The sequence below is a fragment of the Coturnix japonica genome, chromosome 2 (assembly GCF_054131305.1).
Source record: "Coturnix japonica strain WE chromosome 2, WE-NBRP24, whole genome shotgun sequence".
NCBI classification, from domain to species: Eukaryota; Metazoa; Chordata; class Aves; order Galliformes; family Phasianidae; genus Coturnix; species Coturnix japonica.
In genome coordinates, this window is record NC_140664.1 from 76,994,517 (window position 1) to 77,272,072 (window position 277,556).

Consider the following 277,556-nt stretch of genomic DNA (forward strand, 5'->3'; position numbering starts at 1 on the left):
CAGTCCCTTTCCATAACCTTTCATTAAAACAGCCCATAAAAGTAGTCTCTGGAAACTTTAGGAGGCCTTTAAGGAGAAGAAAAAATAATAATAATAATTAAAATTAAAATTCAGTTTTATTGAACAAATGGGCACGGCTGAAAATATTCAGAAAACTAAAATTAATTTGAAAATAATTAAAAATAGGAGAAGCTTAGTGTATGTTTCCAAGTCCTGAGCAATATTAAAGTAGCATTAAAAAGCTGCAAAGGAAATTTACTGTGAGCAGGTGTTTGAAATAATTGGGGGAGAAAAAGAGTTGACTATTAATTAATGAAGAATTATGAATGTCCCTTGTTGGACTTTTTTTCCTCTAGTCAACATATTTTTAACCACATGCACTTAGTGAACACATTTTAAAAGTGTGGAGTTGCTTTACAGACACGTAGTGGGAGCTGAGTGTTATTTTATCCATATTTATTTTATTTTTGCCAGTGGCATGTATTTAGCAGGAGCTGTTGAGATGACTGAAGTACTACGACAAAGTCTTCCTCATCAGCCATAATACACAAATGCTAATATTTAACCACCACCCTGTCAGCTGCCTGATGAGGCTCAAGGACATTAAAATCTGAACCATAGTGACTGGCTTCAGAAAAGCACACCAAGGGCAAATGCGCCTCAATAATAGAGCAATATTGTAACAGTCACTGATAAAGTTAAGGACCACTAGAAGACTTTCTTGGGAGGAAAGTGAAAGCAAAGCCCACACAGTCAAATAACTTGGAAGAGTAATCTCTCACCTCATTATATAGCACACACGTCAAAGGAAGAGGCTACCCAGCGCAGCTCTGCTGAAATGATGAGTGGTCTCCAGGCTCTGTGGAGCTCATGCAGGTGGGGTGTGTTCTTCAGACAGCAATACCAAATAACAAGATGACAATCAAAAGCATGACAATTCAGAAAGAAAGGAGATCCTTTAGCTAAATAAGCACCAGTAATTTCAACAATCTCTTCTTTTCTCCCTAGAGACCTCACCTAAGGACTTGCAGAAAGATTTCAGCCCAAAGTACCTCAAGCTCCAGTTATGTGCAGAGAGAGCAGAGGCTTTGCTGCAAGGCGTGAGAAGAAGATGTGAGCCCAAGCAGATCTTCGATTGAGGTACAATTGAGGTACCTACATTTATTTCAGTGGAATCCTTTAATTCCTAGTATAAATGACAAGCATATTAAACACAACATACAAAAACTCTAGAGTAAACAAAATCAGCATTTATTCTTCTTGTCTGTTTACAAGATTGCTTTATGTTTTCCCAAAAGAACATGTACCAGAGAAACATGAGTTAATCTACAAAATCAGATATGGAAGATGGCATGAAAATCCACATGCTTTGAGATTTACTTCTTATATGCCTGTCTTCTAAGGGAAGTTGCTGTGGGGTACACAAACATTAGTTCTGCCACTCCAGAATGTGCTTGCTAACTCTACTGACATGGCTAAAAACATATTTACAAAGCATTACCTCTACCAGTCTTATACTTTAAACAGGTAGTTAGTTGTTCAGCTATTAAGCCTTCATGGAAGGTGAAAGAATCTAATGTCCCTAAACAGATTCATGCAGTGTTTAGTTTTATTCACACAAGACATAAGGACAAGTATATATCGGTGATGATAAAAGTAGTATGTGAAAACGCAGCATCCTTCTGGAAATCAGAAAGGAGTTTGGAGTATCAGTGCTCATTCATCACCTCTGTGTCTTTGGCACTAAGCAGAACTACAATTCTTAACCCATATTAAGAGTTCACCAGCAAGAAAATTCCCTGCTCACTGGTGGGGCCAAATGAAGGGGATGGGATGTTTTTAGATCCTTATTGGCAAAGAAGAGAAGAACACCTCCTGGTGAGAGATGTTTTACTGAAAGAGGCTGCCCATAATTTGTAACGTCGGCATAAAACCAAAGATGCTAAAACATCTTGACTCTTACTGCAGCAATTTAACCACAGCAGAAATATGTAAACTCACTGAACTTCTTCAATTGTTAAGAAATTAGGTTTCTCTTTATTTTAACTGGTCAAGACTAGGCCAAAGTAGGTGTTCTGGGTTTCGTTTTTTTTTGTGAGGATGGAAGATTAAACCAAGCTCCTGTGCTACTTGCATCTCAAAATGTGGACCAAATATCTTCCTTGTTTAATTCTGTAGAGCTGCACTGTTATTCCTGGTAGGAATCAAGTTATGGAAGAGCTTAGCTTAGCCTTTAACTTCATTCAGATTCTGACACTGGAAGGAACATGAAAAAGAAATTAAGAAGTAGCCAACTGCATACTCTTTGAGGGTACTCAGGAGTGACTGGCTTCAGGTTCTCACAAATATCAATATGATAGTAGGGAAATATTTCTGTTGTATAGGTTTTTACCAGTTTCATACCCTACAGGTTGTTCAGTGTGTAAAAAGAGTTGGAAAGCCACTAGCATCCACCTTGAAACAAATAAACTTGTTAGTAACTCCGATGCTAATGTTAGACTGCTCTACTGTATCCTGGGTAAGACTGAGATATTTTTCTAGCTGAGTGTCTCTGCTGTATGTACACAAGCAGGAATAACAGCATCCTAATTCTTAAATACGTCAGGCAAATGAAATTTTGCTTTCCTGCATCAAAAATACAACAGTGTACATAGAGCAAATACTGCATCTTGATGCTTTATCCCTGCTACCACCAATGATGTTGCTATATGATTCTGTTCCCTGGTGATTCTTGTAGTACGTGCAGCCATCTCTGGCTGTCTGTGGATATCGGGCTAAATGGAGTAACCACAGTTAATAAAGTGCCCTTCATGCCCAAACAAGCTCTCAAGCACAGTAATTCACAGTCTACAAATAAAGTCTCTTAAGCCAACATGCAACAAAAATGATTAATAAGCAAACTCAGGTAGATGCTGTTGAATTAATAGAACCCAACGGACTTGTTACATAGTAGAAAATAAATAATGCTATGTCAAAACAATAACTTAATGTTGTAGTGTTTAGTTATTTTTAAATGTATTTATGGAAAACAACAACAGACACAGAAGAGCACAGTGCTCAGAGTGCAATGAGACAAAATTAGAAAGGCAGTAAAATAAAGCTGTGACAAGTATTATTTGGCTAAAATTGCAGCAGTCAGCAAAGGTACCGACAAGCATATCTACAGGCATTTATCACAGACACACTGCTACAGTGATAACTGTGCAGTGCAATTTTTTGTATCCTTAACAGCAACAATGTTTTTAGTAAGGGGCTTGTCTCCCTTTTGACTCAGTGCTTTGAGGCAATAGCAAGAAGGATGCTCAGGTCTTCTCCCCTGAGCTGGACACCTGCAGGCCTGTGCTTGTGCCAGGAACCAAGTAGTGCCTTCAATCACTGCAGGCACTCAGGCAGTCTTCCTCCAACTTTCCCACTCATCCTCTGCTACAGGAGTTGTTCCAAGGATGAAACACTGGGCAGCTTGTAGATAAGACTCAAGAATACAACCATCATTATCCATGTTAGTAAGATTGAAAGATAAATCCCTTTAATATTTTAGCACCCTGCCCAGTTGCCCAAGCAAAGAAATAAAGAAGTACCCCCTCCTCAACTCTTGCCTTTTGAGAGGGTCTTCCCTCTCAAAGCAGTTGAAATACGTCAAGCTCTTCCATCCTTACTAGTAATTCAAATGTGTATTTCTGACAGAGAGCTGTACAGCTGAACTCGATGGATGTGTGTAACAAAGGCCATGTTCCTCAGTAATCTTCCAGAGTATCAGTGGACAACTCAGCACATTGCACTCCAACATTGGCTGATCCTCATGGCATGAAGCTCTGAATCATGGCTCACTTGTACAGTGATAAATTATCTTAATTCAACCGAGCAACAAAGCAGATAAGGCTATAGTCACACAGTTGGTTTAGTACAGTTAATGAGATTCAAAATGACATGCAATTTATTCATACTCATGTAAATGTCCACCACAAGAAAAACAAAACCCAAAACTTATAATACTGGCAGTAAAGTGTGCAATAAGATCATTCCAAAGCAAGCCAGCTGTATTTGAGTCTAATCATTAACTTTGTTACTGTTCAAAAAGCTAACAGTATTTTGAAGGTAGTCAGATAGGAGTGGGAACTCCAGCCCTAGCAGAAAGATAGGTTTTCTATTTATTTTGCACAGGGAAACATGAATAGTGACTAAAGATAAGCAGCCTAGTTTCTACCTAAAGGTCATATTCTGGTTTTCTTGCTTTCAAGCTGCTCAAGAGCAGCTTTCCCAGAGAAACTTCCATTTCTGCTAGTCAAAGCTTACTTCAGTTAAGACTACAGATAAGGATTTCAAGGTGGCAGTGCTCTCCATGGTATCACAGTTAATGGCAAATCACCATGTGATTGTTGTAATGGTTCTCATCTATTCACGGCTATTACAACACATCAATATTTCTCAGGTTTCACAGCTGTAAGAAGCCCTCTTTTGGTTTACAGAAGCAGTCTTAATAGATCTACTACAGTGGCTTTAAAACACTAGATCAAACTGGCTGTAGATAATGTCATGGCCAAGACGTCCCATTAATGGGGCCCTTTTATTTCATCAGTGCTATTCAGAAAGGACAAAGGTATTAAAGTGGGTGGTAATGAATAAAGCTGTTCAGTTTTGTCTTCATGTTGATCCCCTTTAATGAAAGACATAAATATAAACATGTATGAAATGTATAGCTAAATATATAGAGATAACTATGTTAATCTGTAGTTGGAACAGAACTGGATTAATCAAAGGAAAACGAAAGGCCCTGCAATATGTCAGCATCATGGAATAAAATACTTGCTATGTGTGTAGTTCTGAAACCAAGCAGTCAGAAAGCCATGTACAGCAGGGAATAAGTCTCGTTAGTCCAACCTCACAGCCTAGGCAAGTAAGACTCAGATTCACTTAATAAAGAACCATATTCAAACAGTGTCAGAATTCAGCTGTTTTTTCCTTCCTTGGAAAGGTTTGGGAGTAAGATAAAAAGAAAAAAAATAAAATAAAAAAAAATCCTTAGAAAAACAGAGGTTCTAATGAGCAGAAGACTGACTCCCCTCTTTGCCAATAGTCTTAATCAGTTCTTAGCAATAAGGAAAGTAGCTGGTGTAAAGTCACCCTCTGTTAAAATAACTCTGAGTTATACTTGCATAGCAGAGAAGAGAGTCTGCTTGGGCATGACTGAATAGTGCCTTTTTTTCTTTCTCATGGAATTAATCCAAGTGTATTTAAAACGAACAGTAATTCACCAGGCTAAAAAATCACAAAATGTCTTATGGTTGTAGCAACTTCACCTACCTGCAAGGAAAGCCTCAATTCTCACTTTTATTGGTATTAAATTATCATGGCTTTAACTTCAGTTGAGCGAATCCTTAGCTCATTTTAGTGTGACATAAACTTCAAACCTCCTACATTATGCACTTTTAAACTGACTGGTTTTTTGTTTTGGGTTGGTTTTGGTTGGTTTTGTGTGTGTGTGTGTGTGTGTGTGTGTGTGTGTGTGTGTTTTATGATTTGATTCCAGTGCCAAATCAGCCTTGCCTATACAGATAACAAAGTGCCAAGTTGCCTTTTGGCTGATGAGAAACAGACAACTTAAACCTGGTAATGTGAACCTTAAGGAGCTTTTGATAACTAAAAGAGTGGAGGACAAAATAGAAAAAACACTGTTATGAAACCAAGCAAACGTGGCACTCCTGGACATGGAGAACATGGCGCTCCAGAAGAAACAACTTCCCAAACCGGAAAAATACTCTCCTTCTTTTGAAAGCTGAATAGAGAAGCAGCAGCTCAGAGATTCTGGGACTTATTCTGCAGCGAAAGCGCTGTTGGTCCATTTAGTAAAAGATTCAGTCATGGCAGGGAGGTAAAGCACCAAGACTGCTGATATTTTCCAACCTCTTAGCAGCAGTAACCACACAGCAGCTTTTCTGCAAAACAAACAAAAGAAGAATCCAGTTATTTCAGCAGTATACATTTTTTATTTGGTTAAGCATTCTAACAACCACACGGTGGTTTCTTTGTGCCTGATGAGAAGAAGGCAGTGCTGAAGATTCTTGCTTACAAAGGGCTCTTGCAGACATCTTATTTGTGTGATGTTTTATGAAACGCTAAAAGGACAAGGCCTTCTTTGTTAGGTGGAGAACAGGTCCTGGATGTCTTCCTTGAAATGCATCTACTCTGCTCTTTGGTCGCCCTTGCCGTACAGATCCCAGCAGGGAAAGGGAGAGTGCCAACCTCTCCATTTATTTGTGTTACCACTGGAAGCATTTATGATGCCAGGTCTAAATCAGATGGCATTTGAGTGTATTATTTTGGGGTAAATGTGGTACCCACACTATTTGTTTGATAAAAATAACTGAAGGGATTCTTTAAAAACTAAGCAGGACTATGACTTTAGATCCACTCAAAGCAAACTCAAGTAAGCTCCAAATAGAAATAAAGAAGCAGAGGAAATAACACTTCAAAAGCCAAAACAAGGTTTTTCCGCATGTTATGTCATGGGTGAGTTACTATGCTACAAGGCTATTAAAAGTTCATTGGAAAACACTTTTGACTGCTGTCAAACAGTCAATTTATCTCAAAGTTGATCTTGATTCCAATAGAAATGTGTGCAATACAGCGCTTCCTGGATTAGAGAGTTCTCAGTATTAGGTTGCTGTGCATACAGTAAGTAGAAATGGTGGATACAGACAAAACCACTAGTCTTGCAATGGTTCAAGAAAACCTTTTTTGCAATGCACTGCATGGAAGTACACAAGTGATTGCACCAAAGATTCATGTAACCTCTTCCAGGACCAGTGAAGTAGGGATGAATGCTGAGGACTGCAAAGAGGATTCATTCTGAATGGATTTTCACTGCTGAAGGTGATGTTGAGACATTATGTATCAGGTAGCTACATGGCTTTATATGGTAAGATGGAGATGATAATGGTACCTTAGTCCTCGCTGACCGCCAGTGTACCATGGAAAGACAACTTCACATACCCAAGATAGCCCATTTAAAGTTCATTAACTTGTGTGGGACTATACCACACTGTATAGTACCTGATTAAATCATATGGTTAGTCAGAACAAAAAATTCAACCTCTCATGAGAATCAGTCTTTTTCACATATTTCTGGACAAAATTACTGCAAATAAAATCCATCGTATCCCTTGCCCTATCAAGCAGAGAGTGGATGAAGGCAGCACTAAAAACTTGCATGCAGTGAAAAATGCACTACTTTTATTTTGGTATCCTGGTTGCTATTCCTGATGCATGACTAAGAGGAAGTGGTTTTACAGCGTGTGTGTTCTCAGCCTTGTCCACATCTTGACCCTCCACTGAGTTTTGCCCAGAGATGTCCTCAGAATTTCTGAGTGGTTCCCATGGTCCTTCAACAGAGTCACTAACATCTGTGGTAGTTTGTAAAAGGGACTGTGGGAATTGCTATACCGGTTTATGGAGATACAACACCTCCCGAGATAGCTGGATTTCAAAGTGGCTGAGCAAGTATGCTTTGGTCAAACAGTAGAGATAGAACATGAGAGCAGACTTGAATCTCCCTGGCCACTATGGAGGAGGCAGCCAAGCCAGATTGAGAACCACTAATGAAGTGTTTGTTAACTAAAAGGCAAAGTCAGAGAGACAGAGAAAGAATGAGAGATGCTCTGTCAACATTGTTTTGGATGCTACGGGCTAAAAGGGCAGAGGAGTGCCCGTCAAAATAGGGTCCTCAGAAGTGTGGAGCAACTTCTTTTAGGGAACACCTCACTTTCCTTTCAGTACAGTTACTGGAACTGCCCTGAGGGTCTGGCCCATGCCTTTGCTAAAAAGTAATTACTTTTCATATTCCTACCCTTTAAAAACCATACTCTAACCACAGCATGAAAATCTGAAAGCTTTCAACACTGAAAAGTTATGGGGTGAAATCTTGCCCCATGAGAGTCAGGGAGAGCATAACCATTCCCTCTAAAATGGTCAGGGTTTGCAGCACATATGGCTTCATATATACAAGGGTTTTTGTACATTGCTCTGAGTTGGTACAAGTGATAGAGCCAGCTTACGTTTTGAACGCTTTCTAAACAACAGTGAGGATAGTGGTAAATGCATTTTGGAATGTGCAGTTAGAAGCATGCTTGGTTTTCGGCCTCCCGCTGATCACCTCCACAGTGCAGTGGTATTTATTTATTAAAAAAACAACACTTAGGACCCCAAACAAACCTTCTGTTTTGCAGCTCTTTCAGAGATTACGGATCTGAAGGTGCCTGGGACTCACAGTCACCTTTAACCTTCTTCTAGGGAAAAACAAAAAAAAAGAAAGAAAGACAGCTACCATTACTGGAGCATTAGTTGAAGATCAGTCACATCTCAACTCTAGTTAAAGTAATGGTAAAACACCGAAACATCAGCATCTTTAGTGAAGCTGTTTTGGAAAGTGCAAGTGGCGTGAACAAAAAGTTTCCAGGGGAAGAACCACAAAGGATGAATGAATTGTAAGGTTTCTATTACAGGCAGGCTCTTCTCAAAAGAAAATTGGTGATAGGAAGCAGCATGCCAGGTGAGCAGCCTGTGCCCTTGCAGCGTTTGAAAACAACAGCCTGTTCCCAGGTTGCAACAATCAGAGCCTCCCTGGAGTCAGACTAAAGGGACCAAATGCTGTTCTATGAAACTGGTGACAAACTCTCTTATTTTTACTGTCTGTGCTCACAATATAAAAATCTAAGAATCTCAAGGGCATTGCTGTTCTGGGAAATTACAAAGAAAATCAAATTTCAATTAAAGTTGTAATAATTTATTTGATTATTATTTCCCATTTTACACTACTGCTGCTTACCCTGACTTTGTATAGCAGGAATATCTCTCAAAGACAGATCTGTTAGGACACTACTTAGTCCATCCTGCCACAAACCTGCACCATCTCTTCAGCACAATTACTACTATTTTACTGTCATCACAATCTTTGATCTTATTTTATGAAGATCATTTTAATAATTAACAAGACAGTCTTAGCGACAGGACAAGGGAGAATGGTTTTAAACTAAGACAGGCCAGGTTGGATGGGGCCCTGGGCAACCTGATCTAGTAAACATGGAAGTTTGGTGGCCCTGCCAGGCAGGGGGGTTGGAGCTTCATGATCCTTGAGGTCTCTTCCTACCCGGGTCATTCTGTGATTCTGATTCTGTGATATTAGGAGGAGGTTTTTCACAGAAGGTGGTGACGCACTGGAACAGGTTGCCCAAGGAGGTTGTGGATGCTCCATCCCTGGAGGCATTGAAGGCCAGGCTGGATGTGGCTCTGGGCAGCCTGGTCTGGTTCTGGTAGTTGGTGACCCTGCACATAGCAGGGGAGTTGAAACTAGGTGATCAGTGTGGTCCTTTTCAACACAGGCCATTCTATGATTCTATGATCCTAGGCATTAGAGCCGCCATTTTATTTAACCTAGATTTGCTTTATCTGCAAAGGAGGCAGTTAATATTGTGCTCTGCAGGCTGTAAAAAATCAGGCATGCAATTAAAATGATCCCTCCCTTAAACAACTAAACTATAGTGTGGACTCAAATTCATCCAGTGAGAACCTCCTCAACACACTTACCAATTAAATTATTAGTTACAGCAGCTAAGTAAAAACAAAGGGACACACATGGCTTACAGTGACAAGAAATACAGCAGCAAGGTGGGCTACAAAACAGATGAGGGAAATGTCAAAGCAAATAATGATATGCCAACAGAGACAGGCAATGGCAGATCCACAATGCAGAAGGATATTTAAATTTAGGAACCTGGAGCCTGCAGTGGAGCTTGTGGTCTGATAACCATGGGTGTTTTAAGGCAGCAGTGGCACTTATTCTCCAGCTAAAAGAAAAACAGAATCCTATTAAGTATTTTTACCTAGAATCTTGTAATTCAACAATTATCTACAAGTCTTGTGTTCTGCTGTCATGCAGTTCTGTCATTTCAGGATATTTTATGCCAGATGGCAGCTAGTCCAGGAAAACACTAACATCAAAGCAAAAACTCATTCAGGTAACTTCAGAGAATGTTATGGACTCGGCAAACATCAATAAAATGGCATATAGAAATATTTTACATGAACATCAAAAACTGATATGTAATGATAATTCTGCAGAGAAGCAGTACAAGTGATACAGCTACAGCAAGATGGTACTGAACACACGTTTCAAAGATCCAGGGATCACGTACCATTTTTCCTTGATGAGAAGCTTTGAGATGAAATCTTTGGCCTGCTCAGAAACACCTTGAAACTCCTCATCTTCAAAATCCCAGCTGCAGGCCAGGATATTATTGAGGGTCTCATTGTCATCATCACCCAAAAAAGGAGACAGCCCACTGAGGCTAAGTAAAAAGGAAGATGTTAAGTTCTTCTGTCTCTTTCCCTTCCTGCACATGATCTCTGATGTGACATCTGTGATTGTTCTGTTACTTCCAGTCCACCTTAAAGCAGTTTATTATCTAAGAAGGTTTCCAGACCGTTCCCATTTTCTCTTCTATTAACATTTTTAAATAATCACTCTTTCTCCTTAACAAAATAAACATTATAGTCTTTCACTGAGGGTCATATTTTCCAGATCTCTGACCACCTTTGCAGACACAAACTGGGAGTTTATCAAGAGGTCCACAGTATTCTGGAAGTGTAATACGTAATTGCTAAAGATAGACTTGTAATGAAACAAAGTAGAAAAGTTAATGGTGACTGAAAAAAAGAGATCAGATTCCTGAATATGAAATTTGGAAAGAGGTCTATATTTTTTATTACATGTACTGATTTTGTCAGTCTTCCAAACAACAACAAATCTGGATGACTGACACAGAATAACCTGGAAACAGCTTAGAAAGCAGATTGAATCCTACTTACAGCATGTAAGCAATGACTCCTACACTCCACATGTCTGTAGGAAAGGAGACAAATTCATAATTCACAACTTCAGGAGCAAGAAATTCAGGAGTCCCAAAGTTTACTCGAAGTTTTTCCCGGGGTTTATATCTAGGCAAAGGAAATATTAACAAAGGACATTATAGCTCTAAAGTTATATCCTAAGTTGTCCAGCATTTAGTGGGATTTCAGAAGCATATGTGGCATTCAGGAGGAAATCAAGGACAGATAGAAGTACAAATTAAAAATAAATACTACCCATACATAGGAATGAAGAACATTTGTAAGTTTATGTCATACTTCAGGGTAAAACTCAACAACTAAACAAAGTAAGAAATTCAGATTTCTAAGATGACTTAGAGCAGCTGTTATCATCCTTTGGAATCTTCCCCATATTATAGATTATGGTGTATGTTTAAACAAGAAAGCGATAAAGCATGAATTATAATGTAAAAGACTCTGAAGGCCTCTCATACTCTCTTTTGAAGAATCTCATGACAATGGGACATGAGAACAGACAAGAGGTTCCACAAATTTCGTTGATTTTAGCTGTACCAGTATACTTATTCATTAGAATCAGACCTCTTTCAACCTTCAGCCTGAAAAAAGGTTTCAGAACTAAACTTTTTTTTTACCCAACTTCAAACATTCCTTATTAAAAGTTGTCTTTGGTTAAAAGAACCAACTTGTCACAAGAGCAGTAGGAGAACATTATGGGTCAAATATGTAACCGCAAAGAAGTAATACTTCTTTGATTCTTTCCTAATTCATTTGCAAGCAGTAATAACATAGGCACATACCTTCTTGCCAATCCAAAATCAATAATTTTTATTTGATTTGCAGATCGGTTCACACATAGGATATTTTCCGGCTACCAAGAGAAACCAGAAAAGACTTCAATGAGAGACAAGCACGACAAACAGGGCTTTTGGAAAACCATTCTGTGAAAACCACTGAAAACAAGGTAAACATGCCATAAGCACCTTTTTCTTTCCTCCTTGATCAGATTTCTCTGAATGGGTACAACCCCTTCTATCACATAGCAGTTGAGGTTGGGTGTTCTATGTCTGACAACTGCTTCTTTTTCTTGCTTTTCAGTTTGACATAAGGCAGCAGTTCTGATAAAGAACTTGTAGGGGGAATGAGGGAGAGAATGTAGACATCCATAGTGAGGTTTCAGGATGCTGGCATGGTGATTTTGCAGACCTTAGTAAGCTGACACTGGATTTTTTACTTATTTATTTTCTTTAAAAAGAAATTTACTGGGCTTTGAAATTTATATCTTTAAGTTTCTGTGTTCATAGATGGTCTGGCAGTAACTGTCTGATTGAGCACTGATATATTATGCTAGTTACAGCAGCTTTATGTTTTCATCAGCTGTTTTACCAAAAGGTGGGATTCACAGGTTAAATCCCTCTTGATTTTCACTGGGACAATTGTTCTTCATTCCCCTGGAAGGAATCCATTGGCTTCCTAAATTACTCCCAAATCAAACAGAAGGGAGCGAAGATAGAATATGGCCAAATGTCTTTGAAATGTAAATATCTAAAATAAATTAATCGCCAGCAGTTTTATAGTTTTATATACTCTGTCTTGTTGCTCGTTGAGTCCCCTTTGAAATAAAACAGCCCACAACACTTAAAACATTAGTTAACCTTTGTCACCATCACTGATTCATTTTAAATGCAGGACTTGCAAACATCACATGTCCATAGTTTCTGTGGTCCTAGATGATTATAGTCAGGATGAATTTCTTTCAATCTCAAACATTCAAACTCATCTGTTACTGACAACAATCTATGAGTAAGCAAAACAGAATGCAGAATCTGTAGCTGGCAAGCACATGAAAAGAGAAGTCTGTGGGAAGAATTCATTGGATTGTATGTGGGCCTTTTGGTCAGCAGTATGACAGTAAAACTGCACCAACTCCAAGAACATAATTAATATATCTCAAGGACCTGTGTGAAATTCTTGATAGGTTTCTAGCAATCAAGATGTTCATAAAGAAAAAGAAAGTCTGGTCATTGATAAAGCAACTGAAGCAGATCCCAACAAGCATCTGTTCACTTGCTTAACATGTGTAATAATATAAATACTAACAACTCAGTTATTACAAGACAAAAACAGCAGCTGTAATAAAATGCTCACCAAAACCAAAACTCTCTTTGCACTTTTTAGTTCTTTTTTGCTTTATTATAAAACTGAGGGATGCATTACGGGGACCTTATGGAGACTTGTAAAACTGAAGACATCATCCCTTTTTATTTCTGTACTAAATAAAAGTAAGAAATACAGAATCATACAAAGGTTCAGAATGTAGGGGACCTTAAAAATCATGTAGTTCCAAACCACTCCCAAGGGCAGGGTTTCCAGCCACTAGATCAAGCTGCCCAGGTCCCCCTCCAACCTTGCTTTGAACACCTCCAGGGATGGGGAATCCACCACCTCTCTGGGTAGCCTGTGCCAGCATTTTACCACCCTCTCAGTAAAAATTTCCTTCCTAATGTCTAACCTAAATCTCCCCATTTTTAGTTTATGGCCATCTCCCCTTGTCCTTTTGCTATCAGACCATGTAAAAAAGGTCTGCTTAGAAGCTCCAACAAGCACTGGAAAGCTGCAATGAGGTCTCCTTGGTGCCTTCTCCAAGCTAAACAAGCCCAACTCCCTTAACTGTCCTTCACAAGAGAGGTGCTCCAGCCTTTTTATCATCTTTATGGTTAAAAGACCTACTCAAACAGCTCTATGTCCTTGTGCTGGGGCACCAGGTTTGGACGCAGTATTCCAGATGTGGCCTCAAGAGGGCAGAGCAGAGGGGTAGGATCACCTCCCTTGCTCTGCTGGCCACCCCTCTTTTGATGCAGCCTAAGATACTGTTGGCTTTCTGGACTGCAGGAGCACACTATCCATATCCATATGCTCATATCCAGCTTTTCATCAATTAGGACCCCCCAGGACCTTCTCTGCATGGCTGCTCTCAATGAGTTCTTCTCCCAACATGTACTCATATTTGGGATTGCCACAATTCAAGTGCAACACCTTGCACTTGACCTTGTTAAACCTAATTAGGTTCTCATTCTCATGTGCCCATTTGTTGAGAATGTCTAAGTCTTTCTGGATAGCATCCCTGCTTTCTATCATGTCAACTGCACCACTCAGCTTGGTATCATCAGCAAACTTGCTGAAGCTGCATTCAATCCCACTGTCTGTCACTGATGAAGATCTTAAAGAGCACCAGGCCCAAAATGGACCTCTGGGAGACACCACTCATGACTGACCTCCATCTGGATGTAGAGACGTTTGCAACAGTCACATGGCTAGAACTATCCAACCAATTCTTTGTCCACTATTAAGTTCAGCTTTCAAATCCATCTCTCTCCAATTTATGTCTCTTATTTAATATAAACTTGGTTTAAGGGAAAAAGATCCAACTGGAATGTCTAGACTATTAAAAGTACCTTTAGAGATTGTTTTCTGAGAGTAACAGCGATTAGCAGTCAAGCAGTGTAAGAATATAGTGTTGGTAAATTAGGTTTTAGATAGAAGTAAGAGGACTTTCTGTGTATACACTTTAATAATTCAGATTGCCAAGCAAATACCTGATGGCGAGCCCACCACTCTTTTCTGGACTTTCAGCTGCACTGGCAGTTATTGTCTAACCTAACAGATGCTGTATTATTTGCATCAGCCACTTTTTTTATTACTTTCATTTAGCAAATACTTTCTTACATATTTGGCTTTGGCATGGTATGAATGGGGTTAATGTCTATCCCATGGCTGATGCATAAGACAGAGGTCTTAAATAGTATTCACACAATACTTTTAGCTGCAGGTGGAAAAAAAATGAAAATAGCAAGATATTCTTGCCAATATCTTTCTGTCTTTCTGTAAAATCATTCTGCAGAGTTATGTAGATTGATGACATGTGACCACAATTCTCATCAAAATGACTTCTGTAGTGATGTAACTGATCTCAATGTGGCTGAAGTAAATACACATCAGTTCAAGGAAAGCAGAATAAAGTTTTTTGTTGTTTCTCTCATGGAAATCTGCTAAGCTGCATGGCTGACACTAAAGAACAAAATTTCCACAGCTGTCATTGCACAAAACAAACATGTCCGTTCTCTACCTTTAAATCCAAATGAAGAATGTACATCTGGTGCATGTACTGAATTCCCTCGCAGATCTGTTTTATGAATGAGATAGTATCCATCTCTGTCAAATTGCTGTTGTCATCAATAATTCGGTCAAATAATTCACCTCCTTCCACACTGATGAGAGAAAGACAACGAAGTGGTCATCAAGTCCAAATCCACACCCATGCAATTTACAGTAATACAGAATTTAAACTACTGACTATTTTAAGGATTCACAGCCAGGTTCAGTGAGAGGGGTCTACAACATGAGCTTGTATTCTGATCTGAATTTCCCACATACTCGGTACTGATGCATACTAGCCATAACTTCTTCACCGTCTGAGAATCCAGTCTCCCATTCATTGAGAGATGCTGTCTTGGGACATAATTTTGCACCAGTAGAATTAATGAAGTCACATGGAAAACCAAGACAACATGCTACACAACCTGCATTAAATTCTTGGTCTTCTCACTGGGACCTTAAGAGGGACATGATACAAAATTTCAATTTGAAGCAACATAAAATCAGTGAAAATGACTTCTTAATTTCTTATTATGTTTCTGAATACCTCCATCTTACCAACTGATATCTGTGCTGAATTCTAGCTTTTGTGTTATACTAAATGTGTAATTCAAGTTCATAGGACTACCCAAGAATATACACAAAAAGTCAAGCTCTTCTGCCATGCATTTCAGTGTTTTAGTTGCATCCTTTTTGGCTTCCTGAAAAAGAAGGAATATCCATTTGTCTTTAGGGCAGCTATTCTGAAACCAATTAGCCTGATAAATCAGCATAAAAGACATGTTAATCCATTCAGGCATCCAGTAAAAGATCATCCACAACAACTACAGTAGGCATCCATTCATTGTAAGATGTCTTTGCATTCACCTCACAGAACTGGAGATATTCAGAGATGTCTGTCTCTTAGTTGACACAAAATATCATTCGAAACTAAAGAGAAACTACACAACAACTCTATCTTCAAATGGTGTAGTGGCCTTACATCACCTGGAGTGTGGAGCATCACTTGAAAAAAATACATAAATGGCTCCATGGCACTTTTTCTTATTTTTTTTTTCCAATCATTATTCCTGGAAACATATTCCATATGCCCTTTCCACCTGCTAAAAGCTTTATTTCTAACTCCAGGACAAAATAAGAAGTAAACAAATAGTTCTAGCAAAAGTGGTAAAGACAGAAATGAGAAGCAAAGAACACACTTACTATTCCATGACGAGGACAATGTCATTTTTTGACTCAAAGGCATCATATAGCTGGATAAGGTTCACATGATTCAACTGGTTCATGACACTGATTTCATTCTTTACTTCATTCTGTAAAAAATCATGAATTTTGTTTCTGAGGCTGTTGGGTTTTTGTTTGTTTGTTTTCCTAAGACAGCTACATGAACAAGAACAAAGTCAGTTTGAAACAGATATCTACATTATCTTCATGTATTCACTTGTGTTAAGCAAACCCAAGGTTTGCCTTTGACTGTTCCTGCAATGGTAGACATCAAGGCTATAAGCACTAGACTGAACATCATAGCTTGAGTAGGGGACTGCTTCAGTAATACATTAAGAGAAAAAGAAAGGGGAAAGAAAGAGCAAAAGCACACATGGACAAGTGGTAATCTATGTAAGAAAAGTCCAGGACAGTCCTCAAAACCTCCCTGTTCGATCAAGGGGGAAAGACTGGTACCTCCACTCAGTCCAGCTAAATGTGCAGGTTAGGGTGGGCTGAGTCATTCTCCAGTGGTGCCAATCTTTCTTCTGACTGTAATGGGATTCTTGATGATCGGCTTACCCACAGACAGCTATGCCTTAGAGAACCACAGATAGCTGAGACAAATCCCACCCTTGACTACTATTAATGACACAGCTGTCACAGAAAGGATGCTAGGAATGTCTTTCTTGTGAAAGCGAGCCCCAGATGGCCATGAGTTTTGTAAAACAGATCAGACTAATTCTTCTCATTTATATCTTTGTTGATGTCAGGAGCCCAGATCATTCCTGTAATCAGCATGCCTCACAGTGACATGAATTCATTGCAGTAAGTATAAAGTGTGGTGGAGGGGGAAATATGCTATGCCACATGGCAGACAAATACTTTCACATTCAGAAAAAAGCACTAATAGAATTAAAAGTAGAAAAGAAAAGGAAAAAAAAAAAAAAAAAAAAAGCCAAAGAAAAACAAAGATCTGAAAAGAAAGTAGGAAAAGTTATGATTTAAAAAGTGGGAAAAAAAAAAAAAAAAAAAAAAGCCCAGAAAGACTTTGATGAGAAGAAAAAAAGAGCTGCAGCCAGTGGTAAATCAGCAGGTTTTATGACTTATGATGGCTTGTGAGCCACTTGGCCATGGCCTGTTGAGTAGGTGAAGAACAGCATGAGGTCCATTAACAAAGACTACCAACCTTCTCTTTATCTCCTCTGGCTTTTATAATTTTGGCTGCTAGTTTGAGACCTGTTGCTTTCTCTTCACATTTGTGTACCTGACCAAATCGTCCTCTAGAGAAAAAAAAAAAAGGAAAAATATATTAATCAAAACCATACCATTGCATTGCCCTTGAGTGCAAACTAAGTTTTACAGTATGAAAAAAATCCTCTCCCCTACTGAGTTCTATTTCAATTGTTCTACTGATACTATCTGATACTACTGTTGCAGCTGATATTATTCCATTTTTATGATTTATGAACACTCACTTCATTACTTCTAACAGCTTTTAATATGTGATGAGGTATCCCAGGCAAGCTAACAGCAATACAGACTGTAATGATAATAACTCACTTATGCGTACAGTCTGCTTTCCCCACCTCATCATTCTACCCCAAGGGAAGGCTGTGATTTCATGATGAAACAAAGCCTACTCAAGACCATGTTGCTATTGGAAATGACAGTATCACTCTATCATAAATTATGGCAGCATGAAAGATCAAGCAATTACATGGTTGGTCAGATTAGCTTGCTGATCTACCTAAAAACATGCATGTGCTTTCAGGGATGGGTTGTGCTGAGGGAAAGAAGGCTACAACATTTCTATATCCCACTGGCTTCAGTGTGAAGCATTCCAGGAACATCATGACAAAGCCTGAGGGCAGCTGTCTGACCTAGAACAACACCAAATACAAGCCAAGTCTGGTGCCAAACCTTCAGCCAAAACAGTAAAATCAGCCTCCTGTTTTCATTCCTCTCAAAGTACTGTTAAAGCTTAGCCTTTCTAGGGAGGCATGATGCTTCCATCCACCTCCTGGGGTTCCTGGCTATAAACTCTTTACTTGCTTTACATGTTAATTGGGTTCACTTGACTTACCCTCCCAAGATTTCATTCCTGTTGACATTATAATAACTGCTGATGCCCACCCTTTTGGCTGAAACAATTCGGTGATCAAATGGAGCTGGTGGAGAAGTATCATCTACAAAGCAAAAAACAGATAGCATATGAGGGGTCACATGCAGTGCTTGTCTGTCTCATATATTCTAGTCATTCCTTCCCCAAGATAAATTAATCTTAAAACTGAATAATTCTACTCTAAGTAAGTTAAATAGATAGGTCTCTCTGTTATTTAGAAAGGGTTTTACTCCAGAACTCTGGCTTAGAAAGTACAGTGAAATAGGGGAGCTACACTAATTAAGACAAGTAATCTACTTAGTTAGCACCTTCTGCACTATGAGTATCAGGAGCAGCATGAGACTAGGTAAAGACTAAGCCAGTGCAACTTTGTGCTGACAAAAAGCCTGCACTATTTGTGTAGAAGATCTGGAAGGATTTTTTTCCTCTCCAGTTTTTAATTTCTTAGGAATTGTTAATAGATGAGTATATACTGTAATTATCCCTTGGTATAGAAAGAGACACAGAACTCTTCTGGAAGCCCAGCTAGATTCTGTGATTCATCTCCCTTCTTGTGATGTTCATAGTGAACAATCCTTTCTCTACCAGGCCATCTGATTGATACAATTTGTCAGGCTCCCTGGCACTGTGAATGCCTTTAAAGATTATATTTATTGCTTGTGCAAACAATGGAGTTTATCCTGTCATGTAACAAACACTTGGGGTTTCCAGTATGGCGCAGGGTCCAATGTGGTAGACACATGCTGCTTTGAAGAGTTTCTATGCTTAAAGAAAGGAGGAAAGTAAAGGGAAAAGAGGGACACATGGCTGCTGGATACTAGCCCTGCATGCCTAAATTCTCTTTGAATTTTTTGCAGGACATCACGATTCCAAATTCATACTCATGTTGTTTTTCACTTGATTAATATTCCCAAGGGTGACCTTTGGCTGACAAAGGTGACAAATACTTCAGCTGGCTGGGAGGGCTACAGCCACAGTGCTTTAACATGAGCTCTTTGTCCTGGAATGCCAGGTCTTTTTTGTGGAGGGCTTGTTGAGCAATTTGAAAACCATTCATTCTTACAGTGAAAATGATTATGACCACAAACAAAACCAAACCAAACAAAACAAAACAAAACGTGACAGCATGTAGCTGTCAGGAACACTCATAAATGTAACAGTGAAGTGTCCATATTCAAAGCAAATGTCCATTTTTCCAGGATACCAGCTGTATACCTAGATTTTTTTGACAGTGTTAATAACTTACATGGTCAGGAAGTTAGTTCATGGTCAAGGAATTGTGAAAAGCTGGGGCTCCTGGAAGTTTGCCACCTACTTGTGATTCTGCAGAGCTTGAATTGCATGTCCTTAAGTATGAGCCTTTGTATGTTACCAAAACAAGCCTCTACCCTAAGGGCAGAATTTGACCCTAATCACACAAACTCCAAGTGCCTCTGCATGTAAGTGGTGGAAGAATATGGGGTTTTGAATGCTCAACTCTAAAATGTTACCAAACTTTGAGCAAGAAAGTGCTCATTTAAAGAAGTCAGATTATGTGTCTGAGTTTTATTCTTCGAGATTTTTTTCAGTGACAAATCCTCTGTTTTTCTTTTAGTGCATACCACAGGGGATTTCTTACTATTCAAGAATGTCCTGCCGCTACAGATGAAAGGCACTCCAAGAGAGAGACACTGTTTTTAGTGCCATCCCTAACAATCTGCCAGAGCTCAGGACAGCTTACAAGTTTAGGTCTTTAGTTTACCATCTCCTGTTCCTGTTAGAGAATCTAAGAGCCTCACACAGATATTTAAGTCATTGTTTCCTTTTCCTACTCCACCTTGCATTCACAAAGCAAAGCATTTCATTGTCTCCTATGTGTGCACATGCACATATATATATCTTCAAACCCATCAGGCCATCACCTCATGTTTCATCATTCATATGCAGGGATAGGCACTGAAATTCTCAAGTGGAAGAGGTGTTAGAAATCTCTGCTTCACTCTGCTTCAGAGTTCATTGCCTGAACACCATTTATCTGACTCTTCAGCAGCATCAGTCAGGCCTCCACATAGCAGTTTGTACTTCTTTATAAACTACAGTTCTCACTTCAGATTGCTATAGCACTAATGTGAGGAACCTGGTTTTTCAGGCTATGTCCAGAACACTGTAGATTCTGTGTTAATAAATGTTCTTAGCACCTCCACAAGTCAACCAGTTTTGCCACACATTATGTAATTCCTCCCACCACTCTATGTGGAGTAGTCGTGGTAGAAGCAAATCAGTTGTGACTAATTTCTTAAGAACAGAAGCGTCTATGAAAAGATAAGCCAGCTTCTCAGGTAATAAATGTTGGTAGAATTCGATAGAAGCAAACAGAAACATTCTATTTCCCATCACTTTACGACGTGGTCCATGAACAACTGCTTCCCATTAGAACTAACATCCACTTCTTTTTCCTCTTACTAATTATGCTCCTTATGTCATTCTTCTCTATGGATGTCTTTGTCTGGCCATCACTCTCAATACCAGTGAAACAAAATGGTTTGGTTTCGCCTTTAGAAATACTTCCTGTATGAGCCTTGGGTTATATTTTAGTTTTACATGTTCCATCAGAACTTTCTGCATGTAGCCTCCTCTGCTGTCATCTTTGATTAGGCCTTCAACATTCACTCAAAGCTTGTTGCTACCACTATACTGAAATTGACAGGTCTGCTCAATGACCGAACTATAATTTCCTGTACCTTTTCCACAGCCTTTACACCTGCAAAGACAAAACATGGCATTAGAGCGAGGTATATTTAAAGCAGCGAAAATTTAGAAATATATGTCAAAAACACCTACACATTCAAACACCAGGCTATTTTGCTTAATGGTGTAAAATAATAAGGTTAAATAAACTGTTTTAATTCTCAGAGGAATTAAATGACCTCTAAGTAATCATGACAGCAAAGTGATTCTTCATTACCGAAATGCCTAGTTGAGTTCTACTGATTTTAACATTTGGCTATCAATCTCACCTTTAAAGCAATGGGAGAGGACTTGAATTTCATTCTGTTCTTATAGGTTCCTGAGAGCTTAAACTGGTTTATCCCTGAAAGGCTAAATATAAATGCAGCACAGAAAGAATTACAGTAAACAAGTTTATCAGTATAATTTTCAGGGCAAAGTTTTACAATTTTATATTATCAAGTAAGTTACTAAATTTTCTAGTAACTTAATTCACAAATGGTACATGGCTTAACCTAACCTTAATTTGTTCATATGTCATATGATGCTGCAACAAATAAACATTACAGAGTGGGAGAACGCTCATCAAAGATTAAGAACAGCATAATTTTCATGTTGCTATCCTTTCTCCTATGCAAACAACCCAAGTACACTGCCAGTACTATGTATTGTAGATTGACTGGCTGTTTTCAGGCTTAGAGCTTAGATCAGACAGATAAACTCATTTTCTATTTTTGTATCTCAATGGATTTTCACTAGTATTTATACTAATTAACTACTTTGACTTAAAACCCAAACTACACATTTTTCTACAGCAAGGGTCTCTTAAGAATGCACAGTCTGAGTTTCAGGCCTTACATTCCCTCCGGTGCCTCTTGATCATGGCTTTGTTCTGCCTCATCTTCATTTTCAGAAGGTGCTGATGGTTCCTCATCCTTCTTTTCATTCTTACTATCAACTCCCTCCCCTTCACTCATCCTCTCTTCTTGTTCTTCAGCTCCAGGCACCTGATGTTCCTCCTTTGTCTCCTCATCTTCTGGAGACTCCCTCTCTATCTCCTGCCCAGTTATCCTTTGACAAGCATCATCAACAGCATCATCATCTTGCTGTACAGAGCTTCTCCTGTAACAGCTTTCCAAAGCTATTTCTTCTTTCTCCTCTGTTTCTTCAGAATGAAATTCAGGAGAATCTGTTTGTGGCAGAACAGTACTTTCCCTCTCAGCATTTTCCTTGTTGAGCTTATCAACTTCTTCTTCCTGACAACAGGACTGGCTGTTCTGGATGACCCCCTCTGTAAGTAAATAGAGCAGCAAGGAATATGTCAGTAGTTTTCATAAAGTCAATAACCATATTGAAGTAGAAGCTGCATGCTCAAAATCACCTCCACTGCATTCTGAATAAGGAACTTGCTTTCTTCTCCCACTTTCAAGTTCAGAGTAAATATCTCCTAAGTTATAAGCTTGAGAAGAGTTCTTTTTCTTCATGACTGCGAGATACTTCCCTTTCAGTAACAGCAGTGGAAAAAGCTTTTCTCATTCAAATGTATTGTCAGGTTAATAAGATCCTCATGCAAAGCATTTATTTGAGCAGTTTGCCACCAACAAAGCTGGTGAAGGATCTTAAGCATAAAGTCTTACAAGGAGTGAATAAGGAAACTGGGATTGTTTAGTCTGGAGAAGAGGAGGCCCAGGGGAGGCCTGATCACTCATAGCAATACCTGAAGGGAGGTTGGACTGAGTTGGGGTGATTGGTCTCTTCTCTCAGCTGTGATAGGACTAGCAGTAAAGGGCATGGTGGTGATAGGTCAATGATTGGACATGATCTTAGAGGTCTTTTCCAACCTTAATGATTCTATGATTCCATAGTTCTTTATACCTAGACACATGACAAGCTGCTTGGATGTAATGGCAACATGGTGTTTCTTGTAATATTCTCACATATGCTGGTGAGCACACATATAACCCAAGCAAGAGCTGCACAGAAGACCACAAGTGACTTCTGTGAGGGTTATTACTGAAGCAGTCAGGGTTTTGCAGTTTTTCTCTTAGGAACCCAAAACTGGTCAGAAGAAAAATATTCTAACCTGCTGAATCTGGTGGTTCCTCCTCTTGTATAGAATTTGTTCCCGTCTCACTCAAATCCAACTTTTCTTCGACAACCTGTGGAAAAGGCAATAGATTGTATCAGTCAGTGAACAGTGCTCATGCTGCATTGTTCCTCACGAAACTGCAGCCTGATTTATCTGGTGAGTCCAAGTAGTCTGTGATCTGCCCAGAAAATATCAAGATTGAACCTTATAAACCTTCCAGAGATGAGCTGTTGCCCTGTAGTACCTTTTGCTGTTAAAATCAGATTAGTTAAACTAGAAATATTTAATATCCTACCAAAAAATGTAGTAACAGTCTTACCGATATATATATATATCATAATATATATATATATATATATATCATAATATCATAAATCAGAAAGATTTTTGCTGTTAATCCACATCTGGTAACAGCATTTTTGATCATCCAACAATTTAATACGGGCTGACTGAGACAGTTACCAGGAATCAGAGAGCGTAAACCATCTTGACAGCTTTCTAGTGCGCTCTCATCTGGATTTTACAATGTTACAGTGACATCTAGAGGTGCTTTATGCCTTGCCCGCTCCTCAAAACCAGCTATTACTGCTACACTTACGGCTATTGACAAATATTCTTACACCTTTTTGCTCAGTGTGTTTTTTCATCAGTCACTCCTAGACTTGTGGTAGGAGGGTGACCGGTGTTTCTTTTCCACCTGCCTTCTCATTCTTACAGTACTATGAAACCAATGCTATTATTTAGTAATGTATTCAAAGGGTGTGAAAAATGCAGACACTTCCAAATATTTTCCAGAGAGATGACTTTTTCTCTTTGAGAACTGTAATATATATCAACAAAATATCCACAGCCAGGCACTAAATTCTGAGTATCCTAACCATGTAAGCCATTGGTGGTGTTGCTTTAATTTCATCAATCTACATAGAAAACAGGCATGAAAGAAAATCAGTGAGAAACCAGAACAGTTAAGAAAAAATAAGATGAAAGTGCATGAAAGGATTTCAGCAGGACTTCTTTGTAAGATGTTGATCTGCAAGGGGCAAAGAAACTGTGCTGTGAACATGGGAATTGAGGCTGAAAATTATTTGGGACGCAGTTGTTCCCAGGAAGTTGCAAGCCGCAAGAAGGCCTAAATAGGACTAACCAAGTACCCTTGAAATAAAGATTGGAGCCTTGTTCTCACAGAACTTAAATATAAATGTCCCAGTTCCAGGTGGATCATAAAGAATCAACCAATGCTTATTCTGTTTTTCATGATGGAAAGTGCTGAAAGAAGCACAGAAAACCCTTGGACTTATTCATCCTGCAGTGTGACTGCAATTACTAATGCACTCAGATTCCTGTAAGTATGTCAACCACACCACACCACTGAGGACATCAGCTCTGATCAAATACAGTCAGCTGAGCAAATAACCAGAGAAACGGCCTCTGAGCTCTTTGATGCAAGGGGCCAGATTTCACTTCTGCGTTCAGAATTAATTGCAGGCACACAGTGCTTCCTACTAAATACTGCTGTAGTTTGCAGGTGTGAAATACAGAAGTCAGCTTTTGAAAATCCACACCTAGTGGAACATTGGATGATGCCGCAAATCTGAAGCTGCCAGAGTGTTACATAAATTACTACACTGTTTATTCAAGCACCACTTCTGATCTCTTACATTTTAATAGCAGACAAGGAGCTCATACTAATTCAAATGCGAGGGGGAAAAAAAGAATATAAATAAAACATTTACCATCAATCTTCACAATAAAGAAATTATTTGCAGTAAGTATAAAGCCAGTGGCACATCAGAATAAGAAAGACAAACACAAGGACTAGATATTTGACAAGTACAATCTGTAGACGTATCAGAGGTACATGCATGTGCATTTCGGTTCTCTCCACGTGAAGGGCTTTGCTTTTAGTAGCAGCGTGTGACTTCAATTTGTCAAAACTTAATCCAGCAGTAAAAGCACGATCTTGCTCTCATTATTTCTTCCCTTCAAAGGGTGTGATTGTTCCAGGTCTACTGGAGCTGGCTTAAGTCAACGGGCTCCTTCCTCCTGGCCAGATGCCTGCTGCAGGAGATGTGGCAGCCTGCCCTGAGTTCATCCAGGGCATGTGTCCCCAAAATGTCTACCCGGGTGGAGACACCCACCACCAAAATGTCTACATGCAGGCAGCCAGGCCAGTCCCCTCAAGAATCTGCAGTCTGTGAGCACCCAAGGCCATCATGGTTTGCTCAAAACTTCATCTGAAAAGCATGGAAGTTTCTTAATGGCATCCATCCTGCCTGCCTGCTGTTTACAACAAGTTTCTTCCTTCAGTCTGATAACTGTAGCCCCTCAAGAGATCTTCTAATTAAATCCCAGTGAAGTTTCATTTATTCATGTATTACTCATCCTGATTATTTTCTATCTGTAAATTCTATAGCCGTATGAATCAATAATTCTTAGGGCAAATTAGACTTCCACCCTATTGCTTTGCCTTTATTAAATGATCTGAATATATACAACTAAGATTATGGCACTATGGACATTTTCCCTACCCATACCAGCCCAAGGTTTTCAATGAAGTTTTCATTTTAATGCCAGAAATTGTTAAGTACTAAAGGTTATACTGTGATCCCACAGAATATACCGAAGGAAAAATGCATCTTCACCTACAAAAGTGGTATTTTATATTCAAAAATACATTTTTAAACATAAACAGACTCTTTCATGAAGAACTTTGCGAGAGAATAAAAACACACGTGTTGATAACAGAATAATGCAAGATATTCTGGAGGCTAAAACTTCAGTATAGAAAATGGAAAAAAAACACTTGAGAATCCTTTAAATTGACTTTTAAAAGTACATCATAAGCCTTGCAGAAATTAAGCAATAAGAAATCATATGTATAAATATAATATTTTTTACCAGAGATTTAAAATGCAGTGAGAGATTAATGTTTTTTATAGACATCTGACCCTTTTTTAATGAGCTGCACTTAGTTAAATTCTTTCTTTATACCGAAGCAGTCTTAACCTTGGAATGTTTTCCTAGCTAACTTTCAATTTTTTTTATACACCTAATAAAACTCTTTGATTTTTTTTTTCCTACTGAAAAAAAAAAAAAAAAAAAAAAAATCTGTAATGAATGGCCTCATGAAGCAGCCACAAGTTTTTAGCTAGAGATCCTTTATCACTCCATCACATTTCATTTGATGTCAAGACATTAATTTCAACTTAATTCAGCCGAGATCAAGACATGCAATATGGCACACATCTAGAACACCTTTCTGACTTAGTTTCTATTTCTCAGGTTCATAGGATACTTTGTAGATCATTGTTACTACAAGATAACCTGGTTTAGTATGATTCTCCATGCATCAATATGACTGTAGTTACTCAAGCTCAGTGAAGATTTCATTTCATTAACAGACAGAAATTAGCCATGGGTTTTTTCCACCTGACCACCACGAGATGAATGCTTTCAGTACTTCCACACCGGTACATGGGAGAATGCATTGTGTACAGTGGAGATCCTGGGGCACCAGAATGCATTGTGATGCTGCCTGCATTATCCTCAAAGCCCAGTGCTCATTTTTATTTTCCTCTTCAATATTCATTCATTTTTTGTTTCCCTCCCAAGAACCAGCAATGCTGAACAACTGTGATACAACTTATAAATGGTAGAAAATGCAAACGTGGGAGCTCTAATTTCCTGGCAGGTGGTACATCTGCCACATGATTTCATTTTTTGCTATGCAACACAATCCACTGGCACCTGTCTTCCACAAGACTCTCAGTGCTCTTTGAAGCAGATAAAGAAATCACTCTTCTGTACAGTTCAAGTCACAAGGCTCATTCAATCACACTTCGAAACACATTAGCAATGAGAATCATAATTCGCTCTCTAGGAAATACAAGAGAATGTGTGTGTGACATACTGTCTTAAAAAGCCATTGGTAGTAATCTCCGCATGAAGACACATACTAAATGCAGAATACTCCATCAGGATAACATCATCCTAGGTAAGACTGCCTCACATCTCCCCTTCTCCAGCCTTCTTGATGTTTTCTCATGTGTGATGACTGACAGAGTCCCATGTGCTTCACAGGCTGTGCATGTGTATCATATGTACCTGCACCACATCCCTAAAGGTGCCATTCTCCACATTTTTCACATTACTGTTAAGTGTCTCATCCTCTGTAGTGAGCTCCAATGACTCCATAGTGAGAAAGGAAGGGAAGAGTCCAGCTCAAAACTCAACAAAACTTACAAATCCCCCACCAGTCAATTACACCTTTCCTAACTTGTCTGTGCTAAGTGTGTAATGATATCCATGGCAAATATGTTCAGACTTCTTGAACAGTCCTTCATAAGCCACTTTTGGGAAATCACACTTCTGGGAGACTTCCAAAGAGTTACAAACTTCAAAAAACCATTCCCTGCAGCCTTGATGACTCACTTTTAAATGGACTCCAGAAACTCAGGTTTCCTGAAAACAAACTTCATTACCAAGAAGGGGCTCTGTGTGCATGCGTGTGGGGGGAAGATCTCTTCGTTTCCCCTTTACAGACATATTTTCCTGTGGCACCTCACCACAAAGGCAGCACATACCAAAAGAGATGTGCTTGGACTCACCCCAGGCTCTGCTGGGGCTGCTGCCCAGCCAAGCATCGCTGCTCTTTGTCACTGATGCATGTGTATGCAAAGCCCAGGATGCTGCCAATGCAACACTAAACCAATTACATTTCTGAGTAGCTTCCCTTCTCACCAAAAGCCAGCATGATTAGGGCTCTGCATTTAATTGCAATGGCACTCTCTCCTACAAGAAGAAGCATTCAAGCATGGCATTCCAACTACAGATATATCTGACTCCTGATAGGGGACACCTGAAAATTGATTGAATTGGCAGAACTCCTGATGTCAAAAGGTGGACTGTAGATAACTGGAGTGAGCAAAGACTTCTTGCCTGAGCAAATCCCTCCTACCACTTTCTCCCCCCTTCAAAGGAGCCTTCTTTTGCAGGACTTCTCCCTGATGACCTTTGTCTTGCTCTTCTGCACTCACCAGTTTCCTCTGTATCTCATGGTGTCACTTTAGATTTGTAAAGGAATCATTGTGGATTCCTGCAATGGTGGATGTAATGTGCAGGCATTAATGTCATACCAAAAAGTCATCTGAGGCTATGTGCAGGTATTTAGAAATAAGCAGTGCCTGCTTTGATTCCACACATTCCTCAGGTAAAGAGGGAGCAAAACCACAACTGCAGTGCCCAGGGCTGGATCCTACCCAAAGGATATTGACGGCAGAGAGCAAGTTTAGATGCTAAAAGAAAGCAAAAGTATACAATGCTCTGAATTGGAAGTGCAGGATAAACCTCCTACGGATGTCAGTAAGGGAGAAAGCAGGGAAAAACAAGATGAAGATGTCTTGTCTGGAGAAAACTTAATGGATTTATAGACAGAAAAAGTGAGGGAGATAATTATAATTCTTACAATTTATGGCTCATTCAAAAACTGGAATACCTCTACTGAGGACCTATTTGGGGAAAGGCACCTGTTCTGAGGGGCAGAGAAGAACTCCCAGATACAAAGATAACTGAAGCCACTGTGTTTTCCAAGCAGCAAGCACATCTGCTGAGATCCTACAGAAAGGTTCTGCCCTCTAAACTACTAAGAATTGCAAAAACCCTTGTAGACAGATTAAAAAAAAAAAAAAAGAAAATGAAACAACTCCTGCCTGTTTGGCTGGAATATGAAATATTCACAGAACATGACCAATCTGGAGAGAAGGAAAATAATGCATGAGAGACCAGTTAGTATTTGTAGGCAAAACGAAGGAATCAGAATAATGGTTACAGGCTGAGGTTGAATGTATCTTAAAACACAGATTGCAAACAGAAGTTTCACTGCCAACTTCAACTAAAGCAAGGAGTGACTTGCAATTTCACTGTGATACCGGTGCAGGAGAGACAGAGGGTTCAAACAGAAAGCGCAACTCCCACTGCTGGGGAGCTTCAATGCAGGAAACAACCTCGAACTGCTAATAGTTATTAGTCCTGTAGCAAAGCCTGAAGAAATGGCAAGTGACCAAAGTTACAGCAAGCTGCAAGCAAAGGCAGAAGGTTCAACATCACTTTATGATGGCAACAAAAGGGACTTTATGACCCTCCAGGTGAGTTAATAGTACAGAATCTCTAAACTGTTTAATTTGGAGGAAATAAGTGAAATATTATTTTACCCGCCTTCCTGATAGGTGGAAGGAATAAGACTGAAAGTGGAGTTACAGTGTCATTTTGCAACAGGATTATCACGGACTACTTAGAAAGGTGAAATTGAGGAAAACCTCAAGATTTTAAAGACACTGCTGTAGAACTGCTGATTTCCCTCAGTGGTAGTAGTGAGAAGAAAAAAAACACTTAGAAAAACAAGTAATGCATGCTTCTCCTCTCAGCCACTGGTGACGGGGTCATGCCGTATGTGGTGGAAAATGGCTGGGAGACATTTGGCAGCTCTGACAAAGCGTGAAGTGTCTGCAGTCTACACAATATTACAACTGCAGCCCAAAACAGAAATAAAACAAGCTCCTGTATGAGGCAGCAGTGGTATTTCAGGATGGCAGTAAAAGGCAGGAAAACAGAAATTCTGCTTCAGAAGAGAGTGATCCCTATATTTTGCAGAGCACAAGAATTCCCACTGGGGCCTGTGATCTGAAAACTGTTCCAGATGCTGCTGAAGCCAGAAGAGAAACTGCTTATCATCAGCTGCTTATCACCACTTCTTTACACTTCTCCCATTCCTCTTCTTCCCACCCAACAGAGGCAGCCGTCCCCTTTGTTCCACCTCTTCAACTGCTCTCTATCCAATTCTGTAAAACAAGTCAGTTAAGAAACAGTCAAAACCAATTCTACAATTAATAAAGCAAAGAGCGCCTCTCTAAAGAGGGAAGGACAGGAGGACAGGTGACTAAGCAATACGTGAACACAATACACTGCTTTATCTGGATGCATCATGGCCACCTCTTGCACAGCCTACTAGTAATCAGGGCTGACTGGATTATTTTGCAGATCCAGGCTGAGGACAGCCAGCTGTCAGGCAGCTCGGCCACCTCAGTTCAGCAGCACGTGGCATGGCCACTGGGAAGGCTGGGTAAGGCACATCATGGCAAACATCAGATCACATCTAGTAGTGCACAAAAACAGGTGCTGTCTTTCCAAACAGGCGAATGGATCACCTTCTCATGGCCATAAGAAAATAGAACAGAGCTGTGCATGACTAAACTGATTGCTGGATTGCTCAGTAATGCCATATGGAGGCCAACTGGGACAACAAAGTTGTTGGTCTTACTGACTGGTGGCTGGAAATTGTTTTCAGGTGGGGACCAGGGACAGCAATAAAGATTTTGCTAAAAGAAGCAAGGGCCTCCCATAACTAGGTAGGTCTATTCATTGCTATGTCACCAGGTATTACTGGTTCATCTCAAGTGCAAAATTCTGCAAGAGTGAGGAGATACCTAATCTCCTATTTCTCAGTTTCTTAGCCTTTCTTTTTACCTTTGTCACAATAATTTCAAACCTCATTTGTAAATCTGTTTTGAATATGTGGCAGGCAGAGGCACAAGCAACCAGCTTCACAGAGTCTTATGGACCATGCTTTTCACTAACTTGCTCAGAGGTGCTTTTCACTATTAGGCAGAAGAGTCTGTTTGTCCTGAATGCAGATAATTGCTGTTTGCCACTAAACCAACAGGCACGCTCGACAGGCTCTGCTGAGGGACATTGTATCCTCCCATTGTTCTTATTGCAGGGCTGAATTCAAGTCTGTTTTTACTTAGAACCGAGTTGACTAAGTGTTTACTGAAGACATCTGTTGTTCACAAGAAAGGCAGATAGTTTTATGATGGTCCTATGCTAATAAATCAAACATACAGACAGGAGGGTAATGACAAGCTAACATATGTATGCTATCTAATAAAACAAACAAAATATTAGCAAAGTAATACTATCACCAGCATGACTCCAGACAAGCTCCTGCTGCCTTTAATAAGCCCTGGTGGTAGACAAGTTCCCAGTAAAGACTCTTTACCTCACCAAAAGTCACTCTGAACAGCAGCGGAATAGTGAGGAGATTACAAATGGAGATGCTGTTGTAATGAAGACAGAGTTCCCAATCTCCCCTTCTCTCTTTGGGTCTTTTTATCAAATCCAAGCCTGACAAGTCCTACTTCACATCTGGAAACCCAGCATCCCAGCTCAATCATCAGGAAACATCACTTCCCCCCCACGGAACCAGCCATGATTTGCCTCATCTGCTGCACAAACCAGCACCCACACATTCACCAGTGAAGCCACCACAGTCCTCTTCTCTCTCTTAATCCACAGTTGTACCACACACAGCTTCTGTCACAGATACAGGATACAGCCATTTACCATTACACAGATCACTTGTGGGCCTCCCTGTGAATAGGACTTTCACAACAGATGTTTTTACTGATGTTTCAAAAAGCAAAAGAAGCCATGAGATTAAAAATAAATGAATGAATGAATGAATGAATGAATGAATGAATGAATGAATGAATGAATGAATAATCCTTTTTTTTTTTCATCAAGGTAATGGTACAAAAAGTGAAAAATTATCTTTTGTTCAAATTCATTCATTGAAATCAGTCTAACTTGATGTTCAAAGAAGACCTATAAAAATCACTTTTATTGTTTGTGTCGTTCATCGGGGCAGCTACTTTTCCCTTTATTACTGATGTTCTGTGAACATGACTGCACAGGTTATATACCCTTACATCATGGTGGATCATCCAGTTCAATGGACGGATCTTTACAGGATGCATTTCTATTGCTATTCAGCTGTGGCTACTGTTAAATTTCCTGTAATGGCTCAAATGCATCTTGCCTGAGAAATGGAACTGCCTAAAAGTAAGCAAGCCAAAAATCACTCATTATGCTGAGGACAGCATTCCAAGTAATACTGTGTACTTCTGTTTTCAAGGAAGGTCATTTCCATTAATAACTACACATGGTGCTTCTTGTGCTCAAAAATTTGAGATAAACTCCTTAAATTACTCTTTAATTATCAAACAGTGAAGCCTGACCATGATTATTTAGGGGGAAGAAATGGGAGCAAAGCAAAAAAGAGTATCAAAGGCAACATTTTTAGCTCATTCTGGTTTCAACATACTTGTTAGAAGAAATTTCTTAATTTTTTACTGTTACTGGGCTTCTTTAAGCAACAAAGAATAGTTAAGCTACCTTACAAGAGTCTATGATAATCAAAGGATCCTTTCAAGAGATTTTTGCATTCTCTGAATCTGGCTTGTAAAGAATTTAACAAAACTCCCATTATGGTGACACAGGCATTTTTCCTCCAAGGAAGTTTACAAAAGCTGCAGCTCCACTTACAGTAACCTTACCTCGAATCCCAATTTAGAACACCTCCCTCCCCACTGATGTCAGCAAAAATACCAGATCAGAACATCAGAACAGTTAAGTTCTTCTTTGGAATAAAGGACATCATAGACATGCACATTCCTGATCCAAAGTCTATTGTAGTCATAGGAAGGTTTTGCAACAGGTTCATTGAGCTCTACAACATGTAACACGAATGCTGCAACTTGATTTAACTCAGTAATTATAAACTCAGTAAAATGTTCAAGACTGAAACCTACTGATCTCTGTGACAATCTTTGTCACTTATGTCAGTGACCCCTCATTATGTTTCATAATAATGAAGAGATCATTAGAAAAAAGCACAGGTAGTAGTCACTGAGTAGATTTTTGTATAATTTTTTTTTTTTCCACCCAAACATGCTTGGTTTCATCTTTTTAAAAAAGATGAGTATTGGTTGTTCTCTCTTAAATGTTAATGGAATGGAAAAATGAAGTATATAAGACAACATGTCTATGGCTTGCAATGATTCCTGACAAGACGAGAAAGAAACCTAGGCTCACCTTTTCACTCCTCTTCTCAAGCAGAGCATCAGCAGTTGTCTCCGAGAAAATCTGCATCCGAAAACCACGTCCAGCTGCTTTTGTATAATCACCTGCCTTGCAAAGCTTACGTTTTAGTATATGATGTTTTCCACTTGAATGATGAATTATTAGTGCTTTAACCTTCTCAGCAAGAGGCCCTACAAGCTTCTGTATTGCAGAAATGCTTTGTTCCAGTCCATCTAGTCTTTTAACCTGCTGCTCCGCATTCCTGTTTATATCAGAAAGAGATTTTTTCATTTTAAGGCAAAGCCTCTTCATCTGATTATTTCTCAGATTTTTGTTTCTTTCCATCTTCAATCCAGGCTCAGATGTCTCTGCTTTTACAATCTCAATATCTTTTTCAATGCAATAGATTTCTTGGGAAACGCTGTTCAGTTTCTTAAGCACGTTGTCTTGCAGCATCAACAGCTTATCTATTTTCTGTTCAAGGAAGGCAAACTTCGTATCCATGATGTTAAAACTTTCAGTGCTGACATCACTGCTTTCAACACGATGAATTTGCGGGGGCTCCATTGTATCATCAGGCCCCTGGTTGTGCAAAGCATTTGGATCAAACATTTTTGCCAAGTTGTTGACCATAGATGTAGGAGGGCTTTGCCTGCTGGATGTGGTCATTTTGCAAGTTTAGGCTGGGGGAGGAAACGCTCTGATGCTCAGCTGCTTGAGGACGGTATCAGTTGCAAATGCTTCCCATCCAGACTGCACTGGTATACCGCCTACTTTATCGACTCCAACTCAACTAATTAAGTAACTACTCTCCCACATTTGACTAAAACAGAGGAAAGAGACACCCAAATTACTTAGGAAGAAAAGCGTCTTGAATCCATTATTAATATATATACATATATCTGTTTCCAAATGAAGCAAATAGAGAGATGAGCATCCTAAATGCACTCGGTTCAGTGACATCAGCCCTAGCACGGACAGAACTATTTGCACCCCAAAGGAATTTGTCAGCAAAAAGGCTATGTGACACATGAGAAGCAAAGATGTTTTTGCACTAGTGAAGCCTAATATGTAATGTGATCCATGCTCCAAAGAGAATAAGGGTCCTTGCAGTGCCTTTAAGCATGGCTGCTTGGAATTACCGTGTCTTAAGGTGAGATTTTCAGATGAAAGCCTTTATTGCTTGAGAAGCATCTTATGCCAGCAGGAAGTTGATAGAGTTGTTAAAAACAAATACATAAAGGAAAGTAAAAGAAGGACATGCTGCATGCAGATATTTTGGGGGAAAAAAGATATGAGAGCCCTATTCTCTGCTTTATACTTCAGCTACAACATATCTAGCTCTCTACACATAAACAATTCCCTTCATATCCAAAATCTCAATTTATATCTGTACTAATGAGACTATGCTAACATGCCACAAATGTAGAGGCTCTTACATTTTACTATGATCTGTTCATACAAGTTTCCAAAAATTGACAGAGTCTGCTTTTCACTTTTTTTGTCTGTCAGTATATGTCACAAAACCAGGGGTTAGTGTCCGTAACTCAGGCTGCTCAGTTATTGCTTTTGCAAAAGGCTTTCATTAGTTTCAGAAGGACAAGATCGGACAAAGAAGAATCAGTATGATCAGGAATAGGATAAGTCTGAATTGCTGGACATTTCTCATGTTAGTTTGAATAATAAAAGAAGGTTTTAAAAAGTAAATATTAGAACCAGAGCTTTTCATTTCAAGTCCATCATATTCCACATGAGCTAAAAGCACATCAGTATAGATCACTTTGATGGAAAAAGGCTACTTTTGAGATACAAGGAAAAGATCACCTTAGACAAATGCTGTCATAGGCTGACCACATATAGGAAAGTGAGAATTTGTGCAATACCTCTCGCAGAATGCAACAGGTAAAGTCAGCTGTTGGAAAGCAGTCAGGTAGACTGTTGCCTTATTCAGAGGTTCAAGAGCTTCTTTTGTGACTCCAGTGAACCAGCCTCAGTTTATTCTCCTTTAAATGGCAAGCGTGAGAGATAACTTGCTAAAGCACACAGTGAGTTCTGAATATCTAATGCATCCAATAGTCTGTAAAAACAAGTTCTGTGCACAAACTGAAGGATATGAAAGATCTCCTTATTTCTGGGTGCCTTTTACATTCAATCACACCTGACGATTTAAGAAGTATTTTCTCACAGTCATTTATGAATCAGTACGCAGCCAGTGTTGATAAGTTAATTCAGGAGCGTGTTCTCAGGTTACCACAGGTTAATAAAGGAAAGAAGTTCCTAGGTACATTTGTCACCTCCTGGGAGCAGCGTGTTACTGTGACTGAAAGGTGAACTGTGTCCATGCATGACGCTGAAGCGTGGATCAAAATCTCTTCTTTACATAACAGACATTACCAAGAAGCGGCCACCACGTGTCATTGTGCGTAGCACGTCCGCTGAGTGCATTGAGAAGGTTAAATGATTTTAAAATAGGAAATAGGATAGGAGGGGGAGAAAATGACAGGGAGTTTAGGGATCCCTATTTCATGGAAAGAACTATATACAGAACAGCAGATTAAAAAATAAATAAATAAATAAATTTAAAAAAAAAAAAAAAGAAGAAGAAGAAGACTGAAGCAAAGAGGATCATGGAGGCTCCTGCAGAGAGCAGTTATGTTTAAATCCCTTTGCCTTTTTCCGCTCATCTCTGTTAGAAAGATAAACTAAACCCTCCTGACAGTTTCACATCTGCAGAAGCCTGTTAGACACAGAATTCCAGGAGAGGTGTTTGCATGCCTGTAAAATGGCCAGGTTTGCAGAGCCATTTATCTTGTGTGAAGTGCCAGCTCAGAAGCTCACTGGGAGCTTCCCCCGACCACTGCCCTGCACAAGCACAAGGTTAAAGGTTTATTGTGCCTTGCCACCCAGCTAGGGCTCCTGCCCAGGGGGTTTGTTAGGGAAAGCCTGTCAGCCACAGGGATCCTCTCCAAAAGGAACATTATTTTGTAACAGCAAGGAAATGATGATAAAAAAAAAGGACACATGGATAGTAATGGCAAAATCATGTGTTATATTACTGCACACAGCCACATATGTTAAACATTTAAATCTCTTCTAACAGTTGCCCAGGGAAACGTTATGTGAAATACCTCAAACCAAAACCATAAATATTAATAAAAATTTTAAGCTCTGTGAGGCAAAATCCTATTATCAGGTATCTTCCATAAAGTCCTTCTGATTTAATATTATGCCATGACATAAAAAAATGCCAGGCACTTTCCAAATGTAGAAAGCCAGCTATTAAAATGCTCTGTTACAAACCTATCCGAAGCTCTGTCTGAAGCTGACACGAGCTAGGAGAGAATACTGCTGTACAGACATGATACAACAAGTCTGTAACAGATGAGATAAAACTTCATGTGTAGCATCAGTGTTACATGTGTCAACAAGAGACATTGGTAGGTTCCACTTCAACCACCTGACTCATAGAGAGGTTAAAGGTGAAGACCAGACAGGCTAGAGAAATAAAAAGTCTCCCTTCTGCTTTCTCTCTTGAACTCACACTGTGGTCAGTGTTATTTTCTCTGTACTCATGAATATGAACAATCTGGCTAGCATTAGGAAATTATCACAGACAAACCAGTTTGCTACCCCAGCTCTTTTAGCTTTGTGCTTCTGAACCATGAGCCTCAGGCTTGGAGATGCCCAGACCAGGCTTGTAGCAGGTTCTGATCTTTTTGACTGGATATCAGTCTCACAGGTGTAAGAGAAAAACAGCTTCAGAAAAAAATGCCTGCTAGTCCAAAACACCCAAACAGTCTAATCAGCAAAAAGAGCTAATACTTGCTTTTAAATATATATTTGCGATAATTTATCAGTGCAAATAAAGCCTGAGCATTTTTTCTGCTTGAACGAGTTGTACACTCAATTTTCACCAGCTCTTGGTCCTCTGACCATACTGCTGAGATGCCAACTTCCCTGCCTTACCTTTTTTTCTTATCAGACTCATAAGAAATCTTGCTCCCCAACCCATTTTTCAACCTGAGCCTATTCATTTTAGCTCACTTCAGCTCAGTTCTTCATATTTCCTGTTAAAGACCCGGACAGAGCACCTCATAAATTTATGTTAGCTGGCATCAAGCATTATAAACAAGAGCACAAGTGGAAATGTTTGAGTCGAATTCCAACTTTTTGGGCTCAAAGCTGTGTGCCAGGATACGCTATGCTGAACTTTATCTGGAGAGCACAGTGCCATTCTCATCAACCGTAAGCTGTTATAGGCAACGCACCTCCTGAGCTCCCATGTCTGGGTTGATATTTTACTGTTGCAGAAGCTTGGAGTGTCTCTCCCCTGCTCTTCCTTCATAAATAAAATATAAATCCCTGCCATTCAGGAGTCTGCAGCACCTGTGTGATGCATGCTCCCCATTCCAACCACTGCTCGCTCCTAAGTGTAAGCAAAACGTATTTTTCTGTCATTTCCACACCTATGTCTGGGTGAGAATCAGGTCTTCATGGGGTACATGTTAAGGAAAAAGAGGCATGAACAATTAGCTCTGGCTTACAAGTGCTAATTTAGACCACGCCACCATGACCTCAGATATCACACAGATATTAATTGTATGCATTTCCACACAGTCCAGGTAAGAATAGATAGAACATAATACATTTCAAGTAATATCAATACTGAATCACCCTGCACATTTATTATTAAAATAGTGGGAAGATCTGAAAGCCAGCTTTCTTCATACAGCTAAAAGACAGCGTATAGCACATAAAGTTCTTCATATATGAGACTGGCTCATATACTGAGCCTCTTAAAAACTTCCAGTGCTGAAACTTCCATTATTTCTCTAACTGATGTGTTGCAGTGTTGACAGTTTTCCATATTAAAAGGTTTCCTAACCTAAATTTCCCTTGGTGCCTCTGAAACTGATTTCTTCTTGTCCTGTGTATGTGCAAGGAAAAACATATAAACATATATACATATATACATATTGCTCAAATCCCTATAATAAAATCTCAGAACAGATGAAAGAATAGGAGCAATTCAGAAACAAACAGCAGAAGTCAACTTTTCAGAATGTCCAACAGTAAAATGATCATCTACCTGCTGTGTTTCATAATGATTTAAGAGCTTCATAAGAAATTAAGACCTTTGTCCCACAGAGGTCTCATTATTTTCATCTACAGCTTCCTTATTCTTCTGCCACCTTCCCATACATTGTTCACTTCTTTTATTCCTTTCGGTGTCTGTTTTGCACCTTGCAGTACACTTCTTTATATACCTGAAACCTCCATGTTCCTCTTCATGTTCCTCTAAAACGAACCCTTTCCAGCAATCTTCACCACTTTCCTGTCTTCATCTTTTATCTCATGGTTGATCAGTATTCATCCATTTAATGAAAAGTCACCCACAAACCAGGAAAGAGCAGAGAATATACGTTAGCCTACCCTTATTAAGTTCTGGTACGAATTCACCATTGTATTAGACATTTTGCAAATAAGCAGAAGAAAATCTTTTTTGGGGGGACTCTGATCAAGGCAGATGTAGGTTTTGTTCTCAGATTGGCCATAGGGATGCAAATTTTGTGGCTGGACTAGCTGTAGGACTTAGCAGAGCAGTTCCAATAGTACCGTTTATCTCTGAATCATCATTTGTCTTTTATGGGGAAATCATAGATTTGTTTTATTCCCCATCATGATGCTGGTAATAAACTGCAGAAGAAGATTCCTTAAATTATTTGCAAATTAGATGTTTTGAAGAAGATTGTTTTGTCATTTACAGAATATTTAAGCGGAAATCTCCACAGCCTCAAATAAAAAACAACTTTGGGTTATTGGGGGACAGGAGAGCTGCTGTCTAAAATGCTCTTTTAGGATACGCAATTCAGGAATTGCATGTTCTAGTCACAGAGCAGAGAAAACACTGAATATGGAAGTGTACAAGCGAGAATTAAAGCATGTCTGCTCTTTCTCTAGTAAACAACAGCTCCCTGAGAAACAATCTAAACTTACAGCTGCTCAGCCCTGACACAGACTAGAGAGCAGGCGTGAAACCTACGAAACAGATTCAGAAAGCCATACTATATACTACAAGTTCACAGATGTCAGTGATGGTAAGCTGAAGAGGAAAACCATACTCTTCTCCTTCCCCTCCTTCCTCTCCCCCTCCGCCGCAAAGGCGCATCAGGATGGGTCAGGGAATTTATCCAAAACGATGCATTTCTACAATCAGCAGTCATGTTGGACTCTTCACCATGGGGGCTGAAATAACTGTACGGTTAAGATTAAGCGACATACTGTGTCATGAGTGATATACGTTTATGGCTCCCCTGGGGTCTGCCCAAAACATTAGTTTGGAGCTCTGCTCAAGGTCAGAACAGGAAACAGCTTTATACAGGGCAGGAGAGTAAAGCGAGGAAGTCTGGCACTGAACTTCATGAGGTAGGACTAGGGAATTTACTGCTCCATAGGGCTCTCTGCATGCAGCTATTCTGTGACCTGTTAATTAATTACGAATTCTGACTTCCTTTAGTATAATGACTCTGGTAACTCAGTATCCTGGAAATACTGTAGCGATAAACCCAAAAGCAAGTACCCGAAACAAACTGCAGCGAGCCTGATTACAGATCAGGGATCAATCTGCATATGACATGTGCTGGCCTTTCAGAAATGCTATCACCTCCAAATTGGGAACCTCTCTGAAGGTCTTCATATGATCACTTTTAGCAGAAAAAGAAGTTAAAAAAATAAATAAATCACTGATCTATGTTGTACTAGATGACCTTTAAAGATCCAGTCCAACCCAGCCATGATTCTATGTGTATCACTTTAGGAAATGTCTAGCTCCTTGAAGATGAAAATGATGATGGAAGACACTACCCATACTGTGGGGGTGTTATTCCCCACACTGCAGAACTTTGAAGATACCTTTAGTTTGGCAAAGAATTTACTTAGAAGGGTTCATCCACTGTAAGCTGCAAGTTGCAGTATTTGTGCAGGTCATGCACAATTCAGTCACAAGAGGCATCGCACAGCTAATGGGTTTCTCTGGGTAAGAACTACACAGGGCATACAGAAGCCGCTATAATCATCATCTGTATGCTTAACAGCTAAACTTGGAAGCACTTCACCATCAAAAAGCATGATAGTCTTTTGCCAAGGGCCAGTTGCCACTATCATCTCCCACCCTCAAGATACCACCTCAAAAGTCTCACCTCTGCTTAGCTGTCTCCATTTTACTACACCAAAAACAAAACAAACCTCAAAACCCGGAGTTTTTTAAGGCTGAAAAATACTGTGTGATAAATTACCCATTAATAGCATAAAACTCTATTTCCAGGAAGCCTGTTTAAAGGAAAATTCCTGACTTTCTGAGGCTAAAGCCGAGGTGTCATAACTCTGAAACAGAGCAATGAAAGGAGCACTGTCTCCAGGTGCAGCAGGAGCTGTACCTCATTTCATCTGCTGGGTAGACTGGTTAAAGTCTCTGGTAGCGTTCCAAAACTTTCTGGCAGCTAGCATCCTGTATTAAAATTTATAAACCACGAATGGCCTTTTCTAACAAAAAAGTTAATTCAGGATGGATAGGCTGAAAAGACTTGAAAGAGACAGTCATCAGAAGTGGTTATATGGAAAATTGGATGTAAGTAACACCTTTCGCTCCATCAGAACATACTAAAAATATAGCAGAAGTAATTTCAGTGAGAAAGGGAAACTATATTGATTAAAAGATCTTTAACAGAGCTGCGAAGAAGAGCCCCAAAGCTGCATGGCCTGTTGGGAGGTAGAAGAGATACAAATGATGCATTATCCCCTCCAGAAGGAGCATAATGACTGCTCAGATAGAGCTGTAAAACCTATCTATCATCCAGTCCACGGTATCAGAGCCTGTGATAGCAGGAACAGTGAGCACTGCCTGTGGTGGCTGCCCACCCAACAGGCAATATTAACAGAAGAAGCAGTTGAGGTCCTCATGGGTCTCGGGCTGCCGCTCTGTGGTCAAATAGATTTATAAAAACAAATCTTCAACAAGTGAATGCAGTGACCTTCAGATTCATCATAACCTACTGCTCTTCTTACTGTGAAATAATGCAAAGATAGCAGTTCCTGGGCTAGGGAGGGTCTCAGAGTGACAACTAGGGCAACGTGCTAACTCATTTTCACCTGCGGTGGTGGTTCCCTGCTGCCTCTGCTGTGAGACTGCTTATAGAAGTGCAGAAGAGGGAAGAAGAGTTTGGGGTTTCTTTGCTTGTTTGTTTTGTAAAGTACTAGTAAACTCTCTCCACAACACTGTTTACCTATTCTTGCATCATACACTCACCAAGAAATTATTTTATCCTCCTGTGCTGCTGAGGTACTACACCAAAACCAGGAATCCACTCATTCTGCAGGTGAGCCAGGGCAGTGCTTGTTTACCCAGGCAGGCTTTGCTGAAGCAAACACTTTTTTTACCACTATGACTGCAACCAGAGTTGGAATTAAACAGATTTCAACTAAGCAAATCAGCATGAAAAGCAACGTGCTGAAAACACCTTGATCGATTTATTCTCCTAGAAGCCTAGTGAAATAAGTGGCACATTCATACGTAGCACAAATGTCAGAATCCAAGATTGCATAGAAGAAAGGACAAGCATCCTGAGACGTAGACATCAGCAACCTGTCTTTTTAGAGAAAAGGTAATTTCAGTTGATTTTTATAAGGTTTGCTCATTTGGGTGTATATTTTGTGATATTTTAATAGATTGTAAATTGTGCCTGGCAAGTTTCCATAGCATACATTTATGCTTTAGAGGAGAAGAATTCAAAGAAAAAGTGTTACATAAAATTGAATTTCTCAGCTGTATTAAAAAGCCCTAAAATCCAGGAAGTTAAAATTGCAGTTTTTCTCCATTTTGATCTGTTTATTTAATTCACAAACAAATAACCCACACTGTTCAACTTCATATGCAGAATGAATGGATGTGAGGTAGAGGTCTCTGAAATCTGTCTTCCTGTCTTTCTGTCCTGCTCTGGGTACATGTGTTAACACCATTTTGCAATGGTGGATATTCTCTGAGACTTTCAGCTATATGTCTTCTTTAGCAGCTATTTTCTTCCTCATGGAACATTCATTTCAACAAAATCTCAACAAAATAAAACATGGTAGGCTCTTAACCTTACAGCTGAACTTTGAAAGCCATCACAATCATCACCTGTTTTTGCATCCCTGAACTCCCTCATATTCCAAGTAAATGATCATTCCATATGTCCAGCCACCTGGCTGTAAAGATTAGCCTCAATCACTGTCCAGCTGAAGATTCAAAGAAATGAATACCAACATCATCAATATCAAGGCATTAGAAAGATCCTGCATGGTACTTCAGTTTTCAATTACCCAATGAGATCCAAAAGATGAGATGGTTGCTGGCAGAATCATAGAATGCCACGACAAAACTTTTTTTTCCTTAAAAGAATAGAATTGTCAAACTTTAAATGTTCAGTGTTGCTATTACCACTCACACAAAGACTGGGGAGAGGAGTCCTGCTGACAATAACTGAATAAAAAAAACCTTAGACATCACTGACTTCTATGGCTCTTTCAAAAGAGATTTCACACAGTCAGTTCATTCATACATTCTCCGAATATTATATTTGCACAGAACTTGCTATCCTGGAAAGCACTGAGACAGGGCAGGATTCTCCTTGCAGGTACTTCTCTTGCCTCCAAGAGCCTGCAATGGCATTGGCAGATGCACCCCTGCACAATCACATTTCTTCTCCTATGCTTTTGCTTCCCTCTGTGACACTCTTTAGGCAGCCTAGAATTAGCAAAGAACCTGCTTAAATGGAATAAAGCATGTAAGCAAGGAAGGAAGCATTCAATGGAAAGGAAAAAGAAATCCTAAGAATAAAGGCGCTGTAACAGTTGCCAGTTTGTCACTAAAAAGTTATGAGTGGCCAGACTTTATGACAGTCTATAAGAATCAGAGAAGAAGCTCTGATATGGCACTTTTGCCATATTTTCAGCTTCTCATTGCTTTTCTTGGGAAGCAATATTCTTCAAGGCAGAGCAGCAGTCAAAAGACATCTTGATCGTTCAGTAAGGAAGATGAGCTAAGGTTTTATGTTGTAGAAACGCTGAAAGGAAACCACTGTCTGAGGTCAGTTTGGGCATCTAATGAGCGCAGTGACCCAAAAGACACATAGCTGGATTACAGCACCTATACCTGGAAAGCTATTTCCCTGCTTTAATGTGCAGGTGACGTAAAATCATGTAAGATTTAAGGTGCTTGGCCTCTGGGAGAAGCCCAGCTGGCTGAGCAAAAAGCATGCTCCCTTTGGCCAGCTGCAGCTTTTCCCAGACAAAAGTTTCTTTTCATAGCATTTTTATCAACATTAACTGCTGGCTAAGTCAGTGGTTTGAATAAACAATAAAGTACAACAGTGTCACAGAAGCTGGCTAAATAAAACAGTCTAGTATTACCAATTCATTAATATTCCACTGCCAAAAAAGTGTGTTTTAGGCTGGAAATCCTGAGGGATTGTTTTTTTCTCTTTCTAGAAAATAGTATTTTATTAGTGCTACGCTGCTTGCCGAGAAGCCTCACCTCACCACCACATATTATCACTTAGCAAATCGCTGTCCTGCCTCTTAAACATCTGATTCCACGTGACTACCAGGATTTTTTTACTTTTCCAGAAAACACGAAGCAGTGTTTCATCAGACCTTGAAGGACTCCAGCCGTCAGCACCAATAAACCTGGGTCCAGAAACCTAGCGCTAATAAAATGGCTTCAGCGTTGTTCAGCGTAGCACACAAGTATCTGAAGTAAGATACGTTTTCCCAACAAGTGGGGAAAAATCAGTTCACTCAGCTTGCCTCAGTTGTGTCACCCCTCTGCCAAAATGCACACATTGTGTTTCCTGTTGTCACCTGTTTTGAATTAAAGTTCACTTCCACTGCACACCTGCAGGCTACCAACCTGGAAGCTCTAAGCCTTCGCTAAGTCCATGCTGTGGTGTTCGGAGTTAGTTTTATGAGGAGGACTTTAAGCTAAGGACATCCGAAGTGAAGTATGATACGTTTAGGAAGGAACTTCCACCCAAGTGGCCAGAACAGGTGCAAGGCAACCTTTGCTACAGGTGGTCATGTTTCTGTGTTTCACCCTCCTGTATCACTATGTGCACCTAAAAGCATTTCTTACTGCTCTTTGAAAAGTCTCAGAGGAGAAGTTTTGCCTACTGTTTATTCTTACTTGTGAACTTCTGAAGACCTACTTGAATGTTCAGGTGAAAATATCTGTGCTGTGATGTTATGGGAGGGAGAGCTCTTCACAGAAGCTGAAAAGCATCCACCCCTTAACCAGTTCATGCAAGACTCCAGCTGCATGCACTGGAGAGAAGGCCTAGTTTCTTAGTGAAGCAAGCAGCTGGAGCAAGCATTGCCTCCCAGTCTCTTGGAAAGGAAGACAAGGGAAAAGTTCATACTCTCACCTTCCCCACTTGCCCCATGTAGCTGGCTCAATCACTAGTGGGTTTTCTTATCTTATCTGAGAACAGAAATGGTGTTGATGTCTAGCCAACATGGTCTGAACGTGCCTCTAACTTGCCTGTGCTTCTGCATGAAGGGGACCAAAAGTTGCCTCTAAGTTTGCACTACTGAAACAAAAAATAGATAGAAATGACTCCTGCTGCACTGTGCAGCTGATCATGGAAAACTACCTGTGTAGCAGTATAACGTTTAATAAACACAAGTGAGAAACTGACTTGAGAAACCAGTGGGATTAAGGAGTATCATATGCAATGTGCAAATGCGACAGTGATTTTTGAGGGATCTAATCTTTTGCTTATGATGCTTTCAGATGACACTGTTGTCTTTTTCCATAGTAAACAAATAATAAAAAGAGAAGAAAAAAAAAAAAAGTAAAAGAAGAAAAAAGCAAAAAAGCAAAGCATAACATTGCTCAGAATAAGTTTGTAGTATTTTTGTTAATGAAAGATTAGTTCTGGATTCCTGAGTGTCTAGTGACGCCACTTCTGGGACAGGGAAACATGAGAAGAACAGTTTTGTTATGAAACAAACTCTCCTCTTACCTCAGAGGCCCTCTTCTCTCTTCCCCTGACCTCTCCTCATCTGCTTACTTCTTCTATTTACAGACCTCCATCAAGATTACATGCTTTAATTTGATCTCGGGATCCAGAAAGAAACCATCTGGCCAATTTCCACAGCCTCTGTCCCGTGCAAGGGCAGAGCAGAGGATCAAAATGGTCCTACCTCACTATGCAGTCGGTGGAAGCTTACATTACAAGATTATTTTGTTTTTTTTCCTTTTAAACTCTGTGATATCTTTGGGATCACAGGCACAAGTTACAATTTTTTTCACCTTTTGCTCCTTCAGCAACTGGTGCCATTACAGTGCTTAATGCTGGACATAAGAATAACAAGAATGAAGTTACTGAACCTCCAGAGCTCATAAATCATAGATTCAGTCACCTGTAAGTTGTTTTGCCTAAGCTTAGCACCCCCTATAGTCAAGAGAGAGAGAAAGATCACGACAGGAGAGTTTCTACGGGGGCAGACAGGAGGAAAAGTCGCTGGTGGTAGCTCCCTCCCTTTTGATTTGAGGGAGCCCAGCTTTGACCAGACATCTGATTTTCCAAGGGTAATGGACAGAGAAGCCTAATCTCACCTTTTGTTCCCAGTTTTAAAATGCTTGCAACTATGTTTAGAATACAGACTGTCAACACTGCAGAAATTTGAATAATGTCTCTTGGTGTCATCTAAATTCTATCAAGGACAACCCAGACGATCTCTGCTTCTTCGGCACCTGTGGGGTAACCTCCAGTGAAAGACAACGGTAAAACAGTCTCAGCCCAAAACATCAAGTAGTGGGGGCTTTGATTTTGTGAGAAGATGTAGTAGACTGTGTTTTTGTCATTACTCTTTTTCTTACACCGGCCATATGTGTTGCTTGGAGGAATGGCATCCACAGGAGTGATGGATTAGGCTTAGATCAGAAAACACAAATTATTTCCTCACACTGCATAAATAATGCAGGTGGGCACTCTGAAAGGGATTATTCCTTGCAAAACTTCCATTGGATATTGCCATTGGAAAGGCAATATTCATGAGTTGGAACAAGTCCACAGTCCTTGGAAAGGCAAGCCAATTTTACACAACAATCTCACTTTGCAATTACATGCTGCTCTTTGCTTTCTCGTTAGCCTGCTTAGCTCACTTTATAGTCTCATAAAACAGTTCATTCCTCTTTCTTTCATTTGCTCTTTTTTTCTTTCTTCTTTTAATTTTTAAAAGAAATTTGCCATTTCTAACGAGTTCTTTGCTTTACTCTCAGCACTCACTGAAAAGTTATGCATATGCCTGCAAGTACTATCGTGGGTCTAAAAAATCATGGTCACTGTGAGAAGATGGATGGGAAATGACTGCCTGCTATTTCTCCCAGAACAAGACGGAGATGCTCAACACAGTTATTGCACAACAGCTTTAAAATGAGAAACAAGAGATGCTCACACTAATTACTTGCAGTTCTGAGGGCACTGGGAGTGAGCAGACACACACACACAAAAGCATTGGACAATAGAACAAGGAATATTTTCATTCATGACAACAGTGAAGATGTAACTTCTGGCAGTAGGTTGCTGTCTGACTGCCTGAAGCTAAAAGAGTTTCAGCAGAGAAGAATCTCACTTCATGTTCCCTAATTTAAGATGCTCCTACTAGATCTGGATCTGGAATGCTGGCCTAGATCTGAATTCAGACTATTCAAATGAAAGTCCCTCCCTAATTACTCATAATCCTTCCTTTCTGCCACTGGAATATAGTTGACATATTCCTTGCTTCTAGGTCTGTGCTACCCTAACACTGCAATCAATTTCAAGCTCTTTAGACCTACTTGTGCCTGGAATGAATTTGAAGTCTTTACATGACCTCATTCACCCTTCTGCCTGTGGGATTCAATTTCATGACCTACTTTTTTACCTAATTTTTTCATCTGACATCATGTAACATGAATTGAGATTATCGAGAGCACAAGTCTCTACTCCCTCTGTGATTCATATGATCCAACGCGAGAATTAGAAATAGTTGTCACTGGAGCTAATCAAAGAGTTTTGAAACAAAACACTAGAATGTGTCAGAAAATGATGGCTCATGAAAACAGAAGACTTTGGTGGACACATGAGAACATGCTGTGTCCAACTTAATTGGTGAAGAAGGCAATCAAAGCCGTGCTTGTAACGCTGCTGGAATGCTTCATGCTCACTTTTTATTTCAGTGCAGTTCTGTTTATTGCATTCCCCTCTTCCAAGAGCACAAGATGATTGTAGTGAAACTGAAAACCTTATGAAATTAACCAGATTATCAATTTCTTTTCAAACTAATTTCAACCAGATTGCTTAGTCGAAGTATTTGATAGCTTCTGTAAAGCTCCTGGCTGAACCTGAGTTGACTATGAGCAAATCAACTAAATTTGACATTAAAATATGATCTTGTGTGAAGCTAGGGGGGAGTTATTTTAGGTTTTGTTTTAAACACTGATCCTTCTTAAGTACAGTGTACAGAGTTAAAGTAGAGCATGAAGCTCAGACAACAGATATAGCTATTGGGATTTGCATAAATGTTTGCGTTTTTATTCATATTTCTTCTTTTCTCTATTGTTTATCTTTTATCCCTGCACTTCCTCTTCTCTTTACATGATATTGTTTCTTAACATCATGTTTCAGCCACAGTATCCACAGAGTAAAGCCAAATCCTTCAGTTCTTTGGTTTTGCTGTATGAGCTGTTTCAAATTTACTTTCAGTGGTAAACATGCCACAATGGGGATCATCACCATATATCAAGTAGCTGTGATCTGGCAGATCAGGTACCAGTAATTTTCCTAATGGAGATCCAGTGTCAGAGATCAAGCACGAAGTATCAGATGTCTGGCTCGCCACAGCCCAGAACCAAGTGTCGTGGCTCAGGACTGTAACTGTGAGGAATTAAATGTCACGTGTCACAGAATGAGGAGCAGATAAAGCCCTGAACCTCACTGGGGAACTGCCTCTCCACAGCTTCACCATTGGACATCTAGAATTAATGCAGCAAAGGCAAAGGTGGTTAAATGGTTGTTCCCTTAGGTGAGCAGAAAGTCTCTCTGCCAAACACTGGTTTGGTCTTGTATTAATACAGGCAGGAAGCACCTGTCAGCCCACTGCTCTTCCTAAATACCTAAATATCACTGTGCTCAGGACAACGTTCAGAAGCATTTTGTGCAAAGCTGTGGATCCTCCCAACCTGGGCGTTTAGACACTACAGAGCACCTGTTGCCAGCAAGCTCTCCACTCTAACTTCACATACACTGCTGCCTAGACTTTGGAATTATGAAGAAGCTGCAAAAGAAGAATCTTTGACTTAACTCATACACAAACACCATGTGTGCAGAGAGTAAGTAGAAAGCTGCTGGTGGGCTCTAATTTCACTGTTTCAGTGCGCAGTTACACATTCACCTGCCTCAACATACGAAAGCTGTAACAAGAGACCAACTACACACAGTAATTTATACGAACCTTGGAGACCTTATTCCAATGGGGGGGCAGTGATTTATATGTCCCAAACAGGAATACAGAGGTGCAGTTTAATGTCAGTAAACAATGCAATTTGCTTTTTCTGCGGTTTCTCAGGTTTTCAGGCTTATCAAAATCTGCACAGAGTTAAAACTGACTGCAAATTAGAAGGCTTCAATCTGTCTCCCTTGTGCTTCAGTCCTCCTCACACTAACAGGTTTGTTTGCTCAAGTTCAGGAGAGACTATGTGAGCAGAATTTTTTTAAAACCTTGAAAACACGTTATAGAAAAGATGTGAGCCCACAAAATATGAAGGAGATACTCCCAGACTGAAAGAAAAACAAGTGAAAACAAATCCAGATCTTCCACTTTTCCCTCTTGCTATCCCACCTCACCAATCTGGAGGCAGAAGCAATAATCATTTGAAGCACAAGCCCCTGAAAATGTCTTTAAACTGGAAATTGTTTCAGTGGATTGTACTGGTATTCCTTCACAATAAACTCTATGGAAAGTATCAGATGTGCCTTCCTTGTAAAGATACCGATCGCCTGAATGAACAAATATTGTGACTCTGTGATTCATCTTGAGCAGGAAAATAATACTGTTAGATGCAAACAGCTTTATTTTTTTAACATCAATACAGAGACTCATAGATCTGTAGATCTTAGGATACAGTTAGATGCTTATAATCATTCTAATTAGCTTGCATTAATTCATTAAGATTGTCCTGTGATTGTCAAAGATCCCTCAGAAAACAGCCAACTGCTGAACCAAAAAAGGAAACAGTGCTGTCCTCTGTAAGCACTCCTGGAAAGTACTCACACAAGAAGGTTCACAGAGAACATTCAAGACTATGGTTTGAGGCTATGTCACATTTTTATAGAGCTTGGAATTAAATCCTTGGCATATGAGCCATCTGTAAATCCTATCTATTATTAGCAGGGATAAAAGAACATGCCTGGAGCCATTTAAGGAACTGCAACAATTGGAAAGAGGTGGCCTTGTTATAGTTAACATTCATTTCACTGGACATCATGATTAGTGAACTTAGGAGACTTTGGGGCTTAGTTCCTTTGGTTCTCATCTAGTTTTGGTATTCATGGTTTAAAAGTCAGGACAGAAGATTCAGCGACAGCCACTGCATCATCACATTTCATGTCATACGTCTGACCCTTTGTCACACCAACACCTGCTGTGCTGCTGACAACTACAACATGCTAACTTTACAAACAGCCCTGATACCATCCCCATCCCTGCCGAGGCCCACAACCTCTCCCAAGGGTGTGAAACCTGATGTCTATGTTCCAGTGCCTGGAGATCACTGCCGAACCCTTGCAGAGTGAGCAACATGTCTGTCCCAGCAGAATCAGTCATGGTTACGCCTATTAGTTGAAAATCAAATGAACGGGATATTCTTAGGTATGTTTGCTCTGCAGCACATTAGGAAAAGTCATTCAATTTCCAGGATTTTGGAAGGTTCACAAAAAGCAAGCTACAGACTAATTCCCAGACAAAATTAAGCTGAACAATTCTTGGCTTGATTATTCTGCAGATTACATTGGCTTCTCACCAGTTCTCACCTATCGGTTAGGGCTTGAATATTCTCCTTTACAAGCATAGCCACCCCTTTGAAACTCAGAGTAAGCAAGGAAGAAATTCAGTGAAGAAGGGCAGTATCTCCTTTTCTTTTAGAAGGAAATTTTCCATGCAACATGGTCGTAACAGAGATGTGGAAAGCACCGTTAAAGGAAATGCAGCAGAACCCAACTGATCTCCTTAGCCAGGATTTGTGACAGAGTCAGTGCAAACAGTTCACAGAAGAATAATCCTGTGCTTTATTTCAGTGGGCTTCTCTGCTGTGCTGTTTAATTACTTCAATTATTTGCCAAACCTGTCTCAAGCAAAAAAGGGTTCTTCATTCTGATAATCTCTCAAATACCATTTTCCTAGGAAAAGACAACTCCCGTTATTAGCTCATTTGCAACTCAGAATTCATCCAGTCAAGTCACGCACACATGAATTTACATCTAGAACAGCTGGTCAAGGTCTCATGATTTCTGATCCTTTGCATGCCTACCACAGAGCATATTTACATGGTATATGAAGTGTAAAAGAATGAAAACCATCCACGAAAGGCAAGTGATTCCAGAATCATATTAGTAAAAAAATTTCATCCTCTTTCTTATAAAACCACAAACGACCTGACATCTTGAAAACTCTTTGCAGAATCCAGCTCAATTTTCATCCCTGATCGAAATATCTTCCTCCACCCCCCATGCTATCTTCCAGCACCACCAATTCCAGAAATCCAGTCTTTCATATTTTTAGAGGGTTCTGGGCTAGCCAGATGGCTAAAACACTATAGAGTCAACCCTTAACCAAGAAAACCAAAGAAGCCAGTTTAAATGAAATGGAAATAGTCCTCTCAATGAGCAACATATGGAAGATCTAGTAAATACAGGGGAAATCTAGAAAGACAAATGAGGAAAGAGCCGAAAGAAACTGTGTGCACTGGGAAGAGTACAGCAAATAAGGATGAAATTTAAGATTTATGAGGGGAGAAAAAACAGAACTGATCTCATGCTATAATCCTAGGAAGCATAATCAGCAGAGCCTCATGTAGTTCCCATACAACCTGGCTCCATTGTCAACTATTATCAATTCAAAAAGCAAAAGAATCCTGAAAGCAAAAAGAGCTGAAATAAGAAAAATCGAAGATAAAAAAGTAACACCAGAAGCAGAGCACAAAACATGATAGATAAATAAATAAATACAGATATAAAACATTCTATGAGACTGAAACTTGCACCACCTGAAACCTCTGGTGAATGATTTCCAGGCAGAACTGTGATATAAGCTATGTCATTTTTCCAGCAGGTTTTTCACCACTGGAGGTCACTGTAAACTTTAGTTGGTCTTTATCAGGCCCCCAAATAAATGAACTGTACAGAAGGTATGTAGGATCCACATGTTGAGCTGAGATAGAACTGAAATATCACTCGCAGAGTATTTGAAAAATACCTGTAGCTAACTGTTAAAGACTTCTCACTGCTGGAGGAAAACTTCCTCCTGTTCCAACTACATGCAAAGCACTTGGCAGTCTGTTACGAGATTCAACGCATGCTCTGTTACGAGATTCAACGCATGCCTGCACAAACACAGTGACCAGCTCTACTTTTTTTTTTGTCAGTTTGCTTCTGTTACCAGTGTTGCAGACACTTTCCCTGAACACTAGGAAGCTGATACTAGGTAGGGTGATGGGGACACAGCGTGAGAACTAATAGCTCCATAAAATCAAAGTATCAAAGTTCTTAGAGAAAATGAATGTAGGATTAACCTTAGTAGAATAACAACAACAACAATAATAATAATAATAAAAAGACAAATTTTTGGCAATACTCAATAAAAATATAAGCATGTTAGGTTTGAAGGTTTGCATCCTGTTCATCAAGTTTTCTTCTCTTTTTGTTGCATTCTGACGGCCACTATTGGGAATAACCTTTCAAATAGTTCCTAGCCCAGCCATTAAAACAGATAGTGGAGCATATATACTATAAACTATGAACTTTAAACTGATACTCAGGTAGTAGAGAGAAATGTCCAAGTTCCTGTCTCCCATATTGTAAGGAATCCCGCCGATATGCACATCCACACACACACCTGATGCTCACAAAAGAGAGATCCTGTGTAACATTCAGGGAAAATAAAAATGAGAATACTGGAAATGAAAAAAGGCAAATGAGCTCGACTGTTTGTTGAGGAAAGGGAATTGTCCACACACAAGTTTCTATATTTTCTGCTCATTGTGTAGTTCTCCTTTCACTTTTATTTGCTAGTGGAATATGATGTCCTTGAAAGAATAATCGTGTTTTTACTAGATGTATGTGGGACTGAGGATCTTGTTCCCAACATCAGTGCAAATAAATACATATGTTATTAATAATATCTAAAAACCCCATGCCTAACTTTAAGCATGTGATCACTGTGATTCTTTCATCACTGTCAATAATGTTTAGTCCAGGACCACCCACATGCTGAAGCATCTCTGGTCATATCCTCTAGCATATGGTTTTAGCCCACGGGAAGGTAAAACATCTCAGCCTTCCACTGGAACAAACAGTACTTGCTTGTTTGCAATTGTAATTCACTAACAGATAAAGATCCTTTCAATGCCTGATGTAGTTCAGAAGCCTACCTTTTAGCTTCATCTCATTCTTAGATAACTAATGACTCTTTGGGACTACAGTGGAGTACCACAAAGGCTGAAGGAAGCATGCCTTCATAAGCTGACAAGAAAAAAATTAGAACACACATTGAACAATGAGTCAACAGATCTCCAAAACTGTATTAACTCTTCTCCCTGTGAAATGCGTCATTGGCATAAAATTCAGTGTTTCATTTGAAACACAAATGTAGTCTCATTCCAACTCCATGCTGATGAAACTTCCATATAACACTACACTTCTTCTTAACTTCCATGTATTGCTTAATTACTATAAATCATCAATTTCTAAGCTGTATAATCAACTTTCTAAAGTCAAATGTAAATGATATATATCCTTTATTAGTTTTAAAGAGTCTATTTTTTTCTTTGGTGTCTGCTGAAGACTTTGGGAAACCATTCATAGTACCAGACTCTGCTTACGTTAAGCATATGAATCCAGATACAGGAAATCCTGGGAACTCAGGGAGAATGGCAGATCTAGAAATACAACTCAAATCATTATTGCCAACTCATATTCTTCCTATCAAGCATTCTTCTGATTTTGGAACCTAGGCAGGAACCTAGGCCAGTTTTCTCTAGCACAGTCACATGATACTGAAATGGAGATGACTGAACAATTTGTTTTTGGGTGGAAAAAAGATCTCCCACATATTTGGCAAATGCTAGATAAAAACACAAAAGGTTTCATACAACCTCCATGAGAGAATATGTTCCCAGACATAAGAAACAGGTGTGATGAGGAAGATATTTCTTTCGTTACAAGTAGGTCATGCAGCAGTAGCAGTATGCATCAAGTCTTGGCCTGGAAGTCAGAAAGGCTGGCTGATAGCCCCACTTGTATCAATTATCTGCTGTGTGACCTTGGATGTTTCTTTCCATCCCCTTTTACCCCTGCTTCTCTATGCAGCTCCATAATGACCTGCCTGTTTGCACTGTAAGGTCTCTGAAGTGATGACTGTCACTCATTCACATGGTGCATAAGTAAACTGTAATGCAGTAAAACTTTGTGTTTCCTGAGGAGGAAATTAAGGAACAAATGTGCATCCTAAGCTGGCCCCCTGAATTACCTAACCAGGCATGAAATAACCACTAATGAAGCAGCGGGACCAAGTAGGCCAGAAATAGTGCAAACAGGCATCACACAAACCTTCTTTACAAATCCCACACTAGCTCTCATAAATATTTTGAATCACTCTGCTGGCAATTACTGTTAGGCAGAAAATATTTAATTTGTATTCTTGAAGAAGATCATTAAATAAAATCCATTTGACTTGTCAGGAATTCTAACCTGTAAATTCCTAATAAAGTCATTCACGGCTGCTCTGTCTGATAGAAGCAAACAAAAGTTTTAAATTTGAGTGGCTTACAGTTGAACGTATGACTTACATTTGTTGCAGAACTTTATTATAAAGAATTTTAATAAGTATTTTGTTATGTACTGTTCTGTGTAGAAGCTGTTCTCCTTACAGCAAGGACAGGGCTGCAAGTACTGTGCTTAACAAACAGTATTGCTGACAGGAGAGGAGGTAAGTTGTATGTATGCACTTCACTTTCACCATGTGGAAGCATGACAACAAAGTGAAAATACCTTCCAAGACCTGGGTGATTTTAGTGTTTGCATATATCCATACTTTTTCTGTATGTCTCAGTTTTAACAGACAGAGGGTCTTTCTATAACTAGAAGTTTTTAGACAGCAGAGTTTAAAGATACTGACTATGGATGTAGTGCTAGAAAGAAACATATCTTCTACCTTTCAATGGCTAGAATATTGCCTTGAAAGAACAGCTTAGAAGATTATAAATGACTAAAGTAAAAGTACCTCTTTATAGAAACTTAAACTAACAGTTTTAATAAATTTCTCTGATTCGTTTGCCCTAATTGCCTGGATTTTGGTCATTCTTCTAGATCAGTGGTGCTATACGGACTTTAGACCCTCCAGCATTTAAGATGCCCTCAGCAGCAAGCTGTATTTCCATACCGTTTATTTCTATTTTTATATAACTATAATTCCCTATTAATGTGGAATCGGAAAAAAAAATGTATAGCATAGGCATAAATAAGATACCTTGGTTATCTGTAGGATGGTCTAAAATAGGTAAGAGCAAGATGCTTTTGGCCTTTTTTTCATGTTTTCATGAAACACTATGAATTTCAGAAAAAGGGCAGAAAATATTTGGTTTGGCAAAAGCAACACCCCACTTGGTGAACATGTGCTTTCATATGTAATGATGACATTAAGAGCTCTAGGATCATCAAAGGTCAACAGAAAATTATCCTGCACCTTGTTGTCTCACTGCCAATAGTTAAGATAAAAGGCGGTAATTTTCTCCTACCATCTTCAACTATAGTCACTATTTCAGATATGAGGTCAAATAAACAGGCTCATAACTGGATAGAGTCATAGCTGAAATTAAACCTGTCTGTCTGCGTATCTACTCAATCACTGTTTAGTCCAGGCATGAAGAAGGGAGATCTGGTGTACCAGCATGTCTTAGTTAGCCCTGAAGACAGAGAACTATAGAAATATACTTCTCTCTTTAGTATCCTATTCCTTTTTGTGTATTACAATAATACCATCTGTGCTTTCTTTAGCATAAGGACGTATTATAGAACAACTCTTTCATTTCTCTCAGGAATTTCATTTGTAGATGGTAATTGAGCACTTAAACACATTTGACTAAAATACCTTTTGTTATATTCTGTTCAGTGTGTACCTAACAGATTTTCTATACAAGCAACTAAGGGAATTTTGTGAAAAATAAATATTTTCAGTACACCTGTAAGAACCAAACGTGAGGATCTACATTGGATTGTGCATGTAAGGGGGAAAAGGAAGATCCGCAGCTCATCGAAATGTTCATTACACATGAGGTTTCTGTTCGAGATGACAGAAATGTGACCTCTCCAGTGCAAAGGCCCTTGTTTGGAATGATCACGCTGTGCTCAGCACTGGAAAGTCATTTTTATTGCACTGTGACTTCTAAACATGTCCACTAGACACTGCACAAGAATGCCAGAAGATAAAGGTCACAGGGACGGTCTGGATTTATCTCCCTCCATCTCAGTGTGTATTACAAATTGGCTGGGTAGGTAACCCGTAATGAGACACCTTTGAATGGTCACGGCTGAAAGAAGTCTATGCTAAGCCATGCATCCAAGGGCAAAGATAAGTTTTAAAGGGATGGAGGCATTTTTCTAGCCAGCCGAGATTAATCATTTTTTACACTAAAATAAGCATCTGTGCCTTTGATGTATCAAAAATGAGCTGTTTGTCATGTTTTAACAGACACAAATAAACCTCCCACCACAGTACTCACAATCTAAATTAAAACCAATGAGAATGATCTCAGGGAGGACAGAATAAGTTGCACATAGATGAACATCCAAAAAAGAATGAAAACATCTAGGAAGCTGCTGCAGATCTGTGACATTTCAGATTCTGGATCAAATAGCATGAAGGAACTTTGCAAAGTAATAAGCATTCAAATGGCCGGGATCCAGCAGGCTGAGGGTTCTGAGGCATGCCTTCCTGCAGATCTCAGCATATAGTTATGTAAAGAGGATACTAGACAGAGAGTCAGCAATTTCATTTCCATGTTACAGATGTCTCTGACACTGACTGAGGGCATGACCTGACGAGCAACTCTGTGTCTTTCATTTTACTAATCCCTTATCCAGCTGTTCAGACAATGAGTTCTTCAGAGTAAGTCCTATCTGTGCAGTGCCTCACATAATCTCAGTTAGGGCCTCTGTTTGCTCATAACACATACAATAAGAGGCTCTTTACAGACCACTAAGCAGTTACAAAAAGCAAAACTAAGCAGGGAAAGAACAGCTATTTAAAAGTTCATTTCATTTTTCTGCACATCATGTCTTCCAGTGTTGCTTTATAATCTTTATGGAAACTGAGTGCTTAGTAACAGAATAACGGGTCATTCAGAGACCCACTGACACAGAACTGGACACAAGGTGGATGTCCACTTTCAGTCACAGCTGTTATCCATCTGGCAAAATGACATGTCAGGGATGTGATGGCATCGTGCCCTAACACAGAACTTGTTCAGAGATCTCTCTTCTAGACTCATTTAAGCTATGTGTAACATGGCACTTAAAAAAGAAAAAAAGTCCAGGAGTACAGGTACCAGCAGGCACAAGATCAGTAGGATCCACAGCCTACAAGAGATAGATAATGTTTATAGGATAGGATAAATTACTGTAATGTAAACCTCATTTCTTTACTGGTTGAAGGCTTAACAAAAGTATAGTTAACTGACATTGGAAATATGTTTTGGATGGACACGCAGAAAGAAAATACATCTGCTAAAAATTATTTGCTATAGCCCTAAATTTCTTTCTCAGTTAACTTTGCTTTGAGGAAGAAGCATCATGACCAAATGGTATTATCTTTCCATCAGAATCCCTTAGGAAGCCAAACTCACATTTTCTCCAGAATCACAGAAAAGTAAAAAAGATCCTCCTAGATATTCTTAGATCCTACCCCTTCCTCTCTCCAGTTTGGAAGTTCATAAAGTACCATTCTTAAATACAACCTCTACTAGAGATCACCAGTCTTTCTGATCACACCAACGTATCCAAGTCTTCACAGGTCCGAGAGCCACAAGAAACATATCAACATGCAGAGGAACAAGGGAGCTCTAGGGGTGGTTAAGCTGCAGATGACAACAATTCTTCTCTAGAAAGAGAAGGGGAAGGATAAGTCTGTAATGGACATGCCACGGGGTCCTGAGATGACAGCAGTCTTGATCTCAGCGTGCTGTTTGCTTATTTCCTCCCAAAGCCAAGGATTATCCAGGAGTCCCTGCATGAGTACAGCCCTACTGACAGTCTCAGGCAAGGAAGTTTGCCCTACTTTTGGAATACTTCTGAGTCCGTGTCACCTTTCTATGCATGAGGGCTTAGGAACATTATCTTGGGAACTTTGCACTTTGTATGGACCTATAACTCAAAAGAACAAATGTAAGATAAGATGTGAAGCAATCAAAAGACAGATGTTTACAGGTACTACCACTCTGAATTTCAAAAGTGGATTTGTGATGTCTGCAGCAAAACTGACAGTCACCAAATTATGCAAAAATTTAGGAAAAGGATGCCTTAGCACAAATAAGGATTGGAAAACAATCTTTAACAGTCTTAACATATTGTATTTTAAAATATTTTTCATTCAAAATGCAATGGATATAGTCCTTCTGCTAAGAAATGACAATTAATACACTAAAAACTGGAAAATACAGGGGCTGCTGTATTGTGTTGGACTGCAACATCAGAAGCAGATGGTGGTGGATGGACAATATTTTCCTAGAAATGATGCTGGTATAGCTGCTGTAAAGCAGTGGGTCATCTCTGTTGGTGTGTGGCATGCAGGCTCTTATTCATCGCTGGCAAAAATGAGGAGTTAATGGTGGTGACTGTGTTGAAAAATAGTGTTTTGTAGCTGAGAATTTGCTTTATCAAATATTGTTCTTTGTATCTGTTATAGTTTCCATGGAAATAAATAGGAGGCTTTACTTTCAGAGAGACCTACGTTACAGTAACAAGGCAGTAAAAGCGCACTGAACATATAACTGCGGGATGAAGTAAGCTGCTTTTTTCTTACATTCCACAATTCACACAAGAAAATATGAAAAAAATTACTGAGTTAGGTATAAACAAAAAGCAAATCTTTTTTCAAGCTCATCTGCAAGTGAAATGATAACTCAAGACTGCTCCAGTGATAAAATGCAAGTCACCAACCACAGATTTCATTATTTTGTTGGCTAGATCTACAAAAGCCAGTTTCTATAAAGAACAAGGTGCTAGTGTGGTTTTGACATCTATACTAATTTTTTCTCTTCCCTTTACCACTCCAGTCTGAATGTCTTGCATAGAATATATAACTGTATGCTATGAATGGCTTAGTAACTGAACGCAACTGAATTTAAAGTTTGGCAGAGCAGCATTCTCCTTGACTGGTACTGAAAGGCTAGTTCTCCATCTTCTATTATAGTAGGCTGAATGATCATCGGATCAGAATCCTCAGAGGTGGAAGGGAGTAAATGTTTCAAAAACAAATCACTATTAAGTAACTGACATTTCAACAAAGCAATTAATAACAAGTTTTTATTTTCAGAGTGTCCCTTTAGTTTTTCCTTTCTTTCTATTTCTTCATGTATCTATATGCCACAGAGCGGAATCCATATAAATGGAAGCAGCATCAAAAACCTTAAATAAAGTCTTTAGTTGTATTTTTTTTTTTCCTTTTACTTAGGAAAACATCAGTCCAGATTTCTGGAAGAACATTTTTTTTTTGAGAGAGAGAGAGAGATTATAGAACATTCACATAAGGAGTTCCTTATCATAGAAGAGTATGCAAAGAATTCTACACAATTTCTTGACTTTCATAGCATTGAATGGAATCATAGAATGGCTCGGGTTGGAAGCCCAATCATATAGTTCCAATCCCCTTGATACAGAAGACTTTCTTCTCTTTCTTTAAGTATGTCGTACTGAGCACTGATACGCAAAGTAATATTTGAATTATTATCTTTATCACTGTCCTTTTTGCTCTCCAACAAAGCATTCAGAAAACTCTATTAAATTCCCACAAGGTCATGGTTCCCTGGCTAACACTGCCTGCCAATATGCAGAGTAAGGCTGCAGATGTGTAAGAATGCAAAACCTTTACATTAAATCAGTTTTGAGATTCTAAGAAAAAAATAATTTGCAGTAAATTAATTATGATTTTAAATATTCTGCCAATCTACATTCTCAAAGCTACTACAGATAAATTGCCTTCCTTTTTGTCTTTCTAAGCTCATGTATTTCCTATGTTCAAGCAATGTTTCTTATCAAGAATTCTTCTAAAATCTTGTGTTAAAACACAATTGCACTGGAAAATCCCATCAAACATGATCACAGCTTCTAATAATGTAATAATGGATCACTCCAGAGGCTCAGCTGCTGGTTCTGAAGGAAGATAATGCTACAAAGAGGAAAATAATGGGCAGCAGCCTAACTGGGCATCTTTGAGATCTGTGAAACCAAGAAGGTTTGGCAACCTCACTCCCACTGTGGCTGAAGAGGGTAAATTTGAGGCAACCCCTTGTCCAACACCCAGCAGAGGTCACTAGAGGATGCATTATGTTTTAATGGGCAGACAAAGCACTTAGACAGCAAAGGGAAGCAATTACCTGAAAAACACATCAACAACTGTCTAGGTCTACTGCAAGATATGCTCTTGTGAAAGAGAGGAACATGTTCCAAGGGTAAAATGTATTTATTTTTTCTTTCCCCACTCTAGGAGAGAATGCACAGGTTTAATTGTCTGCACTTAAACACAAGCAACATTCACTCAGTTAACAATATCAATACTGATCAGCGGAATACATCTTAATTATTAAAAGTATATCTACTACCTGTGTATTTCCAGGTGCAGGAATCTTTCTCTTTCTTCTACAGCTTAACAGAGCCCAAAGTGCATGCCAGAAATAAGAAGCCAAAAGGCAGAAACTACTTGCAATCCAGGCAACATTTCTTTGCAGGAGTAGATCCATACTTTTACTTTAATCAGCTGATTAACTTGAGTCTCCTGGTTTAGCAAATGCAATTTGGCAGGCGCCCTAAGAACCCTCCCCAGCTCCATAAGTATCACCTAGCTAGACAAGGCTTGGAGACGCAGCAAGATCCCATCTCATACTTCAACGCATTCCCTGAACCTATAAGGAAAAGAAGTGATGGCCTACTGACAAGCACAAAACAGGTGCAGGGATCTACACGAGATATATATTGCATGGACTTGAAAGGTTTACTCCGACATCCCAGAAGTTCTCAAATGAAAGCAAACAGTGCAATCTTTTTGCAGTTAGCAGTGCAGACCACCGGCCATCTACTGGGTGTTTTTCCTTTTTCAATAGGCAAGAAGCATCTATCTCAAAAAATACCCAAACAACAAAATTCATGACATTCACTTAGAATGCATCAAACTGCACGTGCATAGGAAGGTCACTTTGAAATGCTTTACTGATTACAGTTCCTTTTCTTATCGCTCTTACAGTCTATCCAGGTTGCTCTCATATCTAAACCACTATTAAGTACAGATCAGTTATACAAGCCATCTCCCCATCTGATATTCAGTATCTGTTCATCTACCAAGTTCAAAGCTCTTGATCTAATGGATGGAGGTGCTGGGTCATTTCAGCCAAATAGATGTGAGACTTTCAGTATCATCATCATAAGTTCTTTCCCCTAAAATTAGAGAGAGTAAGCAGTTTCAATTATAAAAGAAAAAAATCTCTGTTATCAGCTCCATTGTAAATCCTTACACTCTTATAGAGTCAGAAAACAAAGTCTGTGGAATAAAGGGTGTCATGGTTTATCGTCATGTATATAAGGACACACAGCATACATAATTCTTATATATGATAATATACATGACAGGTATACATAATTACAGAGTTCAGACACTAATTATGGAAGAAAGATCAGTAAGAATTTCTTTTCTGCTTGTGATTTATCTTACCAGAGCAAAGAATTTATCACACTCAACCTGCCAGTAGAGAAATATGAGCACTGGAAATCTCAAGTACAAAAAGCTACAAATGAGAGTATAAAAATCATAGAATCATTTCTAAATAACAAGTGATTAAAACATTGTAAGTGACATTCTTTCCTTACTCGTCTTTTGGCTTTAGAGTATTCTCCAATTGCATTTTGAGTTGTTACGCAGTTATTTTGCAGAGAGTGCTTTTGAGTTTGCGTTTTTTTTTAGTCAGGTAATCTTGATGCTCTTTTTCCTTCTGAAAAAGACAAATATTCCAAGAATGGGAACTGAGAGTGTTAGGTAAAGCATGACTGCCTGAAATCACGGGATCATACACCTTGAGTCACAACAATGGATCGTCATGAACTTGGAAAATGAGGAGCACACTTCAAAAAGCATATTTTGTAAAGATCTGCCAGACTGAGCATAGCAACGCTATGCCTGATGACAGAAATCAAGCAAAGCAAAAAGGAGACTGGGAATAAAACTTGGCAGAAGTCCACTTAAATTATTCTGACTATAATAAGCCGACCATTAGACATGGTGCTCTGATTTAGAGGCTGAGGGAAAACTTTGTTAATGAAGTTTCACTGCCAATGTATGGAACCTGTTGTAAGATTTGTTTAACAAGTAGTTTGAAGAAGGTAAAATAAGAAACAGCTTTCTGTCCAACTATTTAGTTGGATATCTTGACCAGTATTCTGGTGTAAAGGAAAGTTACATGGTTTTGAATTATGCAAGATTAAAAAAAAACACCTTTTTTCTTTCTTTCTTTTTTTTTTTTTTTTTTTTTTTTTTTAGGAAACGCTAGTTTTTATCAGTAAGGGGATAAATCCTATTCTGGTACATAAGACTGTGCTTTAGCCAAGTTAATACATCTTGGCTTATGAACTGAACTGCAGTGACTAATGAACAACTCTGCAAATATAAGGCAAAACATAACAGGCAAAACTGTAAAGTAAGAGAGTTACTGCTTTTAACCAATGTCTTTTCTTTCCATTTTGCAAGAGATACAAAACAGAAGTCAAATGTGCATACATCAAGTTATCAGCACTCAGTAGAGAGAATGTAGTGCATAACCAACAACAGTTCAGCTGTATCTGATCTCTAGATAAAGGGTACTTTATGATTCTTACACCTTCGCACGTATGGAGAGCATATCTGCTGCCACAGAATATTGCCCAAATGAATGCTGTACTGGTTCCATGTAGAAAATGGCACCTACTCACAACTGCTTGTTTCTACCCTGTGCCACCACCTTCCTTGGACCAGCACAACCACCTGGGGCGGCTGTGCAGTGCAATGGATAGAGCACAAAAATCAAGGACAGATTTGGACTTACTTTTCTTTTTCATCTGGCTTCCCCACACACAGAAAATTGCTCTTAAAAAATAAAAGAGTTTTGCACTGGTTAATATATCACCTGAAGCAAAACTTTGTGTTGATTTCTGAGGACAGAATTTAGCCCAGATATATACACATGTTCTGCCAATTGTACAAAGTGGGGAAAAGAGAACATTCTAAATAAAACACACGTAAAAAAAGTAAAGAGCACTTTTGCTGTGGGTCGCTGGAGTCACCTCCAACAAAACATGGACCTGGCGAACTGATGTGGCAAAGAGGCAAAGAGTGACATCTAGAGGACTGTAATACTGCAGCTCCTCAACAGTCCAAGCCATGCTTAATTCTGTAAAGTCATTCACAACTGATGGTCAGCAGTTGGTGGGTTTATTTTCCCTACTTGTATTTTAGTGGTTCTAGACAGTCTTTTTAGAATATGTTTTTGTTTTTATGAGAATATACCAAAGGATGGAAAATGTGTTTGCCTATGTTAGAAAAAAAAAAAGTATTTCTGGAAAAATAGGTGTTTTGTGGAGAGCAATCACTGCCCTCTGTAATTATATTCAATTAGGCATGTACAGCATTTATTTCTTCCAACAAGAACACACTTTGACCACTCTCTGCTAGATGGTCCCTTGAGTTGTAATCGGCTCCCACAGAAGTGAAGGGATGTTTTGTTACCACTTTCAAAGTGAGCAGGACTGCATCCACAGAAATCATATATGTGTGCCCACAAGCAGACACGTGTGAATACATACATCTGAGCAAAGCTTACTGTGCTTCCTGCCAGCAAAATCTTCTTCGTTTCCTTCCTGATCAGTATAATAAAAGTGTTTGCCAGGCAAGCAGACAAAGCTAAGATTCTTCTAAGTAAGGTCTTCTGCTTGACAGAGATAAAGGAAGAGCTACATAGCAGCAGGATCAACTTCTATTTTCTCTCCTATGAAAGTTGTTCACTGGAGAGAAATCTAACTTAAAAGAGGCAATAACAACATCCAAACTTCAACCCTCCAGATTTTTTTTTTAATTCTCATTTTCACTGTAACTTTAAATAAAACCCTCCAAAAGAAAAACAGTCTTCACACACTTCATTTTCATATGCAGAACATTTGCCCTACTGCAGACATAGTTCTTAATTCTAGTCTAAATGACATGTCAGTGTCAGTGTTAATGTCTAGACTGCCTTAGTTCCTTTGGGAAATCTGCTCTTGCTTTGTGATTCACACAGTCTCCACAAATTCTACTGCTGTTAGATGTGACCAATGCTTTCAATGCACAGATCCAACAAAATCCATATCTACCTTTTGTTCTGTAAGAGCCATAGAACTACACAACCTTCTTCAGAATTTTTGAATGTAAGTCCAGCTGTAAATAACCCCTTCACCCCCCTCAAAAAAATACATAATAAAAAGCCACATGCTTGCTTGTACAAATTCAAAAGATTGGAAGACTGTGACCAGTCTCTCGCAGTTGAAATATACTTCCACAAACAGAAATGAAAAAATCAACACTATTGGGAAATAAACATAATAAACTCTTTAACTAACTGGAAGAAGAAGAAAAGGAAAGTACTTGGGAAAGACAAAATTCATTATGCAGGGAGTTACCTTTGCAACTTCTGTTCCAGGATCTGATGCACTGCATTTTTCCTCGTGAAAACCTCCAGTTCTCTCCACTTTTTTCATGGTCTGAAAAAAGGTCGTTTTCTCCAGTCTATTACTGTTGTATCGTGTATTGATTTCCTCCAGCCTGTTAATCTTAAGTAGCTTCATACTGTGCCCAGTTAATTTACTTTCTGTTTTCCTCTCCACCATCGATTCATAAACCAGTGAACACTCATAACTTCTGATTTCTCCTCTTTCTTGTCTGTACAAAAGAAAGACAAATTGGAAGTATCAATATTATTCATGAATTTAAGCATAGAAAACTTCTATTGTTGGAAATGTTTTTATATATCCTGAACCAGTACAGAAATACAATTAGCAGTACTAGCTGTTAACACATGGTTCTCCACCTCTATATCTACATTGAACTAAGCAATTCAGTCAGGCTACAGGATGGATGCAATTCAATTTATTCATAGAGACAATTTAGATCTACCAGACCATCATGCATTACTGTTGCTTGTTGACCTTACTTACGGATTGCCACCCATTTTTAACCACTGCAGTGGCTCTCCATTGCTGAGATGCATTCTCTTTCTCTCCGCTGAAATTCCATTAAGTGACAAGTAACAATCCTATGATTAAGTCCATTACATTTTCAGATATTAAACAAATACCTTTTTCTTTTCACTGCCCTGTACCACAGAAATACATAATTGCCAAAATAATTGTGATCTCAGGCCTTCTGTTGAATGCTGCTGAATGCCAAACTCCTCATCTGGGTTCCTTCCCACTGTACATCCTCACAGTGTGTTTTGTACTTACATGACATAGAAACATCAAGGCTTGTCTAATGGTAATGTTGGCTGGAAAATTATTGCAGGTCAAACTGATCTCTGGTTAATATTTCTGATCAGTTTTCTATAGAAAAGTTTTTAATCCACAGCAAGGTTGTGGGTTTCTTCCCCCAGGTAATTACTTGTTTACACTTGGAAAATCATTGAATATTGAGTTGAAAGGGATCCTCAAGGATCATCAACTCCCTTCTGCACAACTAACTTTAAAAGGCTACAAGAAACTACCCTAAACCAGACTTAGCAACTCAGAATAGGCCCAGGAAATACAGTACAAAAACATTCTCATTCACTGTACTGGAAACCCTGCTACAAAAGCACTGTGGTAATGCCTTAGCTCTGGAAAGCTGGATCTGGTCAACCTCATCACGCAGTTCATGTTTTTTATTTTAACTTGCATAAACACCATAAACTATATGGCATAATTAAGAACATATACAGTCATTAGCAGCACAGAGAAGCAGACACCCAATTAAATTCGTTATTTTTACCCAAACACTTTCCAACAGAAAATATCCTTCACTGTATTTCAATCCCACATCTGTACAGGTGCAACTGATTAGATGTATACCCACACCAACTCACTTTGCACTTTGCACTTATTTATCCCTTCAAACTCTTCCCAAATGTGAGAGATGACTTATGCTATCACAAGTAGCAAATGAGTCTCCTAGAAAGATTTCTGCTACTCAGTTGTTATAAGATGGTGGTAGTATGTGACCAAGATGCTCATAGATCTGCCAGCAGATGAATGCCCAGAGTGGGAGAGACATCCTTAAGCATGCTGTTAGTAAGTGAAATGCACAGATATTGGCATGGGATGGTGAGAAATTCATCATCTGAATGAGTTTTGCATCCAGTATGTAAAAATGCTGGGTCTGCTGCCTCTAGCCATCATCACTAGCTCCTAGGACTCCACCATCCCTTTCCATCTTCTTCAATTGAAATGACCCTTTAAGAGCTATTTCTTCTCCAGGTTATCAGAACAAGGCTCATCAGTTTTGCTACATGTACTAACAGTTGCAGATGCCGTACTACAAGGGCTCAGTCTAACCTTTGAGCTATCATCCTCATTCAATCTATTCAGCACCAATGGGTTATGGAACATATCTTGAAGTTGTCAGAAAAAAAAGAAGTGAGGTTTACAGATCTCCTCTTCCTAACACCATATCTCCAGCTACTCAATGTCAACGTGTTTTAGAGCAACTTGGCTGTGAAGAACACTTTTGGCCCGACGTGACTGCAAACAGGGAAAGTTGATTCAGACTCTCCATAGTTCCTCAAAGCGCACATCATCTTGCAGGTTGTGACAAACAAATGTGACCGTCCATCTAATGAGAATGACATGTCCTGCTGAAAGGACACGTTGTTCCCTCAACCTGACCGATGGGTCAGTTATCTGGGAAAATATTAGTGGGATGACAAGCCTGAAGGCACTAGTGTGCTCCATTACCAATGAGAGACTAGGATCAAATTCAAATGTTACTGTCTTCTCCCCCATTACTATTTACTAAACAGAAAATTTTTGAGGTGTACAGAGTGCAATTTGTTTGCAGTTCCCCCTGCACAGTCCCAGGGATTCAGTCCCATCCTCATCATGTGTCACAGAACATTGTGAGACTGTGGCCCTCCACCTTATTGAAAGTGGAAAAATGTGTTTGGTTAGGTGTTGAGCTCAGCTTCTTCCCAAGGAGCATAAACTTTCTTTCTTTCATTTACATTCCCTTACTTTGACCTCAGAGATACTTTCTTCAGGGTCTTCTCACCACGCCAATCTTTCAGTTTAAGCAAAACAGCTTGTTTCGTGTGCCATATCCTCAATTTCATGTGCAGTAACCATACACATGACATGGAAACTTGCTCAGCTGTATGTAGATGTATTGTACATGTACAACATGTACAATAAGAGATATAAAGGGAAGACAAAGGGGAAGTTCTTCACAGAGAGAGTGGTGCAGTGCTGGCACAGGCTGCTCAGAGAGGCTGTGGATGCTCCATTCCTGGAGGTGTCCAAGGCCAAGTTGGATGGGGCCTTGGGCAGCCTGGTTTAGCACCAGATCTGGAGCTGGTGGCCCTTCCTGTGGCAGAGGACTTGGAACTTGATGATCCTTGAGGGCTCTCCTAACCCAAGCCATTCTATGATTCTATGGTATGATTTTAAAACGGCTCAAAAATAGAAATGAATGCTCAAATATGTATCAGACAAAAAGAACCCATCTTTTTCTTTGTCAGTCAGTTTTCAGATTGTAATCTTGTCAGTTAGAACTAAGTTTACACGATGGGTTGTACAGCACTTCACTCAAAATTCTGCCCTTCGCTCTCAATCTGGAGTTCTAATGAAAACTATTTCCTACCAGTTGGTCTCTTGCAGACATTCTCAATGTTTAAGCTGAGAGACAGTTACTTTTACATGGTAGCTGGACTTGTTTACCTCATAGATCCCAGCAAAGCACGTCTTGACATTAGAGTGACCTGAAATTTACAAGCTGAGAATGGTTACGTAATAGAATATAATTAAATCTAAATATATAATTTAGGAAAGAAAATAAGACGTATGGTGGAAAGAATTAGCGTAGGGTCAAATTCAGATGGTAAATCAGGACACTGATGGCGCAGCATTCTATGCTTTTAATCAAAATACAAAACTAATATGTGGCACTGAGGGACATGGCCAGTGGACACAGGGATGGACTGATGGGTAGACTAGATAATCTTGGAGAAGGCAAGGCTCTGGGGATACCTCATTGTGGTCTTTCAGTACTTGAAGGGAGCATATAAACAGGAAGGTTAAGACCCTCCCACGAGGGGAGTGGTCTTAAACTAATACAGGGGAGGTTTAGGTTGGATATTAGGTGGAAGTTTTTCACACAGAGGGTGGTGACACACTGGAACAGGTTGTCCAAGGAGGTTGTGGATGCCCCATCCCTGGAGGCATTCAAGGCCAAGCTGGATGTGGCTCTGGGCAGCCTGGTCTGGTGGTTGGTGACCCTGCACATAGCAGGGGGGTTGAAACTAGATGAACATGATAGTCCTTTTCAACTCAGGCCATTCTTTGATTCCATTATCCTAGAGGTCATTCCAACCTTAATGATTCCATGGTTCTAAGAACGGGCCCCTGGCACTTGCAGAACCACCTCTACCAAGTCAGTCCCGGCCACCAGGCGAGCTCCTTCCCTCGACAGCCATGCAGGCAGGAAGCTCAGAGGGCTGACAACCCGGCGAGCGAGGCATCAGTGAGCGCGTCCTCCGGCCGCTAGGGGCGGACTGCAGCTCCCGAAGGGCTTCGGGCTCAGAGGGCGGCTGGTCTCGCTTCCCGCTCCGGCTCAACCCCGACGGTGCCACGGGAGCCGATGGAGGGCGCCGAGGCGCAGGTGCGGTGCCCCGTGTGCCTGCGGGAGCTGCCGGCCGCGCTCATCAACTCGCACCTGGACCGCTGCTTGCAGGCCGCGGATGGCGAGGCGACGCGGGGCCGCTCACCCCCTTCCAAGAAGCCGCGCCTCGCTTCCGCCGAGCAGGGCGGCCAGGCGGAGGAGCAACCCGATGAGGCCCGCCCGGCGGCCGCCCCCGTTTTCTCCCTGTTCCACAAGAGCCCGGGAGCCCCCGGCGGGAGAAGCGGGGCCGGGCGGGGAGATGCCGCCGAGCGGCCTGAGGAGGGCGGCGGGCCTACGTTGCGCGGGGCGAACGTGGCGCAGCGGCTGGAGGGGCAGCCCCTGGCAGACAGGCTGCGGCCGGACACGCTGCGGGACTACGTGGGGCAGGAGCGAGTGCTGGGCGCCCACACCATGCTGCGGTCCCTGCTGGAGTCACACGAGATCCCCTCCATCATCCTTTGGGGACCGCCGGGTTGCGGCAAGGTGAGTGCCTGCCCCATCACGCCTCAGGGCATTGGACTTTGCCTGGCTTCGTTTTCGAGGCTGGTGGACTACAAAGGAGGAGCTCCCATGTCTGTGCTCACTTTTTTTCCCGGTCTGTTACATTGTTTTCTGTGGTGACCGTCCACAGAGCACTTAGATCACAAAAACTGCAGTTTACTTCTAAAATAAAACATGACCTGCACCCATCATCCCTATTCCCTGCAGTTTGGACTTTGATTACACAGGCCAGATTAGGTTCATTGCAGCCAATGGGCTTCTAGTAAACTCCTAATCCACTAAATAAATGTAGAAGCAAAGAAGCTTGAAAGCAGCAACAGGATGGAATCATAGAGTTTGATTTGGAAAGGTCCCTTAAAGTCCATCTAGTCCAACTTCCCTGCAGAGAACAGGGGCATCTACTGTGAGATAAGGTTGTGCAGGGCCCTGTCCAGCCTGACCTTGAGTGTCTCCAGGAGTGAGACACCCCCCACCTATCTGAGCAATCTATGCCAGTGCTTCACTACCCATGGTAATAAAAAATGTCTTCCTTATTATCCAAATGGCTTTGAAATGAAGGAGGCTTACAAAAGCATAGCTTGCAAATGTGGGTTTGCTTTAGCCGAAAAACTCTGTCTCCTGATAGAAAAAGACTTCAGTGTGTAAGGCAGCCAGCAGTGTGGCTCTGCTAGGTACCCATCCACATTCAAACACATGAGCCACTATTAATGGATCTTCAAGTTGCATGTCCTGACTGCTGCACTCTCATGTCCTGTGTCTCTTAAGATACCCAGGACAAATACTGGTAAAACCCCAAAAGGCACAGGAGTGCAGCATGGCAGTGAAGGGATCCACAACTGGAGTGAGTGAAGGACCAAATGAATGCCTTGAGTGTGTTCACTCAAGGATCTCAGGTTGTCATTTGCCTTGTATTTCAGATTGGGTTGAGGGGGGAGGAGGGAAGCTAGGCAAGCAGAGTACATGCTCTGTCAGTCTAATGTGTGCTCAGCTTTAAGTTTGACATATTACAGTCACGTGAGTGTCTTGGCTGTGCATAAAAGCAAATGTGGGTTATGTGAAATAATGACTAATGAATTAGTGGTAGCAGAGGAGTTAAGAACAAATTGCTACCCTGTTATTTTTGAAGATAAAAAGTGACTTCATGTGCGTGATGTTTGTGTAATAATACCAGTTAATCACAATTAATAAGGAGCAGGTATAAGAATGGATGATAAATGGATTAATACTGTTAGTAATTATGTTGTTCATACTACACAACACACAACTGAAAAGAACCAGCTGTTGAATGTACACAGTTGCTACTTCCTTTAAAACAGCGAGGTAATGTCAGAAAGAAACCAGTAAATGAGGTAAAGGAGCTATTGGAGTGAGTCCAGGGGAGAACCGTGATCAGAGGGCTGGAGCACCTCTCTTATGAAGAAAGATGGAGGGAGTTGGGCTTGTTCAGTTTGGAGAAGAGAAGGCACTGGGAAAGTCTCATTGCAGCCTTCCAGTACTTGTAGAGAGCTTAAAACAGGAGGGGGGTGAGGGGGTGTAACTTTTTAGTAGTGGTACAACAAGGAGGAATGGTTTTAAACTAAAAGAGAGAATTTAGGTTAGATGTTGGAAGGAAACAATTTACTCATTGAGTGGTGAGGCGCTGACACAGCTGCCTGGAGAAGCTGGTCACATTCAGTGTGTGGATGACAACCGAGCTCAGTGGACGTCAAGTTGTGTTCTGCTGAGACTATACATTTTTTGAATGGCTGTGTTAAAGCTTGTTGGTGAGGTGCTGACAGCTCACTGTTGTGCTCCAGGTCTACTTTTGGAGCCTCCTGTGTTGCTGAGATTGTTTTTGGATGCTAGGTGATCTGTTTCGTGTCATGTCGCTTTCCCTCTCTCATGACATACCTTCCTCATTCATACACCTTGAGTGCTGTTGTATGTACTAAACTTGCTACTCGGTGAGCTTAAATTCTGCTGCTGATCATGCTTGCCTTATGACTTGCATGAGGACTGTCGTTACTGAGTTGTGGTTGAATTGATGCTGTCCCCCAGCAAATGGCTTTGAGGCTTCTCTCTTTCAGCTAGCTTTGAATGCAAGTTGAAGTAAACCCCTTGAAGATGGGAACACCTCCCTGTTTTCACGTACCCTTTTGGATGAATATATATAAAATGTCTAAGAAGATGTTTCATGGAGAAGTAATCAGAAATGTATGGGCTGACTGACAACAAGTCTGTTTCCTTTTGACACAAAGAACCACATAAATTAATGTTTGAAATTTAAATCATAGAATTACCCAGGTTGGAAAAGACCTTGAAGATCATCAAGTCCAACCGCAGCCTAACCAGTACCCTAACTCTAAAAACCCTCTGCTAAATCATATCCCTGAGCACCACATCCAAATGGCTCTTAAACACAACCAGGGATGGCGATTCAACCACCTCCCTGGGGAGTGTACTAGCACTGTCTAAGGACCTCATGGGACTGATATCTAAACCTGTTTCTACTAAGCACAGTTCTTTTCAGTGGGAAACAATATTAAAAATATTAAGTAGAATTGGAACTGGATGGTCTTTAAGGTCCAACCTAAGCCATTCTATGACAGGCTGCTTGCTCTCTTCTGAGCTAGAAGAGAATCTTTGCCATTAAACTGATGCAAATGCAGTAGTTGATATTGAAGATCAAGAATGCTCTCTAAGAGGTTTATTATGCCATACATCAAAGTTGGGTACCTAATTAAAAATACATCGTGCTTTGATCTTATTGGCTGTTGGAGCACTTGAATAGTTAAAGAAACACTGAAAACCAGGATACTTCTGTTGTGAGGTGACTTTCATTTGAGTTTTCTTTTGTGATGAGCCTTCTTATTTTAAAGGAGCGTGATCTTTGTACTTCTACTTAACACCTTAATTTTTTTATGAATTCAGAATGCTTTAAGAGAACTCGCTGTGTCTGTTTCTGTTTTTGCTTTTGTCACTATTAGCATTGAACACATGAATGTGTGTTCTGCTTTAAGAAGCTGTCTGGACACAGAGCAGAAGAGGAAAAGCTGCCTCAAAGAGATGCCGTGGTTTTTAACTCGTGAACAGTCAGCTTGTTCATCCTGACTATGCAACTTTTTAAGAGCCTGCATGAATCCTGCTGTAATCTGAGTCTGCCGCGCTGTGATTTATGACACCTTAATGCAGGGATTTAGATTTTTGCTTGTCTGCCACGGGGCACCAATTTTAGTAAAGAGTTAGCGAGGGGACACGAGTAACTTGAGCACAGAATCATTTTGCTGCCACAGATAGGATTTAAGCCTTATAAACCTGAACGTTCTGTTTTATATACGGTAAACATTGCCTCTTGTTTATGCCATTTAACGAGGAAAAAAGTAGGCACCGGGTTTGGAACTTGCTCCTTATGAATGATAGCACACAGAGCATTCATGCGTAATTTTTGGGGGTCTGCATATGTAAGCTGGTACCAAGTTATTGTGCCACATTGGTCCAAGTGCAAAACATGAAGAACCACCAGCAAGTTGTCCTTGAAGTTTCCATCAAATGCCCTTTGAGTTTCTATTTTATTTCTAGGAGTCCCTTAGATTTCTTGTTATTCAAGACATTTGTCATGATGCATCGGATGCAGCGCAGATGGGAAATGAGATTTTGATCTGGAAATGTGTATTATCTTTTACAGAACAACTCTGAAAAATGAGTTTATCTGTGCAGTTGCCTGGGAGAAGCCTTCAAATGCCTGGTATTTGCTTATGCCCTTTGAAATCGGGAATAACTTGGGGTAGCACTATGGGAAGACAAAACTGGACTTAGCATATTTGGGAAGCGGTTGGAATATGATGAAACAAACCTGGATGTGGCAAATGGAGACGCAGCTCCATTTCAGGAAATGCTGTGCAGTGACCTTGCCTCTGTTTATGCTTGGTCTGACTTGGATTCTGGAAGTGCTCTGAGCCACATGCTGTTGCTGTTGTTTGGTGACACTTTACTCCTCCAGTAGTCTCACAGTAGGCTATTTGGGGTGTGAGGAACCAAACAAGTTGAGTAAGAATAGCATCTGCCCTTATGTAAGTGCCAGCTGCTGCCACTTCTGATTGCATTTATCTCAATAGGCGGTGTGTCAGAGCCCCGTTCATCTGCTGTCCTGACAATTTCCTTTGGGCATAACCTGACATGTTGCCTGAGTCTCTTGTGACACAATGCGGCTCAGTGGTACTGGATAGGACAGTTTTAAGCTGTATCTCAGGGAGCTGCTTCCCCATGAGGCACCTGCAAGTGCTGATGTTGTTGGTGTTCCATCTCAGGCCTGTGAACCTGCATGTGGCCTATTGTGACTGGGTCTATCCATCTGCAGGGGAGGGCTTTTGCACCACAGCATGTTTCCATGTAGTGTAAAATGAATGGCGGCTCATCAAGAGGCTGAGAGACATGAAAGGGCTGTGGGGCTGTGACACTTGAGAGACAATCTCTTTTCTTTGACTGCCATCTGCAACAGCTGTCTTGCCAAATTCATGCGACTGAAGAATGAATAAGGAAGGACTCTGTGAACAGGAAGCCACAGGAAGGTCCTTAAACAAAGTCTATTTGATCTTCCTGTAACGTGACTTAAGAACTATATTAGGTTTCACAGACACCTTCTTGACAGTATTTTTCTTTACAAACATCCTACTAACCCAAACATCGAATCTGAGTTATTTGTGTGCTCTGACAATGAGAGCTGTGCTTGGCTCCAGGGGCACCTGTATTTCATTCACATAATCATATATCCCAAGTTGAAAGGAGCCCATAAGAATCACTGAATCCATAGCTAGTATCAAAGCCCAGAAGCACTGTTTGCTGGGAATGGGTTTGAGGAAAAAGTAGGAAAAAAAGTGAAATGATGGGAAATAACAGGCTTACAGAAGAATGGGGTAGGCTTGACCTCTGTTTGATGGGCTGAATGATTGACTGTGAAGAATAGAGGGAAGAAGCCAAGAAAATGTCTGTCTGCATCAAGCAATGCTTTTGAAATACAGTGTATGTTATTATTAATGCAACTTTCGCTGACCCAGCAGTTGGCAGAGTGGGAGAGGTTATATGCTGACCGAGGACTGCAGAGCAGATGGCAAGTAGATCCTTGTTTTAATTGTAACTTTCAAACAGGTTTATTCATCGTTTCCCTACTAATTTCTTTGTATTTTTTTTCCCTAAAGTAAGGGCAGAAGGACACATTCCTGTGTATCCTGTCCCTTCCTTAAACAGTAAAACATTTTATCTGAAGATGGTATGTCCGATTTGACTGACTGAAAAACACCAGGGTTCCATTTCTATTTGGCTTACAAATAGCATTTTCTTTGCTTGTACCGAGATAAAACATTTGGGTTTTTGACCCCGCTGCAGAATGTGCTGATTGACACAGTGGAAAAAGCCGTTCATGCCATGTGCAGGAAAAAAAGTGATCTCTGCAATCTCGAATGCCTTGATTTAGACTTGTGTTGACCATAACAAATCTCTTCATCTGTGTCACCTGATATCGATGAAGTGTGAGTTACCACTTGAAGTGGAGCTATAAGAAGAACAGCAAACTAAATCCTACTTTTACCTCTCTCCACTGCCAGTATTAGAGAAAGAAGAGAGGCAGCTTTCGTATTCATATTTGATATATTGGGGTTTTTTTTGCTTTCAGTGGTGCTGAGGCATGAATACATTCTTTTGTCCCTTTTGTAGGGAAACATCAAGTCTCCCAGGACTCCCTGATATCTGTAGGCTTGAACAACACTCTGGAAAATGCTTATGTCAGTCTCGTCTTCTGCCACATTCCCAGGAAGGAAAGGGCTGGTGCTTTGAGCTCCCGGGGACAGGAGGGGATCTGACTTAAGTGTTGCACTGAGACATAAAATGATACCTCTTCCGAAGACAGGAACCTCTCAGTAAACTGAAAGCAAGGATAAACGATAACGTATCTTTCCCCTTAATTTCCCTTTTCCCATCTTAGACTGGTTGCCATGTTAGAGATGTGGAGATCCTTTAAAGAGACAGAGCAGCGCTGTTAGGATAGTGAAAGAGGTCGTGCCAGCACCAGTGGCATCTGATAGATGGTGTCTTCTGCAGTCTCTGTGCTAGAGGATCAGGTTTGAAGCACCTGCTGCTTTAACCTCAGGACTTAGAATGTCTTCTGAAGCAGTTTTGTCAGCACCTGTCCTGCTCCTCAGCTGCCGAGGCTCTCCAGTGTCCTCGCCTCCTCCTCTAACAGAACTGAGGTTGATGGAGAAAACACCTGTTTTTCTCTAGCAGTACTTTCAAGCTGAGGTAATACAGCTCAAGGCATGCAGGTACACCTGAGAGGAGTGATGGAAGGTCTGAAGACTGTGCCTGTGTTTAGGTGTGGTGAATTCGCTTGCAAGGTAGTGCTGGAGACTGCCTCTGTGCTTTAGTGGGTGCAGTGAAATGTGCTATAAATAAATGACAATGTGACCGAGCTGCCTACAGGGAAAGAAAAACAACAGAGCTGCTTACTGAGACCAGCCAATGGTTTGTTCAGGCAGCTACCCTTGGCTTCCCTGGGTTTGATTACTCTTGACTATTTAGATTGAGTTACATTTTCTCAAGTATGCATATAGTTTTTCAGTGCTCTCCTGCTTTTGTAGTGAACTGCTTTTCGATGGTTTTTCTGTGTCATGGAAATACAAAAAGCTGTAACAATATTTATGTAGCTTTTTCTTTCTTAAATGCGATAGCACTGTGAGCTCTTCTGCAGGTATCTCAGAATAGACTCGGCTATTTATCCTTTAAAATACTTTAAGGAATAATTGAACAATGAATTGCAGGCAGCTCATCTCCTGTGACAACTGTGTATTTGGAGAAGAGTTTTTCTTCAATGGTGAGAGAGACAGCTGTCATTGCTGGCATTTTCAGTGTTGAGACCGAGTAGGCCTGTTACTTAAAACTGCAAGCCTTAGAAATGTGGTGTGGAATTGGCAGCTACTCCTAGCGGAAAGTTTTTGAGTCTTCTGTTATCTACAGTCGCATGAACTAAAATACCCTATTCTCTGAACTGTCAGTGCTGTCCCTGCGTCCAAAATATGTCTTTGTTCTTGATATACTGTCTTCAAATGATTTTTGTAACAAAATTATCTCTGCTTTTTTCAGACTACCCTGGCACATATAATCGCCAACAGCAGCAAAAAGAAAGGCATGAGGTTTGTGACGCTGTCAGCCACAAGTGCCAAGACAAATGATGTTCGAGATGTCATCAGCCAAGCCCAGAATGAAAAAAGACTCTTCAAGAGAAAAACTATTCTCTTTATCGACGAGATCCATCGGTTCAATAAATCTCAGCAGGTATTGTACTGCTTTTTTGGGGAAAAAGCCATTGTCAGAACATCTGTGAAATTCCCCACTTTGCCTTTGGCTGTTAGCTTGCTTTGGGCTTTTGATTTTAATTTTAATGCTTGTGGTAAATGAATTACAGAATGCTGTGTTTATGTCTGTAACCAACTAGCGCACATCAATGTGCAGTTCCTGTGTTGCAAAGATTTAAAGAATAGGCTGAGCTGTACCTGTAGTTGACTTGTGTAACATCTTTAGGTAACATCTTCCTGGAATTTTATTCCATATCAGTAACATTTGCTGTACATACCTTCATTTCAGCCTCCGCCGTGGCGATAACATTCTGTGTTACCTTTTAGAAAGGTCTGGAATGTAGATGTGCATAGAGTGTTTTAATGCTGTACTCAACTCTCTGTGGTAACAAAGAAAATAAAGGCATAGCAAGGTACTGTGGGATAGTATATTGCTGCAGCTATCACTTGGGTGTTTGTTTTCTATTTCTTTTCCTAGGTGTTATATTTTTTAGTCATGCCACAGAAAGCTTAAATTCTGTCCTGAAAGTTAAGGACATGTCCACTGTTGTGGAACTACGACGTGGTTATGAAACTGTGTTGTGATCTTCCTGTATTTTCTGAGGTGTTCTATCGAATTTGGTGGAGAATTGTAACCCTAAACATTGGTTCAGAGTTAGAAGTAGCCTCATTCTTTGATAAGACATTTTCATGTTACCTTTTTTGCCGAACAACAAAATAAAGTTATCTAAGTAAACTGTAAGTTTGCAGACTTTCCATGTTTCCTTTTTAGCCGGTAGAGTTATTCTCAGTGCAAGCATGGATTATCAAGGCGAACAGCCTACCATGTGCACGAAATTAAATCATTTAATTAGCTGAGCAGATGAGCTGCCTTGTCAGTGAGGTTATTTGTCACATCAACAGGAAACCCAAAGACTCACAGCACAAGGAAAAAACTATTTGAAAACGCTAGGTAGCCTACTCACATGGGATGTTTCAGGTTGTCATTGATTGAAATCAGTTGTTTCTGCTTCCCTCCCATACTCAGGACACTTTCCTTCCTCACGTTGAGTGCGGGACGGTGACTCTGATAGGAGCAACGACAGAAAATCCGTCCTTCCAGGTCAACGCCGCTCTTCTGAGCCGGTGCCGGGTGATCGTTCTGGAGAAGCTCTCAGTTGAGGCGATGGAGGCAATTTTGCTGCGGGCCGTCAAGTCCTTAGGGGTCCAGGTTTTGGGCCAAGGCAACCAGCACAGCAGCTCTGCGACTGGCAGCAGCAACGAGAGCTCAGAGTGAGTACTTTATGGGCTGCAGGGTGTTAACATGCACAGCCTGAGGAATTGACTGCCTGCCAGGGAGAGGATGAAGCGCTTAGGGGGGGTGGGAAGAGAAACCCTAGCCACTTCTGATAGTAAAGAAAAGAAGTGGCAGCATATGGCAGGGGCAGCAGGGTGACAGGAGGGGAGAGAATTCAGAGCACTGGCTCTCCATCCAAAACATAATCTTACCGTCTGGATTAGGACGGAGTTTTATACTTGGATCTGTAGCTTCTGGCTCACCCCCCAGGATATTTAAGTCCATTCCTCTGCTGAGGATTTGCTGTGGAAGCCTGTAACTGACTCTTTTTCATGTCCCAATGTGCATTACTTCTTGTTATGGGTTGTGGATGCATCATATTTCTACTTAGTAGCAGATGGGGCATCCCCTTTTAAATTAACCTGGAAGTGTGTGACAGAAGTTGGTTGTTTTCTTATATTTTCTTTTTTTTTTTTTTAATGAGATCAGGGAGGATGCTGCTTAAGCATAAATGCTACATTGTGTTCTGTTGTGTGCTAGGGAGAGTATTTGCTGTGAGATGTTAATCGATTTTATTTTTGTGTACTAGTAGTCAGTAGTACATGTGATGTGATGGTAACGGTGTAGGCACCCTTTATGTGTGAAAGAGAATATATCTCGTCCTTTCAGTATTATCACAGAGTGTAAGCAATAAGGATGGCTAACTGAGATACTGTGGATACATCTATATGTTGTGGTGATATGAATCTTAGAAGAGAGGGCAATAGAACATGTCATCTTTAACATAAAGGCACAGCTGTGCCTGTGGCCACACCCTGACTGAGGTTCAGAGACTTTCCTTTCTGTATAGGATTAAAGTACGAGGCATAGTTTCAGTTGAAGTTGTTTGGGTTTGGGTTTCACTGGATTCCCTGTATCTGTAACCTCCTGTTTGCAATAGATGATTTAAACAGCACGATGTGCAAACTTGAAGAAGTCTGGCAGGCAGACTGTCAGACTAACACAGTTTCAAAAATATCTCCATGAAGAGAAAGTGGCCCACATCAATGACCAAGTGGGAGCCATATGCTTTAAGATGAAAACAGTAGTCAGAATTTAAAAGCTTGTGTTGCAATCTTGTTTGAATTTTTTATTAGTATTTCCTACCACTGGCTGCTTTTCAGCAGTAGTTGACATATACTCTTGCAATTGAATTTGGCATTATTTTTTTTAAGCCATTCCATCCCTTTTTCTGATGCAGTTTTGGGCTCATTATTAACTCCTCCTTGCTTCACGCCCCATGCTATTTTTGCTCCTTCATTTCCTCTCCACCTACCACTCTCCAGGAGCAGCTGTGTCTTCTTTCACCTTTTTTTACCTCACCACATTTAGGAAGCAGGGCTAGCAGTAGACGCAAGTAGATGACAGTGTTCAGTCTATCCTAGGGAACAAATGAAATGGATGTTATGAAATACAGCTGAGTTGGTTGTTCACTTTGCTCACCTCTTTCTGGAACTGGAAAAGGTGCTGTAACACTGCATGTCCCCAGATGTTAAGTATCTTCTTCTTCTTCTAGCCAAAAGGCAGAAGAGGGGTGTGAACATTAAATTATGGTTTTAGTCTCCTTAAGGTGGAAGTTTTCTGTTTCAAACCATGTACGGTGTGAAATTCTGCATATGCTACTAGAAATCTGTTTATGAGATGGTCTTGGTATCCTGCCACTTCTGTGACCTTGTTCAGGTTTTGAAAAGGATGATGATTCTTTGTGGTCTCTTTTACCTCGATGGTGAATGTTCCTTAGTTTCTATAGATGCCTTGTGTGCTCAGTGAGAATGCAGTCATTGCTGAATTTCATGGATTTCGTTGTCTCTGCACTACATGTATATGTAGCAGTTATCAAAAACTCATCCCTGTTGGAGCTGGTCGGACTGCCGAATGGGGCAAAAGGATTATTACAGGTGTGCTTGCTACAGCTTTTCATTGCATTGAATAATATGGGATTGTTTCTTATTTCTCCTATGTTCTATGAACAGTCACTGGTGCCTCGTATTATTTCGACTTTTTTAATTGGATAGATTTTACTGAAAATCAGGTACCACATATGAAGCTGTTCTCCATTAAAAAAACCAAGGGATTCAAGCCAAAGATCATGATATAACTTAAGCATTTCATTAATTAAGGAGATCACTCATAGCTGGTACTGGGTTTGAGTTTGAGTCTTTACTCTTTCATGTGTTTTCCTTCCCCTGATGAATTCCTGCATTACTCACAGTGAGATGGTTTGGGATGGGGTCTGATATTGTGATGTCATCACACATCATCACATTTGGTCGATCTTGTGCTCTTTGGGGTCTTTGTCTCTTTTATTAGTAAAATCAGGAGTGCTAATTTACGGTCATGGAAAAAAAGATGAAATTGAACACCCTCCATCAGGATGGAAATATGGAGAAAGCAGCATGGGTAGGATGGGTAGGAACAGCAATGCCAGCAGTTTGTCAATAACACACAAACTTAGTCTTTTTTTATATTTTTTTAACTGATATTTATTAGGTGTTATAAGCAGCAGGCTGAGAGGTAGATGTTGGGCTCCCAGCCCGCCGGAGCCGTGCTGTGACAGCAGTGCGGTTCTGGCCTAGCGCCGCCGCCGTGGCCGCCTCTTGCAGGGCGGCGCAGAGTCCTGGGTGCTGCTGCGGGCCTTCCTCTTCGGGGGGCGCCGGGTCCCCCCACATGAGCGGTCTCTGCCCTGGGAAGAGGGGCCCGCTGCCGCCGCCTGCCCTGGCTCCTCCTGCTGCTCCTCCACTGAGGGCTCTGTGGTGGTGCTGGGGTACCCAGGGACCCCAGTAGAGCTGCTGGGCAGCTCCTCGGTACTGGGCCCAGTGTGGCTGGTGGAGTGGCCTGGGCCCGAGGCAGAAGGCAACTGATGGGAGGTGCTGTTGATAGGGCTGGCTGCAGGGCTGTCCTCCCTCCTTCCAGCAGTTCGGGCGTCCTGGTGGTCAAGCTGGTGGCGGATCGTGGGACCGTAGAGGGCTGCAGCGGTGCTGATGAGCCTTCTTACGAAGGTCAGCACATCGCCGCTGGTGCTCAGCTGCAGCGCCTGCACCAAGGCCTCCTCGTCCAGCCCATGCTGACACAAGAAGTTCATGGTGGTGCACTGTCCCACGTAGACTTCCCACCAGTCGTTGCTGGACACCTGCTGGATCTCCTCCTGCAGCCACTGGAGCAGGGGTCCGAGGTCTTCCGGATGTTGTTGGAAAAATGCAGCCCAGACCTCGGCTGGGAAATTGTGCTCAGGTGGGATGAGCACCGGCTCTGCAGGCCCCTGCTCGTCCTGCAGGTCGTGATCTGAGTGTGCTGCGGGCTGCGGGACAGCACACTCGAGGTAATCATCGTCTGACCTCACCGAGTATCGGATGGTATAGATTTTGTGCCCGCATACGGCACAACTCGGCTTCTTGTTAGCCCACCAGATGGCACAGCCGTAGCACAGCTGGTGCTGGCAGGGGGTCACGTAGGTGACATCCTCCCGGATTTGCCCGCAGATGGGGCAGGTCCAGTTGGACGGCACGTCCATGGCCCTGGGCTGTGCGGTGGGCTGGGGAGAGCTGAGGTCGGGAAGCTGCTCCCCTCACAGGTGCTGCAGCAGGCAGAAGGTGTTACGAACTGCAAGAGAGAGAGAGACACCATCGTCATTTGCTGCCCCAGTCACTCATTGTCAAAGCCTCCCTGTCCCTGTTCCCTTCCAGCCACTGTAGGAAGTGAACAAGAGGCCCCACGGGTAAAGGCCAGCCTGGGGAGGATCCTTCAAGAAGCACCCCCAGCTGCCGGCATGAAGCATTGCCATGCTGCTCACCTGCTCTGCTGCACGCTCCTCTCCTTAATGCCCCGGCTGCCTGCTGCCAACCAGCAGGGTCCGGGTACAGCACAAGCGGCTCTGAGACGGCACCTGAGAACTGCGCAAGCAGCACCCAGAGCACGTTTCAGCTCCAAATTTCGCCCTGTCCACACTCCAGTCCTCGCACACTCGCTCGGTTGGAGGCCAGGCACGAACTGCTGGGCTGGGCTGCTGCGCCTGCATAGGAGCAGCGTGGGCCAAGCAGTCACAATCCATCGCACGGAGATGTCACAAACCAGGGCTTGGCCATGTTGCCAGCCCTCACCTTCACTGGGGGACATCACCACCCGTCCCACAGTGATGCCGTCATCCATTGCTTGGTCATCACCATGTGCCGGCCTCACCTGCTGCACCAGCACACATTTCTGGGGTTTCCCCAACGCTTCTGCCTTTCCCATTTAATCCCCCCAGCTCTTGTGTGCCTGGCATCTGTGTTTCACATCAGTACTTCTTATCAGTGTTCCTGGGCCTGGGCTGTGTCTTCCCACATGCCCCAATGTTGTAGCTCTGGCCATGGCCATGGCACACAGCCCCAGGCTTATACAGCTAGAAAGTTTATTTTCAATAAAATTTCATACTTCCCTCTGTCTCTTGGAGTAGGTGATCTTGGAGATCTTTTCCAGCCTTCATGATTCTATGATTCTGTGATGCCCAAGATCGCTGTTGAGTGAACCTTTCTCTTCTGTGGAACATAAGGTTGTGTCGCTGTCCCCAACATCGTCCGCATTCCTTTATTTAAGCATTTCTTTTTAGTGTTCAACCCTAAGCGCAGTGCTCTGGTGTGCTAAAAAGCCAGCCACTGCAGAACAAGCATAGGGCAGCTAATTAGCTGGGGTAGGGTAGCAAAAGGGGACCACATTTGACTAGAATACAGAACTACCATTACTAATATGCTTTCATTATTGAGATGCTGAGTAGCCTCTGAGGTAACTGTCTCTGCTTGTCAGAGAAACTGGCCACCAGTGAACAGGTTGTGTGTGTGTGCCTTGCCTGAATATGGAATCTGTGCAAGATCGAAGGGCAGTCTCAGCTGGATTTGTTCAGTGACTACACTGGGTTTTCTTGCTGCATACCCCGTACACTTCCATTACTAGCCCTACAGTGGTTACCTGACACACATCAGGGATCACTATCCTGATCCTGCTTAGTTTGTGAAACATGATGAAATAAAAGCCTAACGTGCTTCACATGTAACTTCTGCTCTGTTGCTGTTCAGCTGATGTTGCCATGTCTGCACTGAGTGGACGAGGTGGCTCTGCTGACATCTCCACTGAGGTGCCAGAAGGTTTGTTACGGGTGTGCTTGTTGAAGCTTTTCATTGCACTGAATTCCTTATATTAAGCTGTTCTCTGTTTTCAAATATCACAGAATTCAAGCCGAAGATCATGATGTAACTTAAACATTTCAGAAATTGAGGAAATGAAATGGCTGTGTGCTCTTACTGGCTTTGGGTTTGATCCTTTACTCCTCCTATTTATTTCCATGAAAACTAGCACAGGTACAAAAAGCACAATAATGTTATTTAATAGAGCAAATCCTCAGCTACAAAACAAACTGTGCAAACTGAAGGGGTTCCACCTCCCTAAACCTTATTGAAAATACAGAGTTAAGGAGGAGTTCGAATTATGATTGTTTTCTTCCCACAGCAGTAGTTTTCTGTTACGAGAGTTAGGATATCACTTTCAGTTCAGTGAGTGATGGATCCTGTAGGCTTGTTTATATTTTTGTCTCCAAGTATCATCAGTTACAAGGTACCAGCGTTGCCCAATGGCATCCAGCGTGCACTCTGAGTTAATTTTGGAGGGTGAAAAAAGTACAAGGCTGCCCACCCGTGTGATGATCGGGAGCTGGTGAAGAAGTCAGAACATGTGCAAGTTGTTCAGCCTCCCTGCTCTAAGGTGTGGGGATGTCAGGGTAAAATGAAAGTGGGTAGAGCAGCGGAGCATCTGAGGACAGTGCGAGGTTAAAATGTAGAATACAGGGACTTAAAATGTGAGGTTTTAATTCCTCAGAAAAGCTGCCATAATTCAGTTATGCTGAGCAGAGGATGTTTCTCCGAAGTTCTGTGTGTGTTGGGGTGGAGATCATGGAATAGGGAGCCATTACATTATTTCACATCATTGACTCTCATCAGTGCATTGTGCCAACAGCTTTTTGGTTTGTGTCTCTTGATTTCCATGTAATTTGATGTATGCGATACTTGACCGTCTTGCTCCATTATGCTGTTCCCTCATTCCAACACCAACAGGGTGTTTGAAACTTCTTGAAGAAGGTACAGTTCTTTTGGAGTGCCAGCTTAAACTCCGTTGCCTCTCAGCAGACTCCATAAAGAAACACCTCAGCTAGCATGGTGCACAACGAGGGAGGAGCACAAGGTGGGATAATGCTACGAGATCTTCTTGTTGCAGGTTACCTGTGTACATAGAGGAGAAAGCTCTAAGTACTCTTGCCTACCTGTGTGATGGTGATGCGAGGACTGGGTTGAATGGACTTCAATTAGCAGTTCAGGCCCGACTGGCAGCAGGGAAGACCACTCTGCTGAACTTTACCGAAGGTGGTTCTGTGGATGGAGTTCTGATAACGGAAGAACACGTAAAGGAAGGTCTGCAGCGGTCACACATCCTCTATGACCGAGCAGGTGAGTGCCTGACATGGTTTCTGTGATGTAGCATTTGGAATAGCCTTTATAGTTCCTGCTGTTTCGTCCCCTTGCTAGCAGTTGCTCTGATGAAGCAGCAGATACGGTGAAATGTGGTCTAAAAACTGCTTTTTCTTCACACTAGAGCAGGCTCAGTCAGAATAAATTGAAGGGATATGATGCTGTGTACCCATGATAGTAGCAGTATGCACTTGAGTATTCTGTGTTCACAGAGCACGCACCAGACAATTAAGAAGTGTCTCGGCAGAATCAAGTAAATATGAATTCAGTTTTTATGTGGTTACTTAGTTTTGCTCTCCTTAAGCACTATTTGAATTATCATCATAGAGTCATAGAATGGCCTGGGTTGAATAGGACCTCCAAGACCACCTAGTTTCACCCCCTCTAATATCCAGTCTAAACCTCCTGTCTCAGTTTAAAACCATTCCCATTTGTTCTATCACAGTCCACCCACGTAAACAGCCATTCCCCCTCCTGTTTATATGCTCCCTTCAAGTACTGGAAGGCCACATCAAGGTCTCCCTAGAGCTTTCTCTTCTCCAAGCTAAACAAGCCCAGTTCCTCAGCCTTTCCTCACAGGAGAGGTGCTCCAGCCCTCTGACCATCTTATCAGCCCTTCTCTAGACCCATGACACTGCTGAAAAAGACCTGGATCTAGCTGTGCATTTCCCTGTTCACTGCAGAGGAGCTGGACTAGATGGCCTTCAGAAGTACCTTCCAACTCTAAGGATTATTTATTTCATTTTGTGTGAATTAGATTTGAGCTGCTCACTGTTTTCAGGGCCATTCCTAAAAGGGTGAACCCAACACACCTCATAGGTTTCAGCTGCTCCTAAAAGGATGAACCCAACACACCTCGTAGGGGATTTGTCAGGACTGTGTGCTGTGATCTTATTTCCTCCAAACTTTGTGATGTGCCATCATGATATACCTACATGTCAATAGTTTCTGGGCCAGTTTGGCCCATTTCCGTGACTAATGGGGCCTGATACAGATACAATGTCATCTTCCCAACATCTTTTCCTTCTCCTGAAGGAAAGGTTGTATGGTATCAGAAGCAAATTGTTTGCCCTGTAATGTTTAAGCAACAGAACAAACCACTTGTCTCTTCATCTGCTGCTGCTATTACCTGCTGGTATGCAGATCCACACTTGAGAGCATGAAGGTTCTGAAAACAATGATGAACAGCATGATCCGCGTTTAAAGAGAACTTGGGGAAGCAGGTTCTGTTTACCTACTGTGATCTAAGGAAATCTGTTCTGTTCTCTTAAATGTATTTTGCTCCTCTTCCTCCAAAGAGCTCTCTGTATCTCTGCTCCCCCATTCTAAACAGGAGAAGAACATTACAATTGTATCTCAGCCCTGCATAAGTCAATGAGAGGCTCAGATGAAAATGCCTCCCTCTACTGGCTTGCTCGAATGCTTGAAGGTGGTGAAGATCCACTCTACGTGGCAAGGAGGCTGGTGAGGTTTGCAAGCGAAGATATAGGTACGTGCTTCCAGTATTTCTTGGTTGGGATGGTGTGTTAACTAAGATGTGCCAGTCTTCTGACCTTCAGAGTTTAGTACTTGGGGGTAAGGGTGAAATAAATACCAAAACAAATACTCCATGCACAACAGTTACAAAGTAGTGAAATGCATCATCTCCAACTAAATCTAAGTATATGCAGACAGAAACCTACATTTGATGTCCTTGTGGTGACAGCTGCAGGAGGAACAAAGATTTTAGAGGTTAGGTTTTGATAGTGTTCTTTCATTTCGCGCCATGATTTTGGGACACCTTGTGTCACAGAGAATGTGTGTGGCAGGGATGTCTGGGTTTTTATTTGTTTGCTCCATTGCTTTAGTGACTGTGGAAGCCAAAAGCCAACCTTGATGTGCAAACCTCATGGTGGGTGGGTCAGTAGTTTTAAGGTATTTTCATTATCCTAAATAACAGAAGCAGCAAGATTTTTAGTACAGAAGTGATGAGTGGAGACTTAGTACATCTGGTGAAGCTATGTCTGTATACCAATAGCTCCTCGTTTCTTTTTCACAAAGAGAAAGTGAACCCTGCACTACCTGCTGCTGCTGCTCAGGCCACCACTGTGTGGCAGCAGATTGAGGCTTTCAGAAGGAATAGGGAGAAGACACTGGGTGGAAAGTATCTGTCTCATGTGCTGCCAAGTATTGTAGCAGGTGATCTACCACCTGGGACTGCAGCTTTGAAGTGAGCATGGATAGCCTTCCATGGCAGAGAACAAGAAACATTGTGATTCTAGTAAACTGACTTTAACCTACTTTCATGTAATCCCTTCTTATAGGGCTGGCAGATCCTTTGGCTTTAACACAAGCAGTTGCTGCTTATCAAGGTTGTCACTTCATTGGGATGCCAGAGTGCGAGGTAAAGGCTTCATCAGTTCACTGATCTAAGAGTAATGTAAATTGTAAGATCTAGTTGTAATGACCAAAAAAGAAACAGAGATTGCAAGGACAAGGCAAATAAATGTATTGGCCCATTCCAGACAAGGCTTCAAGTAAGAAAACATTGTTGCTCTAGCAATAGAAGCTGTCCTTGAAATCTCCCTGTGCGGGTGTTGTCATGTTTCAAGTAATTTTTTTTTGCTCTGATTCTTGTTGTCTTACAGTTCTAAATGTTCATACATCCTGTTGTAAAGTAGCTCTTCTTTTCTAGTAGCCAAAGTTATGAAGGACTGTATTGTTGTGAAATAATATTCAAATAGTAGTAGCAGTAGGAGGTCAGTATACAAACTAAGGCCTTGTCATGCTACTCAAAATGTCTGGATAACAGACATTAGAGCTTAAAACAAATCATTTAATTTAATACTTTCCCCTTCCTTGTTTCCAGGTCATTCTGGCACAGTGTGTAGTGTATTTTGCAAGAGCACCAAAGTCTATAGAGGTGTACAGGGCATATGGCAACGTCAAAGAATGTCTGAGGATGCACACGGGGCCTCTACCACCTGTTCCGCTGCACCTGAGAAATGCCCCGACGAGGCTCATGAAGGACTTGGGCTACGGTAAAGGCTATAAGTATAACCCCATGTACAAGGAACCTGTGGTGCAGGACTATCTGCCAGAAGAGCTGAAAGGAACAGATTTCTTTAAGGAACGAAGAACGTGACAGCCCTGCTCCGAATGCTTTCTGTTTTTGTGATGCATACATTTGTACTGGGATGAAGATTTCCCTGCTGATTTCAGCCCAATAATTCTGGAGATGAGAGTACGAAGTCACTCGGCCCTTGAGATACTCTTGGTTTTTCTGCTGTCATTCCAAAGGAGTTTGGTAAACCGTTGCAATTAGGCAGTGTGGAAACACAAAAGGAAGCTTTGCAATACAGTTCTGTCACCCACCGGTTCAAGGGAAGTGGAGGAAAAAAAGGTGTTTTCCACTTTGTCTCTTGTAGTGAGATAAGGAATATGGGCACGCTGCTTCTCAAAATCAGAATCCAGTTTGAGCTTTTAGAATGTTTATTTTCAGAAAAAAGAGATTGTGTTCTCCTCTCTTGCAGTAAAATGCAGGAAAGAAAATACAATTACAATGTAATCCTTCTTTTTATGATGCCTCCAATTTTCTCCAACTACATTTATTCAACTAATAAAATCAATGCTTTTTCATTTCTTTGAATACTCTTAAGAGAGCAGAGTGGTTTTGAAAGTCTGAAGATCCTTTGACTTTATCATGTCTGCTTTCTATGGCAGACATAAACTATTTTTGGAACTAGAGCAGTCATGAAAATCAGTGAATTGGTTGTTTTTTTTTCTCTAAACTGGAGAGGTTTGGATTTAAAAGATGGTCTGTTCAGTGGATTAGGAGTTGTTTGGCTGGTTGCATCCAAAGGGTTGTGATTAATGGTTCTGTGTTGGTGAAGGCTGTTCACAAGTGGTCTCCCACAGGGGTCTGTCTTGGGACCGGGGCTCTTCAGCATCTTTATCAATGACGCAGACGATGGCATCGAGTGCACCCTCGGCATGTTTGCAGATGACACCATGCTGAGCGATGCTGTTAATAATTTGGGAGGTGGTGAAGCCATCCAGAGGGAGCTGGACAGGCTCCGTGTGAACCTAGTGAGGTTCAGCCTGGCCCAGCGCAAGGTCTCGGCCCTCTTGGGCTGAGGCAGTCTCTGCTATTTCCAAAAACTGGAGGGAAGAACTCATTGAGAGCAGAACTACAGTGAAGGTCTTGGGGGATGAGAAGATGGACATCAGCCAGCAGCATGCGCTTACAGCCTGGCAGGCCGACTGTGTTCTCGGATGCGTTAAAAGAGTAGTGACCAGCAAGGAGATGGAGGTGATTGTCCCCCTCTACTCAGCTCTTGTGAAAACTCACTGGAGTACTGTGTCCAGGCCTGGAACCCCACAGTACAGAAAGGACATGGAGCTCTTGGAATGGGTCTAGAGAAGGGCTGCTAAGATGGTCAGAGGGCTGGAGCACCTCTCTTCTGAGGAAAGGTTGAGGGAACTGGGCTTGTTTACCATGAAAAAAAGAAGGCTTCAGGGAGACATCACTGTGGTCTTCCAGTACGTGGAGGGAGCATATGAACAGGAGGGGGAATGGCTGCTTGTGTGGGTGGATAGTGATAGAACAAGGGGGAATGGATTTAAACTCAGACAGGGGAGGTTAAGGTTGGATATTAGGAGGATGTTTTTCACACAGAGGGTGGTGACACACTGGAACAGATAGCCTAGAGAGGCTGTGGATGCCCCATCCCTGGAAGCATTCAAGGCCAGGCTAGATGTGGCTCTAGGCAGCCTGGTCTGGTGGTTGGAGACCCTGCACATAGCAGGGGATTGAAAATGGATGATGGTGTGTTCCTTTTCAACCCAGGCCATTCTGTGATTCTGTGATTTTGAAGTTGCATCACTTCCAATAGTTAGTGCAACATTTTTGTTAATGCTTTTGGAAAAGAGATTCCTGACAGTAAAGTACCCTTCTATATTTTGAGTTGTGTTTGAGCATGAACTTTGGATTGCAAAGCTGATCCACACAAATTGAATGCCTGCTCTTACAACAGAAAAATTGGCTTTGTGCTCTTCTTACTGAAGACATACGAGGGAGTGTCACACCTGCATGGTGAGCTGGAACCTCTCTGAGGTTTGGGACAAGCCCTGCTCCTCACAGCAAGCCACACACTCCTCCAGACTGCACCAGGCTGCGGAAGACCTGGGCAGTTGGGACAGGGACAGTTAGCCCATCCCAGGGCTGTGGGCGTGCAAGATGATCAAGGCCAGGTCTCCCTGATACCGGGGAGCCTATGGCTGTGCCCTGAGCTCCAGCTGTGGCCTGGGTCCTGTCCAGCTGGGTGGCCCCGGCTGCGGTGTGGCCGGGAGGTGTTCCACCACAGGTGCAGAAATTTGCCTTTCCCTCCACTGCTCCTGATAATGGGATTATTGGAGTAACGTGTGCTCCATCTCTGACTATTACTGGGGCCTTCACGTGTTTTGTTAATGCTGTTATGAGTGCTGATTGATGGTGATGGAAATAAAGCTGCACTTCTGCGCCCACCCACAGGCCTGAAAAACAGAGAAAGCAGCATGGGTAGGGACAGCAATGCCAACAGCCTTGTCAATAACACAGAGACTCTTTCTTCTTCGTTGTAACTGATGTTTATTAGGTGTTATAAGCAGCAGGCCGAGAGGTAGGTGTTGTTCCCCCAGCCCACAGGAGCCGTGCTGTGACAGCAGTGCAGTTCCCGCCTAGCGCCGCCGCCGTGGCCGCCTCTTGCAGGGCGGCGCAGAGTCCTGGGTGCTGCTGCGGGCCTTCCTCTTCGGGGGGCGCCGGGTCCCCCCACATGAGCGGTCTCTGCCCTGGGAAGAGGGGCCCGCTGCCGCCGCCTGCCCTGGCTCCTCCTGCTGCTCCTCCACTGAGGGCTCTGTGGTGGTGCTGGGGTACCCAGGGACCCCAGTAGAGCTGCTGGGCAGCTCCTCGGTACTGGGCCCAGTGTGGCTGGTGGAGTGGCCTGGGCCCGAGGCAGAAGGCAACTGATGGGAGGTGCTGTTGATAGGGCTGGCTGCAGGGCTGTCCTCCCTCCTTCCAGCAGCTCGGGCATCCTGGTGGTCAAGCTGGTGGCGGATCGTGGGACCGTAGAGGGCTGCAGCGGTGCTGATGAGCCTTCTTACGAAGGTCAGCACATCGCCGCTGGTGCTCAGCTGCAGCGCCTGCACCAATGCCTCCTCGTCCAGCCCATGCTGACACAAGAAGTTCATGGCGGTGCACTGTCCCACGTAGACTTCCCACCAGTCGTTGCTGGACACCTGCTGGATCTCCTCCTGCAGCCACTGTAGCAGGGGTCCAAGGTCTTCTGGATGGTCTTGGAAAAATGCAGCCCAGACCTCGGCTGGGAAGTTGTGCTCAGGTGGGATGAGCACCGGCTCTGCAGGCCCCTGCTCGTCCTGCAGGCCGTGATCTGAGTGTGCTGCGGGCTGCGGGACAGCACACTCGAGGTAATCGTCGTCTGACCTCACCGAGTATCGGATGGTATGGATTTTGTGCCCGCATACGGCACAACTCGGCTTCTTGTTAGCCCACCAGATGGCACAGCCGTAGCACAGCTGGTGCTGGCAGGGGGTCACGTAGGTGACATCCTCCCGGATTTGCCCGCAGATGGGGCAGGTCCAGTCGGATGGCACGTCCATGTCCCTGGGCTGTGCAGTGGGCTGGGGAGAGCTGAGGTCAGGAAGCTGCTCCCCTCACAGGTGCTGCAGCAGGCAGAAGGTGTTAGGAACTGCAAAAGAGAGAGAGACACCATCATCATTCGCTGCCCCAGTCTCTCATCGTCAATCCCTCCATGTCCCTGTTCCCTTCCAGCCACTGTAGAAAGTGAACAAGAGGCCACACGGGTAAAGGCCAGCCTGGGGAGGGTCTCTCAAGAAGCACCCCCAGCTGCCGGCATGAGGCATTGCCATGCTGCCCACCTGCTCTGCTGCACGCTCCTCTCCTTGATGTCCCGGCTGCCTGCTGCCAACCAGCAGGGTCGGGGTACAACACAAGCGGCTCTGAGACGGCACCTGAGAACTGCGCAAGCAGCACCCAGAGCACGTTTCAGCTCCAAATTTCGCCCTGTCCACACTCCAGTCCTCGCACACTCGCTCGGTAGGAGGCCAGGCACGAACTGCTGGGCTGGGCTGCTGCGCCCGAATTGGAGCAGAGTGGGCCAAGCAGTCACAATCCATTGCACGGAGATGTCACAAACCAGGGCTTGGCCGTGTTGCCAGGCCTCACCTTCACTGGGGGACATCACCACCCGTCCCACAGTGATGATGCCTTCCATTGCTTGGTCATCACCATGTGCCGGCCTCACCTGCTGCACGTGTGCCAGCAGCACTGCAGCCCCAGCACACATTTCTGGGGTTTCCCCAGCGCTTCTGCCTCCCCCATTTAATCCCCCCAGCTCCTGTGTACTTGGCATCTGTGTTTCACATCAGTGCTTCTTATCAGTGTTCCGGAGCCTGGGCTGTGTCTTCCCACATGCCCCATCTTGTAGCTCTGGCCATGGCCATGTCACACAGCCCCAGGCTTATACAGCTAGAAGGTTTATTGTTCAATAAAATTTCATACTTCCCTCTGTCTCTTGGAGTAGGTGATCTTGGAGATCTTTTCCAGCCTTCATGATTCTATGATTCTGTGATGCCCAAGATCGCTGTTGAGTGAGCCTTTCACTTCAGTGGAACATAAGGTTGTGTCGCTGTCGCCAACATCATCAGCATTCCTGTATTTAAGCATTTGTTTTAAAGGTTCAACCTTAAGTGCAGTGCTCTGGTGTGCTAAAAAGCCAGCCACTGCAGAACAAGCATAGGGAAGCTAATTTGCTGGGGTAGGGTAGCAAAAGGGGACCACATTTGACTAGAATAGAGAACTACCATTACTAATATGCTTTCATTATTGAGATGCTGAGTAGCCACTGAGGTAACTGTCTCTGCTTGTCAGAGAAACTTGCCACCAGTGAACAGGTTGTGTATGTGTGCCTTGCCTGAATATGGCATCTGTGCAAGATTGAAGGGCAGTCCCAGCTGGATTTGTTCAGTGACTACACTGGGTTTGCTTGCTGCATACCCCGTACACTTCCATTACTAGCCCTACAGTGGTTACCTGACACACATCAGGGATCAGTATCCTGATCCTGCTTAGTTTATGAAACGTGATGAAATAAAAGCCTAATGTGCTTCACATGTAACTTCTGCTCTGTTGCTGTTCAGCTGATGTTGCCATGTCTGCACTGAGTAGACGAGGTGGCTCTGCTGACATCTCCACTGAGGTGCCAGAAGGTTTGTTACAGGTGCGCTTGTTGAAGCTTTTCATTGCACTGAATTCCTCATATTAAGCTGTTCTCTGTTTTCAAATATCACAGAATTCAAGCCGAAGATCATGATGTAACTTAAACGTTTCAAAAATTGAGGAGACGAAATGGCTGTGTGCTCTTACTGGCTTTGGGTTTGATCCTTTACTCCTATTTATTTCCATGAAAACTAGCACAGGTACAAAAAGCACAATAATGTTATTTAATAGAGCAAATCCTCAGCTACAAAACACTATTTTTCAACAGTCACCACTATTAGCAATGTGTTTTCGTTGAAAATGAACAAGGGCCTGTGTGCCAAACCTGTAAAAATCTGTCCCCGCAGTCAGAGTTGATGGTATGTTCAGGCTGCAGGAAATCCAGAAGGATCCCCCCCTTCTGCATGGGGCTCGCTAAGTCACAACCTGAACCAATGATTGAGCACCTGTTGAAGGGACAGAGCCAGGTGTCACAAAGCAATTCACCTGTGCAAACTGAAGGGGTTCCACCTACCTATGCCGTATTGAAAATACAGAGTTAGGGACGAGTGGGAATTACGATTGTTTTCTTCCCACAGCAGTAGTTTTCTGTTACTTGAGTTAGGATATCACTTTCAGCTCAGTGAGTGATGGATCCTGTAGGCTTGTTTATATTTTTGTCTCCAAGTATCATCAGTTACAAGGTACCAGCGTTGCCCAATGGCATCCAGTGCGCACTCTGAGTTAATTTTGGAGGGTGAAAAAAGTACAAGGCTGCCCACCCGTGTGATGATCGGGAGCTTGGGAAGAAGTCAGAACATGTGCGAGTTGTTCAGCCTCCCTGCTCTAAGGTGTGGGGATGTCAATGTAAACTGAAAGTGGGTAGAGCAGCGGAGCTTCTGAGGACAGTGCGAGGTTAAAATGTAGAATACAAGGACTTAAAATATGAGGTTTTAATTCCTCAGAAAAGCTGCCATAATTCAGTTAGTCTGAGCATAGGATGCTTCTCCGAAGTTCTGAGTGTGTTGGGGTGGAGATCATGGAATAGGGAGCCATTACATTATTTCACATCATTGACTCATCAGTGCATTGTGCCAACAGCTTGCTGGTTTGTGTCTCTTGATTTCCATGTAATTTGATGTATGCGATACTTGACCGTCTTGCTCCATCATGCTGTTCCCTCATTCCAACACCAAGAGGGTGTTTGAAACTTCTTGAAGAAGGTACAGTTCTTTTGGAGTGCCAGCTTAAACTCCGTTGCCTCTCAGCAGACTCCATAAACAAACACCTCAGCTAGCATGGTGCACAACGAGGGAGGAGCACAAGGTGGGATAATGCTGCAAGATCTTCTTGTTGCAAGTTAACTGTGTACATAGAGGAGAAAGCTCTAAGTACTCTTGCCTACCTTTGTGATGGTGATGCGAGGACTGGGTTGAATGGACTTCAATTAGCAGTTCAGGCCCGACTGGCAGCAGGGAAGACCACTCTGCTGAACTTTACCGAAGGTGGTTCTGTGGATGGAGTTCTGATAACGGAAGAACACGTAAAGGAAGGTCTGCAGCGGTCACACATCCTCTATGACCGAGCGGGTGAGTGCCTGACATGGTTTCTGTGATGTAGCATTTGGAAGAGTCTTTATAGTTCCTGCTGTTTCTTCCCCTTGCTAGCAGTTGCTCTGATGAAGCAGCAGATACAGTGAAATGTGGTCTAAAAACTGCTTTTTCTTCACACTAGAGCAGGCTCAGTCAGAATAAATTGAAGGGATGTGATGCTGTGTACCCATGATAGTAGCAGTATGCACTTGAGTATGCTGTGTTCACAGAGCACGCACCAGTCAATTAAGAAGTGTCTGGCCAGAATCAAGTAAATATGAATTCAGTTTTTATGTGGTTACTTAGTTTTGCTCTCCTTAAGCACTATTTGAATTATCATCATAGAGTCATAGAATGGCCTGGGTTGAATAGGACCTCCAAGATCACCTAGTTTCACCCCCTCTAATATCCAGTATAAACCTCCTGTCTCAGTTTAAAATCATTCCCATTTGTTCTATCACAGTCCACCCACGTAAACAGCCATTCCCCCTCCTGTTTATATGCTCCCTTCAAGTACTGGAAGGCCACATCAAGGTCTCCCTAGAGCTTTCTCTTCTCCAAGCTAAACAAGCCCAGTTCCTCAGCCTTTCCTCACAGGAGAGGTGCTCCAGCCCTCTGACCATCTTATCAGCCCTTCTCTAGACCCATGACACTGCTGAAAAAGACCTGGATCTAGCTGTGCATGTCCCTATTCACTGCAAAGGAGCTGGACTAGTTGGCCTTCAGAAGTACCTTCCAACTCTAAGAATTATTTATTTCATTTTGTGTGAATTAGATTTGAGCTGCTCACTGTTTTCAGGGCCATTCCTAAAAGGGTGAACCCAACACACCTCATAGGTTTCAGCTGCTCCTAAAAGGATGAACCCAACACAACTCATAGGGGATTTGTCAGGACTGTGTGCTGTGATCTTATTTCCTCCAAACTTTGTGATGTGCCATCATGATATACCTACATGTCAATAGTTTCTGGGCCAGTTTGGCCCATTTCCGTGACTAATGGGGCCTGATACAGATACAATGTCATCTTCCCAACATCTTTTCCTTCTCCTGAAGGAAAGGTTGTATGGTATCAGAAGCAAATTGTTTGCCCTGTAATGTTTAAGCAACAGAACAAACCGCTTGTCTCTTCATCTGCTGCTGCTATTACCTGCTGGTATGCAGATCCACACTTGAGAGCATGAAGGTTCTGAAAACAATGATGAACGGCATGATCCGCGTTTAAAGAGAACTTGGGGAAGCAGGTTCTGTTTACCTACTGTGATCTAAGGAAATCTGTTCTGTTCTCTTAAATGTATTTTACTTCTCTTCCTCCAAAGAGCTCTCTGTATCTCTGCTCCCCCATTCTAAACAGGAGAAGAACATTACAATTGTATCTCAGCCCTGCATAAGTCAATGAGAGGCTCAGATGAAAATGCCTCCCTCTACTGGCTTGCTCGAATGCTTGAAGGTGGTGAAGATCCACTCTACGTGGCAAGGAGGCTGGTGAGGTTTGCAAGCGAAGATATAGGTACGTGCTTCCAGTATTTCTTGGTTGGGATGGTGTGTTAACTAAGATTTGCCAGTCTTCTGACCTTCAGAGTTTAGTACTTGGGGGTAAGGGTGAAATAAATACCAAAACAAATACTCCATGCACAACAGTTACAAAGTAGTGAAATGCATCATCTCCAACTAAATCTAAGTATATGCAGACAGAAACCTACGTTTGATGTCCTTGTGGTGACAGCTGCAGGAGGAACAAAGATTTTAGAGGTTAGGTTTTGATAGTGTTCTTTCATTTCATGCCATGATTGTGAGACACCTTGTGTCACAGAGAATGTGTGTGGCAGGGATGTCTGGGTTTTTATTTGTTTGTTCCATTGCTTTAGTGACTGTGGAAGCCAAAAGCCAACCTTGATGTGCAAACCTCATGGTGGGTGGGTCAGTAGTTTAAAGGTATTTCCATTATCTTAAATAACAGAAGCAGCAAGATTTTTAGTACAGGAGTGATGAGTGGAGACTTAGCACGTCTGGTGAAGCTATGTTTGTATACCAATAGCTCCTCGTTTCTTTTTCACAAAGAGAAAGTGAACCCTACACTACCTGCTGCTGCTGCTCAGGCCACCACTGTGTGGCAGCAGATTGAGGCTTTCAGAAGGAATAGGGAGAAGACACTGGGTGGAAAGTATCTATCTCATGTGCTGCCAAGTATTGTAGCAGGTGATCCACCACCTGGGACTGCAGCTTTGAAGTGAGCATGGATAGCCTTCCATGGCAGAGAACAAGAAACATTGTGATTCTAGTAAACTGACTTTAACCTGCTTTCATGTAATCCCTTCTTATAGGGCTGGCAGATCCTTTGGCTTTAACACAAGCGGTTGCTGCTTATCAAGGTTGTCACTTCATTGGGATGCCAGAGTGCGAGGTAAAGGCTTCATCAGTTCACTGATCTAAGAGTAATGTAAATTGTAAGATCTAGTTGTAATGACCAAAAAAGAAACAGAGATTGCAAGGACAAGGCAAATAAATGTATTGGCCCGTTCCCGACAAGGCTTCAAGTAAGACAAAATTTTTGCTCTAGCAATAGAAGCTGTCCTTAAAATCTCCCTGTGCGTGTGTTGTCATGTTTCAAGTAATTTTGTTTTGCTCTGATTCTTGTTGTCTTACAGTTCTAAATGGTCATACATCCTGTTGTAAAGTAGCTCTTCTTTTCTAGTAGCCAAAGTTATGAAGGACTGTATTGTTGTGAAATAATATTAAAATAGTAGTAGCAAGAGGAGGTCAGTATACAAACTAAGGCCTTGTCATGCTACTCAGAACGTCTGGATAACAGACATTAGAGCTTAAAACAAATCATTTAATTTAACACTTTCCCCTTCCTTGTTTCCAGGTCATTCTGGCACAGTGTGTAGTGTATTTTGCAAGAGCACCAAAGTCTATAGAGGTGTACAGGGCATATGGCAACGTCAAAGAATGTCTGAGGATGCACACGGGGCCTCTACCACCTGTTCCGCTGCACCTGAGAAATGCCCCGACGAGGCTCATGAAGGACTTGGGCTACGGTAATGGCTATAAGTATAACCCCATGTACAAGGAACCTGTAGTGCAGGACTATCTGCCAGAAGAGCTGAAAGGAACAGATTTCTTTAAGGAACGAAGAACGTGACAGCCCTGCTCCGAATGCTTTCTGTTTTTGTGATGCATACATTTGTACTGGGATGAAGATTTCCCTGCTGATTTCAGCCCAATAATTCTGGAGATGAGAGTACAAAGTCACTCGGCCCTTGAGATACTCTTGGTTTTTCTGCTGTCATTCCAAAGGAGTTTTGTAAACCGTTGCAGTTAGGCAGTGTGGAAACACAAAAGTAAGCTTTGCAATGCAGTTCTGTTACCCACCGGTTCAAGGGAAGTGGAGGAAAAATAGGTGTTTTCCACTTTAGCTCCTGTTGTGAGATAAGGAATATGGCACGCTGCTTCTCAAAATCGGAATCCAGTTTGAGCTTTTAGAATGTTTATTTTCAGAAAAAAGAGATTGTGTTCTCCTCTCTTGCAGTAAAATGCAGGAAAGAAAATACAATTACAATGTAATCCCTCTTTTTATGATGCCTCCAATTTTCTCCAACAACATTTATTCAACTAATAAAATCAATGCTTTTTCAATTGTTTGAATACTCTTAAGAGAGCTCTCTAAACTGGAGAGGTTTGGATTTAAAAGATGGTCTGTTCAGTGGATTAGGAGTTGTTTGGCTGGTTGCATCCAAAGGGTTGTGATTAATGGTTCTGTGTTGGTGAAGGCTGTTCACAAGTGGTCTCCCACAGGGGTCTGTCTTGGGACCGGGGCTCTTCAGCATCTTTATCAGTGACGCAGACGATGGCATCGAGTGCACCCTCGGCAAGTTTGCAGATGACACCATGCTGAGCGATGCTGTTAATAATTTGGGAGGTGGTGAAGCCATCCAGAGGGAGCTGGACAGGCTCCGTGTGAACCTAGTGAGGTTCAGCCTGGCCCAGCGCAAGGTCTCGGCCCTCTTGGGCTGAGGCAGTCTCTGCTACTTCCACAAACTGGAGGGAAGAACTCATTGAGAGCAGAACTACAGCGAAGGTCTTGGGGGATGAGAAGATGGACATCAGCCAGCAGCATGCGCTTACAGCCTGGCAGGCCGACTGTGTTCTCGGATGCGTTAAAAGAGTAGTGACCAGCAAGGAGATGGAGGTGATTGTCCCCCTCTACTCAGCTCTTGTGAAAACTCACTGGAGTACTGTGTCCAGGCCTGGAACCCCACAGTACAGAAAGGACATGGAGCTCTTGGAATGGGTCTAGAGAAGGGCTGCTAAGATGGTCAGAGGGCTGGAGCACCTCTCTTCTGAGGAAAGGTTGAGGGAACTGGGCTTGTTTACCATGAAAAAAAGAAGGCTTCAGGGAGACATCACTGTGGTCTTCCAGTACGTGGAGGGAGCATATGAACAGGAGGGGGAATGGCTGCTTGTGTGGGTGGATAGTGATAGAACAAGGGGGAATGGTTTTAAACTCAGACAGGGGAGGTTTAGGTTGGATATTAGGAGGATGTTTTTCACACTGAGAGTGGTGACACACTGGAACAGGTTGCCCAAGGAGGTTGTGGATGCCCCATCCCTGGAAGCATTCAAGGCCAGGCTGGATGTAGCTCTGGGCAGCCTGGTCTGGTGGTTGGAGACCCTGCACATAGCAGGGGATTGAAAATGGATGATGGTTGTGTTCCTTTTCAACAGAGGCCATTCTGTGATTCTGTGATTCTGTGATTTTGAAGTTGCATCACTTCCAATAGTTAGTGCAACATTTTTGTTAATGCTTTTGGAAAAGAGATTCCTGACAGTAAAGTACCCTTCTATATTTTGAGTTGTGTTTGAGCATGAACTTTGGATTGCAAAGCTGATCCACACAAATTGAATGCCTGCTCTTACAACAGAAAAATTGGCTTTGTGCTCTTCTTACTGAAGACATACGAGGGAGAGTCACACCTGCATGGTGAGCTGGAACCTCTCTGAGGTTTGGGACAAGCCCTGCTCCTCACAGCAAGCCCCACACTCCTCCAGACTGCACCAGGCTGCGGAAGACCTGGGCAGTTGGGACAGGGACAGTTAGCCCATCCCAGGGCTGTGGGAATGCAAGATGATCAAGGCCAGGTCTCCCTGGTGCTGGGGAGCCTATGGCTGTGCCCTAAGCTCCAGCTGTGGGCTGGGTCCTGTCCAGCTGGGTGGCCCCGGCTGCGGTGTGGCCGGCCGGGAGGTGTTCCACCACAGGTGCAGAAATTTGCCTTTCCCTCCACTGCTCCTGATAATGGGATTATTGGAGTAACGTGTGCTCCATCTCTGACCATTACTGGGGCCTTCACGTGTTTTGTTAATGCTGTTATGAGTGCTGATTGATGGTGATGGAAATAAAGCTGCACTTCTGCGCCCACCCACAGGCCTGAAAAACAGAGAAAGCAGCATGGGTAGGGACAGCAATGCCAACAGCCTTGTCAATAACACAGAGACTCTTTCTTCTTCGTTGTAACTGATGTTTATTAGGTGTTATAAGCAGCAGGCCGAGAGGTAGGTGTTGTTCCCCCAGCCCACCGGAGCCGTGCTGTGACAGCAGTGCAGTTCCCGCCTAGCGCCGCCGCCGTGGCCGCCTCTTGCAGGGCGGCGCAGAGTCCTGGGTGCTGCTGCGGGCCTTCCTCTTCGGGGGGCGCCGGGTCCCCCCACATGAGCGGTCTCTGCCCTGGGAAGAGGGGCCCGCTGCCGCCGCCTGCCCTGGCTCCTCCTGCTGCTCCTCCACTGAGGGCTCTGTGGTGGTGCTGGGGTACCCAGGGACCCCAGTAGAGCTGCTGGGCAGCTCCTCGGTACTGGGCCCAGTGTGGCTGGTGGAGTGGCCTGGGCCCGAGGCAGAAGGCAACTGATGGGAGGTGCTGTTGATAGGGCTGGCTGCACGGCTGTCCTCCCTCCTTCCAGCAGTTCGGGCGTCCTGGTGGTCAAGCTGGTGGCGGATCGTGGGACCGTAGAGGGCTGCAGCGGTGCTGATGAGCCTTCTTACGAAGGTCAGCACGTCGCCGCTGGTGCTCAGCTGCAGCGCCTGCACCAAGGCCTCCTCGTCCAGCCCATGCTGACACAGGAAGTTCATGGTGGTGCACTGTCCCACGTAGACTTCCCACCAGTCGTTGCTGGACACCTGCTGGATCTCCTCCTGCAGCCACTGGAGCAGGGGTCCGAGGTCTTCCGGATGTTGTTGGAAAAATGCAGCCCAGACCTCGGCTGGGAAGTTGTGCTCAGGTGGGATGAGCACCGGCTCTGCAGGCCCCTGCTCGTCCTGCAGGCCGTGATCTGAGTGCGCTGTGGGCTGCGGGACAGCACACTCGAGGTAATCATCGTCCGACCTCACCGAGTATCGGATGGTATGGATTTTGTGCCCGCATACGGCACAACTCGGCTTCTTGTTAGCCCACCAGATGGCACAGCCGTAGCACAGCTGGTGCTGGCAGGGGGTCACGTAGGTGACATCCTCCCGGATTTGCCCGCAGATGGGGCAGGTCCAGTCGGATGGCACGTCCATGTCCCTGGGCTGTGCAGTGGGCTGGGGAGAGCTGAGGTCAGGAAGCTGCTCCCCTCACAGGTGCTGCAGCAGGCAGAAGGTGTTAGGAACTGCAAAAGAGAAAGAGAGACACCATTGTCATTCGCTGCCCCAGTCTCTAATCCTCAAAGCCTCCCTGTCCCTGTTCCCTTCCAGCCACTGTAGAAAGTGAACAAGAGGCCCCACGGGTAAAGGCCAGCCTGGGGAGGGTCTCTCAAGAAGCACCCCCAGCTGCCGGCATGAGGCATTGCCATGCTGCCCACCTGCTCTGCTGCACGCTCCTCTCCTTGATGTCCCGGCTGCCTGCTGCAAGCAGGGTCCAGGTACAACACAAGCGGCTCTGAGACGGCACCTGAGAACTGCGCAAGCAGCACCCAGAGCACGTTTCAGCTCCAAATTTCGCCCTGTCCACACTCCAGTCCTCGCACACTCGCTCGGTAGGAGGCCAGGCACGAACTGCTGGGCTGGGCTGCTACGCCCGAATTGGAGCAGCGTGGGCCAAGCAGTCACAATCCATTGCACGGAGATGTCACAAACCAGGGCTTGGCCGTGTTGCCAGGCCTCACCTTCACTGGGGGACATCACCACCCGTCCCACAGTGATGATGCCTTCCATTGCTTGGTCATCACCATGTGCCAGCCTCACCTGCTGCACGTGTGCCAGCAGCACTGCAGCCCCAGCACACATTTCTGGGGTTTCCCCAGTGCTTCTGCCTCCCCCATTTAATCCCCCCAGCTCCTGTGTACTTGGCATCTGTGTTTCACATCAGTACTTCTTATCAGTGTTCCTGGGCCTGGGCTGTGTCTTCCCACATGCCCCATCTTGTAGCTCTGGCCATGGCCATGGCACACAGCCCCAGGCTTATACAGCTAGAAGGTTTATTGTTCAATAAAATTTCATACTTCCCTCTGTCTCTTGGAGTAGGTGATCTTGGAGATCTTTTCCAGCCTTCATGATTCTATGATTCTGTGATGCCCAAGATCGCTGTTGAGTGAACCTTTCACTTCAGTGGAACATAAGGTTGTGTCGCTGTCGCCAACATCATCATCATTCCTGTATTTAAGCATTTGTTTTTAAGGTTCAACCTTAAGTGCAGTGCTCTGGTGTGCTAAAAAGCCAGCCACTGCAGAACAAGCATAGGGCAGCTAATTTGCTGGGGTAGGGTAGCAAAAGGGGACCACATTTGACTAGAATAGAGAACTACCATTACTAATATGCTTTCATTATTGAGATGCTGAGTAGCCACTGAGGTAACTGTCTCTGCTTGTCAGAGAAACTTGCCACCAGTGAACAGGTTGTGTGTGTGTGCCTTGCCTGAATATGGCATCTGTGCAAGATCGAAGAGCAGTCCCAGCTGGATTTGTTCAGTGACTACACTGGGTTTGCTTGCTGCATACCCCGTACACTTCCATTACTAGCCCTACAGTGGTTACCTGACACACATCAGGGATCAGTATCCTGATCCTGCTTAGTTTATGAAACGTGATGAAATAAAAGCCTAATGTGCTTCACATGTAACTTCTGCTCTGTTGCTGTTCAGCTGATGTTGCCATGTCTGCACTGAGTGGACGAGGTGGCTCTGCTGACATCTCCACTGAGGTGCCAGAAGGTTTGTTACAGGTGCACTTATTGAAGCTTTTCATTGCACTGAATTCCTCATATTAAGCTGTTCTCTGTTTTCAAATATCACAGAATTCAAGCCGAAGATCATGATGTAACTTAAACGTTTCAAAAATTGAGGAAATGAAATGGCTGTGTGCTCTTACTGGCTTTGGGTTTGATCCTTTCCTCCTCCTATTTATTTCCATGAAAACTAGCACAGGTACAAAAAGCACAATAATGTTATTTAATAGAGCAAATCCTCAGCTAAAAAACACTATTTTTCAACAGTCACCACTATTAGCAATCTGTTTTCGTTGAAAATGAACAAGAGCCTGTGTGCCAAACCTGTAAAAATCTGTCCCCGCAGTCAGAGTTGATGGTATGTTCAGGCTGCAGGAAATCCAGAAGGATCCCCCCCTTCTGCATGGGGCTCGCTAAGTCACAACCTGAACCAATGATTGAGCACCTGTTGAAGGGACAGAGCCAGGTGTCACACAGCAATTCACCTGTGCAAACTGAAGGGGTTCCACCTACCTATGCCGTATTGAAAATACAGAGTTAAGGACGAGTGGGAATTACGATTGTTTTCTTCCCACAGCAGTAGTTTTCTGTTACTAGAGTTAGGATATCACTTTCAGCTCAGTGAGTGATGGATCCTGTAGGCTTGTTTATATTTTTGTCTCCAAGTATCATCAGTTACAAGGTACCAGCGTTGCCCAATGGCATCCAGTGCGCACTCTGAGTTAATTTTGGAGGGTGAAAAAAGTACAAGGCTGCCCACCTGTGTGATGATCGGGAGCTTGGGAAGAAGTCAGAACATATGCAAGTTGTTCAGCCTCCCTGCTCTAAGGTGTGGGGATGTCAATGTAAACTGAAAGTGGGTAGAGCAGCGGAGCTTCTGAGGACAGTGCGAGGTTAAAATGTAGAATACAAGGACTTAAAATATGAGGTTTTAATTCCTCAGAAAAGCTGCCATAATTCAGTTAGTCTGAGCATAGGATGCTTCTCCGAAGTTCTGAGTGTGTTGGGGTGGAGATCATGGAATAGGGAGCCATTACATTATTTCACATCATTGACTCATCAGTGCATTGTGCCAACAGCTTGCTGGTTTGTGTCTCTTGATTTCCATGTAATTTGATGTATGCGATACTTGACCGTCTTGCTCCATCATGCTGTTCCCTCATTCCAACACCAAGAAGGTGTTTGAAACTTCTTGAAGAAGGTACAGTTCTTTTGGAGTGCCAGCTTAAACTCCGTTGCCTCTCAGCAGACTCCATAAAGAAACACCTCAGCTAGCATGGTGCACAACGAGGGAGGAGCACAAGTTGGGATAATGCTACAAGATCTTCTTGTTGCAGGTTACCTGTGTACATAGAGGAGAAAGCTCTAAGTACTCTTGCCTACCTTTGTGATGGTGATGCGAGGACTGGGTTGAATGGACTTCAATTAGCAGTTCATGCCCGACTGGCAGCAGGGAAGACCACTCTGCTGAACTTTACCGAAGGTGGTTCTGTGGATGGAGTTCTGATAACGGAAGAACACGTAAAGGAAGGTCTGCAGCGGTCACACATCCTCTATGACCGAGCAGGTGAGTGCCTGACATGGTTTCTGTGATGTAGCATTTGGAAGAGTCTTTATAGTTCCTGCTGTTTCGTCCCCTTGCTAGCAGTTGCTCTGATGAAGCAGCAGATACAGTGAAATGTGGTCTAAAAACTGTTTTTTCTTCACACTAGAGCAGGCTCAGTCAGAATAAATTGAAGGGATGTGATGCTGTGTACCCATGATAGTAGCAGTATGCACTTGAGTATTCTGTGTTCACAGAGTACGCACCAGACAATTAAGAAGTGTCTCGGCAGAATCAAGTAAATATGAATTCAGTTTTTATGTGTTTACTTAGTTTTGCTCTCCTTAAGCACTATTTGAATTATCATCATAGAGTCATAGAATGGCCTGGGTTGAATAGGACCTCCAAGATCACCTAGTTTCACCCCCTCTAATATCCAGTATAAACCTCCTGTCTCAGTTTAAAACCATTCCCATTTGTTCTATCACAGTCCACCCACGTAAACAGCCATTCCCCCTCCTGTTTATATGCTCCCTTCAAGTACTGGAAGGCCACATCAAGGTCTCCATAGAGCTTTCTCTTCTCCAAGCTAAACAAGCCCAGTTCCTCAGCCTTTCCTCACAGGAGAGGTGCTCCAGCCCCCTGACCATCTTAGCAGCCCTTCTCTAGACCCATGACACTGCTGAAAAAGACCTGGATCTAGCTGTGCATGTCCCTATTCACTGCAAAGGAGCTGGACTAGTTGGCCTTCAGAGGTACCTTCCAACTCTAAGGATTATTTATTTCATTTTGTGTGAATTAGATTTGAGCTGCTCACTGTTTTCAGGGCCATTCCTAAAAGGGTGAACCCAACACACCTCATAGGTTTCAGCTGCTCCTAAAAGGATGAACCCAACACACCTCGTAGGGGATTTGTCAGGACTGTGTGCTGTGATCTTATTTCCTCCAAACTTTGTGATGTGCCATCATGATATACCTACATGTCAATAGTTTCTGGGCCAGTTTGGCCCATTTCCGTGACTAATGGGGCCTGATACAGATACAATGTCATCTTCCCAACATCTTTTCCTTCTCCTGAAGGAAAGGTTGTATGGTATCAGAAGCAAATTGTTTGCCCTGTAATGTTTAAGCAACAGAACAAACCACTTGTCTCTTCATCTGCTGCTGCTATTACCTGCTGGTATGCAGATCCACACTTGAGAGCATGAAGGTTCTGAAAACAATGATGAACAGCATGATCCGCGTTTAAAGAGAACTTGGGGAAGCAGGTTCTGTTTACCTACTGTGATCTAAGGAAATCTGTTCTGTTCTCTTAAATGTATTTTGCTCCTCTTCCTCCAAAGAGCTCTCTGTATCTCTGCTCCCCCATTCTAAACAGGAGAAGAACATTACAATTGTATCTTAGCCCTGCATAAGTCAATGAGAGGCTCAGATGAAAATGCCTCCCTCTACTGGCTTGCTCGAATGCTTGAAGGTGGTGAAGATCCACTCTACGTGGCAAGGAGGCTGGTGAGGTTTGCAAGCGAAGATATAGGTACGTGCTTCCAGTATTTCTTGGTTGGGATGGTGTGTTAACTAAGATTTGCCAGTCTTCTGACCTTCAGAGTTTAGTACTTGGGGGTAAGGGTGAAATAAATACCAAAACAAATACTCCATGCACAACAGTTACAAAGTAGTGAAATGCATCATCTCCAACTAAATCTAAGTATATGCAGACAGAAACCTACATTTGATGTCCTTGTGGTGACAGCTGCAGGAGGAACAAAGATTTTAGAGGTTAGGTTTTGATAGTGTTCTTTCATTTCGCGCCATGATTTTGGGACACCTTGTGTCACAGAGAATGTGTGTGGCAGGGATGTCTGGGTTTTTATTTGTTTGCTCCATTGCTTTAGTGACTGTGGAAGCCAAAAGCCAACCTTGATGTGCAAACCTCATGGTGGGTGGGTCAGTAGTTTAAAGGTATTTTCATTATCCTAAATAACAGAAGCAGCAAGATTTTTAGTACAGGAGTGATGAGTGGAGACTTAGCACGTCTGGTGAAGCTATGTTTGTATACCAATAGCTCCTCGTTTCTTTTTCACAAAGAGAAAGTGAACCCTACACTACCTGCTGCTGCTGCTCAGGCCACCACTGTGTGGCAGCAGATTGAGGCTTTCAGAAGGAATAGGGAGAAGACACTGGGTGGAAAGTATCTATCTCATGTGCTGCCAAGTATTGTAGCAGGTGATCCACCACCTGGGACTGCAGCTTTGAAGTGAGCATGGATAGCCTTCCATGGCAGAGAACAAGAAACATTGTGATTCTAGTAAACTGACTTTAACCTGCTTTCATGTAATCCCTTCTTATAGGGCTGGCAGATCCTTTGGCTTTAACACAAGCGGTTGCTGCTTATCAAGGTTGTCACTTCATTGGGATGCCAGAGTGCGAGGTAAAGGCTTCATCAGTTCACTGATCTAAGAGTAATGTAAATTGTAAGATCTAGTTGTAATGACCAAAAAAGAAACTGAGATTGCAGAGACAAGGCAAATAAATGTATTGGCCCGTTCCAGACAAGGCTTCAAGTAAGAAAACATTTTTGCTCTAGCAATAGAAGCTGTCCTTGAAATCTCCCTGTGCGGGTGTTGTCATGTTTCAAGTAATTTTGTTTTGCTCTGATTCTTGTTGTCTTACAGTTCTAAATGTTCATACATCCTGTTGTAAAGTAGCTCTTCTTTTCTAGTAGCCAAAGTTATGAAGGACTGTATTGTTGTGAAATAATATTCATATAGTAGTAGCAGGAGGTCAGTATAGAAACTAAGACCTTGTCATGCTACTCAAAATGTCTGGATAACAGACATTAGAGCTTAAAACAAATCATTTAACTCTTTCCCCTTCCTTGTTTCCAGGTCATTCTGGCACAATGTGTAGTGTATTTTGCAAGAGCACCAAAGTCTATAGAGGTGTACAGGGCATATGGCAACGTCAAAGAATGTCTGAGGATGCACACGGGGCCTCTACCACCTGTTCCGCTGCACCTGAGAAATGCCCCGACGAGGCTCATGAAGGACTTGGGCTACGGTAAAGGCTATAAGTATAACCCCATGTACAAGGAACCTGTGGTGCAGGACTATCTGCCAGAAGAGCTGAAAGGAACAGATTTCTTTAAGGAACGAAGAACGTGACAGCCCTGCTCCGAATGCTTTCTGTTTTTGTGATGCATACATTTGTACTGGGATGAAGATTTCCCTGCTGATTTCAGCCCAATAATTCTGGAGATGAGAGTACGAAGTCACTCGGCCCTTGAGATACTCTTGGTTTTTCTGCTGTCATTCCAAAGGAGTTTTGTAAACCGTTGCAGTTAGGCAGTGTGGAAACACAAAAGTAAGCTTTGCAATACAGTTCTGTCACCCACCGGTTCAAGGGAAGTGGAGGAAAAAAAGGTGTTTTCCACTTTGGCTCCTGTAGTGAGATAAGGAATATGGGCACGCTGCTTCTCAAAATCGGATTACAGTCTGAGCTTTTAGAATGTTTATTTTCAGAAAATAAGAGATTGTGTTCTCCTCTCTTGCAGTAAAATGCAGGAAAGAAAATACAATTACAATGTAATCCTTCTTTTTATGATGCCTCCAATTTTCTCCAACAACATTTATTCAACTAATAAAATCAATGCTTTTTCATTTGTTTGAATACTCTTAAGAGAGCAGAGTGGTTTTGAAAGTCTGAAGATCCTTTGATTATATCATGTCTGCTTTCTATGGCAGACATAAACAATTTTTGGAACTAGAGCAGTCATGAAAATCAGTGAATTGGTTGTTGTTTTTTCTCTAAACTGGAGAGGTTTGGATTTAAAAGATGGTCTGTTCAGTGGATTAGGAATTGTTTGGCTGGTTGCATCCAAAGGGTTGTGATTAATGGTTCTGTGTTGGTGAAGGCTGTTCACAAGTGGTCTCCTACAGGGGTCTGTCTTGGGACCGGTGCTCTTCAGCATCTTTATCAGTGACGCAGACGATGGCATCGAGTGCACCCTCGGCAAGTTTGCAGATGACACCATGCTGAGCGATGCTGTTAATAATTTGGGGGGTGATGTAGCCATCCAGAGGGAGCTGGACAGTCTCCATGTGAACCTAGTGAGGTTCAACCTGGCCCAGCGCAAGGTCTCGGCCCTCTTGGGCTGAGCAGTCTCTTCTACTTCCACAAACTGGAGGGAAGAACTCATTGAGAGCAGCACTACAGCAAAGTTCTTGGGGGATGAGAAGATGGACATCAGCCAGCAGCATGCGCTTACAGCCTGGCAGTCCAACTGTGTTCTGGGATGCGTTAAAAGAGTAGTGACCAGCAAGGAGATGGAGGTGATTGTCCCCCTCTACTCAGCTCTTGTGAAAACTCACTGGAGTACTGTGTCCAGGCCTGGAACCCCACAGTACAGAAAGGATATGGAGCTCTTGGAATGGGTCTAGAGAAGGGCTGCTAAGATGGTCAGAGGGCTGGAGCACCTCTCTTCTGAGGTAAGGTTGAGGGAACTGGTCTTGTTTACCATGAAAAAAAGAAGGCTCCAGGGATACCTCACTGTGGTCTTCCAGTACGTGGAGGGAGCATATGAACAGGAGGGGGAATGGCTGCTTGTGTGGGTGGATAGTGATAGAACAAGGGGGAATGGTTTTAAACTCAGACAGGGGAGGTTTAGGTTGGATATTAGGAGGATGTTTTTCACACAGAGGGTGGTGACACACTGGAACAGGTTGCCCAAGGAGGTTGTGGATGCCCCATCCCTGGAAGCATTCAAGGCCAGGCTGGATGTGGCTCTGGGCAGCCTGGTCTGGTGGTTGGAGACCCTGCACATAGCAGGGGATTGAAAATGGATGATGGTTGTGTTCCTTTTCAACCCAGGCCATTCTGTGATTCTGTGATTCTGTGATTTTGAAGTTGCATCACTTCCAATAGTTAGTGCAACATTTTTGTTAATGCTTTTGGAAAAGAGATTCCTGACAGTAAAGTACCCTTCTATATTTTGAGTTGTGTTTGAGCATGAACTTTGGATTGCAAAGCTGATCCACACAAATTGAATGCCTGCTCTTACAACAGAAAAATTGGCTTTGTGCTCTTCTTACTGAAGACATACGAGGGAGTGTCACACCTGCATGGTGGGCTGGAACCTCTCTGAGGTTGGGGACAAGCCCTGCTCCTCACAGCAAGCCACACACTCCTCCAGACTGCACCAGGCTGCGGAAGACCTGGGCAGTTGGGACAGGGACAGTTAGCCCATCCCAGGGCTGTGGGCATGCAAGATGATCAAGGCCAGGTCTCCCTTATACCGGGGAGCCTATGGCTGTGCCCTGAGCTCCAGCTGTGGCCTGGGTCCTGTCCAGCTGGGTGACCCCGGCTGCGGTGTGGCCGGGAGGTGTTCCACCACAGGTGCAGAAATTTGCCTTTCCCTCCACTGCTCCTGATAATGGGATTATTGGAGTAACGTGTGCTCCATCTCTGACCATTACTGGGCCCTTCACGTGTTTTGTTAATGCTGTTATGAGTGCTGATTTATGGTGATGGAAATAAAGCTGCATTCTGCGCCCACCCCCAGGCCTGAAAAACAGAGAAAGCAGCATGGGTAGGGACAGCAATGCCAACAGCCTTGTCAATAACACAGAGACTCTTTCTTCTTCGTTGTAACTGATGTTTATTAGGTGTTATAAGCAGCAGGCCGAGAGGTAGGTGTTGTTCCCCCAGCCCACCGGAGCCATGCTGTGACAGCAGTGCAGTTCCCGCCTAGCGCCGCCGCCGTGGCCGCCTCTTGCAGGGCGGCGCAGAGTCCTGGGGGCTGCTGCGGGCCTTCCTCTTCGGGGGGCGCCGGGTCCCCCCACATGAGCGGTCTCTGCCCTGAGAAGAGGGGCCCGCTGCCGCCGCCTGCCCTGGCTCCTCCTGCTGCTCCTCCTCTGAGGGCGCTGTGGTGGTGCTGGGGTACCCAGGGACCCCAGTAGAGCTGCTGGGCAGCTCCTCGGTACTGGGCCCAGTGTGGCTGGTGGAGTGGCCTGGGCCCGAGGCAGAAGGCAACTGATGGGAGGTGCTGTTGATAGGGCTGGCTGCAGGGCTGTCCTCCCTCCTTCCAGCAGCTCGGGCGTCCTGGTGGTCAAGCTGGTGGCGGATCGTGGGACCGTAGAGGGCTGCAGCGGTGCTGATGAGCCTTCTTACGAAGGTCAGCACATCGCCGCTGGTGCTCAGCTGCAGCGCCTGCACCAAGGCCTCCTCGTCCAGCCCATGCTGACACAGGAAGTTCATGGTGCTGCACTGTCCCACGTAGACTTCCCACCAGTCGTTGCTGGACACCTGCTGGATCTCCTCCTGCAGCCACTGGAGCAGGGGTCCGAGGTCTTCCGGATGTTGTTGGAAAAATGCAGCCCAGACCTCGGCTGGGAAGTTGTGCTCAGGTGGGATGAGCACCGGCTCTGCAGGCCCCTGCTCGTCCTGCAGGTCGTGATCTGAGTGCACTGCGGGCTGCGGGACAGCACACTCGAGGTAATCGTCGTCTGACCTCACCGAGTATCGGATGGTATAGATTTTGTGCCCGCATACGGCACAACTCGGCTTCTTATTTGCCCACCAGATGGCACAGCCGTAGCACAGCTGGTGCTGGCAGGGGGTCACGTAGGTGACATCCTCCCGGATTTGCCCGCAGATGGGGCAGGTCCAGTTGGATGGCACGTCCATGGCCCTGGGCTGTGCGGTGGGCTGGGGAGAGCTGAGGTCAGGAAGCTGCTCCCCTCACAGGTGCTGCAGCAGGCAGAAGGTGTTACGAACTGCAAGAGAGAGAGAGACACCATCGTCATTTGCTGCCCCAGTCACTCATTGTCAAAGCCTCCCTGTCCCTGTTCCCTTCCAGCCACTGTAGGAAGTGAACAAGAGGCCCCACGGGTAAAGGCCAGCCTGGGGAGGGTCCTTCAAGAAGCACCCCCAGCTGCCGGCATGAAGCATTGCCATGCTGCTCACCTGCTCTGCTGCACGCTCCTCTCCTTAATGCCCCGGCTGCCTGCTGCCAACCAGCAGGGTCCGGGTACAGCACAAGCGGCTCTGAGACGGCACCTGAGAACTGCGCAAGCAGCACCCAGAGCACGTTTCAGCTCCAAATTTCGCCCTGTCCACACTCCAGTCCTCGCACACTCGCTCGGTTGGAGGCCAGGCACGAACTGCTGGGCTGGGCTGCTGCCCCTGCATAGGAGCAGCGTGGGCCAAGCAGTCACAATCCATCGCACGGAGATGTCACAAACCAGGGCTTGGCCATGTTGCCAGCCCTCACCTTCAGTGGGGGACATCACCACCCATCCCACAGTGATGCCGTCATCCATTGCTTGGTCATCACCATGTGCCGGCCTCACCTGCTGCACCAGCACACATTTCTGGGGTTTCCCCAACGCTTCTGCCTGTCCCATTTAATCCCCCCAGCTCTTGTGTGCCTGGCATCTGTGTTTCACATCAGTACTTCTTATCAGTGTTCCTGGGCCTGGGCTGTGTCTTCCCACATGCCCCATCTTGTAGCTCTGGCCACAATAAATAATAAATTGAAGGGATGTGATGCTGTGTACCCATGATAGTAGCAGTATGCACTTGAGTATGCTGTGTTCACAGAGCACGCACCAGACAATTAAGTAGTGTCTGACCAGAATCAAGTAAATATGAATTCAGTTTTTATGTGGTTACTTAGTTTTGCTCTCCTTAAGCACTATTTGAATCATCATCATAGAGTCATAGAATGGCCTGGGTTGAATAGGACCTCCAAGATCACCTAGTTTCACCCCCTCTAATATCCAGTCTAAATCTCCTGTCTCAGTTTAAAACCATTCCCATTTGTTCTATCACAGTCCACCCACGTAAACAGCCATTCCCCCTCCTGTTTATATGCTCCCTTCAAGTACTGGAAGGCCACATCAAGGTCTCCCTAGAGCTTTCTCTTCTCCAAGCTAAACAAGCCCAGTTCCTCAGCCTTTCCTCACAGGAGAGGTCCTCCAGCCCTCTGACCATCTTATCAGCCCTTCTCTAGACCCATGACACTGCTGAAAAAGACCTGTTTCTAGCTGTGCATGTCCCTGTTCACTGCAGAGGAGCTGGACTAGTTGGCCTTCAGAGGTACCTTCCAACTCTAAGGATTATTTATTTCATTTTGTGTGCCTTAGATTTGAGCTGCTCACTGTTTTCAGGGCCATTCCTAAAAGGGTGAACCCAACACACCTCATAGGTTTCAGCTGCTCCTAAAAGGATGAACCCAACACACCTCGTAGGGGATTTGTCAGGACTGTGTGCTGTGATCTTATTTCCTCCAAACTTTGTGATGTGCCATCATGATATACCTACATGTCAATAGTTTCTGGGCCAGTTTGGCCCATTTCCGTGACTAATGGGGCCTGATACAGATACAAGGTCATCTTCCCAACATATTTTCCTTCTCCTGAAGGAAAGGTTGTATGGTATCAGAGGCAAATTGTTAGCCCTGTCATGTTTAAGCAACAGACCAAACCGCTTGTCTCTTCATCTGCTGTTGCTGTTACCTGCTGGTATGCTGATCCACACTTGAGAGCATGAAGGTTCTGAAAACACTGATGAACAGCATGATTCGCGTTTAAAGAGAACTTGGGGAAGCAGGTTCTGTTTACCTACTGTGATCTAAGGAAATCTGTTCTGTTCTCTTAAATGTATTTTGCTCCTCTTCCTCCAAATAGCTCTCTGTATCTCTGTTCCCCCATTCTAAACAGAAGAACATTACAATTGCATCTCAGCCCTGCATAAGTCAATGAGAGGCTCAGATGAAAATGCCTCCCTCTACTGGCTTGCTCGAATGCTTGAAGGTGGTGAAGATCCACTCTACGTGGCAAGGAGGCTGGTGAGGTTTGCAAGCGAAGATATAGGTACGTGCTTCCAGTATTTCCTGGTTGGGATGGTGTGTTAACTAAGATGTGCCAGTCTTCTGACCTTCAGAGTTCAGTACTTGGGGGTAGGGGTGCAATAAATACCAAAACAAATACTCCATGCACAACAGGTACAAAGTAGTGAAATGCATCATGTCCAACAAAATCTAAGTATATGCAGACAGAAACCTACATTTGATGTCCTTGTGGTGACAGCTGCAGGAGGAACAAAGATTTTAGAGGTTAGGTTTTGATAGTGTTCTTTCATTTCAAGCTATGATTGTGGGTCACCTTGTGTCACAGAGAATGTGTGTGGCAGGGATGTCGGGGTTTTTATTTGTTTGTTCCATTGTTTTAGTGACTGTGGAAGCCAAAAGCCAACCTTGATGTGCAAGCCTCATGGTGGGTGGGTCAGTAGTTTAAAGGTATTTTCATTATCCTAAATAATAGAAGCAGCAAGATTTTTAGTACAGGAGTGATGAGTGGAGACTTAGTACGTCTGGTGAAGCTATGTCTGTATACCAATAGCTCCTCGTTTCTTTTTCACAAAGAGAAAGTGAACCCTTCACTACCTGCTGCTGCTGCTCAGGCCACCACTGTGTGGCAGCAGATTGAGGCTTTCAGAAGTAATAGGGAGAAGACACTGGGTGGAAAGTATCTATCTCATGTGCTGCCAAGTATTGTAGCAGGTGATCCACCACCTGGGACTGCAGCTTTGAAGTGAGCATGGATAGCCTTCCATGGCAGAGAACAAGAAACACTGTGATTCTAGTAAACTGACTTTAACCTGCTTTCATGTAATCCCTTCTTATAGGGCTGGCAGATCCTTTGGCTTTAACACAAGCGGTTGCTGCTTATCAAGGTTGTCACTTCATTGGGATGCCAGAGTGCGAGGTAAAGGCTTCATCAGTTCACTGATCTAAGAGTAATGTAAATTGTAAGATCTAGTTGTAATGACCAAAAAAGAAACAGAGATTGCAAGGACAAGGCAAATAAATGTATTGGCCCATTCCAGACAAGGCTTCAAGTAAGAAAACATTGTTGCTCTAGCAATAGAAGCTGTCCTTGAAATCTCCCTGTGCGGGTGTTGTCATGTTTCAAGTAATTTTTTTTTGCTCTGATTCTTGTTGTCTTACAGTTCTAAATGTTCATACATCCTGTTGTAAAGTAGCTCTTCTTTTCTAGTAGCCAAAGTTATGAAGGACTGTATTGTTGTGAAATAATATTCAAATAGTAGTAGCAGTAGGAGGTCAGTATACAAACTAAGGCCTTGTCATGCTACTCAAAATGTCTGGATAACAGACATTAGAGCTTAAAACAAATCATTTAATTTAATACTTTCCCCTTCCTTGTTTCCAGGTCATTCTGGCACAGTGTGTAGTGTATTTTGCAAGAGCACCAAAGTCTATAGAGGTGTACAGGGCATATGGCAACGTCAAAGAATGTCTGAGGATGCACACGGGGCCTCTACCACCTGTTCCGCTGCACCTGAGAAATGCCCCGACGAGGCTCATGAAGGACTTGGGCTACGGTAAAGGCTATAAGTATAACCCCAAGTACAAGGAACCTGTGGTGCAGGACTATCTGCCAGAAGAGCTGAAAGGAACAGATTTCTTTAAGGAACGAAGAACGTGACAGCCCTGCTCTGAATGCTTTCTGTTTTTATGATGCATACATTTGTACTGGGATGAAGATTTCCCTGCTGATTTCAGCCCAATAATTCTGGAGATGAGAGTACGAAGTCACTCGGCCCTTGAGATACTCTTGGTTTTTCTGCTGTCATTCCAAAGGAGTTTGGTAAACCCTTGCAGTTAGGCAGTGTGGAAACACAAAAGTAAGCTTTGCAATACAGTTCTGTCACCCACCGGTTCAAGGGAAGTGGAGGAAAAAAAGGTGTTTTCCACTTTGGCTCCTGTATTGAGATAAGGAATATGGGCATGCTGCTTCTCAAAATCGAAATCCAGTCTGAGCTTTTAGAATGTTTATTTTCAGAAAAAAGAGATTGTGTTCTCCTCTCTTGCAGTAAAATACAGGAAAGAAAATACAATTACAATGTAATCCTTCTTTTTATGATGCCTCCAATTTTCTCCAACAACATTTATTCAACTAATAAAATCAATGCTTTTTCATTTGTTTGAATACTCTTAAGAGAGCAGAGTGGTTTTGAAAGTCTGAAGATCCTTTGATTATATCATGTCTGCTTTCTATGGCAGACATTAACTATTTTTGGAACTAGAGCAGTCATGAAAATCAGTGAATTGGTTGTTGTTTTTTCTCTAAACTGGAGAGGTTTGGATTTAAAAGATGGTCTGTTCAGTGGATTAGGAGTTGTTTGGCTGGTTGCATCCAAAGGGTTGTGATTAATGGTTCTGTGTTGGTGAAGGCTGTCCACAAGTGGTATCCCTCAGGGGTTGCTCTTGGGACCGGTGCTCTTCAGCATCTTTATCAGTGACGCAGACGATGGCATCGAGTGCACCATAGGCAAGTTTGCAGATGACACCATGCTGAGCGATGCTGTTAATAATTTGGGAGGTGGTGAAGCCATCCAGAGGGAGCTGGACAGGCTCCGTGTGAACCTAGTGAGGTTCAGCCTGGCCCAGCGCAAGGTCTCGGCCCTCGGGCTGAGGCAGTCTCTGCTACTTCCACAAACTGGAGGGAAGAACTCATTGAGAGCAGCACTACAGCGAAGGTCTTCTGGGTCCTGGTGGATGAGAAGATGGACATGAGCCAGCAGCATGCGCTTACAGCCTTGAAGTCCAACTGTGTTCTGGGCTGCGTTAAAAGAGGAGTGACCAGCAAGGAGATGGAGGTGATTGTCCCCCTCTACTCAGCTCTTGTGAAAACTCACTGGAGTACTGTGTCCAGGCCTGGAGCCCCACAGTACAGAAAGGACATGGAGCTCTTGGAATGGGTCTAGAGAAGGGCTGCTAAGATGGTCAGAAGGCTGGAGCACCTCTCTTCTGAGGAAAGGTTGACGGAACTGGGATTGCTTACCATGAAAAAAAGAAGGCTCCAGGGATACCTCACTGTGGTCTTCCAGTATGTGGAGGGAGCATATGAACAGGAGGGGGAATGGCTGCTTGTGAGGGTGGACAGTGATAGGACAAGGGGGAATGGTTTTAAACTCAGACAGGGGAGGTTTAGGTTGGATATTAGGAGGACAATTTAGACTCAGAGGGTGGTGACGCTCTGGAACAGGTTGCCCAAGGAGGTTGTGGATGCCCCATCCCTGGAGGCATTCAAGGCCAGGCTGGATGTGGCTCCGGGCAGCCTGGTCTGGTGCTTGGCGACCCTGCACATAGCAGGAGATTGAAAATGGGTGAAAATGATGGTCATTTTCAACTCAGGCCATTCTGTGATTCTGTGATTTAGAAGTTCAATATTGAACTTCCAATAGTCAGTGCAACATTTTTGTTAATGCTTTTGGAAAAGAGATTCCTGACAGTAAAGTACCCTTCTATATTTTGAGTTGTGTTTGAGCATGAACTTTGGATTCCAAAGCGGAGCCACACAAATTGAATGCCTGCTCTTACAACAAAAAAATTGGCTTTGTGCTCTTCTTACTGAAGACATATGAGGGAGTGTCACACCTGCATGGTGGGCTGGAACCTCTCTGAGGTTGGGGACAAGCCCTGCTCCTCACAGCAAGCCCCACACTCCTCCAAACTGCACCAGGCTGCGAAAGACCTGGGCAGTTGGGACAGGGACAGTTAGCACATCCCAGGGCTGTGGGCATGCAAGATGATCAAGGCCAGGTCTCCCTTATACCGGGGAGCCTATGGCTGTGCCCTGAGCTCCAGCTGCGGCCTGGGTCCTGTCCAGCTGGGTGGCTCCGGCTGCAGTGTGGCCCAAAGGTGTTCCACCACAGGTGCAGAAATTTGCCTTTCCCTCCACTGCTCCTGATAATGGGATTATTGGAGTAACGTGTGCTCCATCTCTGACCATTACTGGGGCCCTCACGTGTTTTGTTAATGCTGTTATGAGTGCTGATTTATGGTGATGGAAATAAAGCTGCATTCTGCGCGCACCCACAGGACTGAAAAACATAGAAAGCAGCATGGGTAGGAACAGCAATGCCAACAGCCTTGTCAATAACACAGAGGCTCTTTCTTCTTTGTTGTAACAGATGTTTATTAGGTGTTATAAGCAGCAGGCCGAGAGGTAGATGTTGTTCCCCCAGCCCACCAGAGCCGTGCTGTGACGGCATTGCGGTTCTGGCCTAGCGACGACGCCAGGGCCGCCTCTTGCAGGGCGGCGCAGAGTCCTGGGTGCTGCTGCGGGCCTTCCTCTTCGGGGGGCGCCGGGTCCCCCCACATGAGCGGTCTCTGCCCTGGGAAGAGGGGCCCGCTGCCGCTGCCTGCCCTGGCTCCTCCTGCTGCTCCTCCACTGAGGGCGCTGTGGTGGTGCTGGGGTACCCAGGGACCCCAGTAGAGCTGCTGGGCAGCTCCTCGTTACTGGGCCCAGTGTGGCTGGTGGAGTGGCCTGGGCCCGAGGCAAAAGGCAACTGATGGGAGGTGCTGTTGATGGAGCTGGCTGCAGGGCTGTCCTCCCTCCTTCCAGCAGCTCGGGCGTCCTGGTGGTCAAGCTGGTGGTGGATCGGGGGACCATACAGGGCTGCAGCGGTGCTGATGAGCCTTCTTACGAAGGTCAGCACGTCGCCGCTGGTGCTCAGCTGCAGCGCCTGCACCAAGGCCTCTTCGTCCAGACCATGTTGACAAAGGAAGTTCATGGTGGTGCACTGTCCCACGTAGACTTCCCACCAGTCATTGCTGGACACCTGCTGGATCTCCTCCTGCAGCCACTGGAGCAGGGGTCCGAGGTCTTCCGGATGATCTTGGAAAAAGGCAGCCCAGACCTCGGCTGGGAAGTTGTGCTCAGGTGGGATGAGCACCGGCTCTGCAGGCCCCTGCTCGTCCTGCAGGCCGTGATCTGAGTGCGCTGTGGGCTGCGGGACAGCACACTCGAGGTAATCATCGTCCGACCTCACCGAGTATCGGATGGTATCGATTTTGTGCCCGCATACGGCACAACTCGGCTTCTTATTTGCCCACCAGATGGCACAGCCGTAGCACAGCTGGTGCTGGCAGGGGGTCACGTAGGTGACATCCTCCCGGATTTGCCCGCAGATGGGGCAGGTCCAGTTGGATGGCACGTCCATGGCCCTGGGCTGTGTGGTGGGCTGGGGAGAGCTGAGGTCAGGAAGCTGCTCCCCTCACAGGTGCTGCAGCAGGCAGAAGGTGTTACGAACTGCAAAAGAGAGAGAGAGACACCATTGTCATTCGCTGCCCCAGTCTCTCATCATCAAAGCCTCCCTGTCCCTGTTCCCTACCAGCCACTGTAGAAAGTGAACAAGAGGTCCCACGGGTAAAGGCCAGCCTGGGGAGGGTCCCTCAAGAAGCACCCCCAGCTGCCGGCATGAGGCATTGCCACACTGCTCACCTGCTCTGCTGCACGCTTCTCTCCTTGATGTCCCGGCTGCCTGCTGCCAACCAGCAGGGTCCGGGTACAGCACAAGTGGCTCTGAGACGGTACCTGAGAACTGCGCAAGCAGCACCCAGAGCACGTTTCAGCTCCAAATTTCGCCCTGTCCACACTCCAGTCCTCGCACACTCGCTCGGTTGGAGGCCAGGCACGAACTGCTGGGCTGGGCTGCTGCGCCTGCATTGGAGCAGCGTGGGCCAAGCAGTCACAATCCATCGCACGGAGATGTCACAAACCAGGGCTTGGCCGTGTTGCCAGGCCTCACCTTCACTGGGTGACATCACCACCCGTCCCACAGTGATGATGCCTTCCATTGCTTGGTCATCACCATGTGCCGGCCTCACCTGCTGCACGTGTGCCAGCAGCACTGAAGCCCCAGCACACATTTCTGGGGTTTCCCCAGCGCTTCTGCCTGCCCCATTTAATCCCCCCAGCTCTTGTGTGCTGGGCATCTGTGTTTCACATCAGTGCTTCTTATCAGTGTTCCAGGGCCTGGGCTGTGTCTTCCCACATGCCCCATCTTGTAGCTCTGGCCATGGCCATGGCACACAGCCCCAGGCTTATACGGCTAGAAAGTTTATTTTCAATAAAATTTCATACTTCCCTCTGTCTCTTGGAGTAGGTGATCTTGGAGATCTTTTCCAGCCTTCATGATTCTATGATTCTGTGATGCCCAAGATCGCTGTTGAGTGAACCTTTCTCTTCTGTGGAACATAAGGTTGTGTCGCTGTCCCCAACATCGTCCGCATTCCTTTATTTACGCATTTATTTTTAGTGTTCAACCCTAAGCGCAGTGCTCTGGTGTGCTAAAAAGCCAGCCACTGCAGAACAAGCATAGGGAAGCTAATTACCTGGGGTAGGGTAGCAAAAGGGGACCACATTTGACTAGATTAGAGAACTAGAATTACTAATATGCTTTCATTATTGAGATGTTGTGTAGCCACTTAGGTAACTGTCACTGCTTGTCAGAGTGCTGGAAATTAACTGTCCACCAGTGAACAGGTTGTGTGTGTGTGCCTTGCCTGAATATGGCCATCTGTGTGAGTTCACAGGGCAGTCCCAGCTGGATTTGTTCAGTCACTACACTGGGTTTGCTTGCAGCATACCCCGTACACTTCCATTACTAGCCCTACAGTGGTTACCTGACACACGTCAGGGATCACTATCCTGATCCTGCTTAGTCTGTGAAACGTGATGAAATAAAAGCCTAACGTGCTTCACGTGTAACTTCTGCTCTGTTGCTGTTCAGCTGATGTTGCCATGTCTGCACTGAGTGGACGAGGTGGCTCTGCTGACTCCTTGACTGAGGTGCCAGGAAGTTTGTTACGGGTGTGCTTGCTGAAGCTTTTCATTGCATTGAATTCTTCATATTAAGCTGTTCTCTGTTTTCAAATATCACAGAATTCAAGCCGAAGATCATGATGTAACTTAAACGTTTCAAAAATTGAGGAAATGAAATGGCTGTGTGCTCTTACTGGCTTTGAGTTCGAAACTCAAACTATTTTTGGAAATAGAGCAGTCATGAAAATCAGTGAATTTGTTATTGTTCTTTCTCTGAACTGGAGAGGTTTGGATTTAAAAGATTGTCTGTTCAGTGGATTGGAAGTTGGTTGGCTGTTTGCATCAAAGGGTGCATGACTTACACAAACTGGAGGGATCAACTCATTGAGAGCAGCACTACAGCAAAGGTCTTCTGGGTCCTGGTGGATGAGAAGATGGACTTCAGCCAGCAGCATGCGCTTACAGCCTTGAAGTCCAACTGTGTTCTGGGCTGCGTTAAAAGAGAAGTGACCAGCAAGGAGATGGAGGTGATTGTCCCCCTCTACTCAGCTCTTGTGAAAACTCACTGGAGTACTGTGTCCAGGCCTGGAGCCCCACAGTACAGAAAGGACATGGAGCTCTTGGAATGGGTCTAGAGAAGGGCTGCTAAGATGGTCAGAGGGCTGGAGCACCTCTCTTCTGAGGAAAGGTTGAGGGAACTTAGATTGTTTACCATGGGAAAAAAAAGGCTCCAGGGAGACCTCACTGTGGTCTTCCAGTACGTGGAGGGAGCATATGAACAGGAGGGGAAATGACTGCTTGTGAGGGTGGATAGTGATAGAACAAGGGGGAATGGTTTTAAACTCAGACGGGGGAGGTTTAGGTTGGATATTAGGAGGACAATTTTCACTCAGAGGGTGGTGACACACTGGAACAGGTTGCCCAAGGAGGTTGTGGATGCCCCATCCCTGGAGGCATTCAAGGCCAGGCTGGATGTGGCTCTGGGCAGCTTGGTCTGATGGCTGGTGACCCTGCACATAGCTGGGGGTTGAAAATGGGTGATCGTTGAGGTCCTTTTCAACAGAGGCCATTCTGTGATCCTGTGATTTTGAAGTTGCATCCCTTCCAATATTTAATGTATAATTTTTGTTAATGCTTTTGGAAAGGAGATTCCTGACAGTAAAGTACCCTTCTATATTTTGGCTTGTGTTCTAGCATGAAGTTTGGATTGCAAAGCTGAGCCACACAAATTGAATGCCTGCTCTTACAACAGAAAAATTGGCTTTGTGCTCCTACTGAAGACATACGAGGGTGTGTCACAGCTGCATGGTGGTCTGGAACCTCACTGAGGCTGGGGACAAGCCCTGCTCCTCACAGCAAGCCGCACACTCCTCCAAACAGCACCAGGCTGAGGAAGAATTGGGCAGATTGGACAGGGACAGTTAGCACATCCCAGGGCTGCGGGTGTGCAAGATGATCAAGGCCAGGTCTCCCTGGTGCTGGGGAGCCTATGGCTGTGCCCTGAGCTCCAGCTGCGGCCTCCCCAGAGCTGAGCAGAGGGGCAGCATCTCTGCCCTTTGCACGCTGGCTGCACGCTGGCACCTCATGCAGCCCAGGGCAGCACTCAGGTTTGCGGGCAGCGCTCCTTGCCGGTTGAGCCAAGTGTCCAGCAGGACTCCTGGGTCCTGTCCAGCTGGGTGGCTCCGGCTGCAGTGTGGCCCACAGGTGTTCCACCACAGGTGCAGAAATTTGCCTTTCCCTCCACTGCTCCTGATGATGGGATTATTGGAGTAAGATGTGCTCCATCTCTGACCATTACTGGGGCCCTTGTATGCTTTATTAGTGCTGTCAAGAGTGCTGAATCACGATGGAGGAAATAAAGTTGCATTTCTGTACCGACCTCCAGGACCAGAAGTGGGAGAAAGCAGCATGGGTAGGATGGGTAGGAATGGCAATGCCAGCAGTTTGTCAATAACACACAGACTTTGTCTTTTTTAATATTTTTTTTTAATGATATTTATTAGGTGTTATAAGCAGCAGGCTGAGAGGTAGGTGTTGGGCTCCCAGCCCGCCGGAGCCGTGCTATGATGGCAGCGCAGTGCCGGCCTAGCGCCGCCGTTGTGGCCGCTTCTTGCAGGGCGGCGCAGAGTCCTGGGGGCTGCTGCGGGCCTTCCTCTTCGGGGGGCGCCGGGGCCCCCCAGACGAGCGGTCCCTGCCCTGGGAAGAGGGGCCCGCTGCCGCCGCCTGCCCTGGCTCCTCCTGCTGCTCCTCCTCTGAGGGCGCTGTGGTGGTGCTGGGGTACCCAGGTCCCCCAGTAGAGCTGCTGGGCAGCTCCTCAGTACTGGGCCCAGTGTGCCTGGTGGAGTGGCCTGGGCCCGAGACAGACGGCAACTGATGGGAGGTGCCGTTGATGCAGCTGGCTGCAGGACTGTCCTCCCTCCCTCCTGCAGCACGGCAGACTTGGAGATCCAGCTGGCGACGTATGGTGGGACCGTAGAGGGCTGCAGCAGTGCTCATGAGCCTTCTTACGAAGGGTAGCACGTCGCCGCTGGTGCTCAGCTGCAGCGCCTGCACCAAGGCCTCCTGGTCCAGACCATGTTGACAAAGGAAGTTCATGGTGGTGCACTGTCCCACGTAGACTTCCCACCAGTCGTTGCTGGATGTCTCCTGAATCTCCTCCTGCAGCCACTGGAGCAGGGGTCCGAGGTCTTCCGGATGTTGTTGGAAAAATGCAGCCCAGACCTCGGCTGGGAAGTTGTGCTCAGGTGGAATAAGCACTGGCTCTGCAGGCCCCTGCTCGTCCTGCAGGCCGTGATCTGAGTGTGCTGCGGGCTGCGGGACAGCACACTCAAGGTAATCCTCATCCGACCTCACCGAGTACCGAATGGTGGTAATTTTGTGCCCACATACGGCACAACTCGGCTTCTTATTTGCCCACCAGATGGCACAGCCGTAGCACAGCTGGTGCTGGCAGGGGGTCACGTAGGTGACATCCTCCCGGATTTGCCCGCAGATGGGGCAGGTCCAGTTGGATGGCACGTCCATGGCCCTGGGCTGTGCAGTGGGCTGGGGAGAGCTGAGGTCGGGAAGCTGCTCCCCTCACAGGTGCTGCAGCAGGCAGAAGGTGTTACGAACTGCAAAAGAGAGAGAGACACCATCATCATTCGCTACCCCAGTTTCTCATCGTCAATCCCTCCCTGTCCCTGTTCCCTTCGAGCCACTGTAGGAAGTGAAGAAGAGGTCCCTCGGGCATAGGCCAGCCTGGGGAGGGTCCCTCGAGAAGTACCGCCAGCTGCCGGCATGAAGCATTGCCACACTGCTCACCTGCTCTGCTGCACACTCCTCTCCTTGATGTCCCGGCTGCCTGCTGCCAGCAGGGTCCGGGTACAGCACAAGCGGCTCTGAGACGGCACCTGAGAACTGCGCAAGCAGCACCCAGAGCACGTTTCAGCTCCAAATTTCGCCCTGTCCACACTCCAGTCCTCGCACACTCGCTCGGTTGGAGGCCAGGCACGAACTGCTGGGCTGGGCTGCTGCGCCTGCATTGGAGCAGCGTGGGCCAAGCAGTCACAATCCATCGCACGGAGATGTCACAAACCAGGGCTTGGCCGTGTTGCCAGGCCTCACCTTCACTGGGTGACATCACCACCCGTCCCACAGCGATGACGCCATCCATTGCTTGGTCATCACCATGTGCCTGCCTCACCTGCTGCACATGTGCCAGCAGCACTCCAGTCCCAGCACTGAGCTTTCCCCAGCACTGCTGCCCACTCCATTCCCCCAGCTTTTCTGCACCAAGCTCCTGGAGAGGAGCTTTGCAGAGAAGGACCTGCATGTCCTGGTGGGCAATATATTAGCCATGAGCCAGCAGCGTGGCCTTACTTCCCAGAATGTCTATGGGATCCTAAAGTGTATTAAAAAGAGTGCAGCCAGCAGGTCAAGGGAGGTGATACTCCCCCTCTACTCTGCCCTGGTGAGGTCACATTCAGAATACTGTGTCCAGTTAAAGGACTCCATGTTGATAAAAGATTGGGAGTTACTAGAGGGAGAGTCCAGTAGGAGGCCACAAAGATGATCAGAAACCTGGAGCATTCTTATGAGCAAAGGCTGAGGAACCTGGGAGTCTTCATCCTAGAGAAGATGTCCTGACGGGATCTCATCACAATAAATATTTAAAGGATGTTTATCAAGTAGGCAAGGCCAGCCTCATTTCAGTGGTTCCCAGGGATGGAACAAAGGGAAATGAACACAAATTGGAACATAGGACTTTCCATCTGATCACAAAAAAATACTTGCAGGATGACAGAGCACTGGAACAGGCTGCCCAGAGCAGCTGTGGAGTTTTCTTCTCTGGAGACATTCAAAATGTACCTGGATGCTTTCCTATGCAACTTGCAATAGGGAACTTCTTTAGCAGGTGGTTGGACTGGGCAATTCCCAGAGGCTATATCCAACATCCATAATTCTTTGACACTGTTCATATAACCACTGCAATTAATTTAAGGCTGCGAAAATGAAAAGGTGTAAATGAAAACAGGAATTGGCTTTTCGTAATTCTTTATCATATTGAACCTGTCTAGCTTGTGGCACCAACTAAAGACAAGTTCCTATACGTGTCCAATAAAGTGCCCATACAAATCCTTACTTCTTAACAATGCGTAGATCACTCTAAAGCAATGCTTCTTACTCATTTCCATGGAAATTGCAACAGATACAAAGAGCACAATAACACTCATAGAGCAAATTCTCAGCTAAGAAACACCATTTTTTGCTATAATCCAGCCTTCTGCTGAAGGAGGTTGAATAGTGTAGGTTGCACTGGAAAGGGTGAGCAAACACCTTGATGTGAGCACTTGGTACAAAAAGCAAGCCTGGTGTACAGGCTGTTACTACTTTGTACTGCATCCAGAACAAGCAAAAAAGCATCTCTTCACATTTCAGAAACTGTAAACAGTTCCTGGAAAATAGATTACTGCAAAGGGAGAAAGCATGCGTAGTATAAACATGCAGAATTACTTCCCCCAAAGTACCACAATTACAAACAAAAATCATGGAGTGATGGAGGGTGGTGGAGGCCCAGGATGGTGCATCTGCATTTTTGCCTCTGCTCACCTCCTTCTACACATCTAGAAAGTGCACAGACAAACTCACAAAAGCAGATGCTGTCCCAAACCAATCACTGTGAGAAAAGCAGGATGGAGCGCACAGAAGTGTAAAGAATTGAACTCAAACATAGTAACAGCACACAGGCATTTGATCTACTTTGGCCTTAATTCCATGTTTTTTTACAACTGAGAACACCTTCATATGACTACTATCAGACTGGGAGTTTCAGAACAAAAAGCTTCCAAAAGAAGTAACGCTTGGTCCAGAAAAGTTGGGGGAATGGAGTGGGCAGCAGTGCTGGGGAAAGCTCAGTGCTGGGACTGGAGTGCTGCTGGCACACGTGCAGCAGGTGAGGCCGGCACATGGTGATGACCAAGCAATGGATGGTGTCATCACTGTGGGACGGGTGGTGATGTCCCCCAGTGAAGGTGAGGCCTGGCAACACGGCCAAGCCCTGGTTTGTGACATCTCCGTGCGATGGATTGTGACTGCTTGGCCCACGCTGCTCCAATGCAGGCGCAGCAGCCCAGCCCAGCAGTTCGTGCCTGGCCTCCAACCGAGCGAGTGTGCGAGGACTGGAGTGTGGACAGGGCGAAATTTGGAGCTGAAACGTGCTCTGGGTGCTGCTTGCGCAGTTCTCAGGTGCCGTCTCAGAGCCACTTGTGTAGTACCCGGACCCTGCTGGCAGCAGGCAGCCGGGACATCAAGGAGAGGAGCGTGCAGCAGAGCAGGTGAGCAGCGTGGCAATGCTTCATGCCGGCAGCTGGGGGTGCTTCTTTAGGGACCCTCCCCAGGCTGGGATCTGCCGGTGGGGCCTCTTGTTCACTTCCTATAGTGGTTGAAGTGTAGCAGGGAACAGGAGGGATTGATGATGAGAGACTGGGGCAGTGAATGACGATGGTGTCTCTCTCTCTTTTGCAGTTTGTAACACCTTCTGCCTGCTGCAGCACCTGTGAGGGGAGCAGCTTCCCGACCTCAGCTCTCCCCAGCCCACCGCACAGCCCAGGGCCATGGACGTGCCATCCAACTGGACCTGCCCCATCTGCGGGCAAATCCGGGAGGATGTCACCTACGTGACCCCCTGCCAGCACCAGCTGTGCTACGGCTGTGCCATCTGGTGGGCAAATAAGAAGCCGAGTTGTGCCGTATGTGGGCACAAAATTACCACCATTCGGTACTCGGTGAGGTCAGATGACGATTACCTCGAATGTGCTGTCCCGCAGCCCGCAGCACACTCAGATCACGGCCTGCAGGACGAGCAGGGGCCTGCAGAGCCGGTGCTCATCCCACCTGAGTACAACTTCCCAGCCGAGGTCTGGGCTGCATTTTTCCAACAACATCCGGAAGACCTCGGACCCCTGCTCCAGTGGCTGCAGGAGGAGTTGCAGCAGGTGTCCAGCAACGACTGGTGGGAAGTCTACGTGGGACAGTGCACCACGGTGAACTTCCTTTGTCAACATGGTCTGGACGAGGAGGCCTTGGTGCAGGCGCTGCAGCTGAGCACCAGCGGCGATGTGCTGACCTTCGTAAGAAGGCTCATCAGCACCGCTGCAGCCCTCTACGGTCCCACGATCCGCCACCAGCTTGACCACCAGGACGCCCGAGCTGCTGGAAGGAGGGAGGACAGCCCTGCAGCCAGCCCTATCAACAGCACCTCCCATCAGTTGCCTTCTGCCTCGGGCCCAGGCCGCTCCACCAGCCCCGCAGGGCCCAGCACGGAGCCAGGGCAGGCGGCGGCAGCGGGCCCCTCTTTCCAGGGCAGGGACCGCTCGTCTGGGGGGCCCCGGCGCCCCCCGAAGAGGAAGGCCCGCAGCAGCCCCCAGGACTCTGCGCCGCCCTGCAAGAGGCGGCCCCGGCGGCGGCGCTAGGCCAGAACCGCACTGCCGTCACAGAACGGCTCCGGTGGGCTGGGAGGCCAACATCTACCTCTCGGCCTGCTGCTTATAACACCTAATAAATATCATTTAAAAAAATTATAAAAAAAGACAAAGTCTGTGTGTTATTGACAAACTGCTGGCATTGCTGTTCCTACCCATCCTACCCATGCTGCTTTCTCCCACTTCTGGTCCTGGAGGTCGGTACAGAAATGCAACTTTATTTCCTCCATCGTGATTCAGCACTCTTGACAGCACTAATAAAACATACAAGGGCCCCAGTAATGGTCAGAGATGGAGCACACCTTACTCCAATAATCCCATCATCAGGAGCAGTGGGGGGAAGGGCAAACTTCTGCACCTGTGGTGGAACACCTCCAGGCCACACCGCAGCCGGAGCCACCCAGCTGGACAGGACCCAGGAGTCCTGCCGGACACTCGGCTCAACCAGCAAGGAGCGCTGCCCGCAAACCTGAGTGCTGCCCTGGGCTGCATGAGGTGCCAGCGTGCTGCCAGCGTGCAAAGGGCAGAGATGCTGCCCCTCTGCTCAGCTCTGGGGAGGCCACAGCTGGAGCTCAGGGCACAGCCATAGGCTCCCCAGTATCAGGGAGACCTGGCCTTGATCATCTTGCACACCCACAGCCCTGGGATGTGTTCACTGTCCCTGTCCAAACTGCCCAGGGGTTGCTCAGCCTGGTGCTGAGTTTGAAGGGAAGCAGAGCTTGCTGTGAGGAGCAGGGTCCTGTCCTCTATCCTGTACTGGTACATACAGTTATTCCTCCTTACGTATAGGACTCTGCCCCTGTCCTTGATGAGCCTCATCAGGTTGCTCTCTACCCAGCTGTTTAATCTGCCCAGGTCTTGTTGAATGGCCTTCTAGCATATCATCGGCCACACCTCGCAGCTTTGTATCATCAGTGAACTTGCCAAGGGTGCATTCTTTCTCCTCATCCATGTCACCAATACTCCTGTCCAGTCCGAACATATTGAAAAATGAAGACATGTATCCTGCCTCTAGGACACTTGAGATTTTTCATGTTTCATGTACTTCACTATATTTGTGGTCACATGCATATCATTATGTAAAAAGATTAAACAGTGAAAACCTTACTAAACATGCTCTGAGTTAACTCATTGTATAAATTTATCTCTAAGATAAGGGGATGTAAAACCCAGACATAGCTGTCCTACTTATCCAGACTATGATATTTACTTTGCAGGAAAAGCAATTCAAATTGAATGATTCAGATAGATATCAGCCAAATGGCAGAGTATGGGTTGGTGGTATTTTTTTTTTAATCTTTCTGAACTGCTGAAATTAATGGGCTATCATAAAGTGTTTATGTAAGCACTAATATGTCTGCCTTACTAATCACATCTCAGTGAGCGTATATTGCTCTGTATTTTGGATTGTTATAAAGTATGGTCTGCTGCTTGGGTATAAACTAACAGCAGCCTTTGAAACTGGGGCTCCAATATTACAGAAACATGTACCGATATGCCAACTCACTGACTGACTCATTAAATGTCAGCTGTTACTCAGTCCTTGTTCCCTGTGCTAGCAGATGGAGCGGTTACACTGCAGGGGAAGCTCCGTGATTCTCTGCAGAGGAAATGCTGTCATTGCTTGACCTTGCTTGACCAGGTGCATTGATTGAGCACCCGGTGGGAAGGCAGTGCCAGCCCAGTGGAGCTCAGGTGCAAGCAATGAAGTTGAATGACCAGAAGGGGTGGAGCCAGGATGCATCCTTTCCCAGATCTCATTTAAGGTATCTTATCTGGAGATCCCTATCTATCTGAGGATGTTGTTGGCCTTCTGAAGGTAAGCAGCTTTCTCTTTACACCTTCCCCCTTCCCTTATTTTTGCCCCTGTTGTTTTTGTGTTTGATTGGATCCTTGCTCATTGCAGCCTGAGATCTTGGTGTTTTGTCGTCCTGTTGAGCTTTCCATTGTGTTACATTAACATAATAATCCCTTCCCCAGAGGCAAGGTTGTTTCTAGTTGTTTCCACCTACTCTGAAGAGGCCAAGGACTTCATAGGTCTGATCATGTGTGTACTGGGTCAGCAGCTTTGTTTGGAGCTACCCTTCTAGTCACAGCAACAGTTTCTTTTGTGCTCTGAAATATAAAATCCCATGCAGAATTTTCTGTTTGGAATACAAGTTAAACTTTTTATTTGGTGCTTATTGAAAAGAACTGCTATGCAGTTTACAATTGCATAAATGATTGTGCCCTACTTAGAACTGAGACTGTACAGATAAACACAAGGAACAGTATCCAGAATATATGCAACACAGAAAAGTAACATTCAGAAATAACAGAATATTAACAGTATATAGTGGCTCTCAGGCTTAAGGCGGTTGTATAATGTATGGAGTTGTGTATGAACAGGTAGTGGACATCAGAGCTCAACCGATGTTGAATTTTGTGTATTAAGAAACATCAGTATTTGTTGCAGATTACAGGCAGTCATCTTCAGGGAAGCTGAGAAGTTTATTTTTGAGGCTCGCTTAGCATCTAGCCAGAAGCTATTCCCTATTGCAAACACCTGAACTGGCAGAAGTGTTCATACTTCCCCATAACTAAAATGGCACCCAGTTCCACCTTTGAAAAACTCTCTTTAGCCATATCACCTAAAGGCATTAGTTTGCCTTCTTCCTCATTTAAAAGTTGTTACTTTCCTGGCTAAGGTCCGGAAGGGGTTACTTTTGTTTAAATAGTTTAATCCGTTGTTTATTAATAGCTGTCTCCAAACAAATGTTATCTGACCTTCTATTCAGTGACAGAATTGGGTAAACTCAGCTGTTTTGGAAGTCTCTTGGTACCTAGAAGTATTACTATACGCTTATTTATTTTGATATTAATGAATATCTGAAGAGTGAGACTTTATGGAAGAAATAGCTTTCCAACTACATCCTAGTTCACACATATATGAAATGACTAGACTGTACTGTAATGGGGGTTGTCAGCCTTAAGTGTAAGTACAGATAAATCCTTACAGAGAGAGAGGGTGGAAGTTCAATTTACTTCCACCAATATGTATATTCCTAATCTGGTTTCAAAAGATTCCTTCTGCCTGCTATTACGTTTCTGTTGTCGTTATTTCCTAGTAACTCTGAATCTCTAGAGGGGAAAAGAGTTATTAATCCATTTTTTCTCATTATTTTAATGTGAAATACAGAATCATAGTGACAGTTACTGAGAACTCAAAACAGGAACCATAGCTTCTATATCTACATTGAACTTATAAGCAAAGCATTTGCTGATTGCAGCAGAACCTGCTCTGCAAATGATGGTCTATTTTTCATGGAGAAGCATACCTCCCTAAGAAAAGCATGCTCTGTGTTGGGTTGTGGCGAATAAAGAAAAGGAAAGGATGGTCAGCATTGAAATCCTCTTCCATAACCATGCAAAGCATCGCAATGCCAGCAGTAGCAGCTGCAGCTTCTGTGCCTTCCTCGTTCACTTCTACAAAAGCCTTGTGGACAATTTTAGAGAGGAAAAGGTCGTGTCCCCCTGACATTCCCGACAAGTCAGCCTTGGCACTGTCAAATATGTCCAACAAGCCCATAGCTGATAAATCTGATCTAAGGTCATAGCTTTCTTCTAGCTTAAATTTAGGCAAATGCACGTGGACATCAGTGGAATATAGATGCTCTGGACACGTCCACTCCTGGAGCTTCTCTAAGGTGAGCTGCTTCTCCAGCTAGAATTAAAAACACAGAAAGCATTACATGTCATCAGAGTAGAAGTGTATTACTTTCAGTAACATTTAGAGAGTTGTATAGAATGCCATACAACTACAAAGCAAGTACACAAAAATGACTATCCTCCTGGTTTTAGTAGCTCCCTACAGATTTAATGAATGCTGTTAAATTTAAGTGAAGTCACCACAGTTTTCAGCTGACAGAGTAAAATAGCTGTTTGCTAGATAGGCAGTACAAAAACATGCACTGATAGCTAAAATCAATCGTTCCTCCTGTTATGGTACTCTAGGAACATAGGTTCATTAAGGGTTCAGTTTTGAGGGGTTGAATGTATCTGTTAAATAACTGCATTAGCTTAGATGTGTCACCTTCTGCAGTCCAGTGGAGTCGTCTTCAATATCATCAGGCAACAGGATGATCATGCTGAATTCCCTTCCATCATAGGGCAGCTCCAAAACGCGGGTTTTCATGTCAGAGATGTACCCAAAACGAAATTTCTTCTTCTGATACATCATTTTCACTGTCTTTCTTTCATTCTAAGTAGTTAAAAGACACAGAAGATGTTAAAATACCAATTTAAAGGACGGATGGTAAATGTAATTATTGTATTCTTGTAGAAACCCCTACTGCTCTATATCAGGTGATTATAAAACTGCCTCCATCAGATTACTGACTGGCAGCTAAATGATGGATTTTTCTAAAGACAGAATGAAATATTACAACTCATTCTTCCTAGTCTTTTATAGCACAGTCTCTGTGAAGACTGAAACAGGATTTGAGTTGCTGTACCTTTATATTTCTCTGACATCAGCAATAACCAGTGTTAGAAACCAAAGATCAGCCCTGTTCAGTGGAAATCAGATGACTGAATATGGATCGTGTAGAGCTGTTCCTCAAAATGTAGAACAAGAAAACTAAATGTGCAGTCATCTTAATACAGTCCATACCAGCCTAAGGACAGAAACTCAGCCAGGCACAGCTTTTTTGTTTGGTATATACTACCAAAATGTATCTGTTGTACCTTATTCAACCGAAATGGCATGTCAGCAGTGTTGGCTTCTTCAAATTTCTCTGCCCAGTTCCCTTTGAAATAAATAGCGTTGACCAGTACCAGCTTGGTCATGCTATTAACTGAGCCTTCAGAGAGCAGATCAGGGATTTTACCTTCAGAGGGCACAAGAGGAAGAAAAAGAGGGAGGTCACAACAAAACCTTATAATACGTTCATTGCATGTGAATTATCCCCAAAGATATTGATGCTACAGAAATGTGAAGTTCTAGTCCATTCCTCTGATAAAAATAATTCTTTTTTCAGTACCTGTTGCTGTACTTCACCTTAGTTGTTAACAGTACCTGCTATAACAATTTTTTATATACAGTAACTTGTTGGAAATGTGATGCTTGTAGCTATGACTGTCACAGATGACTTGCCATCTCCAGTGGTTCGAATCTAGCTACCCAGATAAAAAGGACCCAGGGCAATGATGGGGAATGACTGTTTACATGGGTTGACAGTGATAGGACAAGGGGAATGGTTTTAAACTGAGACAGGGAAGGTTTAGGTTGGATATTATGTGGAAGTTTTTCACACAGAGGGTGGTGACGCACTGGAACAGGTTGCCCAAGGAGGCTGCGGATGCCCCATCCCTGGAGGCATTCAAGGCCAGGCTGGATGTGGCTCTGGGCAGCCTGGTCTGGTGGTTAGTGACCCTGCATAGCAGGGGGGTTGAAACTAGATGAACATGATGGTCCTTTTCAACCCAGGCCATTCTACGATTTACGTAGTGTTGAAATGTCTTGCTTAGGTACTCTCTGGTTTTGTCCACCAATCATTTGACAGAAAAAGAGGCTGTTCCTGCTCCTAAATTATGCAAAACTGCCAGTGACTTCATTAATGAAAAATAGCTCACCTTCAGTTTTCTCCTCTACCCACTGGTTAATTTCCTTCCGGGTTTCATCATAAGCCTGAAGAAAATCAACTGCAGCCAAATCAGCTCCATATAACTTCTGAGTATTAGTCAGGAAGTCCTAGGTTTTGGAACATTAAGAACAGCCGTCACTGCACACAGATAAGCAGACATCTTTATGTTGTAGATAACAAATGAAACAGATTATCGCTATCACCTGCTCTGAGGTGGGGCTCTAGCAGAGCATTGTCTGTTTGGGTGGTGGGGTTTTTTGCTGTTTCTCTTTGAAACACCTGTGAGTAAGCCTCGCTGTACATCTGCCACGTACACATCTGAGGCAGCGCTTACTGCAGGCGCTCCAGCACCTCTCTGTCCTTCTCCTGAAACAGTCTCAATGTCTAAGAAAATGAAAACTCCCAGAAAGAGCTGGAGAGGAATAAAAATAGCAGTACCTAAATACACACAGAGGTACAGCTCCCTTGTAAAGAGGCATGCTGAGAATCTCCTCCCAGATAATTGTTTTCAAGAATATTTCAAGTATTGTAGTACTAGATCAATGAAAATCCTTAAAAAAAAAACACCAGAGAGGAATGGTACATTGTTAACATATACTCTAAGCTAAGAACCTACATGGTTTGCTTTTTCTCTTGAGCTCCAGAGCAGCAGAACTGAACAAGCAAAGAAAGGGACTTGTTGTGTTATATCCTATGGGTGCATTCTTTAAGATGTGCAGATGCATATAGATGCAGAAGTGTGTATGCATATGCACAACGTTTGTATTGACTGCCTAGTAACTTCTAGAAAGATGACTAGGTGTGTTTTATTTTTTTTCTAACCTCAAATACTCAAATGGCTACATTCCTATAAAGACAGCAACACCTGAGCTACACTTCTTACTGATGCAGAAAGATAACGTTTTGACATCTGGACTTGCTAATCTATTTTTGCTATGGGGCACATTCTGGAGATAGGAGAGCAGCAATGAAGTTTCAAAGCCTCCTCCTGGGTTCCACCATGCAGCTGTGTTCTGTGTCCCCATACCTGCAGAAAGCTGTAGGATTTCTCTCCAAAAAGCCTATTAGCAATCCGTAGGAGGCAGGAAGAATCCCTTCTGTTTATGTCTGTGGTCAGAGACTGGAATCTTGAGTGTAGATCTTCAACTTCATCAAAATGCAATGTCTGAAATGAAAGAGATGAGCTAACATAGACAACTCTCAATTTATAACAGCTTTTAATTTTAATGTGAAACTGTGCATACAAATACCTGAAGGGAAGCTGACTAGCCCAAGTGTGCAGGTAGGGCAGCAGGATCCACAACAGTGGGTGGTGCTGTGTGGAGCTGGGAGCTGGATCCTCACGGACCTCCTCCACCTCAGAATATCTTATGATTTCAACTTAAGGTAGGATTATGACCCCAGAAACAAATTTCTATATGCTAAACACCTTTCACACTCATCAGTCACTATCTCCTTAATTAACTGGTATTCTCATCAATTAAACATTATGCTATGGGAATACGCATTATAGAAGATTACTGTGCCTTCTATTTCCAGCTCCCCTATGCTTCTCTTGTATTATTTCTGCTCTCAGTAGATTCTTCCTGGGTGGGGCTGACAGTGAGGAATATATGTTCAAAGTCTGCTTCTACAAGCAGTGATTCAGTTTTATTGTCTTTTCACTAAGAACAGCAGCAGTTAATGGTCTAAATAATTTCTTCCTTAAGTTTGGAATACAAAGCTGAATTTATTCATAGGGACTACAGTGACAATTCTTACTTACTTCCCTTTGCACGCACTTACTTCCCAACACTGGGCCTTGGGTAACATCATCGTGTATGATAACAGTTGTCACACTTAGAGTGATACAGCTCTATATTTTATTTTTTACTTATAAGGTATACTTAGCATCATTGTGCATACCATTACTAAATACATGTTGCAAAACAATAGTTCTTTGTGGAAAAGGCTCGTAGAATCATAGAGTGGGTTGGGCTAGAGTGCAACTTAAAGCCCACCCAGTTCCACCACCCTGCTGTGGGCAGGGCAGCCACCCACCAGCTCAGTCTGCCCAGGGCCCCAGCCAATCTGGTCTTGAACATCACCACGGATGGGGCACCCACAGCCTCTCTGGGCAGCTGTGCCACTGCATCACCACTTTCCCAGTGAAACTTTCCCAAATATCTCACCTATATCTTCCCTCTTCTTGTTTTAAACCATTCCCCCTTGTCCTGTCACAAACTCTGGTAATGACTTGCTGCTGGAAATGCTAATCAGTTTAAATTAAGACTGCTAAACCAATGAAAATGAACCTAAATGAAGTAGGAGAAAAAGAGCTACTAGGGCACACAAGAGGAGGGCTCTGGGGCACAGCAGTAGGGAAGAGGCAGTAAGAGTGACAGAAACCTCGCCCCAAGCTCACACAAATGATGTCCTCCTCACATTGTCCCATCTCTAAAACTTAATGACTTCTAATTTTAATAAAACAAGAGAAAATGCTGCTGACCTTCAGGAATTGTGCCTCCGTGTTGCCTCTAGACCCGAGAAGGACCATGGCCAGAGCAGTAGAAATACTGAGGGGAGAGAAGAAGACGTTTCCCACTGGGGTGGTTTCATTCAGCCTTCTGAAGAGATCAAGTGCAAATCTGCCATTGGCGTTGCTCAGGCTCTCCATAGCTGCAGCTGAAAAATAAAGGTTTCAATGAAGTCTTCAGAAAACACTCCTCAGCGCCCTAGTGTTCCTAATTCCAAGGGCTGGATTCATTTCAGGCTGCAAAAAGCAGAGGCACAACAAGCACGCACGCACTTACCTCCTGTGATGCTTTACAGCTGCTAGGGAACACCAAGCCAGCAGGAGAGAACTCAGCAGCAAGCTGGAGGCTGGAGCTGTGAGGTCTCTGGGAGTGGGGTGAAAGGTGCAGCGCTGGGGCGGGCAGATTATTACGCAAAGGAAGGCGGCAGGCAATGCTGTAAAATCTTCCTGCTTGTGCAGCTGGGATCCCTCCTATTTGTTTGCACTGGGATTTGTAGATAGGGCTGCTTCTAGCTTCTCCCTTCTCAAGGCTTTGTTTACGGCAGCTGTTATTGCAGTTACATTAACGGAGCGTACTTTTGCTTTCACTTACAGCATGGAACCACTAATGCACTCCAGCAGCAGCCTCTATAGGTAGGAAGGGGCAGAAAGTATTCTACTTTTCACCCTGCTGCCACCCCGTTCCCAGACAAAGCCCTTAGAGCAGAGGTCGCCCACTTCCCCTCCACCCACTCTCAGCCCTGACTGAGCATTGGTCTGACAGGCAGCACATTGGCAGCTTCCCCGCCCCAAATGGTGACTATTCACTGCATCTGAGGCATGGCACACTCCCTGTCCTGGGCATAAGGCCAAACGGCTGCATCCACAGCAGCCGTATCCCATCTGGAAACAAGCACTTAGCTTGTTCAGCCTGGAGAAGCCTCCAAGGAGACCTGGTTGTGGCCTTCCAGTACATAAAGGCGGCTCGTAAATAAGGAGGGTGACTTTTTCTGTGGTCTGATGGTGACAGAGTAAGAGGGAATGGCTTTAAAGTTAGATGTCAGGGGGATCTTTTTCATTTGGATGTTGGTGAGGTACAGCACAGCTGCCCAGAGAAGCAACGGGTGCCCCATCCTTGGAGGTGTTGAAGGCCAGGGTGGAGGGAGCCCTGCCCACAGCAGGGGGTTGGAACTATAATCTTTAACATCCCTCCCAACCCAAGATGTTATTCTGTGATTCTATCACTCTGAACCTTTGCCTCAAAGACTCCTTGCTATGAATCCTTCAAAGGTAAAAATCATAAAGGCCATCATAATCCAGGTAAGCACACCTTGGTCTCGCAGCATTCAGAAAAGCCAATGTTAAGCACTGAATTCAGAATAAGCTACACAAAAGCTGATTGCCTCCAACCACCAAGTGCTTGTTTTCTTCACACTAGATGTGAAAAAAGACAGCAAGATTTAAGGTCAAAGAAGAAACAGACTCACAACAAGTTTATTTATTCTTCCAAACAGCAAAACAAGTAAATCACTGCATTAAGAAACCTTTGGCATTCAGTTTAATGAAGATTAACAAACCCAGGATAGGAAAAAACATATAAAGACTGGAAAATAAAAATAAAGCTTAGTCACTTAAATATTGCATAGGCATCTATGCTTTCGTTTTTTAAACATTCTTTTTTAAAAGACTAATGAACAAGGCGACAGCTGATGTTCCCAGGTGGCACATGTGGTGTTAAGGTAAGAATCCTTCCTCCATGAAAACCTCTAAGATCATTTGTTACAGACAAACTTTTATTCTCATTCTTGTATAAGCGCTATCCAGTTAGAGTAAAACCTCTGTCTAGTGCAGATGCTTAGTACCTCTTACAAATGGGTTGCCAAAGCTTCCTTTCATCTCTCTCCATTATCAAAATATTAAAGAAGAAAAAGACAAAAATAAGTGGGGATAGGAAGAAAAATGTGGGGCAGAGCATAAGTCACTATAGTCAGAAACAAAATCGACTTCTTTTTCTATGTCACCTTGCTATCTGGTGGACCCAGAAAGCAGAGTGCAAGACGGGTGGAAGTTCACAGAGCAAGTGGGACGTCCGTGTTTCTTGTGCCAGCAAGAAAACAGCTCTGCTTAGGTGCAAAGTGTAAGGCTGCTGTTTTAAGTGGCAGCTGCTGTGTACATGTAAGTGGCTTCGTTACTCTACACAAGCCCAAAATGACAACCAGATAATAGGATTCAGGCACAGTGGAAAGAAGCAGTTAGTGCAAAAGAGCAGTTTCATCCTAAAAGAAATCACATGGCTGTGTTAATGGCAGCTCTTCTGTCTTTTTACGGAGAGCAAAATCTGCCACAGAACAAAATACTGGAAGTTTTGTTGTGCCGGATGAAGAAGAGGAAGGGATGATCGGCAACGATGTCGGGAACGATCATAGCACAGCGGAGCATCATCACTCCTGCTGTGGCTGCTGCTGCTTCAGTGCCTTCTTCGTTGACCTCCACAAAGGACTTGTGAACCACTTCAGAGAGCACAAGCTCTTTACCAGAGGAGATTCCTGAGAAGTTCGCCATCCGTAAGTCAAATGCATCACGCATTCCCATGTTACTCAGGATGGGTTTCAGATCATAATTTTCTTCTAGTTTAAACCTGGGAAAAGACAACCTCATCTCTGTACTGTCCATCATTTCAGGATTAATCCACTCCATCAGCTTCTCATATGTAAGTTCTTTTTCCAGCTGAAAAACAAACAAACAAACCAACCTCAATCTTAGGTAATTAATAATCAGTTCTACATCAATCTCTACTTTTTAGGTCTTCAATAAGACCTACGGGACAAACTGTAGAACTTCTGCTAAGGACTTCATAAGAGCTGCCCCAAATTCCCTCCCATTTGGTGCTTATCATACTTTGGCTTCACCATAAACACAGCTAACCCCTGCTTCTGAGGATTAAGAGGCCTCTTTCAGAGCTAACCCCTAGTACTGGGGTAGCACACAGCTTGGCCAGTAGTGATAAAAGGCACGCCACTTTAGGAGCAAAGAAACAAGGAGCATTTCAGCCAGTCTTGAGCATCAGTGATACAATAGCTCTGAAACTGAACTATAAACCCATGTGTAATACCAAACTCTCTTCCAAGGCAGGACACAAAACGCCTTTGCTCTGAGCTCAACAACTTACCTTTTCCAAGCCAGTAGATTCATCCTGGATTGCATCGGGAAGTAGAACGATCATACTGAGCTCATTACCAACATAAGGGATCTCAATGACTTTGGTCTCCAAGTCTCCAATATAGCTCATGTTATATTTTCCTTTCCTGAACATCATCTGCACAGGTTTGGTCTCATTCTAAAAACAGACAGACACCACGAGTTACTACTGGGCTGGCATGACAGTTGTAATACATGAAGCAAGCATCCAGTTACTTAGGGCTTTTTAATATTTCACTGCATAGAGAACTCAGTACACTGCATAACATAGCATAGCACAGTCACTCTCTTGTAAAGCAAGAGATAAGAAGTAAGGATCCCTGAGATTTAATTGTTAATTGCTATGTGGAAGTATCTGTGAGATTTGCTTTAGGGTAAAGAAGCAAGAATACGTATCTGCTCACTTTAGAAGTAGTGCCAAGCTCTAAACAGGGTTGGTAATAAACAGAGCGAGTGTTCCTTGCTTTAAATAAATACAAAATAATTTCAACTTTGATGTTTTCATTTCACTCCATGCGGCTCTAAGTGACTTAGAGCAATGAAAATATTTTTATGCGCCACTAAAAATGCTGGGAAAGTGCTGGCATCACTTTGAATTGTTAAAAGGCACATAGAGGGATAAATCTTTCATCTTCTTACTGTCAGTTTCTCCCCCATCTCTCCATTCTTGCATGGAGCACCAGTTAATGTCATCTACATTATTTTCCTCCTTTTTACTGGAGTCTAATCTCTTCTTCCCCTGACCTTCACCGTTTTCTATTTTTAATGGAAAGACCATTGAGACAATGAATTTCTGACTCAATTCTATAAATGACTGACATGAACTGTGAGAACAGCATCTATCAGAAAAGATTTTGCAACAGCAATCAGTGACACATGAAAGTGATGGATAAGCAAAGAAAAGGCCACAAAGCATGTTAGAGTCATCCAGTGAGTCACAACAAAGTGCAAAAGTCACAGATAGAATAGATGTCACAGAACTGTAATGCACTGCCCAGGGAGGTGGTGGAGTCACCGACCATGGGAGTGTTCAAGAAATGTTTGGATGTGGTGTTGAGGAATATGATTTAGCTGGGAAGTATTGGTAATGGTTGGACTGGATGATCTTCTAGGTCTTTTCCAACCTTGATAATTCTGTGATTCTGTGAATGCTCAGAAGACAATTGCTATATTTAAGTAACTACTCCTGGACAGACTGTAAAATAACTAGCTCGAAACTTCTGGTTTGCACTTTGGATTTCTAATTGCTTATTTGAGCCTACTCATTGACTTCTATATATACTCACCAGTGACTAGTCATTAATAGGATCAAAAAAGAAATTTAAGCCACTTAGTTTTCTAAGGAAAGAGATTTGTGGTTGCTTGCACATCTAAAAGTGTGTTACTTGATAAGCCAAGGCAGCATTCCCCAGTCTCATAGCTATTGGGAAAAGACTTAAGATATCTGCATCCCAAAAACTGCAGTCTTCAAAAGTAAATGTATGTCTCCAAAGGAAGAGGTAATCTCAGAACTAGGCTGAGCACAGTGGTTATTTTAAGCAGGTGAGTTCTTAAGCAATTTACATTAGCAGTTCATTCTCATGACACCTGGGTGGATATCCAGAGTTTGAAAGTGACCTCTAAGGGGCCGCAGTAGCCTATAAATGACAGTAAACAAGTCCTCCTCAATTGTCCTGCTGCACTTTTAGAAGCAAAAGAAAGTCAAACATGGAGGCCTTCAAAGGAGAAAGATACCTTTCTTCCCCTCGTTTCATTTCTATCAATTTAGTGGTAGAAACACAGCAAAAAGAAAAGCATTCTGACTGAAGATGACTGCTACGTTCAGACATTGCTGCACATGTGGAAGTTCTTTTCTGCTTAGAACCTGTGAGTATTTTTTGCCCATTCTACACTGAAATAGTTGAGTTCACCAACTTCTGTGAGACTGGTCATGACTCTCAAATAGCTGAACAGCTTCATACAGACATGTTCTACAGTTCCAAGTTCATGTATCACGCCACCTTTCTCAAGCACAAATAAGAGGAGTAAAGGAAAAAAGGAGAGATTATAAAATAAATATGTGATATGAATGTTTTTAGTAATTATGTGAAACTTAAAAGAAACTAACCAGTGTTCATTGACCTCATTGCAGCCTTTCAATACCTGAAGGGAACTTACTCCCAGGAGGGGAGTAAACTCTTCAAAAGGGCTGACACGGGGAAATGGTTTTAAGTTAAAAGAGGGAAGATTTAGGTTGGATGTTAGGGGGAAGTTCTTTACTAGGAGAGTGGTTAGGCCCTGGAACAGGCTGCCCAGGGAGGTTGTGGATGCTCCGTCCTTGGAGGTGTTCAAGACCAGGTTGGACGGGGCCCTGGGCAACCTGATCTAGTAAATGTGTATGTTTGGTGGCCCTGCCAGGCAGGGGGGTTGGAACTACATGATCCTTGAGGTCCCTTCCAACCTGGGTCATTCTGTGATTCTGTGTTCATACTAAGGGGATGAGGCACAGGGAGTTCCATGCGGCCTACCTTAGGTAAATCTGCTTGAACTATCTTTTTCTTCTATATTACAAAGACATTTGTATTGACAACATATTAACACATCATACCTTGTTAATCTTAAATGGCATTTCTTTTGTGCACTCTTTCTCAAACTTCGCTTCCCAGTTGCCTTTGAAATAGATGGCATTCACCAACACAAGTCTGGTCATGGAGTTAATAATTCCCTCTGCCAACAATTTTTGTATTTTACCTTTAGAAAACACAAATCAAACAGTGGTACATAAGCAACTGTTGTAATACAGAGTATCTAACATGTATTAATGATAGAACTGATAAGGGAATTGCATCCCAACCAAAGACAGAGCTCAATGGCTGAGGTTTTAGTTTGATTTAAAAATGACAGTATTACACCTTGACAGAGCTGTTTATGCAAGCCTTGGCTGACATTGAATACAGCCGGGAACACTCACCTTCAGTCTTCTCTTCCACCCAGCCATTTATTTGCCTTCTGGAATCCTCTGAAGCATTTTTGAAGTCAGTCTGTTCTAGCCCAGCATGGTAGAATTTCTGACTTGATTCTATAAATGACTGCCATGAACATTTAAAACAGCTTTTTAGATACATACTTTACTAACATTCAGCCACAGGTGAGAAAAATCTATCTCCTCTCTTCTCCCAGCTTAATATAAAGCCACTCAGGTTTTGTCTGACATGTTCTTACCATTTATTTTATCAGCTATTTGAGCTAGGAATTATCTTCCTCTTTATGTTATTAAGTCAAATGTCTTCTTTAATATACCAGAACATTCTGCAGTACTTGACTGAAAAATTATTGTCTGGGTTGTTTCTTTTTGTTTCTTCTGTTTGTTCTTTTTGCTTGAGTGAGAGAATATACAATGTTTTAAGGATGCCCCTGTACAAACTTCATTGCTAAACCTCACAGTAACAGTTGTTTCTCATCATAGTTACAGGTTATCAAAGGCAAGTAGATTTGTTAATCATTTGCCCATAGAACCCACCAAAAATGGATCACGAAACCCCAAAGATTTAGAGTCTGATAGATTTCAAGGTTTTGCACCAATTGTGCATTCATATAATCTAACAGCAGCTTCATTCAGTTTACATCCTGCCTTTTGCATAGACTGTCAGGTTAGTAGGTCTCAGCCAGTTTTGGGTAGTAAAACCCAAAGCCTTTATCTAACCTTCAAGGGGAATAGCTAACAAGTACTTCACATCACCCAAATTTAACATTTACTTACTGTGAGAAACTCAAATGTCTTTTCTCCATAAAGTCGGTTAGCAGTTCTGAGGATGTATTTGGTGTCAGGGTTGTTAATTTCAGAGAGAAGTGATTGATACCCATTGTGAGCATCCTCAGCTTTGGTCAAAGAAAGCACCTGCAGAGAGACAAATACCTTCTGTGTAACCAAGTGTTATAGGATCACAAAATGGTTGAGGCTGGAAGGAAGCTATGGAGGTTACCTGGTTTACCTCCATCCAGCCTCTAAAGAAGCCTGATTGCAGACACATTTTGCCCTTTTCTTAATGCTGCACATGGTACTTACTAGAGAATTGAAGATTTATAATTTCCACCCTATAAAACCTAGCAAAACTGTTAAAATCCAGAAACAAAGGAGCCTGAACTTAACCAAAACTTCCCATAAGTTTTCACATTGATTATAATAGCGCCAAAGAATCTTATTTAATACCTTAGATGCAAACCTGATCCTTCAAGTGATAACAGAAAATAGGCTGCTGGAGCTCATGTTAACACAGGCAAAGATTTAAATTCCCATTAAAACAACATCTCAGCTTCATAATCATTTCTCCTATCACTACTACCATAGCTACAAATGAAAAAGTATGGATGATCTACTCCAAATTACAATGCCAGAAAGAGAGAGGCAGGCAGCACTGCAATTAGTGATAGATTTGACCCTAATGTTACGCAACAGGCCCACTTCTGCACTCCCTAACTGCTCTCCTGGTGATTTAATTGCGAGTTTACATTATGTATTTTACTTTTCTTTGGTCATGCAACTTTGCCTTGTTCTTAATGGGGAACTTCAGAGCTATGCTCTTAGCCCAGTTTCACTTCCTTCTTCTAGATGTTCCAGGATTCAAATTACAGGTTGTGCCAACAAAAGCCAGGATACCAAACAAGCAACTGATCATTTTTCCGTTGTTTCTTAAAATCTGGGACTGTATATATTCCATGCAACAGGAAGCCCTCCTCTATATAAACTCAATAGAAACAAGTTCTGCTTATGTACATACCTAAGGAAGACTTCTGAGGCCAGCATGACTGTAAGAACTCAGCAACTAGAGGTCACAGACTGTAATGCAGATCTCAGATCTGTAGTTCATATATCATTAAGTAAATGATACATGCATCAAATCCAATACAGTACATTTGGATACATACCTTTGCTATTTGGGCTTCAGTGTTCCCTTTTGAACCCAGCAAAATCATAGACAAAGCAGAAGAAATACTAAAAGGAGAAAAGAACAGATTCTTTGTGCTGTTTTTCTCACGCAGCTCTCTTAAGAGGTCCAGAGCAAAAGTGCAATTTGCTGTACTGAGGCTATCCATGGTTCAAAGCCTAGGAGGAAACAAACAAACAAAACAAGATTGGCTTAAATTTCTTTGATCACAAACTACCACACTATTTCTGTCTTTTACATTTCCCAGTATAAAACATACAGCAAATATCTTGATTTAGGTAGAAAATAATGAAGAACTGGTTTGGTGGTGTAAATATTTTAAATTCTATACAATGAACTTGAGGGAGTTACCTTTATTTATGTTTTAATCATGTACGTGTAGCAACAGCAATTCCCACTGGCACAGAAAGAAATTATTATTAGGTAGGTAAAGACCACTAGGATCATCTAGTCAACCCATCCCCACCATGTCCACTAACCCACATCCCTCATTGCCACATCTACCCGTACCTTGAATGCCTCCAGAGATGTGACTCCACCACTTTCCTAGGCAGACCGTGCCACTGCCTCACCACTCTGAGAGGAAATCATTCATAATATCCCATCTGAACCTCCTTTGGCACATCTCCTCTCATCCTATTGCTGTTACCCAAGAGAAGAGGCCAACCCTACAACCCAAAGCAGAAAGGTATCAGAATGGTAGAATCATAAACTCACCTTCCCAAAGCCTGTGTATCTTCAGTATTCCCTTCAAGCTTACTTCGCTCCTGTTCTAGACCCAGCAGCCAGTCTGCCAGAAGCCAACTGAATGACAGGATCTATGGGATTCAAATGAAATTTATCTGGTCAGCATGGCAGATTACTGGTGGTTTCCTGCTGTGGCACAAAGTCCGCTGCAGTTCGCTTTTTATTACCCACATCATGGAAACAGACGCAATAAAGTAAACTGTTTATTGGGTACGTAGCTCAGTGCTTGTCAGACTTCATATACGTCAGCCAAGCAGGTAGCTACTAACCCAAAGTTATATTACATACCTACGGGAAGGCGCAACCAGTGCCAGAATGTGGAGTAAATCACAGATAAGTGGCAGCAGACACGGCAGGATATCAAATAGTAGTAAAAGCGCTTTGTTTCTTCCCCCTAAGGCAGTGCCTGCTGTTGGTGCGTTGCTACAAAATAGAGCCAACGCCTGCTTCGTATTAATGATTCATCACCTCAAACAAGAGGCAGCAGCAAGTTCCCTTTAAGACAAATTCTTGGTAGGAGCTTCACTACGTTCAACAGCTGCAGCCATACTCGTGTTTCCCCCTGCCCATAACCATGAAAACACTAAGACATGGGCTGAAACAATCCTCCCATCCTGCCTGAAGCAGGAGCGATTTAATCCCGTGCACCTTACACAGCCAATAAGGCTGGGGCGTAGCGGCACTTGGCCAGGCTCTCCCTGCGGCTCAGGAACAGGCTGAAGCTCGCACCTCTCCATCGATTTCCGCAGTGTTTGCCACAAAACCCGTAGAGACAGGGCAGGATGACAGGGCAGGATGACAGGGCAGGATGACAGGGCAGGATGACAGGGCAGGATGACAGGGCAGGATGACAGGGCAGGATGACAGGGCAGGATGACAGGGCAGGATGACAGGGCAGGATGGATTCCAGCGCTGCGGGGCCCCTCCCGCCGCCAGCACCCGGTCAACGCCCGGCAGCCGCACCCGCCCAAAGCGCTCGGAGCGCCGCCGTGAGGGAAACGCTGCCGGCTCCCATTAAAAACCAATGCGTGCCTCCCGCAGAAAATAAGAGCTCACACAGCTCCACACTCACCTAACACAGCACCAGCGCTGCCCCAGCCTCTGCCCCGCCTTCCTCCCGGAAGTTTCGGTCCAGCCACGGGCCGCCCATCGTGGGGGAGCTCAGCTGTGGGCTGTGGTACTGAGTCCTGCCGTGCTATGAGGCGGCCATCTTGGCCCCGGGCCCTGCTTACCCCTATAGGCCTTGCCTCGCTGTCTGATTTCTCCTTCTGCCTCCCCCTCCTGGTAGAGCCAGAAAGCACCATCAAGCTGCAAAGAGTTGTTTATTATGAGTGCTGCTATTTACTGCTTTATGTAGTTAGCAGTATGGGTCAGGCTCTTCTGTCGCACCTGTAACTCTGTGTGAAGAAACAGCCTGCATGGGAGTGTGTGTGCTTGTTATTTCTTCAGGGCAATGGAGATGAACTGTAATGCAAAGAAGCACAGTGAAAAGCTAAAGAGAAACAGGCTAATTATGGCAGGGTGGAAGTGAGAAGATGCGTCTGAATCAGTTGCTCTTGTGAGAGTGAAAATAGTGCCTCAGTCTGCATGCACTGCTGCAAGGAGAAGGGATGGAACACACACACAGACACTGCTATGGCTGTCTGGGGTAGTAGAAGCTTTGGGCCAGGCTGTGGAATGTGTAGGCTGAAAGAGTGCAGGTCTGAGTCCCCTCAGCTGCAGCAGGAGTATCGAGCTCTGCCCCTGAGCTGGCAAGTCAGCATCTCCTGCTCTGCAGAGCAGGGAGTAACTCTGACTAAGGTGAGCAGAATCTGCCAAAGAAGAGGATGGTTTTGGATTTGTTGTGTCTGATGAAGAAGAGGAAAGGGTGGTCGGCTTTAAAAGTTACTCTGGGTGTTCTTGACCTCAATACCAGGACGCCTGTAGCAGCTGCTGCCTCAGTACCTTCTTCAGTGACCTCTGCGAAAGTTTTGTGAATAACTTTTGATATGAAGAGGTTCTTCTTCACTGACATCCTTGTGAAATCAGCCTGAACAGGGTCAAGAGCATTTTGTATCCCCATGTTGCACAAAGTGGATGTAAGATCGTAATTTTCTTCCATCTTCAACTTGGGCAGGTACAGTTCCACTTCTACTTTCATCATATTGTCTGAGTTGGACCATTCAGCTAATTTTTCATGGGTCAGTTTTCTTTCTACCTGCAATGAATTTTATAAGAATATAGTCATAATGCAACAGGAAAAGAGAAGGCATGCACACATTGGTGTCTGATGCTCTAGATTTAAAAGGTCCAACTACCAGCTGTGGGTACAGCTGGAACATGCTACGTATTCTTAGGATGTGGTCCTGCATAGTGCTGAGTGACCTATACTCCTATCTGTTTCCTTAAATGCAGTGGGATGTAGAGTGAACCTTCACAATAATTCATTATTTTGGAGGTGGATTTGAGAAGTAATGCTTTTATGCAGTGTCCAACTTAACCACATTAGTAAGTGCTTGGTATGTGTGAATATGTAAGGCATTTCTTTTAGTAGTGGTAAGTAAGTGGGATGCATGGGACCTGACCAGTCATGAGAGGCTGCTGATACTACATGGGTCAAGGTAGTCAGCACTGGGTTTGAGAAGCCTTGTTATAAAGGATCAGGTGGAAATCTGGACTAAAGATCACATAAAACTGATTAGTCAAGCTCTCAGAAGATTAATTGTAGGGCACGGTGGTTTAGATTTGGTTCTTGCTTGAATTATTATGCTATTCTGCAAGTAGAAAAGGGGGCACCAAATAGGCTAAGAAAGTAGAGTGGGTGTACTTTTTTAGGTGTACCCCCAGGTAGATTATTATGTTTGCATCATTAACAGATGCCCTGAAACCTAGGCAGAGAACTCAGAGGGTCATTTGAAGTTCATTCTTCCTCGCTATTTTCATTTATTTCTGTTAGTGCTTTGTAGTCATGCGATGCAGTATGTCAGTTTTACCAGCTCCAGACCAGTAGTGTTGTCACTGATGTCGTCTGGTAGGATTACCAACATGCTGAGTTCATTTTCCACATACGGCAGCTCAATAATTTTGAATTTCATCATTTGTTCGTGGAGCATCAAAAATGTATCTCTCAGAAACATCATCTGCACTGGTTTAGTCTTGGTCTGTGGAGTGATTCAGACATTAAAAAGTTAAGTAGTATTTTTTCCATAAGGTGAAGGGTAAAGATTCCTTGCTTTGTTAAACTGAAGGCAAAACATTGTCAACAAGTATTAGACTCAGCATCATTTGAATACTTTTCCAGTGCTGTTTTTCCTGTTTAAAAGTCACAGCGATCTTAGAAATAAATAAATATGGGCACCACCTGATAACATCACAGAATCGTAGGGGTTGGAAGGGACCTCCAGAGATCATCGAGTCCAAGCCCCCTGCCAGAGCAGGTTCCCTACACCAGGTCATACAGGTAGGCGTCCAGGCGGGTCTTGAATATCTCCAGAGAAGGAGATTACCAAATGAAATTGTATTACACTATAATCTTCCGAACTCTTATGCTGTATTACGTTCAGAGAGCTTCACTGATACATCCACTCTCTCTTTTCCACTGTTACACAAGTGCAGAAGCTTATCTGTTTGCAGGCTTTGCTGTCAGCCACCCTGTGAATGAAACCCTTTCTGTGCACCGTGTACTATTACAGGTCCGAAAGCTGCGCATGTAGCGTAGTAGGTTTCAGGTAACACAACCACAGTATCGACACAATTGCTTCACAGCACCAGGCATACAAAAGGTGTTTGCACTCGTAATCTATGTCAAACAAGGTGAGTGTTTCAATTGAAAACTCTTTTGGCTCACCTTTGACACAAGCCAAAAGTATGCATGCATGCTGTCAGCTACTGTACATTGTCCGTGCACAATCACTGTAATACTGTAGGCTCAGTTGTGCGCACAGTGTGTGCTGAACGCATCATCCACACACCGGGCTAAAATGACAAGCCCTCTTGTGAATTCCACATGAGGTTCTATGCAATGGCCAGGGTATTAGGAAAGAACGTTTAGATTAGATTACTTGAGCTTGGGTTATTCAGCCTCTGTTTGAAAAGCGTGAAAAGAGACATAGGTGTTTAAGTACTGCTCTCAGAAGTAACTCAGTTCCTTCTAAAAATGGTATCTCAGTGCCATAATAGACATTTTGGAGGAATTTACCTTGCTTAATCTGAAGGGCATCTCAGATGTATCTTTTTCCAGAAATCTCTTTTCCCAGTTTCCTTTGAAGTAAATAGCATTTACTAAGACCAATGCAGTGTGAGAATCAAGAGATCCTGCAGGTAGCAGATTCTGGATCTTCCCTTAAAAATCAAACAAATAGGGCCGTTAATTTGGTGCGATTGCATGACTCACCACTTTCAGCTGTGCTTACTCTGTGCTTAGCTACATAGCAAAAGCGTTTGCACTCAGATTTTTGTCCCTGTATATTTTTCATGGTGTACGTATATAAAATGGCTTTTGAAGCATCACTTTTTAAAACATATTTATTTCAGTTTTAGTAGTAAAAGATGTTAGAAAGTGTGTAAAGCATGGAAGTTCTGTGAAGTTAACTGTAACCAGTTGAAGCTTGCAGAAGTGAAACCTTCCCTGATCAAAGCGGAGCCATTTAGTATCTACTCTGCTTCCTTGTGAACAGAAATCATTCAGAAGAGGCTTATGACATGAAGAATCAAGGACAAGACATTGCAAGGGGCGGCAGTTAGTTTTGGTGGTAGGCTTTCTTGAAGACATTTAACTGTAATTTGTTCATCATTTCCCCCAAGTTTCCATCCTTTATGGATCCTTTGCTTCAAGAGCAATTCAAGTGGAAGCTCAAGTGGGAGAAGAAAAATCCATCAAGAGCGATACTTACTCTCAGTTTCATTTTCAACCCAGGAATTGATCAGTGCTCTGCCTTGGTCTGCATTTGTCCTAAAATTTACAGCTTGTGGCTTTGTTTGGTAGTACCTTGTGATGAGTTCTACAAATTTCTGGAAGATAGAATTGGAAAATTTATGCTTATATAGTTAAATTTAAGCATAAAAATAGTAGAAAAAGATCATTTCAGCAGATTACACAATCTGCTAATACAGACTTGAAGAAAATGTTACTCATTTGAAACTAGATAACCATTAAATTATGATATGTTCTATGATGATGGCCACTAAGATGATCAGAGGGCTGGAGCACCTCTCCTCTGAGGAAAGGGTGAGGGAACTGGGCTTGTTTAGCTCGGAGAAGGGAAGGTTCTGGGGAGACCTCATTGTGGTCTTCCAGTATTTGAAGAGAGCGTATAAACAGGAGGGGAACAGCTGTTTACGAGGGTGGATAGCAATAGGACAAGGGGGAATGGTTTTAAACTGAGACAGGGGAGGTTTAGGTTGGATATTAGGAGGAATTTTTTCACACAGAGGGTGGTGACACACTGGAACAGGTTGCCCAAGGAGGTTGTGGATGCCCCATCCCTGGAAGCATTCAAGGCCAGGCTGGATGTGGCTCTGGGCAGCCTGGTCTGGTGGCTGGTGGCCCTGCACAAAGCAGGGGGAAACTAGATGAACATTATGGTCCTTTTCAACCCAGGCCATTCTGTGATTTAGAATGACTTGAAGTACATTTTTATGTTTTATGATATAGAGTTCAGTACAAGAGGGAAGAACAGCCTCACATTCAGTTGAAACTGTTTTAAGGTTTGCTTCAGTGTTGAGGAAGCTGCTTGTGAGGTCAATAGAAGGTCAGATATAAAGGGAATGTTACGGTAGAATAAACCAGAACTGACTTTTACAGTGCTGCCTTCAATGAAACAGTTCGTGGAGATTCCCAGCAGGAAATTCCTTGATTAATCTTAAACCATAGTTACACAGAATTATGTAGAACATGAGCAACAAGCATTCAGTAGGACTGATTTAATTTAATGACTGAGTAATTTCTCAAGAGGCTGAAACTTAAAGATGAAAGAACAGTAACCTCATATAACAGCACCTTCCAAGAAACTGGAAGGTGATTAATGCAATGTAATTTCTTAAAAAGATACAGAGAATTACAAACCCATGAGTCTGTACAGGGCAAATGAATAAGCAGGCCTACTGGGCATGTAGATAAGCATGATGTATTATTGGAACAGCATTTTGTAATAGGAAGGCCTATGTCACAAATCTTTTGGAGGATTTTGAAGGTGTCAAGAAGGTCAAAATGCTACAGCCAATTTGGATTACCAAATAGATACCAACAAGGCGGAGAAGGATGACTACAGATATAAAGAAGCTTCTTTTAGAGGAAAAATGAGCCAACAGTGATGCTAACAAGTAGTTGGCTCAAAAGACAGGAACTTCCTGTAGTTCAGCTGTAGAACTCTTGTAGCTGTACTAGATTTAAAAGGTGGAACGTTTGGGAAATTGTGATTGCCAAATAGTCTTTATATCAAAATATTCTTAAGCAGAAATGTTCAACTCACAGGCAGCAATGGGTAGGTTTTGTCCGCAAACAGTTGGTTAGCGCTTTTCAGCAAGTAAGTGTTTCTAGGTTTGTTGATGGCAACCAGGAGTTCTTTGAAGCCAGAGGGGATGTTTTCAGTTTCCTTGTACTCAGGACCCTTGGAAAGAAGCACCAATTAGTGTGGAAATATATATATATATATATATATATATATATATACATTTTTACACCTTCTGTGGTTATTTAAGATCCCCAGGTCATTTTAATTTACAAAGATAGAGCTCTTCTTTGGGTATCTGGCACTTTTGCAGCATTGTGTGTAACTGGATAAATAGTTTTATGTCTGTGGGGCTATGATTTGGCTCTGTGGAGCTGCTTACACCTTTGAGGACATCAGCTGTCCTCAGATGGTGCACCCAATATGTTGGGGCATCTCATTTCATTCGCAGTCAAGCCTAATTTGGATGATCACAAAAAGTCATTAAGACAACATTGCAGCTTTTGAGGAGCTACTCTGTTCAGGCAGATACTAACATCAGGGAATGGAGTTGATTTGGATTTTCTGTATGATGTGAATTTTGCTGTTGCTGTTTGGAATTTGGAAGGAACCTGTCCAGAATGTCTGTGTTGATGGTTTTAGAGAGCAGGAGCTTGTTTGTCAGCTGTTGCTTTGGTAGTGTGGAGATAAGCTGCCTGTCCCCTGCCCCCCATGAGCCACTTCAGTATGTCTTCCTGCTCCATGGCATATGCCATGCGCTACATGTGAGACACTGAGATTCTTTGCTGCTGATGCATGGGGACTTGTCATAAGATTCATGGGGGGGCATTCCTTGCTCTGGTCATTTTTCATGCATGCTGAGCTGCAGGCTTCCAGAGAGAACACATGGGGAAGAATTTGATAGTCAGAGGACATGATAGCAGATAGGTTTTGCAAGGCAATGGGGACATAGTGAAGAGGTAATGGAAAGAAATGACTAAACCAGGTGGAATTTGCTACAACTTAGGCAGTGAATAGCTAAAATGAACATGGATGTACTGATTTATCTTGAATATGAATCCTTGGCCATCTAGAGGGAGAATGATGCGATCTTTTTATTTCCAGTTTTTCTAACTTGGTTTCTTTGAGCTCTCTTTTAGTTTCAGTGCTAAAGAAATGCCGCTTGTTTGAGTTTACAGACCTTTGAGGCATAAGGAGTTCATTTGAAAAAGAAGAAAAGGTTCCGTGCAGTTCACCCTGCTGTCAAGGCTTTGGGGAGCTGATGAGCAAGGGTGATTCAGAGTGTGTTAGCGTAGAGGGGAATTTTGTTTGCCTGATGTGTCCATGTTTGGCAAAGGAGGAACAGAGTTTTAAGAGGGCAGGACTGAAGTCAGATGTGAAGTCAATGGCTGTTTTACAATCCAGAAAAAATAACCCAAACCTGAAGATAATGAGAATATTAGTTCTTCCTATTGCCATAGACCAGCTAAAAGCAAGTAACAAAGTGTGAAAGTCAATCAAAATGCTTTTAGTGTCTCTGCTCTGCTTTGAAGTTCTGAGTTGGTGAGTTTTACAGTAATATGACCTGCTTGTTCCCATTTTTCTATGTATAGTTCTTACTGAAGTAGGACAGTAGGTATCGACAGAAACATTTTAGAAGGTTAAAGCAGTCATGCTCAGCTATCCCAGTCTCTGAGATTTGTTTCTGTGAGTCCTGTCAAATTAATTACCACATCTCTTTTCTTTGGTCTCCCCAGAGAAGGTGCTGTCATCTCAGAAGGATTTTCTTCTCTTGCAGTCCGGTTAAAATGAAGAACCTGTGGCAGCGATAAATTTTCCTAAGGACAGTTTGTTTTGTGAAGATAAAAAATACTTTCTGTTATATAATCATCATAGTATCACAGTCTCGTGCAGGTTGGAAGGGACCTTAGAGATCATTGAGTCCAACCCCCCGGGATTCGAGCCTCTGTGTAGCAGAGCGGCACTTCTACCACTTGCGCCACAGGGGGATTCGAACCCAGGGCCTCCGGTGTTGCAACACAGCATTCCTACCAGTTGCGCCACCGGGGCACACGATAATAATAAATAATAATAATAAATAATAAATAATGATATTATTTATGGACTTGCCATGTCATAAGCAAAGATGCTGCTGCTGTGCAGCCAAGTTTGGGTTCAGAGAGTTTACTAATTGGTTGTGGAGAATGAGAAGACAATCTCTAATATGTCAGTAACTTCACTCTGCCAGGCCAGTTGCATTGCTCTGGCAACTGTAAGTTAAATATATGGTAGCAGAGAAGGGAGCTTTTGGAAATAAATTGCAAGAACAGTGTTCTGCAGGACTGCATGCAGTGTTATTTCTTGCACCCAACATGATGGCAAATCACCATTCTCTTATGTTGCTCCTTTTTGTTCCACTTAGGCAAGTGAATAATGCACGTCATGTGGGAGCCAGCTTTAAGGTGATACACTGCAGATATCAAAGCTTACCTTAGCCATCTGGGTTGCCGTGTCACCTCTTGCACCCAGATAGACCATAGCAAGAGCGGTTACAATACTCCAAGGAGCAAAGAAAATGTTTTGTCCTTTGGATGTTTCATCCAGCTTTCTGTAAAGGTCCAGGGTGAAGCTGTTGGTTGATGCTGAGAGAGACTCCATCAATACAGCCTGAGACAAATGATTAGCAAAGAGAGGTGATGACTGCTTCTTCACAATCATAGAATCTTAGAATCATAGAATTGCCCAGGTTGGAAAAGACCTTGAAGATCATCAAATCCAACCGCATCTTAACCAATACCCTAACTCTAAAAACCCTCCTCTAAATCATATCCCTAAGTACCACATCCAGATGGCTCTTAAACACATTCAGGGATTGTGATTCAACTACCTCCCTGGGGAGCCTATTCCAGTAGTTAACTACCCTTTCTGTAAAGAAGTTCTTCCTAATATCCAACCTAAACTTGCCCCGGCGCAACTTGAGGCCATTATTTAACAACTTGAGGCAATATTTAACAAAATAGGAAGTTGCTGGTGGGAGATTGCCTGCACCCTTGTAAAACACACTGTTGGGATGGCTCTATAATGGCCAAAATGCCAAGCACAGTCTGATTGCAAGTCTCTTTTTGAAACCTGTGCAATATCTCCCTTTCCCATCGCTCTTAAATGATTATATTCTTGTTTCAGCTCTTTCACTTATTCATCATCAGATCAATATTCCTGTTTCTTTAAACTTCATTATCTTCTGCTGAAAGAAGTAATGTGAGTTCATGCCATTTGTCACATGCTTTAGAAGGCTGATGGATGTAGATGGTTATTTGATCTTTGTGAACATAGGCCTACATTTGTCAACTGTAGCTGGGTGACTGTTTTTCAAGTAAACCCTTTTGTCTTACATACAACTCCAAACAGTTCCTGTTTTAAGCAACAGCTTTGCCCTGGTTTCATGTTGGTTTATCAGAACCTGTAGATTTCTCATTCTCTTTCTGCTTCTGTCTATGGGACAAAATCGAAGATAATAACAAAAACAGAGAAACCCCAGGGTTAAAGTAAGTTTTCATACCTGGATCCAGAACAGACTTGTGGTTCTAACTAACATATTTTAGTACTGTTGACAAATATTAGGATAAATTCATAAATTTCCATTGGCAGTGTGGGATTGCATCAAGTGAAAGACTAAGTATTAGGTCAGTGAAAACAACTGGAAATTTCAGTCCAGGTTCACTCACAGTTTGTGTGCTTAAATCAAAGCAGCGATCCCCCAAATCAGCTGTTGTTCAATCTTAGAGACAGCTGGAGCTTTTGGGATTCTCACATTTGGATGTCAAAGCTTCCAGTGCTCCAAAACAGCTTTGAATTATTCTTAGGTGAGCCTCAGAGGTGAATGCCCTGCAGCCTAGCTCATACCTTAAGCACTTCACCTTAAGTCTGGTATTTCTTACTGCTGTGCCTGGAGGAGCTAATCAGCTAAATAGTCCCAGAGAGTATCTAGGGATTGGGGCTGAGCTGAGGGGTTTTGCTTAAAGAATTTCAGACCAATATCTTCATTATTGTCAGAGCGTGTCAGAACTGAATTTGCACACAAGCAATCAGGCATTTCTAGGGCTTGAGAGAGAGCATTGTGTATGAACATCACCTCTCTAATAGCTGCTTTGATCATCCAGGAAAGGAAAAGGCTGGATGCTGATCCAGTAGTTATTTAACATGAATAAAGCAGAGGCTAGAACAGTGCTGACTGTCTAAAACACCGCATTGTGGAGTCACACAGTCACGTGTGTTTAACTCTGGGATCAGTAGGAGAGCATTGTCATCTGCACTCTGTGTTCAGTCCTCTGATCCTATATCAGCTGGTAGCCTGGTGATTAGGGCACTCTGCCTGCAAGTGAGGAAACTATTTTGCACTCAGGCTGCGCAGGTTTTGCCCAGTATAGAAAACGGTGCCCTTTGTGCAGTGTTTTCCTAAAGGCTGTATCTTGTGTGGAGACTTGAACACTCCATTTCCCTGCGTGACATTAAAGTTATTTAGCCACTCCATTCTGGAGAATTCATATGCATTTTTAAGACTGTCAAAAGGAAGCTGGTTAATTAGATAGGAATATTTACACTACCTGAAATCCTGCGAGAGAGGGAAGAGTTAAGATGTTTCTTCAGTCGGGATCTGCGGCTGTTTGTGAAGCAACGAACACTCTTGGAAATGTAGAACTGGTTGTACCTCCCTTCTCTTCCTAACATCCTCTTTTTGTATTCATATGCCTGTTCCCTCATGTATTCCCATTACTTTTCTCCACCACTGGCTTTCAGAATTACAGAGAGAGAGATGAGGGGAGAGAGGCCAATTCAGAACCACTGTTAGTTAATGTGTGTCCTGAAACGTTAAGCCCAGTGTGCCTTCTTCCCAGTGGTGCCCTCCTCAACCTTAGTCTGTAGTGTATGTGGGCACTGCAGAAAGGATAGAGTTGCATTGCACTGACAAGGGACACATCAAAATAATAATCAAATTTCAGGGGAGAGATTTGAATACTTGTGGTTGTCAGGTCACGTAAGGCCCTTTTTTGTGATATTTTACACTTAATCCTTTTATGTCTTAGCTGTCAGATCCTCTTGAAAACACAGACAGTATTTCCAAAGTAAGTGATGAAGTCTAAGTGAGTGTGATGCTTATTTGAACTCCTGGATGGTGCTTTAAGAGAATGCATTTCCTCCTAGAAGAGGAGGTGAAGATGCTTTAGATAACCCACAGGCCCTGCACTGTGCCAAGCTTATTATCTTCTAGGAATAGAGGGAGTTTGGGCCACTCACAAAACGCTGCCAAGCTTTTAATTATTTAATTTACTGAAACTGCTTGTTGTTTTGTAGTAAAGAGTTGAAGTAGTAGATTATATGTAATCAGAAATCAGTAAAGATATAATGCAAGACAGTTATCTGTACACAGGCATTTTATTTTAACCGATGTAATTAGCAATTCCAGTTTTTATCTGTGTGACTTGGATTAAACAGGTTTTGAACACCGTTATGTTTAGTTATGTGGTTAAGAAATGTTCTTGCTACATATCTGAAGCTGCTGTTACCTGTTTGGCTGAATATTTAGAAGAAGTAAGAGAGCAGTTAATAGTGATAATTACTGTGCTACAAACTACAAAGATTGGCCAAAAATACAGGAAAATTACAAAAGGGTGCCCAAACTGTGTGGACACTCTGTGGTATCTGCTGCAAGATCCTGTTTAGTAACAGGGAGTAGAGTTTCAAAGGGGAGAAAACATGGGAAAGAAAAGGTGCTCTTGGTTGTGCTGTACCACGTGGAGGAGAGGAGATAGTGGCTTACTGCAGATAGAATGGTAGAAACAGTGTGTTACGACATTAAAACCTCTGCCTGACCTGCTGGTCACAAATAGGTTGGTCTCTGACGAATGGTCATTAAAAGTTTTCTGATAAAACAAGTCGCTTTTCTCCAGCCTTTTGATGAAGTCATCTTTCATCTCCAGCTTTTTAATGCCAGTGCTGGTATTATTTACACATTAATTAATGACCATGACGCTGAGATAGAGTTCACCATCACCAAGTTTGTTGACAATACAAAACTTGGAGGAGTGGATGATACACCAGAGGGTTGAGCTGCCATTCAGAAGGACCTGAAGAAGATGGAGAATTCCAATTCTGAAATATATATATAAATTTAAGTTTTACACCCCTATGTGCAAGCATTTATCCTCTTGAGTCCTTGCTATGCTGACGATTCCATACTGAGAACAACTTCTTTGTGTTTTTACTTTACTTATATTGTGTAGTTTTCACTTGCGTGCTTTTCCACACCTTAATACATTTCTTTATAAAGCTGAGTCAGTAGCATGCAGCTGGGCTGAACCTCAGCAGGTCCTCACTGACAGACAGCTGAACCCTGAGCCGGGGTTACAGCTGAGGGAGGGTACTGTGTTTAGAAGCAGCCTGGTGTACAGAGAAGGCGTAGATATACTTTGTTGGGTGGAGGTGTATTTCCAAATAGACTACCTTTTGTTGGGGGGGGATAGAGTGAGCTGTAAATTGCACACCACTGAAGAGAGACTGGGCCCTTTCACTTGATTCCTGCACTTTAGATATTTAGAAACAGTGATGAGATCCAAACTTTGCAGCCCTCCACTGGACTCTGTTCAGCAGTTCCCTGCCTTTCTTGAACTGTGGAGGCTTGGAACTGGACACAGTACTCCAGATGTGGCCTTACCAAGGCAGAATAAATGGGGAGGATTACCTCTGTCAACTTGCTGGCCACACTCTTCTTAATTACCTCAGGATACCTGGGCCACAAGGGCACACTGTTGGCTTATGGCTGATTTGTTGTCTACCAAGACACCCAGCTTTTTCTCCTCTGAGCTTTTTTCCAGCAGGCTAGACCCTGATCTGTACTGGTGTATGCAGTTATTCCTCCCCAGCGCCCTATACTTGTTAATCAGGTTCCTCTGCAGCCTGTCCAGGTCTCATTGAATGGCAGAGCAGCCTCCTGGTATGTCAGCCACTCCTCCAGCTTCATATTGTCAGCAAATTTGCTGAGGATACACTCTATCCCTTTATCTAGATTGCAGAATCACAGAATGACCCCTGTTGGAACGGACCTCAAGGATCATGTAGTTCCAACCCCCCTGCCTGGCAGGGCCACCAAACATACACCTTTACTAGATCAGGTTGCCCAGGGCCCCCTGTCCAACCTGGTCTTGAACACCTCCAAGGACGGGGCATCCACAACCTCCCTGGGCAGCCTCTTCCAGGGCCTAATTACTCTCCTAGTAAATTATTGGTGAGGGTGTTGAACAAGACTGGGCAAATGCCTTAACTGTGTTATCACAGGCTTTGATTTGATTTGGTGTGTCTAGAAAATGCCTAGGATAACATGTCGAATGTTGTTTTCAGTGCTGTATGAAGACACTGGTTTATTAGAATGTCTCAGCACTTCATCGTTAGTGGTGATGTGACGGTTGGTTTGAAACAGCAAGAGTAGAAATATGTGTCAGCCATCCATTGTACAGGATGCTCTAAAAGAGGCGAGTCAGAATCTTGCATAGCATAAACATAGTTCCAAACTTATTTATTATTTAATTGCAGATCATGGCAAAATGATGAAGTGAAGCATGAGTAAAATCTTACTGGTGTTTCTGACAATACTGGGCCAGTCTTAGCTGAAAGGCACTCATAAGTAACAAATCATACAGTTATCAAAGAAACTGTGCAGATGGTAGCCAGGAAACGGATATAATTACATTAAATTGAAAATGAGAAGCAGGTTTGAATTGTTTAGATCATGTTTCATTAAGAGATAGCAATAAGGCATGTTCCCTGTCATTTTCTTGGCCTTTTTTTTTTTGCCGGTGCAAATCAACCTCAGTCTTGAGAGTTTAGAGAAACAAGGACAATATGCAAGGTGAACAGGGGTTAGCAATTATACATCAAGCATTTGCTTTTCTGAAAGGCAATTTCATTAGCATAAAGGAGCAGTAGAGAGATGGTCTTTGAGGCACACCCTGGTGGATCCCTCTGGGAGAGAGGAATAATTCATTCTGCTGGGCAGCAGAATCTGCCAAAAAACAGGATCGTTTTGGATTTGTTGTGTCTGATGAAGAAGTGGAAAGGGTGATCAGCCTTAAATTTCAGAGCAATGTTGATAGCCGTAGCTGTGACTGTTACAATTACAGCCGTAGCAGCTGCTGCCTCAGTGCCTTTCTCATCAACTGCAACAAAAGACTGATGAGCGACTTTGGAAATAAACAAATCCTTCTTAGCAGTCATACCCCTGAAATCTGCCTTGCTGGTGAAGGCACTTGTCATTCCCATGTTCCTCAGAGTATCATGGAGGTCATATTTGTCCTCCAGTGAGAACTTGGGCAGGTGCAGATCCACAAGAGTTTCTGTCATCTTCTTCGAATCAGCCCATTCTGACAGCTTCTCGTAGGTGAGTTCCCTTTCCAGCTATCATTTAAGAAATAAGAAGAACTTGATAGTTGCAAGGATAAACCAATTAATTAATTATGATTGCTTTTTTAAAATATTTTCTAATCAAATGATTTAAACAGATTTTTAACAGGCATATTTAACTTTTGGCTGAAAACATGAAGTATAAATAGCTCTATCAAAGAACAGGCTGCAAACCAAATGTGAGACACAGTGCTGCAAGTTTTTCAGTGCTACTTCTGCCAAATTAATTGCAGAAGAAAGAAAGGGCCGTATGGTCATCAGTCTGTCCTTTTTGTTCTGATGACTGAGTGGTGATACGGAATGAATGTAGCATAACTTCTTACCTGCTCAAGACCCGTAGTGCCATCTCTGATGTCATCAGGAAGCAGGATGAACATACTGAGTTCACGTTTCACATATGGAAGCTCAATCATTTTGAAGTTCATTTTTTCCATGATAAGAACTGGAAATGTATTTCTCATATACATCATTTTCACGGGCTTGGACTTGTTCTGTAAGTTGTTTGTTTATCGGTTAGAAATGATTCCTTGAAAAAAGGAATTTCTTGTAAAGAGGAAACGTTCATAAGCAGCTTTTGTAACAGAGGTTCTTTTTCCAAGGCTTTGCTTGACTGGACAATATTGCTGATCTTGTCTCTTGTCCCAGAGTATTTTGCTGGGGGCTGAGCTAACTGATTTTCTCTCTTCCCCAGAACATGCACATCAGCCCACAGAGGAGCGAGGAAGAGAGTCAGAAATGTCTGCAAGAATTAGGGGGATGGAGCATTTATGGCATACAGCCACCCAACACTTCAGCAGTGAAACAGGTATGGTGTAAGAGGATAAATGTTGTGCAGCACTTTTGTGATCACCTCTGGCAACATTACTTCTAGTCTCACTCAGCAATGCACCCATCCAGTGGAACTGTGCTGCTGCATCTGTACTTTAGTGGCTGCATTCACAGCTGGATTGTGCAGCACAGAGGCACGGGTACTGCGTGTTCATAGCATGGCATGTAGTTCCTTTACAGGAAGCATGGACTCTCAATATCTGATTTTTACAATTTAGCCCTTATACCTCAGTTTTACAAAAAGGCTTTAAGTGACTCTAGTGTTTTTGCAAACTGTGTTCCATATGGATCTAGTTCTCCTTTGCCTGAGCAGCATCATAATGTTCCATAAATGTTGGTGAGCTGACCACTGACACATTTTGCTGTAAACAACTTTTCAGAGAGTCTGTTTACCAAGGAATGCCTAAAGGATGGATGAAATAAAAGATGGTAGCGGTAGGTGTGGTCTCCCGTCTTCTTGCTGTAAGGAGGACACCAGAGGAGCTTACCTTGCTCAGTCGGAAGGGTTGCATAGATGTGTGTCCTGCCTGAAATTGCACTTCCCATTCTGCCTTGAAGTAAATGGCATTGACCAAGATGAGCCTGGTGGTGTTTGTTACATCATCCGAACTCAACAAATCCTTTATTTTACCTTTTGAAATCAGAAAAGTCAGGCTTTACTCCAGTGTAACACAGTGAGGGAATGTTTTGATTCTTTATCCACTCATTTTAACTCCTTAGTGAAAAAGTGCAAGCTTCAGTGCCCTACTACCCGAATGACTTCCCTGACATAAACCAGTTAGTCTGTTTGCTGTTTGCTGCCCAGCTTTCCTGGCTAGCTGACAGCAATTGTCTCCTGCCTGAAAAAATGCCGCAGTCTCACGGCAAGCAGCTGGAAGCAGACAGCCATCTACTGCCTACGCAAGAAAGCATAACCTGGATGCCACAGTCACAAGTGTGGGAACAGGGTCCCAAAGGGAGCAGCAGGGAGAGGAAGGGTGTTGGGGTTGAGCTCAACTTACTCTCCGTTTGTTTTTCCACCCAGGTGTTGATTTCCTTTCTGGTTTGTTCCGGGGCTGTCTTAAAGTTAACCTTGTGCGGCTCTGCCTTATAGTATTTCTTATTGAGCTGTATATATGTCTAGAAAATGGCATACAAAAAGAAGGAAAGAAAGAAGGAAATATTCTGCATTGTACAGTATTTTTATAGTCCAAAAAAGTTATTTGTTAGCTATTGGACTTCTTGTTAACTTTTTGCATGTAGGCAACTGCAGGATCTAGCCTTTTGCTCTCTATTGAGCAGTGAGTTAATGGTTAGGAAATAACCGAAGGACAAACATTTCCCTACTCTTATTCTCTCATTCCCACTTTTATTTGGAGAAGGAAGGAAGACTGTGCACATCCCCTGGTTGTGCTTAATGTAATATCTCATTTTCAATTGTATGTATTGAGGTTCCTAGTGATAAAGCTAGGATAATGGGCAGAAACTGGAGCAGAGGAAGTTCCACATCAATGTGCGCAAGAACTTCCTTATGGTGAAGGTGATGGAGCACTGGAACAGGCTGCCCAGGGAGGTGGTGGAGTCTCCTTCTCTGGAGATATTCAAGAGACGCCTGGACGCCTACCTGTGTGATGTGGTGTAGGGAGCCTGCTTTGGCAGGGGGGTTGGACTGGATGATCTCTGGAGATCCCTTCCAACCCCTACGATTCTGTGATTCTGTGAAAGCTGTGTTGCCTGAGAAGGAGTAACACATTACAGCCAAATGCATTCTTATTACTGGGAGAAGCCCAAATGGTATTTCCCATTGAAGTTTACCACTAGAAGCCACAGCTCATCATTTGCAGCATTTATGGACAGCTTCAAATCTGTTCTATTAATGACAAGTGAATACAATGCAAAACTTTTTTCTTTTTCTTTTTTTTTTTTCCCCCATTTTTTCTTAATCCTCTTTAAAATAAAAACCATTCAACTTACAGGCAGCAATGGGTAGGTTTTTTCCACATAGATACGGTTGGCACTTCTCAGTGAGTAGGTGTTTCTGGGTTTGTTAAAGGCTGCCAGGAGCTCTTTGAATCCAGTGTGGATGTTCTCAGCTTGCTCATGCTCGGGGTCCTTGGAAAAAGAAACTGTACATTTACCAGTTGCATTTTTTTTTTGCATAAAGTTTTTGAAACACACTAAGAGGTAGATGTGGGGAAGGGGTTTCTGTTCCTCTCTCTTACTTTTTATCTTTCCAAATTTGCCACCACTGCAGTTTGCAGGGCTCCATTTATGGCTTGACTAACTGATTTACAATATTGAAAACTTTCCAGACTATCCCAGGACTTGTGATTCTATACTTTTGAGTCTAAATGAGTGAATGGAACTGAAATTGAATGTGTTGTAAAGTATATTGGGTTTTATACTTTAAACATTAAAAAAGTTGCAAGTAAGAAATGGTGTACTCTTAAGACTATTTCCAGACATTTAAATTCTCATCTCGGAATTGCAGGTCTGATAGATACCATTCTTCTTCTTTTTGGTCTCCCCCGAGAAGGTCTGGCCACAGAAGAGCTTTCAGCTCCAGCGGCTTCAGTGAAATGAAGAACCTGCAAACAGTTTACAAAGGTAAGAAATTGGCATGGAACAATCTGCTTGACCTAAAACCTAATATAGATGAAGTGGTTGTCTTGTTTGGCTCCTTGTGATAACTCACTGTGCTGTCTTCTGATATAACCAGAGGGACACTGGAGCTCTAGTATATGTAAATTCCATACAGTAACAAGGAATTGCATTATTGCTCATCTCTGTGAGCGTTATCACATTGCTTCAGTCTGGACTACAAGGCTGAACTCCTTTCCACAGCCATTGCACTCAGCAATAGCAATGCATTTGTGCAAACCCAAATGTAGTCTTTCTCTATGCAATGGAAGGGAGTGTCTCAACAGCAAGTGCTGAGCATCGTAGCTTCACAGAGCTACTTACCTCTGCCATCTCTCTTGCTGTATTGCCTTTTGCACCCAGGTATGTCAGGGCGAGTGCAGATGATATACTCCAAGGTGAAAAGAAAATGTTTTTGTCCCTGTTGGTCTCATTCAGTTTGTTGAAAAGATCAACTGTAAAACTACCAATTGATGCTGAAACCTGTTCCATTGCTAGAGCCTGGAAAGAGACAACAGACAGAATTGTAGTATTTGAGTGTCTAAAATGATGTATGCAGTACATACTAGTGAGAAATGTTGCATTTGCAATGCAGTATATAGGTGCCATTTGAAATTAATATCCTAGTTGTATGTTTTATCTTCTACATGTGCCACATGCCACCTGCTGGGAGCAGCAATTTCTTTTAGGTTTTTGTTATCCATCTAATATTTCCCTATAATTATAGATATGTCCTCTTTTATAGATCTGCCCTTCCAGGGAAGTTTAAGTAGTTTTTGTACTTGGGACATCTGAGCTTTTCACTATCTCATTTTGGATCTGGATAGAACTAGGAGTTGATACTGAGAATGTATTTAGGTGCTTATAGACTTTTTCTGGCTAGCCACCCATTTCAGATAATATAATGTATGGCAAAGTTATTTGCTTTTAGAGTGTTACCATTTTATTCACAAAGTCTAACTACAATCTCTTCTTTATATTCTGGCAATTTTATTTTCCCCAGAAATACCTGTGCGTATGAGCTATTAGCATTCCAAACTTTAACTTACCTGTTCAGTAGTATCTTCTTCTTGTTGTTTTCTGTAAAATAGACTAGAAAATATTGTTGTTATTGTTATTATGTAAAGAAAGATTTATATTTATTGAATGGCACTGCAGAAATTGCAGGTCAGTCTCTGAAGTCCACAGATATTTATCAAGTTTTTGGTTACCAAACTACTTTAGTTCTTCTGGCAGTCATTATCCAGTTTATACCAAATCTGTACCACAGAGTGACTTCCTCTCCTTGGCAAGCCTGACCAAATGAGCATCAGAATATAAATCTGTCTGTTTTACTCTACTTCTCTGAGTCCCTGGCCTGATCATGTACAAGGCAGAATGAAAATGGCCTTTGCTTCACCTGAACTGAGCCTCTTTTATCAAACTGAAGGTCTTAATTAGTATGACAGCTGCTGTCCTGACAAGATTTTCCTTCTTGTGATCAATTATGCTCCCAACTATTTTTCTTAGCTCACATATTCATTTTCTATAAGGCGTGACATCTAGAAAAGTATAAATCAAGAATGAGTACAGTGTAACTCTGGTATGTTTTAATATGCTTAAGCTGTCATACAAGCTATAGATAACCATTTAAAAACATCAGAAAAGTTATTTAAATTGTTCTAAATGTTTACCTGTGATCCCGTGAGAGAGAAGACCTGAGTCTTGTCCTCAGTCAGGTGCTGTGTCTGTGTGTTAGAGCACTGAATAAATTTAGAAATAGAGTATAGTTTGCACTTCCCTTTCCTTCTCTCCTATGTCAACTCTGTTCCCGCCTACTCAGAGCTTCTCTCTAATGAATGCCAAAAAAATCTCACAAGGTTTTGTGTTCCTTGTTCATCTTGTTATGTTTTAGTTTTAGGCATTTCAAAGGAACAAAGTGAATCATAATCTCATTTTAACTGTTACACCATAGTTGTCTACTGAGAGGACAGCAAAACGATTCACTTACTCATTTCACTGTTCTTCTGGTGTTGTGAAAACAACTAGCCTGTTGTTTAAAATCAATATTGTAAAATGATTACAGAACCAGAATGCATGGTTTTGATTTCTGAATGTAAGCAGGTATTGTAGGCCTGATCCAATTTTCCAGCCTTGTGAAGCTATGACTCTTTTTTTTAATAGAGACCTGGACAGGCTTGAGGATTGGGTCCACATGAACATAAAGAGGTTCAACAAGGCCAAGTGCTAGGTTATGCACTTGTGTTGAGGCAATCCCAGATATGTGTCCATACTAGGATAAGAACTCATTGAGAGTAGCCCTACTGAGAAGGACTTATGGATTCTGGCAGGTGAAGAACTTAACATGAGCCAGTAGTGTGCTCTTTGCAGCCTGAAAGGCCAACAGTGTCCTGGGCTGCATCAAGGGAAGGGTGATCAGTAGGGAGAGGGAGGTGATTGTCCCCCTCCTTACAAGGCCCCATCTGGAGTACTGTGTCCAGGCATGAGGCACCCAGCATAGGAAAGATGCAGTCTTTGTGGAACAAGTCCAGAGCAGGGCCATGAAGATTATTAGAGAACTGGACAATCTCTTCTATGAAGATTGGCTAAGGAAGCTGGGCTTTTAGAAGTGAAGGATCAGGGGAGACTTGATAGCAGCCTTCAAGTCTCTAAAAGATGTTTATAAATAAGAAGGGAAATCAACTTTTTGCATGGTTAGATAGTGATAGGATGAGGGGGAATGGTTTTATACCAAAAGAAGGTAGACTTAGATTAGATGTAGAGGAAAGTTTCCATTGAGAAAATGGTGAGATGCTGGAATGGGCTGCCCACAGAAGCTGTGGATGCCCCATCCCTGGCGATGTTCAGGGCCAGGTTGGATGGGACCCTGGGCAGCCTGATTTAGTGACTGATTTAGTGGTTGGCAGGAGGCTTGGAACTAGATGATCTTTGAGGCTTCTTCTAACATGAGCCATTCTGTGATTCTATGAATAAGATACATCAGCATAAGATGTCAAGAGCTTACTGACTGAATTAGATTCTGAGAGTCAAAATTCAGAGTGAAGATTGTTAGGAGTATAGGCAGAGGCAAAGCTGTTGAAGTTGCAAGGCTAAACACCTTGCTTCTTGTATTGGTGAAAGAATCTCATTGCATCCATGGCTGGAAAACACTTCAAAGAAACAATGCAAAATACTGAGTTAGTGCTCAGTGCAAGTACTGTTACTTGCATGCCATGGAGGAGTGCAAGAACTGAAACAGCCCCACTGGCAGAGCTTGAGAAAGGGTGGAGTGAAAAAGTACAGCAGGGATAAATATGGCACAGTAGTTGTCACTCTACTGTCCCATAAGACAGCGGAGCTGCTTTGGGTGGTAAGAGAAGGGGAAGGTAGTGGCAACATCTGTAAGAGTCTGGGGGATAGGGAAGGAAAGAGGAGGAGGGGAAGGAAACTGTATGGTGTGACAAGCATTTTGCTGTAAGCATGATTACAGAAACAGAGTGGGTCACGCCTTTTGAAAAGTTATAGAAATTAGTGTTATGCAAGGCAATGAAGAAATGCCAGAAATTAAACAAGTGGGGACTTTAGTACAATGAGAAGGGTTATAAAAAAAATCAGAGTAGAAGAAAGGTTCACTGAATGACTGGTTGGTGGGAAAGGCCAAGCTAGAGAGATTCCAAATCCCAAAGAAATATGCTGAGAACAAGAAAGCAAGCTAACTGTTCCTGCTAGTCAAGCAGCTAGTCAAGCTGCAAGGGTGCTGGAGCGGATGAGAAATTGGGGTGGTAAGGTGGAATGGATGTTGACAGAAACAAGACGCCAGCTGGTTTATAGGGACTTTGATAGTCCAGCTTATGTCTGGAGCATATGAGGTCAGCTACAGCCCTTTAAAGAATGGGAAATCCTCAGTTTTTTCTGGGTAGACTGACCCAGTGCTGTGCTACTTATCATGGGAAAATGTTGTTGCTCAATGAAAGACTCACCCTCTAATTTGGTTGCCATTGGCCCTTCCCTATGTTCCTTCCCATTTGAGAAGCAGAGCCAAAAGGGAGCTGGCCACAGTTGATCATATGGAATAATACAGAAAGGACTCGCTGTCAGTCAGCGCTCTTCTCTTTGCCAGGAAAAAGGAATCCTACCTTCCCAGGAAGGGATGTTTCTAGTGAGATGCTGTCAGTGTGTGCAAGTGATGTTAAGAGACCGAGTCCTTTCTTCCCTGTTCTGAATTCAGGGAAATAGGAGCATCACCTGTGTTCTTAGATTGATTAGGAATTCCTCCTCTTCAGGAGTGAGAGCTGTGAAAGCAGTGAATACATAGAGAAGAATTTGTGTGTAATCTTTCAGACAGCACTTTGGGAGTTAACATTACAGACTTGATTCTCCCACTTGATCTTGCCTCCAAGTAGCAAAATAAGTGGCAGAGTAAAAGGAGAGTCAAGCAGTGCAGTGCTGGGCTGCAACAGTATTGAATGAAGTAAAGGTTATGACAAAAGAGGGCATTTCAAGGTATGTGTTTTACTCTGGTTCTGTATTGTTTGGTATTTGCCAATTTACGAGGGACAGAGATTAGAAAGTACATGTGTTTGCTCTTGAACACAAAGGAGCTAACCACCAGTATCTGCAACACAGAGGATTTTGTAGGTTTGTTTCATTATCAGCCATGCTATGTTGTGAAGCTGATTTAAAACTGACAGAGCTGTGATTGAGGTGGCCTGGGACAGCTAGCTTTGAAGAGATGTAACAGTTTTATGCAGGAATGAGTTTTTCCTGCTTCTTTTCTTCTTATGTACAAAAGGAAATGTGTTGGGAAGCAGTGGTTTAGATCAGCCTAGTCTGTTCTGCATTGTAGCAGTTCTGGTTTGGAAAGCACTGAAAAGACACATCCATGTTGTTCAGTGTGCAGTTTGGTGTTTTATAGTGCAGTATACAATGCTAAGATTCTTTGTAAAGGAAAATGAGTCAGAGGTTTGGATTCATGTTATTTTTAATGTGAGCTCTCTTCTAACAGAGATTGTCAATAGTACAGGAAAATGGTAAAGTGCACAGTCTGTCAAGGTGTTCTTCGTGGCATACGTTGTGTTCATCATTGTTGTGAGGGCTTGTTTATTAACAGTTGATTTCTAGGGGGAGCAGAACCTTCCCAAGAAAAGGGTGCTCTTGGTCTTGTTGTGTCTGATAATGAAGAGAAAAGGGTGATCTGCTACAAAAAAACCTGTAGCGCCAAGGCTTCGTGATGCTAGAGATGCTGAACTGGCAGCCGCTGCCTCTGTGCCTTCTTCATTGACTTCCACATAACACTGGTGAAAAACTTGGGACACAAACAGGTCAGTATTCTCTGACATTCCCCTGAAATCAGCTTGACCTTCTGTGAAAGCATCTTCTATCCCCATCTTGCTCAAAGTAGATTTCAGGTCATATTTCTCTTCTACCATGAACCTGGGCAGATACACTTCCATTTTCATTTTCTCCATTAATTCTGGACTGGTCCATGCAGACAATTTTTCAAAAGTCAGTTCATTTATTAGCTGTGGTTAATTGAAAAGAGAACCACAAAATTATTGCTGATCACATTTCTGTTTTCTATATGTCTTAGAATTTAGTGAAAATAACTTTTTTTTTTTTCCTACTCACTAATGTAAATGAGAATTTCACAATAGTTTAATCTCTGAAGTCAGGTTCAATGTGTTTACAGAAGGTGGCAGTGTACGTGTATATTAGCTCTGAACGTCACAGAAAGTACTGGAGGGTGTCCAGTTTGTGCATTTCTTTTTAATGTAATAATATCTGTCTGAATCAGTACAGACAGTCAACAGAATTGTCTTTCTGTCCTCATTGTTCTTCAGCTGGAATTAGACCCAGTTTTGTTGGGTTTGGGCTACTTATTTCCAGCACTGATCAACATTAGGAAGCACAGAAGTGCCACCTGCCAGGAGCTAAAATGAAAACCAAACAAAACATTCAAGAGATTCAGTTTCATAACATTTGGGCAAGTTTGGGCTTTGTTTTTTCCTTGAGCCTCATTGGTACCTTCCTTCCTAGAAACCAGATTGTAACCCAGTGTTTTACCATGAATATGCATAAAAACATTCTGATTTCTCACACAGTTTGAGCTTACAGTTACCCTTTACCTTTTGTAGGCCAGTGATATCCCGTGGTAGCAGGATGAGCATACTGAGTTCATTGTTGACGTATGGAAGCTCAAGAACATCAGTCTGGACTGATTCTACGTAGGTCCAATTAAGTTTATCACTCAGGTGCATCATTGGCACTGGTTTAGTTGTATGCTGCAACAAATGAAATGAAAAGCTTGCTATTTATACTCAGAACAGTAAAGACTACATTGAAGTAGCATGGTGGAGATACATCCTTGAGGCTTTAAGAGGAGCTGTAGGATCTACAGAGGGCCTCTCTCTTCTGGGAATGCACTTGAAAGTTAAGAAGGCTGTCTTAGCCAGCAAGGATGACACGTGTTTACAGTCTGGTATATGAGGCAATATGTTAACATACCATATTTATTCTGAAAGGCCTTTGCCTGGTATCTTCAACATCAAACTTTGTTGCCCAGTTTCCTTTGAAGTAGAGTGCATTTACCAGGACTAGCCTGGTGAGGGAATCTATGGACCCAGGAGGCAGCAGACTTTTTATTTTACCTAGAGAAAATCAAAGAACATTGACATATTTGTGCAGCTTTACTGTTTCATGATAAATGTTGGCATAGTTTCTGAAGTCATAAGACAGGGAAAGTTAGAGTGCTGATTTGGCGTGCTTTTAGCTTGAGATTATTCACAAATACGTGACAGCCTTGATTTATAGAGGAAATCGAATTCCTCTCCCTTTCAAATGGAGAAAGATAATTTTAGAAAGGGCTTGCCAGCAGATGATTACTTCAGCAAAACTCTTCTGATTTCCCTTTCTGAGTTAAATTGTTTACCTGCCTTGGCACAGAGAATTTGTTCAAGTCTAAATTTGCTTCCTTCAGAACCAGAAGTGGAAATGCTTGAGCTTACCTTCAGTCTGGTGTTCAACCCTGGAATTGATGTCTTTTCTGATTTCATTTGCTGCTCCCACAAAGTCAACTGATTGTGGTTCTGCATTGTAGTATTTCTTGGCTGACTGTAAGTATTCCTGCAGTTCAAGAGAGACATCTGTCTTACGTTTGTTGCCTGCCAGTGTGAATGTCAATAAATAACTATAGCCAAATGGAGAGTATGCATAAAAATCATGTAGGCTACAAGCACAGCATTTCATCAGAAGAACACAGTACTTTTTAAATTTGGAAATACGTAAATTAGATGTTTTTGCCACAATTGTGAATCACACAAATTAAATCTACATCCTACAAAAGTAAAATCATAATATCTCAGTTCTCGAGAAGAACCTCACAGGAAATATGTATGTTAAAGATAATCACACAATTGGCAGATGTGATAAAAATATTTGAAAGTATATAAATTATTATTGTTTGTTGTTATAGATAGATCATACAGTACACCGTATGCGCACAGTATAGCATGAATAAATGGCCTACCTACCTTACTGAAAGGCAGTGACTTCTCTCCATATAACTGGTTGACACTTCTAAGCAGGTAATTTTTAGTGGGTTGGTTGATTTCCAAGTTGAGTGCTTTAAACCCAGCATGGATATTGCCTGATTTGCCTATTTCTGTCTTGGAGACAAGGAAATAAAGGTTATACATTTTTTTTTCTCTCTGTAAAACAGTTTGAAATTTTAAATTCTTTCCACGTGCAGCTCTATGTAAAGTATTGCTACTCAGGTGGTGTTGGCTGTACTGCAGTGCAAGATGTGTACTGACTCAGACAGATATTAAAAGAATGACATGAAATTACTAAAAGTTTCAGGTATGCTACAAACTCTTTAAGAGCCATGGTATGCAAGTAGTAAGAGCTTGGATGTGTAGAATTTTTAAGGGATTCTAAATGTAGGTTGCAAACCGACCATGGGAGTGTTCAAGAAACGCTTGGATGTGGTGCTGAGGAATATGATTTAGCCTGGAAGTATTGGTAATGGTTGGACTAGATAATCTTCTAGGTCTTTTCCAACCTTGATAATTCTGTGATTCTGTGAAAGTACCTCCAGAGAGACTGAATGTAATTGCTAAACTATACGTGGAGACTTGGCTGTGTGACTCCTGATGAGATTTATGATAGTTAATTATGTGGTAAGTTTGCCCCTAACTTTTTTAACCTACTTCTAAATATTAATATTTTGCAAATGCTTTTTGTTGCAGTAATTGCTGTAAATTCTGTAAGTAATAGGATTAAATGAATGTGGACTCAAACTGTTAAAACAGCTTGAGGAAATGAAGCTGTGAAATATTGAACTAAAAAATAGGACCTGTGTTGTATTCATCTTGTTATTACAGGAGTATCAGAGGCATGAACAGCCATCTAACTTTCTAAGCTATTAGAACAGTTTCTTTTCCCTGCCTAAAGCGCTCCATAATTCTTACAGTTTAGACAAGCATTACTCATGAAAAACAATCCATCTCCTGTTCATGCAGTGTAAATGGGTTGTTGATGTAGTCCCCAAAATTAGTCTTCCCACTGTGGCTGTGGAATGTAGACCCAAGTTCCCATTTATCAGAACTTGCTGCCACGAGGGTTTTGTGGATAGACTTCAGGGAAATGATTTACTCACAGAAAGAAAAAAAAGAATGATGGGAAAGAGTAGGAAGAGGAATATTTTTACCACAGAGGCTGCATTGTCAGTGAGGAAAAACTGCTTTACTCAATGCAAGATCTACCTTAGGAAATTCCAGCATGCAGATTTATTCCACTGAACTTTCAAATGAAATAGAAACTAATTTCTAAAATGTACCAAGCACAGGTAGCCTGTGAAATTACTTCTCTTGTTTTTGTTTTGTTGTTGAGTTGATACTGCAGTCAGATGTATGGGAGAGTAGTTTTGCTGTTTCGATTTGTTCTGAGATAGGGACTGTGCCTGTTTAAAGAACATGTTGCTAAATAACCAGCTATCGAATAGTAATAGTTAAAAAGAAAAGAAAGGAAAAAAAGAAGAAACAAAAGAAGAAAAGAAAGAAAGAAAGAAAGAAAGAAAGAAAGAAAGAAAGAAAGAAAGAAAGAAAGAAAGAAAGAAAGAAAGAAAGAAAGAAAGAAAGAAAGAAAGAAAGAAAGAAAGAAAGAGAGAAAGAGAAAGAAAAGGAAGAAAGAAGGAAAGGAAAAAGAAAAAAGGAGAGAACAAAATCTCAAAGCTGTAGGGAAAAGATGGAGATCCATTGGTAGAGAACAGCCTCATCATTACATTTCAAATTTTGCAAATTTGAGGTTAAATTTTGCAATTTTACCTAAAAGTGGGAAGCACGTCTTAAATATTGCATAAGGTGAAGGTATCACAGGATGCTGTACCAATTAGCTTTGTACACTGCATTTGGGGAAGGCAAACACAGAGAGAAATAAAAGCAAGGGAAGGTGTTACCATCACCATAGCACTGGAACAGGTTGCCCAAGGAGGTTGTGGATGCCCCATCCCTGGAGGCGGAATGTGGCTCTGGGCAGCCTGGTCTGGTGGTTGGCAACCCTGCACATAGCAGGGGGGTTAAAACTAGATGAACATGATGGTCTTTTTCAACCCAGGCCATTCTCTGATTCTCTGATTCTATGATCATTAGACTTGGTGATATACCTTCTGGAAACAGGCACGGCGATTCGATAGACGCTCATCTGTTCTGGAATAGACTTGCATTCTTATGGTTGTGGTGACGTTTCTGGCTCCTTCAGCTTCGTTGAAGTAGAGTACCTATAGTGGAAATTGCAGTAGTAAATACAATGATAGAAAATGTGCTGCTTCAGTAAAAACTTTCAGTGATGTCATGGGACTGGTGATGAAGAGCACAAAACTTACTAGAGATATAGTAGATGGTCTTTCTCCATAGGACCATTTCCAAAGAGATGAGACAAAAAATGATAATTTTTGGGAGCAAGGCAGATGGAGAATCCAAGTCTCCCTCTCACTGGTGAGTGCTCAAGTTATTGAGCTTTGGGGTCAAGAGTCCATATTTCTTCCAGTGAGATTCAAAAGGAGGCAGTATCACCAGTGCGACTGCTCCCATTTGGTGAGGGCTTCTGTTTGCAGAAGCTACTGTAGACTATATCTTTTGACCTGCATGTGGTTTTATTTTGATGCATCATGGTAAATTTCTTTCATAGAGAATGTTACTCCAGTAGATCAACTCTTCTCAGACTTACCTTTGCCATCTGATCTGCAGTGTTGCCTTTGGCTCCCAAATACACAGTAGCCAGGGCAGATGAAATACTGAAAGGGGAGAACAAAATGTTCTTTTTGTCATCTTCCTGACACTCATGTTTGAAAAAGTCGAGAGCAAAGCTTGTGTTTGCTTTATTTAAAGCTTCCATTGTTCTGAACCTGCACAGAAAGGGACAAAAGATGTTATTAGCTCAGAATTAATTGTGTTTTCTATATGTCTGCAGGCTTCCTTTCAGTATTTAAAGTTTATTTTATGATTTGTAGGCTTTCTAGAAATATTTTCAACACTTATTGACTGTGGAAGATTGCCAGTGCAGCACAGTGATCCTTTGAATCACTGAAACTCACTGGCAGTGTATGTCCAGAGGCAAAATGTAGACTGTGCCAAGTATTTTCTTCAGCTCTCCTCTGACCTCAGGAAACTGAATGAAAACATTCGGACCTGTCAGTACTGGTACAGTGTTCATTTCTGCCAACTATGCGCGTTGTTTGTAGTGTATGAGTGAACTCTCCTTGGTTCAGCAGAAGTTCACTTGGAAAGCTGGATATATATGAATGTGCAAGGAACAGTCAGGAGGAACAAATGAAAATTAATCGAAACAGGATGGTTACAGTGTTGTACTAAAAAGAAAATCACGCAATTTATAACCATATGGTGAGTTCTATGTAAGCAATATAATGATATGGTAAAGAACTTACAGATGGAAAGAAGAGAGACATCTCTATGAAAAATGATGAGGATTAGCTACTAAGAATTTTTATTAAGTGTAGTGTATCCCATTGCACCAATGACACTCACCAAACTCGAATGATATAGAAAAAGCATCATCCTATTCCATTTTGTATTTGTTCATCAGGACACTTATTGCACTGTCTTTTACAGCATCTTAGAGTGACACATGATAATGTTACTCATTGGTGCATGGGCTAGAAGATGCTGAAAGGTTGTTTCTTGTGACTACTGGTGCAAGAGCCTTTTGGTGCTCATAACTGTAGTGAACATATACTCCATTCCTTCCGGATACAAGAAAATACTGAAGCACTGGACAAGCAGCTCTCTAGCTACTCTGTGCTGAGTATCCTGAATTCCATCTTTAACTTCCATAAATTTCCTGAAACTCTCTTATGGTGCTAGCTGAGATCATAGCTTCCCAGTTCTGCAAGACGAGATTTCCTTATTCAGTAGAACACAGGTGCTGCTCTTTGTTCTTTGCATTGCAGTTGAAGCTGAGACCCCTAGGTATGTAGTAGGAGCTATTCTGGTTGATTCATAATGGCCATAGAATAAAGATGTACTGACTGTGTCTTGATGTACACAAAAACTGAAGAGCACAGGAACAAATGATCTAACTTAACCAAACACAGTGGTTCTTACTCTGCTATAACAGATATGTTTGCAAGTGAGAACTATGTAGAATAAATAGGTCTTTCTGCATATTTCTGAGACTTGCCCATTCTAGACCTGGCTTGTGCCACCTTAGTAAAATTCTTCCTCAAGTATTTGTTGTTTTCTATTCAGATTCCTTCTGCCTTTTTTCTATGCATTTGTCAACAGATCAACATCATCCAAGAGTACACGAAATAAATAATCTCTAGAAACAATTACAGTACCTTGTTTTGTGCAGGGAGGAAGGCTGCTGCTCTGGGTCTGTCCAAGGTTTCTGCAGTACAGATGATGGGTAGGCTGAATTTATAGTTTGCCCAACCTGTTCTTCAAAGGTTCTTATGACTCATGACTCTGCAATTTATTTTGCCCCGAAGGCCACATCCCTATGGAAGAACTGAATCATCTCAGAGTAGGATGTGAAGTGACGGTGAGAGTGATACCATACAAGAACCTTACAAAACTGACTGCAGAAATATTTCTATAAACGTTTTTGTGGCAACAGGCTAGTAACAACTTGAACCATCACTGCTTGAAACAACATTCCTTTTGCAATGTGGAGGGTAAAAAAAATGCAGTGGCATGACCTACTTATGATTCCCCTCATAGAAACAATTTCCAAGGAACAGACAGAGAAAAGACGGTGACATCATATTTGTGAGTTTTTCTATTGTCCGTTTCCTACTGATAATAAGTTAGTCATTTCTGGTGGGTTCCTATTTTAGTAAAATGAATTTTGTTAATCTGGGGGGATTCTAAAACTGTATAACCGGGGAAATGTTTTTACTGTGAGATAATGAAGGTCGAGAAACACTCATCAGACACTTGACTTTTCTTATCACTGCAATGACACTAGAAGCTGATGTGGGTTTCAGATTAGACTTCTTTTTTTCTTGTAATGCTGCCTCTGTTTCCCTGTTCTAAGTTGAAAGCAGCTGTTTGCCCTACGTAGCACTTCAGAGATGTATTCTTTACTTTCCCCAGAAATTGATATTCTGATGAACACTTTCTTCTTGCCTTGGCTACTGAAGTGTTTCCATCATTAATTCTCCTCACAGTCACACTGTCCTTACCTCCATTATCCTGTCCATCTCAGCTCTCACCTCTGACTGAAAAATCCTAAAGAATTTCATTCTTTATCTCCCTGCTCTGTTGAAAATATCACCTTGAATGCCTAGATAAGAGCTGCTTGTCTTTGAGGGATTCCTCCTCAATATTGAGAAAGATTCACCCCCAAGGTCTCACCCTCAGCACAAACTGTTTTCTGAAACCTTTCTTCTGCTCTGAGGTCTTTGAATATACATGTGGCCTTGCTTTGTAGGGGAGTGGCTGCCACAGAGTCTCTCGTGCTAAGGACTGAGCTATGGGTTTATCTGCCAAGTGTTTTCTATGGCAGGAGAGGTTGCTCACACAAAGGGCACCTTGCCAGTGGTGAACGTTCTGCATCAATGTAATCTGGGAACTCAGAGCTTTGCTAAAGTCGCTTTCCTATAGGTGAGCAGCCACATAGCTTTCATAGGATGGTTCTTTCCTGCCCCCCGGCTGTTTTGAAATCATAGCTACACAAAAACAGCATGTTTCAGTGTGGGTTGTAATTAGATGTATCTGTTAAGTTTTCCAGAGAGCAAAGTAGTGTAGGAGAGGTGTTCACTGCAGAATTAATTGCTTCCATTGCCTGGGAAAGTTGTAATCTGTTTACATTGGCCTTAAATGATTTCCAAAGCTTTAAATAATTTGAGTCATCTCTGCAAATTTGACTGTGTTGTAGAACAAATGAGAGACACACTAAATAAACTTCATCCCTCGGAGCAGTTACTTGGATTTTCTGTTTTTAAAGCAGGGATGAATTTAATTTGCTAATTAGTCATAGTGCTTGCTCTGTTATAAGAAGTCAATGACGTGTTCCACATATGCAGAAATGTGGGATTTGAATGAATGAGAGGATTTTTTTTGCACAAGGTCTTAAAGTTGCCTTTTAAAAATGCCTTTTAAATAGCATGGCTGGTTATTACTGAAAAAAATACATACAAGGTAACTAAAATTATATTCATCTAAAAGGAAGATATACAGTAAATCAGTGTGATGACTTGATATCATTTTCCAGCATCCTGTGAAATTACCAATGCTAGAAAATACAGAGTTCAGTGGGAGGTGCTGAGGCTGACTCAGGAGCAGTGGTTCCCTCACTCCCACTCTATACTAAGTCAACACTCCAACATGCTCAAAGGCTTACGTTTATATTGGTAGTATCCTTCCTGTGGGAAGTAAGCCTGTGGCTCATTCACTGTGGTCATTCATGCTTCCATTTTGGCAGGACAAATATTGGCAGCACATCAGACACCCTGACCAGATCTCAGCTATGTAAGCACATTTCTTTTTCCTTTAGTTTCCATGCAGCTTAGCACAAGTCAATGCAACTTTCCTACACAGTATGCTTTTTGGGTCATTGGTACCTGGGATCAGGAGTAGGTTAAATACTTGTAGTCTGCGTAGATCATTTATAAAGTGATCAAATAGTATTGGAAGGTTTTGAGAGAAAGATCTGGTAGCTTCTGCTTTCACGCAGTATTTTAAGATGCAACTTGCCATGGCTGCTTTTCATGTACGTATGTTTTTTAACTACCGTCCCTTTGTAATTCTTGAAAATCTGATTGAATGCAAACCTAAGGTGTTTGGTATTTGAAAAGAAGATGGCTTGAAGAAAAGCTATTCCATTTCTCTGGCATCTTCTAATATCTTTTATTTAACCAGTAAAAGTGCTGTTTATTTATTTGGGAGGGAATGGCTTTTAGTTCAGCTGCCAGAGCATTCTGCTCGTGTTCTTGGCTCAGCCAGAGCAGTACAGTAAGTTTTAAACATGAAAGGATTTTAAATGTCCCAAACCATTATAAGGACTTCAGGAGATAAGAGGGGTGGGGAAGACGGTTTTGAAACCTGAGAATATTGAAATCCTGTGGGAGGGCAGCTTAACATTTAGTTTCATCACAAACCTGTAATTGACAAGGGCCAGAACAGTACAAGGAATAGGAACACAGAGGCTGAAGTAGTGGTGATCACTGACTGGGTACTTGGAGTGGGTGTGCAGATTTTGGTGTGCAAAGGAGCCTTTTTGTCACACAATGCAGCAAGATCTTGTCCTGACCTTGCAAATTAAAGTGTAAAAACAGTGTATACGTCTCAGCTGGAATGGTTGTATTGTAATGGATTTTGATTTATGTCCTAAGAGATTTTTGTTACGGATAAGTTTGTATCATCGTGAAGTCCCGAGTAGCTTTTAAAGTTCAAAGAAGATTACTTCTTTGAGTATCTCATTTTCCTTCAAAGCTCTGAGTAAGAACACACGTCTTTATTTTGAAACAGTGTAGATAGTGATCTAATGTGTACATATTACATGTACATTTGCCAGCCTTCCCTTGCCAAGCAATCTTTGCTGACATACTCCAATAGCATTTAGAATTTGTGAGTTGTTAAGAGGTGTGGTGGTGATCCTGCCTAAATATCACTGAGGCATTTTGCTCCACACCTGCAGAAAGCAAAGGTGTGGTGAGATTTGGCACATGAATTGAGCACTGGCATAATTTGTCATACTGTACTATTACCGCTGTGCGCTTTAGCTTAGATGCTGTAATTAGTAAAGGTAGTGTTTTTCCTGAGATATTCAGTTCTGATGACCAGTGCGGCACTTCTGGGGAAGCAACGATCTCGATATCTGGAAAGAGATTAGTTTATCTGGAAAGGAATATACATGTTGTTCTCACATCTACCAGTGTGTAGTTTTCCTTTGAATGAATCAGATGGTGAGCATTTCTTAAGTAACCAAGGTAGCAGTTAAAACCAAAAATATGAACAATAGCCTGAATTTCATATAGCTGAACAGTACATCACTGTGAGGAATGGTTTATGTGCAGATTACATGCACTTTAGCATGTAATCTCTCAAAGGGTGTAACTGTGTCACCTACATAGCTGCTGAATCAGAAAACCAATTCCCGCTCCTGAAGAGGAGCCACACGTGGATGTGCAAGAGCAGCATGTAGAGGAAAGGTTCTCTTTTAAGAAATCAGCGTAAACACTTGCTATTTCTTCATGCAGCTCAACCACAAATACTCCTGTGTGGTGGAATAACCACTGTTTCGTAAGGCAGTTGATATTTTCAGAAGTTTCAGCAGTGAAATGCCCAAATAGTCACTTGTGTACATGTACTGGCAATCTTTGCTGTTCACTAATCTGCTTGGCCCCTTATTTGTATTTCTATTTAGGATGGGAGTGATCTGAGCTACCTGACTAAGTGCACCAAGTCTTTGTCCTGGAACGCAGTAACCCCTAAAGGGGAGCTTGGAATAGATTTTTCCCTTCATGCTGACAAAGATGGGCAAGACGGAGTGTCATCTGTTAATATCATTTGAACATCTCTTATCAGTGCCTTCATCATTGCAAAGTTTTCCCACCCTTCCACCTCTCACACTCTCTGCCTGTTGCATAAAGCATTTTAGTCTGTTGAGACCTGGTGTGCTTTTTACATGGTTCAAGTTAGGTTTTATGGCTCTATTGTATTTTGGGCTGCTGTATCTTGAGACTTCCTGCCTCTTTCAAAAGAGCTTAACTCCAGATGTGTGGCTTGAAACTAGTGGCACTGTTACCTTAAATTGCTCTAGACTCTTCTTTCTTCTTGGTCTATCCCCCTTCATTTTCCAGACCCCTGGGCATAGCCTCAGAGGCTCTCTTAGTACCTCTTGATTTTGCAGGTGCTAATTGTTGCTCTAGGAACATAGACCTAGCTGTAGACAAAGCCTCTTTACCTTGGACTTAGCAGCACAGAGGAAACATTTGACTAGCATATGGTGTGCAAGGAGGGGCCAAGCCCTTGCTCTGAGGTTGGAGAAATGGCGCTGATCACCTTCCATTCCCTATCTTCTGCAGACACATGTGGAAGCAGATTGGACTAAGTATTTGAGCAACACAGGAAAAAGGCTTTCCTCCCACTCCCAAACCTTTATTTCCCTGGCATTTGCTTTCATAGAAACAGAGCTTGACCCCAGATCTGCCCTCTTGCTTCACTACCTTAAGAAGCTGGTAGAGATTGCTGAAGGACAGGGAGCAAAAAGTGAGGGTAGGAACAGTTAGCAGCTTGGGGAAGGGGCATTACTGGAGAGTTACAAACTGCCCACAAGAAATGAGGCAGCAGAGAATCAATAGGAAATAGTCTGTTACGTACAGTCCTGTGAAAGTAAATGGTACCTCCATAGCATCCCTTGTCCACCTTTAATTCCCATATATCTGCCTTCCTTACAGGAAGGTGCACTCATCTGGCACTTCATTATTTTCCCTCTCATACTGATCTCTTATCAGAGCCACAATTATTAAATCTTACTTATGTGGATGCCTACATGTGTGACGTGGTGTAGGGAGCCTGCTTTGGCAGGCAGGTTGGACTCAATGATCTCTAGAGGTCCTTTCTAACCCCTACAATTCTGTGATGCTGTGTGACTTAAGGAGTCAGCCTTCCAGTATAAGGACTTGCTCCGTTCCTGTTGTTGGTATGGTACCCATATTAGAAGTTCATTGCATTGATTTCAGACTGTGGGTTGCTATTGCTTACATTTAGCAGAAGTGGCAAGGTGCTCTGTGGGTTGAAAAAAAATATGTAAAAGCCCAAAAGTAGTTTGGGATCCTTTTTTCATCAGGAGTACCATGAAACTGTGAGTGTTTGCTTGTGTCACAATGCAGTTAGACTACACAGAATTAGAGCCTTTAACTTGTGGCATTTAAGAATATACTAGTTAGGAAAAGAGGCCAGGTACAAATGATTGCACATAGTTATCCACATGGCAGCAACATGGAGCCAAAGTATAAATTATGCTATTGGGTCTAAAAATGTATAGTGTGCAGCTATGTGTTGTCTAGCCTTTGCTCTTAAATATTGATAAATGTGGTAGGAATTTGTTGTTCACATGGTGACTAGGCGCTGCTTAGGATTTACAAGGATAATCTGTAGACGTTGGTTCAGAAGTATTAAAAGTGAGGACAGACAACAAGAGCTTTGTGGACTGTGGGAGATAAAATGAAGAACTGGCATGATTTATTCTCACCTGCAGCTAACTCAGTTGGTAAGAGATGGTAAAGCCAGTTTAATGGCTTCCACTACTGCTGTGCTAGTGACATTTGAATTTATATTAAAATCAAATTAATCAGAAAGCTCTGGGTTCTCCAACCATGCAGACAGGCAACAGTTGAATAGGGAACGTTTTGAGCTATCTGATATCTCTTTGAAGTTAGCTCTGCTTTGAGCAAGGTGCTGAACCCGGTGGTTTTCAGATACCCTTTCCAGCCAAAGGTACTGGAAATCACACTAATGACCTGAACTTTGGGATATCAATTCTTGCAAATTGCTGACTTTGTTCAAGTGTGTAATTTTACTTACATTCTTGTCTATTTGGAGAATTAGGACTAGAACAAGTGATAGGACTCAAGGGCCATATTTTCTCATCTTTATAGAAATTCATTATGTTAGTTATCTTCCTGCTGATATAAGACTGCAGGCAGGCAAATAGGTGTGTGGTTTTGTCTCTGCAACTCACTAGTCCACTGTGCTTCTTTGATTTACTGCAGATCTATGTGGGGTGTGGTGACAGAGCAACGAAAGACTCTTACGGTGAGTCCTAAAGCTGTGAGTCTGAGCCTTCTTCTGTAATTGTGCTGAAAGTGATGTTGAAGATAAAAGGGCATGAGATAGCAGAGAGCCAAAGGTGCAGTGCTGACCGTTTCACTTCTGTGGGAATGGAAACTTTGCTTTGCTGGGTGATGGAGGCCAGATATCTGTCACTAGCCTTGGGGCTACATCCAGGCCTATCCTTCCTGTGCTGGTTATCAGAGAAGCTCATGCTGCACCTCAGATACGGAAGGCTGTTGACTCTTGACTGCTAGATGAATATTTCAGTGTTTGAGATCAGAGGATTCCAGTGTCCATTCCTTTGTGGATATGTGGTTTGCCATGTCCCAAAACAGTTCCAAAGTTTTAAGATTTTGAAAACATGGGGCTGAGAATTCAGACTCTTATCTTTTCTTGTTTGTGTATGAGGGATGGACACACTGCACAGCTGGTTAAGGAAGTGGCTCCTGGAGACACAAACACTTGCCTGTTGTTGTGAAGGCAGAATGCAACAGAAATCAGGTGTCAGGAGTGTTATCTGTTTATACACACAAACAGATACACTTTTTTGCATCTTTTGTGTCAGGAAAAGTATAATTTAATTGATAAGAACCTCAGTGCCCTAGACATAGTGCAGTTTGGGAATAAATCCGGTGAAAAATAAATGTCCTGAGGATTTTAAATACTCTGTTTCCACGCCCAGACCAACAGAAAGTCTGTGATGATATTAAACATCATTATAATTCTTGTAATAGGTTTCCCTGCTTGTTATCTCCTGACCTGCAATTGACTAATTTACAAGAAAATGAAGGAAAGCATTTGAACTATTTATGCACCAGTGAAGGTGTTGTCATGTTATCTTCCTTCTTTTGCAAGATCCTGTTTGCTAACAGTAAGTTAAGGCCCTAGGTACTGCCAAAGTATGTGTTATCTTGTGGAGGGGGAGAGCTAAAACAAGTAGAACAAGCAAAATGCCTCCTTCAGACCTCATCCACTGCCGCACTGTGGGCTCCTTCATAGGCTACACCTTTTGGTAGAGAAGCACAGAAAACCTCCTGTTATAACACGTTCTTTTGCTCTTCCTAATGTAGTAATACAAATCAGGCTCTGTAGCTAGTGGGTGAGCCACAATCCAGCTGTTGTCCCATCCCATTGCCTGAGGTGTCAGTGCAATTGGGTTGTGGACTCCCACAGTCCAACATGGGTTAGGCATCCTCATCTGAAAGCTCTTGGCTTCTGAAACTTTTCTTCTGCAGCTGCAGCAGCAACTAAAGGAGAATTAGAAAAATTTGAAAGTCAGCCTCTTCCAGCCAGTGGCTGGACTCTTCTCACTCTGTCCCTGTGAGGGTACAAGCAACAGGTGGGAGAAACAGAAGCTTTCTTGAACAAACCCAGCTCCTGTAGAAGAGCCCTCCAGGCATGGTACAGGCACAGAGAAGTGGCTTTGAGACAGTGATTTACACCATGCTCAGTTCTTCTCCTGCCCGAGCCAGTGGTGCTGCCCCGTAGCTACATGCCACCAAAGCCTGTTCATCCAGCATGCCAGCCCTGGTGGGTCACAGATGGGACAACTGACTGCTATTGCTGTTAGCTATTGGTTTATTTTGTTCTGTTGGCAATGAGCTGTTCTTGAGGAAATCTGAGCTAAGACAGATCTCTGGGTGTCTCAGTGGCAGCCAAGGTCTATCCCAACACCCCAGCAAGGACCAGGGCAGCAGCAAATTGGACACACTGCTCCAGATGTGGTGTCCCAGGTGGTGCTCAGGAAGGAGAACTAATTTCTTCCCTCACTATGTTCTTTTAGCTAATGTGGACCACTAGGTTATTAGAATAAGTTGCTATGGGGGACTCTCGTTCAAATTCTCACTCATTAGCACTTGTTCTGCAGTTGCTGCTAGGCTGTGTGTCCATGCTTATTCCTCTTATTCCGTCATTCTTTCCCTGATACGCAACCTTGCTGTACTTCAAATACTACAAATGAAATGTGTTTGCTTAAACGTGCTTTTATTATGATTAAAGGAACAAAGGAGCATATTCGCAAGACCCATTACATATGGATACAAGGAAAACAATTTGAATAGTAACATACAATAGTTGGTCATAATGATTAAGCCAAAGTTTAGGGAGAAATGTGAATTACAAGATTTTTATAATGCATCTTTAGAAAGTGAGGAAGAGCCTTGTAGTATCAGGAACGCAGAAAAAACATTTTCCTTGTCAGCACAGGAATGGTTGGTGACAGTTGATAGTTAAATCTGAGAGATTTGGTGTGACTAATTCTGGAGAGCTTGGTCATACAGATACCTGGCTTACTTGGAAGGCTGCATTTTTTCCCCATAAATCTTCTGCTGATGTATCAGGTGCATTTTTTATGATGACTCAGTACTGTAAGTCCAGATTTCATTCCCTTAACCATTCATTCATGAGTTAACAGTATTACTCTGCGTAAGGGAAGGGTGAAGTGCACCTGTTCTCATAATGTAATTTCTTTTTTTTTTTTTTTCCTAGATAAAGCCCTAACTTTTATAAAGTCTGGATGCAGCAGAGAACATGCTTTTCATTTTACCCCTGATACTACAGTGCTCTGGGTCTTGCTGAAAGGGACAGACTCTTTATACTTTCTTCTTTTTAAGGGGAAACACATCTGCCAAAGAGGAGAATGGCGTTGGTTTCGATGTGCTTGACACAGAAGAGGAATGGATGGTCAGCCCTAAATTCTTCAGTAGCATCCACTCCAGCCTCTGCTGAGCCTACCACATCTCTGCCCGCTTCATTGATTTCTGCATATGCTGCATGGACAGCTTGAGATATCTTCAGGCTCCCTACTGAGGAGATGCCAGACAGATTGGCTGAAGAGCTGAACAGGTCAGTAATTCCCATAGCCATTAAGAGAGATGTGAGGTTGTATTTCTCCTCCATCTTCATGCGAGGTAAGTACACTTTGACCTTCCTCTCTTCCATAATACTAGAACTGGTCCATTCAGTCAGTTTTTCAAAGCTGATTGTAGACTCAAGCTGCAAGGAAATGACAATGAGATCCATGGGATCATGACGTAACTTCTTTCATGGCAGTGCAGTACTAGTTACTATTATGTGGTTTTTTTGTGTACGTCTTTTAAAACTGATTGCTCTTTTCATGGCAAGCCATGCTCAGCATAGGCTATTGCAGGACCCACTGGAACAACTCTATGCTTCTATGCAACAATCACGTATTGAATCATAATGAAATTTGTGCCGGTTAAATGTTTTAGGATAACTGTGTTGAGAAGAGCTTTGCAACAATGTGTTTTTAATTATCTGAAGCCAACTTCTAGGACCATACCTGCTCAAGGCCTGAGACATCATCAGGCAACAGCACCAACATGCTCATTGTTCCACTGGCAAATGGAAGCTCCAGGATCTTCATTTTCTCAGAAGCCATTGATGCCACTTTAAATGAACCAATCTGGTGCATCATCTGCACAGGTTTGCTTTCTTGCTGGAGATCCAAAAAAAAAAAAAAAAAAAAAAAAAAAGGAAGAAAAAAAAGAAAAGAGAATATAAGATGACTGATTGCTCTCATGCAGGAAGCCTTTCCTAGGAAAAGTGGGAATCTCTCAAGTTATTTCTCAGGAGCCTTGCAATGTCATGAATAGTGTGGAGAGAGAGACATAAGGAAAATTCCCTGGTTTTGATATAGTGTCTGAAAGAGATGCAGACAAATGAGCAGATACGCTAATGCAGTTCCATATTACAACATGTCTACTCTTCATAAATTCTAGCTGACATCTTTAAGGTATGCCCATATACCTCAGTCACTCTGAAAGGTATTGTTTGTGTGTCTTCAGCCTTAAATGCTTTCTCCCACAGTCCCTTGAAGGCAATGGCATTAACCAGGACCATTGCAGTTTGAGAATCCACGGAGCTTGGCTGAAGGATGTTTCTGATAATTCCTTTAGGAATGAACAGGAAAAGAGAGTTGTTAATCACATTGGCAAGCACAGGGTAGATAGTGTAGAGTTTGTGGGGAAGAGGATATAGGGGCAAGGACATTGGTTTGTTTTTGCAACTGTTCTTCCAAGGTTAATTTTCTTGTTGCTATTTTCAGTAACTCTTGTTTCTCTCTCTATAAAGAATCACAACAAAAGATAAAAGACAAAGAGATTTGTGTGTCACAAAAAGGCTAAACCTGTGTATTTTGTAATAAGGGGAAGAATCACTGGCATCTCTCTTATCCCAGAATGGTCTCCAACCCGAACAGTACCAAGACACATAGATATTATATGCTTCAATCAAAAGGAGTGATTTTGTATTTTCATCTTGTGAATTAAGTATTCTTTTAGGCTGGTCGAATATGGTGACAGAAGGGAAAATACAACAGCTTGCCCTTACCGTTTGTCTGACTTTCTACCCAGGCATTGATGAGGCCTCTGGCTTGATCTGCAGCTGTTTGAAAGTTGACGGATTCTAAGCCTCCTCTATACAGTTCCTTCACACATTGCAAGTATTCCTGTAAGGCAAGAGTATTCAGCTTTCAGATATGGATTTTAAAACATTTGGCAAATGTGAAATGCAAGACTGAAATTAACAGATATAAAAAATATAGTAGTGTAAAAGGCTATTTCACACTGTATTACTATATGCTATGACTTATAGTGCATTTAGTAGTGTAATATGCTATAGCTGTATTGCCGCATCCTAAGATTTTACATTCTTTTACAAGCCTTGAATTCTCTTGAAGACTGTAGAGTTTCAGGTCTGTTATAGAGAAACGTTTTTTTTGTCCTCAATTCCATATGCAAAAACAACAAATAACAAACACTAACAAAATTTTATTAGTGGAACATAGACTTCTGTTTGTTTTTGCATTACTTTGGCATGGAAATACACTCAGATCAGATTTTAGAGCAACTTACCGGCACGACTGTGTATGTCTCTTGAGCATAAAGTCTACTGGCAAGGCTGAACGAATAAGCATCATTTTGTTTGGTGATTTGGTTGAGTATGTCTCTAAGTGAAGAGTGAACATTTGCAGATGTGCCACACTGAATACAAAGAGAAAGAAAGATGCTGTTATTCTAGTCTCACTACTTAGTAGATTTTACACAGTATATGTACAGCGTAAAGTAGTTAGGATACTTCTGTTTACAAAACTATTGTTTGTTCTGACTGTGTTATTGCTAGTAACTACACTGACGTGGTCCTTTTCTAATATATACAATTTTGTGCTGTTTTTCTTCTGTAATTCCCTCATACTTTTCTCTGGGGAACTCCTGACTTCCTGCTGCAATAATCTAGCTCCAGCAGATCAGGCAGGCTTTCTTTTTCCAACCTGACTTGTTCATCCAGAATCATCTATCTGTCTTGCTTAAGCACACAAATATCCGCAAGTTTCCTCATTCACATAGTATTTTTGTCCTCAGTTTTATCTTCTGTTTGTTCTGAATCCCCTGTTACTTCCTTTCTTTCTCTGTTCTTACGAACAAAGTGTTCTCCTAACTGCTGGATTCAGAGCACTAGCTGCTCACCAGGGAGGGCCTGGAACAGCTAAGAGATTGCTTCATCTACTGGATTTTACTTCCGTAGGAAAGGGACATGGAGAAGGAGGTGAAATTGTTTCTGTACCTGAGCTTCAATACTGTCTCCGAATCCTGGAAGTTTATCAAAGTGAACAACCTGTAATTGAAAATAATAGTAGCTGAAATAACGGTTATGACAAAAAGAAGTTATGTGATACAGTTTCAAGATCTCTGGCTAGTGCATTTGTGTAACACTCTGGGAGCTGGAGGTGGTCACACTTTTAGATAATTCTGGTTCCAGATTTTCAGCCTCTGAGCTATGCAGTTTCCAAGGGACACTATCATATAATTTAGTGCTGTGTCTCCATTGAGGAGGATAAAGGATTTAATCTTTAACTGTAGGCTCACCTTATTTATCTGGGTCCTGGTGCTGTCTTTTGCACCTAGGAAGACCATGGCCAGAGTTGACAAGATGGCAAAGGGGGAGTAGAGCATGTTGTCATTGGCATGGTGGACTTTGAGCTCCTTGAATACATCAAAACAAAATTCCATGCTTGCTGCACCGATGGAGCCCATGGTGAACTCTGAGTTGTCTAGAGCAAACAGAAGAACAATGAAAATGTAAGGATGGAATGCTGTACATAGTCCCATGCAGGGTACTCTATCAGAGGCTACAACAGTAATTTACGAGAAGTTTTTAGTCAATTAAATGTAAACAGGTAGTTTTAAAGTAATTCTGTTGTAATGTGTCTGTTGCTGTACCCAACTCATGCATGTTCAAAACCATATTCATAAATGTATTTCTTCATGCATTTGCATTTGGTTATCTTTCGGGTAGCAAACTGTCTCAGAAATCTTAGATCTACATGTGGTTTCTGTTTACCATTTAAAAGCAGCCAAACAAACAGTTGCCTCTGCGTATTTTCATTCAGTGACAGCTAGTTCAGAATTCTACTTCGTTCAGTACCTCTAATCAAAACAAGAAAATACAATCTGATAGGCTTGCAAAGCTGGAAATTCAAAGGGCAAATTTTGTTAGACTTACTCTGGGTTGGGACAGATATATGAGAAATCAGGGGCTTGCTGACTGCTTTTTATTTTTGGGAAATAAAATAAGTAAGTGCAGAGAAATACCTGTTTGTTGCACACTACTTGCTATCAGTAGATATTCAAAAGTATATAAACCTTTGTTTTAATGATGGAAGAATAAATAGGGAATTAAATTTGTATGGTTTGTATTCTAGAGAATATTCACATTAAAATAAGCCCCCAAAATTCACTGAACACCATGATTTTGCTCTCAGTGCACTCTGTAGGGCTAGAGCTTAATCAAGCAAACTGCAAAGCATATCAGATAGTGAATGACAGGATAAGATGTTCTGAAATTAAAAACATACTTTAAGCACAAAGAATAAACCTCCTGACAACAAGCACAAAGAATAAACATCCTGACAACAAGCAAAATTATTTTACACATAATAAAATAGTGCAAAATGCATACACAGGTGAGAACTTTTAAAGAGAGTATTACGCAGATGCTTCATCCTTAAAGGTATGACACGTAACACAATAATTATTCATTTTTATAAGTTTAGGCACAAGCAAGAACTAAGATAGAGAGAAGGTAATTTTAGAGTGTTGCTTACCTTTTGAGCCTGAGCACTAAAGGCAATACAGCTTTCCAGCTGTATGTACAGAGACTGGCTGAGCCCTGCAGAATATATAGCCTGAATTGGGACCCACCCACAGATTCCCTTCAAAAGTTTGACCTTTGACGCCATAGAAATAATTTAATGGGATTGGGTCAGATTTTAGTTTCAATAGGTCCATTTTGGATTGAAGGGAGAGCAAATATTAGTTTTTAATTCTGGGTAACAAAGTGTTTTCTGCCAGTTCTTCTAATCCGTCAGGATTGCTGGAGAAAAGACTGAGAAATACTGCTCATGTTCCATTGAGTTCAGTTACAACCAGATAATGGGATCTTAAAACAGAAAAATGTGGGAACCTTAGGGATGGAAAACATAATTAGCAATTATTAGTTAGTCTGTTTATTACTATGGTTGTTATAACAGACCAGAAGTCTGTTTCAGTCAGTCCTTCTTGAATGTACAACATGCATCTAAGCCATGCTAGGCAGGAGATAAGTGAGAACAGGACTTGACCTATTATTTTCTTGACAAAATAGGGGAAATAAAGAAGCATGTATGTGAAGAAACCAATTGAGATGAGAGTGAAGAGCAGACAAAATCTTTCTGTAGTTGGAATATTTAAATATATCTTTTGATGGGTGTAGACGCTTTATAACAAGCTTTTCTTCTGAGGGAACTGCAAAACATAGCTCCATTCAAAGCAAAATAATACTCAATTCCAAATGAGTTTATGGTATGAACTTGCAATGTTCCTCAGAGATCTTCCATGATCTTCCAGCCTAATGGCCTGGCAGATGACAGAGGAATTGTGAAATTCAGCTGGAGGAGTGTTCATGGTTCGAGGGACAATCATAATATACAATAGCAAATATATTTCAGTTATAGAAGCTTTTGTTCTGTATTGAAATAATAGAATTGACAAACAGTAAAGAAACCATTCTGACCTCTGTAAAACACTGTTTGATTTAAAAATGGGGGAAAAAAGTACAACATAATTCTTCAGGACATACATCACTGTAGTTTCTGTTAAGCAGAAGAATTACTTTCCTATACCACTAGCTGAAGATTAGTCAGCGTCATTTTCTTTTCGTTTCTCTCCTTTCTTTTGTGAAAATTAATATACTGTACAAATCAGCATTCTCCTTGCCAAGTCTGAGGACTAAAGCAAGACAAGATGGTAGTGGAAATAATATCTTTTTTTTTGCTGAATGTCTACACCACAGGTATCAGCTGATTTTTTTGTTTGTTTGTTTCATTTTGTTTTTAATCATGTCTGCTGCTTCTATTTCAGCCACTAAGGAAGTCTGAAAACCTTCCCTGCTTTTTGCGATGATAGATGTGCTGCTTCTCAGTAGATGTTATCTCTATCTATGAAATATATATTAGTCTGTAGAAAGAAAAAGGAGATTGGGAACAAGTCTTTTCAGGTGCACTTCTCCATAATCCGGAGTCAATCAAACACTAATAATCTATATAGATATACTACATATATAATTGGAATTTGCAGATTGACACAGATCAGGTAGTCCTGTCACACTGAAGTATCCTGGTGAAATAACATGAAAAAGAGAGACTGTTCTGGCTCTTGCTAAGGCAAGGAACTGCTTAGACAGGGAAGTTCTAGAGATGACATCCAGCATGAAAAACATTCTAAATACTCGAAGGTATCAAGTCTGACTTGACAGACAAGATCCAGAATAACTTCTGTCTTAATGCTACAGAAACAGTTGAAGGTATCCACCATGGCTGAAACTGTCTCAGCAAACAGCAGGTCTGGTCAGAAAGGACAAGGTTTTTTCAAAGCAATCATGCCATATATAGTTAAGCAGGTATAATTAATAAATAAATATATATATTTATATATAATATAATTTAGTGTCTTTCCTCCTTTGGATGTTATGAAGAAGTACTTCTTTAACAATTCACCATGATCTGTCTTAAGAGTAGTGAATAACAACAGGCTGTTTCTCAACCAGTGTTTGAGTGTACCAGTGAGCCAGAGCACTGATCACCGTGTTCCCTCTTTTGTGTCCCATAGCAGAGAGGATATCCATTTCATTTTGTAGCTCAGCAAGTTGTAGTGGATGATGAGTTATGGTAGTGAAGGTCTGCAGGAATGGCCTCTGCGAACAGAGCCCAGCAGCTGATGGTATATCATATGAACCTCAGTTCTGTGCCATTATTTTAACTCCTTATTCCTTTTCTGTTCAGGGTCACTTTGAGTTCATGGCTGTTTTTTTGTGTTTTTCCAATATTGGTCTTCCATTACTACATAAGAGACGGTATATCTGATTTAGTCAAATCTGCCTTCAGAATGTCCCTGAAGCCCTTCTTAGACAGTCTCAATTCTCCTTCCCTTAATCTCTTTTATCATACATGGACCACATACCTGTCCAGACCTGGGTCATATGTCCGTCTTTTCACTAATCTCCTGTACTTTAAGACATACAAAATATCAAGAAAATCAATGCAGTTATGTCAGTTATCACTGTCACAGTATTGTGCTGCAAATACAAGAATGATCCCAAAAGTTTTTTTTTAAAGCTGCTCTATTTGGCTTCCACATAGTGTCCTTATTCCAGACCTACAGAACAGTTTTCTATTTGACTTGCAGAGCTTTGTTTTATGTGTCTTCTAAAAGCCATTTTTTTCTCTACAAGAAGTAGTTGGTGGTTTGAAACAATAAAGATGAGGTGTGGAAGATGAGAATTTCTGCTTCTCTGTCAGATAAGAAAGATATCCTACTCTCTTTCCCAATGAAAGGCCAACTGCAAGCAACTAAAATGGAACATGAACAAATGAGGTCTTGATCAAAGCAGGCTGTCAGCATACCTGCATAGCTGGTTTGACTTGGATACTAGAGAGAGTAAGCATCAACCTTCTTGCAGTTGGAAGGCTACCTGGGATAGGTGGGAGTGGATTGCCCTGCCCCGCACAGCTGTGCAAAGGAGTACAAATAGTTTTGTCACACGTTGTTTGACAATGCTTGTCCAAAGAAAAGGTCAGCTAAGGCTCTGCTGCCCTTTCCTATGCCAGGCATTTCATTGTGGGCCTGTCCCTAAACCAACAGTCTCATGAATAAAGACTAGGAGACCTGAAAGTAATAAAAGTACGCTTTATCCAAAAGGATATGAAGTCCAGGTGAGCTCACAGGTCAAAGCCTCTTATCCAATCACTAAAATCTACTCAGAACTTGAGATTTTGTTCTCCTCAATTTTGACATTAGGAAGGAGTACAGTAATTGTTCTCTGTTTGTTGCCTATTGCAAGTGTGGAAATTGCCTTTTCTTGAGGGAAAGAAGCAATTGTTCATGGAGAGAGAAATTATTTTGCTCAGGTTACAGATGAATGTCTAATGGGTTGCCATTGCATACCTTGGCGCTGTAGCCATCAATGATGGTTTTTCTCTCAGCTGTTTTATGAGATTGTGTTGTTTCCCCTGTTTGAAGAAACTCAGGTGACTTGTCAGGCTCCTTTGGATGTGAGTTCATGGTCCACCTGGCATCTTTCTGAAGCAGTGCATTGCCATTCTGAAGAGACTAATATTGTTGCCTGCTGTGCTGCTTTGGTCTTTGACAGACTATGACAAGACTGTGAAAAAAACTATTCATCTTTGCTCTTAATTCTCAGTAGGATATCTCATATCAGACCTTACATTCATTTTAATCTGATTTAGCCTTCATTGTACAGTTGATGATTTTGTAAACCTTCCTGTAGATATTTGATCTGATGTTGGTGTGGTCTTCATGGCATGGCATTCAATGATTACATCCTACTGGCTAGTAAAAGGTTGGGTGGGAGAATTTTCCCCCAAATCTGACAGCCTTCCTCATTGTTACTGAATGAGTTGTAGCCTCACCTACATCTAAAGCCTTTCACGTAGGAAAATAAAGCCTCTTTAGGAGGAAGAAGAAAACAGTGTCCAGAGAATAGTCAGGGTGGTTGAGGAAGGTTTCTGATTTGAAAAAAAGGACACGTTTTCAGAAAGGGGAAGGAGGAGAACCCAAGAGATTACAGTTCTCTGTAGTTATTGAAAAGGTAGATTGCCAGTGCATTTGTTCACTGTGATGCTTGTAAGAAAGGGCACTAAGACTCTGTATGTATTGCTTAATGTACCATTTGTTGTGCCTAGCATAAAGAGAGAGTAGTATCAGTAATCTTACATTCCCTCAGGGAACCCCTATCTGTTCAGTGTCAGACAAACCTCCAATCAAGGCATGATTGAATAGATTGATTGAATAGATTGAAGAATATGATAGGAAAAGCCAGCATGGATTTATCAAGGACAGGTCTCTGCTGATCAGCATTTTCATCTTCTATGATAAAATGGCTTATTCTGGAAACAAAGGCAAAACAGAGGATATTGTATGCCTTGACTTTATTAAGGTCTTCAATATGATATCCCAAATTATTATTGTAACAAGATGGGAGAAACATAGACTGAGTCAGCAGACAATAATGTGGATGGAAATTAGCTAGGTGCCAGCAGCCTTCCTTCTGCACTGACCATAGGGTCTGCTGGATTCTTTATCTCTCCGTGTTCTCACTTCTGTCTCCCAGCTGGTGCTGCAGTTTTTCTTCAATCTACTCTCACAGAGGTGCAGCCAGTGTCACTCATGGCTTAACTCTGGCTGGCAGCAGGTCTTTTGGGGAGCTGTCTAAAACTGGCTTTGATCTCACATATGGAAGTTGGTTTTTTTTTCATAAAGACCACCCTTGAAGCTTGTGCTGTACTGAAAACTTGTTGACCAGATGGGTCCATAGAGACAGGGCAGAGCTGAGGTCAAGCTGGGAAGCAAGTCTGCAAGCTGAGATCAGCAGGCCCAATATCTGAGCAGGGCAGGGCTGCAGGGAGGTGGATGCTGGTCTTGCTATGGCCTCATTCCAGCAGGAGTTGATGGTTCCAGCAGGCTGAATTGTGGTCCTGGGTGTGGGATACCTCATGGGAGGTCAGTGTCCTCAGAGCTCAGAAGCAGCATCCCACCTTTCTGAGCAGAGTGCATCCTTCCTCCTTACAGAGACCTGGGCTCAGGAGAGGCTTACTTTAGAGAGATGCAGGGGATGTGGGTGGTAGTGTGCTGCTTTAGAGCCAAGGCAGGGACAGAAGACAGGAAAGGAACATGGTACAAGTGGCCCTGATGCAAGTAAGGGAGGGTCACGCTATATCATGAGGAGCCCTGCTAGAGATGGAGAGGAGAGCCTGGCAGGATGGAAAGGGGCTTAATCAGGAGCCTGGGCTGAGTAAAGGGTGAGTACTGTCCAGAGATCAGAACCCAGAGCAACGTGAATCCCTCAGGAAGTTTGGAAGTGACAATGTTCTGAGGGGCCAGAGGGGCTCCTTAGGGATTTCCACACCTGCAAACAAGAGTCCAAATCACAAGGAAGTATCATACCATGGGACACATCCATAGTCAAGCCAAGAAATCATTTCTTAGGTCAGGATTAGGATCAGGTCCAGCAATCACCCAGCAGGTCACTTAGCAGCAGGGCACAGCCCAGGTCACACTAGAAGTCCTTGGCCAGATTATGGGCACAGCTGTGTTTGAAATGGAGACTAGTACACACCATTCTAGTACATCTAACATAGCATAGGAAAGAAGTGAAGGTTCAAGGCAGACCTAAATGGAAAATGTGGGTCCGTAGGGGTAGGTAAAGGCTCCAGGTGAGGTTGGTCATGGCACTTAAAGGCTTTGTTTAAAGCAAAGCACTCAGGGCTTTGTTACCTAGTGATGAGCAAAAGAGGTGGTACTGGGGATTCAGCAAAAGTTTGGGTCTAAGTTCAATTGTGAGCAGGCCTGGAGAGAGACACACATACAGATTTCCTTAGGGGGGGACCGAATGACTAAGGCTCAGCTGAACTGGGCTTCTGTTGTAAGTAACAGTCTTGACTTGGGGAGCGTTATGTAATTTGTTGCTATTTAACATAAAAATTGCTGATTCAGGGATTGACACAAAACAATGAAGCAAACTACAGAATAGATGCTTAAGCCTTTAATCTCCCTTTTCCCTACTCACTTCATCACTTCTCCTTCCCTTCCTCCTAGTTTCAGCTTCCTAGTTGCACTCTCTTTTTCTCAGTCCTTTCAGTGATACAGTAGGCAGTGTAAGAGGCTGGGGTCAGTATATAATCTATATAATCATTTCTGTCTGCCAGTGGTTGCTGCTTACTAGATTCTTCTGCTCTAGTGTGCTCCCTGGGCTGCAGTTCTTCCTGGCTGTCCTTACTCCAGTGTTAGCTGCCTGCAGGATGCAGTCCCACCAGGATGATGGTGACCTTTGTTGGTTGCTCATGGCTGCAGTGCCTTAGAGGTCTGTCCTCTGGCATGGAGCACCACCTCCCAAGAGTGTGTCTTTCCCTTTGTTCCCAACATCCCCTTCCAGATATCTCCTCTGCTTTGTTTCTCCAAACATACCTCTCATGTCCCCTTTTTGTGTTTCTAAAGTCTTTATTTTTTGGGTCTACTTGCATGTCCTCTGTCCCTAGCAGCTGCCACCTTTTCTTAGTTACATTTGCTATGTATTACATTTGCTAATGTACATTAGCAATGCTGCTACACTTTCTAATTATATTTGGCCTTAAGTTGCACCAGGGTAAGTTTAGGTTGGATATCAGGAACAACTTCTTTACAGAAGGGGTTGTTAAGCACTAGAATAGGCTCTCTGAGAAGATGGTTGAGTCACCATCCCTGGATGTGTTTAAAAACTGTTTGGATGTGGTGCTCAAGGGCATGATTTAGTGGAGGGCTGTTAGGGTAGTATGGTTAGATTGTGGTTGGACATAACGATCTTTAAGGTCTTTTCCAACCTGAACAATTGTATGATTCTATGCTGGAACAGAGGTGCCATGTGCTTTTCTTATTAGCTGAAAATCTGGTGCACAATGAGTTGTTTTGTTTTTACAGAGACACCTGCAGCTGACCCTGGGCATTTCAGGGCTTTGTTGCACAAAGATCACCCCCAATACCCAAACTGAGCCTGTTTCCAGTACAGACTGCTGGGCCCATGAGAACAGTGTATGTGGGAGAGCTCCTCCAGTGAGGCTTGTCATTATTGTTAAAGCTTACTCTTGTCCCCAGTGTTCTAACACTGTTTCTTGTTCCATGACTTATATAGCTAATTTTATTTTCTATGCATTTATTATTTGCCAGTGGATATCTCTTCCACAGTTTTCCTTTTAAAATCATGTAAGATTTCATCATCCCCTCACTTGGGGGAAGCATTAAACTAAGTATCTTGATTGTGACCCTTACCCAAGCTACTTTGCCTGCCTGCACCAGGCCAAGAACCTCACTGTGCTGGAGGACCCTGTAGTGCATAAGAGTCCCTTTGGATACCAGTAAAGAAGACACTCAGAAACTGTAAGGCATTGGTTAAAATACAGTTTACTGGAGCTAACACAAGAAGAGAAAATGAGATAGCACAGATAATTTCACATCCCTTCAGAAGCTGGGAATCCTAAGTTGTGCAGTTTTGGACAGAGCTTTAGTCATGGCAGATTGCATAGATCCCATCCATCCAGAGGTTCACTGGCATTGTAATCTACATATTTTGTTAGAACATTTGTAGAAATAAGCAACACTTTTGGGCAAGAATGTATTTATATGGATCCATGCTATTCAAGATAAAGAATGTGCCAGAGGCATCATCACCTGTTGCCATTCTGGGGCCATATACGTGGGCTTAACCTTCTGGTTTGATCTTTGGCCTACCCAATCACTACATATTTCTCTGGAAATTGCTGAACTATGGCTATAATATTGGGAAATTTAGCATTTAATCCCTTATCAGGCCCTTCTAGCCTTACTGTCATGGTCTCCTTCCCTTGCTCTCAGTCTGCCTCCCTTGCTGAGCAGATTGACACTTGCTGTTCCTCAGCAATAATCTCTGCAGTTTATTTTCCAGACTGAAGAATCTTAGATCATGAGCCACAGGAAACACCAAAGTGAACTACTGCTCCATGTCCAATCAGTATTTCATTTCAACACCGAAGTCTAGTTCAAGAAAACTGTGCTTTCCCAAGTAACTTTTGAGAGCCCAGAGTAGCTCTGGACTAGGATATTCTCTTGAGTGCTCTTCCTCTGGTAACTATGACTTCGCATGGGGAGTCTTGTAACTTCTGCCATAGATTTGGTTTGCTTAGAAGAAGGTAGTCAAATATGTGGAGAAGTGCAGAATAGATGCAGATGGTCTCCATATAGTTCTGTGATGGTCCCTTCTCCAAGTGATGTGAGAAGGGAACGTACACTTAGTCCAGAGAGCACCTCTATTGAGGCATTCAGGAGTGTGATTGCACCTGGCTGTTTTCATTCCATGGACTAGCAGTAATGCATCTCTAACAGCGCTGGGAGAGTATGAGGTGAGGTAAACAGACAGAAGGCAATGTCTTGACATAACAACTTCAGTCATGGTGTCAGGGAACAAAAAGGACTTTTGAACGATACCTGAACCTGGGATTCATTTCTGTTATCCCATGCTGGGCTTCAGAGCCCATAGGCACTTTTGTAATGCCCTCCTCTTTCTGAAAGCTGACAAACATCACTTTTTATCCTTAGTGACACCTAATGGCCTTTTAAAAACAAGTCAAATGCTACTATTTCACGGTTAAGACATTAGGTGGACTCTGTGCCTTGAATACCCTCTTGTGTATAGTTCTTGGAATTCATTTATCATTTCTGCCTTGATTTTCTTCATCTTTTGCTTTTAAAAGATCAAACAATTGAATAGCTGTTTTTTTTAGTTTGCATTATATATTAAATGCCTCCATAGTAAATGTGGGTAATTTTACTGTTATTGTACCTAGAAAGTGCAGAGTGGCATACCTGCATATTTCAATTCCATAACAATATTGTAACTGTTTAGTAACCTTACACACTGTGCTGCTCAGGACATTATTTTACCAGTCCTGCCTTTTTTTCCTTTGCTGTTTGTTAGTTTGTTTGGTTTTAGTTGCAGCAGAACTGTATTGAGTACTTTCAGCTATAAGAGGGAAATAACATAAGATACACAGTAAAACTTGAAATGTCATAGCTCTTAAAATTTTTTTTTTCACTTGAATCCTTATGCAAACTGACCCTTTCTGACCCTCTTGGGAAGACCAGTAATTGCATTTATCCATTTTTAATGAGGATTAAATGTGCTTCAGTGCTACTAATGTCATCATTTCAAGTTATAGGTAGTGCTAACATGGCCATGTGTTTGAGGCAGCTCTGAAGTACTGAAATGCTTTTTCAGTATTAATACTGTAATTTGCAATTCTGCATGTGTATCCCAGCAGAAAACTCTGTCCTTAACGCTGGTAACCATTATAATTGGATAAAATACAATCTAAAGAACCTTTACTCTTAAAACTGTGAAATAGCATGCAGCATCTCTAGAAGAATATCACATGAGGCAATAGTAAGTTTCTTCATGTGATTCTTGTCAGCATGAGAAAGCTGAAGCAGTCTACCTTTTAATACTTTTAAAGTTCTATCTTGCAGGCATCACCTTGATGCGTTTACTGAGGACCCTTAGATGATTTCTGTAAAAGTTCTCTGGAATTGCAGTAAATACAAAGAAGTTTGGTATTTCATATGCTACATGAGGAGAAGCTCAATGGGAGAATAGAAGCTATAGGATTTACCTTGATTAAACCCAGTTTTTGTTGTTTTTTTAATCTTAAAGTATCTAGTAACCTCATATGTGGTCACATTCTGGTTTTGAAAATAGGATCAACATACCAGCTTGATCACTTCTATCAGTAATTATTACCCACTATATCATATTCTTTAGGTTGTGAAGTACAGTAACCCAGAATAGATATTGACATGTTTTGTTTGCAAAGCTTTTAATAGAATAAATAGAAAGACCAATAACTAACATTCACAAAATCAGTGATATGTCACTGGAATGAAAATGGGAAACTAATATCAATCAGGAAGATGTTCTGTTTGGAGATGATTTAAGAAGAAATGGTAGACTTTCTGTATGCTCCCTCAAAAAAAAAAAAAAAAAAATGTTACACAGCCTTAAAGTATTTGCAGCACAAATAAGACCAAATGGTTCACTGGAAGACAAATGGTCTGCTGGAGTTTGAAATTTCATCTGCAAGTTGTCCAGGCTTCAGTTCAAAGATGTCTGCCCAGCCGATTCAGTGGAACGGAACAGGATTTTCCTGAAAGCTATTTCAGAGAACTCCTATAGAGAAACCAGATTCTCAATAACAATGGCAGGATTTCACGCACACACATGAAAAAAAGCCAACAACAAAGCACTGGCCCTGTTTCACAAGTTATTCAAGAACACTGGGAACGTATACACCTTGGATATGAGTCCCGACTGAAGCTCACAATAAATTCCTGCACATAAGGATCTGAAATTTCACATGCTTCTTCAAGAATATCACCCTAGAAATTAAAGGCTTTCCACTTGGATGAAATATTGAATTGAGATTATGCTACGATGCTACAGTAAAGAGATTTGATTTCTGAGGGGAAGGTCAGCATTATTTCCAACTCTTTCTATTTTTAGGGAGACCAACATCTACCAAAGAATAGAAGAGTATTGGTTGGGTTGTATCTGATCAAGAAGAGGAATGGATGGTCAGCCCTAAAGTCTTCTAACTCAAGGGAATGCTTTATATTTCCAGTTGCCCCTGTTGAACCTGCTGCCTCAGTGCCTTCTTCATTGACTTCCATGAACGCCCCATGCACAGCATCAGATATCATCAGGTTATCTACTGAAGAGATGCCAGTCAGATTGGCTGAACGGCTAAATAAGTCAGTCATTCCCAAGGCCTTTAATATAGATGTGAGGTTATATTTTTCCTCTATCCTCATGCGGGGCAGGTACACTTTCATGCTCTTCTTTTCCATTGCATTGGCACTAGTCCACTCTCTGAGTTTTTCAAAGTTAATTGTCTTCTCAATCTGCAAAGAGAAGGAGAGACTGAAACACATAAGGCAAGAGTACAATGGACATAACAACTGTATTAATACCACTTGTTACTATTCATTTATTTGTGCGAACAACAGAAGTGACACTTAAGTTGATATTTATTTGTTTATCCTTTATGCTTCCTCCTAATTATAGCCTACATATCATCTGTCTCTGTCAGCACAGCCAGGGGTTGAGAGGACAGCCAAGGGTCTGAAGGCAGCCAGCTCTCACTGAACTCAGAACTGGTTGCTATCCCCTGCCAGGGCCGTACCCGCTCCAGGCCAGAAACCTCATCAGGCAACAGCACCAACATGGTCAGCTCTCCGCTGGCATATGGGAGCTCCAGGATCTTCATTTTCTCCTCAGGCAGTATGGCCACATTAAAAGTATCACTCAGACACATCATTTGCACAGGTTTGCTTTTTTGCTGCAAAACAGAAGTATGATGCAGTGTGAGCAGAGAGCAATTTTTCTTGAGTTTTTCCAGTAGTGGTGCCCATGTCCCTACCTTTGTCATGCTGAAGGGCATTTCTCGAGTGTCTTTTGTATTAAATGCTGTCTTCCATATCCCTTTGAAGTAAATGGTGTTAATAAAGACCATAACTGTACCAAAATCAATGGAGCTTGATACAAGCAAGTCTTTGATCTGTCCTGTGAAAAGGAAGCGAAGCAGTAAGTGCTAAGACACAGCCTGTCTGGATTGCATGAATGCCTGCAATGAAGGGCATGGTGAGTTTTGCGGGAGTTTGCTTTCATAGCAATAATCAAATGCTGTTCCTTGTTGTGCCTTTTCAAGACATTTTGAGGAGAGGAAGACAAGGGTATAGATTACAGTAGGTAGGAGAAAATATCAGCTATTTTTTTACTTCTTACCATTTGTCTCTTTTTCCACCCAGGAATTTATGAGCTGCCTTGCTTCTTCTGCAGCTGTTTTGAAGTTAACTTCTTCCACTCCTCCTGTATAGAACTTCCTTGCACAATTTAAATATTCCTATAAGCAGAAGAATTGTGTTTTACTGTTAAGAACTTTACAATAGAAGAATGTGAAATGAGAAATTAATGAAATGGAGAATGATGGTTAAAAGAAACTTCTATCCCTACACTTGAACAAGTTGAACAGCTCTCTTGCTGTAACTGATTCTTTAAGCTGGACAAGGCTACTTCACATATTTAGTTTTGAGCCTTTTGTCTTCAGATAGAATTCTATGTTAAAATTTTGAAATACTTTCTTTATTTTACCATAAACTTCTGTTCTGCAAACATAATTAAGGACAGACAATACTCATCTTCATGCCCACCTTCTCTTTTGAATTCTGTATTCCTACATTCATACTTTTAATTTCAAAACCAAAACTTTCTTTAAGAGAGATATTTTGTGTCTAGCTTTAAAAGAAAAATTGAACAAAATATTTTTATCAGTTTCAGTACTCATGCTTTCAAGTCATTTTCCTCCCTTACAAATCACCTTTTTCATTAAAAGACAATTTTTAGTGAATGAACAGCAATTTTGATTGCTCCCTGTAGCTATTGCTGCATGGGCATATATTAGAGAGCCATAGAATCACGGGGGCTGGAGGAGATCTCTGGATGTCATGTAGTCAAAGTCCCTACAGGGGTTGCCTACAACAGGTTGCTCAGGAAAGCATCCAGATGGGTTCTGAGTATCTCCAGAGCCCTTATGCTATTGCCTGGCCCCTAAAAGCCACAGAAAGGTTTGGACTCATTCTGTGCCCAAACCAGTTCCCATTGTGGCTCACAGTAGTGCTGAGTCCCAGTCAAGCCCAGTGGACAGTCTCACTGAGTTAAAGTCACACTTCAACTCACCGGAAGAACTGTGAATGTTTTGTCAACATAGAGTTTGTCAGCAATCTCGAGTGAGTATGTAGCATTTGACCTGGTGATTTCTGAGAGGAGCTTCTTGAACAAATTGTGGATGTATTCAGAAGAGCCACACTGAGGTGATGACAAGAAAACAAGATGATATGTCACGTTAGTTCCTCCTTATCTAGAAAATCAGACCCCAGAGGGCTGTCCCCATCAGTAAGTCAGGCCATGGTGGAATTCACCCTCAGACCTGGGCTGATGATGGTGCATTAAACAGGCAAATAAACCTATCTCCAAGTCAGTTTCTTAGGCTTTAAACAAGCATGAGTTACACCCTCTTTTCCTCCTTCCATATATGTGCTTGGATTGAGAGCATTGCCATCAATTTTGACAGTCTGAAACTGCTTGGAGCAGAGGCAGAGTAGTTCTAGTTTTGTCCTGAAGAGAAAATAGGAACAAATGGAGAGAAGTTATATCTTTACCTCAGAGTCAGTGGCGCTTTCAGCTCCTGTAATGCTATCAAAATGAAGAGCCTGCAAGAGAAAATGCCAGTGATAAAAAAAACAAGCATTACCAAAAATGTTAGGCATTTAAAATTTACATGTGATGTTTGGGGTTTTTGGCTCAAAAACAGAAACAAATGAAAAAAAAACACAGAGAACAAATGCTAGATTAGATGAACTAAAAGGCTGCAAGTGAGCTTGCAGCTGGTTCTTACTTCACATTACCTTCTGAGAAACTGGAAATAGCACTATTTGCTTAGATTGTATTTTTTTCAGTAAGTTAACTTAGTTGTGTATTATGCACTATGAATAATGTTCTCTCTCTTCCTTTCCTCCAGGGTTTTATCTTTTTAATACAAAAATAAAAAGTATGGAAAAAATGTGATCACATTATCTGGAAGATGTCAGAATTTAGAAAAAATAATACAGTTCCCCATCTAGTTGTCCATCTGGTGAATTAAAAGGTGACAGCCTCTTGAGTAGATACTATGTTATTGCTTAGAAGGAATAACAAGCAGAAGTAGAGTCCACTGTCCACTTAACACCAATATAAGTAACTTACCTTCTTCATCTGAGATTCAGTGTTACCTCTTGCCCCCAAATAGACCATGGCCAGGGCTGTAAAGATGCTCAGAGGGGAAAAAAAGATGTTCTCATTGACATGATGGACTTTCATCTCGTTGAAAACATCGAAACAAAACTTTGTATTTGTTACACTGATGGAATCCATTCTGAAATCGGTGTTGTCTAAAGCAAACATTAAAATGTATAAGTTGTATATCAAGGATAAGTCAGTGCACTTGAGTCTTTGTACGCAGTGCAAAGCTTATTTTCAGTAAGTAGAATTCAGTAGTGTGGATTTAAAAGGCTGTTTTGTTCTTGGATTTGTGAGCAATCAAAATCCTGTATAGCTACCAGTTATGTGTAGGCTGGTGACTATTTTATTTGAAACTTGAGTTATCCTCTATACACATGTTCTGTGTTGAAAATATTGCAAAGACTTGCCTTGAAAGAAGCTCATTGACAATTGTTTCTCATCTTATATAGAAAAGAAAAAACACAGATTTGTTCTCAGTCTTCATCCATCTGCAACTCCAGATCAGGTTCTTCACTATAGTTTTCAATATCACTTTTAAGACCACTTAACAGATCAGCCCTCTGTGATGCAAACTACAGTTACTGACAATATATAGTGGGTAGGTCTGGAAAAACACCACAAGTTTTTTCTGGGTGTACTTCACCTTCATGTAAATGGAAACCGGATTCTTACACCAACCACTTTATCAAGGGTCTCAAACCTCATCATTACCTCCTTCTTAAAAATAGATTAGGGAAATGGAAGCACAGTGATAGAAAGAAATAAAGATGTACCAAACTCATCTGCTTTATGACAAATGCCAGTTAACTAGTACATTTTCCATTCTTGGTTGACTTAGTTATATCTCACTTTTCAAAGACTGGTCTTTAGTTTTATTGGCACATTTTTTATAAAATCCGCCTTTTAATAAAACAGAGATTGTTTAGTCTTATTTCATTTGCAGATACTTCACATCTTCAGTACTAAAACATTTGTTCTGCCTTTTTTTTTTTTTTCCTGACACTCTTGTGCAATTTTCCCTGTAGTTTCAGCTCATAGTGTTTTATCTAACAGTGAAGGGAAATAAAGCTCTTTAGAACATGAATCATAACCAAAAGGAATGCTTACCTTATCAACTTCACTTGTAATGATGAGTACAGCTTCTCAGCTGTACGTGGTACAACCTTGCAGAACTCCTTGAAATATATCCTGTGTAATATCATGACACACCCCATGCTGCCTGTTCTGTGTTTACCAGACCAAATGATGGATGGAACTTAATGTCAGAAACATACTTTTACTTGGTTGAAGTCCATTATTCACAAGAAAGAAGGAAAGGAGGAAAGGAAGAAGAAAGGAAAGAAGGAAGGAGGGAAGGAGGGAGGGAAGGAGGGAAGGAGGGAAGGAAGGAAAGAGGAAGGAAGGAAGGAAGGAAGGAAGGAAGGAAGGAAGGAAGGAAGGAAGGAAGGAAGGAAGGAAGGAAGGAAGGAAGGAAGGAAGGAAGGAAGGAAGGAAGGAAGGAAGGAAGGAAGGAAGGAAGGAAGGAAGGAAGGAAGGAAGGAAGGAAGGAAGGAAGGAAGGAAGGAAGGAAGGAAGGAAGGAAGGAAGGAAGGGAGGAAGGAAAGAGAGAAAGAAAGAGAGAAAGAAAGAGAGAAAGAAAGAGAGAAAGAGAGAAAGAGAGAAAGAAAGAGAAAGAAAGAGAAAGAAAGAAAGAAAGAAAGAAAGAAAGAAAGAAAGAAAGAAAGAAAGAAAGAAAGAAAGAAAGAAAGAAAGAAAGAAAGAAAGAAAGAAAGAAAAGAAAAGAAAGAAAAGAAAGAAAAGAAAAGAAAAGAAAAGAAAAGAAAAGAAAAGAAAAGAAAAGAAAAGAAAAGAAAAGAAAAGAAAAGAAAAGAAAAGAAAAGAAAAGAAAAGAAAAGAAAAGAAAAGAAAAGAAAGAAATGAAAGTTCCAGAATGAAGGATGTCATGTGGCACCTCGGTGAAAAAGATGAAGCATACTGAAAAGACTGGAACAAATGATAAAAGCTATCCATTGAGATTTAAATACTATGTATGATTTGAGTACAGAAGCAAATAGTGTGGCATAGATAGTGAAAACAAAGCAAAAAATGTGTGATATTAAGTTATGCACAGTGTCTCTAAGGAATGGAAAGTTAATTTCCCTTTTTTCCTTCTATAGTGAGTACTGATAGCTCAGATCCCTCCAGCAGTCACCATTCTGAGAACATAAAAAATGCAGCACATGCAGGACTGCTTGCTGTGCTATACCCACCCTGTACTTACTGCAACTTTTTATAAAGTCACAGAATCAAAGAATTGTTTGAGTTGGAAGGGACCCTTAAAGACCATCAAGTCCAACTCCTCTGCAATGAATAGGGACACCTACGGTGAGACTTTGTATGTAATTATCTAGTTCTTGCGCCTGGTGCCACTTGCAACCTGAACTGCCTAAAACAATTTGCAGAGCAGTCTAGCATTGCTAGAGCAGTCTACCTCAGGGCACTTGTGTGCCAACATGGTCTGTGAAGACTGTCAGTAGAAGACTATCAATAAGCATATTGTATGAATCCAAATTAATTTTGAAAAAAATATTCAGAACATCTGTATTTTAAAAAATAAATGAAAAATTGCAGAACTTTAGAAAGATGTCTTGTAGCAAAAGAGATTGAGAAGAGAAGAGACTTGTGTTGCTTTTTAAATTCAGATATTAGGATATTCAGGATCCAGTCAGAAGCAACAAGAAAAGTGTTTGAATTCATTGCTACAATTTTGGATGCTGATTTGAGTTGTTCTTTTCAAACAGGTCAGAGCACCAGGTGTGAGGTTCTAAATGTGTCTTTTGCACATTCAAAGAACATTCTTACCAATTGTCCACAAGTAACTTCGTGGCACATCAGGTGAAACATTCATGGTCTGCAGGACAGTCGTAATATACAATAGCAAGCATAAAGCAATCGCATAAATCCTTTGAAATAAAAGAATGGGCAACAAACAAGCTACTTTGACCTTTGAGTATGCTGTACATTTAAAACAGAACTCCAAAGTCAATAGACAAATTGCCTCTGAAACTGTCTAGAATAAATTATGCTTTTTGGAGAAAAGAGGTGGACTCCTTAACCCTTTTAGTTGTCTGTGCAAGTGGAAAGCCTCTGAATAGTCCATATCTTTCTGCCTAATAGAGTCCTCATTAGTCTTGTTCAACTTAAGATGCTAAAGCAATACTAATAACAAAGATCTCTGTCTGTCTGATACGCTTAAGTACAACTATTATGTTACATGGTATCATCTATAGCTCTGTCCAGTTTGGTACAGACGTTGCTATGCAGCAGCAATACTTTTGAGTGAAGATCATTAGGCCTTAAATCATATTGGTAGCCCATCACATATAACCTATTATAAAGGGAGTGAGCTATTCTCTTGCTTGAAGAGTACTTAAATTAGTCACCACTGCTGTGAGTTCCATTTTGCTGAAGATGATATCTGTGCTGGTGGAAAGACATATCAAGTGATTGAATGTCTCTGTTCCTGGTGAATATCTTTAATCACACAGTTTAGAGCACTCCCCACACTGCAAGATGTTTCTGTGGCTGCTGCCCCTTCTCCCTTTCTTGCTTAAGGCTGGCAAATCATCTTGTTTTCTGTTCAGACAGGTTTTAATACTCACGGCAGTGGTCTCTTGTATATATATATATATAAAAGTCAAAGGGTTATCCAATAAGTTGTACATCTACCTTTTGAGTGTGCCTTAAATCTTTTTACTATCAAACTGTCTAGCAGCATGCTGCAGCTTGCTATAGAAGAGCCCCCTGGGCATTTGTATACCATCTGCCTGGATCATGTGTTTGGGTCATCATACACAGCCTATAACTCAGGATCTAAAAAGATACTACAATTGTGCCATAACAGCTAATTCAGAGCACTAATGCTGTTAGTAATTAGTTTAGATCTGATGTGAAGTCCAGCAAGATTAAGCAAGCCTTCCTGTAGGTGAAATGCTTTCTGGTCTAGCTGATGGATTGCGCTGTCCAGCACGGCTGCGTAATGCTGCACAAACACAAAAGGATGTGTTGTTATGACATGTCCTTTTTTTGGCAATGCTTGTCCCATGAAAGAGGTCATCTAAGACTTAGCTGCTGTTTGCTCTACCAGGTATTTCACTGCAGGCTAGTCCCTAAACTAACAGGCTATTTGACATCTGATCCTTTCCAAAAGAATATGAAGTCCAGGTCAGCTCATAGAACAAAGTCTCTCAATCTATCATTCGTTCTATGCACAACTAGAGATTTTGTTCTCATTTATGTTTCCACTGTTTTTCTAGTAACAAGGAGCTAATTGATCATTTAGTGTTTGTCTTGCTCACAATGATTGCCAGTGATTTCTTAGTTGCTGTTGCAGAACTTGACGCAATAGTTATCAGTGGTGATTTCCCACTCAGTTGTTCTGTATGATTATGTTGCTCCCTTAGTCCAAAACAAATCAGTGTCTGGTCAGGCTTTTTTCAGACAGAAGCTCACAGCGTACCAGACACCTTTCTGCAGCAGTGCTGTGCCATTCTGAACAGACTGATACTGTTGCCTGCACTGCTGTCTTAGCCTTTCACAGATTGCGACAGTGATTTCTCCATTGAAGGCACATTCAGAAAGACCCCATGAAGGCTTTGGCCGCAGGTATCTCATACATAGAACAGTAGTACATCTTGTCACAGAATCACAGAATATCCTGAGCTGGAAGGGACCCATAAGGATCATCAAGGCCAACTCCTGGCTCCACACGGCAACACCCAAAATCCAAACCCTATATCTGAGAACATTTTCCAAATGTTCCTTGAACTCAGGCAGCTTGGGGCCAAGAAATGGGGTCTTAATAGTCCAGAAAATAAAAATGCCAGTAGCCTTTCATAGGCTTAGGCAAAAATTGTCTGGAGCCACAGGAAGGTTTTGAAAATGTATTTATTTTGCTCATCATCCCACCCACCAGGCCTACTACCCCCTTCATGGAGAACACTTTTATCCAGACCTTTGTATGTTCTGCCCCCTGCCTCGTCAGTGGTGGCCAGGGCTCAGCCATCAGTATTTTGTTGCAATTTTTGTTCAGTATCACTGAGTTTCCACTTTTTCCTGTCTCTTGATTTCATTTTTGAGAAAGGGGAAGCTTTATATTTGCTTGTAAGCATGAAACCTTTGTTTTTTTTCCAATTTCTCTATTTTTACCTCTTCTGTTTTTCAGATCATTGAGGCATATCTTTGTACTTCAAGCAATTTCCAAACTAATAATCATAAAAGGGCAGCTTGCAAATGTAATCTTTCTCAAGTCTTCATATTGTTTAAATGAACTGGCTTTTAAATTAATCAGACTGGATCAACTACTTCTGATTTAGCAGAAGGCTGTTAAAATTGGGGTGGTATGGTTAGGTTGCGGCTGGACTTGATGATCCTTAAGGTCTTTTCCAACCTGAACAATTCCATGATTCTATGATTCTATGGACATAGGAGATGCAAAAGGTGAATGAACTACTGATGGTAAACCTTGAGATGCTGATATTTCTCTTATCTTGAAACTGTTCTTATGTTTGGTTTTACCATTGAAAAACAGCTGAGTATCCTGATAATACACAAAATATACAAATATATACAAATATACAAAAATATATGGATGTTAGACCCATAGCACCAGCTGTTTTTACTCTATAGATCACCTTTTATCATTGACACTGAAGTGGTAACACTAATGTGGAAATAGGAAATGTTAACATTAGAGTTCCTCCTCTCAAGACTCTGGATAGGGAAATGCTTTGCCTAGTAGTTATTGATCTATTTAACCTTTCTTATGCCTTTCAAGTTATATGATTTTCAGATTATTTCATCATCTAGTTGGACTAGATGATCCCCTGAGGTCTCTTCCAGCCCCTATGAATCTTAAATTCTGTATAAAAGGGTAAAACTGTTAGAATAGTTGTTCACTGAAATATTTACCAAAAAGAAATGCCAGGTCATCTTTAATACCTGATGGAATGGCACAGAAAAATGCATAGGGATAACTTGTATTCTATTGTGCTACTTCTTGTCATCTGAAATACAGGAAGAATCAAACTCTGGTTGTAGGTCTTTGGCAAAGTTCTTGAAAACAGGTACTCCTAAAAATGTCATAGATGCCTGAAAAACTTCATGTCTGCATGCTTTGTTCATTCTAAGAATAGATTTCTTGTGCTAAATCACATTTTACTCACTGTTGTTAAAATGTTAAGATAATTTTAAGAGTGTGTGGTTCAGAAAGGTAATAGAATTCACACCAAAATCGTTTGTTGTTTTCTTTTATTATGTTAGCCAAAACAAAATCAATTGTATGCATCTAAATCATTAATGGATTATTAGAAGGAAAACAGAATATAATATTAAGCCATAATATTAAACATCCCCTCTAGACTAGAGATCTCAAAGCCCATGTTTCAAGAATGGTAACATTGTTTTGTTAGCGGTATGTTACCAGGGAAAGGGATGAGCAAAGCTCATTGCTTTCTGTGTAACGAGCTCCCAAGGACTTAGGCTCATTCTTACTATTTATTCCTTGGGTGAAAATCACTTGTCACCTTCATGGCTGCTAAGTGTCTTCGTTCTTACCAGCTTGTTGGCTCAGTTATGCTCATATTAAGCCATTCTGAAATCAGTATAGGAAGGGAAGTGTGCTTGGTGCTGTGTCCTCTCCTGTGGGTATGTCTTTTCTATGGAAGAGATAAGATTATGCTGTAGCACTACAGTAAGGGGATTTTGTTTCTGAGGGGAAGGTATGTGTTATTGCCATCTCTTCCTCTCTTTAGGGAGACCAATATCTGCCAAAATAGACAATAGTGTTGGTTGGATTGTGTTTGATCAAAAAGAGGAATGGGTGGGCAGCCCTAAACTCTTCTAACTCAGGGGAATGCTTGATGTCTTCTGTCATCTCTGCAGAGCCTGCCACCTCAGTGCCGTCTTCACTGAGTTCCATGAAGGCTCCATGCACAGCCTGGGATATCTTCAAGCTCTCTGCTGAAGAGATGCCAGTCAGATTGGCTGAATGGCTGAACAGGTCGGTCATTCCCAATGCCATTAAGACAGATGTGAGGTTATATTTTTCCTCAATCTTCATTCGGGGCAGGTACACTTTCACTCTCCTCTTCTCCATGTTATTGGGATTGGTCCACTCATTGAGTTTTTCAAAGTTAATTGTCTTCTCAATCTGAAAAGAGAGATAGAGAATAAATTGCCTGTAATGAGAGTGCAGCTTCTTTCCATCATTCATTTTGATCAAGGCTATTATTTTGAAAAAAATGGAAAGTTTCCCAAAGTGCATCCTATCAACATCTTCCTATTGTATCATTCATTTCTCTAGTATTTCCTCTGTCGATGCCCCTTTATTCAGTTCTGCCTGACACATCCCCTTCTGTACAAATATTTTCATGTCTCATACAGAAGAATATAGCAATTTCACTACATAGCAGATTGGTCAGCTGGTGAAAGAGATCGTAAAAAACATGCCATGACAATTTATATATAGTGGATAGTATGGAGCAAACACAAGCATTTCTGCATCTACTTTGATATTCTGAGAGCAGCTTATTCAAAATATTTGATGAGAATATTCTCAAAAATATCATTAGGGATTAATGAACCTCATCAATTATAGTAACATTTACTGAGGAGTTTATGTAATAGCCCAGATGAAAAAACTGCCTCTACATGCCCTTCTATAACATTACAGAAGCCCTAGGCTCCTTTACCTTTCTTTGCTATACTCTTTGTTTAATAACATTGAGGCCAGGACTCTCCTTAGAGGCCAACCTCTGCCTGAGTGCCTGGAAGCACCTGAGCCACTGTTGTGCTCCCCTGCCTGGGCAGTACAGCACAGCCAGGGTGTGAGAGGACAGCCAAGGGTCTGAAGGCAGCCAGCTCTCACTGAACTCAGAACTGTTGCTATCCCCTGCAAGGGCCGTACCCGCTCCAGGCCAGAAACCTCATCAGGCAACAGCACCAACATGGTCAGCTCTCCGCTGGCGTATGGGAGCTCCAGGATCTTCATTTTCTCCTCAGGCAATGTGGCCACATTAAAAGTATTGTTCAGACACATCATTTGCACAGGTATGCTTTCTTGCTGCAAAACAGAAGCATGAGACAATGATGTGAGCAGGGGAGACTGGGCTGGATCCTCAGGCTGTGTCTCCATTTTCCTCTCTTGTCTGCAGGTGTTCTTTGGGTGCCTTTTGCCAGCCCCCCTTGGGCTCAGCCCCATGCCCTGCCAGCAAGGGCTCCAGAAGAACCCTGGATCAATGACTGTAAAATGGTGTGTGTAATACCCTTCATGGCTTTTTGTCCTGCCCAGAAGCAGTGACCGTGTCCCCTACCTTTGTTATGTTGAAGGACATTTCTTGAGTATCTTCTGCATTAAATGCTGTCTTCCACATCCCCTTGAAGTAAATGGCGTTAACAAGGACTAGCGTTGTATTAAGATCAGTGGAGCTTGATACAAGCAAATCTTTGATCTGTCCTGTAAGAAGGAAGCAAAGCAGTGAGTTCTAACTCTGGTTTACGTGAATGCAGCAAAGGGATTGGAGGATACTGCTTTGTGGGGTTTTGTTTTCATAGCCATTTCCATAGGTGTGTTGTGTTTTAGAAATCAAGCTGCAAGCTTGACTTGACTTCCTCTTCTTTAAATGATGACATGCAGAATTCAAGTTCATGAGGGTGATTTCATACAGAACAATTGACACTTAGCCAGGCATTTCTAAAAGGAGGCATGTAGGCTTGAATGTTCACACATATCCCCAGGAATATCTCAAATGTGCTTGGAAAAAGACTTGCATAGAACAGAAGGAAATGAAAAACAAAGCAGGGATACAGATCTTCCGTCTCTCCCTGTGTTTCCTTCTCATAGTTGATTCTTGTTTTCTTCCCACTTTATTCCTGATAAATGTATGCACACTCCTAATCATTCCTTTTCTTACACCAGTCTAGCAACTGCATTATTTTCTTCCATGGAAGCCCATTTCTTACCCATCCAGCACATGCATATGCCAGTATTCTAGGGAAATTGGGACTAATCTTGCATGAGTTATGCTCTCCTTACACAGAAAGTGCACACTGTGCATACCCTGGCACCTCTGCCTTTGGCATATATATTTAAATACATGCACTGTCACCAAGACACAAAAAATGTGCAACAGAGTCCATCCATTTCCACAGGAAATATCCATTAAAGGAGATGGAGAGAATTATTTTTCCAGAAGTTGTTCAAGTAAAGTAGTAACAAGAAAGTATATTGAAGTATATTGTAAACTCTTCTCTGAGCTTACCTTCTGTCTGCTTTTCCACCCAGGAGTTAATGAGCTGTCTGGCTTGGTCTGATGCTGTTTTGAAGTTCACTGTTTCCAGACCTGATCTGTACAGTTTCTTCACACATTTCAGGTAAGCCTGTAAAGACAGCAGTTGTAGACACCAAGTCAGTTTTTAGAAAGACTGTAAAGGTGAAATAAAATGCAGTTAAAATGTTCCATGTCTTTTTTAATTATGCTATGGTTAGACTTTCCTGTACAAAATGGTTAAAACTGGGCCAACAAAATTATTCTGGTGCAAGATATGTTAAGACCTTTAAGATTTTCATTACTTTGCCAGTTAGGATTATGTAGTAGAAATGCTGACATATTGTCTTGAAGAAAAACAGCTTCAGGTCCATTAGCAAGTGCTTTGTTAGGATAAAATCCTTTATTTTGAAGCATTTTTCTTTATTTTTAAAGATAAAATGTATTTGATTGAGAATAATTGTATGCTTTATTTTGAGAATGTCAAATGAAAAATTTAGACCCTTTCAATGATATTGTTTTTGAAGTTTTCAAGTGAAGAAACATACTGAACTCTAATTCATTTTTGAATAGGGCCATCTTTTTTCCCTGGAAATGCTTTCTGTGAAGGCTGTTGTCACAGCTGCTGCAGAGAAAAAAGATGTAGAAGTCCACACCACTGAGGTGAGCTGGATTAACAGATACTCTAGTCTGTGTTCCTGGGTTATGTGTTTATGCAAGATTTAGCAAGAAATCATTCTGATGTACAACTCACCGGTAGGATAGGACGTGACTTTTCTGCATAGAGTCTGTTGGCAATGCGGAGTGAAGAATTGGCTTTTGATGTGGTAATATCAGAAAGAAGTTCTTTAAACAGCATGTGCATGTTCACAGATTTGCCACACTGGGTTGGTGAAGAGGAGGAAAAAGGGTATAAATGTTAGCTTATTTTACTAGAAAGACAACTATTTATAAGGCACAAATCACACAGGAAAACACAGTGTTCAGGCATTTGCAAACAAAATACATTAGAGTCTAAAAGCTCCATGGGAGAGACGTTATATGTATGCAATTAATTACATGGAAATGATAGCATTTGGTAACACTCAGTCTTGGTGGTAACAAACAGAAAATGTGAGTGATTTGTCTGAGTGCATTTTGTAAATTGTTCTACATAATCCACTAAATGCTCTAGCAAAAGGGAAGGGAAGGGAAGGGAAGGGAAGGGAAGGGAAGGGAAGGGAAGGGAAGGGAAGGGAAGGGAAGGGAAGGGAAGGGAAGGGAAGGGAAGGGAAGGGAAGGGAAGGGAAGGGAAGGGAAGGGAAGGGAAGGGAAGGGAAGGGAAGGGAAGGGAAGGGAAGGGAAGGGAAGGGAAGGGAAGGGAAGAGTGAAGTGAGAAAGGGAGAGAGAAAGTGAGAGGGAAAGGGAGAGGAAAAGGGAAAGGAGGAAAGAAAAAGGAAAAAGAAAAGGAAAAATCTTGTCCTTTGCAAGCCACATCTTGTGCTTGGAGAACTCAAGTGGATGAAGATAGGCTTTGGAACATGGCTTGTATTATCTTTCCAATCACATCAAGTGACCATGCAAAAAAGCGCATAGATGGCTCATGTGCTGTCCTCCAACAAGCCCTACAAGTGTGCAAGCTCCTATCATAGGAAGATATCCTAGCACTCAAAATTCCCTTCCACTATCCTATAACTTTTTCTGGTGCAACATGTGAAACCAACCTTCTTTTTATGTTTGTGTTTGTTTGTTTGTTAACAGATTTGACTTTTCCACTTGCATATCCTGGGTTGAGAGCATTAGGTAGGGATCTGAAGCACAGTCAAAACAGTTTTAAGTTCTGTTCTCAGGAAAGAAAAAAAAAAAAAAAAAACAACTATGTGAGAGAAAAATAAATGTACCTTAGGTTTCTGTACCTTTGTCTGAATGCTTCCTCCAAGTCCTGCAATGCTGTCAAAGTGAAGAGCCTGCAAATGGAAGTAGCAGAAGAAGAGATTAAGTATGCAAAGTCCACTGAGAGTCACTGTTTTTTGTGTTCAAGTTCTGGGCTTGGAATAACCAATGGCTGAACTGAGAAGTTTCATGTGAGCTTCAAATTTGTTTATTGCATGTGCTACTCTGAACATTTTTTGATAGGACCTTACAATTAGTTCACTTATTTTTCCAACTAGAAACCAGCTATGCCCATATTGTTCTAACAACTGTGACTCCTTATATCTGAATGTTTCTTCTTTTATACATTACAATTTGTTCATTTTCTCTGGAAGGAGTCAGGTTTGTGAGATAATAAATGCTGAAGCAGGGGATCTCCTTAGTAGAAACCATTCTTACCCTTCGTAGTGATAAGCAGTGATAAAAGTTAGCTTCGGATCCAGACCTCATGGCTCAAGGTCCTTCCTCTAACCAAGTTTAAATCCAGTGGCAAATGTACAATGGCTGGCCTCTCAATTGGAAAAAGTCTCAAAGATATTCCTGGATAAATTGTTGTTCTATTGACCAGGATCAAAGTAAGCTTGCATTCATTTGCACAACTTACCTTTTCCATCTGGTACTCAGTGTTGCCTCTTGCTCCCATATAGACCATGGCCAAGGCTGCAATGATGCTCAGGGGGGAATACAACATGTTCACATTTGCGTGCTGGTCTTTCAGCTCATTGAATACATCAAAACAAAATTCTGCATTTGCTGCACTGATGGAGCCCATTTTGAAATCAGTGTTGTCTAAAACAAACAGAAATATAACTGTGTGGTTTTGACGTGTGGCACTTGTAGTAAAAAGTACTTTCCATGGACCAGATTTTGCTTGTTCACTGCTGTTTCTGTGATGCCAGAACAATAATGTAAAGCCTAAAAATTCTGCAGTCATTAGAAATATTGTAAACACTGACCCATTGTTTCCCAAATATGTGTTTTTGCATTCCTTCAGAAAGGTACTGGTTCATTATAAAAACACTGTGTTATACTTGCCCTTTAGGAAATAGATAGTTCCATCTGTGCTTCAGTATGATGAATACAGTGTGGATACTATGGATGAGTTTCCCTATAGCCATCCAGAGAGCTCTGAATTATTTTTGAGACAATATAAACACATTGCATTTCTTCTGTGTCTACTCTGGACCATACTCTGGATATTTCAGTCAATTGTAGTCAACTCACAATAGTCTTAGTTTGTTTGAAACTACTTCTTTATACAACTAGGCATAAAATTGGAGGTTGTTTTCCTGTAATTTGGAGGAAAAATGGGAGTGAATTTCATTGTAAATTTAGCCAGTTGCCTAGATGCTAAACTATTGCTTTTTCTCTACATTTTCATTTTTTGACATTTAATCTCTGCTGACTCCATTTTTGTTGTTGACAAACAAACAAACAAACAAACAAACCCACAAGCATATATATGCCATATATAGAGTTTGGCTAAATTGCTTAATGCACTGTAAAGCTGCATTAGATCAGCCTGTTAAAGGTCTTGTACATGCAATTTAATGTCATGACTTAGGGGAATTTGTTGAAATCTACAGTCCTTCTCTTTCTTGAATCTGAGACCAAGAAAGCTGAATACTGCCCTCCCCTATCTAAATCAGTCTAAGTTGGATTAACAGCATGTCCACAGTTTGGAGCAGATGTGATCTACTATGTGACCTGTGTGGTTCCTTTTGCAAGCAATTGAAGAACCACCAGCTCTGTGAATCATCCTACTGTACCCCACCTGTTTTCTCCAGGGAGTGCGACTGAGAAAACAGAAATTTTTTCTTCCAAAAATATTTTTTACATATCTGTCTTATATGTGGATCATACCAGAAGTAATGTCTGCTATTTATTTTCATGGAAACTACAATAGATACAAACGGCATATTTAATATTATTCTAATAATTACAATAACTTTATTTCCTTGAGAAGATTGTCAGACACAAAACATTATTTTTCAACACAGCCACCACACTTAGCTATGCATTTTTTCCAAGAATGCACAAAAATCTGCATTTACTGCTGATAAAAATCTGTACCAGTGGAGGTGAACCACTGTCGCTCTCACCACTGCTGAATCACACCATCCACTACCTCACTGTGCTCACTTCCACTGTGCGGTGTCCATAAATGTTCAGCAAGTATCGATGAATATCAGTGGGTACCATTTTTTCTACATGGAGAAATTCAATGACACACCTCTGCTTCATACACATTTCTACGTCAGACACTATTTGGTCAGACTGCCCCTCTGCTGCCACCTGTCACACAGCAACAACACGTAACGGGATGTTGGAAGGTTCAACCTCCAGTGCCATACCCCCAACATCTGCCTCTGATGTTGTGGGCCAACATCATAAAATAGGAGGCAGCCCTATTTTTCCTTTTAAGATCTTACACATAATATTTCTGTTTTTCCTTTGCTGTTTTTTTCCATATACAAGAACGCAACTTAGAAATTATATTTTATTTGGAGAAGTACTTACAGAAAAACATCAAAGAGGCACGTAATAATCCAGCTTGCCGGTTGAACCTAAGCAGATTCTCTGAGTTCTTGGTGATATATACAGTACCCTTTCGGACACTCCCCCTGTTAGCCTTCTAAGAGTCATCCTTTGAGTTACTACCCTTTGTCACTGCCTTTTGATTTATTGTACTTGAAAACACTGAGTAGGCCAACATTAGACTGGTACTCTATTTGGAGAAAGCCAAATTTTATTTTGTGAAGTAAAACCTCATAGAAGAATGTAATTATTCAGGTTTTTCTTGTATCTTCCAGAGCTGTACCAAGTTCAAGTCTAGCATGTCTCATGCTCTGCTTCAGAATTTAAACATTAATTTGATTGAGCCATGCCAATAACTAGAGCCAAATGAATAATGAATACACACACATTAAATAATAATAAATAAAAATAAAAGGAGGATAAACGTAGTATACTTCAAAATAAACTGAGTTGTAAAATCAGATTAAAAAAAATAAATAAATCAAATCAAGTGATTTTCACCATCAGATGAATCTAAGGATCCAAAAATATTATGAGAAAATAAGATGTGATTAGAGGAGACCCACCACTGTTCACCATTTTATGAGCACTTGCTGCTAAAGATGAGTCAAGAGTAGTCCCATATTATCAAGGAGTGCAAGGAAGTGCATCAATCCCTGGAAACCATTCTTTTTAAGACTATATCTCCTTTCCAGCTGTTTAGTTTCTTCTCATCTCTGGGGCACTGTAATTAGGGAATTTACTGTAACACTGCTCCCAGGACGGATGAAGGGAAAAGTGTGATATATATGTGACCTCTCACTACAGTGTGCAGAGAAACATAGTCTCATGGATGGCAGCCACTTGATGTAGAGAAAATAATGCAGTTCCAAGCAGAGCCAGCTGCAGGATGGTCATTCTACTCAGAGGATTTTGTAATGGGTGGTTTTCCATGTAAGAATAAAAACAAAGCTTTATGAGTTTTTTAAAGAATAAAATGGTACAAAAAATGTTTTGGTCTGCTGAAAGAGTTTGAGGACTGGAGAAGCTTATAGTTAGTACTTGTTAAAAGCACAGCTCCATCAAATTCTGCAGCTAGGCAAGACCAAAGTTTTTCACTGGAAGTTGGGCTATATCTGGTATAAGCCAAAGGCTTTACAACGTACATGTGAGAGGAGAAAGCACATTTTGCTGAAACTTCATTCTTATGAAAAAATTCAGAGCAGAAGTGTTGGGATGAATTAGAGAACTCAGTGTGGATAGGGAAGAGGTAGAAATACGGGGAACAGTCTGAAAGTATTTGCTGCTTTGCAGAGGCGGACCCCAAAGTATTCAGAAATTCAGAAATGAATGCTGAACCTCCAGTGGAATAAAAGGGATGATTGGTGGTCAGCTTTTGATTTTCATTCTTCATAGGTCATGGCAACAAGGCCCATTGTACATGCACAGGCTATTCTCATCGATCTTCTGTACCTCCTATTTTACTATGACAGGTAAATAAACTACCAAATCTGTCTGAAGGAACATTCATGGTCTGTTAGACAATCATAATGCACAATATCAAATATAACTCAATTGCAAAAAGCTATTACTCCTAATTGAATAATGCTCTTGATGAGCACTAAAGAAAAAAAAAAAGCTTCTGTAAAGGCCGCAGGAGTGAATAATAGAAATCCCACATTTCTGCACATAAGACAGGCAATACGCTGTGGTAGTGATACCAATTGGTGAAGGTAAAAGGGAGCTCCTTTATCCTAAGCAGTGTGTTTTGTGTTGCTGAAATTCAGTCATGCATATACATGCAGACCGTGATAACTGGAGTGGCTTTCAGTTTCCATGCTCAGAATGAGTATTTTTTATCTGTGAATGTTACAGTAATCATGTGGGGGGAAGGGAAATCTACAGATAGTCAGCAGGTTTCCTCCTATCTTGTTTAATGTTCCTTTTTCAATAGCTTTTACTTTATCTTGTCAAACTTTTCCTGCCTGAGGGCACAAGTTTTGTTGCAGTGTGTAGTGTCTTCCCTTACACTTCCATCTTCACATGTTTACATCAGGCTTCCAGCTAGAGGTCAGGTGGGTGCTCAAACATGTTTTCAAGTGTTCCTTGAAGAGCTTTCCTGGGTACCCACAGTCCTCTGTATACTTGTTTTCAATGTCTTTGTCCTCTGTGGGCATCTTTGGAGCATGCATCTGTAGAGCACAACCAGCCCTGCACATATGGACAGTATTTTCATCTCTTGGACTAACGTCTGAGATTTTCTCAATAAACATTTTGTTTTGCTGTCTCTGCTAGAAGAGGGCATGAAGGTGTTTTTGGTATGTTCTCTCATTCAGTATGTTTGCCTTCTTTGTACATTCTACCACTGCAATAGCACAGTCACCACAACAGTTTTGCACAGGTAAGATAGTTGAGGCAGTACACCTTCTCCAGAGAGAGGTCTGCCGCTAATCAGGTCTTGCATTTTTTCTGCACTGAATGTTAGTGCAAAGCTTGTCATAGAAGCAGCCTGACTATGATGATCAGAATGGACTATCCATGCACAGTCCTCAGCAGACAAAATGTGGTTTTGCAATTTCAGATAGGGTGTTAGGCCGGGGGAAATCAGAGGCACCTCTTGAAATTCAAGAGTCACGAATACAAGCAAGACAAGTTGGTTAAACTCTGTTCCAGATCTGTGTTTGTCCCAGAAAGAGGTCAGCAAGGACTCTGCTGCCCTTTTCCTCTGTCAGGCAGTCCATTGTGGAGCTGTTCATAAACCAATGTGGGGTTTGCCATTCTTCCCTAGTATTGGCAAAATCTAGGGCATAGTAAGCAGCAGAAAATGCAGCTCTTTCCAACATTTATCCGTTCAGATTTTCACATTTTATCTCCTGTGGTTGCTCAGCAGCTCCTGTGTAGTGCTTGAGGATAATGTTTGCTTATGCCCTGGACCTGTTCATGCCATAGCTTGTCCATCTGTGTCACATTTAGCAGAGGCTATTCTGGCATCTCTCAAAATCCTTTAATGAACCAAGATGTGGCCAGAACAGCCTCATTTGCAGAATTTCAGTTGCTTTTTGCTCTCATGTTATTTGCTGTGCTGGAGATGATCAGCTCTGTTGCTCATACACAGTCTTAGGCAGCTGGCAGTGGTTGACTTGGAACCACTTTGAAGTCAATCAGCACCTTGTTATAAACCACTCAGATAGTCAGCACTTCTGTCCTGGAGTAGAATTAATGTCTAAGCTGCCCTTCAGAGCTCATAGTAGCTTGTATGTCAATGCGTATCATGTTTGCACAGCAACCTGAGGTAAGAGGTGACCAAGCACATCTAGCAGTCCGTTACGCACCTTGGTAGCTGGTCATCTCCAGCAACAACTCAGTTTGATGTAATAAAGCTATCAGTAAACATTTAAACATTGGTTAAATGTTTTGTTGTTGTCATCATTTTTAAGTTAGAATACAACTAGAAAAAAAAAAAGATTACATGAAGAGAAAACAGAATTGTTCTTTGTGTTTGTATTTTGTTCCTGTTTTTGGGATTACCTAGATATTCCTGGAGCAAGTTTAAGAAATCTAAGATCATAAATGATTGCTTCTGCTGCAGTGGGCTGAGTGATAATTATTTCAGTCACACTTTCCCCTTCAATTCACACTCCAAATTCCTTTTCCTGTTGTCAGACTGGTGCTCTTCATGGTGATATTTTGTAGTATTTATCCATATCATAGATACTATAAAACTTGTTCTCTTTGAAGATTAATCTGAAAAATGTGTAGGTCTGATTATACAGGCTAATGTATGCTAGCACTGTTTATTTCACTGTTGGTCTTTTTTGTTTTGTTTATTTTGCTTTAATACATATTTGACTCAAACCAGACATACACCATGGTATGTGCTGAAAAACACACATTGCTATTTGTTACATATTCTGTTCATCAGAACAGTCCACAGCCTGTATTTGCTGTACTCTTCTTTTACCAGCTAATTGGTGTGCAAACTTTGCCTCTGCCAGTAACTCTCCTGATTCAGGCTATATTTCATGTAAAATTGCAGCCCTGCGAGATGTAGCCATAGACTGTCATGAGTCTTCTTTATTTAGCAATCAAAATTAAATGCCCAGTACTGTAATTTACAGGGTTGTTTGTTTGTTTGTTTGTTTTCCCTGCATATCTCAGCACTTGGGAAAGCTCTTCAAGTCTGCAGTACTGAAATAGCAGTAATACATACCTAGCAGTTATTTTCTTCCCAACTGAGAGTAACAGGAAAAACAGGGTTAGTCATCAAAGGATATTTTTTTTTCCTTAATATATATATATATATATATATATATATATTAATTAATTAATTAAAAGGTATTTCTCATGAGTCTGTAAATGCTGGATATTGGTTGCTACCAAATTGGATGTGGTCCTTTCTTTTCTGCAGCCTCTTAGCTATGCCTTTAAAAAAGTTACTCCACATCTGAAAGGTAGTTTGTGGAACTAGGCCATCAGTATATTTACCATTTTTTTTTCTCTTTATTTAGGCTTTGAAAGTCTGAAGATTGAATGGACTTCAATTAGCAGTTCAGGCCCGACTGGCAGCAGCTCGGGCGTCCTGGTGGTCAAGCTGGTGGCGGATCGTAGGACCGTAGAGGGCTGCAGCGGTGCTGATGAGCCTTCTTACGAAGGCTGGTGCTGGTGCTCAGCTGCAGCGCCTGCACCAAGGCCTCCTCGTCCAGACCATGTTGACAAAGGAAGTTCACCGTGTCATTTTTGAAGATAAAAAGTGACTTAGTGTGTGTGATGTTTGTATAATAATACCAGTTAATCACAATTAATAAGGAGCAGGTATAAGAATGGATGATAAATGGATTAATACTGTTAGTAATTATGTTGTTCATACTACACAACACACAACTGAAAAGAACCAGCTGTTGAATGTACACAGTTGCTACTTCCTTTAAAACAGCGAGGTAATGTCAGAAAGAAACCTGTAAATGAGTTAAAGGAGCTATTGGAGTGAGTCCAGGGGAGAACCATGATCAGGGGGCTGGAGCACCTCTCTTATGAAGAAAGATGGAGGGAGTTGGGCTTGTTCAGTTTGGAGAAAGCACTGGGAAAGTCTCATTGCAGCCTTCCAGTACTTGTAGAGAGCTTAAAACAGGAGGGGGAATTAACTTTTAGAATAGTTCAGTAGTGGTACAAAAAGGAGGAATGGTTTTAAACTAAAAGAGAGAGAATTTAGGTTAGATGTTGGAAGGAAACAATTTACTCATTGAGTGGTGAGGCGCTGACACAGCTGCCTGGAGAAGCTGGTCACATTCAGTGTCTGGATGACAACCGAGCTCAGTGGACATCGAGTTGTGTTCTGCTGAGACTATACATTTTTTGAATGGCTGTGTTAAAGCTTGTTGGTGAGGTGCTGACAGCTCACTGTTGTGCTCCAGGTCTACTTTTGGAGCCTCCTGTGTTGCTGAGATTGTTTTTGGATGCTAGGTGATCTGTTCCGTGTCATGTCGCTTTCCCTCTCTCATGACGTACCTTCCTCATTCATACACCTTGAGTGCTGTTGTATGTACTAAACTTGCTTCTCGGTGAGCTTAAATTCTGCTGCTGATCATGCTTGCCTTATGACTTGCATAAGGACTGTTGTTACTGAGTTGTGGTTGAATTGATGCTGTTCCCCAGAAAATGGTTTTGAGGCTTCTCTCTTTCAGCTAGCTTTGAATGCAAGTTGAAGTAAACCCCTTGAAGATGGGAACACCTCCCTCTTTTCACGTACCATTTTGGATGAATATATATAAAATGTCTAAGAAGATGTTTCATGGAGAAGTAATCAGAAATGTATGGGCTGACTGACAACAAGTCTGTTTCCTTTTGACACAAAGAACCACATAAATTAATGTTTGAAATTTAAATCATAGAATTACCCAGGTTGGAAAAGACCTTGAAGATCATCAAGTCCAACCGCAGCCTAACCAGTACCCTAACTCTAACAACCCTCTGCTAAATCATATCCCTGAGCACCACATCCAAGTGGCTCTTAAACACAACCAGGGATGGCGATTCAACCACCTCCCTGGGGAGTGTACTAGCACTGTCTAAGGACCTCATGGGACTGATATCTAAACCTGTTTCTACTAAGCACAGTTCTTTTCAGTGGGAAACAATATTAAAAATATTAAGTAGAATTGGAACTGGATGGTCTTTAAGGTCCAACCTACGCCATTCTATGACAGGCTGCTTGCTCTCTTCTGAGCTAGAAGAGAATCTTTGCCATTAAACTGATGCAAATGCAGTAGGTGATATTGAAGATCAAGAGTGCTCTCTGAGAGGTTTTATTACACAATACATCAAAGTTGGGTGCGTAATTAAAAATACATCGTGCTTTGATCTTATTGGCTGTTGGAGCACTTGAATAAAGAAACACTGAAAACCAGGATACTTCTGTTGTGAGGTGACTTTCATTTGAGTTTTCTTTTGTGATGAGCCTTCTTATTTTAAAGGAGCATGATCTTTGTACTTCTACTTAACACCTTAATTTTTTTATGAATTCAGAATGCTTTAAGAGAACTCGCTGTGTCTGTTTCTGTTTTTGCTTTTGTCACTATTAGCATTGAACACATGAATGTGTGTTCTGCTTTAAGAAGCTGTCTGGACACAGAGCAGAAGAGGAAAAGCTGCCTCAAAGAGATGCCGTGGTTTTTAACTCGTGAACAGTCAGTTTGTTCATCCTGACTATGCAACTTTTTAAGAGCCTGCATGAATCCTGCTGTAATCTGAGTCTGCCGCGCTGTGATTTATGACACCTTAATGCAGGGATTTAGATTTTTGCTTGTCTGCCACGGGGCACCAATTTTAGTAAAGAGTTAGCGAGGGGACACGAGTAACTTGAGCACAGAATCATTTTGCTGCCACAGATAGGATTTAAGCCTTATAAACCTGAACGTTCTGTTTTATATACGGTAAACATTGCCTCTTGTTTATGCCATTTAACAAGGAAAAAAGTAGGCAGCGGGTTTGGAACTTGCTCCTTATGAATGATAGCACACAGAGCATTCATGCATAATTTTTGGGGGTCTGCATATGTATGCTGGTACCAAGTTATTGTGCCACATTGGTCCAAGTGCAAAACATGAAGAACCACCAGCAAGTTGTCCTTGAAGTTCCCATCAAATGCCCTTTGAGTTTCTATTTTATTTCTAGGAGTCCCTTAGATTTCTTGTTATTCAAGACATTTGTCATGATGCATCAGATGCAGCGCAGATGGGAAATGAGATTTTGATCTAGAAATGTGTATTATCTTTTACAGAACAACTCTGAAAAATGAGTTTATCTGTGCAGTTGCCTGGGAGAAGCCTTCAAATGCCTGATGCCCTTTGAAATCGGGAATAACTTGGGGTAGCACTATGGGAAGACAAAACTGGACTTAGCATATTTGGGAAGCGGTTGGAATATGATGAAACAAACCTGGATGTGGCAAATGGAGACGCAGCTCCATTTCAGGAAATGCTGTGCAGTGACCTTGCCTCTGTTTATGCTTGGTCTGACTTGGATTCTGGAAGTGCTCTGAGCCACATGCTGTTGCTGTTGTTTGGTGACACTTTACTCCTCCAGTAGTCTCACAGTAGGCTATTTGGGGTGTGAGGAACCAAACAAGTTGAGTAAGAATAGCATCTGCTCTTATGTAAGTGCCAGCTGCTGCCACTTCTGATTGCATTTATCTCAATAGGCGGTGTGTCAGAGCCACGTTCATCTGCTGTCCTGACAATTTCCTTTGGACATAACCTGACATGTTGCCTGAGTCTCTTGTGACACAATGCGGCTCAGTGGTACTGGATAGGACAGTTTTAAGCTGCATCTCAGGGAGCTGCTTCCCTATGAGGCACCTGCAAGTACTGATGCTGTTGGTGTTCCATCTCAGGCCTGTGAACCTGCATGTGGCCTATTGTGACTGGGTCTATCCATCTGCAGGGGAGGGCTCTTGCACCACAGCATGTTTCCATGTAGTGTAAAATGAATGGCAGCTCGTCATGAAGAGGCTGAGAGACATGAAAGGGCTGAGAGACATGAAAGGGCTGTGGGGCTGTGACGCTTGAGAGACAATCTGTTTTCTTTGACTGCCATCTGCAACAGCTGTCTTACCAAATTCATGTGACTGAAGAATGAATAAGAAAGGACTCTGTGAACAGGAAGCCACAGGCAGGTCCTTAAACAAAGTCTATCTGATCTTCCAGTAACGTGATTTAAGAACTATATTAGGTTTCACAGACACCTTCTTGACAGGATTTTTCTTTACAAACATCCTACTAACCCAAACAGTTATTTGTGTGCTCTGACAATGAGAGCTGTAGTTGGCTCCAGGGGCACCTGTATTTCATTCACATAATCATATATCCCAAGTTGAAAGGAGCCCATAAGAATCACTGAATCCATAGCTAGTATCAAAGCCCAGAAGCACTGTTTGCTGGGAATGGGTTTGAGGAAAAAGCAGGAAAAAAAGTGAAATGATGGGAAATAACAGGCTTACAGAAGAATAGGGTAGGCTTGACCTCTGTTTGATGGGCTGAATGATTGACTGTGAAGAATAGAGGGAAGAAGCCAAGAATATGTCTGTCTGCATCAAGCAATGCTTTTGAAATACAGTGTATGTTATTATTAATGCAACTTTTGCTGACCCAGCAGTTGGCAGGGTGGGAGAGGTTATATGCTGACCGAGGACTGCAGAGCAGATGGCAAGTAGATCCTTGTTTTAATGGTAACTTTCAAACAGGTTTCTTCATCGTTTCCCTACTAATTTCTTTGTATTTTTTTTCCCATAAGTAAGGGGCAGAAGGACACATTCCTGTGTATCCTGTCCCTTCCTTAAACAGTAAAACATTTTATCTGAAGATGGTATGTCCGATTTGACTGACTGAAAAACACCAGGGTTCCGTTTCTTTTTGGCTTACAAATAGCATTTTCTTTGCTTGTACCGAGATAAAACATTTGGGTTTTTGACCCCGCTGCAGAATGTGCTGATTGACACAGTGGAAAAAGCCGTTCATGCCGTGTGCAGGAAAAAAAGTGATCTCTGCAATCTCGAATGCCTTGATTTAGACTTGTGTTGACCATAACAAATCTCTTCATCTGTGTCACCTGATATCAATGAAGTGTGAGTTACCACTTGAAGTGGAGCTATAAGAAGAACAGCAAACTAAATTCTACTTTTACCTCTCTCCACTGCCAGTATTAGAGAAATAAGAGGGGCAGTTTTCATATTCATTTTTGATATATTGGGGGTTTTTTTGCTTTCAGTGGTGCTGAGGCATGAATACATTCTTTTGTCCCTTTTGTAGGGAAACATCAAGTCTCCCAGGACTCTCTGCTATCTGTAGGCTTGAACAACACTCTGGAAAATGCTTACGTCAATCTCGTCTTCTGCCACATTCCCAGGAGGGAAAGGGCTGGTGCTTTGAGCTCCTGGGGACAGGAGGGGATCTGACTTAAGTGTTGCACTGAGACATAAAATGATACCTCTTCCGAAGACAGGAACCTCTCAGTAAACTGAAAGCAAGGATAAACGATAACATATCTTTCCCCTTAGTTTCCCTTTTCCCATCTTAGGCTGGTTGCCATGTTAGAGATGTGGAGATCCTTTAAAGAGACAGAGCAGCACTGTTAGGATAGTGAAAGAGGTCGTGCCAGCACCAGTGGCATCTGATAGATGGTGTCTTCTGCAGTCTCTGTGCTAGAGGATCAGGTTTGAAGCACCTGCTGCTTTAACCTCAGGACTTAGAATGTCTTCTGAAGCAGTTTTGTCAGCACCTGTCCTGCTCCTCAGCTGCCGAGGCTCTCCAGTGTCCTCACCTCCTCCTCTAACAGAAGTGAGGTTGATGGAGAAAACACCTGTTTTTCTCTAGCAGTACTTTCAAGCTGAGGTAATACAGCTCAAGGCATACAGGTACACCTGAGAGGAGCAATGGAAGGTCTGAAGACTGTGCCTGTGTTTAGGTGTGGTGAATTCGCTTGCAAGGTAGTGCTGGAGACTGCCTCTGTGCTTTAGTGGGTGCAGTGAAATGTGCTATAAATAAATGACAATGTGACCGAGCTGCCTACAGGGAAAGAAAAACAACAGAGCTGCTTACTGAGACCAGCCAATGGTTTGTTCAGGCAGCTACCCTTGGCTTCCCTGGGTTTGATTACTCTTGACTATTTAGATTGAATTACATTATCTCAAGTATGCATATAGTTTTTCAGTGCACTCCTGCTTTTGTAGAGAACTGCTTTTCAACGTTTTTCTGTGTCATGGAAATACAAAAAGCTGTAACAATATTTATGTAGCTTTTTCTTTCTTAAATGCGATAGCACTGTGAGCTCTTCTGCAGGTATCTCAGAATAGACTCGGCTATTTATCCTTTAAAATACTCTAAGGAATAACTGAACAATGAATTGCAGGCAACCCATCTCCTGTGACAACTGTGTATTTGGAGAAGAGTTTTTCTTCAATGGTGAAAGAGACAGCTGTCATTGCTGGCATTTTCAGTGTTGAGACCGAGTAGGCCTGTTACTTAAAACTGCAAGCCTTAGAAATGTGGTGTGGAATTGGCAGCTACTTCTAGCGGAAAGTTTTTGAGTCTTCTGTTGTCTACAGTCGCATGAACTAAAATACCCTATTCTCTGAACTGTCAGTGCTGTCCCTGTGTCCAAAATATGTCTTTGTTCTTGATATACTGTCTTCAAATGATTTTTGTAACAAAATTATCTCTGCTTTTTCAGACTACCCTGGCACATATAATCGCCAACAGCAGCAAAAAGAGAGGCATGAGGTTTGTGACGCTGTCAGCCACAAGTGCCAAGACAAATGATGTTCGAGATGTCATCAGCCAAGCCCAGAATGAAAAAAGACTCTTCAAGAGAAAAACTATTCTCTTTATCGACGAGATCCATCGGTTCAATAAATCTCAGCAGGTATTGTACTCTACTGCTTTTTTGGGGAAAAAGCCATTGTCAGAACATCTGTGAAATTCCCCACTTTGCCTTTGGGTGTTAGCTTGCTTTGGGCTTTTGATTTTAATTTTAATGCTTGTGGTAAATGAATTACAGAATGCTGTGTTTATGTCTGTAACCAACTACCGCACATCAATGTGCAGTTCCTGTGTTGCAAAGATTTAAAGAATAGGCTGAGCTGTACCTGTAGTTGACTTGTGTAACATCTTTAGGTAACATCTTCCTGGAATTTTATTCCATATCAGTAACATTTGCTGTACATACCTTCATTTCAGCCTCCGCCGTGGCGATAACATTCTGTGTTACCTTTTAGAAAGGTCTGGAATGTAGATGTGCATAGAGTGTTTTAATGCTGTGCTCAACTCTCTGTGGTAACAAAGAAAATAAAGGCATAGCAAGGTACTGTGGGATAGTATATTGCTGCAGCTATCACTTGGGTGTTTGTTTTCTATTTCTTTTCCTAGGCGTTATATTTTTTAGTCATGCCACAGAAAGCTTAAATTCTGTCCTGAAAGTTAAGGACATGTCCACTGTTGTGGAACTACGACGTGGTTATGAAACTGTGTTGTGATCTTCCTGTATTTTCTGAGGTGTTCTATCGAATTTGGTGGAGAATTGTAACCCTAAACATTGGTTCAGAGTTAGAAGTAGCCTCATTCTTTGATAAGACATTTTCATGTTACCTTTTTTGCCGAACAACAAAATAAAGTTATCTAAGTAAACTGTAAGTTTGCAGGCTTTCCATGTTTCCTTTTTAGCCGGTAGAGTTATTCTCAGTGCAAGCATGGATTATCAAGGCGAACAGCCTACCATGTGCATGAAATTAAATCATTTAATTAGCTGAGCAGATGAGCTGCCCTGTCAGTGAGGTTATTTGTCACATCAACAGGAAACCCAAAGACCCGCAGCACAAGGAAAAAACTATTTGAAAACGCTAGGTAGCCTACTCACATGGGATGTTTCAGGTTGTCACTGATTGAAATCAGTTGTTTCTGCTTCCCTCCCATACTCAGGACACTTTCCTTCCTCACGTTGAGTGCGGGACGGTGACTCTGATAGGAGCAGCGACAGAAAATCCGTCCTTCCAGGTCAACGCCGCTCTTCTGAGCCGGTGCCGGGTGATCGTTCTGGAGAAGCTCTCAGTTGAGGCGATGGAGGCAATTTTGCTGCGGGCCGTCAAGTCCTTAGGGGTCCAGGTTTTGGGCCAAGGCAACCAGCACAGCAGCTCTGCGACTGGCAGCAGCAACGAGAGCTCAGAGTGAGTACTTTATGGGCTGCAGGGTGTTAACATGCACAGCCTGAGGAATTGACTGCCTGCCAGGGAGAGGATGAAGCGCTTAGGGGGGGTGGGAAGAGAAACCCTAGCCACTTCTGATAGTAAAGAAAAGAAGCGGCAGCATATGGCAGGGGCAGCAGGGTGACAGGAGGGGAGAGAATTCAGAGCACTGGCTCTCCATCCAAAACATAATCTTACCGTCTGGATTAGGACGGAGTTTTATACTTGGATCTGTAGCTTCTGGCTCACCCCCCAGGATATTTAAGTCCATTCCTCTGCTGAGGATTTGCTGTGGAAGCCTGTAACTGACTCTTTTTCATGTCCTAATGTGCATTACTTCTTGTTACGGGTTGTGGATGCATCATATTTCCACTTAGTAGCAGATGGGGCATCCCCTTTTAAATTAACCTGGAAGTGTGTGACAGAAGTTGGTTGTTTTCTTATATTTTCTTTTTTTTTTAATGAGATCAGGGAGGATGCTGCTTAAGCATAAATGCAACGTTGTGTTCTGTTGTGTGCTAGGGAGAGTATTTGCTGTGAGATGTTAATCGATTTTATTTTTGTGTACTACTAGTCAGTAGTGCATGTGATGTGATGGTAACAGTGTAGGCACCCTTTATGTGTGAAAGAGAATATATCTCGTCCTTTCAGTATTATCACAGAGTGTAAGCAATAAGGATGGCTAACTGAGATACTGTGGATACATCTATATGTTGTGGTGATATGAATCTTAGAAGAGAGGGCAATAGAACATGTCATCTTTAACATAAAGGCACAGCTGTGCCTGTGGCCACACCCTGACTGAGGTTCAGAGACTTTCCTTTCTGTATAGGATTAAAGTACGAGGCATAGTTTCAGTTGCAGTTGTTTGGGTTTGGGTTTCACTGGATTCCCTGTATCTGTAACCTCCTGTTTGCAATAGATGATTTAAACAGCACAATGTGGTGTTTATCAAACTTGAAGAAGTCTGGCAGGCAGACTGTCAGACTAACACAGTTTCAAAAATATCTCCATGAAGAGAAAGTGGCCCACATCAATGACCAAGTGGGAGCCATATGCTTTAAGATGAAAACAGTAGTCAGAATTTAAAAGCTTGTGTTGCAATCTTGTTTGAATTTTTTATTTGTATTTCCTACCACTGGCTGCTTTTCAGCAGTAGTTGACATATACTCTTGCAATTGAATTTGGCATTATTTTTTTTAAGCCATTCCATCCCTTTTTCTGATGCAGTTTTGGGCTCATTATTAACTCCTCCTTGCTTCACGCCCCATGCTATTTTTGCTCCTTCATTTCCTCTCCACCTACCACTCTCCAGGAGCAGCTGTGTCTTCTTTCACCTTTTTTTACCTCACCACATTTAGGAAGCAGGGCTAGCAGTAGACGCAAGTAGATGACAGTGTTCAGTCTATCCTGGGGAACAAATGAAATGGATGTTATGAAATACATCTGAGTTGGTTGTTCACTTTGCTCACCTCTTTCTGGAACTGGAAAAGGTGCTGTAACACTGCATGTCCCCAGATGTTAAGTATGTCCACTTCAGAAGGGAGGCAGAGTTCTAGCCAAAAGGCAGAAGAGGGGTGTGAACATTAAATTATGGTTTTAGTCTCCTTAAGGTGTAAGTTTTCTGTTTCCAACCATGTACAGTGTGAAATTCTGCATATGCTACTAGAAATCTGTTTATGAGATGGTCTTGGTATCCTGCCACTTCTGTGACCTTGTTCAGGTTTTGAAAAGGATGATGATTCTTTGTGGTCTCTTTTACCTCGATGGTGAATGTTCCTTCGTTTCTATAGATGTCTTGTGTGCTCAGTGAGAATGCAGTCATTGCTGAATTTCATGGATTTCGTTGTCTCTGCACTACATGTATATGTAGCAGTTATCAAAAACTCATCCCTGTTGGAGCTGGTCGGACTGCCGAATGGGGCAAAAGGATTATTACAGGTGTGCTTGCTACAGCTTTTCATTGCATTGAATAATATGGGATTGTTTCTTATTTCTCCTATGTTCTATGAACAGTCACTGGTGCCTCGTATTATTTCGACTTTTTTAATTGGATAGATTTTACTGAAAATCAGGTACCACATATGAAGCTGTTCTCCATTAAAAAAACCAAGGGATTCAAGCCAAAGATCATGATATAACTTAAGCATTTCAAAAATTAAGGAGATCACTCATAGCTGTTACTGGGTTTGAGTTTGAGTCTTTACTCTTTCATGTGTTTTCCTTCCCCTGAAGAATTCCTGCATTACTCACAGTGAGATGGTTTGGGATGGGGTCTGATATTGTGATGTCAGCACACATCATCAAATTTGGTCCATCTTGTGCTCTTTGGGGTCTTTGTCTCTTTTATTAGTAAAATCAGGAGTGCTAATTTACGGTCATGGAAAAAAAGATGAAATTGAACACCCTCCATCAGGATGGAAATATGGAGAAAGCAGCATGGGTAGGATGGGTAGGAACAGCAATGCCAGCAGTTTGTCAATAACACACAAACTTAGTCTTTTTTTATATTTTTTTAACTGATATTTATTAGGTGTTATAAGCAGCAGGCGGAGAGGTAGATGTTGGGCTCCCAGCCCGCCGGAGCCGTGCTGTGACAGCAGTGCGGTGCCGGCCTAGCGCCGCCGCCGTGGCCGCCTCTTGCAGGGCGGCGCAGAGTCCTGGGTGCTGCTGCGGGCCTTCCTCTTCGGGGGGCGCCGGGTCCCCCCAGACGAGCGGTCCCTGCCCTGGGAAGAGGGGCCCGCTGCCGCCGCCTGCCCTGGCTCCTCCTGCTGCTCCTCCACTGAGGGCGCTGTGGTGGTGCTGGGGTACCCAGGGACCCCAGTAGAGCTGCTGGGCAGCTCCTCGGTACTGGGCCCAGTGTGGCTGGTGGAGTGGCCTGGGCCTGAGGCAGAAGGCAACTGATGGGAGGTGCTGTTGATGGAGCTGGCTGCAGGGCTGTCCTCCCTCCTTCCAGCAGCTCGGGCGTCCTGGTGGTCAAGCTGGTGGCGGATCGTGGGACCGTAGAGGGCTGCAGCGGTGCTGATGAGCCTTCTTACGAAGGTCAGCACATCGCCGCTGGTGCTCAGCTGCAGCGCCTGCACCAAGGCCTCCTCGTCCAGACCATGTTGACAAAGGAAGTTCACCGTGGTGCACTGTCCCACTTCCACTTCCCACCAGTCGTTGCTGGACACCTGCTGCAACTCCTCCTGCAGCCACTGGAGCAGGGGTCCGAGGTCTTCCGGATGATCTTGGAAAAATGCAGCCCAGACCTCGGCTGGGAAGTTGTGCTCAGGTGGGATGAGCACCGGCTCTGCAGGCCCCTGCTCATCCTGCAGGCCGTGATCTGAGTGTGCTGCGGGCTGCGGGACAGCACACTCGAGGTAATCATCGTCCGACCTCACCGAGTATCGGATGGTATCGATTTTGTGCCCGCATACGGCACAACTCGGCTTCTTGCTTGCCCACCAGATGGCACAGCCGTAGCACAGCTGGTGCTGGCAGGGGGTCACGTAGGTGACATCCTCCCGGATTTGCCCGCAGATGGGGCAGGTCCAGTTGGATGGCACGTCCATGGCCCTGGGCTGTGCGGTGGGCTGGGGAGAGCTGAGGTCAGGAAGCTGCTCCCCTCACAGGTGCTGCAGCAGGCAGAAGGTGTTACAAACTGCAAGAGAGAGAGAGACACCATCGTCATTTGCTGCCCCAGTCACTCATTGTCAAAGCCTCCCTGTCCCTGTTCCCTTCCAGCCACTGTAGGAAGTGAACAAGAGGCCCCACGGGTAAAGGCCAGCCTGGGGAGGGTCCTTCAAGAAGCACCCCCAGCTGCCGGCATGAAGCATTGCCATGCTGCTCACCTGCTCTGCTGCACGGTCCTCTCCTTAATGCCCCGGCTGCCTGCTACCAGCAGGGTCCGGGTACAGCACAAGTGGCTCTGAGACGGCACCTGAGAACTGCGCAAGCAGCACCCAGAGCACGTTTCAGCTCCAAATTTCGCCCTGTCCACACTCCAGTCCTCGCACACTCGCTCGGTAGGAGGCCAGGCACGAACTGCTGGGCTGGGCTGCTGCGCCTGCATAGGAGCAGCGTGGGCCAAGCAGTCACAATCCATCGCACGGAGATGTCACAAACCAGGGCTTGGCCGTGTTGCCAGCCCTCACCTTCACTGGGGGACATCACCACCCATCCCACAGTGATGCCGTCATCCATTGCTTGGTCATCACCATGTGCCGGCCTCACCTGCTGCACCAGCACACATTTCTGGGGTTTCCCCAACGCTTCTGCCTGTCCCATTTAATCCCCCCAGCTCTTGTGTGCCTGGCATCTGTGTTTCACATCAGTACTTCTTATCAGTGTTCCGGGGCCTGGGCTGTGTTTTCCCACATGCCCCATCTTGTAGCTCTGGCCATGGCCATGGCACACAGCCCCAGGCTTATACAGCTAGAAGGTTTATTGTTCAATAAAATTTCATACTTCCCTCTGTCTCTTGGAGTAGGTGATCTTGGAGATCTTTTCCAGCCTTCATGATTCTATGATTCTGTGATCCCCAAGATCGCTGTTGAGTGAACCTTTCTCTTCTGTGGAACATAAGGTTGTGTCGCTGTCCCCAACATCGTCCGCATATCATAGAATCATGAAGGCTGGAAAAGATCTCCAAGATCAGCTACTCCAAGAGACAGAGGGAAGTATATATAAACCTTCTTGCTGTATAAGCCTGGGGCTGTGTGCCATGGCACACAGCCCCAGGCTTATACAGCTAGAAAGTTTATTTTCAATAAAATTTCATACTTCCCTCTGTCTCTTGGAGTAGGTGATCTTGGAGATCTTTTCCAGCCTTCATGATTCTATGATTCTGTGATGCCCAAGATCGCTGTTGAGTGAACCTTTCACTTCAGTGGAACATAAGGTTGTGTCGCTGTCGCCAACGTCATCAGCATTCCTGTATTTAAGCATTTGTTTTTAGTGTTCAACCTTAAGTGCAGTGCTCTGGTGTGCTGAAAAGACAGCCACTGCAGAACAAGCATAGGGCAGCTAATTAGCTGGGGTAGGGTAGCAAAAGGGGACCACATTTGACTAGAATAGAGAACTACCATTACTAATATGCTTTCATTATTGAGATGCTGAGTAGCCTCTGAGGTAACTGTCTCTGCTTGTCAGAGTGCTGGGAAATAAACTGGCCACCAGTGAACAGGTTGTGTGTGTGTGCCTTGCCTGAATATGGAATGTGTGCAAGATCAAATGGCAGTCCCAGCTGGATTTGTTCAGTGACTACACTGGGTTTGCTTGCTGCATACCCCGCACACTTCCATTACCAGGCCTACACTGGTTACCTGACACACATCAGGGATCAGTATCCTGATCCTGCTTAGTTTGTGAAACGTGATGAAATAAAAGCCTAACGTGCTTCACATGTAACTTCTGTTGCTGTTCAGCTGATGTTGCCATGTCTGCACTGAGTGGACGAGGTGGCTCTGCTGACATCTCCACTGAGGTGCCAGAAGGTTTGTTACAGGTGCACTTGTTGAAGCTTTTCATTGCACTGAATTCCTCATATTAAGCTGTTCTCTGTTTTCAAATATCACAGAATTCAAGCCGAAGATCATGATGTAACTTAAACATTTCAAAAATTGAGGAAATGAAATGGCTGTGTGCTCTTACAGGCTTTGGGTTTGATCCTTTCCTCCTCCTATTTATTTCCATGAAAACTAGCACAGGTACAAAAAGCACAATAATGTTATTTAATAGAGCAAATCCTCAGCTACAAAACACTATTTTTCAACAGTCACCACTATTAGCAATGTGTTTTTGTTGGAAATGAACAAGGGCCTGTGTGCCAAACCTGTAAAAATCTGTCCCCGCAGTCAGAGTTGATGGTATGTCCAGGCTGCAGGAAATCCAGAAGGATCACCCACTCCTATATGGGGCTTGCTAAGTCACAGCCTGAACCAATGATTGAGCACCTCTGAAGGGACAGAGCCAGGTGTCACACAGCAATTCACCTGTGCAAACTGAAGGGGTTCCACCTCCCTAAACCTTATTGAAAACACAGAGTTAAGGAGGAGTTGGAATTATGATTGTTTTCTTCCCACAGCAGTAGTTTTCTGTTACTTGAGTTAGGATATCACTTTCAGCTCAGTGAGTGATGGATCCTGTAGGCTTGTTTATATTTTTGTCTCCAAGTATCATCAGTTACAAGGTACCAACGTTGCCCAATGGCATCCAGTGCGCACTCTGAGTTAATTTTGGAGGGTGAAAAAAGTACAAGGCTGCCCACCCGTGTGATGATTGGGAGCTTGGGAAGAAGTCAGAACATATGCAAGTTGTTCAGCCTCCCTGCTCTAAGGTGTGGGGATGTCAGGGTAAACTGAAAGTGGGTAGAGCAGCGGAGCTTCTGAGGACAGTGCGAGGTTAAAATGTAGAATACAAGGACTTAAAATGTGAGGTTTTAATTCCTCAGAAAAGCTGCCATAATTCAGTTATTCTGAGCAGAGGATGTTTTTCTGAAGTTCTGAGTGTGTTGGGGTGGAGATCACGGAATAGGGAGCCATTACATTATTTCACATCATTGACTCTCATCAGTGCATTGTGCCAACAGCTTGTTGGTTTGTGTCTCTTGATTTCCATGTAATTTGATGTATGCGATACTTGACCGTCTTGCTCCATCATGCTGTTCCCTCATTCCAACACCAAGAAGGTGTTTGAAACTTCTTGAAGAAGGTACAGTTCTTTTGGAGTGCCAGCTTAAACTCCGTTGCCTCTCAGCAGACTCCATAAACAAACACCTCAGCTAGCATGGTGCACAACGAGGGAGGAGCACAAGGTGGGATAATGCTACAAGATCTTCTTCTTGCAGGTTACCTGTGTACATAGAGGAGAAAGCTCTAAGTACTCTTGCCTACCTTTGTGATGGTGATGCGAGGACTGGGTTGAATGGACTTCAATTAGCAGTTCAGGCCCGACTGGCAGCAGGGAAGACCACTCTACTGAACTTTACCGAAGGTGGTTCTGTGGATGGAGTTCTGATAACGGAAGAACACGTAAAGGAAGGTCTGCAGCGGTCACACATCCTCTATGACCGAGCAGGTGAGTGCCTGACATGGTTTCTGTGATGTAGCATTTGGAAGAGTCTTTATAGTTCCTGCTGTTTCTTCCCCTTGCTAGCAGTTGTTCTGATGAAGCAGCAGATACAGTGAAATGTGGTCTAAAAACTGCTTTTTCTTCACACTAGAGCAGGCTCAGTCAGAATAAATTGAAGGGATGTGATGCTGTGTACCCATGATAGTAGCAGTATGCACTTGAGTATGCTGTGTTCACAGAGCACGCACCAGACAATTAAGTAGTGTCTGGCCAGAATCAAGTAACTATGAATTCAGTTTTTATGTGGTTACTTAGTTTTGCTCTCCTTAAGCACTATTTGAATCATCATCATAGAGTCATAGAATGGCCTGGGTCGAATAGGACCTCCAAGATCATCTAGTTTCACCCCCTCTAATATCCAGTCTAAACCTCCTGTCTCAGTTTAAAACCATTCCCATTTGTTCTATCACAGTCCACCCACGTACACAGACATTCCCCCTCCTGTTTATATGCTCCCTTCAAGTACTGGAAGGCCACAACGAGGTCTCCCTGGGGTCTTCTCCAAGCTAAACAAACCCAGTTCCTCAGCCTTTCCTCACAGGAGAGGTGCTCCAGCCCTCTGACCATCTTAGCAGCCCTTCTCTAGACCCATGACACTGCTGAAAAAGACCTGGATCTAGCTGTGCGTGTCCCTGTTCACTGCAAAGGAGTTGGACTAGATGGCCTTCAGAGGTCCTTTCCAGCTCTAAGGATTATTTATTTCATTTTGTGTGCCTTAGATTTGAGCTGCTCACTGTTTTCAGGGCCATTCCTAAAAGGATGAACCCAACACACCTCATAGGTTTCAGCTGCTCCTAAAAGGATGAACCCAACACACCTCATAGGGGATTTGTCAGGACTGTGTGCTGTGATCTTATTTCCTCCAAACTTTGTGATGTGCCATCATGATATACCTACATGTCAATGGTTTCTGGGCCAGTTTGGCCCATTTCCGTGACTAATGGGGCCTGATACAGGTACAAGGTCATCTTCCCAACATCTTTTCCTTCTCCTGAAGGAAAGGTTGTATGGTATCAAAAGCAAATTGCTTGCCCTGTAATGTTTAAGCAACAGAACAAGCCACTCTTTGCTTCATCTGCTGTTGCTATTACCTGCTGGTGTGCTGATGCACTCATGAGAGCATGAAGGTTCTGAAAACACTGATGAACAGCATGATTCGTGTTTAAAGAGAACTTGGGAAGCAGGTTCTGTTTACCTACTGTGATCTAAGGAAATCTGTTCTGTTCTCTTAAATGTATTTTGCTCCTCTTCCTCCAAATAGCTCTCTGTATCTCTGCTCCCCCATTCTAAACAGGAGAAGAACATTACAATTGTATCTCAGCCCTGCATAAGTCAATGAGAGGCTCAGATGAAAATGCCTCCCTCTACTGGCTTGCTCGAATGCTTGAAGGTGGTGAAGATCCACTCTACGTGGCAAGGAGGCGGGTGAGGTTTGCAAGCGAAGATATAGGTACGTGCTTTCAGTATTTCCTGGTTGGGATGGTGTGTTAACTAAGATGTGCCAGTCTTCTGACCTTCAGAGTTTAGTACTTGGGGCTAGGGGTGCAATAAATACCAAAACAAATACTCCAACTGCACAACAGTTACAAAGTACATGAAATGCATCATGACCAACAAAATCTAAGTATATGCAGACAGAAACCTACATTTGATGTCCTTGTGGTGACAGCTGCAGGAGGAACAAAGATTTTAGAGGTTAGGTTTTGATAGTGTTCTTTCATTTCATGCCATGATTGTGGGACACCTTGTGTCACAGAGAATATGTGTGGCAGGGATGTCTGGGTTTTTATTTGTTTGTTCCATTGCTTTAGTGAATGTGGAAGCCAAAAGCCAACCTTGATGTGCAAGCCTCATGGTGGGTGTGTCAGTAGTTTCAAGGTATTTTCATTATCCTAAATAACAGAAGCAGCAAGATTTTTAGTACAGAAGTGATGAGTGGAGACTTAATACATCTGGTGAAGCTATGTCTGTATACCAATAGCTCCTCGTTTCTTTTTCACAAAGAGAAAGTGAACCCTACACTACCTGCTGCTGCTGCTCAGGCCACCACTGTGTGGCAGCAGATTGAGGCTTTCAGAAGGAATAGGGAGAAGACACTGGGTGGAAAGTATCTATCTCATGTGCTGCCAAGTACTGTAGCAGGTGATCCACCACCTGGGACTGCAGCTTTGAAGTGAGCGTGTATAGCCTTCCATGGCAGAGAACAAGAAACACTGTGATTCTAGTAAACTGACTTTAACCTGCTTTCATGTAATCCCTTCTTATAGGGCTGGCAGATCCTTTGGCTTTAACACAAGCGGTTGCTGCTTATCAAGGTTGTCACTTCATTGGGATGCCAGAGTGCGAGGTAAAGGCTTCATCAGTTCACAGATCTAAGAGTAATGTAAATTGTAAGATCTAGTTGTAATGACCAAAAAAGAAACAGAGATTGCAGGGACAAGGCAAATAAATGTATTGGCCCATTTCAGACAAGGCTTCAAGTAAGAAAACATTGTTGCTCTAGCAATAGAAGCTGTCCTTGAAATCTCCCTGTGCGTGTGTTGTCATATTTCAAGTAATTTTGTTTTGCTCTGATTCTTGTTGTCTTACAGTTCTAAATGTTCATACATCCTGTTGTAAAGTAGCTCTTCTTTTCTAGTAGCCAAAGTTATGAAGGACTGTATTGTTGTGAAATAATATTAAAATAGTAGTAGCAGGAGGAGGTCAGTATACAAACTAAGCCCTTGTCATGCTACTCAGAACGTCTGGATAACAGACATTAGAGCTTAAAACATATCATTTAATGCTTTCCCCTTCCTTGTTTCCAGGTCATTCTGGCACAGTGTGTAGTGTATTTTGCAAGAGCACCAAAGTCTATAGAGGTGTACAGGGCATATGGTAACGTCAAAGAATGTCTGAGGATGCACACGGGGCCTCTACCACCTGTTCCCCTGCACCTGAGAAATGCCCCGACGAGGCTCATGAAGGACTTGGGCTACGGTAAAGGCTATAAGTATAACCCCATGTACAAGGAACCTGTGGTGCAGGACTATCTGCCAGAAGAGCTGAAAGGAACAGATTTCTTTAAGGAACGAAGAACGTGACAGCCCTGCTCCGAATGCTTTCTGTTTTTGTGATGCATACATTTGTACTGGGATGAAGATTTCCCTGCTGATTTCAGCCCAATAATTCTGGAGATGAGAGTACAAAGTCACTCGGCCCTTGAGATACTCTTGGTTTTTCTGCTGTCATTCCAAAGGAGTTTTGTAAACCATTGCAGTTAGGCAGTGTGGAAACACAAAAGGAAGCTTTGCAACTTAGTTCTTTCACCCACCGGTTCAAGGGAAGTGGAGGAAAAAAAGGTGTTTTCCACTTTGTCTCTTGTAGTGAGATAAGGAATATGGGCACGCTGCTTCTCAAAATCAGAATCCAGTTTGAGCTTTTAGAATGTTTATTTTCAGAAAAAAGAGATTGTGTTTTCCTCTCTTGCAGTAAAATGCAGGAAAGAAAATACAATTACAATGTAATCCTTCTTTTTATGATGCCTCCAATTTTCTCCAACAACATTTATTCAACTAATAAAATCAACGCTTTTTCATTTGTTTGAATACTCTTAAGAGAGCAGAGTGGTTTTGAAAGTCTGAAGATGTTTTGACTTTATCATGTCTGCTTTCTATGGCAGACATAAACTAATTTTGGAACTAGAGCAGTCATGAAAATCAGTGAATTGGTTGTTTTTTTTTCTCTAAACTGGAGAGGTTTGGATTTAAAAGATGGTCTGTTCAGTGGATTAGGAGTTGTTTGGCTGGTTGCATCCAAAGGGTTGTGATTAATGGTTCTGTGTTGGTGAAGGCTGTTCACAAGTGGTCTCCCACAGGGGTTGGTCTTGGGACCGGGGCTCTTCAGCATCTTTATCAGTGACGCAGACGATGGCATCGAGTGCACCCTCGGCAAGTTTGCAGATGACACCATGCTGAGCGATGCTGTTAATAATTTGGGAGGTGGTGAAGCCATCCAGAGGGAGCTGGACAGGCTCCGTGTGAACCTAGTGAGGTTCAGCCTGGCCCCGCACAAGGTCTTGGCCCTCTTGGGCTGAGGCAGTCTCTGCTACTTCCACAAACTGGAGGGAAGAACTCATTTAGAGCAGCACTACAGCGAAGTTCTTGGGGGATGAGAAGATGGACATCAGCCAGCAGCATGCGCTTACAGCCTGGAAGGCCGACTGTGTTCTGGGCTGCGTTAAAAGAGGAGTAACCAGCAAGGAGATGGAGGTGATTGTCCCCCTCTACTCAGCTCTTGTGAAAACTCACTGGAGTACTGTGTCCAGGCCTGGAGCCCCTGTCTCGCTCCAATTTAGGAGTGAGGCAAAGGTTCTTTTAATAATGTTATGCCCGGCGTGAGATTAAGAAGAAGAGCATTCAAATGTTGATCCGACCAGTTTATTGGAAATAATAGACAATTGAGGGGATGGGGAAGGGAGAGCAAAATTAGGGTGATGGGGAAGGGAAAGTAGGCGATAGAAAAAGGTAGAAAAGAGCAAGAATTACGTTAAAGCGGGGAATAGTCACCTCCTGGATGCAGCAGCGTCCCGTAGCACGTTGTTAACGTTGGTCCGGGGCAAAATAAGCGTAGGGGAGAGCAGCAACAGAGTAGCAGGCTGCAAGCAGCAGATCGGTGAATCGCAGAAAAGATGGTCAGAGTAGCGAGGTCTTCAGGAAGTGGAGTCTCGGGCAGCGAGGTCCCTCGGAACAGAGTCTCGAGCAGCAATCCCAGAAGAGGTAATAGGCAGCAGTACGACAACGGTAGAGGAATCTGAGGTCGGATACCTAGATGCCCAGAAAAACCGTGATTTGTCCGTGCCCTTTTTATCCTTCTTTCCAGCCTTCGAGACATTTCGGGACGGCTCGGGTCAGAGTCTTGTGACTTCCTCAAAGCTGTCAATCTTCCTTGAGATGGGCCAACAGGAAAGACCACTTAAGGGCCATTAGTCCTCAGGGATGGCCATCTTCCTTGAGATAGGCCAACACAAAAAGACCACTCAAGGGCCATTGATCAGTATCTTATCTCCCTTTCGTAGCTCCCGGACTTGTCCATCTCCTGTGTGTCTCCATTTCAGCAAACTTTGAGACAGTAATGTAAAAAGCATGGCTTCTTACAAGCCCCACAGTACAGAAAGGACATGGAGCTCTTGGAATGGGTCTAGAGAAGGGCTGCTAAGATGGTCAGGGGGCTGGAGCACCTCTCTTCTGAGGAAAGGTTGAGGGAACTGGGATTGCTTACCATGAAAAAAAGAAGGCTTCAGGGAGACCTCACTGTGGTCTTCCAGTATGTGGAGGGAGCATATGAACAGGAGGGGAAATGGCTGCTTGTGAGGGTGGATAGTGATAGAACAAGGGGGAATGGTTTTAAACTCAGACAGGGGAGGTTTAGATTGGATATTAGGAGGAGGTTTTTCACACAGAGAGTGGTGACACACTGGAACAGGTTGCCCAAGGAGGTTGTGGCTGCGCCATCCCTGGAGGCATTCAAGGCCAGGCTGGATGTGGCTCTGGGCAGCCTGGTCTGGTGGTTGGAGACCCTGCACATAGCAGGGGATGGAAAATGGGTGATGGTTGTGTTCCTTTTCAACCCAGGCAATTCTGTGATTCTGTGATTCTGTGATTCTGTGATTTTGAAGTTGCATCACTTCTAATAGTTAGTGCAACATTTTTGTTAATGCTTTTGGAAAAGAGATTCCTGACAGTAAAGTACCCTTCTATATTTTGAGTTGTGTTTTAGCATGAACTTTGGATTGCAAAGCTGAGCCACGCAAATTGAATGCCTGCTCTTACAACAGAAAAATTGGCTTTGTGCTGCTACTGAAGACATACGATGGAATGTCACACCTGCATGGTGGGCTGGAACCTCTCTGAGGCTGGGAACAAGCCGTGCTCCTCAGAGCAAGCCCCACACTCCTCCAAACTGCACCAGGCTGCGGAAGACCTGGGCAGTTGGGACAGGGACAGTTAGCACATCCCAGGGCTGCGGGCGTGCAAGATGATCAAGGCCAGGTCTCCCTGATACTGGGGAGCCTATGGCTGTGCCCTGAGCTCCAGCTGTGGCCTCCCCAGAGCTGAGCAGAGGGGCAGCATCTCTGCCCTTTGCACGCTGGCAGCACGCTGGCACCTCATGCAGCCCAGGGCAGCACTCAGGTTTGTGGGCAGCGCTCCTTGCCGGTTGAGCCGAGTGTCCGGCAGGACTCCTGGGTCCTGTCCAGCTGGGTGACCCCAGCTGCGGTGTGGCCGGGAGGTGTTCCACGTCAGGTGCAGAAATTTGCCTTTCCCTCCACTGCTTCTGATGATGGGATTATTGGAGTAAGGTGTGCTCCATCCCTGACCATTACTGGGGCCCTTGTATATTTTATTAGTGCTGTCAAGAGTGCTGAATCACGGTGGAGGAAATAAAGTTGCATTGCTGTACCGACCTCCAGGACCAGAAGTGGGAGAAAGCAGCATGGGTAGGATGGGTAGGAACAGCAATGCCAGCAGTTTGTCAATAACACACAGACTTTGTCTTTTTTTATTTTTTTTTTAAAATGTTATTTATTAGGTGTTACAAGCAGCAGGCTGAGAGGTAGATGTTGTTCTCCCAGCCCGCTGGAGCCGTGCTGTGACGGCAGTGCGGTTCTGGCCTAGCGCCGCCGCCGGGGCCGCCTCTTGCAGGGCGGCGCAGAGTCCTGGGGGCTGCTGCGGGCCTTCCTCTTCGGGGGGCGCCGGGGCCCCCCACATGAGCGGTCCCTGCCCTGGGAAGAGGGGCCCGCTGCCGCCGCCTGCCCTGGCTCCGTGCTGGGCCCTGCGGTGCTGGTGGAGTGGCCTGGGCCCGAGGCGGGAGGCTCCTGATGGGAGGTGCTGTTGATGGAGCTGGTTGCAGGAATGTCCTCCCTCCTTCCAGCAGCATGGGTGTCCTGGTGGTCAAGCTGGTGGCGGATCGTGGGACCGTAGAGGGCTGCAGCGGTGCTGATGAGCCTTCTTACAAAGGGCAGCACGTCGCCGCTGGTGCTCAGCTGCAGCGCCTGCACCAAGGCCTCCTCGTCCAGACCATGTTGACAAAGGAAGTTCACCGTGGTGCACTGTCCCACGTAGACTTCCCACCAGTCGTTGCTGGACACCTGCTGCAACTCCTCCTGCAGCCACTGGAGCAGGGGTCCGAGGTCTTCCGGATGATCTTGGAAAAATGCAGCCCAGACCTCGGCTGGGAAGTTGTGCTCAGGTGGGATGAGCACCGGCTCTGCAGGCCCCTGCTCGTCCTGCAGGTCGTGATCTGAGTGCGCTGCGGGCTGCGGGACAGCACACTCGAGGTAATCCTCATCCGACCTCACCGAGTACCGAATGGTGGTAATTTTGTGCCCGCATACGGCACAACTCGGCTTCTTGCTTGCCCACCAGATGGCACAGCCGTAGCACAGCTGGTGCTGGCAGGGGGTCACGTAGGTGACATCCTCCCGGATTTGCCCGCAGATGGGGCAGGTCCAGTTGGACGGCACGTCCATGGCCCTGGGCTGTGCGGTGGGCTGGGGAGAGCTGAGGTCAGAAAGCTTCTCCCCTCACAGGTGCTGCAGCAGGCAGAAGGTGTTACAAACTGCAAGAGAGAGAGAGACACCATCGTCATTCGCTGCCCTGGTCTCTCATCATCAATCCCTCCTTTTCCCTGTAACACTCCAACCACTATAAGAAGTGAACAAAGGGCCCCACGGGCAGATCCCAGCATGGGGAGGGTTCCTCAAGAAGCACCCCCAGCTGCCGGCATGAGGCATTGCCATGCTGCCCACCTGCTCTGCTGCACGGTCCTCTCCTTGATGTCCCGGCTGCCTGCTGCCAACCAGCAGGGTCCGGGTACAGCACAAGTGGCTCTGAGACGGCACCTGAGAACTGCGCAAGCAGCACCCAGAGCACGTTTCAGCTCCAAATTTCGCCCTGTCCACACTCCAGTCCTCGCACACTCGCTCGGTTGGAGGCCAGGCACGAACTGCTGGGCTGGGCTGCTGCGCCTGCATTGGAGCAGCGTGGGCCAAGCAGTCACAATCCATCGCACGGAGATGTCACAAACCAGGGCTTGGCCGTGTTGCCAGGCCTCACCTTCACTGGGGGACATCACCACCCGTCCCACAGTGATGACGCCTTCCATTGCTTGGTCATCACCGTGTGCCTGCCTCCTGCTGCACATGTGCCAGCAGCACTCCAGTCCCAGCACTGAGCTTTCCCCAGCACTGCTGCCCACTCCATTCCCCCAGCTTTTCTGCACCAAGCTCCTGGAGAGGAGCTTTGCAGAGAAGGACCTGCATGTCTTGGTGGGCAATATATTAGCCATGAGCCAGCAGCGTGGCCTTACTGCCCAGAATGTCAATGGGATCCAAAGCACTTGAACAGGCTTCCTACAGAGGTGATTGATGTCTCGCATCTGTCAGTGTTCAAGGGCCATTTGGATTATGCCCTCATTAATGTTTTAAGTTTTGGTTAGCCTTGAAGCTGTCAGGCAGTTGGACTAAGTGATCTCTGAAGGTCACTAACAAATGAATTATTCTATGCTTTAGATACCATCTCATCTTCCCAGTGGAGATCTTAGTTCTTGCACTGCCTGTGCAGAGTACCTCATGAGGATGATGCACCTGCAGTGTAAATACAATGTAAATCTATGTGATCAGAGAAAAAAATAGAAGGCATCAAGGCTTCACAGGTGCTGCAGGCGTCCCTTGAGTATATTGGGAAAGGTGAATTTTAAGCCTTCCAGCTGCTGCCTGCCTTTTTTGTTTCATTCTTTATGAATAATATGACTTTCCAACATACTTACTTGGAGTAGATTGTGTAAAAACTTTTCCCCCTTGTATGTTGTATAAAATATGAAGTACACTGTATAAAAACAAGGAACAGGGAGACCAGCAAATTGCATTTTCAAATCTTAGCCAAACTATAATGTGGGAAGGCCTTCCTCTGCCTCCTGAGATGGAGGTGGCAATTTCATAACCTGTCCACAATTCTAAGATATCTGCCTGGCCATTTATCACATTTTGCCTTTTGAGAGAAAGCGATTATCAAATTCCTTCCTGCTGTTGTATCAGGTCATTTGCTGGAGCAGAAAATTTGGCTTTCTACATCCTGGGATTTCTGCAAACATGAAATATAGAGGTCATTCCCATGAAGTCTCACAGCCTCCATGTATTACTACAACATGTTCTGCTCCTGTTCCAGGTATCCTTTTAGTCCTGATGCTACCCCAAGGAGAATGAGGGCTGAACAAGCTGCCTTCTCCCGGGATGAGCTGGCTCTGACTGCTTCTTTGCTGATGGAGGGCTGTGTTCTGCTCTGACTTAAGTGGAAGCCACTGCAGCTGAGTCAGGCTCCCTTCACAGATTTTTCTGAGGAGAGAGCATGCATAGAGAAATGAAGGGCTGACAAATAGTTTACCAGGTACAAGCCCAGCTATTCTGGTTTTATCCTCTAAAACAAATATTTTTCTCTTCTTGGGGAGGAGACACTCCATAGATGTGGCTGCATCTCATGAGCACACACTGCTGAATCATCTCAAGGATGTGCCAAGTATCTGCAGGAAGCATAACAGGAAGAGGGAAACAGAAAAATTCACAAAATAAGCATCTGACTCAGAGCATTCAGAGGGGCACTTCTCCGTCTCACTGAATAATTGGTGTCCCAGTAATGTTTTCTCCAGGAAGCCTTGGTGCTCCCAGAACAGATGATGGAGCTACACTGATAAAAACAGCACATTTTTCCTCTAACCTCTAGCTCTTCATCACAGTTTTCAGAAGAGCTGTGCAATGAGCCTAAGGCTCTGATGTTTTGTTCTGGGTTTGAAATGTGTACAGCCAATGAGGCTCTTCTTGAGCTCCATGGTCGTTTTTGCTCTGCAGCTCTAGATGGATGGCTTGCACAAAACAGGTCCAAAAGGCAGCAAGGAGGATTTGCCCAAGCTGGAGGCATGACAGTGTTTACCTAGAGTCTGACATCCTTGCCATCTGCAAGGGAATTTACAAAAGGAGAAAATAAAATACCTGCAGAATTTGGGAATTTGCACATGCATGATAAATGAGACATTTTCTTTCAGATGGCTTTTTGGAGGTATATGCTTCAAGCCAGCTTACGTCCTATTTAGTAGTGCCACATCCTTATCTTGAGTGTTGCTTCTCCTTACGGAATTTATCTGTGGTTCTTTATATTAAAAATGTTCTTCACTAGTTCTCCAATACATATACTTGGAAAAATACAGTTCGAAAATCTGATTTCTGAATCTGTTTTTCAGAAAGCCTATGAAGTCAGTGATGACTTGCCTTGTTATAGGTCACAAAGCATGAGTTGTGAATGTTAGTTAGTTAAACCTCATGTAGAACTCCATGAGGAAGATAATACTTGTGTTAAACCAGCAACTTAAAAGTTATGTCTATCAGTCAGCTGCTAATTCTATTTTTCTCTAATTGTCTCGCAGACTAAAGCATTTTCCACGTAATGACTGACTGTGATTTCTTTTGCTTGCATTGCCCTTTTCAAAACTTTTCTTCATTCCTCAGGGCTGGAGTGACCTTTATATCTATATAAATGCCTCTCAGATCATTACACTTCACCATAAAGCAGAACTCAAGGAAGAAAACCGATCACTCCACTATGTAAGTAATTAACCTTCTTTAGAAATGTGTGTTTTCACACCGTGCATACAAAACAGGTACATGTCATATCCCATCTACCTTCCAGTCGATGAGTTGGTGCTTCAGATGCAGGCTTATATCTAAACAAATAAATGAAACCAAAGCTGCTTCTTGCATAAATGTTTTATATGGCACAAGGATAGACCCAGAATACATCATGGGGAGAAAGCAGTACAGTTGTCAGTAAGTAGGTGAGTTTGCTGTATTTCCTGCTTGCTTGTGACTGCTGCTACAGGAAAGGGAATTATCAAAGTGAGATCTCCACTGTGCAAAGGATTTGCCACAGATATGGAGTATGTGTAAGCATAAAGCATCTCCAAAGCCCCTCTCTGCTATTCAAGACCCACCTGGCAGGAAATCAAAAACTACAGAGAAAATAAAAATACTCCAGTTTTGTTGGCAGTTACTGAAAATTGTTACAAACAGTTCTCCTCAGGTAGCAGCATAGAAATTCCACCTTTGCCTGGCAAATAGTGTACTAGATTACATGGCTATGCTGGAGAACTGTAGGCTATACAGGAGTGTATGTCCTCCTTGAGGAAACAAAATGTTCTTCATATCCAATCAGGTAAAGGGAAAATTTACTCCTGTTTTAGATTCAGATCAATATTTGCCATTCAAGGCGCATAACAGGAGGGCATCCAATTGATGGTTCTAGGCTAAGTTGGTTGTAGTGATTACTTTGGTCTACAATCATTCATAGGATTAAGAAGGTGCAGGGGGAAAAGTAGTATTTCTGATTCTCATCCAGGTTTTCCTCACAATGCTAGAAGTTGGCCCTCATTTTAAGGTGAGCAAAATTTACCAAGGAAAAGCATGGTATCTGTGGGATTGTGCCTAATAAAGAATAAGAAAGGATGGTCAGCCATAAACACCTCTGTGAGGGGAAGAGACCTCCTCACAATGGTAGCTCCTGTAGCAGCTGCTGCTGTAGTGCCCTCCTCATTGACTTCCACATAAGCCTTATGGACAATGTTTGACAACATCAGGGATTTCTCAGACAACGCAGAAAGATCAGCTTTAAAAGTGAAAATGTCGGTCATTCCCATTTCTTTTAATACCTCATTGAGGTTAAAGGTGCCTTCAAGCTTGAATCGGGGCAGGTACACCTCTACGATCGTCTCAAACATATGTTTGGAAGACAGCCACACCGTTAAGTTTTCATAGGTCATTGTGCTTTCAATCTAGAAGATGGGGAAATAAACAAGATTAGATTTTTGCCCAGCTTTAATTCAGGCAACCAGCTTTCAGACCAGCTTAGCCGCAGTCCTCAGCCTTACCTGTTCCAGCCCACTGGTAGATCCATCTTCTGTGTCTCCTGGCAGAAGGATGATCATGCTGAGCAACTTCTGAGCGTAAGGGAGTTCAAGCACCTGAGTTTCCAGCTCCTCGATATAGCCTAATTTAAACGTGCCTTTCTGATACATCATCTGTACTGGCTTTCTCTCATTCTGTTTAAAAGAAATTGGAATGATCACTCAAGCAATAGTCCTTAATGTTTAAACTTCAGGTGCTGTATTTGTGTTTGTAGCAATATATGTTACAAAGCTAAACATTTTTCTTTATTTTTTGCACATACAATGACACATTAAACATCAGTTTTACTATTCATGTATAAAGGGGATATTTGTTTGGGGGGAAAAATAAAACAAAGCAATTTCCCTGCAACTGACCAGATAGTTCAGTGGTTTATATACTGTTACTATTACAGATAGTATTATTACAGATATTATTACTGTTACAGATAGTGGTTTAATACTGTTACTCTGCAGCCAAAGAAGCTGATGCTGATGGGATTTGCAAGTCCTGGTTTGGAATGGAATAAAGAAGAAATGGCACTGCAGGAATCAGGTTGCCATATATCAGGTAGATGTTTTAGGCAGGAAGCAATAGACAGATTAAGAGCAAAATCATAACCACTCTATATCAGGCATGTTCTTCTAGGTCTTCTAATCCTCACTTTCTTTTGTGACGAGTTTGTTCAAATCCTGTGTAAAGGTCCAAGATTCATTTCACCATTAGCTAACTTTGTACTTAACTTCTAAATCAGTGAAAGAATCTTAGTAGAGAACAGTGTTATTTAGTGCATGAAGAAAAGTGTATACAGATTCTCCCTATCTCATAGTTTCTGTGACTGCAGAAGTGCTCCAAATGTTTCTCCCTATAGTCCATTTTCAGTATTCATATTCAAAAGCTTATTTCAAGTAAAATATTTAAAATATATTAAGACCAAAATTATAATTTCAGGCTTGTGTCTTAGTAAATTGCAGTGCAACAGTATAACTAGCAACGCATGTCTTTCTGACCTTCTGTTTTTATAGATAATAAACACTTAGAAGACAGTTTTTCCCATACAAAGCTCTTCAGATTCAAATCAGAGATAAATCTGAATTCTTTGTGGGTTCGTTTTTTTTGGTGGTTTCACTATTTAATGTAATGTAGGCACAGCATATGGAATGAAGGCAAAACTGAATTAAATAAAATGGTTTTGATAATCTTTTTTGAAGACATTTATTAGACTTAAGCTGTACAGAGCTTGGATTAATGTGGTTGCTAAAGAACTTTTTGCAGCCATGTTGATTTAGTTAAGCAATGAAAGCTTCAATTTTATACGTATGGTGGAAAAAAGGAATCAAAATTAAAACATATTGAAAAAACAAACTTACTTTTAAACACTGCAAATACTACAAATAAACCAAAATACTCTGTGAGGATTTTTCATGTTTCAAATTCCATCTTAATCTATGTGGCTCATTAATATGTGGCCTCATTTTTTGGTTGGTTTGGTTTAACCTTTCTTTTGCATAGCTCATACTAAATTGTATGGGATGCATAAAAGCCAGGATGGCCCCACGGAGCCTGTATGAAATTAGATCTTTGCAACTGGCTTCTATCCGTGACAACTGCCCATAGTGACTATGATGTTCAAAAGTGCTGATCACTTTGTGTTTTGCCAGCTGTTGAAACAAAATATTCTGAGTTGTTGCAACTTCTAAGACTTGCAGGGTTTTTTTTTTTCAGTAAGGATTATGGCTCTCTTTGGAAAGCCTTCCTTCTGTCTCTACCCAACAGGAGAAAAAGGTTCAGTTCCCAGCGCACCCATGCCTTCCTCACAGCACAGCTGAGAGCCCCCAACTTTGTATTTCTGTATCATGCTTATTCCAGTGCGAGGGTAAATCATGCTATGATTTATAGAATGCACTGTGTACCTGATGCAGTTTAAAATCTCTCTGTACTGTATTTTTCTCCTCGAACTTGTGTTCCCAGGATGCTTTGAAGTAGATTGCATTTGCCAGCACCAGAATGGCATCTGTGTTAATCACGCCTCGAGCAAAAAGTTCCTTGATTTTACCTGGAGGAAATTTTGGAAAACAGAGGTGTTTATTAGTTGTTATTAAGACTCTGGATTGAGATTCAATTACTTATCTGTGAACTTAGCTTTAGAGTGCATTAGAAATCCAACACTGTTTCTTCAAAGAACAGGGACAATAAAAGCAAAGAAATGGCAAATTCTTCAGCTCTGTTACCTAGGACTGGCCTTTTTGGAAGAGGAAGGGGCACAGGACCATCAAATTAGCCAACTGTGGGTTCAGTGGCAAAATGAATGTGCCAGGTTGCACCAGTCCACAATTAATAAAGGCACAGCACCATTAATCCTCTGTTTCCTGTTACCTGAGGGTGTCTTTCCCTTTACACTTTATTTTCTGTACAGAGGTTGATGTAGGATTTCCTAAGTGAGCAGGCTTTGTACAGGCACACAGGGCAATGATGGTCTGGGGTTTGCAGCTCTTTCCCACATTAGTTGCAGGCTGTTCTGACAGCCCAAGGACAGGTTTGGTCAGGATATGACCACTAAGAAATCAGGAGCCTTCAAATTTATTCATCCGTTCCTCGGTAAGTTCTGGCTTAAGTTCAGCTAGAAGATTTATAAGATTTTCAACCTGCTGATGTTGCAGCTCTAACAAAATTAAAGTGGTATATTTCATGTTCAGCTTAATTAGAAAAAAAAGCCAATGACCTCTATGTGCCTGTAAAGGGCAAAAGCTGGGTGGGTGTTACTTGATAGTGAATCTCTCTGGTGGTCACATCGCTCATCTATGTTAGCATTGCTCTGTGTACACCCAGGTCCTGAGGTGTCTTCTTTCTTTGCTGTGTTATTCCCAGTCTCACTGTGAAGCTCGTAACTTTCATCCCCTGCTTTCCTGTATCTACAGTGTTGACGATTTCCAGAAGCAGTTAATGTATTTTATTGATTTATTAATCTATTTTTTTTAATCTAACAGTACCCTTGGAGGTTCTGTTGCAGTTATCTTGCTAGGCATGTAGGTAGGAGTGCGGCAGTATGTGCCAACAAACACATTTAATTCAGAAATAGTTTAGCTGATAGATGACTCAAAAGAATGAATGGGAACAACAGGCTATCTTTGAAATGCATAAAAAACTAGAAACATGAACAGGACTTATCATATGCTGAATTCTTTTTGAAGGAGTACTGGAAGAGGGAAAAGATAGATAGCATGGCTACAGTTTTGCTTTATTTTACCTTCTGTCTCACTTTCAACCCAATCATTAATTTTTAGCCTGCTTGCTTCAAGATCCCTTTGAAAGTCCATTGTTTCAAGGGCTGCTCTGTATAGTTCCTTACTGCACATCAGATATTTCTGTAAAGCAAAATAAAGACTGTGCATTAGCCAAACCCATTCAGAGCTTATTCTCTTTACCATGAAGTCAACAATTTAGAAACGTTTTAGAAATTACGAGGGTCTTCTTAACTGAATAAGACAAAATTTGGCTTTGGAAACATCAACTATCAGAAGCTGAATCAGATCACTGTGAAGAAGAGATAATTATTGTGTCTTTCTTCTTATTTATCCACAGTTTTCCCTCTAGACAACAAGCTGGGGGTCAGTGCCACAGAGGTTACAAGGTACAGTTATCTTACCTGATTCGGTTCAAATCCTTGTTGGAGAAAGAGGTTGTTAACCAGGCTTATAACGTAGTCTTTGTCAAGGTTTTGCAGTTGTAAAAGCAGTGTATGGAATGCTTCATGGTAAAGATTCCCATCTGTGTTACACTAGGAATATTTCAAACACACCAATTACAAAGGTTCCTCAGTATAGCTTTGGTTGTTTATCTGCATCCTAATTAGATTGTAATGTAGGGCTATCTCCCATTATTATTATATTTAAATTCGGCTAATCTAAGCTTTGTGGCCTGATCTTCCTTCTGGTGGGGGCTTTGGATTTGATTTTATGGAAGACTTTGCTGGTAACAAGGTAACACCTTCTATAGAGCATAGTGGTTCAGGCAGACCTTGTGCATGGGATCTTGACTCCCTCCAGTGGCAAACTGTGGTGCTTTACAACTAATAGGCTACAGTGAAGTGAAAGAAAGGTTCTTGTACTACAAAAGACATACCACAGAGGGGGAAGACTCTCTTTCCTGGCTTAGTTCAGGCTTGTTTTCTGGGACTACACCTTCAAGCTCAGATTCAAGGCTTGTAGTTCCTGCAGCATCACTGATGTGGAGAACCTGCATTTGAAGAGGTCAAATAATGGCAGTTTTAACTGGGATAAAGGTGTTTTCCATGTTTGAAAGATTTACTGCACTGTCTCAGATTAATAATGTAGATTTATTAAAGATATCATAGAAAGGTTTGGGTTGGAAGGGACCTCAAAGCCCGCACAGCCCCAACCCCGTGCTGTGGGCAGGGCTGCCACCACCAGCTCAGGCTGCCCAGGGGTCCATCCAATCCAGCCTTGAGCACCTCCAGGGATGGGGCACCACAGCTTCTCTGGGCAGCCTGTGCCGGTGCCTCACCGCCCTCTGTGTGAAGAATATACACCTAATATCTCACCTAAATTTCCTCTCTTTTAGTTTGAACATTCCATCTCCATTGCTTTCCTAAACTAAGCAAGAGTCTTTCAGAACCTCATAAGGAGAATGTGTCTTCCTTGGCAGCAGCTGACCTACGGCAGTATTATAATACAGTGAACAAAGATCCACCAGGACACAGCCAGAGCCGGCTACTGCCTTATGCTATGTGTACTGTAAGAGAATTGGTCTCTTACTGCTCTCAGAAACAAATAAGAAATAAAAGACCATACACCTTGCATTGCAAGGTGTAATAGGCATTGTGACCAGAGGAACAGACTTCTGCATGCCCTCCATGTACCCCCAGGCCCTGTGTACTCTATAGGTGAGATGTTTTGAATCATCTGAATGTCACAAGGGATCACAGCACACCAAGCACTGCTCTCGAGGCTGCAGCTGAGCTTGTGTTTATCCTTGTTTCCTAAGCATGCAAGTCGTGCTGCAAAGCCCAACGTTGCCACTGGGGGAACAACAAGTTATGTGAAAGCTTCTCAGAACATTTCAGCAGTACTTACATTTTCTATCTGAGCAGCAGTGTTGTTTCGTGCCCCTAGAAGGATCAGGCCAAGGGAGGTAGAGATGCTCACTGGAGAGAAGACAATGTTTGAACAGCCTTCTGCTCTTCTGTTGACTTTATTGTAGAGATCAAGGGAAAACTCAGTAATCATTCTAGAAATGGAGCCCATTGTGAAGCCTGCAGCTTACTGAGAACAAAAAGGGAAAGGAGAAATGTGAATCAGCTGATTGCTTAGCTGTATCACACCGTGAAATATCTATCTGCCCTAAAATCATCCCATAGTCGGTTGCTAAATAGTAGAAATGTGCTGAAATCTGAGTTTGAAATAGCCAGTTTTGCACACATCTATCAATTCCCACTCACATGGAGACAGCAGGATCAGGAAAGAGGCCCCAATACTCATACCATATGGGGATTCCTTAGAAAGAATTGTTTTTCCATCTTATCCCACAGTGTATCTGATTTCTTCCAAAAGAGAGTTTCCCATCTTACTTGTTCTTATATGTAAGCAAAAGGTTGTGGTATTTAAATCAGTCAGCTGTGGATTTCCTTTTACAAACTAGTTTAATGCGTGTCATCACATCAACTCTTCCCTCTTATAACAACATGATTAGTGACAGATAGGGGTGACAGAAACTACACAGGCATCTAACCACATCTGGTAATCTGAGCTACAGTGTGAAGGATTCAAACAAATTCAAATAAAATTACTAGTAATTATTTTCAGGCATGAAGAAGGAACATGAGCAGCTGTGGATGCTACTACCTATGGAAACATGCACTGTTTGCAGTATACTTCATGTCTCCTCATTGATTTGATAGGAACCACTGATTCAGAACAGATAAATAATGGCAGTTTCCCAGTAAAGCAATAGCTCAGCAGCCCCAGAAAGCATGTAAGCTTCCTGTTCAATGGCAGGACAAGATCTGTCTCATTCTTTTCTCTTGTACTGGAAATACAGCAGTCTGATGCCTTTCCTATGGGTCATTAAATCCACCCTGGTAAGAAGAATTTGGGATGAAGTTACAGCTTGATCTTTTCACGAAGAATACCATCTGGAAAAAAAAAGGGGGGGGAGGAGGGGGAAGGGGGAGCTTTTAAGAAGCCCTTATCAGTCCTTTAGGGAAATAACTGCAAAGCTGTTGTGTGGATAGCAGTGGAGTACTCAAGTTTTTCCTCAAAACATGCCATGAATAAAAAAAACACATAAATTTTAGTGTCAAACAAAGGATGTTCTGGACAGCACACCAGAGAGATGTAAGAAAAGCAAAGCATATGCTCTTAGCTGTTTGCAAACATAAGTAACTGTGGCCTGTGTTCTAGAAAGATATTTTAGTTAGGGGAAAATACATAGTGCAGTGTGGAGAGAAAGCACTCAGGTCAGGCTGGCTCTAACTTTCAGTCTGCATTGGGACAAGAACTACTCAGTGCTCTGCACTGACTGCAAGGATGCAGAGCACACTCTGCCTCTCATTCAGGTATGAGACATGCAGGAACTTTGCATGAGAAGTGGAGGCACAGGCACCAAAAGTTACCAGGGTGTGAGAAGTTGCTGTGGCTCTGCTGAGATCTGCTGAGATGCAGCACGCTGTCTGTGCAAGCAGCTGAGCTTGCAGCAAGTGCCAGACAATGGGAATGAACTTAGCCCAAAACAGGCTTAGCCTAAGATAGATTGACAGGAAAGTCAAGTTGTTGAATATACGAAGGTGCTGACACGTGGTGAGTGCAGACATCTCTTTCCTTTTACCTAGCTTGAAATAGAAAGTTTGTGTATGTTTCATTCTAAGACACTCGTTTCACCCTGATGTCCAGTAGTATTTCGTAGGAAAGCTTAACATAAGTGGGTAGTCATCCTACCGTAAGAAAGAGACATTGCAGTAATCATTTGTCTTCTCTTCCACCTTTGTTAGCTATTATTCACAACCTTCTGAAAACAAAACTCAGCACTTCTTTTATGTTAACGTATGTGTTGCTCCACTTTCACAGCTGGTGAAAGATCTGAAATGGATCTGTGAGGTTGTTTACTGTGAATGTAGGTCAGGATGCATGTTGTAGGTGTGTCCAGACCTCAGAAGGTACTGAGGAGACAACAGGAGCTAATGAACTTCCTCAACAGAAGGGAGGCACCTCCACCCCAACCCACAGGGAAAGAACCAACCACCAAGCATAAAGAGAAAGCCTGAGAGCTGGAAGCAGATTTTAAAGGCAAACGTCTGGCATACAGAGGTGTCCACGCCTTTGGAAAAAGCAGCAGACTGTCTTCAGAGTGACGTCCAGGTACAACCACTACCACCAGTTCCATGGCTTCATGTGAGCTATTTACAGGGCTACCCCAGAAAGGCAACACAACAGTAAAGGGAGAAGGGATGTGGGCTGGAGAAAGAACTTTTCTTAATAGAGACCCAAAGGATTTAGTCAACTTTCTTAATGGATATTTGGGGAGGGAGAATGTGTAGGTATGATTCCACATCATTAAGCCATGCTTATGATCTCTGTAACCATTTGTTGGTGAGAGTTTTTCCGCCACCACGAGGACAAAGTAGCTTGGAGAACATCTAGATATTGAACAACAAATGAAAATGGTACTTTTAAAAGATCTTGGATTGGGAAGGAGAGAAAATAGAAGATCAAAAGAAATGTTCCAGGAAGATCACAGCTGTTGTTCTGCACCAGACAAACTGTTGGCACAGAACATTAGCGATTGTGCAGAGGCAGCAAGCAGGGCTGTGGTTTTATGGCTGATGAAGGGAGGTGTTTTGCATGATGGCTCAGTAGCTGTTAACACAGTCTGGGAGATGGAATTGCTGGTGTTGTTATACATGAGCTGGGAGCTACCCAGGAAAAGAGCCTCCTTCTGTAGAAACCAATCTATACCAAAAGCCTCATAAAGGTAACAAATTGTTTCCATGGCTCCGTGAAGTGAAAAATGCTCCTTTTCTATAGCTATTCATGCTCTGTTCTCTCTGTAAAGCTTGTTCTAGGCTGAAGATGAAATCAAGGCAAAATTTCTCAAAGAATGAGAAGGTACGCTCAAAGCTATCATAATTAATAGATGTGGTAACTTACATTATGCAGTCAACAGGAGGAGGCAGTAAATGTGGATGTAGATGTGGATGCTTGAAGATTGGTAGCCTGGTTTGTAAGGCAATTCAATATGTAAAAAGGGAAAGCAAGAAAAAACCTGTTTTCCCTGATGCTGCATGACAATTTCAATTGCATACCTACTCTTCTTCTCATTAAAGTGTTTTAATATACATTTATTTCTCACAAGCAAAGGAAGAGAGAAATGATATGTGTTTACCCTAGAAAAGGATAGCGCGACAGATAACTCAGAATCCTCACATGAAAAAGCTACGGTTGGTAGAAGTTAATTTCTTATTTTTCATACAAAAACTTTCAAAGTGTTTCCGTGGCTTTTTGGGCTTAAAGGGAAACAACACGTAAGAAAAATGAAATTTCCTTTAACACAGAAATTCTTACCTTCCCCATGCAACACAGAACATTTCCAAAGCAATGTGCTTTAAATTAAAACCCAATACATTTCAGCACAAAATATCTTTTCTAGAGAAGTTATGCCACCAAGTCCATCTCCCAGCCAACTTAGCCCCTCATGCTGCTGTTTTTATGCAGGAAAGGGCTTTTCCTGACTGGTTCTGTTACTTTGCATCAGTACCTCCAGGATGTATCTTTTCTGCTTCTTTCTAGGCTGATTATTCCTGCTTGAACAGGCCTGGATGTACATTGGCCATACAGTGGCAAGCTATTTGTTATGCCAATGTGTAGTTAGATAAACTGCTCAGCAAATTTTTGAACACCACTGCCAGAGCCAGGAGCAAATATGTTGATAGTGAAGCATCCTCATTACCAAAACAAAATCTGAAGAATGCTCCACCCTTCCTATTATATGCAGCCATTGTTTAAGAACATAAACAAACCTGGCAGCACAGACCAGGGTTCAGAGGAAACACCCAAGCACACAACCAAAGAGTTGCATGCCCTCTCTTGTCTAGTGAACATTGTAAGGCTTTTCCTTGTGCCATGGAAATCTGAGTGAAGAAGGAATATTAACCTGTTTCTATTAATTTATGGGTGAGTTTACCCAGATGATCTGCACCATCGCTTCTCATAAAGCCCATTTTTTTAGATTGAGTTGGGTTGTTCTAAAACAGCCCTTTTGCCCTTCTGGTGATGTAAGCAGAAAAACATCTGTGTGTGGTATAAAACTGTCTGTGGCAGAAATTTCCCTAGGTCCTCTCAGTCCAAGCTAAGAGGACCTAGGGAAATTTCAGTCAAAAGTTTGATGAATGTAGGCAGGCATCTTTAGATTCACAGCTTTGGGCATGTGTTCCTAAATCCCCACCCATGACACCCCAGAGAAGACCACCTCCCCTTGTGAAGACCACCCAAATTTTAGCAGTGTCTTTTGCTCTCTCCAGCCTTTGAAAGTACCTCCCCCTTTGCCCCATCTGAAAACATGAAGTTTACCAATTTTTAGACTGATTTGGATCTGCTCCCCCCCACTAAAAACATAATAATAATAATGTTTACCTTCTTACGCAAAGAGGTCAAATGAAGAACACAACAGCTGAGCTCTGGAGCACCTTCCTGTGTATACTCTATTATAAATTTCTTCCAGTCTCTTGTGGGAAAATTCAGTCTCTAGCCAATTGCTGATAAAGGCTGCATGTTGTAATTTCATGCAAATGTCATCGTGCAGTTTCCTGCAGAAGACCAGGAAACCTATATCTAGCATTGTGCTTACAGCATTTCGCTCAAAGCTGCTCAACTAGTTTGGTAGGAGGCATCCTGGCAACATCTCCTGACTGCAAAGCCAAGTCACCCTTAGCTGGAAAACAGCATTAACACCTGCTTTCTGGGCATGGACGCCAGGTCCATGGCTGTAATGCTGTGTAAAGTTCCTTTTGAATTTAGTGGTGTCAGGATTTGGACACTGGGTTGTGCAGGGTTCTTGCTAGGATTTAGACATCCCTTGTTTGGGGCAGAGCTTGCTTGCAGAGATAAAGCAAGTGAATTGGAAATGCATGAGCTTTATGTTGCCTACAGGTAGTAGGTACTCACTCAGGTACAGAGCCAGCTTTCTGCGTGTGGAAGGATTTTAATTAGAGAGAGGAAGAAGTATTTCCTTGATCTGTTACAAGAATCCCCACCCAGGGGGTATTCTTTTAAATTGCTGGAGCTAAGAATAGGAGTCCAAGAGAAGCTTATTGCATGTGTTTATGTCACCAGCATGTAGTGAGATGCAAGGAAAGAGATGGGAAGCACAAATCTTCACACAGTATCAGATCTCTTTAGTAATATTTTCCTCTTTTTCACTTTTTTCTGTTCCGTTTGCATTCACTTGGCTGTTTGCTTTTCCCTTCTGCATATTTCTTCAGACTTCTTAGACTTTGTTTCTGCGTCTTTTTCTTTCTTTCTGTATATTGCCTTTCCCATTTCATTTTCCATCTTTTCTTCTGCTACTTTTATGAATCCTAGCCACTTTTCAGTCCCATTCTTTTAATACCTTTCACTGCTTTCCTCCTTCCAAACTCTGTGCTTTCTCCCTCCCTCTTATGCTGACATCCTTCCTCCACTCATTTCTTTGATTTACTCTGTATATCCCCTTAGATCTTCTTTCCAATCTGATTCACTGCTTTGCCTCAGAACATTGCACCATTTGTGCAAATCCTGACCTTTCTAGGCCCTTAGGATATAATCACAGAATCGTAGAGGTTGAAAGGGACCTCTGGAGATCACTGAGTCCAACTCACTCCTACAGAAGCTCGTTAGAGTAGGTTACACAAAAAAGTGTCCAGGCAGGTTTTGAGTATTTCCAGAGACGACTCCACAACCTCTCCAGGCAGCCTGTTTGTGTGCTCTGTCACCCTCAAAGCAGAGAAGTACTTCCTCATGTTGGTATAGAATTTTTGCCCATTTCTTGTCACAGGATACCAAAAGGAGCTTGGTCGCACTCACTCGACTTTCGCCCTTTAAGTATTTGTAATCACTGATAGGATCTCTTCTCCAGGCTGAACAGTCCAAGGTTTCTCAGTCTTGTCTCATAAGGGAGATGCTCTGGGACCCCGGTCATCTCTGTGGCCCACTGCTGGACTCTTTCTCCAGAAGCTCCATGACTTTTGAACCAAGGAGCCCAGAAATGGACACAGTACTCCAGATGTGGCTTCACCAGGGCAGAGTAGAAAGGGAGGATTGTCTTCCTCAACCTGCTGACCACATTCTTCTTAACACACCCCAGGATCCCATTGGCCTTCTGGGCCACAAAGGCACACTGCTGGCTCATGGCTGACACGTTGCACACCAGGACACTGAGGTTCTTCTCTGCAGAGATCCTCACCAGCAGCTCAGCCCCTAACCTGTACTGATACCTGCACTCATCTCTCCCCAGGTGTAGGATCATACACTTGCACTTGCAACATACCTAAGGATCAAAGCTGCACTGCTTTTCCAGCCAGGTCAATTGCTTGCATGCGGCATTTTTCAAGTTTCAAAACCAGCTGCTCATCCCCAAAAACAATTCCTGCTACTGCAAAGTATTTAGATGTACCAGTTCTCTTCTACAAAATGCTGGGAGCAGGAAGTGGGCAATGACTGTGCAGCTAAGCAAGTTATGAGATGACTAGACTGCATAACACTGCAGTTTGCAACTGCCTGCAAAAGCCAGCCATGGCTTGCTTTTTTCCATCAGGCCAGTTACCCATCATTGGATAGTAATGCTGTGTTGAAAGGTGAGGTGGAGTAGCTTAGTGATCTGAGCAAGTCCTCACCTATGCTCACTTTCTCTGTCACAGCCAACGCCTTTTAGTACAAATACGTTTCTATACACAAGCTCCCACACAGGTTTTCCCATGTCCTCCCATGCAATTTCTTGCCCACAGCCCAGAGGCCAGAATGGGTGGAACAGTACAATACCCTGTAATGGCATTTCTCACATTAGCAGCAGCTGTTCTGATATTTCCCTCTCACATGCTGCAAATTGAATAGGTTTTACATTGGAACTTCTAAATTTCCATAGAACTGGAAGGGTTGAGGAAACAGGACTAGTATACTCAAATGCAATTGCTGAATGGAACAAGGATTATGGCATAACCATCTTTTTTGGCTGTGTGATTACATCAAAAACACAAGGCTGGCCTGCTGGCTTCAAGGGACTCACAAAGACAGATTACATCACAGCTCTACCTACAGCTGTACTTTCTGGCCCTCCATGGACTATTTGAGCCTATTTGTGTTGTTGCTTGTTTGGTTTCCATCCACACTTGGCTCCTTCAAACTGGGCTGTGGCATAAGCCTAACACCTTATCTGAACTCACTTACTAGGTATAAGTATTTTAGATCATCTAAGATACCATTAGTAAAAGCTAAAATTCATGATGATTAGCAGCTTAACAAAGCAAGATTAAATATTAGTCTAGTCTGGACTTACTACTAGGAAATAAAAATTATTTTCCAGAAGCAGAGAGAAAAAGCAGATATGGAAAATGGAACAGCTTTTCAAGGCTTTCTGTAAACTGAGACAGCTTCTTATCTGAAATATCAGCTTGCCTTGCATAGGCTGGGGTACCTTAGTGATAGTCAGGAGGTGGAGGCAGACAGGTCTCTGCTTGAGGCAATGTTCCAGTGTGCTTTCATGGGATAGCCCTCCTTGGCAAAGGCACCAACAAGGAGCTCTCGGGGAACATACGTGGATGTGCTAAGTGTTCTGATCAGCATTTAAATGGAGTATGAGCTGGATTGAATGGATCCTGCATTGCAGTATTTTCACTATCTGGAAAATCTGAAAATTGATCTGAAAATCTGGAAAATCACTTAATCCTTGTGACTAAAGGCTACCTGTGGTTTAGGAACATCAGGAATCAAAATAGAACTCTCTCCAAATCCATAATAGCCACTGTGCTGTTCTCTGGTATGGGAAGAAAGGAATATGTATTAAAGGTTGTATGTTCCCCGTTAGATATCTCTAGGTTCTTTCAGATCTGAAGAACCAAGGGGAACACTCAGTTAAAATGGGCTCTTCTTTGAAGATACATAATTGAACTCACTCTATATATTGACCAACTAGTTACATACTCCTTAACTGTCAGCTATTATCATGTGGTCCAAAAGGGCAATTCAGTCACATATTTAATTTCTTCTTATATTTATTTTAACTGTGTCCTGAATTAATCTATCGATTTCTGTTCCTATCCTCTGTTGGAGGCTGAGTGAAGGAGAACAGACTGACACTGGATGTACTACAGACATTTGACACAGGTTTTGTAGTGCTTTATTCCAAACAGTAATTAGGTAAATCAGTACTCAACATATGCAGCAGGCAGTCTTTAGATAGAAATGAAAACTTATTACCATAATTTCCTATGGAATTTGGAGACTGGTCATTACAGCGTTAATCTCACTCAAGTCAAAGTCTTTATTTCTTTCTTGAATCCCAGAGGTTATATAAGCATGTGGAGCCTCCTTAATGCTGAATCCAGGAGCGACAGAAAATCAGTATCTGAAGAGTGTGGCACTTTCACTATTAATCCAAATGATTTCTATCCTAGAACTGCATAACCTTCTTTTGCTCAGAATATATACAACAGAGTTCCTCTCAGCTGCAGTGAACTGGTTACCTCTGCCACGTCTGAAGGAGAATGAGTGAAAAAGTCCCACACAGTGCAGTGCAACTTCCCCAACCTACGAACTGATGTAGCTCACACTGAAGAGTCTTCTGGGCATTTTATCATTGCCTCTTGCATCCATGTGTGCAGCTGCTGTTTCACAGAGGCAAACTCTGAGTTGTTTAGCTGCACTATTTCACCGTGCATTAGCAGGGTCCAGCAGAGCACCCTGGATCACCAGACTACAGCCAAGTACACGAGGACAGCTATCACACCACATGTCCACATGTTCCCCTTTTAGGCACTGAGTATGAGTCCTGAGGGAAGGTGTTTTGGGTATGAAACGGGAACGCAGCTCTTCCCCCCAGAGCCTTTTCCAGCTTTTTGTCTTTCAAAAACAGGTTCTCTGTTCATTTTGTTTTGGAAAAAGATGTCACAGAGGAATAAAATATTCTTGTGGATGAGGATGGGATACTTCTTAGTAAAATATCTTGTGTTCTGCACAGTGGGAGTCCTTCAGCTTAAGGGGATTAAACAAAAGGAAATGAACTAGTTCTGCTGCATATGTAGAGTACATGGTATTACCCTGTTGATATATGAACCTCATATATCAACCTTAGAATTCCTTTCAAAGGTGATAATCAGGACACCAAGCTTTACAGGAACATGCATCATCATAAATGTAATCGTGGTTTTCTTTTTTCATAATTAATATTCCCTGCTTAAGGGGAACAGAATCTGCCTGAAAGAATCACGGTGCGAGTTTTGTTGTGTCTAAACAAAAAGATAAATGGGTGGTCAGCTTTAAATTCATCTTTGTGTTGCAGAATCCGATATCCTGGTACCTCTAGAGACTCTCCACCCTGTTCATTTACTTCCAAGGAGACTTTATGAACGATCTTTGACAAAACCACACCTTTGGTTTCACACATCTCAGAGAAATCTGATGCGCTCTCATTAAAGACATTTGTCATGCCGAGGCTTTCCAGGAGTGGCTTCAGGTCATAATCGCCTTCCACACTAAACTTTGGAAGAAATACATTCACTTTAGTGTTGGCCATCATGCTGGGATTGGTCCACTGTAATAACGTCTCAGGGGTGAGTGCCTTTTCCAGCTGAGGACATAAAGAACAAAGGAAATGAATGCGCAGTCGAGAGAAAGTGGGAACAAAAATATCATTTCTGAACTCTTTACTCTTATCAAACCCCAAAAGACAAAGTCCAAAAGACAACTTTTGCCTGTAGCATTCAGAGCTAACTTACACTCTCAGTTACACTGATGTAAAATTTATTTCATCTATAGAGCAGACTTCCAGAGAAACTCCATTAAATGTGCATACTCTGATTATTGGTTCTTCACAAGCGTCTGCTATGGAATCAGCTCAACAACCTAATGAAGGAATCCAAGGAATACCAGGCTACCCACAGCTGACTAACTGACACAGCTGTGCATGGAAAGCATAATCTCAGTACTGTTTTCTTCTCTCACCTTTTCCAGGCCAGTTGTCTCATCTTCGATGTCTTTGGGGAGCAGAATGAGCATACTTATATGTTTGTTAAGGCATGGAAGTTCAAGGATTGAAACATTTAACTCTTTTACATAACCCAGGCAAAAAGTAGCTTCCAGATTCATCATTTGCACCGGCTTAGTTTCAGTCTGCAAAACACAAGAGGAGACAGTCGAGCACTCCTTTTAATTCACAAAGAAGATGAGAGAGGATATTTGCAAGCTTGCATGAAAGTGGTACACTGATTACTATCATGGAATTTGTTGGCTTTCATATGTAACGATAATCAGCTGTAAGACTCTACTAGTGAAAGCTGTTGGTACTTGAAGAGGAGTGGCTTTCCTGTGACAAGGTGCACTTAATACAACACAATGGGGATGTGCTTTAAAGGAAAAAATCACCTACTATTAGTGACGTCAGCGCTTGTTTCACTAACAGCTTCAAACTAGCAATGTAACAAGAAAACTGGCTTAGGTACTTTTGCAACAGCATATAGGTTTTGATAGAGAGTGCTGTAGTAGTAACAGATATTTCTCACTTTCGTCGAAATTTCCTTAGCACAAAACTGTCAAACATTTATTTGAGTGGAAGCAGTGCTGTATTTTATTTCAGGACATACCTTGTTGACTTTAAAAGGACATTCTTTGATCTCTGCCTCTGGGAACTTCTTCATCCAGTTTGTGACAAAATAAGCTGCATTAACTAGGAGGATCTGAGTCTGGTCACTTACACTATCCTCATTCAAAATATTCTCCATTTTGCCTGTGAACATGGTTAAGCTGGTCATTAATACAATAAATTATCAACATATGTGAGGTTTTAACAGAACATAGAAACACTGTACTGAATACAAATATTTCTACCCTGCATCTCACAGATAGCAATTGTAATTATAAAGGGAAATCCCCAAATAGAAGCATTTAGTTCCCTAGCTGCAGCTTCATGTTTGAAGCGGAATTTGGGATCAAGATAGATCTTCCAAGTGACATTTTTACTCGGTTTACATAAAACAGAATAAAAAATATACCTACTGCTTTTGTTTCGTACTCTAAAGAAGGTACTGAAGCTTCAGTGAAATGCAACAGATAGAACTGAAAAAATATTTCTCATTTAGAAAGCAAGACTTCAAGGGAAGTTCCAGTCCAGTTTCTACTCACTTTTGGAGTATTACATGAGAATAAAATTACCCGAATAAGAAACACCGCTAACTCTCTAATTACAGTTCATAACCAAATAGGGCCATGGATTTAAAAAAGAGAACGTAATTCTTTCCCTCACTTTATTTTGTGTCTGTTCAAATGCTGTCATAAGATACTGAATTCATCATGCTGTGGATGTTAGTCTTCATTCATGCACAAATCACACAGGCAGAGCAAAGTACTTCCCCGTGGGCACCTGGGCCACATTGGGATGGATGAGATGTGACTCAGGCACCCATATTTTCATATTTGTACCACATGAGGGCAATAGGCAGCAACCGACCCTGGAGCTACCTATAAACAGCATGTACATAAGCTCTGCCTTGGGCACTGCGTACCAGACCTCTACCCCGCACAGACTGGGCAGGTTCTGCCTGGGAGCCCTGATGGTCACTGAGAGGCACTTCTTGTGACTTAGCGGCTCAGAGTTACTGCAGGAGAAGTGCCGCAGCCCTGTTACCAACGGAGCGTCTCCAAGTAAGGAATATATGTTCACCTGTGGTCAAAATCAGCTGTGCTGCTGAGATGAGCTACTAATTAACAGCCTGGAATTCAGAATCCAGCACATACTCTCCATTAGAGAATGAGGCCAGGATTTGATGTATTGGTGTCAGATGTTTGTGAAGCTCCACAGCCAGGAGCTGTCATTGTCCCAGACTTTCCCAATGAAAACAAATGAGATGCTTTGCCAAAGGCTAATGCAAGGTCTCCCTCCAGAAAAGCTGCAGCAGTAAACGATTTAAAAACATGCTAACACAGCTAATCCTCATGAATCCAAATAATAGGTGTAGTCCCATTACTTTCACTGTATATTCACTTCTAACAGCAATAGTTAAGAGATGTCGTGAACACAAGATATCATTCTTCAAAGGGGTAAGCGGCATCCCCGAGGTTAGGCCCTACTCACCATCAGTCAACTCTGAGAGAGATTTATTGATCTTCTGTCGTGTTTCCTCAGTTTTTTCTTTGAACTCCACCAGTTCCAGCTCCGATGGAAAAGGCCTCTTTGTGGAGTTAACAAAGTCCTGAAAGACACGAGGTACAACATCTAACCTTCCTTAAATGCTCTTCCCTGGATGACTCTACACTGCCTGCAACACCAGTATCCCAAGCTTCCTTATGTGTTGGCGGAGAGTATATTACAAAGAACAGCTAATAGCTAACAGCAGGTGACAGCCAGGATACAGAGTCACTTTCAATAGATTGCTCCCAAGACTGTCCAGTTACATTGGCTGCTAAAATAACTTTGGTACTTCATGAGTGAACATGTTGCTGGAGCTTGAAAGGATAAGGCAGCCTTCAGTCTAGACCTGGGCAAAAGGAAGGGATGAGACAAAGGCCACAGGCTGCTCACAGTGTGCCTGTCCTTGTGAGATGAGATGCCCACTGCTGTGGACGAAGCCAAAAAGCAGGCAACCTGATTATAATACCATTTAAGTATGCTGTTAGTCTTCTGAAACATCACTTCTAGGCTGAAGTTGCCTTTGCTTGGGGCCCTATTCAAAGGCAACTGTGATAAAACAAACACAGCATTTTTCTCAATCGTTTGCAAGGTCCTTAAGTTTCATGGCCAAACAACACCTTCCACACTTGCGTTCTTTGAATAACCAGGCTTGTGCCTCCTCAGTTAGACTGAGAAAACTACTCTTCATTCACTAATTACTTGGGTGTGTGGACTAGACACACACTTGCACCACCATCTTTATTTAAAATCCTTCCCACTCATACTTATATTGCAAAGCCCTTGATGTGGCATAGGAGTCACACTGCGTTCAAAGTCTACTGCGCCTACTGACCTAAAACATAGTAATGAAAGAATTGCAACTGTAGCATTGGCTGTATTGCTTGGGGTCAGAACAATCATCCTCCTACAAACTTTCATTACGCTCCTCCTCATCTGAGTCTAGTCAAGCAAAAGGTAATAGTGAGAGAATGTATTTTGAATAACATTGAAGTCCGGTTGATCAAGCAATACAAGCACTTTTCTGCAATACTTACTGTGGTAGGGCTGAGAGATTTGTCTACATAGAGCCGCTTGACCATTTTCAGTGCAAAGAAAGAGGTGAGTTTGGAAACATCTGCAGTTACCGTTTGAAACCCAAAAGAAACATCTTTGACGTCTTGTAAATGGAGCACCTGATAATGAACATAACACAATACTGAGCGCCTTTCTTTTTATTATCTAAAAATTCATAGAATCATAGTATCATTAAGGTTGGAAATGACCACTGAGATGATCTAGTCCAACAGTCAACACCATGCCCACTAAACCACATCCCTCAGTGCCACACGTACACATATATTGAACAGTTCCCTGGGTGGCCTGTTCCAGCACCTCACTGCTCTTTCAGAAAAATAATCTTCCTAATATCCAACCTGAGTCTCCTTTGGTGCAACTTGAGGCCATAACCTCTCATTCTATTAATGCTACCTGGGAGAAGAAGGCAGCCCTGACCTCACCACAGCCTCCTCTCATGCATTTGCAGAAAGTGATACGGTCTCCCCTGAGCCTCTCCTTCTCCAGACTGAACAATCCCATTTTCCTCAGCTGCTCTCCTGTAAGGTCATTGCTCCAGACCCTTCACAGCTTTGTTGTCCTTCTCTGGACAAGGCTGGCAACAGATGATCCTTGTTTGTGACCTGAGCTTTGACTATTTGTATTCAAGCTAACAACACAGCTTCTAACTCTTATTCATTACTAAAAAATTAATTCAACATTCCAGTGAGTTTCCTTTCTGGTTACTTCCTTAAAAACTGCTTACCAGATGGCAAGGTTTTCTGATTATTGACACACAACGTCATGTGGTATTTCAGCAGAAATCAATCAGTGGTGAGCTTTGATAGGCAGAATGTAAACTAGAGGTAGGGCTGCTGACCCATCTCCCAGCTCCTGGGAATCACATGCCCAGCTCCAGGATGTTCTAACCTGACTTAGAACTCTCTGCTTTTAGGTGCCTGTCTGTTGCAAGTTCTTTGAGAGTGCATGTTCCATTAAAAACAGCCCACCCAGCCCTCCTCACCTTCTCCAGCCACATTAGTGACCTCCCTTTCCCTTTCAGCCTCACTCCTGCTCTTTCTCCCTGAACACACCATGTCTTTACAGACACAGTGAATCACATTGAGAAATGTGAAACAAAAGTGCACTTGCGTAACAGAACTCTGTTTGTGGAAGTGGATGTTCACTTACTATGGGATGGCTCAGCACAAATGGCAGGCAAAAGTGAAAGTGAAATTAAGCACAGGTTAATATTTTAAGCTCTTCCACTGGAAAGACAGCACCTGAATTTTGAAATGGTGAGGAAGCCTCAGGGTGCCATTTAAACTAGAAATAAGATCTAAAAATCATTAAACACCCAGCAGGTCTTTGTGGTTATATCACTTTGTTGCTGTGCAAATGGGCACATTGCAAACTGTAGGATGTGCTGAGGCACTGGAGGCCGTGCTTCAGCAGGGTGCCGTCAGGGAAACAGAAGGTACAGGGAGGAACTGCTAAAGGAAGAAATATGTATTCAAATCTGTGGAATGCCCCTGAGAGCCAGGTGATAATCAACATATAAATGCGTGCTGAATTTGCTTCTCATTCACCTCTAGGTAACTGCAGAGACTGCGGGCACTGGGATAAAAAGAGGCTGTGTAAATCCTGGCTCTCACAGAGGCAGTCGTGCAGCCTCTCCATGCCACAGAACAACCTCAATAAACTCACTGCACCATCACCATGATGCTGCTTCATGGTGCTGTAAAACCCTTGGGCATCTAGAGCTATTTGCAAGGCAAACCACTATTCAAGCTTCACTGCCTCCTACAGCATTATCTTCCTCTCAGCCGGCAGGAGAAAGGGGAAATGGCACAGACAGAACTGTTAAAATGACTTGGTAATGGCAAAATTATTTCCAGTGCTGGTAAGCTTAGGCAGTCCTGGATAACCACAAAACAATTATCCAGAAAATGCAGTGACTTCAGCAGCGACATTCAGCCACAATCAGCACTCTGCTGAAAGGAGACAAGGCCTTAATGCAACTGCTGAGGACTCTGCCATGTCCGTGTCCCCATCCACCTTGTAAATGCTTGAGAAAAGTGGTTTTTTTTTCCCCATATGCCAGTGACTTTCAGTCTCCTTGATTGTGTGGATCCTTGGAATGTGGAAATGTTCTGGAATTTTGGATAGACAGTTTTCTGTCTATCCAGGAGAACCAGCATTCCTGTACACCATTAACAAGAATAAATAGGAAAGCCACCTCTGATAACCACATAATTTTGCCGCTACAGAGCAGCATGCTGACAGCTCACCTTTTTCATTTGGTCTGCAGTGTCACCCTTTGTAGCTTTATATGCCAGAGCCAAAGACGTGGAGGTACACAGTGGGGCAAAGACAATATTGGTTGTTTTGTCCTTCTCACATAGCTTTTTGAACATATCAACAGCAAAAGCAGTGTTTGCTAGTTGAAGAGCATCCATCGTCATTCTGAAACAGAAAAGGATAAAGAGAGATGACCTACAGAGTGAGCTCTTGTTGCAGCAGGGCTGGCAGGTCACTGATTTCCTTGATGAAGGAGGCTGGACACCAGTATGGGGACTGGACAGCTTGAGCCTACAGTGGTAGGCAAAAAAGGCCTGACCAATCCTTCCCAGTCTCAGACAACACCAGCAACATTTGAGGAGAGTCTCGTTCATGCCCAACCAAGGTAGCTCAGTAAAAGCCCTTACCTTCAAGTGACAGCTGGCAATTCTGCATAGTATATGGAGCCAGAATTACCAGACATACATGGAGAAATCTGGGTTGGTCAAGGTGACCCACACATATCGAGTCACACTGGATAACATATGGATTTAATGTGTTTTTAATTGATACTCTTCAAATGTGCCAACTTATAAGGTACTTTGCCTATGCTTTGGGCTCTCCTAGTGCTTTGATAGGCCTTTAAAAGTTACACAATCTTTCCTGCCTCTTGCTTTGTGTCTAATTGTTCATTAAAGCTTTAGCTGTGGTACATCCTCTCTCTAAGGGGTGATTCCCCATTCTCCCTACCCTTGTTAGAAGTCTCCAGAAAGCTGTCTGGTCCTGTAGGTTGAGATCATTCTAGAAACTCTAAGTACTCAGCCTCCTACATAAATATTGCTATGTGCCCACTCATCACTTACAGCGAGGACTGCAAATATTTTCCTAGCAGTTCAGAGTGACTGCAATTGCTGCAGGGCTGTTAGCTGATCTATGCAGTCAGAAATGGAAAAGGTAGTGCCAAGAGACAGATGTTCTGAACCATGTTCTGGGAATGCCATGGAATACTCCGATCTTCCAGACTGCTTTCTTAGAACTAAAACTGCACTTTGGTGTAACTCCATTTGTGTAGATTAAAGACAACAACAGCAAACCACAGAATTTCGGTCAGTATCACATTGGGCTTAAGACCAGCAAGGACACAGAAGATGACAACTCCTTTAGGACAGTGAGTTTCACACTCTTCTACCCCCAGAATCGTGTGTCCCTAAAGAAAGGGAAAGGGAATCTGATAAACTGGTGTATCAGATTAGGGCAAAGATTGCCAACAGAACTCAGTTTCTTCAACATGTTCTCTGCCCAGGAAAAAGAAAAACGGCAAAATATCAGAATATATATGGCATGGAAAGGTTCTTACCCAGACATCTATTCACAATAACATTTCAGGCTCTGACACAGAAGATGTGAACAGGAAAGTCGGCTATTTACCTGAAACATTGCCTCAGTGTGAGGTTTGCTGATCTTCCAAGAAGCACCTTAAGGACAGGGATTGCTCTCAAATAACTACTTAATGCTGCAGTCTTAAACATTTACCTGGTTCATACCTTTCTCATCCTAGATCTCATCAGATGAGTAAAGATCTCCCCAGATGACAGCAGTTAGGTAAGGGAAGACAGAAAGGGGAGGAGAGGACATCTGAGCAGGGAACTGTCTCCGGAGCAAGGACACCTTCTCCCAACCACTCACTCTTATCCCTCTTTGGAATGGCATTTTGAGTGACAAAAATCTGCATTCGAGAGCGTGCATCATACTGCCCAAACTCTGCTGAATATCAGACATCACTGTATAGAGATGCTGTGGCAGTGTTCGTAGTTGAGAGTAGAGATTTCCAAAATAATCTGTGGTATTTATACATTTTTATAGGAGTAACAGAACAGGGGAGTGTTTTGTCTACAACACAGAAGAGAAAACTTTGACTTCCATGTAAGACCTGTTTGTTTTGAAAAGGCCTTCCCATCTCTGTTTTCATTAACTTACATATGTATATATTCTATATATTTAGTAAGGTACCTGGCTTAATTTTAGCTAAAAGACCTTGAACAAGAGGTTACTGACATGTATTGCACAATCTAATTAAGTGGAAAAAAGGATACTGGCATAAAACCAAGGCTTTTTAAATCCAGATTTGAAAAACACACTTACCCAGTGGTGTGCTCTCACATAGTGCTCTGACTGTTGGCATTAGCAACAAAGTACTTCCTAATTAGCTCTGAATGCAAAGAAAGCAATAAAGCTTGAGGAGGAAAAAAATATATATAGCACTGGAGAGAGTTGCCCCCAAATAAAAATGATGAGGAGGTGTTTGCAACATGTAGAGGACTCCTGCAAGACACTGTTCAAGCAGATTGGGTCTGTCCATCTCGCATGACACTGGCAGTGTCCCGAGATGCTTTGTAATGAAGATTACCCTGGGAGATCCCGTTTTACAGTGTCAGCAGGAATCAAGCTGGTGTCAGAGTGAGGTCTGGGAAACGTTCTCAGAGTTTTTCTGGGTGTAAAAGTGAGAACTCAGCGCCAGTCAGCATTACAAGCATCTCTGTCATTCCTGTGGTCACAGCTTCTCGCATACAAAAGCAACTCATTACCAGAAAAGTCAAGCTTGTTAGAAACGATGAACTCTGCATACGTCAAAGGAGGAGAGAGCTTTGGGCAAAATAGTGGCAAAGGACAGTAAAATCAAATATGAAGATCTGGGACTGAGGTTGCAGCAGTGCAGAAAACCTTTTCTGCAAGGTTTCTATGTTCCTCTTCAGTGAGGAAACCTGGAGGTACTTCGTGGTGAGCCTTTTACAGACCTTCTGTTCACTCAGTAACTGATGATGCTTCCCAATGCCTTTGTTACGCTTAGAGAATCCATTCCTGGTAGTGGCAAGGCTTATCACTTATTTATTATTTCGTTCTTTTAGTGCTACTACTGATATAATGCACATTCAGAGGATTTTGTTGGGGAAAAAAAAAACAACCCTCAGTTTCACCCTGCTGTTTCAATAAGGGCTGGATAGCAAAGAATAATCTCTTTCTCACCATCTTTTTTAACTGCATCTGGTCAGTCTTCTTTTTTAATGCTCCATTTATTAATGACATATGACACACAGAAGCTCATGACGTTCATATGCTTGAAAGGAATTTACCGCATGAAACATTACAAAATCTTGAACCTCTTTCAAGCCCTGAGCACCCCAAGCTGTGTCAGTGACTCCACTGCAGCAAGTTCTGGCTGAGTGAGAAGGGTCTGAGGCCCCCCTCAAGAATAAAGCCCATCGGGTGCCCACGAGCAGTCCCAGAAACCAGACCCAGCTCCGGAGTCAGTAATCACAGGAAACTCTTACACAGGGAGGAGTCAACAGAACTGGAATTGAAATTTCAGGAAGGGCTGCTTGGATTCTGGCTGAGTCCCTGCTTTCCCAGGAGAGCAGCAAGTCAGCATTCTGAGAGGCCCGCGGCACGGTGGCACCTTCTAAGCACAGGCAGCCTGTGATCCACCCAGCTTTGCTTAAAGCTGTGATGGGGGCTGCAAAGTTCAAGAAACACGTTCAGATAGAGGAGGAAGCTGAAAGGCACTAGAATCGGTTCAGAAATAAATAATTTAAAGGTGCTTAGTAGCATAAGACGCTATTTTGCTTTGTCGCTCCTGAATGCAACCAACAAAAATAAGGCTTTGTTTTCTATTTGCTTACTAAGAGAAAAGCTAAATGTAGCTTATCTTCGAAAAATTAATCAGAAGAACAGCAACATCTCTGTGGAAACCTGACAGGTCACGTCAGCCGAATGGTAAGAATCATCTGATAAAGTAGAGCCAGTGTTTCTTTTATTCTTGCCTTTGTTAAAGAGCCTGGAGGAGAGCACACCCAGGGCAGACAGGGTGGTGGCCATCCAAGCTGGGCTGGTACCGGGGCTGTGCACTAGGGCTACGGCTCAGGAGCTGTGAGTGAACAACCTGCAGTCATTTCAGTTTAGATAAATGATATGAAAGAGCCCACATATGAATGGGGCATTCCCCCTCCAAACTAGCTCATTTAACATGATCTTACTGAAGCTCTTGCTTGGATAACACAAAATATAAAGGAACAAAACTCTTGTGAGCCTCTTCTTTCTACTTCTACACAAATGGCAGCTCTCTACCATGCAGGCTACACAGCACCGTGACAAAGACACGATTTCCTCTGAACAGATGTTTCTCACAATGTCAGACCGATGCTTTACTTTAGTGAGAACAGAGTGTTCATCAGGTTGTGGAAAAAGCACCATCAGCAACACAACTGAGAAAGTCACTCCAGGAATTAGAGAATCTCCATAATACATTTTATTGTGCCTCAACAGTCAGTGAATTTTTCCAACCGGATGAGCACGCTGAAGATAAAGTAGGTAATAAGCAGGCTTAAGCTTTTGTCCTTTGAACTAGCAAGGCTTAGACAAAGCAAACAGAGCAAGGCATACAAACCCATGCAAAAAACAAGAAGAAGATTCTTTTGTAAACTTCTAAAACAGTCTACACCTACTTAGAGATATGGAGCATTGTCGCGGCATCACATACAGCCTGCTTGCCTGATTCAGGAAAAGCCATTTGGAACAGTCAACAGGTAGCCTAAGCGTTCTAATAATTCCTAATATCTTCACAGTCTCACCTGTCAGACCCCACTCACCGTCAGGGGTAAGGAATGTAGATGGGTCAACACAGCAATGCTGGGACAAAACCAAAATGTTGTCATTTGAGCAGGCTCTTTTCTACCTTTAATTCCACATTCCACAAGCTTCCTTATCCTGCTCAATCTATGAGATTGTGTTTCACGTGAGGGACTTTATAAGTGTTAGTTAGGCATCAAAGTACCAGAGGAAGAAAAGGAAAAAAAATGCTGTACTTACTTTGCAAGGGTATAATCCTGGTAAATGAATCAACGAAATGGGTCCGACACGAAGAACTAGAGACCTGTGGCGAAACCTTGCTGAGCAGAAGAGTCTGTTAGCTTGCCTGCTCATTGACACCACTCCCACTTTCCCAGCCCTAATTACGCACACACTCTCGCTTTTTTTTTTCTTTTTCCCCCTTAATCATTCTTCAAGCAGCTCCTAAACTGGAGGAGCAGTATGAGTCACACCTGAGTTGTCTTTGCCTGCCCAGCTACAGAGCACAACAACATGCTCCAGCAGGAAACAGCAGCCCAGGCACATTGCCTGCAGCGAGTGCCCTACAATAGGCACCAGACGGGAGGGAGCAAAGACTCTGAAAGAGAAGGTGCAGGAGTGAAGGAGCAAGTGAAGGACCTTCTGAGCAAAATCAGTGCTCCGAGGTATATATATATATATATAATATATATATATTATATATATATATAATTGTGAAAAAGACAGGCAGGGAAGGCAACCAAAATGTGTGATGGCAACCCAGCACTTTGCATCTGTGTATGCATTCATATAGTGTCTCAGTGTTGTCTTTGTGAGGGTTGTGTGGTGTACTTGCTTGCCTCAAAAGCCCAAGGCCAGAATGGAGCTCATGCTCAAAGAGAAATATCTGCTTGTCTTGTTGCTCTCAAGCAGGAGATTTCAGAGGGAGGAGAAAGCCACAGCTCCTTTCCAGCATCTCCAGAATGGGAACCGCTGCGTTCAGCACTCAGTAGCTACTTGATTACTGATGAATCCAATGGCTTGTGGGGGGGGGGAAGAAAGGGAGAGGGAGAGGTGGTGGTGCAGCTTGACAAGCTTGACAGTCCTATTTGAATTGAAAAATGCATGCAGTCCTTAGCAAGGAAAAGGTAGTCTACTCTGCTCCACACTGCTTCTCCCAGCATGGAGTCTAACTACCCACCACACTAACAAAAACTTCCTGGAGTCCAAGTCAACCTTAATGAAGAAACTGCCACCCAAAACCACAGCTCCTGTCCACACCTCACCCATCCCCGATGGCCTGTATGTCCTTAGACTACTGATGTGCTACAAAAAAAGTAAACATTATTGAGCTTGCTTTTAAGATTGCTATGCCAGTAAATGAAAGGGCTAGGAAACCAAAGTGTCTTCCCTGACATGATACCTCCTTGGTGGCAGTGGTAACTGAGGAGTTGTTATCTCCTTCTCTAATGACACAGTCCTATTTTGTTTTGAGCGTAAATCACACCACAGCTTCCTGATAAGATCCCAGCAATATGTTCTTCCTGAAGACTCATTATTACCCAAAAGAAATCTTATTTTCCTTTCTACTGAGATGAAGTAGGGTTCAACTTCATTTATTTACCAGACAGTGAACATGAAATTAGTATGCTGTACTGTGGGTGAATTCATAACAAACACTAAGGTGTGGATGTGTTTAAGCAATTCAAAGAACATTGAGAACAGCTGGCTAAAATGTGTCATCTGGGCAATAATTGTCACATATCTAATTACGCCTTACACTGTGAGAGAAATTTTGATAAAAATCTACCATAATATTGGCTGCCAGACTCTCCTCAGATGTCTGCAGGTAATGTAGAGCCAAAGGAACAAACTTTCCTTCAGGCCCAGGTCTTCCACTGTGGAGCGGTTCAGGAGATTCTGGATTCACAGTGGTGGGTAGTGGCAGACAACAAAACTGCCTTGACAGAGATAGCACAGCTCATCACCTTCACCTCCTATCACCATCGCCAGCTTTATCACCATGTAGGCTGGAAATACAAGTGGGTGCACTGGTGTATTCTAAAAGCTGAGCGGGGAAAGGTGAAAGAACTCTCTACATTACAAGGCTGAAGGTGCATAAACATAACTACACTCCAGTCACTTCCCTTTGATAGCTGAGGTCTGGCACTTTGTAGCCTTACAGAACCTTTCTGCCTGACCAAGCTGCTGCTGCTGCTGCGAAGTGAAACACCCTCATTATTGCAGTCCAAAGTTTCATAACACAGACAAGCCACAGTCTTTTGACAGCACAACAGAGGAGCTTTCATCTTCCTTTTACAGGTCACCAACATTTTCAGGTCTTCAACAGCCCAAGGGGAAACGCAAGTAAAGGCCTTGCTGGGCACCAGGACACAGCAGCCACCTTGACATGCCACCACCTGGCCACGCAGTGTGCAGGAGGGACACAGCCGCCCGGTGACACTCCTGTCATTCTGTCTGCTCTCAACCCCAGCTCTGGGCTCACCCTGCCACTCCTGCAGGGCGTTGTTCCTACACGCTGCCAAGTGGAAAAGACAAACAGCTTCCTTTCTCCCACCCCCTGGACAGGCTCGTTTAGGTCAAAGAACGCTCCTGCAGCTTAATACAGTGCTATAAAGTCGTTCAGCTCCAAGTGACTGCCGTTATCTTTTTTTCTTGTTTTATTTCCCTAATGCATTGACACTTGAGGACACGTCTGACTGCAGATTTCATGCTTTGGAGACCATGCAGGAAATCAGCTACAAGTGGGAGGGAATAAAGAGCAGAATAAACTGGGGCGTTTTTATTACGCTGCCAGTCATAAAGGGTGCAACCCCTTTTCACCGAGCTACAGCTTTTACTGCAAGCCTGAGATGTTGGAGAGAGCCGCTAACAGGTTATTTGCATGCCTTGGTTTCAATACAACAACCTGCTTCCTCAATACAGTTAGAAAAAGCAGACTACATTCACAATGTCTGTAAGTTGGTCTGTACAAATGAACTTTCCATATTCACTGTGTATCTGGGTCTACATTGTTATTTAGCCATAAAGATAAGTCACAGGCAAAAAGAGTTTTCAGTTTCTGCCTAGTAAAGGTCAGTCTGACAGTTCCAAACCACACCATGATTTGCAACTACAAGAGCACTTAGAATAATCAAGTGTCATTCGATGATTATATTGAGAGAGATGCAAACTGAGCAGCAGCAAGCTCACCTCTCTTTTTTTCCCTTTCTTCCCAAGGCATTTGTGCTGAGATGCACGAGGGATGGTGTCACACAGCAACACGCTGCTTCAACACGCACAGCAAGAATTCAGCCTTCTGCAGACATGTCTGCTGACGTAGAAGGGTTCCTCACCAGTGAGTATTTCTAATAATAGACAGGAAATTAATCTTATTCGTTTGTTTTATTGAGCCTGTTCTTGTTTGGGGCATACATCTCATCAGGACAAAATAATAATAAAACAACTCTGAAATAATAGGCATAGCCACACTATACTGTGCTTGATTATAGATCTGGTTAGCTCCTAGCTGAGTGGAGGTGTGATGTTCAAGTTATCAGGGGCTCATCTATCAAAGGAAAACCTGCACGGGGTAAGGACTGCTCATGTAAGGAATGTGGAAACTTTGAAGAGAGAGATGACATTGGCAGAAGTGCTTTTCCCACAAGCAGCAGAGACCAAGCAGACCTCTCCCTCTGGAACTGAACTGGTTTCAGGTTGGAACATTAGCAGCTTACATGGCTTCTGCTGCCCACAGCAGCAGGCCTGGGCTCTGACACACAGCTTCCCTTCCAGCTCTGGGTTTGCTCTTGAGTGCCTCCTTAATGTGTGCAGAGGAAAGAGGTGTGAGAACTGGGCATTTCTTCCCCCTCTTGCTTTTATCCAGTGTCATCAGTAGATGAGTCACTTTCTCCTGTAATCCAGGTAGTTATGAAGTGTCTGGGTGATTAATGTGGGTGAGGGCACACACCTTCCCAGAGTTCTTCAGCACAGCTTCACAGATGAATATATACATAATAAAGGACTATCAAAGCTGAGAGTCAGTATTTGCTGAAATAAAGACACTGGAAATGAGCCTGCCTCCATGGTCTGAATTTTCTCCAGCTGTGTTTTAAGGGGAGGACAGAGCTTTGCTTGTCCCTGAATGCAGCTAAAAAGAGGAACAAACATGTTAATTCTTGCTTCTTCAATTGGTATTTGGCAGATCTGCTAAAGGCAACAAAATCAGTGTACATTCTTATGCACTACTTGAAGTAAAACACCCAACACCGTCGCTGTCTCATCATCCGCTTATAAAAGCTATGCCTGCAAACCCATCTTGACATCCAGCTGTAAATCTTAACAAATAATGGCCCTGAACCTCAGCTAATGTAAACTGATTAGCACCATGAAAGCAAGTGAGCTATTCCATCATTCAGCAGCCAATTCAGCTCATGACACCACTAACCCAGGACATATTAACCCATAAAAAGGAAGAGTATGAAAAAGTGTGAATGACAAAAAAAAAATAGCCATATTTAGCAAAAACAAGTGCTAGGAATTAATAGAGTTTTCTCTTTCCCATTACATTTACCCAGGCAATATGTAACCTACTGAGAAATAATTTTCGTCATTCTTCTGAGATCTAATGGCCCCATTAAGCTTGATGGGATGACTCCGATTCATGCATAATCCAGTGAGTTAATAAACTCCACAATAACATTTATATAACAGGCATTAAGTGACCTGAAATTAGGTCTATAGGAACTTGTGACAACACAAATACCCTTCCATTTTTCTTTCTTGGTTCAAGATCCAAAGCCCACTGCAAAGGTGGCTACCAAATTCAGTGGGTTGTGGATAAAACACACAAACAGGCTTGTTAGCGAGACAGATGTTGGAAGATGTGGACAAGATGTTGTACATGTAGAAGAATTATAGACAGTTAATGATGGAAAAATAGCCTGGCTCAAAGAGCTTCCTTCTTAAGATGAATATTACTCTGGTAAGAGTGGCTAGGATGAAGATAAATGACTTCCTATATAGTTTCTGCTAATTTCCATACAAGACATAATTAAAAGGCTTTGGGATGAATAAGGAAGGATCTAAGAGGAAAATGCTAACCTAGAAATCTGGTGCAGATCAAATCATGGCAGCTACATAGCCGACTATTCCTGGTACAGCCACTGGTCTTCGGCTGTTGTGGGACTTTTTGTTCTTGCAGGAGAAGTCCAACAGCAAGTTTCTTACCACTGTGGTGCTCAACCCTTGGTACAATGCCACTGTACCTTATGTATAATGGAAAGAGGGAATGTACTGTTTGTATGTCTTGGATGGCCCCATTTCCTCATACCTTCCCATGAATTAAACAGTGAGTTCTGCACTTGAAGTCTTCTGCAGTTCTAAGGCAGGCAGAAGGCATGTTTAAGCTCTATTGCTTAAAATACCATTTAGAAGAAAATAACAAGACAAACCACAGCTCAGGAAAACAAAATAGTTGAAGGAGTTGCGTTATCACCCAGTCCCAGCTCTGTTCCCTTCATGTCCCTAATTCAGACCGCACGCCATGCCGTTAAGTTGTGAATACTGCTCTCTACAGTCACACAGTGAAAAAAAGAATCGTTGGATCTACCATGAGAATGGAGAAAGTCATCTGGAAGCATCAGAGGTAAGCAAGTCAGCTTTAAAGCTTACTCATGTCGCGTGACTCTTTGTTTTGCAGTTAAGTTGTTGTATTGTGTAATGGAACGGCAAAAGTTATTCCTCTGTCATTTGTCTAGAACAATCTGGTAATGCTTTTATAAGTACCTACAAGAATAGAATTGCTTTTCCGCTCCTCACTGTCTAACTCAAAAAATTTCATATAAACTCTGATGAGAGCAAAAACCAGAGTGCTTTCCTTTGCACAGAGGGGAGGAATTCCAGAAGGAAAATCTGGGTCTATTCACAGATTGGTATCTTTTCAAGACTCACACATGAAGTTTAGCAGTCATTGAGCTTGAACCCCTGCATGGGAATATGCAAGTACCAAATTAACTGGACCCGTAATTTCTCTTTGGATTACAGCACATATTTGTGGTGTTTTAACATCTGATTAATATGAAGTCCATAGAGAGGGTGACATCACACCTCAATCACTGAAATCAAACTAAACGTATTAATTATCTGTGGCCTGGAGCTGGCAGTACGAGAGGAAATTAGCAAAATCTGATGATTATTATTAGTTCCTTTTTCTGTTTTTTGGGGCCCTCACATATTTTGTTAGCACAGTCACGAGTGCCAATTTATGGTCATGGAAATAAAGTTGGGATTCTATTCCCTCCCCCAGGTGCAGAAGAAGGAGAAAGCAGCATGGGTAGGGACAGCAAC

The 277,556-nt window shown here is 42.7% G+C and overlaps 24 protein-coding genes and 1 long non-coding RNA gene across 45 annotated transcripts; 7 read left to right on the top strand and 18 right to left on the bottom strand.

The window, feature by feature from the left end:
* Positions 1-1,230: 1,230 nt before the first annotated feature.
* Positions 1,231-77,444, bottom strand: MYLK4 (myosin light chain kinase family member 4). 6 transcript variants are annotated; one of them, XM_085540308.1, is made up of 14 exons: positions 77,320-77,444; positions 64,310-64,568; positions 23,151-23,226; positions 21,926-22,358; positions 21,082-21,101; positions 18,323-18,425; positions 17,426-17,519; positions 16,237-16,346; positions 15,005-15,146; positions 11,679-11,749; positions 10,861-10,989; positions 10,188-10,340; positions 9,767-9,839; positions 1,231-5,933 (listed from the first exon to the last, which is right to left on the bottom strand). In XM_085540308.1, exons 1-14 carry the CDS (start codon positions 77,373-77,375, stop codon positions 5,853-5,855), a joined length of 1,800 nt encoding a protein of 599 aa, XP_085396434.1. In that variant the 5' UTR covers positions 77,376-77,444; the 3' UTR covers positions 1,231-5,852. The 6 variants fall into 6 exon arrangements, with proteins under 6 accessions (XP_085396434.1, XP_085396433.1, XP_015709983.2 ...); XM_085540307.1 differs by lacking the exons at positions 64,310-64,568; positions 77,320-77,444 and adding exons at positions 8,209-8,279; positions 33,084-34,034; XM_015854497.3 differs by lacking the exons at positions 64,310-64,568; positions 77,320-77,444 and adding exons at positions 8,209-8,282; positions 33,084-34,034.
* On the top strand, positions 68,265-87,778 carry WRNIP1 (WRN helicase interacting protein 1). Of its 3 annotated transcripts, none has more exons than XR_014943587.1 (7): positions 68,265-69,014; positions 76,143-76,334; positions 77,382-77,626; positions 83,910-84,139; positions 85,461-85,649; positions 86,464-86,543; positions 87,009-87,778. XR_014943587.1 is itself a non-coding variant. In XM_085540311.1 (7 exons), the coding sequence occupies exons 1-7, from the start codon at positions 68,511-68,513 to the stop codon at positions 87,282-87,284; spliced, it is 1,683 nt and encodes a 560-aa protein (XP_085396437.1). In that variant the 5' UTR covers positions 68,265-68,510; the 3' UTR covers positions 87,285-87,778. The 3 variants fall into 3 exon arrangements, 2 of the variants coding, with proteins under 2 accessions (XP_085396437.1, XP_085396440.1); XM_085540311.1 differs by having other exon boundaries at positions 85,494-85,649; XM_085540314.1 differs by lacking the exon at positions 68,265-69,014 and adding an exon at positions 75,583-75,601 and having other exon boundaries at positions 85,494-85,649.
* LOC146761973 (uncharacterized) lies at positions 80,242-81,302 on the bottom strand. Its single transcript, XM_085540315.1, has one exon. It carries the CDS (start codon positions 81,178-81,180, stop codon positions 80,242-80,244), a length of 939 nt encoding a protein of 312 aa, XP_085396441.1. The 5' UTR covers positions 81,181-81,302.
* A 2,079-nt stretch (positions 87,779-89,857) lies between the features above and the next one.
* LOC146761974 (uncharacterized) lies at positions 89,858-90,826 on the bottom strand. Its single transcript, XM_085540317.1, has one exon. It carries the CDS (start codon positions 90,794-90,796, stop codon positions 89,858-89,860), a length of 939 nt encoding a protein of 312 aa, XP_085396443.1. The 5' UTR covers positions 90,797-90,826.
* A 225-nt stretch (positions 90,827-91,051) lies between these two features.
* Positions 91,052-98,858, top strand: LOC146761975 (ATPase WRNIP1-like). Its single transcript, XM_085539224.1, has 7 exons — positions 91,052-91,139; positions 92,357-92,425; positions 93,103-93,265; positions 93,759-94,003; positions 95,358-95,513; positions 96,328-96,407; positions 96,873-98,858. The coding sequence occupies exons 1-7, from the start codon at positions 91,052-91,054 to the stop codon at positions 97,146-97,148; spliced, it is 1,077 nt and encodes a 358-aa protein (XP_085395350.1). The 3' UTR covers positions 97,149-98,858.
* LOC146761976 (uncharacterized) lies at positions 98,236-101,423 on the bottom strand. Its single transcript, XM_085540316.1, has one exon. It carries the CDS (start codon positions 100,551-100,553, stop codon positions 99,615-99,617), a length of 939 nt encoding a protein of 312 aa, XP_085396442.1. The 5' UTR covers positions 100,554-101,423; the 3' UTR covers positions 98,236-99,614.
* Positions 101,424-103,074: 1,651 nt separating this feature from the next.
* LOC146761977 (ATPase WRNIP1-like) lies at positions 103,075-107,393 on the top strand. 2 transcript variants are annotated; one of them, XM_085540318.1, is made up of 4 exons: positions 103,075-103,761; positions 105,116-105,271; positions 106,086-106,165; positions 106,623-107,393. In XM_085540318.1, the coding sequence occupies exons 2-4, from the start codon at positions 105,157-105,159 to the stop codon at positions 106,896-106,898; spliced, it is 471 nt and encodes a 156-aa protein (XP_085396444.1). In that variant the 5' UTR covers positions 103,075-103,761; positions 105,116-105,156; the 3' UTR covers positions 106,899-107,393. The 2 variants fall into 2 exon arrangements, with proteins under 2 accessions (XP_085396444.1, XP_085396445.1); XM_085540319.1 differs by having other exon boundaries at positions 103,623-103,761; positions 105,083-105,271.
* Positions 107,394-109,364: 1,971 nt separating this feature from the next.
* LOC146761978 (uncharacterized) lies at positions 109,365-110,810 on the bottom strand. The gene has a single exon (XM_085537800.1). It carries the CDS (start codon positions 110,416-110,418, stop codon positions 109,480-109,482), a length of 939 nt encoding a protein of 312 aa, XP_085393926.1. The 5' UTR covers positions 110,419-110,810; the 3' UTR covers positions 109,365-109,479.
* A 1,640-nt stretch (positions 110,811-112,450) lies between these two features.
* Positions 112,451-114,736, top strand: LOC146761979 (ATPase WRNIP1-like). Its single transcript, XM_085540320.1, has 3 exons — positions 112,451-112,607; positions 113,422-113,501; positions 113,967-114,736. The coding sequence occupies exons 1-3, from the start codon at positions 112,493-112,495 to the stop codon at positions 114,240-114,242; spliced, it is 471 nt and encodes a 156-aa protein (XP_085396446.1). The 5' UTR covers positions 112,451-112,492; the 3' UTR covers positions 114,243-114,736.
* A 2,090-nt stretch (positions 114,737-116,826) lies between these two features.
* On the bottom strand, positions 116,827-117,845 carry LOC146761980 (uncharacterized). The gene has a single exon (XM_085540884.1). It carries the CDS (start codon positions 117,763-117,765, stop codon positions 116,827-116,829), a length of 939 nt encoding a protein of 312 aa, XP_085397010.1. The 5' UTR covers positions 117,766-117,845.
* A 3,565-nt stretch (positions 117,846-121,410) lies between these two features.
* Positions 121,411-122,478, bottom strand: LOC146761981 (uncharacterized). Its single transcript, XM_085540885.1, has one exon. The coding sequence runs from the start codon at positions 122,391-122,393 to the stop codon at positions 121,455-121,457; it is 939 nt and encodes a 312-aa protein (XP_085397011.1). The 5' UTR covers positions 122,394-122,478; the 3' UTR covers positions 121,411-121,454.
* A 2,986-nt stretch (positions 122,479-125,464) lies between these two features.
* On the top strand, positions 125,465-126,350 carry LOC116652926 (uncharacterized). The gene has a single exon (XM_085540886.1). It carries the CDS (start codon positions 125,465-125,467, stop codon positions 126,320-126,322), a length of 858 nt encoding a protein of 285 aa, XP_085397012.1. The 3' UTR covers positions 126,323-126,350.
* Positions 126,351-128,471: 2,121 nt separating this feature from the next.
* LOC107309567 (leukocyte elastase inhibitor-like) lies at positions 128,472-135,234 on the bottom strand. The gene is made up of 7 exons (XM_015854485.3): positions 134,748-135,234; positions 134,444-134,619; positions 132,983-133,120; positions 131,945-132,062; positions 131,057-131,199; positions 130,404-130,571; positions 128,472-130,034 (listed from the first exon to the last, which is right to left on the bottom strand). The coding sequence occupies exons 2-7, from the start codon at positions 134,609-134,611 to the stop codon at positions 129,633-129,635; spliced, it is 1,137 nt and encodes a 378-aa protein (XP_015709971.2). The 5' UTR covers positions 134,612-134,619; positions 134,748-135,234; the 3' UTR covers positions 128,472-129,632.
* A 674-nt stretch (positions 135,235-135,908) lies between these two features.
* LOC107309566 (serpin B6-like) lies at positions 135,909-144,427 on the bottom strand. Of its 4 annotated transcripts, none has more exons than XM_015854480.3 (8): positions 144,392-144,427; positions 143,290-143,390; positions 142,553-142,730; positions 141,387-141,524; positions 140,598-140,715; positions 140,235-140,377; positions 137,619-137,786; positions 135,909-137,176 (listed from the first exon to the last, which is right to left on the bottom strand). In XM_015854480.3, exons 3-8 carry the CDS (start codon positions 142,718-142,720, stop codon positions 136,772-136,774), a joined length of 1,140 nt encoding a protein of 379 aa, XP_015709966.1. In that variant the 5' UTR covers positions 142,721-142,730; positions 143,290-143,390; positions 144,392-144,427; the 3' UTR covers positions 135,909-136,771. The 4 variants fall into 4 exon arrangements, with proteins under 4 accessions (XP_015709966.1, XP_015709969.1, XP_015709967.1 ...); XM_015854483.3 differs by lacking the exon at positions 144,392-144,427 and adding an exon at positions 143,973-144,071; XM_015854481.3 differs by lacking the exon at positions 144,392-144,427 and adding an exon at positions 144,049-144,068.
* A 687-nt stretch (positions 144,428-145,114) lies between these two features.
* LOC146761982 (heterochromatin-associated protein MENT-like) lies at positions 145,115-152,478 on the bottom strand. The gene is made up of 7 exons (XM_085540321.1): positions 152,217-152,478; positions 151,457-151,543; positions 149,769-149,906; positions 148,191-148,308; positions 147,497-147,639; positions 146,292-146,459; positions 145,115-145,516 (listed from the first exon to the last, which is right to left on the bottom strand). Exons 1-7 carry the CDS (start codon positions 152,442-152,444, stop codon positions 145,115-145,117), a joined length of 1,284 nt encoding a protein of 427 aa, XP_085396447.1. The 5' UTR covers positions 152,445-152,478.
* On the top strand, positions 145,301-161,595 carry LOC146761983 (uncharacterized). Its single transcript, XR_014943588.1, has 3 exons — positions 145,301-145,435; positions 158,872-158,985; positions 161,479-161,595. It is a non-coding gene; the product is annotated as an uncharacterized LOC146761983 (long non-coding RNA).
* On the bottom strand, positions 157,280-162,754 carry LOC107309562 (heterochromatin-associated protein MENT). Its single transcript, XM_015854473.3, has 8 exons — positions 162,677-162,754; positions 161,952-162,128; positions 161,492-161,575; positions 160,962-161,099; positions 160,010-160,127; positions 159,497-159,639; positions 158,504-158,671; positions 157,280-158,174 (listed from the first exon to the last, which is right to left on the bottom strand). The coding sequence occupies exons 2-8, from the start codon at positions 162,117-162,119 to the stop codon at positions 157,761-157,763; spliced, it is 1,233 nt and encodes a 410-aa protein (XP_015709959.1). The 5' UTR covers positions 162,120-162,128; positions 162,677-162,754; the 3' UTR covers positions 157,280-157,760.
* Positions 162,755-166,569: 3,815 nt separating this feature from the next.
* On the bottom strand, positions 166,570-173,812 carry LOC107309564 (serpin B10-like). Its single transcript, XM_015854477.3, has 8 exons — positions 173,461-173,812; positions 171,831-172,008; positions 171,268-171,381; positions 169,136-169,270; positions 168,611-168,728; positions 168,111-168,253; positions 167,732-167,887; positions 166,570-167,128 (listed from the first exon to the last, which is right to left on the bottom strand). The coding sequence occupies exons 2-8, from the start codon at positions 171,996-171,998 to the stop codon at positions 166,724-166,726; spliced, it is 1,239 nt and encodes a 412-aa protein (XP_015709963.2). The 5' UTR covers positions 171,999-172,008; positions 173,461-173,812; the 3' UTR covers positions 166,570-166,723.
* An 8,052-nt stretch (positions 173,813-181,864) lies between these two features.
* Positions 181,865-187,156, bottom strand: LOC107309565 (ovalbumin). The gene is made up of 8 exons (XM_015854479.3): positions 187,026-187,156; positions 185,788-185,972; positions 185,486-185,536; positions 184,777-184,905; positions 184,253-184,370; positions 183,671-183,813; positions 183,204-183,359; positions 181,865-182,896 (listed from the first exon to the last, which is right to left on the bottom strand). Exons 2-8 carry the CDS (start codon positions 185,953-185,955, stop codon positions 182,510-182,512), a joined length of 1,152 nt encoding a protein of 383 aa, XP_015709965.1. The 5' UTR covers positions 185,956-185,972; positions 187,026-187,156; the 3' UTR covers positions 181,865-182,509.
* Positions 187,157-197,369: 10,213 nt separating this feature from the next.
* Positions 197,370-202,098, bottom strand: LOC107309568 (ovalbumin-related protein Y). Its single transcript, XM_015854486.3, has 8 exons — positions 201,977-202,098; positions 200,834-201,018; positions 200,251-200,301; positions 199,769-199,897; positions 198,818-198,935; positions 198,453-198,595; positions 198,216-198,371; positions 197,370-197,934 (listed from the first exon to the last, which is right to left on the bottom strand). The coding sequence occupies exons 2-8, from the start codon at positions 200,999-201,001 to the stop codon at positions 197,533-197,535; spliced, it is 1,167 nt and encodes a 388-aa protein (XP_015709972.3). The 5' UTR covers positions 201,002-201,018; positions 201,977-202,098; the 3' UTR covers positions 197,370-197,532.
* A 5,042-nt stretch (positions 202,099-207,140) lies between these two features.
* On the bottom strand, positions 207,141-226,640 carry LOC107309563 (ovalbumin-related protein X). 6 transcript variants are annotated; one of them, XM_085540330.1, is made up of 8 exons: positions 226,507-226,640; positions 212,690-212,874; positions 212,070-212,120; positions 210,929-211,057; positions 210,169-210,286; positions 209,221-209,363; positions 208,815-208,970; positions 207,141-208,058 (listed from the first exon to the last, which is right to left on the bottom strand). In XM_085540330.1, exons 2-8 carry the CDS (start codon positions 212,855-212,857, stop codon positions 207,657-207,659), a joined length of 1,167 nt encoding a protein of 388 aa, XP_085396456.1. In that variant the 5' UTR covers positions 212,858-212,874; positions 226,507-226,640; the 3' UTR covers positions 207,141-207,656. The 6 variants fall into 6 exon arrangements, with proteins under 6 accessions (XP_085396456.1, XP_085396454.1, XP_085396459.1 ...); XM_085540328.1 differs by having other exon boundaries at positions 212,055-212,120; XM_085540333.1 differs by lacking the exon at positions 226,507-226,640 and adding an exon at positions 214,606-214,715 and having other exon boundaries at positions 212,055-212,120.
* On the top strand, positions 210,192-237,533 carry LOC107309569 (ATPase WRNIP1-like). 3 transcript variants are annotated; one of them, XM_085540326.1, is made up of 9 exons: positions 210,192-210,280; positions 210,748-210,837; positions 219,111-219,362; positions 225,325-225,516; positions 226,569-226,813; positions 233,661-233,890; positions 235,239-235,394; positions 236,212-236,291; positions 236,752-237,533. In XM_085540326.1, exons 4-9 carry the CDS (start codon positions 225,370-225,372, stop codon positions 237,025-237,027), a joined length of 1,134 nt encoding a protein of 377 aa, XP_085396452.1. In that variant the 5' UTR covers positions 210,192-210,280; positions 210,748-210,837; positions 219,111-219,362; positions 225,325-225,369; the 3' UTR covers positions 237,028-237,533. The 3 variants fall into 3 exon arrangements, 2 of the variants coding, with proteins under 2 accessions (XP_085396452.1, XP_085396451.1); XR_014943589.1 differs by lacking the exons at positions 210,192-210,280; positions 210,748-210,837; positions 219,111-219,362 and having other exon boundaries at positions 222,510-225,516; positions 235,206-235,394; XM_085540325.1 differs by lacking the exons at positions 210,192-210,280; positions 210,748-210,837; positions 219,111-219,362 and having other exon boundaries at positions 222,510-225,516.
* Positions 229,447-230,385, bottom strand: LOC146761984 (uncharacterized). Its single transcript, XM_085540335.1, has one exon. The coding sequence runs from the start codon at positions 230,383-230,385 to the stop codon at positions 229,447-229,449; it is 939 nt and encodes a 312-aa protein (XP_085396461.1).
* A 3,704-nt stretch (positions 237,534-241,237) lies between the features above and the next one.
* On the bottom strand, positions 241,238-255,689 carry LOC107309633 (serpin B12-like). Of its 3 annotated transcripts, none has more exons than XM_085540324.1 (9): positions 255,554-255,689; positions 251,003-251,191; positions 250,032-250,145; positions 249,556-249,687; positions 249,157-249,274; positions 247,823-247,965; positions 245,894-246,064; positions 245,675-245,797; positions 241,238-241,540 (listed from the first exon to the last, which is right to left on the bottom strand). In XM_085540324.1, exons 2-9 carry the CDS (start codon positions 251,171-251,173, stop codon positions 241,385-241,387), a joined length of 1,128 nt encoding a protein of 375 aa, XP_085396450.1. In that variant the 5' UTR covers positions 251,174-251,191; positions 255,554-255,689; the 3' UTR covers positions 241,238-241,384. The 3 variants fall into 3 exon arrangements, with proteins under 3 accessions (XP_085396450.1, XP_085396448.1, XP_015710070.2); XM_085540322.1 differs by lacking the exon at positions 241,238-241,540 and adding an exon at positions 241,552-241,949; XM_015854584.3 differs by lacking the exon at positions 241,238-241,540 and having other exon boundaries at positions 244,722-245,797.
* A 3,577-nt stretch (positions 255,690-259,266) lies between these two features.
* On the bottom strand, positions 259,267-271,608 carry SERPINB5 (serpin family B member 5). Its single transcript, XM_015854585.3, has 7 exons — positions 271,470-271,608; positions 266,618-266,792; positions 264,329-264,466; positions 263,238-263,355; positions 261,751-261,893; positions 261,113-261,280; positions 259,267-260,738 (listed from the first exon to the last, which is right to left on the bottom strand). The coding sequence occupies exons 2-7, from the start codon at positions 266,789-266,791 to the stop codon at positions 260,346-260,348; spliced, it is 1,134 nt and encodes a 377-aa protein (XP_015710071.1). The 5' UTR covers position 266,792; positions 271,470-271,608; the 3' UTR covers positions 259,267-260,345.
* Between the last annotated feature and the right edge of the window lie 5,948 nt (positions 271,609-277,556).

Excerpts from the sequence above, each read along its gene's own strand:
- MYLK4 (XM_085540306.1), bottom strand. The coding sequence starts at position 33,740 with ATGACCACATCCAGCAGGCAAAGCCCTCCTACATCTATGGTCAACAAC. Across the intron at positions 10,990-11,678 it reads GATTTTGGATTGGCAAGAAG|ATATAAACCCCGGGAAAAAC; the intron begins GTATGTGCCTAT and ends TCCTTTGCCTAG. Across the intron at positions 10,341-10,860 it reads GGAGTCATTGCTTACATGCT|CCTCAGTGGGCTGTCTCCTT; the intron begins GTAAGTAGGATT and ends CTTTTTACTTAG.
- WRNIP1 (XM_085540311.1), top strand. The coding sequence starts at position 68,511 with ATGGAGGGCGCCGAGGCGCAGGTGCGGTGCCCCGTGTGCCTGCGGGAG. Across the intron at positions 69,015-76,142 it reads GACCGCCGGGTTGCGGCAAG|ACTACCCTGGCACATATAAT; the intron begins GTGAGTGCCTGC and ends TGCTTTTTTCAG. Across the intron at positions 77,627-83,909 it reads AGCAGCAACGAGAGCTCAGA|GTTACCTGTGTACATAGAGG; the intron begins GTGAGTACTTTA and ends TTCTTGTTGCAG.
- LOC146761973 (XM_085540315.1), bottom strand. The coding sequence starts at position 81,180 with ATGGACGTGCCGTCCAACTGGACCTGCCCCATCTGCGGGCAAATCCGG.
- LOC146761974 (XM_085540317.1), bottom strand. The coding sequence starts at position 90,796 with ATGGACGTGCCATCCGACTGGACCTGCCCCATCTGCGGGCAAATCCGG.
- LOC146761975 (XM_085539224.1), top strand. The coding sequence starts at position 91,052 with ATGAGGCATTGCCATGCTGCCCACCTGCTCTGCTGCACGCTCCTCTCC. Across the intron at positions 91,140-92,356 it reads TGCCAACCAGCAGGGTCGGG|CTGATGTTGCCATGTCTGCA; the intron begins GTACAACACAAG and ends GTTGCTGTTCAG. Across the intron at positions 92,426-93,102 it reads CTCCACTGAGGTGCCAGAAG|TATCATCAGTTACAAGGTAC; the intron begins GTTTGTTACAGG and ends TTTGTCTCCAAG.
- LOC146761976 (XM_085540316.1), bottom strand. The coding sequence starts at position 100,553 with ATGGACGTGCCATCCGACTGGACCTGCCCCATCTGCGGGCAAATCCGG.
- LOC146761977 (XM_085540318.1), top strand. The coding sequence starts at position 105,157 with ATGAGAGGCTCAGATGAAAATGCCTCCCTCTACTGGCTTGCTCGAATG. Across the intron at positions 105,272-106,085 it reads GTTTGCAAGCGAAGATATAG|GGCTGGCAGATCCTTTGGCT; the intron begins GTACGTGCTTCC and ends CCCTTCTTATAG. Across the intron at positions 106,166-106,622 it reads TTGGGATGCCAGAGTGCGAG|GTCATTCTGGCACAATGTGT; the intron begins GTAAAGGCTTCA and ends CCTTGTTTCCAG.
- LOC146761978 (XM_085537800.1), bottom strand. The coding sequence starts at position 110,418 with ATGGACGTGCCATCCAACTGGACCTGCCCCATCTGCGGGCAAATCCGG.
- LOC146761979 (XM_085540320.1), top strand. The coding sequence starts at position 112,493 with ATGAGAGGCTCAGATGAAAATGCCTCCCTCTACTGGCTTGCTCGAATG. Across the intron at positions 112,608-113,421 it reads GTTTGCAAGCGAAGATATAG|GGCTGGCAGATCCTTTGGCT; the intron begins GTACGTGCTTCC and ends CCCTTCTTATAG. Across the intron at positions 113,502-113,966 it reads TTGGGATGCCAGAGTGCGAG|GTCATTCTGGCACAGTGTGT; the intron begins GTAAAGGCTTCA and ends CCTTGTTTCCAG.
- LOC146761980 (XM_085540884.1), bottom strand. The coding sequence starts at position 117,765 with ATGGACGTGCCATCCAACTGGACCTGCCCCATCTGCGGGCAAATCCGG.
- LOC146761981 (XM_085540885.1), bottom strand. The coding sequence starts at position 122,393 with ATGGACGTGCCATCCAACTGGACCTGCCCCATCTGCGGGCAAATCCGG.
- LOC116652926 (XM_085540886.1), top strand. The coding sequence starts at position 125,465 with ATGGACGTGCCATCCAACTGGACCTGCCCCATCTGCGGGCAAATCCGG.
- LOC107309567 (XM_015854485.3), bottom strand. The coding sequence starts at position 134,611 with ATGGAGAGCCTGAGCAACGCCAATGGCAGATTTGCACTTGATCTCTTC. Across the intron at positions 130,572-131,056 it reads TGCCATTTCGGTTGAATAAG|AATGAAAGAAAGACAGTGAA; the intron begins GTACAACAGATA and ends TTAACTACTTAG. Across the intron at positions 130,035-130,403 it reads ACTCCACTGGACTGCAGAAG|CTGGAGAAGCAGCTCACCTT; the intron begins GTGACACATCTA and ends TTTTAATTCTAG.
- LOC107309566 (XM_015854480.3), bottom strand. The coding sequence starts at position 142,720 with ATGGATAGCCTCAGTACAGCAAATTGCACTTTTGCTCTGGACCTCTTA. Across the intron at positions 140,716-141,386 it reads AGACATTTGAGTTTCTCACA|TCATTTATAGAATCAAGTCA; the intron begins GTAAGTAAATGT and ends TGTTCATGGCAG. Across the intron at positions 137,787-140,234 it reads TGCCATTTAAGATTAACAAG|AATGAGACCAAACCTGTGCA; the intron begins GTATGATGTGTT and ends GTCTGTTTTTAG.
- LOC146761982 (XM_085540321.1), bottom strand. The coding sequence starts at position 152,444 with ATGATTGTGAAGAAGCAGTCATCACCTCTCTTTGCTAATCATTTGTCT. Across the intron at positions 148,309-149,768 it reads AAACCTACCCATTGCTGCCT|AAATTTGTAGAACTCATCAC; the intron begins GTGAGTTGAACA and ends TCTATCTTCCAG. Across the intron at positions 145,517-146,291 it reads ACACTACTGGTCTGGAGCTG|GTAGAAAGAAAACTGACCCA; the intron begins GTAAAACTGACA and ends AATTCATTGCAG.
- LOC107309562 (XM_015854473.3), bottom strand. The coding sequence starts at position 162,119 with ATGGAACAGGTTTCAGCATCAATTGGTAGTTTTACAGTTGATCTTTTC. Across the intron at positions 161,576-161,951 it reads CAGCAAGAGAGATGGCAGAG|GTTCTTCATTTCACTGAAGC; the intron begins GTAAGTAGCTCT and ends AACTGTTTGCAG. Across the intron at positions 158,175-158,503 it reads GCACTACGGGTCTTGAGCAG|CTGGAAAGGGAACTCACCTA; the intron begins GTAAGAAGTTAT and ends CTTAAATGATAG.
- LOC107309564 (XM_015854477.3), bottom strand. The coding sequence starts at position 171,998 with ATGGAAGCTTTAAATAAAGCAAACACAAGCTTTGCTCTCGACTTTTTC. Across the intron at positions 171,382-171,830 it reads CTGCAGATCAGATGGCAAAG|GTACTCTACTTCAACGAAGC; the intron begins GTAAGTCTGAGA and ends TTTCCACTATAG. Across the intron at positions 167,888-168,110 it reads GGCCTTTCAGAATAAATATG|CATACAACTAAACCAGTGCC; the intron begins GTATGTTAACAT and ends CATTTGTTGCAG.
- LOC107309565 (XM_015854479.3), bottom strand. The coding sequence starts at position 185,955 with ATGGGCTCCATCGGTGCAGCAAGCATGGAATTTTGTTTTGATGTATTC. Across the intron at positions 185,537-185,787 it reads CCAGGACCCAGATAAATAAG|GTTGTTCACTTTGATAAACT; the intron begins GTGAGCCTACAG and ends TTTCAATTACAG. Across the intron at positions 182,897-183,203 it reads ATGTCTCAGGCCTTGAGCAG|CTTGAGTCTACAATCAGCTT; the intron begins GTATGGTCCTAG and ends ATTTCCTTGCAG.
- LOC107309568 (XM_015854486.3), bottom strand. The coding sequence starts at position 201,001 with ATGGATTCCATCAGTGTAACAAATACAAAGTTTTGTTTCGATGTTTTC. Across the intron at positions 200,302-200,833 it reads CTGAATCTCAGATGAAGAAG|GCTCTTCATTTTGATAGCAT; the intron begins GTAAGTTACTTA and ends TTTCTCTTGCAG. Across the intron at positions 199,898-200,250 it reads AAAGCGCCACTGACTCTGAG|TGTGGCTCTTCTGAATACAT; the intron begins GTAAAGATATAA and ends TCATCACCTCAG.
- LOC107309563 (XM_085540333.1), bottom strand. Across the intron at positions 211,058-212,054 it reads CAAAGGTACAGAAACCTAAG|TGTGGCAAATCTGTGAACAT; the intron begins GTACATTTATTT and ends TCACCAACCCAG. Across the intron at positions 210,287-210,928 it reads AGTCACGTCCTATCCTACCG|GCTTACCTGAAATGTGTGAA; the intron begins GTGAGTTGTACA and ends CTGTCTTTACAG.
- LOC107309569 (XM_085540325.1), top strand. The coding sequence starts at position 225,259 with ATGTCTTTGTTCTTGATATACTGTCTTCAAATGATTTTTGTAACAAAA. Across the intron at positions 226,814-233,660 it reads AGCAGCAACGAGAGCTCAGA|GTTACCTGTGTACATAGAGG; the intron begins GTGAGTACTTTA and ends TTCTTCTTGCAG. Across the intron at positions 235,395-236,211 it reads GTTTGCAAGCGAAGATATAG|GGCTGGCAGATCCTTTGGCT; the intron begins GTACGTGCTTTC and ends CCCTTCTTATAG.
- LOC146761984 (XM_085540335.1), bottom strand. The coding sequence starts at position 230,385 with ATGGACGTGCCATCCAACTGGACCTGCCCCATCTGCGGGCAAATCCGG.
- LOC107309633 (XM_085540322.1), bottom strand. The coding sequence starts at position 251,173 with ATGGGCTCCATTTCTAGAATGATTACTGAGTTTTCCCTTGATCTCTAC. Across the intron at positions 250,146-251,002 it reads CTGCTGCTCAGATAGAAAAT|GTTCTCCACATCAGTGATGC; the intron begins GTAAGTACTGCT and ends CTTCAAATGCAG. Across the intron at positions 249,688-250,031 it reads GAGAGTCTTCCCCCTCTGTG|TGTAACACAGATGGGAATCT; the intron begins GTATGTCTTTTG and ends AAATATTCCTAG.
- SERPINB5 (XM_015854585.3), bottom strand. The coding sequence starts at position 266,791 with ATGACGATGGATGCTCTTCAACTAGCAAACACTGCTTTTGCTGTTGAT. Across the intron at positions 264,467-266,617 it reads CTGCAGACCAAATGAAAAAG|GTGCTCCATTTACAAGACGT; the intron begins GTGAGCTGTCAG and ends GTTCATTATCAG. Across the intron at positions 263,356-264,328 it reads AATCTCTCAGCCCTACCACA|GACTTTGTTAACTCCACAAA; the intron begins GTAAGTATTGCA and ends CGTGTCTTTCAG.